The 224,054-nt window shown below is 42.1% G+C and overlaps 10 protein-coding genes and 1 non-coding gene across 15 annotated transcripts; 3 read left to right on the forward strand and 8 right to left on the reverse strand.

The window, feature by feature from the left end:
• Positions 1–690: 690 nt before the first annotated feature.
• Positions 691–60,950, forward strand: bsnb (bassoon (presynaptic cytomatrix protein) b). The gene is made up of 12 exons (XM_071532115.1): positions 691–869; positions 8,470–8,860; positions 21,503–22,294; positions 44,912–45,742; positions 47,231–48,941; positions 48,987–53,641; positions 56,037–58,131; positions 58,554–59,461; positions 60,007–60,118; positions 60,250–60,396; positions 60,606–60,661; positions 60,919–60,950. The coding sequence occupies exons 1-11, from the start codon at positions 691–693 to the stop codon at positions 60,644–60,646; spliced, it is 11,862 nt and encodes a 3,953-aa protein (XP_071388216.1). The 3' UTR covers positions 60,647–60,661; positions 60,919–60,950.
• Positions 60,951–80,210: 19,260 nt separating this feature from the next.
• erc2 (ELKS/RAB6-interacting/CAST family member 2) lies at positions 80,211–106,840 on the forward strand. The gene is made up of 20 exons (XM_071532109.1): positions 80,211–80,885; positions 89,943–90,377; positions 90,744–90,818; positions 92,637–92,792; positions 93,838–94,005; positions 94,792–94,959; positions 96,220–96,357; positions 96,570–96,710; positions 97,104–97,244; positions 99,685–99,884; positions 101,088–101,210; positions 102,852–102,867; positions 102,942–103,087; positions 103,648–103,659; positions 104,120–104,243; positions 104,432–104,592; positions 104,882–105,029; positions 105,362–105,438; positions 105,916–105,979; positions 106,814–106,840. Exons 1-20 carry the CDS (start codon positions 80,211–80,213, stop codon positions 106,838–106,840), a joined length of 3,195 nt encoding a protein of 1,064 aa, XP_071388210.1.
• A 5,099-nt stretch (positions 106,841–111,939) lies between these two features.
• LOC139654898 (protein disulfide isomerase CRELD1) lies at positions 111,940–115,021 on the reverse strand. The gene is made up of 6 exons (XM_071532129.1): positions 114,900–115,021; positions 113,881–114,073; positions 113,700–113,783; positions 113,261–113,356; positions 112,999–113,139; positions 111,940–112,896 (listed from the first exon to the last, which is right to left on the reverse strand). Exons 2-6 carry the CDS (start codon positions 114,065–114,067, stop codon positions 112,676–112,678), a joined length of 729 nt encoding a protein of 242 aa, XP_071388230.1. The 5' UTR covers positions 114,068–114,073; positions 114,900–115,021; the 3' UTR covers positions 111,940–112,675.
• Positions 115,022–115,258: 237 nt separating this feature from the next.
• il17rc (interleukin 17 receptor C) lies at positions 115,259–120,673 on the reverse strand. 2 transcript variants are annotated; one of them, XM_071532122.1, is made up of 15 exons: positions 120,551–120,673; positions 119,886–120,222; positions 119,261–119,504; positions 118,996–119,096; positions 118,696–118,816; positions 118,476–118,517; positions 118,209–118,330; positions 118,050–118,106; positions 117,851–117,938; positions 117,167–117,417; positions 117,004–117,057; positions 116,869–116,920; positions 116,618–116,713; positions 116,275–116,313; positions 115,259–116,134 (listed from the first exon to the last, which is right to left on the reverse strand). In XM_071532122.1, the coding sequence occupies exons 2-15, from the start codon at positions 119,991–119,993 to the stop codon at positions 115,365–115,367; spliced, it is 2,145 nt and encodes a 714-aa protein (XP_071388223.1). In that variant the 5' UTR covers positions 119,994–120,222; positions 120,551–120,673; the 3' UTR covers positions 115,259–115,364. The 2 variants fall into 2 exon arrangements, with proteins under 2 accessions (XP_071388223.1, XP_071388222.1); XM_071532121.1 differs by having other exon boundaries at positions 115,259–116,137.
• Positions 120,674–123,841: 3,168 nt separating this feature from the next.
• On the reverse strand, positions 123,842–134,638 carry LOC139654882 (inter-alpha-trypsin inhibitor heavy chain H3-like). Its single transcript, XM_071532105.1, has 20 exons — positions 134,567–134,638; positions 131,907–132,067; positions 131,638–131,742; positions 131,375–131,537; positions 131,167–131,277; positions 130,851–130,979; positions 130,460–130,576; positions 130,068–130,236; positions 129,866–129,976; positions 129,282–129,463; positions 128,941–129,120; positions 128,652–128,773; positions 127,893–128,272; positions 127,077–127,136; positions 126,453–126,521; positions 125,461–125,574; positions 125,045–125,216; positions 124,698–124,849; positions 124,353–124,437; positions 123,842–124,081 (listed from the first exon to the last, which is right to left on the reverse strand). Exons 1-20 carry the CDS (start codon positions 134,636–134,638, stop codon positions 123,967–123,969), a joined length of 2,769 nt encoding a protein of 922 aa, XP_071388206.1. The 3' UTR covers positions 123,842–123,966.
• Positions 134,639–138,427: 3,789 nt separating this feature from the next.
• On the reverse strand, positions 138,428–161,302 carry wnk2 (WNK lysine deficient protein kinase 2). The gene is made up of 29 exons (XM_071532102.1): positions 160,625–161,302; positions 155,106–155,278; positions 154,367–154,587; positions 153,934–154,091; positions 153,366–153,454; positions 152,903–153,122; positions 151,809–152,076; positions 151,085–151,390; positions 149,330–149,436; positions 148,643–148,692; positions 148,130–148,244; positions 147,524–147,940; positions 146,615–147,355; positions 145,922–145,971; positions 145,622–145,784; positions 145,412–145,528; positions 145,096–145,266; positions 144,866–144,908; positions 144,536–144,697; positions 143,408–144,270; positions 143,164–143,221; positions 142,959–143,023; positions 142,245–142,834; positions 141,901–142,133; positions 141,516–141,728; positions 141,180–141,278; positions 140,139–140,183; positions 139,694–140,016; positions 138,428–138,785 (listed from the first exon to the last, which is right to left on the reverse strand). Exons 1-29 carry the CDS (start codon positions 161,285–161,287, stop codon positions 138,477–138,479), a joined length of 7,032 nt encoding a protein of 2,343 aa, XP_071388203.1. The 5' UTR covers positions 161,288–161,302; the 3' UTR covers positions 138,428–138,476.
• Positions 161,303–165,138: 3,836 nt separating this feature from the next.
• On the forward strand, positions 165,139–172,542 carry ninj1 (ninjurin 1). Of its 2 annotated transcripts, none has more exons than XM_071532104.1 (3): positions 165,139–165,367; positions 170,155–170,392; positions 171,325–172,542. In XM_071532104.1, the coding sequence occupies exons 1-3, from the start codon at positions 165,353–165,355 to the stop codon at positions 171,465–171,467; spliced, it is 396 nt and encodes a 131-aa protein (XP_071388205.1). In that variant the 5' UTR covers positions 165,139–165,352; the 3' UTR covers positions 171,468–172,542. The 2 variants fall into 2 exon arrangements, with proteins under 2 accessions (XP_071388205.1, XP_071388204.1); XM_071532103.1 differs by having other exon boundaries at positions 165,142–165,378.
• Positions 172,543–172,598: 56 nt separating this feature from the next.
• On the reverse strand, positions 172,599–177,831 carry card19 (caspase recruitment domain family, member 19). Of its 2 annotated transcripts, none has more exons than XM_071532112.1 (6): positions 177,794–177,831; positions 177,141–177,280; positions 176,472–176,628; positions 176,252–176,314; positions 175,842–175,907; positions 172,599–175,663 (listed from the first exon to the last, which is right to left on the reverse strand). In XM_071532112.1, the coding sequence occupies exons 1-6, from the start codon at positions 177,798–177,800 to the stop codon at positions 175,557–175,559; spliced, it is 540 nt and encodes a 179-aa protein (XP_071388213.1). In that variant the 5' UTR covers positions 177,801–177,831; the 3' UTR covers positions 172,599–175,556. The 2 variants fall into 2 exon arrangements, with proteins under 2 accessions (XP_071388213.1, XP_071388212.1); XM_071532111.1 differs by having other exon boundaries at positions 172,599–175,666.
• On the reverse strand, positions 174,222–174,349 carry LOC139654901 (U6atac minor spliceosomal RNA). Its single transcript, XR_011696044.1, has one exon. It is a non-coding gene; the product is annotated as a U6atac minor spliceosomal RNA (small nuclear RNA).
• A 784-nt stretch (positions 177,832–178,615) lies between the features above and the next one.
• bicd2 (bicaudal D homolog 2 (Drosophila)) lies at positions 178,616–189,940 on the reverse strand. 2 transcript variants are annotated; one of them, XM_071532101.1, is made up of 9 exons: positions 189,503–189,940; positions 186,731–186,943; positions 186,018–186,020; positions 185,513–185,665; positions 184,332–184,796; positions 182,256–183,269; positions 181,900–182,051; positions 181,237–181,468; positions 178,616–180,098 (listed from the first exon to the last, which is right to left on the reverse strand). In XM_071532101.1, the coding sequence occupies exons 1-9, from the start codon at positions 189,734–189,736 to the stop codon at positions 180,096–180,098; spliced, it is 2,469 nt and encodes an 822-aa protein (XP_071388202.1). In that variant the 5' UTR covers positions 189,737–189,940; the 3' UTR covers positions 178,616–180,095. The 2 variants fall into 2 exon arrangements, with proteins under 2 accessions (XP_071388202.1, XP_071388201.1); XM_071532100.1 differs by lacking the exons at positions 178,616–180,098; positions 186,018–186,020 and having other exon boundaries at positions 180,113–181,468.
• Positions 189,941–194,505: 4,565 nt separating this feature from the next.
• On the reverse strand, positions 194,506–204,559 carry LOC139654896 (transketolase-like). Its single transcript, XM_071532126.1, is given in 14 exon segments — positions 194,506–194,693; positions 195,439–195,561; positions 195,947–196,040; positions 196,306–196,389; positions 196,525–196,655; positions 197,190–197,346; positions 198,695–198,859; positions 199,051–199,247; positions 199,449–199,567; positions 199,871–200,062; positions 200,926–201,023; positions 201,192–201,305; positions 201,450–201,567; positions 204,255–204,559. Coding segments are annotated over 14 exon segments (2,085 nt in total).
• Positions 204,560–224,054: the final 19,495 nt, after the last annotated feature.

Below are 224,054 nucleotides of genomic sequence, written 5' to 3' on the forward strand. Positions count from 1 at the left end.
AGAACACGTATAATACACCTAAAAGACACCTAAAGAAGATACAGACTTCTCCTTGAATTATTGATTACTTGCTTTATTAATCGGTTTATACTAAATTGTTCAACAATAACAAAGGATTGTCACATTTCAAACATGCAGCCAAGAATGCGTGTTATTTTTGATAACATTACAAAAAAAACAAACCCCAAACAGACGAATGGTCTACTTATGAGAGACAGACAGAGATCAATGCAAACAAGTCAGAGAGATCCCAGTGGTGTCCAGTCATGTGCCATAGAGGGCCAAAGTATGCAGCTTTTCACTCCAACCAAACACTACACCAGTGAATTGTACTAATTAGCACAACTTTAACCAGAAATGGAACCAGAAACTTACTAGTATAATCAGCTAGTGTGGTGTTTGGTTGGAATTAAAACCTCTGAACAGGATTGGAGACCACTGATCTAACCAATTTGCGTGGTGACTGAGAGAAACGGGAGCAGTGAACGCGCACGTAGAGGCAGTCGTTCCCACCCATTGCGTCAGCGCGCTCCCTCGCCCCTTCCGTCAGCGCGCGTGCTCCGTGCAGGATGCTGAATTGTAGGTGATGATGGCGGAAGGGGAACAACGTTGAGTTTTATCCGAGTTTTTATTACAGCTGTAGAACCATCTACAACATCGTTTCTCTCCATCGAATCATATCCCGAGGCGATGGGGAACGAAGCCAGTCTGGAGGGGGAGGGCCAGGCGGGACAGCCCGGCTCCGCCGTCCCTGCAGCAGGGGCTCCGGCTTCCATTTCAGCACCACCGGACTCTGGACAGCTCATCAAGCCCAGCAATGGTGCGCCAGCCGGAGGGACGGGGGCTGGACCCGGGCCGGGGATTAACAGGTAGCCGCTATGTAGGACGTTTCTCCGCAAAACTATGGAGAAAAATCAATGAGGTTTCATGATACGGTGGCGTGTTCCGTGTCTATACGGTAAAGAGCGTATAGATCATTCGATTGCAAGGAGACATACTTGAATGGGTGCTTAATTATTTATTTCAATATCCTTGTCAACACAATTCACCATCCCTTTTGAGACGATTTTTGCTTCATGACGTATTATTTAGGCTATGCTAGGCTATTAGACAGTACCGTATTGAATCGAACCCAAAGACGGAATTTTAACATGCAACGCTTTCGATTTAGAATCAATAACGCGTGAAATATAGCTGTCAAATGTAGGCTATGTATAGGCCGAATAGGAATTTCCACGCCCGTTATCACGGTGTCTGTCCTGAGGCATCTTTAAGTATCATCAATGAGCGAAAACCCCTTTGCTTTTGTTGCTGAGTGGGGAAACGCCGAGTAATTGGGAATACTTAGGGAATGGGATCTCAGAAATATCGATAATATTTCCATAGCTACAAGTAACTGCCAAAATAAAAGAAAGGAAAATGAAGGATGGATGCAAAGTGTATTGTTTGTCAGGTTGAAGGGTACCCTGCATATTTCTGAGCATGGGCTCGATCATACAATATCTCACAGGGATAGAAGATAAATGCCAGTAAATACAAAGTCATTCTGAGTGACCACCTTCCTCCTGATGATGAAGCGTCTGTATCCTGATGACAGCATTCTCTTCCAGGATGACAATGCCCCCGTCAAACAACGAGGGGTTTGATGAGCGTGAAAACGACATAACGCATATGCCATAGCTGTCTCACTTACCAGATCCCAGACCAAATGAAAATGCAGTGGAGACAGTCTGTTTCCAGCGCTGTATCCCTCCAACAGAGCCAGACACTGAGCCCAGACACATTAACAATGTTCTTGCAGGCTGTCATGTCCATGTTTCCTTTATTTTGCCAGTTACATATGTTATAGTCCATGGTTTGCCTATGACAAGGCGTTTGCACGTTAATTATATTAGCCTTTTCACAAAGAAATTGTCCATATTCTTCTAAGCATTTAACTGCATGTAGTATTGGTCTGTACTTGCTATGTAGGTGTGTTGCTATTGCCTTAATTAGACAGTGATATTGCTGTAAAACTGAAATACCTCAAAAGCAGCAGCAGAACAAAACCTTGTATTTGCCACACCTGCTTACTATTTGGCTGCACTTGCATTTTAGCCTGCCATCTAAATAGATGCGTAGATTTTTTATTTTTACACTACAAACCAAACCCCAAAGGCTACATCTCAAGAAATTCTGTCTGCCACCGTGAGTAGAAAGACATTTAAAACCCATGACGATGTTCAGGCTTGTCTGTAAATTTGAATGTCTCACTATGGAAATAGCACTCTCTGTGCATGTGTTCAATGTAGGTCAGGATTAAAGCTTATAGTTCCCACGTAACCTTATGATTCTTTTATTTCTTGACATCTCTCTGGGTGGACACCCTAAGGTATCTCATAAAGTGATGGCTAGTGCTGTGAGAGTGAGTGTGCTGAGAGACAGGGAGAGAGAGAGAGGGAGAGGGGAGAGAGAGGGGGAGAGAGAGAGAGAGAGAGAGAGAGAGAGAGAGAGAGAGAATTTCATATAGCTGATGAAAAATGGTTCTCCTGAGATCATAGCCCCACATTCAGTACTGAATCTTGCCTGAAAAAGTCTGCTTCAAATTCACGGTGGCAGTGGTGAGGAGAGACGGTGGCTGGTTAGAGACTTCAGACAGGAGAAATGAGTTGCAGCATTTTACGGGTTAGTTCGCCTATAAATATGAATGGGGACAAAACACTTGCGCTATATATAACCATATGAATTCCATATAGGCAGTTTTTTGCTCTATTTTGGACCAGACTATATTTTGTTCAGAACAGTCGAAGAGCCACCTCTGAACCCAAATAGGAACCCGTGAAGCTAATGGAGTCAACCCACTCCTTTGCTTGCATAATGACAGAAAGCACCAAATTGGTTGTTTTCTCCTCTAATCATAGCAGCTTTGACTAAGTGTGCAATCATTTAGGCTTGATGGTGACCACAATGGACAAGCATTCAACATCGTGAGAGATTCAGCTTTGTGTTGAACACAAGATTCAGACTTTTCCTCTGTTTCCCACCATGTGCTCACATGTCAGAGCATAAAGCGGCATGCAGTACTGTCACTGTATTGTTGTCTGATTGTCTGCCTGTTCTTTTGACAACAGGCATTGTGGTTTCATGGCAGCAGCATTGTTCTGAATTAGTGAAGACCTGCAACTTGCAACTCCGTTATGTAACAGCATGCTTTATAAAACCTTGACAGCCGCTTCTTTATTTGCACATTGACATTGGCTCTTTAATATTAATCATAAGGTAAATTAATGCAAATAAAAATTTAATTCACAATTACAATTACAATTTCCCATTTGGCAGACGCTTTTATCCAAAGCGACATTCAGTCCAAACACAGCTACAGCACATTTAACCCTTGTGAACATAATGCATACAGTTATTTGCTAAGATATATAGAAATGCCCTCATATTAAAATGACTTCATCTACAGGAATGAAAGCACTGTATGTACAGTAACACACACCGAAGCATTATCATGTTTCAAACATGCAGAAGCAAATAATGCAGGAGCAGTGCTTATTATTTATGAGAGCATGACAGCTACCTAGAGAGATAGACATTGTAGCACAGTTGTCCAAATTCCAAACCTAGACAATACCCTCAAATTTTAAAATGATCAGGCTCCCAGGCTTATGGAAGATGCTTAATCTTATTTAGACGACATGTATACTTTTTTTCTTGCTTTTTACTTATATAGACTTCAAATGCAAAATGCTGGAAGTTGTAATTGCCACTTTTGGTCTTTGTAACTTATAGATTGCATAGGATGTTTGTATTCTTAGGTGGTGAAGCTGGCTGAGTGTAGACAACCCATCTCAAATGTGCTGGGAGCACTGCAGTTTACAGCACACAGTGGCTGAAGCTGAACCCCACTCAACTTCAGTGAGCCCCCCTTTGAGTTTTTTGGCAGCATAGCAACAGTTGGTACAGCGGGTAAGTTTATGACACCAGAACAGTCACCAGATACAAAGTGTAGCTGTAACATACTATCTGTGTGCTGTCTTTGTAATCATTGTAAAGGCCCAAATGCACCGGATGTGATTTTTGATGCATGTCATTTGACGCACTTCATTTGACGCTTCTGTGGCGTACTGCAGGCAGGAGATTTAAAGCATCAGTGCCACAGCACTTGCATTTGACCAATACAATGGGGAACAAGCTTTTCCCTCATCCATGTCTTGGCTGCTCATCAGGTCAGTTAGTTTGTGCAGATTTATCAAGCTAGTCTGACGTCAGTCAAATGATGGAATGCCTTCGAATGCTGGAAATGAGGATCCCAATGTGGCCTGTCACTACCCTCCAGTTCTGTTGGAAATATTGTAATAATGAGTTGAGAGCAGTTTGCAACAGCTCTGACTTGGTGACTTAAATGACCCAGAAAAATGATAAGTTCGACTGGGAAAGTCAGAGTTTTCTACAATCTATTTTGCCTTAACCTTTAAACATTACCAAATGGATGCAACCACATCAATTTTGCTCAGAAGTCGGCACTACATTCCAATTTATTTTCCAATAGACAGAGGTATAAATCAATGGCAAACTTATCTCTTGAGTATAGGATGGATGCTGCCACAGATATTAGATATCAGGCCAATAACAGACTAATATAAAATTTCAGTATCAGAGAATTTTCCCTTTACCAAGGGAAACATGTGCAAAGCAACTTCTTTTTCTTCCTTTTTTAAGATCTGTCTGATGGAGAAAATGGGTAATATTTCAATCATTTTTTGTAGAGTGACCCTAAGTTAACACCTACTTGTAATGGTCTACAGTGTTTAATAAACCTTTGTGAAAAAAAATGGAATAGATCAGCACTACAAGCCAATACTTTGAATGAAATACTCAGAATTGGTATCGTCAGTGAAAAAGCGTTATGAGTGCATCTCTACTTGGGATTGACATTTTATTTAAGACCGGATTCTGGGTTTTCATTAAGAAAACGGATATTAAAGAAACAGGTACTATTGGCAGCTGAGATGTTACTGAACTCACCTTTGATTTGCTGTTGAAAGAAAACATCTCGGCTCTTTATTCTGTATACACATTGAAAATGTTTTGGAATGTTAGCTTTTGATCAAGCAAAAATTGTTGGGCCAAGGGTGTAGAGAAGCTGTGAGGCTCGTGCAAATCAGTGGCCCTTTAAATATTGGGTATTAAATAGGCTTGTCTTTGCAATAGGGGAAATTGCAATGGGGGAAATTATTTTGTTTTATTGCAACATTAGAGCTTTATTAACTCTACAGAGGTTGGTCAAGAAATGTTTGCACTGTGACACAATGCGTGCCCCATTATAGAGTATTAGGTCCACTGTGTGCTTGTTTGCATACAGAGTGTATATCTTCTAAAGGTTGGAGTTGTACTGCAGCTTCAGTGTTAATTTGTGCTGTGTATCGGTTTACTTTTTCACCAGTGACATTGTGGTATTGTTGTAGCGTATGTTAGTGAGGCTATGCAGAGAATCTCACTCTCTCTCTGCTTCCTTAGGATAGGAGGTTTCACAGCGGAGTCAGAATGGAGACGACTGGCAGCTTTCAAACACTTCACCATCCACTCAGTTGTAAAGCAAACAACTTGTAGCGATTTAGACACAAAGCCTCAAGTTGCTCTCAATCAATTACCATTAGCTGCACGATGAAAAATACCTTAAGAGATCTTTTGAAAAGGTGAGTTTAAACAGTTTTTTTTTTGTTTTTTTTAACTCTCATACCAAGGCTGAGGTTTGGGCTGTGTATAGATCACAGAAGACTCCACTTGGTGTCTTTGCTATTCTCGTGATAATCATAGATGTGAAACTACCTTCTGCCTTGTGAATACGCCTTGTAGATTAGATTTAGACTTTAGTAGTCAACCCAATGCATCAATGGCCAGTAGCTTAGCTGTAGGCTCAAGGCTCAGTTAGCATCAAACAGAGCCAGAATAGTCACCACATAATCAGGAGTGTGTTGTCAGAGGAATTTCATATGTAGCACTGTAGTGGTGGTTTGAAGAGCGCAGGTTTTCTTGATGGGGTCACTGGGTGAACTGGGTGATCCTGGGGAGAGGAGAGGGAGGTTGGAGTTGTGCAGCAGCTCAAGTCATCGGCCGTGACTCACTGTCGCTAACATGCTCTATTTTAATTCTTTCCTTTATTTCTATCCTTCTCTCGCCCTGGAAGTAGGGCTGCTGGGACTGTCTTTGAAGATGACGGCCACAACAAAACAAGGTCTAAGTTGTTGTGACAGCGGGAATCCTCCATTTCTGTTTAACTATTGGCACTACTGCCTGCGGGCCAGAATGAGCAGAGAAAGCAAAAGTTTGTAATACTGTTGATGTCTGATAAACTACCTCCACTCCACACCAGCCATATCATTGAGGCCAGCAGAGTGGCTTCAAAGAGGGAAAACAAGCCACAAGGTGCACTTCAAAGAAACTGATACAGGCAATATAAATATTCAACATTGGCCCTTACTCTGGGCCAACATTTTGAGTAGTGTGATATCACACCATGAGCAACAATGATAATCTTTTTTTACAGTATGTGGGCTTAGTGTACCTCTGAACAGAATTACTGTACAGAACATAACCAATGTGCTGCACCTAAGGGTAGAAAGAGTACCAAAATATTCCACTGAAGAAGAAGTATTGCTGCTTTGCAAATTTAGTAGTGGTAGAAATTACTGGTGTAAAAATCTACTTAAGTAAATGTAAAAAGTAAAAACACATTGTTACATAATGTTATCTTTCACTGAAAGGATGAGAGGACTCCTTTAATTTAAAAAAATGAGGAAAGCATGAATCAACACAACATTTTAGGACTGTGTTAGCGGTGGTTTCTGTGCAGACCATCTGTCTTTTCTTCACCAACATACTCAGAGTCTTCATGACTGCAACTGCAAATGGGCCAAGGCCATGAGTGAGGGCTGGCAAGCTGATTTGGATCTGATGACATTCACTGACTTATTCATTGTTTCCCTCACTCCCCAACTCCATCTTTCGCTTACTCATTTTTACTTACCCATTCACTTTGCCTCTCATCAACCCCCTCAGCCTTTCCCTCAGTCACCCCAAAAACGTTGCTGTGGGTAAAGGTAAGTGTGAGTGAGCTGTTGCAGATGTAAAATACAGGTTGATGACAGAATAAATAAGATAAAGAGGTCGCTTGGAAGTATGGTGCATAATTGGCATGGTTAAGCTGTGGGGACAACTGCGTTATTCTCTATAAATGTAGTGTTTATATTGAACATGTTTTACGTTCTATGATCAGCTTATGAAATTAAATGATTATTGTTATTTACTTAATGTTATACGCAGGTTTGCAGCAGATGCAGTTCACAATTGGCCAGTTTCTGATGCAGTGCTTATGGAGAGTCTACAAACTGTATACTCTATAATGGATGTGATTTAAGATGTAGCAAAGTATAATTCTTCACTCAAAGCATACTTAAAAGTAAAAGTATAATTACAGACCTCAAAAAATCCTCAACAAGTACAAGTACACAAAAGAGCGACTCACTTACAGTAACGTGAATAAATGTAATTCAGTTCATTACTTCCACCCTTGACCACATCATATTTTTAATTGTATAGCCAGAATTTCTTTGCTATCTAGAGAATGGGAAGTTTGTGATGATGTCGGTGATGGGTGTGTATGTGTGTGTGTGTGTGTGTGTGTGTGTGTGTGTGTGTGTCTGTGAATGAGGGACAGGGTGGGCCACAAGAAATTTCCACTACATGCTTGTCAATTTGTGCTTGTATACACATGTGTAAGAAAGAGCGATATAGAGATGAAATAGTTGCCCACTGCTTCCCTCTCTGGAGCTGGGAGAACTGGTCTCTATCCATCGCCAGTGAGGTGAGGAGGCTGAAGTGTGGGTGTGTGAGCGATGAAACTGAATGAGTCTACATTCACTAAGACCTTTGAGGAAGGCAAACATTGCTCTGTGACCTGACCACAAATTTTATCTGTATATCTAGCCTAGTGTATATTGGTGTCTAGTAAAACACACACACACATACACACTTCTACTGTTATTCAACATCTATTCTATACTAGTTAGGCACTTAGCTGTTGTTGTCATTATGTTATTAGATTATTATAATTACGCTTGCTTATTGACTTAGCATAACTGCTGTTAGGAGTGATAATTTTACTTGTTTAATGTTGTGGCACTTTTTCTTTTCATGGCACTCTGAATTATGTGGCTGCTTACCCTGTTGATGCTTGAGGAGTGTTCACTTAGTTTACTGTTGCACTAATTGTAAGTCGCTCTTGATAAGAGTGTCTGCTGAATTTTAAATTGTCTATTCTAGTTGAACTACTGCAGCTGGCGTTCACTTGGTGTACATGTGAATCATGTTGTCTCCAGTACCTCTGCACATGGTCTTCCAGTTAAATCAGTTAAATCCCAAACCCAGAACCCAGGTGTGATGTCCACCTTGTTCTCTGTCTGTTTTCTACAGCATGTCCGGCAGGCCACCTCAATCAGACCCGGGGCCCAAAGCAGGGCCCCAGAGCGGTCTTGGGACGGGGGACAGGTTGGCGTCCCATGACAGCCCGCAGCCTGCCGCGGCCCATGGAGAGCAAGGCCAGGGTCACATCTCCAGGAAGAGCCTGCAGGTGGACGTGGGCAGCAGCAGGACCGGGAGGTCCCCTTCTGTGTCCCCGGACCGAGGCAGCGTCCCCACCTCCCCCTACTCCGTGCCTCAAATTGCACCCATGCCCAGCAGCAAACTGTGCCCCGTCTGCAAAACCACCGACCTGACGGGCATCGGGGATGACCAGCTGCACGTCAACACCTGCACACAGTGTCGCTTAATGGTGTGCAACCAGTGTGGCTTCAACCCTAACCCGCACCTCACAGAGGTAGGTGGTGCTCCCCGACTGAGACTGACATTCAGAGGGATAATAATAATAATATGGCACTTTATTTATCCCCATAGGGAGATTCTCTTTTCACTCCCCCTCCCCTCCTCAGTGAAGTCAAACTGCACGGTGAAATACAGAACGGCTCCCTGCAGCTGGTAGGGTTCATTGTCTTGCTCAAGGACACTTCAACAGGGTGGATGCTTGCTGTTATGGGGGCTTCACCCTGTGTCCTCCAGTTGAATGGTAGTCTCCCTATACACCAACCTGCTACACAGATAGAGATGATATATCTTTAATACAGATAATGTATTAACAGGAATGCAGAGTCATATAGAGACCTGTGTGGTGTGCTGTGTTTTGATTTTGGTCAAAGCGGGTGATTTAGGCGTTAGATTTTAGTTACAGTGGTCCTGTGGTCCTTATGACTCATCAAAGTTTGTTAGCAGTGTGTCTGTGATGCCTGTTATCAACCTGGCTGTGACTCAACCCACAGGCTGGGATTACACCAACTGGAGGCCCTGTGAAGGAACAGGGGTTAGGACTTGAATTATTGGCATGCTGGGTGTGTCCGAGCCATGCTCCCCCTTGATGTGCTAAACATTTAATGATTTGGTGGGACATGACCTTCCAAACCCAAACACTCTGTTATCACACATTTCCTACTTTTTTATTGGGGGGGATTTGTTCGGTTGACCCAGGAATGTATTGGTCACTTCTTATTTCACTCTAGCCATAATGAATCATAGGCCCTAATCTTGAAAACACATTCTATGTTTTTGCAAAGGAGGTTACATAACACATGTACATAACACTTGAACAAAGCTATATCCGTCCTTCCTGACATGCACTAGTGAGCCATCCAAATCGTGCCCAGAGCCTCATCCAAAGCAAGGCTTTTCATAACAGCGCTGAGAACAGTTGTTTAATGCAGCAAACACGTTTCCCCATCAGTCATAGTCATTCACATGCATCTAAACAATCATCATTGTTAACAGGTAGCTGAGAAAGCCTACTGCCTTCTTCCCAAAATAAAGCACTTGCCTAATTTGAATTAGTCTATGCTTCACTGTTACTGTGAGTCAAGTGTGGCTGTGTCATCTGTCATAAAGTTTCTCATCAGCTCCAGTTAGTCATGTTGCAATTTGCAGCCAAATTGCAATGTCAGTTATGCTGGCTTATTGGCTATCAGGGCTATATGTAGGCTGGATAAATGTAAAGGATTGAGGGAGTAAACATTTAGTATTTGATATTATGTAAATGCATTGATTAATTGCGTGTGTGCGTGCATGAGTGCATGTTTGTGTGTATGTGTGGATGAGACGGGAGAGCAGTAGTGGATGAGACTCGGCAAAAGACATACAGAAAAAGACGGAGGAGAGGAAAGGAGAGAGAGATGAAAGGATTAGAAAGAAATGAGCAGACCAAAGAACTGTGCAGACAAACAGTGAAGAATAGATCATGGCAGAGAGCAAAGGAGAGCATGGAAGTAGAGAGAGCAGCGGAGGTGGATGTTATGGGTATTTTTCAGCTGAGCCTCGGAGAGCTTGTCACACGCTGACAGGGAGAAAGACGGGGAGGGAAAGAGCTCTACCTCTGGAGAGAAGATTCACCCCCTAACCCACTTAGCATGGATTCAGCTGGTGTCTCATTGCAGCATATCTAATGTAGCCTTATCAGCGATGTTGATGATGACCATGTTGTTGTTGATTGTGGTGATAATAATGTTGAAGATGATGATGACTGCAATTCTGATTACAATGACGGCGATGAAGGACTAGGAGAATAAGATAGTAACAGAGACAGAGACAGACACGCTAAGGAAGCTGAAGTGAAAATTTGAGCCTAAGGAGTAACTGACGTTATTCCTGTGATCTTTGACAATTAGATATTTGTACATATGAACTTTTTGAGCTAAAAATGACACAAAACCTTGAGATATTTTGACCTATTGACAATGAATTTGGACTAATTGGATTTTCTAGGCTTAAAGTGTTTGTTTGAATTCATGCATCTGAATGAGCTTTATTTTATTGTCAGTGCTGACAGAAAATGAATCCACGACATGTTCCAGTAAAATCACCCTGGGTACTTGTGACTGTTCACAAAGTCGGTCTCTCATTCATTGCCAGTTTTGCAGTTCCAGGATTTGTCTCTTGATGACATCATGAGGTCAGCCCGGGCTCTCTTGCTTCTAGTTTGTAAAAGCCTTGTTCTTGTTTACAAATAGTTGACAAATACTGATTGAACCGTCCCAGATTATAGGAATAATATGTGCGAAATCTGTTATTGAAGAGGATTTTCCCTTCAAATTACAGAGATGCCGATGCTGATTAAAGTGCTGATAACCAAGGGCAATTCCATATTTTGATATTTTAGATTAGATTATTTTTCATTAGATTAGATAAGGTTATTCACTATAAAGTCCCAGATGATACCTTCACCTCAGAATCAAAGCTACATGTGGAGGGGTTCTATGAAATTCAACAAGAATGGTTTTCATTGATGTTCTCCTAAGGCGGTTTCTGCTCATGTAGAACTCTTCTGGAATGATAATACTTGTTGAAATGCAAGTTGGAGCTGTGTCAAACAATCTAGTGACAGGAATGCAATTTAAAAAGACTTAAACAGGAAGCAGCATATGGCTGTTGTGTGCCACCACTCTGTTTCAGGGTTGTCACTCAAACATTGGAAGATGAGGCTTTATGTAAAAATGCAGGCTTAGATTTGAGGCTTTGCGGATGCATTGTGCATATATATGCATGCAATTATATGCGTGTGCCCGGTGTGTGCGTTTGTGTGTATGTGTGTGTGTGTGCGCAAGAGTGTGTATAACAAGATAAAAAAACAGTTCTCAGTGAGCGATATAATAGTTCTCAGCAAGGTGTTCCAATAATAACGTTGTAATGAGAGAGAAAGAGAGAGTGAGAGTCAGAGAAACAAGGAGACAGACAAAGAGAGACACAGAGACGGAAGATAAAACAAGAGAGAACAAGAGCTCAGAGAAATAGAGAAAGTACCACAGACACTCCCCGCCGACAGTAATTCTCCCACCACCATACAGGGGAACATCTGCTTTATAATTGGTCCGTTTTCTATTTATAGATCCCACCCTCCTTCTGTCTGCAATGATGGCCTGGTCCTGAGAAGCCACAGCTGAAAGAAAGAGAGAAGGGAGAGAGAGAGAGATGTGGGGGATCAGGGGAGCAGGGAGAAAGAATGGGAGAGAAAGCATCATCATAAATTAACCATAACAGTCAGACTGTTCATTCCAACGCTAATGGTGTGCAACACCACTCTGATTCTGCCCTTAGCTCCACAATGCAAAAAATATATCAAAAAGAAAGAATTCCAAGGCACTCTTCAAACAAAAACTTAAAGCTTGGTTGTTGGTCTTGGAGTTGGTTTTAAAATGTCCTTTGAAACAAGTCATTAAATTAAGGCTTTTTATTTGTTTTGGGGGTTTTTTTGTTTGAAGAGTGCCTTGGAATTCCTTCTTTTTCAGTGAAGGACCAATGCCAAACCAAACAGCAGCTTCAATTAATGCCTCCACACAAAAAAACTCAATAGAAGAACTCTCTATTGTCTCGTCTTTGAACAAAATATATCAGGCAGGTCTGAGAGAGGTGGCCACAGTTGTCAGTTGCACTTTGTTTGGTTTAGTAACCAATCCAGTGATGTGAGTTTTGAAACATAAACATTTCTTTTGGATCCAAAACACTCTATTTCCATTCTGAAAATAATTGGCACCTAAAGTTCATCACTCAGTATTTCATGGATATGGATAATTTCATCATAAAGGTGTTACTATTTTGTAAGCAATTGTCGTAGGCTGGCTTAACGTAATAACTTGGATTGTATTCTATACATATTTTTGCACTAACAAACATTTTGTAAGAGAAAGTATCAGTTTATTTTAAGTGGTAGGCATCTCATTTTGGAATTAAAGTCTTAATTTTGTCCTTGTTGATTTTTTACTATGCAGCTGACACTAAACATGTTAGGTGAAAAATAAAGAAATATTTACGACCAAATAAAATAAGTGCAAGTCAAGCTCAAGGGGCCCAAAATTGATTTCCTCAAGCTGATAAGGCCAACCTGGGAGAACAAGCTATCCATGGTTTCATAAATAAACATCCTGTTATGGTTCTTCTTTGTGGAGTTTTATTGCACAGTCTGAACAAAGAGGGCACTTCAAGGCGACTTTGTCGGTTCAGATGGTTCCAGGTGGAACTTCTTGAGCTTTGAACTGTAATTTAACTGGAGAGTTCTTCATGTGATTACAGTTCTCCTAGAGTTTAAGAGTCTCGGTGTTCAGCCATGCTATTATAGCTTGACCGAACCGGAGAGTTCCTTGAGTTGTTATTAATGTACAGGTTATTTACACAGATGGCCACAGTTCAGATTCTAGCTCTAACTTATTTTGCGTGGTCTGATTTTACCTGTATTCATTAAAAATAGGTGTTAAGTAAATGTAAAAACAAATTAAACAAGGCAGTTATATCACATAGATGGATAACAAATCCATATACTTGTGGTGAGCCAGTGTCTTGTTCATAATCCCTGAATTAAGGCCTGCTGCCACCTATACAAATATTTTGCATCAGACATCCTATTCCCTCTCTGACTTTGCATTATATGTCACATGAGATTCCATGACATTCATATCTGGCAAAGGGGAAGACAATGGGAGGGTGCCTGGGTCTCCAAATGTTATGGGTTTGGACTGGTGACCCGTCCAGGGTGTGTCTCCGCCTTCCGCCCAATATATGCTGGGATAGGGTAAAGAAAATGAATTAATGAACAAAAGAAATATTCTCAGGCTCAGGTGTGATTGCTTTGTGTATGAGACTAGCTAGTTATCAAAAGTTTTGCAGGAAAATGAGCTGTTTAATTTTTGTGGGGACAATTACAGAAACAGAAGTTAGTAAGCCATAGCGGTGGTCTGTTTTCCACCATTGTTGCAGCACCAATTTGGCAATACTTGAATGTCTATTTGTTTTCCTTTGTGCGACGAAGCCCCAGAGGAAGTGCTGATTTTAGAACATTCACAGGAGGGGATCCACCAAATAAGGATATATTGCAATAGTTTAATTAGAGCACAATTAATAATTTATTAATGCTATGAATAGCAACTTGCTTTTTATTATAATATTTCTCAAACGCAAGTTACAGAAACACTTTTTTTTTTGCATATACTGCATGTACAACAGCGAATTACCGCTTCGTTATTTCTCAGATCCCAGAAGAAATTTCTGGAAAGTTAAACATTGGTTTGAATTGAGAATTCAAGAAAGAATAAGCTATTCTTTCTCAAAACCAAGCAGTATTAGTGGAGGACAGATGCAGGATACATCCATAAAACTGATGTGACGGGTTTACTATTTGTATATTGAGTATTCAGTAACACTTCAAGGTTTCTATATGACCCAAACTAACTAAAACATAGAAACGTTACATGGATATGTTAGTGTGGAGATTCACTTAAAGATGCAATCAGTAACTTATTTGATCAACTAAATTCTGAATACGATCACATACTGTATGTTCTTGATGAATCTGACTCCTTAGATGGGAAATAAGGATTTGGAAACTTTTTAAAACATGGTAAATCAAAAGAAAGAAAGAACGAAAGAAAGAAATGAAATCTCAACTGCCATTTACTGTGAATCCTTGCCTAAAATTGTCAGAGAGCCAATTTCAGATTGAAAAATAAATGTTCAATCTACAAAATTGTTATATAAATAAGGCAAGTGGTGGGGTGACAGTGTTTGAACAGAGCGCACCAGACTGTAATCACAGATTGGGCCTTTCAGTGGACAAACAGTATGAACTGGGTCAAGAATCCAACTGAGACACTAGATGCTGAATTTTGCATATACAAAAATATTTTGCAAAGAGAACTGCCGGATACTAAATCCAGGACACTGGTTACCAGCGATATTTTATTATCAGGACCCCATAATTCATCACTGATAAAGTTCCCAATCCCTATTGTTAGTTGGGCTGTACCCTCCAGCAAGGAATAATCACCTTTTGTTAATCTATGTGAAAATTTGGAAGACGCACATGAGCTTCTTTTGTCCACTTTCCCCACTGACTTCCATATACAATAATATAAGAGAGACTCACTGAGAGCTCACCCTCTAATATTTCACAGTGTGGTGACGGGGCAATCATTTCATTTTTCTTTGAAACCTATGAGACTAGACTTGAATGCAGTCCATATTTGGAATGGAAGTATGAATGTAGTCCGTGTATTTGGGAGCAGTATCCATGTTACACCCTAAAATCCCTTAGAGATGTAGTGAAGGGACATGATAGCATCTTTTTGAGCAATTCCTTTCATTTTTACCGTATTACAGGTTGGAAATCATTGTTTTACAGTATATGAGGCAGTTTTCCCATAGAATTCTTTATTCATTCAAGTCAGATATCCTTTTATCCTTTTTTTTTTCTCCACACTCAGTTTAGGCTCTGTACAGTGAGCAGCCTTTTTTTTTTTATCAGTACCAGCTGACAAGACATTATATTTTTTATATATGTCTGATCAGGTCATATAGTTCTCTGCAAGCCTATCACATGAGAATAATTCCATATTTCATTTCCACAGTAGATTTTGACAAAATTCTGAATATATCTGTATCAAGGATTACAGTTTTTCTCAATTGCTTACATGCATTTCCCGAAACAGTAACCTCATTCTCAAAATAGTGCGTCAAAACCCCACAACATTAACGCAATTGGCCACGGCACTATTTCAACTCTCATTGTGTTTGCGCAAAATGCAAATGCTAGAGCACATTTTGCAAAACACTAAGCGCACTGTAATTGCATAGATGCAATTCTCATTTGAGAATTCCAGCGAGAACTCTAGTGAAAGTGCACCTGTATGTATTTTCAGAAATAGTGAAGAGAGCATGATAATTATTTTTTTCTTTGAATCTTGAAGACCTGGAGCCCAATGCCATCCATAAGTGAACCTCACATTTCACACTATACTCATGTTTTCTGAAATTGAATCCATCCTACACCCTGAAATCCATTGAGATTCCATTGAGACCTGTTATCAGCTTTTGTTGGCTAAAAAGGCAGAATACAGTAACTACAATTTTGAATGGCAAATGTGTTCAAAACCTATAGCTACAACCTGCATATGAGATCTGAGCAGCATAAGATATGAAATGTTGATCAAATATTTAGCTCAAGCGGTGCACTTACTTTTGCACACCCTACTTCATAAAAATATATAATTTCCTCCTTACTTTAGTGTAATGTGTTGTAATGATTGACCGATTTTGTGTGTTTTTGACGTGTGTGGTTAATGTTTGGAGTGTTTTAGGCTGTTTTGCACAGGTGGTATAGTGTTGTGAGAAACACTTTTGCTGTTTTGGGAATTGCACTTGAGGTTAGTGTTTGGGAAAATGCATCTAAGCGATTGAGAAAAACTGTAATATTAAGTGCTACCACTCTCCACTACTTACCAGCATCCTTAGTAAGACTATGGTTCCCCTGCTGGGCCTGTCACTGCACCAGCACACCTGGTGAGAGATATTCAATAATAAGCTACAATGACAATTTAATGGTGATTTTCCTACAAACTCTGGTAATTCTTCCGGTCGTTCTCCTTAAGAGCTCCAGTGCCTGCTTGGCAACACTTGGTAATAAAGCAGATGTCTTTATTGGGAATGTACGTGTGGCTGTGTTTGTGTTGAGAGAGAGAGAGAGAGAGAGAAAGAGAGACAGAGAGAGACTGAGCGACAGAGAGACAGAGAGACTGAAAGAGAGAGACTGAGGCAGAGAAACAGAGACAGAAAGACAGACAGACTGAAAGAGAGAGACAGACAGACAGACAGACAGACAGACAGACAGAGAGAGACTGAGAGAAAGAGACAGAGAGACTTAGACAGAGAAACAGAGACAGAGAGACAGACAGGCTGAAAGAGGGACAGAGAGAGACAGGGAAAAAGAGACAGAGAGTGCGCGAGAGAGAGAGACAGAGAGAAACAGAGACAGACAGACAGACAGACAGACTGACAGAGAGACAGACAGACAGAGACGAAGAGAGATAGAGACGGAGAGAGAGCGAGAGAGAGAGAGGGAGAGAGAGAGAGAGAGAGAGAGAGAGAGAGAGAGAGAGACAGACATTGGGAGGTCTTCTGATGTCTTCTGGCCCAATTTGCAACGAGTTGCCACCCCGCTGCATTCTAAGCATCCTTTTCCCCAAACTGCAGTGCTCAGCTGCTCTATGTGCTGCATGGTGATACTGCATTGTCATCTGTGGGACAGAGCTCCTTCCTTTGTCCACGTCTTTGTCTGCTCAACCAGTTATGTATGTGATTCTTTCTTTGTCTCTGTGCTTGCAACTTACCCATCCGTCCTGAGGAATGATGGACTGTGTGATGTCTGATGTCAAACTCTGCAACAGATGTAAACTGGAGGAGGACGAAGGGGGAAACTAACATATTCTGACATGTTTGGGTGTATGTGGAAAAAATCCCTTCTACTTCTCTCTCTCCTACACTTCTCTCTTACATGATCATTCATGTCACAGGAATATTGTCATGGATCTGACACTTGCGCTCCTTACTATTGGCTTGTAATATGAGCTAGGAATTCAAGGTTATTCTACTTTTGCTCATGTGTAAGAGTAGCTTTGGATAAGAGCATCAGGTAAATGCCTAAAATGTTAGGGTGGGGGGGCGGCGGTTGTGGGTGGGGGGCGGCGGCGGCGGCGCTGTGCTCTTATTATTTGATCTATACCCAAGTCTCTGTGGGTCCTTGCGCTAAAAGGTTCTATTTCTGGCAGCCAGCCGTTGTTCTCCATAAAGCCACAGTGCCTGGGCGTCCCGTCGACACACGCTGCGTTCTCACAGGGCTGTGGGCTCAGGTCCTGCCTCATGACCTTTGATGCACGTCTTCCTCTGTCTCTCACACACACACACACACACACACAGACAAATATGAATACATGCACACACCTGTGTTCATAGCCAGCGAAAGCAGCAATTGAATCTGTGTGTGAATGAGGCTGGTGAAGAAAACCTGGAAGAAAGCCATCAAAATGTATGGAGGAGATGCGGATGGAGGGAGAGAGTGAAAGGGAGTGAGGGGAGAGTTGCAGATAACAAGGAGAAATAAAGATGGGTGAAGGAGAACAAGATGGAGGGTGTAACAGAAATGACAGAGGAGGAGGGCAGGAGGCTGAGATAGTGTGCTGCGCGCTTGTTTTTTTCATGATACAGATCAGATTTCATAAAGATCCACATGATTGCCTCATAACAAGGGGGGAGCAGAGAGGGGAGAGATGAGGCAGAGGCAAGCAGAGAAACGATGAAATTGATAAATAGTAGCTCGCCCTCCCCACAGCTACTTTCTTTGGTTCTCCTGTTCTGTTTTTTTTTTTTTTCATTCGGACTAATATGATTATCCTAAGTGGTATTTGGAAGGAGAAAAGGAGATCAAGGAAAACAATAATGAGGGAAAGTGGACTGCTTGTGAGCCTGATGAAGACCTGATTGGATGAAGGCTCCAGTGTTGGTTGGCCGCTCTTAATTTCACTGCCCACATTACTGTGGCTGTCCCCAGGGTTCAGCTCTCCTCCCAGCATCTCAGTTTCCCTTGATTGACAGTGAAAACCATGGCCTCATCACTCCTTATACACAGGATTGGCAGGGAGCCAGGCGCAAAGATAAGATGCTGCTGAGCCTATGAGTGACTCTATCAGCCTATCTGACTGACTGAGAGACTGAGAGAGTGTCAGGCAGGCAGATTGACCGACTAACACCTTAACACCTCTGACCAGTTCAGTTTGCAGTGAAAGATTGGCCCTGCAAAATTATGTTTCAACAGATGATGAAATATTACGCTATATACATTATTTGGGATCTTGGTCAGCACAAAAAACATGATGTGTGTCTCAGAACGCTGTATGAAAACACTTTTTGGTTGGGTGCACTCATTTTGGTCTTACCTTTGAAATATGGAATATAGGCTCAGTGTTTTTTTTTTCTTGTTTTTTTTTTTAAAGATCTATTGACTTATTGATTTATTGACATTTTGCAGGTATACAAGTTCAAAATCCTTCCTCCCACCCACCACCCAACCTGGTCCCCCCAAATCCCAAAGTCCCTCGCCCACCCTCCCAGACAACCTCTTGCCATAGACTGCAGCCAAATTGATAGAATAAATACTTAACAATGGTTAGCAACAAAATAAAGTACTTTTTTTCCTTCTAAGTACAAACAGGATTTAAATCATTCACATCATACAGACTAGCTCTTACACTGTTAAGTGTCCTCCCAGTTTGTTACATTTGCCATACTTGTCAGTAAGTCATAAAAGGTGACCATACTTTTTTAAACTTGCTCTTATTCCCCCTCAAAGTAAACTTATTGTTTTTCCAATTTGAAGTAAGACATAACATCCCTAAGCCTTCTAACAGCGGAAGGTGGACTGGAACCGTTCCAGTTCAGTAAAATAAGGCGACGTGCCCAGAGCGACGTGAAAGCTATCACGTTCTACATATCGGCTGACCAAACTGCATTGTCTGGGTTTACTCTGAACAAATGGGTTGTGCCTCAATAACCTTCCCATACACATGCATGCAGGTTGGAGCATGTCATAGAATAATAAATAGAGCAGCAGGTGCCGATTTACATTTGTCAAGGCTCAGTGTTGTTTTGACTGTTGAAATTTTTGAATATGTTTGCAAATTACCCCTAGATATTACCTAGTGGTCGCCCACATTGATGAAATAGGGGTGGGGTCTATGGATTAGGTTTTATCCGTGCTTTTGCCAGCCACTTGCAATATTTTGGAAACTATTACACAGATTTTGATAAAACCTGGGTGAATGATGGATCTGGCCGTTGTAATCTGGTATTTAGATAATTATGTTGATTTCCATCAGCAACAATGAACAATGATGGAGATGAGATTCCATTAGAGGTCTATGTAGAGTAGCGGAGGGGATGGAGTCTGTCCGCTGATCAAATTTAAGCTGTTTAGCTGACAGACCACAGGAGTGATGTGGGGGAATACTACATTTTAGTCAGAATTCGGTGCAATTGCCAACTTTCCAACTAGCCTGTATAAAATATTTTGGTGACATTTTGGTATACTTTATACTATATTAACAAGTTAACCTGAAGAAAAATATTGTAGGTACTAAATAACATTTTGCAAATACTCAATAAAATTGTAAAAGCAAATTAAAACCTAATATATAATGTACTAAAAGAGGTTCTTGATATGGTCTGCCTAAACCCAGAAGCTCCTCCCATTTGGTTTTCTGGAAATTAAGACTTTTGTCTCTAACAGCATAGAAATTTTAATTGTTGTCATTCATTGTGGGGAATATGTTTACCATGGCGTTTTATACATTTGATTACTTCACAGCCAAAGGTTTTAGAGGGGCTAGTGAACTTTAAACTATAGGCCTTAAAACAATAACGTGATAATGGTAATCATATTAAAAATAGCCATCTACCTTTAATATATATGTGCATATGATTTGGTTGATGATTTTGATGGTTTTTTTTACTGATTCCACACAGTAACTCATAGAGTAAGTAAGGGCATGCATTGTCTGTTAATTTGAACTGTGCATACATTTGCCATTGTGTGCAAATGAGTGTGTATGTGTGTGTTTATGTGTGTGTGTGTGTGTGTGTGCATGCGTGTGTGTTGTTTGTGTGTTTGTGAGCTTGACAGTCTGTATGCTTTTGTGTGAATCTGCCATGGCCACAGGCTTGCAGAGATATTTGACTCCACAGCATAAGTGAAAAGGTCTTAGGAAGAGACCACACCTTTCTGCATTTTCAGTGCTCACTGTCCCGTATGACTCAATGAGTAGAGTGTGAAACCAACACTGCCAGGGTTGATTCCCACTCTGGGAATAAAATATATTCTCACAGTACTGTAAGGTGCTTTGGATAAAACTCCCACTAAATGTCATGTTTATGAATCCACCAAGGCCATAGGCTTGAAGGGAGTTTTGACCCCAGGGTCTAGTAAGTGAAAAGGCCAGCGGGGGACTCCACATCTTCTGCATCTCCACCCCTGCCACCATGCCCTCGCATCCCCCACCCCCACCCCAACCACAACCCCCACAATCTTTTTCTGACGCCACTTACGTCATTATGTAATGCCCAAGAGTCCAAGACAGTGATGGTAGTGTGGCAGCTGTTAAAGCACCAGGATGCCAATTATTACATATGGCTATGTGCCACCATAGGGCCTGTGTCTCACTCTCATGTGCCTGCATGGAGCAGAGAGACAATGAAAGAGGAGAAAGAAGAGTGAAGACAAAGGAAAATCAGGGGCAGCCATCTTGTTTTGTTGAAGGATTCCAGAATTCATCCCATGTGTCACATTCATTTATCACACATTCATTCATTATTGGTTTCCGATGTTTACCAATAAAACGTGCATGCAGAGACAAAGGGACCCCTAAACCCTTCCTCGATAATGAGACTATTGATTTGTGCCAGTAATTTGCTTATAACTTTGTTGGTCATCAAATCAGTTAGGTGTAGTTGTTCATTAACATTGTAAAACAATATTTAGTAGAATATACTGTGTAGAGAAGATTAGATATCTCCTGATGATTGTTATGTTTTTAATCTTTTTCCCTCATAGGTGCAAGAGTGGCTATGTCTGAACTGTCAGATGCAGAGAGCTTTGGGGATGGACATGACCACACCACGCTCCAAGAGTCAGCAGCAGATACACTCTCCTTCTCACCCAGCCAAACCAGAATCCAAACCTGATGCTTCAAGTCAACCTGCACCCCAGACACAGACCGCTCCTCAGACACAACCTCCAACACAGGCCCAACCAACACCTGGCCCAAACAAACAGACTGGTCCAGCCGGCCCAGGCCATCAACAAGCTCGGCTTCCCCCGGGAGCAGTCCCTCTCCCTGGCATGGCCAAAGCCCCGTCCCAGCCTGACCTGTCCCGCAACTCCCCTGCCCACCATGCCCAGCATCCCCGCCAGGACCAGACCCGCAGTGCAGGGAGCTCCCCATCACGACAGCCCCCACCTCCAGAGCAGACTTTTGGGAAGTTGTTTGGTTTCGGTGCTTCTCTCCTTAACCAGGCCAGCACTCTCATATCAGAGAGTGCTCAACCCCAGCAACAGCCCCCCAAAACAGCCCCCAAACCCGGAGGACCTCAGGGTCCAGGACCTGGGGCAGGTAAACCCTCAGGACCTCATCCTGCCCACCAAGGGCCCCAAGCCCCTCCCCAGCAGCAACAGCAGCATGCTCACCCGGACCCCTCCTCTAAGCCCAGGGCTTGCTGTCCTCTCTGTAAGACAAGCCTCAACGTAGGCAACACAGCAGAACTCCCCAATTACAACACCTGCACACAGTGCCACTCCCAAGTGTGCAACATGTGTGGATTCAATCCCACTCCACACCTCGTCGAGGTAAGACTCTTACTCCAACGTGTTGTTTGTCTTTCAACTGTGTGTGAGAAAGTAGGTGAGTTCTGTCAATTCAGTGCAAAGGCTTGCAGACCATAACTTGGCTAAATGAAATGATTTATTGACGCGTTTCTCTGAAAAATGCTGTGTCATGGTGCAGTAGAGTGTGTTGCGTTGTATCCATTTCTGGCTGCCTGGTCTTGGAGTGAAGGACTATATTTTACCGAGGATCCCTGTTGGCATGGATCAAGGGTTTGGCTTCAGGAGCTGTCATGTGGCCTAAGATGACCAGAGTTCGCTCTGTCTCTGAGGTTCTGCAAAATTCCTTATTGTATTTCTGAGCTGGTTCTGTTTTTTTCTCTGTATTTCTCAACAATTGTTCACTATTGGTTGGTATTATTCTTCAACCAATGCAGAAAGGTCAAGAAATACATCTCAAAATATAAAATTTAAAGGACATAGGACTCTTAGCAAAGAAAATATTTACAGAAGAACGGCTGATGGCTGAGGCTGAGACTGATTTATAGATAGCCAGTTGTGTTCATGCATCTACACATACAGCACATTATGTAAGCCTTTGATTGTTGAGCTTTTTCTCTTTCTTTCTAATTCTCTCTCTTTCCGTTGTTGTTCTCAGGACCTGCTCTGTGCTGTTCTCTGTCTATGGTAGTAATGGCCTTTTACAGTTAGCAGAGTGAAGTCCTGGCTGTGACTCACCTCATCAGTGAGCAGTCTCCCCTGTGGCTGCACAGAACATGGCTAATCTATAGGAAATGGAGTCTTATCAATTCTGATTTAATGGATGATCTTTATATTGATTAGTCACGCTGAGATAGCGCCCCCTGTCCTCCCTCATGGTGGGAATCCAGCTGGTTAGAAAAGGGGCTCGTTATGCTTTCAACATGCAGGCAATCACAGAGTTTAATTATGCAAATCAAGCCCAATTGAATGATAGCAGTAATAACAGGCTTTCTGCAGAGTGTTGGCTTTTTATGGGCAAGCCTTGTCTTCCGAGGCATCTGGTTGTCACAGGCACCGGCACCGGCCATTCATAGATCGCTATGGAAACAGAGAGATAATTTGTTTGTCAGGCGTCCCTTTCATGCTTGGCTGCTGAGATGCTGAAAGTCTACAAAAACTTTCAGAATGCTGTTGAGAGAGTCTGTTATTAGGTGTGTTGTATTTCCACTCTGCTGGCACAAACCACAACCTAGTATAAGGTACATTCTCTCCAAACCTGCGAACAATTTCATTTTCATTCCATGTGAGCTGGCAGGTGGGTTGCACCAGAGTGGGTGAGAACCATTTGGAGATGGTGTGAGTCTTGCTACTTTTATTCTATGTTTCTCAGCTTGATTTCCGCAGTCTGTTTAGCACATTCCTCCTCCTCATCCTCTTCTAATCACATTACAGTTTCTCCCTTTCTGCTGTATCTCTCTCTGGCTGCCTGTTGCAGGCGTAATTGTGACCACCCCTTCGTATTTCAGTGGGGGCATGGTAACAAAGCCTGTGGATTTATTTCTGAATTCATGGGACTAGTGTTTCATCCTTTCTACCGTGAATTCTCAGAGAATACACTTTAGTGTTACTGGTAAACCTGGATCTGGTTGGTAGACAACAAAGCCAATATTAATCTGTACGCACTGACCAAGCAATCTATCTTCAGTGGGAGAGCCAGCTGGTTACCAGTCAGAAGGAATATGTTCTTTGTAATTGCTGCATGAAAATTTTGCAATGACTGCCAGTTTGTTCTGTGATTGCCTGCATTCAGGCTTGGGTAGGTTACTTTAAAAATGTATTCCATTACAGTTATTAGTTACCTCATCAAACCTGTAAATAGTAATGTAATCCAACGGATTATCCAAACTCAGTAATGTATGTAAGTAATGTCGAGGTATAAAGGTCCTGGAACAGATAAGAAAAAGTGAAAAATTGCAAAGTAAATTGCAAAGAAATTTATTTCTGGTTTGCATATAAACTATACAATATTTCTTCTGTGCCATATTTTATAAAGATGTAGAACACCTGCCACTATTTAAATGGCCTTCAAAAGCATTCCCAGAAGTCATCTTTCACAATTATCTGTAATTAGAATTTATTATTTTTGTAGGTAACATAAAAGAATACAGTTAATTGTTACATAACGCCGTTACAGGTATTTTGTTACTACCCAACCCTGCCTGCATGCATGAATCGTGAGTTGACCAATGTTTTAAATTACCAATAGCTTTTGGAAACCAGAAAAACAAGGAAAATATTCATGATGACAATTACAATTTCTGTCACCTTATGAGTAACATAATGCATAATTCATCCAAAGCAAATTAGACTGAACTGTATCATTAAAAAACAACTCTACTCATTTTTAATCTGTTATAAGAAGAAGAATGCCAGTATCTGTGTGAGAAAGAGTGGAGGAAAGAGGGAGGAGGGAGAGCAAAGAGGTGATAGATTGAGAAGGAGGCGGCGAGAGTGAGAACTAGAGATAATGAGTGAGAGAACGGCTACAGTTTGTTACGTGGCAGAACATTTCACATCAATTAGTGTATGTGTGTGTCTGAGTAAATAAGATGTCCTTGTTTTGGGACTGTTTCCTCCCCCATTCCCCTTCTCAAGGAGATTACAACAAACCTCTTGTTGTGTCCCCAGAGTTTGGTTGTAAATAGAACATAAACTGTTTTCACTGGAGTGTTTGCTGCCCGATCTGATTTATACTTCATGTCAATCCTCAATCCCAAGTCTCTCTCTCTCTCTCTCTTTAAGCACAGGCTACTCTACTGGAACAGAAATGGCAAAGTGAATGTATCATCTCAGCTCATCCTTGATTGTAAATATAGGTACAAGGGTGTTTGACATAGTGTATTATGTTACAGTTCTCAGCGGTCTCACTATAATATTAGTTTTCCATCCCCAGTTTTCCCATATGCCTGAGATTTGTTCCCACAGTCGGGCCCACTTACTAATCTGGCTCTGTTAGCTGTAATGACATAGAAGGGTGCACACTGTTTATAACGAGACGGAGGCCCTGAGTGGATCATTAGTGAAAGGACTGAATTTCTCATAGAACTGTAGAAAAAGTGCAGAGAAACAGAAAACATAGCTCATCAATAATTCAGCGAGGGAGAACATTATAAATAGTTCATGAAATGTGGAACAGCGAGAGTGCTGTGTTTGATTCCTCATGTCACATAAGGTCAGTGTGTGTGTGTGTGCGTGTGTGTGTGTGTGTAAGCGTGCGTGCAAGCGCATTTATAAATGTGTGATGTGTGCCTGTTTGTATGTGGCTGTGAGAGTTATGGAGTGCCAGGAGTAGGTTTTATTGGAGACACTGGAATTAGACATGATTTATCAGGAAATCAGTGACAACAGCAAATAGTGTGTGTGAACATATAACAGGTGTGGATACTCTTTCAAAACAATTATGTCCCGAGTTAGACATCATTACATGGCTGCCATATGAGACATTCCCAAGCCGGTCTAATACATACTTTAATTTCTCTTGCAGCACATAACAGATAACACACTCCAACTTATTCATGCTTGTTGAGCATAAATAAAAAATTAACAAAACTGATGCTTTTTGAGTTCACTTATAAGACTCCCTGAATATTGAGATGGGCCAGACGAACTTAAATTTAATATTGCCATGTCCCGATGTGTTAGCTGGGTAAAGCTGTTTGTCACCCCTGGTCTCTCCCTGAGGTTTTCACTGGCCTAGTCACAAAGACTTGGTCTTGGCTACTGGGAACACTACAATTGTGCAGAGCTGAAATAAGGGTAATAACATTTAACAATTTACATTCTACGTATTAGTTACCTACACATTATGTCACGTTTACCAGCATGCAATCATGTTATTGCCCTTACTTCAGCAGTGTAATACCAGAGTGCTGCTGCATGTGTGGTATTGTCTTTATAAAAGGATCTAGGATCACCAGCAACAGGCTATGGCTATAGTGAAGCCACCTAGACACACACAGAACGTGCACACGCACATGCACCCACACACATGCATGCATTCACAATCTCATTCTGTAATGCACTTACTATGCTCAGCTGTAACAAAGCAATTACAGTCAGAGACTGTGTAAAGAGAGAGACCTTTTAACCTTCTGTAATACTATGTGAAAAGAATATATTGGCTCACAGTTTTGATTTGAACACTCCAACATGCAGCACATTATGTGGTTGGTACATGAGGAATTGTTGATAAAGAGGAATCGCTTATAATGAATGATAAATTTGCCCATTATAAAACAGTTTATTTTCAAATAATTTCTTCTTGTAAATGGGCCATGATGTTGACTCAGCTGAAGAATCAGTTATGCCCATGAGCTATTGTTGCCTAAAAATGTTTGAATTCTGTATAAAGAGAGCTGGTCTCTGAAAGACAGATGCACAGATTAAGTCTTTAATTTGAATTATACAAATCTTTGATGGAAATTCTCCCAATGAAATATTTCTATTAGTCCACCCAAGACTACAAATTGCTCCAGACTGCTTTGCCCTTGATGACACACCTGACACAATATGCTCCGAACATGTATGCGTCGAACATTTGTGAACATGCCACAGCTCGGCAGGAACATGGTTGCTGTTTTCACACTGAGTTACAGTATATTTGAACATGTCAGAACATTCTCAAACACGCTGGAAGTGCTACTGAGGCTTGGCACCAGCCTGCGTCTCCCTCAGGAGTCCCATCCAAGCCAGATGGCTGCCGGCACCATGCATCCAAGCCTGCCGGGCTCAGCCTGGCCTCTCCCAGAGTGATGATGGTGCACCATCACAGACCCCACACCCACCCAGCCTCAGCAGCTTGCGGCCTTTTAATATTTCCATCACTCCTTTGCGCGGCATCTACTAAACTACTCATGCAAACCAACACACAATTACTGGGCTTGAATCTACACAGGAACTCCGGATTTGCACTCCGGTGCGTGCACACCCACACACACGTCAGTGTGCACACATGCACAAATTCACACCCACTCACACACTGGTTCGGGGACATAGATTACATGCAAGGGTACTATAGTAATCTGATTAAAAAATAAATAAATACGTTAATCGTAGTCTTTTACAGTTGATGCAAAAAGACAGTACTCACATTCACAGATACTTAATAAAAAAATGTCATTACTTTCTGGATTACTCAGAAACATGATTATAGGCACAAAAATGGTTTTACACATTTCTAAATAGTAGAAATAGTGATAAAGACTGTAGATGATAACATCCTTACATTACTATAATAATAAACTGGAATAATAACAGTCTGATAAGAGCTCATTCATAATAATAAAATGAAATACATTACCCATAACTGCATATTCTGTGGATTTCAGAGATGGAGTAATCCAAAGGGAATTTAGATATTTAGATAGATTTCTGTTGGATTATACTACTGATTACAATTTTAAAATGTTAATAGTAACCTATAATAGAATAACACACACACTACAGTTCACCTTCCTGCTCTGTTCTTTCAAATGAATTAATTGAATGTACTGTGTGATCCTATCTCCCCTCCCAGTAGTCCTGCCATAATGACAGAAACAAGAATGTAATCTTCTTCTGTAATATTCTATTGTTGTCTTGTATCGTACTGTCTTACTTCTGACTTACTGAACTGTGTTCTACTTCTCTTACAATGCACTTATTTAGGACACAGTGTCAGATATGATAAATGTTACATCTCTTTTTCTCTTGACATGTCGTCCTTTAATTCGGACAGTATGTTCTTTTGTAAATCTGTTACTGTTCCCTTTTCTCTCTTCTGTCTGTTAGTTTCAGTCTTGGTCTGCATGGTTCCATGCACACCTCTACTCTTTCCATGTTTCATTGCTCTTCTCCCTCCATTCTCATTCCTCTTCCTCCTGTCTACATGCCTTAGTTGGAGGCTGCTTGCTGTTGACACATTGATTGAATTGGCAATTACTGCTGGTTGAATTGCTTGCAGTTGACATTGCAACATGAGCACTCAGCCCCCTTGATGCAGTGTACGCACTGTTGATTTAGCAGCAACATCAGGGAGAGCATTTTAAAACCCCTGCACATAAGACACAGTGTATTTGTGAGAGGTGAGACAGACACAGAGGGAGGCAGAGAGAGAGAGAGAGAGAGAGGGAGAGGAGAGAAATCTTGTAGAAGGACCTAATAGTTGAGGGTATTGGTGGTTCTAATCCCTGTTGCGGGAGTGTAGTGATCCCCTTGAGTATGGTGCTTAACCCCAACACACCATTGTAAAGATCCGCCCACACAAATGAGTGCCATCTGAGAATAGTAAGCCTTGTTGGATGATTAAGCTGTGAAACTGGCATCTTGAATTTGATTGAAGAGAGTGTTGGAGAGACTGTAATGGTGAAAGAGAGGCTTTCATTTAAATACTATATTTCTCATTCAGCAGTGTGTTAAGAGGGTTTGAATTACATGAGGCACATTTTTGCCAAATCCTTGCACCATAGTATATTCACTGACAAGATTCAGCCAGTGACCAATGCTCCAATATGACAACAGGAAGCTGACGTGATGTACAGTTGTGACCTCTTCCTGTTGAGATTAACGTGGCACCCCAGCACAGATGGTTTGGAGGCTTAAACGCCACTCTCTTTCAGCTCTGGGGCCTTTGTGTTTGGAAGCAGGCAGTGGGCTCACAGCGAGCTTATCCACCGCTGGAGTTGCATACACCATCTCTAAACTCCTGTATATCACAGATTTGCTGAGGTATTAGCGCTGCTGTTCATCCATAGATACAGAGGTGAAGCTCCCAGAACTGTTTTTCCCCTTCCTGTGATAAAGCGCAGGTTTTCTTTTTGTGTTCATAAAAAGATTTGTTGACAGCTCTGCTTTACTGGACTCTAAAGTTGAGAGCGACGGGAAAGTGAGGAGAATGACTGGAAGATCTGCAATGTAGGTCATGAGCCAGACTGGAACCTTTGACATTGGGAGTGCATGGTACGAACCTTATTCTGCTAAGCCACTGTGCACCACAATTGATCATTTCTCATGATATGTCTTTGAGGTCAACCTCGACCTGTTCCAAGCCCTGCCTGCCTCAGCAGCCATATCAGCTCTTTTGATGAATGACTATCTGAGGAGCAGCAGTGACCATATTGAACTCGAATTATCCCCTCCAGTTCTTTTCCATGGTTCTCTCTTCAAATGCCCTCCCTCTCCTACCTTGTGAGTGAGTGTGCTTGGAAGCCTACAAGGGACCTCAACATTGGCTTAATCACCTCTTCAGAACTCATCATCTTCAAGGCCTGGTGGCTATGCTAACGAGCTCCAGCGATGCTCCAGGGGCCCCTGGCTGTGCCGTGTCTCTCCCCGCTGTCAGAGCCACAGAGGTGGGGCAGAGCAGTCCTCCCACCCCTGCTACTGGGCCCTCCTGTCTCAACACATCATTTCACCCGCCTCATCTGTGCTCCTGCTCTCTCTTCTCCACAGTACCTCAGGCATGCAGCTACTCCCCCTAAAGCTGGCATTAGGAAAGAAGGAGGGGTTTAGTCGAGTGTTTGCTATGCTTAGAGGCTGCAAACACTGAAAGTCTGGCTACACAAACCTGAGATTATAGAAGGGAGACGTGTGGTTGTATGTTAGTGGCGTACAAAAAAAAATGCAGCCAGAGAGAGGGAGAGCTATAGAGAGAGGGAGCAGGAGATTGAGAAACAAAATGAAAGAGATAAAACACACTGATCAGTCAGATATTAAATTTAACCTCTTGCTAATCTTCTCAGTGCTGCAGCTGTCAGGCAGTGGACAAGATCAGATCAGTTAGTCAGGGCCTGGTCCGCTGCTCTGAACAGTGGGCCTGTACACATCACTGACAACAACAATGACAGTAGCAAAAGCAGCATGAGGGCCACTGCACTCAGACAGAGTTAGTCCTCTCATTGCCTCCATTAGTGTAGACACTAGAGCCCCATTGCCCAGTGCAGCTTTGGTGCTGGAGACTTGACACAACAACACAAGGAAGGATATCAGTTTTCAAAACAGGTCTTTAATAGGCTCACTTCCTTCATACATGCATTCTTTTAAACACCTACTTTCACAAGCCCACATATATAGCAAATAAAATATAGATTTTGTTATCTTTAGTTGCTTGCTTTTATATATGAGGGCTGCAAGGAGAGCATATTTAGATTTGTGATCTCAGTGCTTTTTGTACCAGTTAAAGAAATATGGCTCGTGATTCAGCAGAGATGTCTCCACTAAATGTGCTTGCTTCATTTTGAACTTTGCTATTTCTCTCCAGCCACTTAGAAATCAACCACATGATGTGCCACCATTTTCACCCTTCCATTAACAACTGTAATGGGTGAAATGACCACAATGCAAAGAACGAAAATGAAATACATTTGCTGTGGGCTTATCAGCCTCATGAATGGCCTAAATAGCCCCCATATGAGTTAATGTAGTCCTTTATCATAAGTGGAAAGGCCTTTTATAGCTGTGTAGCTAGGTTGCTAGCTCCAAAATCAACAAAAGCTCTTCAACTGGGTTCTGTGAGAAGCCCAAAATGGCACCCAGCTCATATTTAAATAAACTCTATCTCCCCAGGAACTGTTGTCACATAAATGCTCATATGAATCTGCTCTTTGCTCTGTGGCAGTGTCTAATGTTGTAACCTTTTTACTGTTACTGCTCTGACAGAACATTAATCTTTGAGACTACAGTTGGGATATAATGTAGACGTATCTATTTGTCAGATTGATGCGCCTGAGAGATCAGTGTCTCAGTGCGTACATGTTTTGCTTGATTTAAAGTGTCCATAAAGAGTTGCCATAGCCATTTATTTCTGTAATGTGTTAAAAATAAATCACAACAAGATAGGGTTTGTGTTGGTTACTTCTCAATATCCCCTTTATGTTGTTACTGTCCCATAATTGCCATTATCCAGAATTGGCATTTGGTGGAGTGAATTACATCTCTCCACTTCAGGATTACACACTGACACAGTGTCACACACACGCTCAAAGGATATTTAAGCCCCCAGTGCTGCCTTACAGACCAGTGGTGGTGCCATAGGTAACCTAGATTGGACATGCATGCTAGGAGACACAGCACAGAGCAACCTGTCTCCAAGTCTAGCATAATGCATAATGTTTATTTTGCTAACCTGATCGAGTTGCCTGTCCTGACTTTGAGTAGCTCATCTGAAGACCAAACAGGTGTGATAGGGTACAGCTTGAAGAACTTGTCTGAAAGATATATGTGAGCTATATTAATTGCTTTTGCTTGGCTGTATATTTGCCTGGCAGGGGATTTAAGAAGCTCATGTAGAACAAAACATTAGTGAGGAGACAGCCTGATTAACTTGTCTGGGAGACAGACATATGTTATGAGGTGTATCACTTGTTTTTGCTTGGCTGCTAGCAATAGAGTAAAACATGGCTTTGTTTGGCTGCGACTTGATTAACTTTGTGGAAGACAGATAGGTTAGGAGATATGAGTTTTGTTTTTCCTGGCCCGCTGCCTTTATATTTGTCTGGGAGGAGTTCTGTAAATGGCACGTCCGACTCACTCATTTTTCTGTGTCTCAGGGGAGTTAGCAAATTATTTATGCTGCTGCCCCTCGTCTGTAAGACAGCTTTGAGACATGTTCCACGATCAATACTTTTCTGAGACAGACTACACAACAGACTACACTATTATTGGCTAGTGTATGTCTCTGACTCAATCTAATTTGGCCACATTGAAATACTCTGTCTTATTGGCCGATAATCTTGCTGACATTAAGCCTGTGTGCTGATTAAAGTCTGCAAAAGTGGAGGGAAGTGAGTGAGCCAGAACGCAGGAGTGTGTAATCAATGGGGATAGGTAGTGTAGGTGAAATAAGAACAGAAGACAAACGCATAAGAAAAGAAATAGGAAACATAACAATGAAAAAAAAATTAACAAACTCTGACATGAACTTCCCACCCTACTCCATCTCGTAACCCCTCACCCCTCCACCGCCATCCCAGCATTGACAGCATAAGAGATTTCTTATCACGTTCACTGTATTAGGGACAGAGAGATAGATGCATCCACTGCTAAACTAAGCTGAGCTGTGTGTCACTGATATGGGTGGTTCTTAGCAAGATTGCAGAGGGATAAATTCATCTGTAATTCATCCTGAATATTCTCTGAGAAAATTAGCAGAGTAAGGCTAGCAGACTGACCTTATATGTATGGAAATGGAAAGGGGAGATATTTAAATCTAAGCAATGTCTGTGTGTGTGTGTGTGTGTGTGTGTAGGCTTATGTATGTGAATGTACCTAGAGTATGTGAATGTACCTGGAAATTACACATTATGAAGGCTAGCACTTTTAAACGGAAACCCCTAACAATGCATGAATATCAAATACCACCCTTTGCCTTCAGAACAGCTTCAATCCTCTCCTTGGAATGCTGTCCTACAAGTCCCGAACTGTGTGAAGTGGGATATTGAACCATTCTTCTCCTCCAAGAAAGCCTCCGGCTCTTTGAGGGATGAAGGAGTTGGAAATCTACTATGCACTTCGCACTCCAAAATCTCCCATAGAGGTTCTGTTATGTTTCGATCCGGTGACTGGGGAAGGGATTGGAAGGCTTTTGACTCCATCCTGGTGTTCCATCCTGTGAAACCACTCTGAATTTGTATAGGAGCATTTTATCATCTTAGAATATGGGAACATCATGAGTGCACAGCGTTTGCATCATCACCTGTTTCCGTAAAATGACCTCATTTTCCTTGGCCAATGTATGACTATGCAGAGCAATCAATGGACCTAATGACTCCCACAAGATGGCTGCTCTTAGCTTTACAGATCCACCACCATGTTAACCAGTAACAGACATTGTGGGTTGAAGGCATCCTTTGGCTTTCTCTAAATGTAAACCCATCCACATGCAGGAACAAGGGTGAAAAATCACTCATCAGTCTGTATCTGTGACAGACTGAGCACAGAGGGAGATGTGAGCTGCACACTTTCTCAGTCAATAACATAAAAGATCTTCTGGGATTGCTGGTCATTGGTACTAATATCTAGAGGTCCCATACTGAGACAGGACAGCCATTGCCTTGTCCCGCTGGGCAGAGGGTGTGCGCTGGGAAAAAAAAGGGGGCACCTGTTGTCATTGTTGAAACAAACAGAAACAGACAGAATAAGTAAATAAAAAGCAGAAAACATGACCTGACCTTCTGCTACTCGGCCCCAGGAGGGACAGCGGAGACACACTTAATGGCAGATGACACACTGTTGTCCTGCAGCAACACACTCTGTTTGCTAGAATGTGAGTCGTCTGAGTCCCACCTCACAAAAAACAAAACAAAACAAATACGCTCTTTCAATGCGTTTCACGGAAGTGTTAATAAGGGCAGCAATTTTTTTGTGGGTTTGTGTGACATGTGATCTGTCTGAGCTTGCTGTGCTCGTCAGTCCTGCTGCTGTAGTGATGATCTGCCTCTATTTCTTTATTCTGGTCCCTTTGCACTCACATCTACAGAGACGGGAAGTGTTGTCTGACTATCTTCTACTGTAAACACCTCGGTAATGGAGTTGTTTGTGCACATTACTCAGGCAGTATTTAAGTAAGGGATAGGGCTCCAGCTTAATGACCTGCTTACATGACCACTATGTTTGCTAAATTGTAGGCAATTTGTATGATAAAATATGTATTTAATCATCTTTAATCTTACATTATCTAGTTTACATACAATCTGTGTTGGTCCCACATACATAACACACTAGAGCAGTGGTTCTCAAAGTGGGGTCCGGGGACCCCCAGGGGTCCTTGAGGGGGTTCCAGGGGGTCCCTAGCAAAAAGGGGAATAATTTATTTTCACTATAATTCCATCCATAAGTAACACAATGACAGAATGTATGACTATTTTGGTCATGGGTTTCATACACTTTCTGTAATAAAACATCTAAAAGCAAAAATCTTATCAGATGGGGGACCCTGGGACAAAATCTTATCAAATGGGGGTCCGTGGTCTAAACTGTGTCAGTTTAGGGGTCCTTGACGTGAAAAAGTTTGAGAACCACTGCACTAGAGTGCTCCTTTCTTTTTGAAATATCTGGAAACTTAACATGATTTTAATTCTTTAATTTGTTTAATTCATGTAATGGTTTTTAGTTATTTTTCAAATTCAAAGAATGATTTTAGGTTTAAAATATCATTTCCTATTATGTAAAAGAGGATGTACAACAAGGGTGTTGTGAAGCATTTAATCTTTTTCATATATGCTGACTGGATGTAATACTTACTGCAGCAGATTGGGTTAAGGCTAGCCATTCAAGACCATGTTAAACACATTCTGTGAATGGATAGAGTTTGTCACATGCAAGATTAGTTGGATTGGGGTGTGCAGAACCTTGTTTGCTGTGTTGTTTGTAGAAGCGTGTGCATACAATATATTTGTTTCTAATGCTTTTCATTCAATTCCGCTGTTTTCCCGAGTTATCCCTCTTGTTTTCTACTTTAGAGACTACAGCAGTTTGGAGTAAAATTAGATTTTTTACAAATTGGAATAGCTGTTTACTGAGACTAGATGGTTCATGCTCTGGATGTGACATTGTTTGAATTGCTTTTGTATAGAGCAAAAGTCATGTGGTTTGTTTTGGAGTACCAAGGTTAATAATCTCACTGAGCACTCAGAGAATTGGCTGGGTTACGCTGTCTTCTGCCAGTAGGCCTATCAAGCATGCTACTGTCACTGAAAACCAGTGAGACTGAAGTAAAAAAAAGAATTGTGTTAATTCATTCAGAATAACTTTACATTTTCAACATCACGGGTCCATCTGCTCAATCAGTGGGATCCCTCTGCCAGGCTACTGATATGTCTTATGATGGGCATGGTAAACCACTGAGTGTTACTATTATTTCTATATTTAGTATATCTACCTTGACTCCCTGGGAGTGTACTGTACGTCAGTGACTGGGGCTGTGGCTGAGTCCTGCTTGCTCAGTGGATGATCCTTCATTTCCTCCCTAATCCACAGGCCTGACCACGTGTCCCCATTGAAGGAGTCCCAGGGGATTGACCTACATACCTGCTGACTCGGACTGACCTGTCACAGCCGTGGTGTGGCGTGGCAGAGCGTGGCACACTGCTGTGACATGTGCTCACTCACGCTTTGCACTGTGCACTTGGTAGTCTTACGGCGCTGGTCACTGAGACCGCACGATGAATAGTAATGGAAATGCTGTTTTGCCGGGCTATAATAGGGATTACAGTAACCGGCCCTGTTGACCTCTAGATCTTATTCTGAATATTACCACATCGTATACAGGATTGAATACAGTAAGATTATTTGAAGTGGTTTTTGATTCTTATTGAATTCTGCTTCTGATTAGTATGATTACTGTTTTTGTGTGCATGTGCGTGGGTGTGCATACGTGTATGTGCATGCGTCTGTGTGTGAAACTGTGTACCTGTCTGTCTGTGTGTGGGTGTGTGTGTGTGTGCAAAACAGTGTGTGGCACATTTCCCCACTCACCTTAAGCTCACCCCGGTCTCACCTGGTTGGCAGCGAACCCCTGTGCACGTGGTAGTTAATAATTCACTCTGACCCTCCGCTCCTCTGACCTTCACTTGTTACAAATTAATTATGACCTCCTCTGTCGTACGGCTCATTAATCTCTGTGAGACCCATAACTTGACGGATTATTATTATGGTTTCCGCCTTTGCTGTTATTTAGTCATCCTCTTTATTTCAGTTGTTTGTTCTTACTGTGAAGGTTGGGCTTCGGCTGACGTGGTCATCGCCTTTGCTGGGCATTGTCAGAAATATTTTATACTTGGGTGAATAAGGACCACAGCTGTTCTGATGGGAAAGAAGTGAAAGCTATTGTCAAATTATATTGAGGGAAGTTGCCAGGGTGGAGAAAGTTTGCTGCTTAAAAGTAAAGTTGAATCAGTATGAGATATGATCACGCACGATGCATGACATATGCTGTGCTGTCGTGTATTTTTAATGTAGCCATGCAGTGCTGTAGCAATGCCTCCAGCTGCTCTAAGTGACCTAATCACTTTCCTCACAAAATGTTCTTATCTTTCCTTTGTAACGTTGCTTTTGTTTACCCTTGCCTTTACGATATCTGCTGCACGCTTTATCGGGGCACTTCCACTCAACTTTTATTTTCTGCTATACTTTTGCTTACTGTATGCGTGTTAGTGATACTTTTACATTTTACATTGCCAATTTTACATTTTTGTCTTTCAAGTTCTGCAGCTGCAGCCTCCTACCTGTCATGAAGAAAAATTTTGATGGACTTGCATTTCTGGAATTCTATACTTAAATATGGGAAAATATGCTCCAGTCCTTACTGGTAATGAGCACTTGAAATATTCCATCTCACTGAGGTGTGTGACTGCTTTTAATGACAGCTGACATTTCTTGCTCACAGCTTGTGGTCTGGTTCCTGGCAGAGAAGCCATGTGGGAGAAAGAGTCTTGCTGTGAGCTGACTGACAGTAAGAGAAAGCTGAGGTTGTGTACATACAATACGGCTGCCTGATGTGTATGTACACTTTTCTGAACAATATATCAAAATTTAGTGGTGTGTGCCAGTCTATGTCTGTGTGTGTGTGTCTGTGTGGATGTGAAAGTGAGCAGGGGGTCCTCCTCTGTAGTCTTTCCTTGGTTATTTGCTTCCCATGTCTTCATCCCGTTGTAAAAAAAAATGTGGTGGACTGTCTCCTCCAGTGTGTGCAGAGAATGAGAGCAGATGCCATTGAAAGGTTAGTTTGAGATTATTAATATGCAGCCTGCTCCAAGTGCAATATTTAGCAAGTTGCCTGAATCTGTCTGAGTCCCTGTGTGCACAGCTTGTTTTTCTGTTCTGCGCGTTCATGTTATTGTGTGCATGTATGGGTGTGTATGCTCCCATGGGGCTGCATTTCTCTCTGTGAAATTCTGTTCTCTCTGGCTCCCTCCATGGGTAGGAAGTGTTATGGTTTTCCATCGTGCCCTCCCCATCCTGGTAGTGTGGCTCTGTAGCTCTGTTATCTGAGCACTCTTTTTTAACATTATTTTTTCAGCCTTTGTGCCTTTATTAGATAGTACAAACTAGAGAGCGATAGGAAAGATTGGGAGAGAGAGAAGGGGATGACATGCAATAAAGGTCCTAGGATGGTATCTGAATCCAGGATGGTACATGCCTTAGCCAACTGAGCCACCAGGACGCCCCATCTGAGCACTTCCACACTCCTGATTTCAGTTTTGATTGTTATTAGTGGCTTACAGTCTTGATAATCAATACTTTGATGTTATGAGCATGCTTTATTACATAATTTACTATTATATCATTTGGTAATTTCTACTACCCTCATCTGCACACACATGTATAGACATGCATGTGCACATACATGCATGCACACGTGTACACACACACACACACACACACACACACACACACACACACATAGTGTGAGTGATCAGGGCTGTAATGTCTCAGCAAGCTCCTCTGAGAGTGAGATCAATCTGTGAGGGTGGGATCAATCTCTCTGACCTTTTCCTTGTGGTAACCTGCAGCGTTCAGTCTCTCATTATTTTGACAGTGAAATGGCAGCTTTTCCGGCCCTGAGCTGACTGGAAGGAGCATCACCGTCCTGCTGGGGTTCACAGTATCCACTTTGGTCTCTTGCGTCAGAATTAGATTCACGCGCCATCTGTAGTGCACAGAGGAACACACACATACGTCACTCTTGGTAGTGTACTTTGACATTTGAAATTCAGAAAGAGAATTCTAAAAATATAATTCACATATGCTATTCCCCTGATTGTGTTTGAGTCATGTTTATATAAAGCAGTCTCATACAAAATTCAGTGATGTTTCCTATCTCTGATGGCACCAAGCAAAGCAAGTGTGACCAATGGTATCTGGTTCTGCACAGGAGCTGGGATGGATGGAGCATTCATAGTGGTTTATTCTGTAATAGTGGGACACACACAACCACAATCGGTTGGCATTAATGGAAAGTTGGTCTGCTGTTCGCTTCAGCTTGAGCCACAGCATGAGAATCCTACTCTGCTGTCTTTTACTTAGGGCTGCAACTAACGATTATTTTCATTGTCGATTAATCTGTCGATTATTTTCTCGATTAATCGATTAGTTGTTTGGTCTATAAAATGTCAGAAAATGGTGAAAAATGTCGATCAGTGTTTCCCAAAGGCCAAGATGACGTCCTCAAATGTCTTGTTTTGTCCACAACCCAAAGATATTCAGTTTACTGTCATAGAGGAGTAAAGAAACCAGAAAATATTCACATTTAAGAAGCTGGAATCAGAGAATTTTGACTTATTTTTCTTAAAAAATTACTCAAACCGATTAATCGATTATCAAAATAGTTGGCGATTAATTTAATAGTTGACAACTAATCGATTAATCGTTGCAGTTCTACTTTTACTTTTACATTGTGACCGTAAAGTGGTATACTGATTATATATAAAAAAAGATAACTTAAAAAAATAAAAATGTTTTAACTGTACAGATATTTTATAATATCTATCTACGTAATGGTGTCAATATAATAGTGCAATACTATTAATACTATCACATGCAACTACTATAACAATATCCAGTACTACATTCTTATAACATAAACATACAATTCTTGCATTAAAACAAAAGCATACATATCCCTGACTCTAAATGCGTCGTTTTACAAGGAAACAATACATTTGCTTTCCAGCCACCTTCTGGTGGTTACCGAAAATAGCAGGCACGTAATATGTGCAAGTCTTGGCAGTCTTCACAAAAGGATTCTCACCCAATTAACTGGCAATCTATATAACATATAATACAGCACTTCACATTTTAACATATGAACATACCTGTAATAGTGGGATACACACACAACCACAATCGGTTGGCATTAATGGAAAGTTGGTCTGCTATTCGCTCCAGCTTGAGCTAAAAGACAAGGTTCCACATTAATAGACTATCACATGTGCGCTTCAGAGCTAGTTAGCGGCTAGCCAAAATGCGACATGTTACCATACTTTCAATCAGCAAATGTGCACGTAGCGACAGAACTGCAAAAAGACTTGCATTGTATGTAAAAAAGAACACAAATGGTAAATGCTGACAGCTTCCACACATCGTATAACAATGCAAAACACTTTTATAGATCAATTTAGATCTGAGCAGACTGGAGACCAATTTACCCACAGCATGAGAATCCTACTCTGCTGTGAGCCTTGGATTTCCGCTATGCACTTTCATTAGAAAATGAAAATGAAGAGAGAAATTATGGTTGGTGGTCCCAAATTAAACAGGAATTGAAATATATACATAAATTATTTATTCATACTGTTACACAAGCACCTTTTCTTGAGCTGTACATTTTTACAGTTCAAACCAACGGTGGACACCGTGATAGTACTTAAGGTGATTGTGGTACATTTTCTGCTGCAGAAATTGCTGCTGAAAACTATGAAATAACACTTTGGGAGTAAAGCTTCAGCATTCTATGAATCCACATAATACGCCTCTTTACACAGTCATTGAAGCAGCTCCAGAAAGTGCCACCTAATGACTTCAAGATGAGGCTTTCTGGATCTGGATTTTGTTCTAGAAACATATGTCATCATCAGCACAAATCAAATTGGATAAACAGTGTGGCTAGTTGTAATCAAGACCAAAAGTTTTAGAAAGGATTTTAGCCAAGGCAAAAGTTGTGGTTTTATTGTATCGTGACGCCTGTCTTCCTCACTGGTTTCTGCCCCTGGTTCTCTTGTGCAGTTCCTCACCTCATCTGGCCAGGCCCATTGAGAAAAACTCAAACCTTCCACATGGGAGAGACGTATGTCAGGTTCAGAGGTCACACGTGAAATTTTAATGTTGGCATATTGTATGATACATATTGCCTAGAACTAGACACAATGAACCCATTGATGCTAGCAGTCTTGGTGATGGCAGACACTGTCCAGTAATCCCAGGGACACACGTTCAAACCCCCAAACAGCCAGTGTATGTTCATCAACTACCATGTGTCCTGTCAAAGACCCTTTGAGCAAGACACTGAAAACCACCCCTGTTGACTCATTATATGTTGCAGTGGATGAAAGCAGATGCTAAATGCCTCAAATGTAAATGACAGGTTGCCAGTTACAGTGAGTCTGTCATCCTGTCAGCAGCATCTGAGTTACAGTTCAGAGTCAGGGTTAAGTACACTTTCCATTGAGTGGACCTGTTAGCCTCCTGCTCTGTAACGAGGTTACCAATTCACTAACAAGATGTTCTCACTAACAAGCTGAGCCCGAGCCCGCTGACTGTGACACACACACACACACACACACACACACACACACACACACACACACACACACACACACACACACAGTGAATGATGATACACAACAGAAAACTTTCTCCACTGCAAGGCCAAGTTTCTCAAGGTTTCTTCAACCACAAAGACACTACAATCACAAAAGGATTCAAAAACCAATCACATACTATTTCACAAAATTTCTGCTCAAAGATAAGAATCATTTTCCTGTGACCTTTAGGTTTTTGCTGTAGTTTAATTGGTATATATTGGTATTAGAAAGCCTCTGCTGCTTCCATTCTTCTGATGGCAGCAGAAAAGTAGAAAAGTGGCGGGGATCGCCACACTGAACTGGTTGTTCTGTTTTCAGGGTGCATTAAAGGCCTGTCTCAGGAACACAGAGGCTCAGTCTTTCATACAGACCTTATTTTCTCCCCACCGTGTGGGTGAGGTGGAAAGCACAGCCTACATCGCTCACTGCTGTACAAGCCAAAGCACTCTACATGAATAATTTGCTACTCCCAGCTCCGGTTTGGCCTTGCTCCTCTCTCCCTTTCACCCACGCAGTGATGTTATGCTGATTCAGGAGCAAAGAGGCGAGTTTGGCAGTGCCAACATGGCAGGAAGAAAACTGCTCTGTGAAACAAAAAAAAAAAGCTCATTAGTATCTCATTTAGGCTTTTCTGTTATGAACATGCCCCAAAAACAGTAAAGACAGATTGGACGTGCCGCTGGTTTTGAGGAAGTTAGCAGTGAGTTCCTATTTGCTGAAGGAGGCGGCGGACTTATCAGAGGATGGGATATTTTTAGATGGCAGGTTTTTGTCCAAAATTTTCATGATAGTCTATGTAAATGCATGTGTGTGCATGCATGTGTGCATATGTGAGTGTGTGCATGTGTGTGTGTGTGCATGTTTGGTAGAGTTAAAGTTGCATAGATTTCTACAGTCTGTCTGTACTCTGCTATATTGTAGTATAGTTTCTGTAATTTTATTTTTGTCCTGCATTGCCCCGTCCACAAACACATGAAGGTTTTTCTCCATGAGTCCATCTTGGGGTTTTTTTACACGTGAAAGAAGCAGCACAGATGGTTAGTTCTGAGAGCACTGTACCTGTTTATATATAGCTTCTCAGTAGAGCACTTGAGAGAGATGAAAACAAAGCAAGTCTGTCTGTTTGGCATGCCAATGACTCCATCCACATTTCATGGTCTCACTTGAACAGACAACAGATTCCTGTAGGATTTGGGTATAATGAGAGGCTTTATCTTGCATAGAAAAATAGCATATCATACATAGATTTGAAATGTAACCACCATCTCTCTCTGTAGTCATATGTTGTTCGATTTTGCCAGCTTATGGTGTTTGGAAATGTCACTTGGTCACAGTGAGTGGATGAAGTTCCATTCTCACAGCAGCTGTGTGTAGAAATAGTTTGCGTCGTCCTTGAAAGGTGTTCTCTTTTATACCCTGGCCAAATGTTTGACAGCCTCTTATTTTATCTCCTTATATGCTTGAAAAATTTGTAGCTGCCCACACTTGGCATAATGTTGCTGCATGCAGCACTGTTAAACTTCCTATTTTCTTAGCACTAAGGTTTTTGAATGGCATCACGAAGGAGCTGCGTGATCCATCAGTCATGTTGCATAGAGGCTCTAATTGAGTTATTATAAGGTCACATGAAAAATATGATGTGTTGTAACAGTTAATGTCACTGCAGTATTGCTGTCAGGTATTGTATTGATCACTAACTACAAAAACTTTAATTAAATTTTAGCTTGTCTATACTGCATGCAGGTTGACACTGATATGGAATGTCTGTATCGATATTAGTTGTATTTTACAGATATGATATCCATAAACATAGCTTGTCATAACACAGTGCAGTTCTACAGGCCTGTAGGCAATCTGTGGGAGTACATGGTTGATTGTAGACACTTGTTTTTCATGACTGAACCTAGCTTAATTGTGAATGTTCTGCTCGTCATTGGGGCTAAACATCTAGAGGAAATGACATGTTCAAGTTATGGTTCTTAACTGTCTTCTAAGGCGCTTTTCACACCTTCTGCAATCAGTCCACTGGTGTCCTGAATTGCCTGTTTGGACTGCAGGAATGAGACCAAAGAGGGAGAATCATTTGTTTGAGATTTTCCGTCATTGGAGGCAAACTCCCTATCTAGCTTCATATCAATGTCAGTTAAGTCAACTTGTATTGTTACGTTATATGTAGAGGTTCTTAGATAATCTCATTCATCTATTAATATTAATATCATTGCATATAGATTATATTACCACTGGCATCTAAAGCACTGTCCATCATCTTCACCACCCTCTTCTTCCTCCTCCTTTCCCTCACCCTATTCCACGATTCCACCTCAACATCATCATCATCATCACCACTTCTTCTCTTCTTCACATCATCATCACAATATTGGTACATTTTAGCTGTAACTGGTAACTTTGTCTACTCTGCCAGCCACTTCATTAGTTAGCCAACCATTGTTTGGAGATTCCTTTCTATCCCAAAAATCTGTTTTACTGGTAAAATAGTGAAAGCGGCCAGTGAAGTTTTTCAGCCACCAGCCACGGTGACCAGTGGGCAAAAAAGTGCTTCCTACACTAGTCAACCCACAATTAGTGCAGAACCCTGAGGACACACAACCGTAGTAATGAGCACTGACTGGAGAAGAGCAAAATCAATCTCTCACTCGCATGGAACCTGATCAATTTCTGCACACAGGTTTAGTAAGGAGGAAAGGAAGAGAGACAGTGGCTGGCACTCCCAGACCTTACCAATGGAGACTTGTCTGTCAAACACTGGTCTATGAGGTCTGTAGATTATGATCATGTTGTTAAGATGTTGGTGTTGAAACTATTCTCACTCTTTGTCTCTCTCTTTCTCTTGCTCATAATGTAGATCTTTCTTACTTATTTATATTCTTCAGACAAACAGCCCTGCATTAGCCTACATTCCATGTCAGCAAAAAGTGGAAGAATCACAATATCTTTCACAAGTACTGTATATATTTTATTATATTTGATAGTAGCAGTGTGTGGAAAATCTAAGGGCATTTGAAAAAATAAACTTTTGTTTGGGGCCTTCAGTGGCATCTTAAATGGATTTTTGGACTGCAGTAAAGATGTCCTCTGATAGGGTCATTGAACACCTGCATTGTGTTTATTTATTAGCTTTCTGTGAGAGTGTTTTGTTGTTGAATTTCATCGTCTGTATTAATGCTTTTGAAGTATGACAACAATAAAAGAAATGATTTATTGGAGAGATGGTAATCGGCAATAGAGGTGTTTATGAGGTTATTTGTTTTGTTGTATGAGGCTGTGACACAGCAATGCTATTTCTCCAGGCCTGAGGCATAGATGATTATCATAGAAACCGAGGGCCGGGTTACAAATATGGTGCCACCATCTCTCTTTTCAGCTTTCATAACCTGTAATAGAACCATTTCTTTCACATTGACCGGTCTCATCGATCTGCTACATTGACCTGAAATCGTATCTGTTTCTGTTAATATCCTGTCTTTGATGGGTTTTGTTCTAGATTTTTAGTGGTGTCAGAATCTATAACTACCTCCAAAGATAGGGCTCAGAGGATGACTGTGAAGGACGAATGCTCTCATCCTGCTCTTGCTGATGAGAGGTATGCCGTGGGTTCCATAAAAGGTCTGATTGCAGTTGCACCCCTCCAATCTAATAACAGATGTGTTAATTTGTATTCACACGCACACTCTTCTTCTTCTGTGTACTCTGTTTCAGAGTGCTTAACGTTGTCAGATGATTAAGTCTTCTCATACAGATGAAAGGCCTTGTTTGGACAGGCTTTCAAATATTCAGTTGTTAAGACTTGCTAGACTGAGTCCTTGGCCTTCCATGACCGTTTTTGAAGCAACAACTTTCTTATTTAATTCAATTTAATAACAGACATACTTTACATTTCTGTGCCCATCAATCATCACCTCTTTGTCACATCACATAAGTGATGTGTTGACAATGTGTCAATATCACAGTAAACACCAATGCTGAACATGCTTTGTGTATTTAGAGTCAGATTACTGCCCATTAAAAGCCATTTCCCTTTTGGTTCGCTGTCATTTCTGGCACCTTGTACTTAATAGCAGAACTTGAACACATCAGCTTTGATCACAACAGGCCTATGAAATAGTAATAGGAGTGCAGTACAATATCAAAGCTACAGTCAACGTGACCCTAAGGAAACTTAGAGTTTGAGTTTGACAGTGTTTCTTTTTTGCTGATGCTACTGTACATGAATGATAGAGTTTCTTATGAAAGGCTAACACACTTTTACCTTATGATTTTATTTTCAACATTCCTGAATATTTTTGTGTTTGTGCTTGTCTTTCAGAAGAAAGAATGGCTCTGCTTGAATTGCCAGACCCAGAGGGCTCTGTCAGGAAGCTTGGGAGATGCTCCTGCTCCTGTTCCACAGCCAATGGGATCCCCCCGGGCACCAGCTCCAGCCAATCAACAACCACCTCAGCAGAAAGCGCCCAATCAACTTCCAGGGCCTAGGCCCACAGGTCCTCAGCAACAGAAACCACCGGGTCCCCAAGTAAGTGGCCCTCTCTCTTCTGTCAAACATGCTGGGCCTACCCCTCAGACCAAGGGGCCCAGCCAACCTTCCCCTCAAACCAAAGGTCCAAGCCAACCTTCCCTTCAAACCAAGGGTTCTACCCAGCCCTCTCCTCAACCCAAGGGTTCGACTCAACCCTCTTCCCAAACCAAGGGTCCAACACAACCCTCATCTCAGAGTAAGGGACCTGCTCAAATGAAAGGCCCTAACCAGTCTCATGCTCAAACTAAGAGCCCCGCTCAGCCTGCTAACCAAGTGAAGGGCCCTAGCCAGGCCAAAGGGCCAACTCAGACAAAGGGATCTGCCCAGACTAAGGGGCCTTCTCATCCCTCTGGTGCCAAGGCTTCATCCACTCCTGGTAAAGCAACACCCACCTCTGCCAAGGCCTCTCCCACCCCTACAAAAGCAGCACCTTCCCAATCTAAACCCACAGGTAACAACCAGACCCGCAAACAGCAGCAGAGCCAGGAGAAGACTAAAGTCACAACTAAATCTCTAAAGGAAGACGTCAAGGCCTCACCAAAGAAGGCATTGTCAGAGGCTATCACCTCATCAAAAGACATGAAGATAAATGAAGATTCACAGAAGTCAAGACACCATGAAGTGAGCTACCTGCAACTTCTTCGCCTTCACCTGTTAATCTTGAATCACCATTTTTTTTTATTATTATTTTTTTGCTCCATTCTAATAATTGTAACCACGTGTCATCATCATCATCATCATCATCATCTCGTCATCATCATATTTTCTTCTTGTATTTCTTCTTCCTCATCATCATAATCATTGTAATCATCTTCTTTTTGGTCTCTTCTTCTTCTTCTTCTTCTTCTTCTTCTTCTCCCCCATAATCATCAGTTCCATCCTCTCCACCACCATCATCTTTATGTTATAATTACAGTTCATCCTCAGTATCAGCGTCTTAGTTAATCTCAGATGGTTAGTAGTTAGACAATCTATCATCAATTAATATTATCATTATGTAATAACGGTAGTATCACATATCATTCTTTCATCATAATAACAAATTCCTTAAAACCATTTCCTTGTCATTATCAATATCATCATCGCCATCATCATCATCATTGTCATCATTGTCATCATCGTCATCTTCATCATCATCGTCATCATTATACCAGTGGCCACTCCTTATCTTGTCTTTCCTCCACTTCTTGTTGTGTACCCATTTATTTTTATTTGTACCAAATGCAAGCTTTGTGTTTAGTGTGACTATCTGTGATGATATTTTAAACATTTTGAGCATGAATTCTCATTATTCTTCAACGGTTCGAAGAATGCAATGGAGAATGCATAAAAGATGGCAATCAAGCATGTAACCAAATGGCATTTGTCTGTAAATGTTCCTATGTTCAACTGTCTGTTATACTCACTTTGTGTGTTAATTTATTTAGCCATCTGTGTGTACATAACATGAAAGGCAAATTCAACCCAAATAGTAAGACAATAAAATATAGTCAATGGGTTTTCTTGATTTCAAAATCAAACTCTATTCACAAATAAGCTATCCAAACTGAAAATTTTGACCAGAGTTCTAATATATTTTTCTGTTTTTTTTGTTGTTGTTGGTATAAATCAATAACATAAAATCTGGAGATTAATTTTGCCTCATTCCCATTAAAACCAATGTATAGTTGCTGCACTGCTCTATGGGAACTGTAGGCAAAGTCAAAGCTCTTTGACTTCTAAAACCTAATCGCAATGAACAATAGTAATATTTTTGTCTTTGTATTTGGCCTAAAATGCAAGTCTTCATTATTTTTTGGGTTGATTTTACCTTTAAGTGTTACTATGTCTGGTGCTTTGATAAAGAGTTGGTTCTTTGCAGTTAATTATTCTCTAATATCTTGTTAGAATAGGATTATAGAATGTATCTCATCTGTATAAGGTCCAGTGCTTTAATTCAAATCCCTATTATCTATGATACAAATGCTCATAAAAGTGTCACTGCTGATGAGTCTGGTGAAATAGTTGGATAGAAGGTGTGCACTGAGGCTTGTAATAGAATTAATTCAGGACAAAATGATGCTGTTTCTTGCCTCTGACCTCTCTCTTCCTCTTCCTCTCTTTCCCCAGGATTCCAACAAATCAAGTACACAGAGTTTGAGTGACACTGGGTACTCCTCTGATGGGATCTCCAGCTCTCATGGGGAGATAACAGGCCAGATCCGGGAGGAGGGAATCAAGCTCAATGAAAGAGGTGCTTCGAGCCCCTCAGAGATCACCAAGCTGGAGAGCTCCATGAGGCCCCTGCTAGAGTCAAAGACAGCCTCAGACCAGAAGCAGAGGCCACATTCACTGTCTGTCGGACAGGACCGGGAATACAATCCTGATGAGGATGCAGCCAGGGAAGAATCAGAGGATGACCTCAGTTGTAAGCTGCGCCATGACTATGTGGAAGACAGCAGTGAAAGTGGTCTCTCGCCATTGCCACTCAGGCAGAAGAAGTCACATAAAGATTTAACAGATGAGGAGTTCATGAGGAGGCAAATTATGGAGATGAGCGCTGATGAAGAAGAGCAGGAGGACTATGGAAACCAGAAAACCAAAAGGGGACATAAAACCAGTGGGGATTTGGGGAAGGAGAGACGGCGACTCTCTCACCATTCCAATAGTTTTGAGGAGGACACTAAGGGGTCAGATGGTGTTTATAAGGCAACTGAAGATGAAGAAGGCTTAATGGCCTCTCAAGGAGGCCTCCGGCGATTTAAGACCATTGAACTGAACAACACCAACAGCTACAACCGAGAGATGGAGCTCAGTACTGAGCATGACCTAAGAGAACCAGAGCTGGAGATGGAGAGCCTGACTGGTTCTCCGGAGGAGCGGTCCAGGGGGGAATATTCATCCACCCTACCTGCCACCACTCCCAGCTACACCTCTGGAACATCCCCCACATCTGTGTCATCTATGGAGGATGACAGTGACAGCAGCCCTAGTCGTAGGGCAAGACTAGAGGAGGCAAAACAGCAGAGGAAGGCTCGGCACCGGTCCCATGGCCCACTGCTGCCCACCATTGAGGATTCATCTGAGGAGGATGAGCTGAGAGAGGAGGAGGAACTACTTAGAGAGCAGGAGCAGATGAGAGATCTGGAGCAGCAGAGGATCCGTAGCACTGCTCGAAAAACAAAGAGGGACAAAGAGGAGCTACGGGCACAGAGGCGCAGGGAAAGATCCAAAACTCCCCCCAGTAACCTCTCTCCAATTGAGGATGCATCGCCAACAGAGGAGCTAAGACAGGCAGCAGAGATGGAGGAGCTTCACCGATCATCATGTTCTGAATACTCACCCTCTATGGACTCGGAGGCAGAGGGATTTGAGATGATTGGTGGAAAGCTCTACAAATCAGGGAGTGAATACAACCTTCCAACCTTTACATCTCTCTACTCCCCTACAGAAAAAACTTCAGCAACGTCACCACCTGACAAAACACTAAAAAGTGCAGAGGAGGTCTATGAGGAGATGATGAGGAAAGCAGAGCTCATGCAGAAGCACGGACAACCAGTAAGCAGTCAACAGAAAGGTGCCCCTCATCCTAGCAGTAAACAGCATCTAGAAACTGGAACTGTCTTAACCCCTGGCTCGAGCCCCACCCAGATCACTGCACCTATGTCCTTCTCCACAACTGGGAGTGATCCAAGAAAGCCAGGAATTCATGCAGCACAGCATTTATCAAAAGAAACCCAAAATAGGATGATGACACAGACTGCCAAAATTGGAGGTGTTGTTGGGGTTGCCACAACCAAAGCTCAAGTCAGTCAGACTGCCACAACTCGACAGGCAGGAAGTACAGCGCCTGCCAGAACAGGCTCCCAGGGGCCAACACAGGCAGCATCATCTGACAGTGGAGCATCCTCTCTTACCTCTAAAGTCTTCTCCTATTTCAAAGGTCCTAGCCCCCCACTCTCCCCCTCCACTTCTCCAACACAAAGCCCAACTCATTCGCCATCCGTGCGACCCACTGGTGCTGCTGGCAGGCAGCTGCCTTCCCTGCCTGGTGGCCCTACATCTCCAGCAGCTCCCCATGGAGCTCAGGCACCACAAAGGGCAATTTCACCACGTCTTGCAAGACAACAGTCCTCTCAAGATTCACCAGTGATGGTGATTACACTAGGCTCTGAAACAACCAGTCCTGCCAAGCCCCTTACTGTAAATTCCTCCACTTCCCCTTTATCATCACCAACACAGGTCAGCTGTAAAACCTTGTATAGCTCCCAGCCCCCTTCCACAAGTTCCCCAACATCCCCACAAATGCATCCATCACAACAATCCCCTAAACATTCTTCACAGATGGCCCAAAATATTGAAAAGGTAAATATTGGTATGGGCACAGTGACCACAACCACATATAGTCGTGGATCATTGTCTATGGAAAATATATCTCTATGTAAAATCTCAAACATTCCAGGCACTTCACAGGTTGTAGGACAGGGCCAAATACATCCGAGCAGTAATGTAGTAGATCTGAGAGCCCCAATGAGGTCTGCTCCAATTATAATGACAGACCAGGGGATGGACTTAACATCCTTGGCTTCTGACACAAGGAGATATTCTCTAGGAGCAGAGCAGCCATCTGGACGGCACACAGCAGTACAACCACTTATCATGAACCTGAATGCACAAGAGCAACCACATGTATCCGTATCAACACCAACCACAGTTAGCGTCACAGTTGCAGCTTCTATGTTTATGTCCCAACCCAAGCAACCAGTGGTGTATGGAGATCCTCTACAAAACCGTGTGGATCTTGGGCAGTGTGTTGGATCAGCAGTATGTCTAACTCAGAGTAAGCCACCAATTACAGACCCATCGATTCCCAAAATTGACGCCTGCCTGGAGGACCTAGGTATCCAACAACATCAACTACAGTTACAGCAGCAGAAGCTCCTGCAGCAGCAACAGCTCCTTGAGCAGCAGCTCCAGCAGCACCAGCAGCAATCCTCTTTTGCTCGTTACAATTTAGCTAATCAGGTCCAGCCACTGCTGTTGAAAAAAGACCTTGTAGTAAGCCAGACAAGCAGTGCCCAGCCTGTGGTGAGTGTTAGTGCCATTCCTAGAGTATCCCCCCTACCTCCACAGTCAGTGTCTGGGGCTCCAGCTTCTAATACTCCACATGAGATCTATGGTGGGGTTGCCTTAGAGTTGAAGAATAAGCCCACGGTAATGAACTTGTCCACAGGTAAGCCCCATGTTATGATGGTGCAACTGGATGAGAGTAATACATCACAGGGGGGAACAGTGACTCAGCTGGCAAAGCGAGAGGAGCCTCCTCCCCCTCCCCCTGCTCAGGTCCTGGATCTCACTGGACAGATCAAACCAGAAAACCAAGTGGCTTGTTGTGATGTTGTTTACAAACTGCCCTTTGCTGGTACCTGTTCAGGATCATTCACTCAGAGGCCTACAACAGTAGCATCAGATAAAAACCCCACCACTGAACCTTCTCAAGCTGCCCATCCTCCCCCTCCACCACACTACAATTCCAGCCAACAGCAACAACACCAGGCACCAGCCACACAAGGAGTAACAGAAGAACGTACACCCTACCAACCACCCATACTCCCCTCAGGAAGAATACAGCCCTCCATGTCTGACACTAATCTTCCTTCCATGTCTGATGCTGGTCCTCAGCACTATCAGAGTAATGTCCAAGCGGGTCTGGCAGTTGATCTGAGTAGCATGAATCAGGCTTATGAGGGTGGGTACCTTGGCATGGGAGCACAGTATGGATCTTACACCGACTTGCGTCACCAAGGAGATGTTGCAGGCCCTCCATTACCCCTGCGTCGATATGGCTCCATGTCAAATATAAATTCGGACTATGGCTACGGTCCCCGTGACCTAACAGGAACCGCACAGGATTCGAATCTGGCACAGTACAGTGCAACCACCGCCAGGGAGATCAGTCGGATGTGTGCAGCTCTAAACTCAATGGACCAGTTTGGGAGCCGCTATGGAAATAATCCTGAATTTATGGGGTATGGGGCTGGAAGGGGTGGATCTTTGGGTAGGCTTAGCTTAGCATCAATAAGAGCCAACCTACTGTATGGCCCTGATGGAAGACCGTCAGCAAATGGCCAAACTCTAACTAACTTAATAAATGCTAGACAAGCAAGTATACGAGCCCTGTACCCTGCTGCTATGAGAGGAGCTGATGGCATGATATATTCCACCATAAACACTCCTATAGCTTCTACCTTGCCAATTACCACCCAGCCTGCCTCTGTCCTACGTCCCATGCCAAGAGGAATATACAGACCTTACCCTACAGGTGTAACTGCTGTACCATTGGCTAGCCTTACCAGGTTGCCTCAAGTGACTCCTAGGATGCCTCTATCCACACAGGGTCCATACTCCTACCCTCCTTCAAACCAGTATCCTACTTCAGCCCCACCTACAGGAAGTGTGCCTGCTATAAGCAGCTCCCACCAGGAAACTCCAGTCTACCTTGGGAAGCCTTTAACAACTGTTGCTGCACATACAGCTTCAACATTACCACCAACCCAACCTGTAGCACATTTGGGAGCACAAAATGTACCAGCACCTGGTATGCAAGCTACTACAATGCAAATTCAGCCTGCGGACCAACAGACAAACCAAACTCAAATCCCTCCACAGAATGTTACATCCCTCTCTCAAGCTCAAGGTCAGCCTCAAAATATACAGCAGGTGCAGGCCCAAATGCAGCCACAATTACAAACACAACAGTTACCCACTCAAACTCAACCTTTATCCTTGACTCAAACTCAACCGCAAATTCAACCCATTACTCACCCTCAGCCACAGGCATTAGTGCAGCCACAGGCCCAGCCACAAACCACACCCCATGTTACTGCTATAGCAGCACCCAGCTCCAAACTTTCTCCTCCCGTGGATGTACAGAAAGATAAGGAAGAGGAGAGATTGAATCAGCAACAAGAGCAAATGCTCCAGCTAGAGCGAGAGCGAGTGGAACTGGAGAAATTGCGACAGCTGCGCCTACATGAGGAGCTTGAAAGAGATCGTATGGAGCTCCAGCGACACAGAGAGAAAGAACAAATGCTTGTGCAGCGTGAGATTCAGGAGCTGCAGACTATCAAACAGCAAGTCCTACAGCAACAGCAAGCAGAGCGGGAGACCCAGCTCATTATGCAAAGAGAACAACTGGCCCAGCAGAGGATGCAGCTCGACCAGATTCAGTCTCTGCAGCAGCAGCTCCAGCAGCAGTTGGAGGAGCAGAAGAGGCAGAAGACGGCAGCAGTGGAGGCAGCAGCGGCAGCTGCAGCAGCAGAGGCAGCCGCTGCATCAGCAGCAGCAGCAGCTGCAGCAACATCAGCCCAGGGTGCTATACAAGGTGTAGTTGTTGGAGGAGGGCCTCCTCAAGGGTTCATTATTTGTGACCAGAGTGGTAGAGTGATTCAACAAGATGGACAGAGTGTCCAGTTCTGGCAGGACGGGCAGGTGGTTCAAGCAGTGGTGGCTGCTAGGCCTATTCATAGTTCTGCCTCTGAAATGTCTTTAAGAAACAGTGACGACCAAGCTGATTCCAAGATGATGAAAAAGCAGAATTCCATGCCTCGGCTGAGGGATGGCTCAGAGGAGGACTCAGTGAAGAGGATTGCAGACAGCTGTGTGCAAACAGATGATGAAGACGGAGAGGACAGATTCATGAACAGGCGCAGGAGAACGAGGCGGATTGCAGACTGCAGTGTGCAGACTGATGAGGAGGACCAGGGAGAATGGGACCAGCAGCCAGTAAGGCGCAGGCGATCACGCATATCCAAGCACTCAGACTCCGCTGTTGAAAATAAATCAGAAGGGTCATCCAAAGTGTCTTCCTCAAGTATAGCTATTCAAACAACCAATGATTCTTCATGCCAGACAGAGCCTGACCAACTAGGCAGGGTTTCACCTGCAATCCACATAACCATGGCAGAGACCTCAAAGGTTGACCTATTACATTACATAGCAGCCCCTGAGAGGACGCAGAAAGGAGAGAGTCTGGCCTGCCAGACAGAACCGGAGGCTCAATCTCAGGGGGTGGTTGCCCCTCAGCTTAGTGTGCCTACAACCATCAGTCCATACTCCACCAGTCTGCATCTGGTGGGTGCTAACCCATCTGATCCAGCCTCTACTCGACTCCAAGGAGTTGCTAAGTTTGAGAGGAGGAAACCAGACCCCCTGGAAATTGGCTATCAGCAACAAAACGAGTCTCCATCTCGCCAGCCCCCCAAATCTCCCCAGGTGCTATACTCCCCGGTATCCCCATTGTCTCCTCACCGCATGCTGGAGACAACATTTGCCTCCCAAGAGAAGCTCAACAAGGCACATGTCACACCCCAGCAGAAGGCCTTTACTGCTGAATCACCCCAGCGCCACCAGACCCTCCCAAGACCCATAAAGAGTGTGCAGCGCTCCATGTCAGATCCCAAGCCTCTCAGCCCCACATCAGAAGACCCTGCGAAGAACAGGTTCTCCCCATACCATCAGCAAGCTCTGTCCAACAGTCAGGTATGAAATCATCAGTCTTTCTTTAAATTATTATTAATTAATTTCCCTTAGCTTAGATCCCATATCATTCTGACCTGCAGTCAGATAATGAGACGATAATATTTTTAAAGGTTTTTCAAAAAATCCTAAATGACAGCCTAACATTTATGTGTCGGTGTGGTGGAGAAACTGTTTAGCATGTCCAGATACATGTCTGTACCAAGTTCCACATCTCTATGACTAACGGTGCGGTGGGGATGAGCCGGCTTATTATAATGCCAATTATATGGGCCAATCAGTATCATTCTTTGTGTCCAGATAATGAGTCACTACATTTGGAATATTAGAATGTCTTGAGGTTACATTGAGATCAGGCCAGATGTCATAAAGTAAATCAGATTGTGGATTCATTGAAGTTAAGTTGTCATGTCGTTTATAAACAAATTAGCTTTATTATTTAGTCATGAGCATTATTAGTGCTGAAGCCCCCCACTGCATATTATAAATTTGCTCATGTAAATAAATGTTGACTTAAACTGTCCAAATTCTGTTTTAAGATGTATTATTAGTTTTAAAAAAATAAAGTACCATTTTTTCTATTCCAGAAACAACATGCAAACATTATATTACAACATAACTCATTATTATCATAGAGATACAGTGTCATTATGCACATATGAACAATGTAATTAGTGTCATTCCACATTTTCAAGAGTCACTTGATGAAGTGTTCAAAGTTAGATGCTAAGCATTTAAAGATACATTTAGATAGAAATAGATACATTTTTAATAAGGAAATAATTGTTCAGTGTCAAAAATAATGAACACCTGTTCTACACTATACTTTTTAGTAGCCTGTACATTGTCTGATACAAATCTAATGCAAAATAGAACATGTAGTGCTGAGGATAGGGCATGCTGAAAGAGTCTTGTGTGTGAACATAGATGCATCACACAGGGTTTGGCATCAGAGGAAGTGACAGAATGTTCTCATGAGAGCAGCTGGCCATGCCAGGGAAGCTTTTTCCTTTCCTTTTTTTCTCATTCTCCTCTTTATTTTCTCTTATCCTGCCTCTTTCTACTCTCTCTGCCTGTTTATCTCCCTCTCTCTCCCTCTCTCTCCCTCTCTCTCTCTCTCTCTCTCTCTCTCTCTCTCTCTCTCTCTCTGTCATGACTTCTATATCTGGCTAACCCTTCAGAGATGCCGGGGGGACACACAATGTCGAGGCATCCTGGTAGTGCTTTGCTGTCTTCCTGCTTATTAGCAGCTGGTCAAAATAAATTCACATTCCTTTGCACTCAGTGCAAAATTAGTCTGAGGAACGAACATAGAAACATAGAAATCAGATTTCAGATATTTCTGGCTATTTGTACCACTCATCTTTTAGTGTTGAATACATGGCTCTCTTGTGGATACTTATTAAATTCACCATGGATCTACCCAATACAACTAATTTGTAAGTAATAGTAATAAATCTATTTTTAATGATTTGCAATCATGTATTGTTCTTACCTAAAATGATCTTCAAGATAACTGCATGCCATGTAGGAGATTTTGAGAAATCTGAAAAAAGAAGTGGGGTAAGGGTTGGGAGGGTGGGGAGGATTGTGGATATTTTATCAAATCAGTAAAGGGAAAATTTAATACATTTTAAATAAGCATTTGATTGAAATCACAAGACTCAAAGGACTACTTTATCGTACTATCCTTCTAGTGGCAATAGCAAAATATCTTACTGTTTCCATGCTTATGTTTACATGCTGAGCTGCTCAAACTCACACTTTTGTTTTCTTTACTTAAAGATTTCGTGCTTAAACGATTATTTTAACATTCATATAAATCATTTAGCAATTTAGATTGATGAATGGAAAAAAACACACATTCTGCTCAGTCAAACACTTATTGGCGTTGGTAAAGACATATTTGACTAATGTTTGATTTGATGTAATAAGATGTAATAACAATATTATGAACTTCATCAGACCTATATTTAGTATAATAAGTAAAATCGGTAAACTGTACCCCTTAGTTGAAGTATTTTTGCAATATTAACATAAGATGTGTATTCAGCTTGGTTTTGACCACATTAACTGCAACTACAACTACATGTTATTTAACAGAAAATGAAAAAAGTCACTTAGTGTCTTTGGCTGATAAAACATTTAAAACAATACCATTAAATCACACTATGTTAATTGAACTACTGAGGAAGCTCCCTCAATACATAACTCAATTACCATGAAATAATCTAACAACATATCAGGCTGCATAGCTCTTAGCCTAAATCTAGAGATGAAGAGAAATCTGCAGACTCTCTGTAAGTACCCAGTGTACAGTAATGAGTCTAATTTACATAAAGGCATTCTGTTTATAGCTCAGTGTTTGCTGATGATGTGTCTCTGCCTCTCCTAACAGATGGCCTCCCTGCAGCAGCAGCAGAACTCTCTGATGAGAAAGGTAAAGAGGACTCTCCCCAGCCCCCCTCCAGAGGAGACACCTCTTCCCATTGTTACTCCAGCGCAAATGTACAGCTCTCCTGGCATGCCCCAGAGGGTTCTGCCCAGACCCGCCCAGGGGGTCACCAAGGCAGGCCTGCTGAGTGAGCTGAAGGCTGTGGAACAGGAGTCATCCAAGCTCCGTAAGCAGCAAGCTGAGCTGGAGGAGGAGGAGAAAGAGATTGATGCCAAGCTGCGTTACTTGGAGCTAGGCATCACCCAACGTAAGGAGACCATGGTGAAGGAGAGGGAGAGGAGAGAGCTGGCTTACTTGCGCTGTATGGGAGACGCCCGGGACTACATGTCAGACAGTGAGCTCAATAACCTCAGGATGGCAGCTGCAACAGGAACCTTTGATGCTAATGGTCTACTGACAAGGCCCAGCACTGCACCACTGAGCCAGTTTACTAATGACCTCAATGCAACCTCCCAGTATCCCTCAACCTCATCTTATATGTCCTATCCGTACCCTCAAACCCAACCAGCGACACAGCAGCCAGGCTCTGCTTATCAACAGATAGGTTTCCAACCTCCTCAGTACCCCTCATCCTCTGCACCGCAGCCAGGAACTTTCCAGCCCCATCCCCCACCAGGCCCTGGCTACCAGACCCAGGGAACCTACTCATCCCATATGTATGCCCAGTCCACCTATCAGACAGACCTTGGCATGCAGCAGCATGGTCACCAGGGCTTCCATCCGCCCAGTCAACCTATGCCAGGCCAGAGCCTGCCTTACCCCAGCCACAGCTCCTACCAACCTGGCCTCTCCTTCCAGCCCCAGGCAGAGATCCTCACAGTCCACCAAAGGCCAAGACAAACCTCTCTGGCTGACCTTGAGCAAAAACTGCCTACCAACTATGAGGTCATTAGCAACCCTGCAGTGTCAGTGGCCACTTCAGCTCCAGATTCTAGCTTTGGCTCAGTCTACAGTAATGTCTATGGACAGTACCGCTCCCCTGAGCCTGGCCTGAGTCACTCTGTAGACAGCCCCACCTCTGCATATGCTGCAGATGGTCTCTACACCTCCAACCTGGAGCAGAACATTCCTAGGAACTATGTCATGATTGATGACATCAGTGAGTTGACAAAAGAAAACACTGGCCAACCCACTGATGCTCTAGGTCATCCTGTAGGAGGGCGCTATGGCAGTGAGAATGGCCCTGCACGTGGGAGTGCCTATGGTAGGCCTGAAGATGAGCCTGTGGATGCTTATGGCAGACCTACGGGCACAACAGGCTACCAGAGCACCGTGGACAGCCGCACCAGCACCACAGTGAGTGGAGGATCTTCCTATTACTATGATGAGTATAAACACTCATCACGGAGTAGCTCTGGCACCCAGAAACTCTCATCCAAGAATTTGGCCCCTGCAGTAGTATCCTCTAAACGTAGTAAGCACAGGAAGCAGGGAATGGAGCAGAAGATTTCTAAGTTCTCCCCTATTGAGGAAGCACGGGATGTGGAGTCTGACCTTGCTTCTTACACCATGACATCATCAACAGGGGGCAGCTGCACAGTTGTGTCCAGGTCCAAGAAGCTTCAGGATGATGTCACATATGGGCTGAAGAAGAATGTGTATGACCAGCAGAAGTATTACGGCACCAGTCGTGAGGGCCTTGAGGAGGAAGACCGCATGTACAGCTCTGGTAGGTCCAGGTCTACTGGATATGGTATGGACAAGATCTCCTCCCGGGATGCCACTGGCTACAGGAGTAAATCCTATGAGAGGGATGCCATGGAGAGGTCTCAGAGAAGCAGCCGTAGTGGAAGGCCTCCCATGCGCAGCCAGAATTCAGAGGAAGAGAGCCCACTCAGCCCTGTGGGGAAGCCCGTAGGCATGGGAAGAAGCTCCGGTATAACAGACGCCCATGATGTGAGAAACCAGTATGGCTCCAGCCATTCCCTGCCAGATGTGCAGGACCATCACATGAAGGACCTGCCTAGGAGTCATGTCTACAAGCCAGATGACCCCTACCTCGTAGATGACATGCACTGTGCTGTTTCTGACAGTGAAGGTAACTGGTGCTGAATAATGAGTACTGCCTGACAGTTACTCCTCCCTTCTTAAATGTGTGCTGAGAGACTGCAAGAGACTGCATGCCTGTTGAATTTTGAGAACAGCACCACTATTTCTTTTGTCTTGTCTTTTTTAAAACTTGAATGTCCCCCCAAATGCATGAAGCCAAATATGACTGTTTTATATTTCTGTTTTGCATGCGTACATTTTTTTAAATGTGAGGTGATGTCTTGTGATTTTACAAAAAAAAATATATATATTTTTTGTTGGATTCTACAAAAAACTTTGCATGGCTCTGGGACGTGGAGCATGTTTTTTCAATTATATTGCATGGCTGCAATCTGCATGCTACTCCTCTACTCCTCTACCACATTACAAAACAAAACAATGACTGATAATCTTTGTTTTGGTTTCAAAAAGCCTATCATTTGGGCCAAGAGGAGACTGACTGGTTTGAGAAGCCGCGGGAGGCCCGTTCTGATCGCTCAAGACACCATGGAAGTGGTACTCACTCAACTACAGGTAGGCGTGGTAACGTGAAGCACACCTACCATGATTATGACGAACCCCCAGAGGAAGACTGGCCCCAGGATGACTACAACCAACAACGCCACTCTTCCTCCACATCATCACGGGACCACCGTCACCATGGCAACAGCACTGGGAGGCATGGCTCTTCCCGCCACTCCACAGAGGATCCCAGGTCCTCTCGTTCTTCTAGGACACACCCCAAAGACCCATCTGGCCGCTCTGATGGCAGAAGCTCCTCCTCTACACAGAGGAGGAGCGGTCCAGACTCCCGTTCCTCCCAGGGCAGCCACCGAGACTCGGGCGACTTCTCTCGTGACCCAGCCTCTGGCCACCACCACGGCACCGGGGGAAGGAGCCAGAGGCCACAAGGAGATCGGACATCCTCCAGGAGACAGGATCCCGCCGCAGGGCCTAAGCAGCAGCAGCAACCGCAGCCACAGCAGCAGCAGCAGCAGCAGCAGCAGCAGCAGCAGCAGCCACAGCAGCAGCAGCAGCAGCAGCCCCCTCAGGGCCAAGCTGGGCAGCAGCGGTCAGGTGGCCAGGCCCAGTCTGTGAGGCAGCCAGGCTCTGAGCCACTTGATGGAGCTCAGCAGGCCCAGCAGCAGCAGCGTACACAACAGCAGCAGCAACAACTGCAGCATAGCCAGCCTCCTCAGGCCAGCCAGCCCACAACAACCACCGCAGCACCAGGGCCAGGACCAGCACAGCAGCAGCAGCCGCCAAAATCTAGCCAAACCCCACCACCGGGACGCCAGATGGCAGCAGGACCTCCAGCAGGGCAGCCAGCAGCCACAGCGGTTAGTAGAATACACCTGAGCCTGTTTTTAGTTTACCTGCTTAAAAAATACTGGGGTTTTTTTCTACTGAGTAGGATGTGTGTAGCATGTTCTTATCATATATATATTATATATATATATATATCTTATTATATATTGCTGTCAAGTTAGTTGTGATGACAGATAACAATGTTAGCCATAAAACACAACTGTCATTGTTACAAAACGTAGTGGAAATTTTTTGCTTAATGTTTTTGTTTGTATGTGAGAATACTCCCTACAAAACGTTGCTTCCAGTAGATGATAGACATATAAGCTATACACCAAAAGTAGTGAAGAAAAGAAATAAAGAATTATATTGAGAAGAAAGCACCTCACTGGGGCTATAGAGTGTGGCACTGATCGTTGTTATCACAATAGATTTGACACAGATATGCTGTATTTAGAAAAAATCCTGAAAGGTAATCCTGCCAGGATTAGCTGTAAAAAGAAGCCCAAAATAAAGTGTAGTAAGGAAATGAAAACCATGCACATCTCTAAATTAATCTCTGCTTGATCAACAACAGGCAAAGATGGATGCTACACCTGCAGCAGCTGCCGTGGGAGTGAAACCTACAGCAGCAGCCCCAGCTGCAGCTCAGCCTACCAAAATAGCTACACCCCCTCTAACAGGCATCGGTAAGTCTCACCTCTACCATGGCCCCAAACCGCACAAAGAACAAACCCAGACGTACTGCAGAGTCAAACATAGGTCCAGTCAATGTGACATACCCTTCACAAGTTATGGTTGTGTTGTTCCTCCTTGGCAGGCTCCAAGGCAGCCCCTGTTGGGATAGGCAGTAAACCCGGAGGTATAGGCAGTGCTGCAGCAGGACAGGCTCCTGCTGAAGGGGACAATGTTCTTCACAAAATCCTTCAAGGAGGGGCAGCAGAGCAGGCGGGAAAGCTGGGAGATGGTAAAGTCATGAATACATATATATTTACACCTTTACACCTTATGTTTGGGCCTAGCTAAAGTTCTGGCCTTGGTTCTAGCCACTGTCACTTATCACTTATCTTTTGCTCTAAATGCATTTAAGATGTCGGAATGCCTAGAATGGCTATTTAGCTATATGGGTTGGCTTGTTTGCTCATATTCCCCACCTTCCCTTTATTATTGTCACAGCTTTGTCTGGCCTTGGGAAGAAGTTCACTTCATTTTGGTGAACTGAAGAGAGGAGGGTAAGTGAACTCAATTTGTTTATGAATGTAACAGGCATTAGCAACTCAGAAGTTTCTAATGAAAAAAAAGAAGCTTTCTAACTTACTCTAACTCATAAGCAGGGAGTGATTTGAAAATGGAAGACAGCGGATGGCACCCAATTTGTCAACAAAAATTATGAAATGCTTCCCCATTGTAAACTATGGATGTTAAAATGATAATGTACCTGTCTATCACTCCCCTTGTTTATTTTGAATGAGCTGTCTTTGTCTTTCAGGCTATGAGGAGTTGAAATCAGATGGATTGGTGGCTTTGTACTGGAAAACCTATGAAACTGCATTTAATACATTTCACCATTACAGAGGAAATGGAGGAAGGAGAAAGAGGAGCGATCCTGAGTGCATCAGTGAGTAACTCATTAACTCTTCTCTATTCCATGAGAAATTAATATTTTCTTGCACATGTTTAGGCTTTTTGGGCATTGTCTATGTGAGAAAAAGTGTGCCTCTTCTTCCAGGACAAAGCAAGTGAAAAGCCATTGTAGAGAATGATTTGTTTAATAATTTAGTAATGTATTTTTTCAATGTTGTGTCACTTGCTTCTTGTAAAAAAAATGCAAGATGTTGCAGTTTCACTACTCTACCTAATATACAGAGACTCCAAGATGTGGAAACAGAGTGTGCTGTGGCACTTTGATTGATTAAGGGATTAAATGTTGTATCAGCTGGATATTTACATAGATTAACATAGTCCATGTCTGCATAATGAGAAGGCACAAGTGAAGTGATGACTCATTAATTGCTGTGATTGTATATTCAGACTGACCTGCTATGCGTTTCCTCACCCCAAATTACCAAACAGAGCTGGAATCAAAGGATGCCTCGTCAGCACTGAACTCCCCAGACATGGGCATATGATTGAAGCGATTTAAGAATGGGTGATTGCTTTGTCAGCATGGTGTTACAAGACATGAGACTGAGGACTGAGGAGGCCTGTAAGTGGATGGATGCCTTCTCAGAACTACAGTCCCAGAATGATGACTGTAGAGACGTCTTCTGCCTCATTTGACCCATGGTAAGTAAGTACGGATCATTCCCATTCCTCTGTGAGTGTGTGTGTGCGCTCACAGGTGTGTGTGTGTGTGTGTGTGTTTGTTTGTATGGCTGGCTTACTGGCTGGTTGTGCAGCATTTTCATTTAATTGGTTCTCTGCTGTGTCAGGCCAAGTAATTAAAGTCACTGTCCTGTTGATCTTACTCCTGGAGAAGTGAGAGGGCAAAACCTACAGTAAGGGAAGCCAATACTAGTACTTACCTTCTGATTCCACACACTTCCAATAATCTGGGCCAAGCACACTGGGCTATTATTAGCCTGAGAAGGCTAACTGTGGCTTGGCTTTAATGTCACACATACAAAGACACAAAAGCACATGCACACACGCACATTAAGCACACAGAATCATGACTCATGGTAAGCATCACTCATTACATGGTAGAATGAACTAATGAACTAATTCTGCTCAATGGAGCAGAATTGCAGAAGAGCAAATAAAGCAGATCTCAATGCACTTTATTTAGCTTCTGTCAAAACACATATTGATTTTCATATTGTGGTGCTGTTGATAAGGTTCCTGCTATGTCTTTTATTCAGCTGTTAAGCTACCTCTACTGACCATTGTTATAATATCACTGGCCATGCCAGTTGTCTCTTGTGTCTGCGGCCGCTGTAAGGATTCAGTGGACGAATCTGGAGATAAACCCTATACTCAGTGCCTCTTTGAGCAGCAGGCAAGCCTGCTCAGCCCAGTGGATTACTGCCAATCCCAGCAGGGCTGTGATTGGCTGGGGCATCCTGTGAAGTAAGGGAGGAATAGCTGTACAGCTGTGACATAGTAGAAGGGTTTGGCCTGTGTCAGAGTGTGATGTGTGGTGGCCATGTCTCATGACAAAACATTTGGCACAAAATGTACCATCATACCACAATCTAATTCTAATTTTACTTGCAAAAAGACTGAGCGCTTTAGACCACATTTCAACCCCCCACCCCCTCCTCCACCCTCACTCCACCCCCATCAACCAATAAGAAAAATGCATATTGCTATATAAGAAATAAAGACTGAGACAAGGAGGAATAAAAAGTGTAGTTAATTGTAGTGTCTATTCCTTGACTGAGATTCCATTGTGCCCTTCAGTTTGAATAAGGCAAAAAAAAAAAGAAATCCAAACTAGATTATCATTCTGTGAATGCACATGGTCAGCTGAATATGATATTGCGCATTCATAATTTAGAGTTGTTTCTGCTAATGTTCATACCTTCATATTGCTTTCTTTTCAGACAACAAAGGTCATTGATGAGGATGTGGTGAAGAGGAGAGAGAGGGGGGAAGGGGACACAAGTCCTACTTCCCTTCCCCCTTCCAGAGAAACCCTACTGGGATCTGTGTGACCCCCCAGGCTATACTCAGATTCAACTGCTCCTTTAAGGGCCCACTCGCTGAGAGGCAGCTTCCCCTGCATACTACGGGAGAAATTCACAGTTTAGCTATCCTTGTACTTCCTTTACCAACAACACAAGTCTCTGGTTGCAAGACAACACCATGTGTGATCGAAGAAGGAAGCTTCAAAGCGCCCTCTACAGGGAATCTACTGGAACACCACTCATGTCTGAGGATTGCACATCTGGCAAGGATATTTGATTCTACTTTGATGTATTCAGAGCCTTATCATAACAAAACACAATGGAAAAGAGAGAAAAAGACAGATTTTCATAGGTTTTCCTTGTACCAAAGAGACCTATTATAGCCCACAATGACACCACATACCTGGAGGACACAAGATGTATCACGGCAATGACAAACAAACTGACCCCACTATAATCCTTGAATGCTTGGTTTCTCTGATCTCTACATTCCAGTATAGGGAATTTGACCCTTTCTTTGAATGTGTTTTTATTTCTCCTCCTTTTGTTTCGATGTCTACAGAATGCATTGTGTAAATGTGGACATGAGAATGCACGCACAAAGATTTGAAAAACTGAAAAAAAAAAAGAAGCCCATATTAAAACTTTTTTCACCACCTATGAGAGGCCACTAGTCATTAAAACTGTAGGTTTATAGGGAAGGGAATTACTACCAGTGTGCCCACAAGTGTGAGATTCACACAGAAGAGAGGACCAAATGAAAGAGTGGCCACGGCTCTTTATTAGCCATCGCAAAGCCATCATTATAGTCAGTCCCAGAGCCCTCTGGGACTTGGTTGTTATCCTTTTTATTGATTTGTTCTCATCTTTTAGTTTCTTTTCATTTTTGCCTGATATTCACTGAAAGGAAGAGCCTTATTCAGTACATGTTTTTACTTGTATACCTCATATGTTTTAAAACGTCCATATCATCTTGCATTTCTTTTTACACAACTGTATACTATTGTATGTACATAAAACAAATCAGAGTTCTAATTATGTAAATTACTAATTTGTGTATTTATGGAATCATTTTTCAGTGACTTTCTTTTTTGTTCAGTGTTTTTCTTTGGTAAAACTTTATATTTTCATTTTTTATTTGTTTCAATCTTTTTTTCTTGCATTCAAATAATTTGCTTGTTGATTTTTAAAAGCAATAGCATGCAGAAAATGGTATATAGCACAATGGTATCAATGTTGTTTAAATTAGTGGTGGGAAATATCAAACACTTCTGTTGATAAATAGCCGTAAATACAATTTGTCAGAGGGTTTACAACCACAGTACCAAGTCCAGACATGCATGTTATATGCAGATGCATATGAGCATGCAGGCAGGTACACACTCTCTCTCTCACACAAACACACACACACACACACACACACACACACACACACACACACACACACACACACACACACACACACACACACACACACACACACACACACACACACACACACACACACTTTGCATCCCAGTTGCAGTTCAGAGCCAGGGTCAATTGTGCTCTCCATTGAACAGACCTGTTAACCTCCTACTGATTAATGAGGTTGCCAATTCACAATTAACAAGATGATCTCACTAACAAGCTGGGCCCACTGCCTCCATTTGAGCATCACACACACATACATACACACACACACACACACACACAAAGGAGTGGATGAAAGCAATTATCAATTCAAATGTTCTATGCAATGATTCATTTTGAACCTGGAAGTGATTCAACCTAAAACAGTTTATTATCATCATTGTAATTCACAAGAAAACAACAAAATTGTGAACTAAAATGGTAAAAATGGTCATGAAAATGTTTTTACTTAGCAACTTGTCTGTATGAATTTGAATATTGAATATTGAATATTGAACTAGAATTGTTTTTATTTTCGTGGCATGTTTAGACCCCTCACTCCCCATTTGGGGACTTGTTGCCAAAGGGTAAACTGTGTAGACTGTCAGTTTTGAATGTCCACCATCATGTCGCTTTGAAGCATGGGTTTGCTTGGCTTTGTCTGGCTGTTTGTAAGCCCTCATTCAGTTTTTGTGCGTTTTGGCTGACCTGGGCTCCTCAGTGTTTGGCTTGCAGTTACTGTCCGTGCTGCTATAAACCTTACAGATGGTCAGCACTTCTCATGAATACGCGTCAATGTACATATCAGGTGTCGGTGTATAATCTGTGGGGTGAATGGAATGCTTCTATTGGATAAGCTATCCCTTCTTTGATTAAACCGTTCAGCAGCCAAGCCATTGGAAAGGTGCATGATTAGATCTTATATCCTTGGAAGTCATACCTGAATGAACACAGTGAGGCATGATTTTACCGGGGTTTGACTACCGAACCTTGAATTTCACAGGCCAACCTAGAGAATGTTGATTAGTAAAATATTCACATCTTGAACCCAAGCCAGTCATTCACCAAATCAGGGCATGTCATTTTGAAAGCACAAGCCTGACTGGTAGCAGTTGTTGCTCGATAAAACACAGAAACATGGAGGATGTGCAACAGTACCTCCAAGGGAATAGTGTAAGATCTGTAAACTGCTAGAAATACAAGAAGTGGAGAATGCCCCCAGGGAACATGGTGGATGGAGAGGCTCTCTGGTTGATTTGAGGTGCATGAGACAAAACAGCCTTCAGTGCAGCCGTCCAGAGTGACAGAAGGGCAGACAGACACACATTCTTACTGTAAATACAGATTGATTCTTCTGTACAGCTTTTGAGTTCTGAGTACGGCTGTCATGTGCATCCCCATGCCGTATTTGCTGCCAACTTTTGTGTATAAAAGAATATTTATTATCACAATGATGAGGATGATGATGATAATAATGATGATGATTATTATTATTATTGCATAAGCATAGTGTATGTGGCTGACTTGTATTGACTGTTGACAACAGTGGAACAAACTTGTGTTCAGAAACATATCCAGTCTGTGTAGAGTTTCTATACATATTGTGTTTGTAAAACAAGAAGAAAACACCTCCATGGCAAGTGCAGTGTAGAATGCCTTTGTCAAGCTATCAGGAGGTCTTTATGTCGATGGATATGATCTTCTAAGTTGATGAGGGTTAAGGAAAGCAGCGGAAAAAAATGAAACAAAAAATCTGGAAAATGTCATTCACTGTTGTAAGTGCAATGGGCAAAACGTCAGTCGTGTATCCATTGTGAAACCTTGTGTTCTATTCAGTGTATTCCTGTAAACGGATAGAGTAAATTTTGGTGCATCATGTCAAGTAATGTGATTAATGAAAATATTGACCCTGCAATTTCCAAACAGAAAAAGAATAAAGAGAAAATGAATATATTGTGGTGTGGTTGTCTTCAATGTGTATGTGTGTGTGTGTCACCTATTTCTTTGCAGTATTGACTGATACAACTGGGACACCTGAGTCCTGTCGTGCCTTTGCTCCTGACAGAGGAGAGATCAGGCGTAAGACCTAGTAAGCAAAGAGACTGTTCAGATAAGACCAGGCTTTATGCACTGAAGCGGGGATGACTTATCCCAGTGTGGGTGGTAGGTAGGCAGGAGCAGCCAGTGGAATGTTTGCCAGTGTGTGTGTGTGTGTGTGTGTGTGTGTGTGTGTGTGTGTGTGTGTGTGTGAGCAAGCAAGAAATAGTGAGAAAGAAAATTGATTAGTTTCTGCTGTTGCTCACTCACTTCTTTGTCCCTTTTCCTGCGACAGTTTGAATAAACTTACCTTAACAAATATGTTAGGATGTTATATTATGAGGATGCTTTAATACTGTAATAAAAAGCACTGATTTTTTCCCCTTTTATTGTAAATATGACATTTAAGTTATGTACTGCTAGTTTATCGCAAATACAGGTTGTCATGTTCCTTGAGAAGGTGGGGCACTACAGCACAGTGGAGGGTTATTCTACTCTAATGACAGTAACAGAGGTGAATGAACCATCAAGTTACTACAAAACCACAATCCATTCTGCAGTTCCCCTTTCTCAGATGGCATGGTATCAATAGTCAGAGCCACAGACCTTGACTGCCCTCATCTGGTTATGTACAGAATTGGAAGCAGGGCAGGCAAAACCCCTCTCAAACTGTGGATTTACCGCCACACTGGTAGATGTAGCATTTTGAATAATACAGTAAAAATAAAACATTCACTGACTTGCAAAAAGCATTTTTTTCTCATAAATGTTTAAGGTCCCACTAGATTATGCACTTTCTAAGTATTGCTTTCAGAGATGGTTATTTCAGTATTTTCAGGTCAGAGAGGACAAAGAGCACAGACAGACAAAACACACACCACCTTACTCAAAAAAAGAATATAAAATATCAACTGTAGATATAATGCTAAACACCCTATCCAGGTGGAACACAGAACACTCATTCCACATGGAACATGGAACCCTTAGATCACAAAGAACATAGAACAATCATCCCAAATGGAACACAGACCCTGGTCCAGCACAGAAGGCTCCCACTCACCAAAGACATTCTCACCAACGCCAATGCGAATATCGCAGCCCAAAAATTCCAGCTGTACAAAATAACCAACTGTCCACATTCCACATAGATTTTTTTTTACCAAAACCCCTAACAGATCAAGGTATGATACAATCTTTTACAATACTTTTGGGGGATCATTATAGTCCTTTAGTCCTTTAGTTTTATAGAAGATTATATTATTTGTTTTATTTATTTTTGTAACAAAATGATAGCAGTACCTGTCACAAATCATATCTCTGGATCATGATGATCATGATCACAATTAGATTAACTCTATACAAGGTTTTTTGAGGGTCTTGGAAATTATTTTAATTATGTAAATAAAATTAGAATAAGAATAAACTTGAACTTTATACTTTGTAGGGCGGTATATGGTGTCTCCACATTAAACCCAGGCCCTGGGTTTAATGTGGAGTTTACAATTTTCTCCCCATGTTTGTGTAGGTTTTGACCCACATTCACACAAAGACTTGCAAGTCACGTGGACTGGAGACTCTGTATGAATGTGAGGTTGAGTGATTGTCTTTCTCTCTGTATTAGCCCTATGATAGACTGGTGACCGGTCCAGGGTGTTTCCCTGCCCACGACCCTGAAATGGAGTAAGTGGGTAAAGAAAATGAATAAATGTATACATTGTAATTGTTTTAACTATCAAGTAAAAGCAAATTAACTAAATAAACTAAAACAAGCACATAGAAAAACGGACCACAGGATAAAAGCATAAGAGTAGAGGCTACAAAAATAATAGAATAAAAGGCATCACATAAAGCAAGTCTATAAAAATTGATTTTAAGAAGTGATTCAAAAGATGATACTGATGTTCCAAACTTAAGCATCTCCCTACCGTGGGCCCCGAAGCTGCACATTGGCTTATAGGGGTTTAGAAGGTCTATGATATAACTGGGTCCTGACTTAATCATGCCTCAAAAGTGATCAGGAACATTTTTTAAACTTAGCAGGTATGTAGCGAAAAGATGCCAGAATTAGATTTTGTCTGTACCAGTTGCAATCCCAGCTGTTGCATTTTGAACAAGCTGGAGTCGTGAGAGAGACTTTTGAAATATGCCAGAATAAAGAGAGTTGCAGGAGTCTAAACACGAGGAGATAAAAGTATGAATGAATTTGTTGAGATTGCTAAATGAAAAAAATAATTTTGAAAAGGTTCTCACCACTCTTTCCTGTTCATCAAAGACTGCATAAAAAATTCCTCTTAAATTTCTGGCAGCTGGCTTCACATTGGTTGGCAGAGTGCCTAATTGATTATGTGACATCCACCCCTCAACATCACTGAAGCCTTTACTGAATGTGGCTAGGCCGTTCAAGTCACTGGGTTTCAGGAGTACAGTAGATATATCTGTGTATTCAGCATAGCGATGGAAGAAGACACTGTGTTTACATATAATATGGCCAAGTGGGAGTCTGTAAATGCAAAACAGGATGGGGCCTTAAATCCCTGTGATAGTGCTGTGTCCATGATGCCAACCCAGAATCTGAAGTGGTCAATTAAAATCGCGCAGTCTACATAGTCAAAGGCCACATTAAGATCTTTAAGGATTAAATTGAACTTTCACCCAATTCTGCTGCTGAAAGAAGGTCACTGGTTTCGTTAATGAGGTCAGTCTCTGTACTAAGCATTGCTCTAAAACAAGATTGGAATTGCTCAGAAATGTTTTTTTTAATTTATATAAACTATTTGTTGGCTTGAAACAACTTTCTCTAAACCTTTAAATATAAGGCCTGTAGTTGTTGGGATTTAAGCAATCTAGGCTTGTTTTATCATGGAGAGGTTGAACTACCAGAAACAGAAGGGATAGTTCCAGTTGCAAGAGAGCTGACTGTATAAAATACCATTATGAACTGTGTCAAAGACTTTGTCAGCAACTTTGTAGTAATAACATCAAGGGGGCAAGTTTCTGATAAAGATGAGAGAGAGAAATGAAATGAGTTCAAAACGATTGAAAACTACTGAAATTTCCCTATTAACAGATATGACCCGGTCAGGGGGAGTGATCTAAAGTCTTCTGTGCTCAACCTTTTTGATTAAAATTGTTTATTGCTGGGTCCAGCCAACTCTACAGTACTGATGTCCAATCTTTTTTCCTCCAGGCTCCTCTTCTGAAAGGAGACTGTTGAGTATGTATTAGAATTATTATTCTATATTATACTAAAACACACACACACACACACACACACACACACACGCACGCACACACACACACACACACACACACACGCACGCACGCACACACACACACACACACACACACAGAGGTTGGAGCTTACTACTCTATGTTGAGTGACTGACATTTTTTTTGTTGACATTTTTCTTTTATGCAGCCAATTGTCCTAGAGGCGCCTCTAAGGCAGCTCCATCCCACCCACATTAGAACAGGTGAATGCTTGTGTTTAGCAGGTTGATTAATGGTTTGCTATTATTGTCGTCAGTTATGGGTCACTTGACCTAGAGGTTGTCCTCATATTGTGGGCATAAATGTAAGTCATTAATCTATAACAGTGATGCGTGCAGGCAGCCATTTCCTGAAAGCCAAACGACAAGAGCCTCAGCCTCTGTGTGTTCACCTGGACTAGTCCCATCAATGATGACCTCAGAGGAGAATGTGATTTTGTGACTCACCCGTTAGTGATGGGAAATGTGACATATAGAGGCAGAGGAAGAGGAAATGATGAAGCCAGCCATACCAGCAGAGAACGGCCAAAAGAAAAGTGCATTCACTCAACCTGTTATTTTTATTCCATCTTCTCAGCAGCCACCCTGCACTGACACATTACCAGAATTGAGCCCATTTCTTAGAATAAAACTGAATCACTTTATTCTTGATGCGACTGGGACATTTCTCAACACCCCTACCCAGTCATTTAATGGTAAATTTTCTGATCCATGTAATGCTATTTAATCATTTCTAATTTCTGTCTTTTTTGTGTGAATGTGAACATACAGAACTCCATCCATTTCTACATCTCAATCAGGTCTTTACCGCAAACCTGAAGAAAGTTTTTGAAAGTACATGTGTAAATCTGAAGTAATTCACATAAAATGTAATGTAAGTCAGAGGAGGCACTTACAGTAACATTACTTTGATGCATTTAACAGCACCACAAGAGGTCAGTAGAGAACAGTCCACAACCTTATCAACCCTAAGTATGTCCAGATTAATCACTCTGCATGCTCCTGAGCAAAATGACAAATGAAAGGGTGAAGTGGCTGATCAGGTTTTCCTCTCTCACCTGCCACTCAGTCTTTATTTGCTTGCTTGCCATTCCAACAGACTGCATAATCAATACACAGCCCTTTGATAATTAAACAAACCTTTATCAGTCCCCTCTGTTTTCTAAAGGGTTTGTTTGTCCCAGAAACAGCTATCTTAACTCAGAAAGGAGCAGTAGCTTGATAATGATTGTCATCTCTCAAAGAAGAAAAATAACCAGATTCCCTGGTCTTGAGAGGAGAGGAGGAGTGTTTTGTGCCACTCAGGTTCACCAGGACTGTTAATGGTTATGCTGCCATGTTGAGTGGTACTTGGGTTTTATTACTGAATGAAAATATATTGGCCGTAAATTTATTATATGTGAGACTGGGATTTCACAATACATTACTGTTATTTTGCATTTTATATTTGTAGATATCAAGTGTGTGTGTGTGTGTGTGTGTGTGTGTGTGTGTGTGTGTGTGATTGTGTGTGAAAAGAGCACTTCTCCAAAATCTGTTTAGGGGATCCATTAGCATGCTTCTGGATCCCCTAATGAAATATTTTTTAGAAAGTTTTTACTTGTTAATTGTGTGGTGACTTTTGAGAGTGTGAGGTTCTAATATTATACCTAGACAACTTAAACGTCAATTTATTTTTTTAAAAGGACAGTGGGCTGTCCACTTATCTTTAGAATATTTTTCATTTATTCAGACAGTTGGAAAAGAGACAGGCGGACAAAGCAGAGGCGGTACAAGAGAGAAAGCTCTGGCAGCAGCATTAACCGCATATTACTGGTCAAATTTTTGATAAGAAACAGAAGCCATGACTAAACAAGGCCCCCCTTGTCATGCAAGGGATCAGTGAATCAGAAGCAATGAGCAATGCTACTTATCGCCAGCCACCACTCACATTCTGTCTATTACATTATTCACAGGGATCTGCCGCATAATTAAGAACACCTCCAGCATCTCTCGAAGGCCTATAAACTGAAGTGGGCTGGGCTTATACTTCCAGGCCATTCCTATTAATACAAGGGTCCATTTACTTGAAAAGCATATTTCTGAATCCATGTTGCCTCTTGCTTTTGTTGACTGAACATCCTGGAAAGAGACACGCGATCACCTGGAGCAAAAAGGGTTCCTTACCCCGTAAACTTCCTTCCCCCTTCCCTGTTCATGTCACCTTGTGCGTGCGTGCCAGAGAGTGAGAGAGAGAGAGAGAGAGAGAGAGAGAGAGAGAGAGAGAGAGAGAGAGAGAGAGAGAGAGAGAGAGAGAGAGAGAGAGTGAGAGAGAGAGTGAGAGAAAGACTCTATGTGTTTGTGTGTCTGTGTGTTTGTGTTAAGGCAAGCCACCACACAGAAATGCTGATGCTCCTCCTTCGGGCCCTGTCAAGCACGCTTAGCGTCAGTGTTTACAATGCAAACAGGGAGAAAGTCCCTATAATTCCAGGAGGCTTACAGGCAGGCAAGAGCAGGAGGGAGAAAGTAGCCAGGGGGACATTGTGCTGTTATAGGAAAGCCTGCAGCGCTGTCTGTTGGAATACGTCTGAAGGACACACTCACCTCACGGTGAAGTCACAGTCTGTGATGTCATGGTTTAGACTAATTCATGCTGTGACAGGACAGAAGCTCCTGTGTCAGTGCAGCTCCTAGAACCCATGGACTTTCAGTGTGGCAGCCCCGAGGCTTAAACTACCTGTGATTTACAATGCTAGGACTCTGAATACTAGAGAGGAGCTGATTCATTGTGTTATAGAAGACCCCACATATCAACTATCTACACAGTGTGCTTCTGTTTTATCCAGAGGCTATCTACTCAATCGTGTAGGCTACCGTCCGATTTAAAATCAAAGACTTGCTGTCCCAGTTCTGAATAGCCTACAAATAGAAGCAAATAACAGTTTTAACAATTAACTGTACTTTTAACTTTGTTTTTTTTGGGTGAGTATTGGTTAACATGGTCTCAAATATCTTCACTATACTCAATGATAATGATCCTTTGCTCATGGTAAAAACAAACCACAAATAAACTTGATTCTTCTGGTGACCATACAGTTTATTGTGCATCTATGGGCTATACCCACAGGCTGACTACTGACCATACATGTATGGAATATGGTGCATCATGTGTCATCATGTGGTCCACATGTGTGTTCAACAGTGGGTCATCATGTGTCATCATGTGGCTTGCATGTGAAACTCAAGAACCAGTTCTAACAAGGAATGATAAAAGTAACTACAAGTGTTGTACCCTTCTTGGAACAGTAGTGTAATCCTAGAGCGTTGCTTTCTTTCTTTTTTTGTTAGTCAGAGTAACTGCATAGATGTGTTGTCATTCTCTCCTTCGTGAATACATAAATAAACCCTTTAATATAGACAGAAGACTGTTGATGTAGGATAATCCATTGAAGAACCTATATCAGCACAAAACATATTATTCTTCTGCACGTCCATGTCGTTGACATACCTATCCTAAAATGTAACCTGTTTACATGCCACTAATCAAAATAGCCTACATAGCGGCTTTTTCGGGCACCTACAAACATGGACACAATCAATGTTTCCCACAGTGCCAAGAAGAGAGAATCTTAAATAGTGTGCAGGCCGCTCACCGCATCTCATCCGCCCATCCCCTCCTGCCAGCTGCCACTTGCAGTAGTGGTGATGCTGCTCCCTAGTGTGTAGAGGAGGAGAGAGAGCGTGTCCGCTGCCCAATGACAGCGCAGGATGCTGAGATCGGCTGCTGGTGTGAATGGAGGCAACAAGATGCCGTCTAGAACGGAGATGGGGAGGAATTAACATCGAAAAAGGTACATTTATTCTGTTTATTTGATCATTTTAGAAATATCTCTCATAAACCATGAACTGTCCATCCGTTTTATGAGGGATTTTGCTCAGCGACTTGGCGGAAAAGCATCTGTGCTTAAAAAAAAAAGCCATTCACATTCCGTGGTCGTTGAATTGCACAGACGCAGCCTGTCAGTGTTCACTTGGTATGTAAGAATTTGCCTTTTAAACCTAGATTCATATGATAGACCGGTGCAATAGTTCGTGATACGAAATAATCCATGTTTCCGTCGGCATCCCTACGGCAGGTTAGCCTGTTATTTCATTGGTGTATTCAAGCACTCGACGCACAGCACGCTGGAGGTATGTAAAATGTAGGCCTACTGAACTGCCAATTGCACGTTCGTGTTTGCAATATTGCACCAAAGGTAATTTTCAGACAGCCTACACATCAGTCAGCACACATCAATTACAGATTTCAATTGAGTGCAGAGGCCTACATGTAATTGAAGTCAATATCTGTCGCGTATGTCTCACATCATGGCCTTTTTGCCTTCGAAAAACAATTGTAACACTTTTCATGTGACAGGTTAAGGTTAAGAAGCCATTTTTAACCTAATTAGGTTTTTATTTTGGTGATTCATTCTTATGTATGTCCCGTGTAATAGAAACTAAAGCTACATGTGTCCCCTTCATACAGGCTACCGTTGAAAATTGGCATTTGGTTGACAAGTGAACAGGCCATTTGGAACAGCACATTTTCATTTTCTCATCTAATCAACCAACCATTGAAGCCAGTGGGAGGGAGTTAGGTGGTCATAAGGGCGTCAAGGCTCCATAGTAGAATACGTGATGAGTAGGATGCATGTCGTGCACGATCTGATCCATCTAACAAGCTGCTCCACCGCTCAGAACCTGTTGGTATTGTTGTCTGACATAACATGACTCTATGTAGACTCTGTGTATCTTTAATATTCTAGATAAACGTTCTCCTTTTGAATAATGTCGGAATAAATAATGTCAGTTACTGCCTTGACCTCAAAATGCCTGTAAGGTCTGCCGTTCTCACACCCCCAAATTACAGACTTTATGTAGCCTAGCCTAAGGAAAATGGACGTCTTCATATTTTAGACTTCATTCATTCAGATATAAAACAGAATGCCTAGAACAACATAGTTTCTTCATATTCTTAGAATTCGCTGCAGATACCTTAATTATTCTCAGTTGATTCCTAAGGTGATTCAATTTTAATTCATGCAGTCAGAAAAATGGCTGCATGATATTGGTCTCTTTTAATGGCTGTCAAAATGTCATGGTAGCCTTACAGGAGTATACTGTAACCCCCTGAGTCCACAGAAACGCTCACTGCCACAGCATTGCTCATGGTGAAATCTTTGTTTCAGAGCATCTGTATCCTCTTCTGTGTTTCCGCACCACTTATCTCTGAATTTCCAGTGGTAATTTCTTCAGCGGCCTACTGGCATTTACTGACAGTTCTTTGCTCCTTTTAAACTATGGCTGCTTGATAATACCTGAGCCATATACAGTAAGGGCTGCACAATGATGTCTGGTCAAAAATAAATCAGTATTGCATCATAGGCAAGTGCAGTGTCCATGTTGCAAAAGGCTTCCTGAAATATCTGATTTAAAACTGCAATATTGAACACCTCCTGATAGGGCTGAATTGATTACTGATTAGGCTATAATATTGTGGTAAAAGGAGTATTGTGATACAGAGCATATTACTGCCATAACCACTTTTTATTCCATTTTTAGGTTAATTTTGCCATGAGCTCGGAGTCCACCCTGAAATGATAACAGCAGTGGTAGCTGTTTTTTCTATATGTATCTTCCTGCCTTATGCAATGCTCCGTTGAGGCTTTTTTCCAAAGTTGCAGTAACATTCGTCAGTTGCTCTTGGCTAAAGCTGGTGCAGAGGAGTTTAACAGGACCGATGGGGGGGGATAATTGGACTCTTCTCAGTTGGCATCCACGGACGGTTCTGCAATATTATCACTTTGTCTGCAATAATATGATACTCTCTTATTGCAATTTGGTAAATTCAACTTGGCTGCAGCCCTACATCCTAAACAAGTTACTTTGGTGTTGTATAGAGCAGGCTGAGAAAGTGGTGAATTTTTTATGTGATCGATTCATTAGTAAGCAATTCAAATATATTCTTTTTCAGCTGTTCTCTAACATAAATGGACATTTTCACACTGGCCTATGTTGAAAAAAGCCCCCTGGCCCCATTCATTATAAATTATATTTTTATTGCAGTATTCAGAAAAAAAACAAATAACAGTTTATCTGACATCATATCATTTCAGCAAAAAAGGCTGATTGATTTGACACTAAAATCAAACATTAATTTAACAGAAGAGAGCCTTATTTGAAACTTGATTTACTGTTAATACTGAAAATAAGGTTGCAGGATTCTATATATTATGCAAGATTGCAAGAATGGCAAGTTTGCATGTGGATTTGTGTGCGTGTGTGTGTGTGTGTGCGTGCATTATGTGTGCACGTGTGCTGTATGGGTGTGCCACAATAATGTTGTGGATACACTCAAATGTGACAAATGACATAAAGTACCTTTTTTTTGCTTGGAGATATTTAGCGGGGTTGGGAGAAGAAGAAATGGATTGGAGTGACTTTTTAAAAAAGACAAATGCCGTAGAACACGACTGCGTCCTTCAGTGGTGTAGAATTGATTTCTCATTTTCCTATCTGATTTAAATGTCTACTTTACCTTCCTTGGTCTCACCACATGGCATGGCTGTAAAGTAAACCCATACCAAGGCTCCAAGTTGCTAAGCTGAAAACTGTCAAACCAGGAGTCTGGGTCACCCATGTGGCTGGAGTGTGTGCTGTATATTTTTGCTGCATTGTGTGTTCAGGAGTTGCTCATTGTCACTTGTTGTCCCTGCTCTCCCCAAGATCTTCCAGCTTCCCCTAGCTAATAAAGTAGACATATTTTCAGTAGAAAAGGTATGAGAGCTAAATTCTGAGCCAGGTCTTCATTTTTGATGTAATCTGCTCACATAACTCACATAGACTCACATAAACTACTATAGTAACATAAAACACATAAACTACTTCAGTAACTATACATAGGCATATTGCTGACTGCTGTTTGTGCTTCTGAAGCACTTGCTAACCAGACTTCACAGCCCGGCTGTAGCATACTGACCATTGAAGATAAGAATGGCAGTGCTTGGTGTTGTCTGGTTTATATGTGAAATTTGAGTTTAATTAGCTGGGTTCCCTCAGAGGGACTGTCTGCTGGAGAAAGACTTCTTTGACTTTGCTGTACACAGGCTACGAGCGCAAAATCCCTCCTCTAATATAGGCTGACATGCACTGTTACAGCCCTCCAATACATTCTGGTTGATTTGCTCTGCCATTTTGTATTTGTACGTGTCCCTCCCTCCCGTTTCCAAGCAGTTGCTTCTCAATGCAACCAAAGGAGATGACAGTGTCCTGTCTGTCCTCCTCCCTCCTCCGCCTGTCTGCACTGATTGCCCCAGGCCAAGTGTTTCCCCACAGATTATGCCTCGGTAGCCTGGTAGTGGGTGCAGATGATGGTTCTTATCAGGGAAAATCTTATTGGATTTCACATTATGAGATGACTCATTCACACGTGGGTCCCTGTGCCATATTGTCATTTCATCTGTCTCTCAAAGAAATTGGTGGTACAGAATTAGCATGAAGTGAAAACAAAGGTAAATCTGTTTGTGGAGTTGGGATGGAGAGCAGGCTCACAGAAAGGCTAGTGGCCATCTTGTAATCACTTTGGCACTGAAGCAGGAAACACACATGACAAGACCATCTGCAGTCTCTTTGACTAGATTTTCTCTCTCTGTACCGGAATTGGCCACAATTTTTTTTCTCACCTTTTTGAAACTTAAGTTGCCGTTATGTAAGACTACCCAGGTGCTTTATCTCAGTTAGCCCAGGCATAGTCACCATGGCAACTGTGTCTGAGAATCAAGTGTCACCGGAAGGGAAAACGTACCCTAGTTCAAAGCAGTATTTGACTTTGGTGGAAGATTCTCATTTTTTACCATGGACAGACCAGTGGTATTGATAAACAGACAGCATCTGACATTAACAGCCCCAGAAATCCATAGTCACCACCAACATTTATCAGGATCTTTTCCAAACTCTCATTCCAAGTCTCATTAACTTTATCTTTATCTGTATTTTAGGGTCGTGCATATTTCCTTATCTTCTACATTTGCTGATTGTAACGCCTTTCTGTATTTGAGATAGAATATGTCTACACAGAGTGATACATTTTAGCTTGAGATGCCATGTAATTGCTATTATTTCACCATTAAAAATTAAGCCTCTCATTATTCAAATTTTCTCAGAACTCTGGAATCTCCACTTGTATTTAAAACTGAAGCCTGATTTGTGTTAAACACAAAATGAAACTTAAAAAAAAAACTGATTTAGTATTACAGTATGGCATTTCATGGCCATTGAATATGAATGTTGACAAAAATAAGGTAACAAACTTTATGGGAACTGTACACATTGTCAGTTTGTTTTGCAAGCATAAATTCTGATAATATTTTCAGACCAGTACACAGATATTATTATAAATATGTCTTGGTATTTTAATCTGGATATTTTTGTGGTCAGGACTCGTTTTTGTCCAAGAACTTAGTGGAACTATATTGTGAATAGTTAAATGCTCAGTTCATCCAAACTTTTCAAATGCATATTATCCATGGTTACAAAATCATCACAACTCCCTGGTCTGTTTTCATTTGCAAGTCATATATGAAACAATCTGCTGCAAGGATTACTTTTTTAATCTACATTATACTTTTTCAAGGGAAGATAACATGAAAAAATGCACTAAGATAATCATTAAAATTATCATTCTGTTGTAAAAATGTTAATAGGAAATATTATCTTTCTTTCACTCTGTTGATTAATTTTTATATGTAATCAAAGCCATTGCCTGTTTTGTTGGTTGGTTTGTTACTTCGTCGTGCTTATAATTTTATCATATGCTAATGTCAGGCCTGATTGTGTTGTGTTTTTTTTGCGTTGTCAGAAATATTATACAAAAAGGGTTGGGTTGCCATTTTGAAGTCTTTGGTGTAAACAGACACAAAGGAGTTGTGCTCACTTGTGTCACACAGCAGTAGGTCCAGGTTATATTCATCCATCGCCCCTTTGGTGTTTTTCAATAGTTCCAGGACCCATATATTTTCACTAATTGTCATTTTCACTCTTTATCTTAGTGCTATTGCAATTGTGATTATCAGGTGGTCAATTGACATCAGTCAGGCACGGTACACATCACTTCTCTATTCCTGGGTGTTCACTTCATCACATAGTACAGAACATGTTGTTTTTTTTTTTTTACAAATCATGTCTGTTCTTTATTGAGAAGTATATACTTAATAAATTAACTATGATATATTATATGATTAAACATTATTATGAAAATGTAACATTAATTATGAAAACCTCCTATCTTAGCTGCAGTTTTTCACACAACTCCCATAACCCTCTTCTCATATTCAAATGAAATTTATGTGGGTTCTGGGTTCTTTATTATTTCTTTGCATGAACTGGTGCGATACGGTGGCGTATGATGTAATATATAGCTAAATCTTCTCTAGAATTGCAAGACAGCTCAACGCATTTTATAGTAACACACTTTGTTGTAGAAACTGTTGTGTCAAGTTATGCTTACTAACGGTTCAGTTGCTAATATTAACTAGCAAGCCGCGCAGCCTAATATTATTGTGTTCTCCATAGAAGAGATCAAGACAGGTGATCAACTAAGAGCTGAGATCACATTCAAATGATACTGCTAATTAATACATTATTACCATAGATGCGCCATGGAACTATACATTTTCTGTACTTGTTTCAAGAACTAATTGCCACAGATCTTGATTAGATTTAGACTTGTGTGTTTTTGCGCAGGATTTTTCTTACAATAAACAATTTGTTTAACATCTAATGCATTTGGTCACAACTCCAAGAATGGCATACAATTCGCGCCCAATTCAAAACCAATTGATTATCATTGATCTAGACAACAGACCAATAATGACATGAAATATAATCTATACTGTGTTTTAATTAGTCTGTTTATTAGTCTGTGTACTGCATGGTTGTAAATGTGCACTCTATTTCCTGCTTGGGTCAGCAGTGTTAATGGGATTGGGATGAATGCTTGCAATTGGGAAAGCCAGGTTGATGCTGGGAATTCCCAGTGGGTCACTTGAAACAGGAGCCAAACAAAATCTGACAGCGTGCTGCCGGTAGTGACTCACCAAGTCTTGAAACTAAGGGAGCTGTCTCTTTCCTCAGCCCTAACATCATGCAGGGCGAATCGGTATTTGTTTGTCTCATCTTTATTACTGAAGGGAATATCCTTATTTATTGTTTTTTTTGTGTATGCATTTTTTGGTTTAAATTTGTTGACACATAAAACATTTGTCATTTATCTAACAAATGCTTCTTTCCTCTTTTCTCAGATCTGACTTTGATGCGCTCCACCTATTAAGGCATGCAATAAGCCACCCATGTGTGATTCAGAGAGTCAGAGCAGTCTCATTTCAGCGCGCCCCTGGTAAGGACCCTCTGGTGGCGACACCTCCCACTCACAGGACATGTACGGCAGTGCCAGAGCAGTAGGCCATATAGAGAGCAGCCCCGCACGGTCCCCGCGCCTGCCAAGGTCCCCCAGACTGGGCCACCGGAGGGCCAACAGCGGGGGCGGGGGTGGTGCGGGGGGAAAGACGCTCTCCATGGAGAACATCCAGTCCCTCAACGCTGCCTACGCCACTTCAGGGCCCATGTACCTGAGTGACCACGAGGGCGTGGGCTCCACTGCCACCTACCCCAAAGGCACTATGACTCTGGGACGTGCCACCAGCCGGGCCATGTACGGGGGCCGCGTCACAGCCATGGGCAGCAGCCCCAACATTGCTTCAGTGGGGCTGCCCCACGCTGACCTTCTGTCTTACAGTGACCTGGGCTCCCTCTCCATGCTGCACCACCACCACCACCACCAGGGGGTGCCCTCTGCCCTGCTGAGGCAGGCGGTGCGGGGCAGTGGGGGGGAGCTGCTGGAGATGCAGGCCCAGCTCAGGGACATGCAGAGGGAGAATGAGTTGCTGCGCAGGGAGCTTGACCTGAAGGACAGTAAGTTGGGCTCTTCCACCAACAGTATCAAGAGCTTCTGGAGTCCTGAGCTGAAGAAGGAACGGATAATGCGGAAAGAAGAGGCGGCGCGTACTTCAATCCTTAAGGAGCAGATGAGAGTTACTCATGAGGAGAACCAGGTGAGAAAAACTCTCTCAGCTTTCATAATCCACTGACTAATTGTGGCAACTAATTTCAGTTGCCAGTCTCTTGTCTTTCTGTCTTTCAATCATTGTCTTTTTCAATCGGTTTCTCTGTACTTTCTCAGATTTGCACTCACCACTCTCTTTTCTCCAAAAGAGCAGTCTGTCATCCTCAGTCCAAGAACACTGAGAATAATTGCACTCAGTCAAGGTTTTTAATACATGTGGAAACCTTTCTGGAAAGAGAGAGGTCTCAGTGTGCATAAATGTTTAACACATACTTGGCTTCGCCTAGTGTTCTTCAGAATTAATGCCACATAGAGTGAGGAAAAAACACATGGAACATTCAATGTGAAATCCTATAATGTAGTAAAGTCTTGATTTATGAAGTAATATATTGATGCAAATTCATTCAGCATAGCTTTTACATTCTCATCTATATAGTATGTACGTACTTGTATTAAAGCATCTAATCCTCCACCCTTTAAACTGTGTAAATCTGCTGTCAGTGTTTCGATGATTACATGAATAGTGGCTTTTCTTTCTCAAGGTGAGTTTAGACTCTACCAACAGTGTGAATTAAAGCATCTGTACACAATCTGGCCACAATATTGTTTAATTTTAAGGTTATGTTCAAAGGTAATTAACAGATCAGCAACACAGTTTGATATGTTAGGGGAGTTTTTTTTTTTTGCATGCTTCGATGTGGGGGTGTAGTCATGGCCCAGTTAAATCACTTACAGACTAGAGAAGGCACAAGGCCCAGAGACAAATGTCAAGGACACTTAAACACTCTCTCTCTCTCTCTCTGTCTGTCTGTCTTTCTCTCTCTCTCTCTCTCTCTCTCTCTCTCTCTCTCTCTCACTCTCTTTGTCTGTCTGTCTCGCTCTCTGTCTGTCTCTGTCCCTCTCTCTCTCTGTCTCTGTCCCTTCTTCCTCTATCACCACTTTCCTTACCATTACTCACTCTGACTTTGATCATATCGCTCCCTGTCTATCTCTGTTCATCTGGCCTTCACTATCTTCAATATTGTAGATACTGTAAACAGTTTACCTATCCTCAGCTGCACTCTTTTATTCGTTTTCCTCATGGCCCCATGGGCATTTTTCTGACATATATTATATCAAATCAATGTTGATAAGAAAGAGTGGAAACAGATGTAAAACCACAGTTGACCATCACTTACTGTAATTCTAGCATGAAGACATTTTGTATTCAATACAGAACAATGCACTGTTGCACTACTTAATTTTCATGTTTTAACATAAGTTGAAGGATTACATGGTCTTCTATGGGTTGAGGAAATTATATGACCCTTGGGCTCATGAAACACTTTAAAAATGCATTAGATAAAGTCTAAAATGCATGGTCATCAAGATAAGAACAACACTGTTTTTCTTAGTGGTTGAGAAGTTCACATATTGAAGATCATACAGCAGCAAATGGCAAGCTGATATATAGTGTAGAAAGAACCTTTTTGATATAAAGGAGACAGCTTTGTTTGATATTACAACTGCAGGTGAAAATTGCACATTGAGGTAGATTGTATAGGTCAGCATATTGCTGGACTGGACTGTTTTTTTGAGGCAGGTTGAGCATGATGCAGCAAATTGCACAATGCCTCAAGCAACTTAAAGACTGAATTTTTCCAGCTGGTTGTAGTCTTTGTGCCAGTCTGTCTGACGCTCTGTCTGTCTGGTTGAGTGATCTTATCGTGCACTGAGCAGCAAGCAGGCCAATCATTACTCATGGCAGCAGACACTGTCACTCCACCTTTCAAGGTTATAGCGGGATACTATTAGTGTGACTCCCACAAAAGACCTGTCTGTGTGCATGTGTGTGTGTGTGTGTGTGTTTGGGTATATTAATATCCTCATCGAAACCAAATCTTTTTTGGCTTACCTCAGTTTACTGAGTTAGAATAGACTGCAGTATACCAGTTTTCCCTGGAGCAGTGCCATGCTGCTAGTGGGAAGGATGCCCAGCACTGGATGGCTTTACCCACTGGAGATCCCTAGAGGGGAGCTAGAGGGACCAGGACTCTTTCATATCTTTACGTTTCACAAAAATATAGCAGGACAGTATTTGGGAAGAAAGTGTGCCTGATAAAATAGAACCACCATTGCCTCTGACAGGGCACAAGCCATTCATCAATGCTAGTGAATACTTGGTGTGAATGCTTGTGTGCTTAGCTCGGCTTTATAGACTGTACGAGCTGGGACCCTTGAATGTTTCCAGCAGAATATGAAATGTGTACAGTGTGGGCTTTCATGTCTTTGTGTTCTATACAAAGAGAAGACTCAGTTTGTCCATCAGCGTTAGCTCTGGCTCTGCAGTGAATGATATTTATATCCCTCCTGATAGAGTTGCATTAAAGTGAAGTGTGTCAGCTAATAAAAGGCAGATGTGCCTTGTTACTATAATTGGTCATTTCTATCTTGATTTCTGGGCTGTTGTGCCTCCTTATGTAAGTATACGCTTCTGGTGGGATGGTTTGGTCACACCCATTGGGCTTGTTGAGAGGCGGACTGAAGAGCAAATTGCCTCATTAATTATGGAGTAATTTCAGGCCAATCACATCTGTCTAGTAGTACCTTTTACAATTGCCTCAGGTGCCTCAGGCCTCTATTAGCTTGAGCAAATGCCATAAATAATTTATATTGTGAAAAATAAGAACTGAAAATGTATGCCTCCTTTTATAACATCTTGGCAGAGAAGAAACTTGTCAAACCATTCAGGCATTGCATTTTGTCTTTCATCTGTCTTCCATTTCTACAGCACCAATTCCAATACGACTGAAATACCAACGATAGCCTACAGAGCATCATCAAGACAGTTGGGCTTGACTAGAGGAAAATATTTGCTCAGTACTGTTTGTCCTGGGCATATTTAACATATACCATCGGCACAGGCTGTTTTAACTCAGAATCATTTGACTTGGATTCAGTAGAAATTGCTGTTGTGCTGAAGCTGGACTGGAACTGCTAGAGGCAACTGTGTGAGCTTGAGCGTACCATATCTGACTGAGTCAGGACCACTGCTGCTCAGCCACCCAGTCAGCCTTCATCAACGCAATCCCCAAAATGGAGGCTGAGCCACCCATATCACTGCTCCGTCTACGCACAGATACAGTGTCTGAGACATGACATGGTTTCTGCTGAAATGTGTTTTTACTGTGAGCTGTGGATTGCTACATGCCACCACGCAGTGAGAAGACAGATGCACATGTGGCCAGGATGAGACTGTTTGTCTCTCAGCAAGGTGTTGGGGGTTGGGCATGTGTAGTGAACAGATTTCCCCAGGTGTTGTGATAGCTGCTTCACTTAGAGCACACAGTAGGTACAAGGCCCAGCACAGTGTGTATGTAAGTGTGTGTGCTTGCATGCATGTGGGTGTGAATGTGTACTGTATGAGTGTGTGTGTGTGTGTGTCTGTGAGCATGGGCATTTGTGTATTTGGGATTAGAGATCACTTATGCCAGCTGCTAATGTATGCACAGAGATTTAGTCAGCATAACCTGTCTGCAGGGGCCTCACTTTCTGTGTGGGAGCTGTATGGTCACATGTATGGTCAAATATCCCTTTGCACATATTATTCATACATGTGTTGGTACAGTAGGTGTGGGCACTGACAATTAATAATTGGGCTGACTAGCTAGCTATGAAGAAGAAAGAATGGAGAGGCATTAAGGCAGTATTTGTTGTCAGTTGTCATTTAGCTTTGTTCAATAGTGCTAAATTTATCTGTGGCAAACAAGCTTGCATGATGAATAACGGTAGCCTATTGATATTTTCACATATGTCATGACATAGTGAGCTCATGTGGACATAGGAAGTATCATGTGAATAGTCAATGTGTTCAAAGAGCCCATGGCTCCTTCCTGTGGCAGCCACCTTCAGTCTGAGCACATAAGATGGCTGCTGCTTTATCCAGAGGACAGGAGGACGGACAAAGATGAGATGAAATGAGGAGGGAGAGGCAGGGAAACGTACAGAGAGCAAGGTTAGTAAGAGTGAGATTTAAGTGGAGGATGGAAGAACTAAGCAGAGGGGATAAGGTCTGTTATAGTCCACTAGTGTCATTTTCTCACAGACTTTGGATCAGAGCAGTGTAAAATAAAGGCCAGCCTACACGTCAAAAATGTCCATATTAACAAGTAAAAAAAAAAAATCAAAAAAAAAATCAATTCTGCTATTAGGGTGAAATAATTCCACTAATTTCCACTGCAGTTTCACTTAACTCATCTTAATCCATTTTAACAAGTTAAGATGGATATTTTTTGCAGTACAAACAAGAATGAGTCCATAGATACAGTGAAAGAGAAGAGAACAGCATGAAAAGAGAGAGAAAGGATCAATCAATAAAAGCCAAATCAGCTGTGTATTTTTTTTTGTCTCCCTTCAGTTGCATGGCTGATGTGTGCAGTGGTGAGCGCTGCAGAAACTGCTGCAGCCAGTGTTAGGGATCATGGATCCGGTTGTTGCTCTGCTCCCCAGGGTGCCTCAGCCTTGGAAACACCACAGTCTCATGCTTTTGTGAGCTCACTGATAACAAAATATTACTTGAACCAAATGGTGTTTGAGGTCTTTTTACACTTACACCCAGGTGAAAGGTGTTTTTTTGATTTGCAAGGTGTACATTTGGTGAAGTTGATGTAGATACATGAAAGTTAGCTTTATATTTAGTTGAATGCGTCGCACGACCTTGTGCATACGTTTTTAAAACCTAAGTATTATGAAGAAAGGAGTCCTCTAATATTCAATTTTGATATTCAACTCCTCTGTGCTGTCCCTACTCTCCAATTTCTGCATTCGTGCTCCTCCTTAACTGCCCTTTAGCTGAGTGCAGATGAATAAATGCCATGTTTGCTGGCATGGCTGTGGCTGTAATTGTACATTGTCAGCCATCGTGACATACAACACACAGATTAGGAATGCAATGAACAGTAGGCTGCTCTGACTCAGCGCTTTAGAGCTGTCCATGTGTCAGTTATGAACACCCACACATACCCACCTACACACACACACACACACACACACACACTCACACTCACACACACACAAACAAACACACACACACACACACACACACACAGACACACACTCTCTCTCCCAGGAACCTGCAGCTGCTCACGCTTCTGCCCCCTGGTAAATGTACTGTATGTCACAAGCCTGGAATCATAAGGGTCATAAGGGTTATTAATTTCCATGTTTACCTGCTTCAAAATATAATTAAAAGTCACACTTCACCTACATTATATAACTAACTCATTTTTAAATGTTAGGCAGAACCTAATAATCTCAAGGTTTTGGTGTTTTGGGTGTATGTGCATCTAAGCAGACATACCATTTGACATTCTGAGATATGTCTTGAAAAAACAAAAACAAAACGGTATTTATATATCAGAGTCCAATTCATCACCTAAGATGTAGCTCTCAAAAGGATTTTGTGACAGCCAGAGCTCCACCCAGTTACTCCTGGCTCCATGTGTAAGAGAGAGGGGGGGCAGTGTAACTCAGCATCTCTCCTTGACTCTGTGAAACCCTTAGAAGCTCGTTTACAGGATCTGCAGTGAAAGAGAAGCCTTCTCTGGAGCCTGGGTGACCACAACCCCAATATCCGCTGAGTCATGACTGACGCACCCCAGTAGGACCCTAAACAGGAACTGGTACAGTTCTGCTGCGGTTGAGGGGAGGATGGGGGATGAAAGACCATAGTCATTTTAACCCTCTGTGCAATTATGCAAATGGATTCGTTGGACTGCTTCCTCCAATTTTGTTCCAAGACGACAGATTATTGATCAGAGCACAGAGAGGGAGTGCAGACAGAGAGCTGTGTCAGTTGAGATGACAGAGTGGTAAGATGCAGGGAGGGAGAGAGAAAAAAGGTTTCAAGAGTAAGAGTGAACTCCCAGCAGGGAAAGGTAGAGTATCACCCAGGGTAGAGTAACACACAGTCCTTGGGAAGGACTGTGTGCAAAGTGGTTGTCAAGATTTCTGAGAGCAGGTTTGGGATTTGGCATTTTAATGCCTGCTACACCATTTGAATATTGCTCTGTCCCATACTAAATGGCTTTGGTAATACGAGGATAACAGCAAGGCTAATATTCACAGGCGGTCATGCTCTGCACAGTCATAACTCGTGCAGCAAAGTCATTACTGATTATGATCGGTTAAGTCTTTTTCCAACAATATCTATTGTATTCATACAGTATATGGCATTTAAGAAAGTAAGAAAAGAGTCACTAATAGTATTTTCTACACAGAGTGGAATTGGGTATTAAGGATAATTTTGCAACATGACAATGATAACTAGACAAATCATGCTTTCTGTTATAAGATTCAAGATTCAATGTTCTATTGCCATACCAACTTAGTTGTTAGGAATTTGTCTTAGTGTGCTCATAATACAACATTAACAACAAGGACATCAAGCACAACATAACATAAAAGACACATTTAATATCCTGACTCTGGGATCCAATCACTCACAAGCTTAAAAGCATTTCATGGACAGTAATTTATCCATGTTTATGTTATGTACTGTTTGTTCTTTTTTTGTATTTTTTGTATAATTTTTCTTCAACTGGGGGTGATATGCAGCCAGAGAGCGGTAGTGTAAAGTACATTTCCAACTAGTGACAGCGATGGGAATGGGAGTAGGTGACAGTAAGCGTATGGGAATAAATGGACTTCAGTGAGTGTGTAATTGAAGATTTCAGAGGTTTTAGGTGGTTTTAGTGTACTCGCCCCAAAATGGCTCTGGGAGCGTGCCCAAAACTTTGGAAGTAAGATGCACTGGCACTGTCCAGCAGAGACTGCATCAGCTCCCTCTGGTAGCACAAACACTGCCCCCTAATGGCGGGAAGAGCACGTACCATGCTTATTCTATACTGTAGAAGTGTAGAAAAGGATGAATAACACAAATTTACTTATTTTGCTGTTTTTCCTTTTAATTTTTTTTTAATGATAGGCTTAATATAATCTGTCATCTGCTGTGTTGTCCATCATCACTAGATTATACTTAATAATATATAAATTATGTCAATACAATTACATTAATATAAGACTACTACTACTACATTCACCACTACTTCTGCATGCTACTGCTACTACTACTACTATTACTACTACATTCACTACTGCTACTACTACTGTTACTACTACTACTAATAATAAGGGCAATTAATGTGATATTACAGTGCTTGATTGGCAAATCATTTTCAAACCTCACATTCGCCTCTTTCCAGAAAGGTCATGTTGATAAAGTCATGTTTTTGACTGTAAGGTGTACTGGGAATGTGACAATGATGTGTTGGGCTGAAGGCTGATAAATGGACAGCTGGACAGACGGATGGGTGGCTCTCATTTGAAACTCTCGCTGATTTGTGTTGAGCATCCGTCTCTGTTGCATCATGCTCTGACGCTGTGTTTTACCATACATTTTTTTTCTGTTCGTTCTGCCCATGCTCTGCAGCTGCTGGATGCCAGGAGAACCAAGGTTTGTCCCTATGTTTGCAACACCTGTTGTGTGTACAACATAGAGTCACCTTCAGTGTGACGTGTATTTTCAGACGCCTGGCAATCCCTTTGCACCATACACCCCCCTCCTATGAATCCTCTCTACCCTCCAGAAGGAAATCGACTGTTTTCAGCAAATTCAGCCTGTCTCCTTGTCCTGTGAACCTTCCTACTGTATTTTCCCCTACACACACTCTAAAACTGTAGAGTGTGGTTGGTTTGTTTAATTATGTCACCCCAAACATGTCTGGTGCTCCATCCCCCTGCAGTATCTTATATCCTACAACCACTGGACACACAGTAAGTTGGGTTTGATTTCAGTGTAAGGATCTGTTTCTACTCCTCTGAACCCTGATAGGGCCATTTTCTGGACATGGATTGATCTTAGTCCTCTCTAGGGAGATATCCATTGAAAAAAACAATTAATCAGCAAGAACCGGTCTGGGTGAACCAATCTGTGACAGAAACTAGGCCCTATATAACATCGTTGCTCGAAACCCTGGCCCAAAACCCCTACACACAATAGAGTATGTTAAGCTTAGTAGTGTGTTTTTTTTATTTTATTGAATAAAAACAAGCACATAAAAAATACACACAGGCACATGTACAAACACACACATCCTTATACGTGTACACCTTAATTCAGCATCTATGGTCACTCCCTCCCTGAAGGGTATGGATAGGTTTTGTTGCAGTGTCTGTTTGTTCATCTCATATTTGGACCCATCCTCTACGGGATACTGCTCATATACATAATGATAGCACAGAGTCTTAGCCTGTGCTCGATTAGCTTGCAGACCCCATTCCATATAATTTGATGCCACTTCTGATGTTTGAAACGTGATATCTGTATCCCGGCCTCTCAGACTGAGGCAGAGAGCAAAGAGCGTGCAGCATTGGGGTGGTGGGGGGTCGGCGTCTGCTTTGATTAGCAAGTCATGAACCCTGATGAAGTCTGCTCACATGTATAGAAACAGAGCAACGCAGCATACTGATGAATTAATCTGCTTGACAGCTGTGATTTATTTCAAGACTTCATGTATTTTCTCTAAGCAAAGTTCTTCCTGTGATTCCAAGTGATTAAATCCTTGACAAAGAGTTCAGTTTATGTAGAAAAATGAAGAAAAACAAATCTGTCTTCTCACATCTTTCCCTGAATAAGCATTGTCTTTTGGCAACAACAATTTATTACAGTGTATTTGCTTCCAATGCCATTGCAAGGTAAGTCATGTGTCCCCCATGTTTGAGCTACTGTAAGTGTGTTTGCATACTAGACTTTTTTAAAATGTTTTTCTACAGAACCTTGTGGGACAGCCTTTCAGAACTGTGCATCTGTGTTTACCCTCAAGTGTAGCGTTCATAAAAAATACCTTGCATTGTGTAATTTTTTTCTTAGAATGAATTGCACTAATTGTTGAGTGTGTGTTTGTCTGTGTGTGTGTGTGTGTGTGTGTGTGTGTGTGTGTGTGTGTGTGCGTGTGTGTGTATGTGTGCATGTGTCTGTCTGTACTTGCACCTGCACATTATCCCACAGCATCTTCAGCTGACCATCCAAGCTCTGCAAGATGAACTGCGCACACAGAGAGACCTCAACCACCTGCTGCAGCAGGAGAGCGGCAACCGCTCCGGTTCCGATCACTTCACCACCATCGAGCTGACCGAGGAGAACTTCCGCCGGCTGCAGGCCGAGCACGACCGGCAGGCCAAGGAGCTCTTCTTGCTGAGGAAGACCCTGGAGGAAATGGAGCTGAGGATTGAGACCCAGAAACAGACACTGGGTGCCAGGGACGAGTCCATTAAGAAGCTGCTGGAGATGCTGCAGAGCAAAGGGCTGCCCCCTGGGCCGGGCAGGGCCTCTGAGGAGGAGGAGCAGGAGAGGGCCAGGCGCATTGCTGAGGCAGAGGCCCAGCTTGGACACCTGGAGGTCATTCTAGACCAAAAGGAGAAGGAGAACATCCATCTGCGAGAGGTATTGTATTACCAGGGTTATGTCTATTTTAAATAAGCTTCTTTGGTAAGACCTGAAATAGTCTGTTTTTTATCTTTTCATCACTAGAGGGCAATACTGGGCTTCACATAATCAATATGCGCCATTCTGCTGCTTAACTGTAGAACACTGTTTACATAATGTTTGAATGGAAACCTGCAGAACACTTCAGATGCATGGAAAATTTAACATTTTGTAGGGTATGGAGGGTATGCATGCTGTGTGCAAAGACAAATGTAATGAAAGTTCCTAATCTTTCTTTGAAAGTAATGGTCTTGGTTTCAGTACAAGAGACCACAATATATTCTGCCATGTCTTTGCTACATAATGTTGTGTCTTTTGTCTAAGGAATTACACAGGAGAAATCAGCTGCATCAGGATCCAAGCAAAACCAAGGCACTGCAGACTATCATAGAGATGAAGGTAAGAAACTCACAGACTCACATCAGAAAACCTAACCATTACCACATACAGTAGTTCATCAGAACAGAAATCTGGTATTCTTCAAATAATTCTTTGTGCAGTAATTATTATTGAATTGAATCATGCAGCTGTTATTGTTTTCATTAATTGTTTCATAATGTGGGGGTTGTGAGCCGTGTAACTTTAATTAAGGGTTATACAAATAAACTTGACATGACTTAATATGCACATATACATACACCCATATTCCATTCTTTGAGACCAATGCAGCTATGATATGCAAATATAAACTACACCCATATTCCATTCCAAGAGTACTACGCCTATTCAGATCAATGCCTGATCCTGGCAGTGGAGAAACAGGATCATCCAGGTACTGAACCATCATAGAGCCCATCAACCTAGCTGCAGAGGCCTGACATCACTTCCTCAAAATAAATCATGACATCATCGCTGAGCTGACACAACCCCTCTCGCTCGGCTGGATTGGCGCTGTGCAGCCCCCAGCATCCCCTAGGATGGTCATGTGACCGACGGCTTCTGGGATCCTGTGGATTTGCATACAGAGCGAGGGGAAGGCTCGCCTCCTATGCTGTGAAGGAAGTCCCTGCATCTCTCCCTCTCTCTCTGCTCCTCTGCTGCTGTGTTGATGCTGATGGAAGCATGAGTAATCCTCCCTCCCTTTCTCCCAACATCTCTCCCGCCCTCTCCTCCTCACTCACCAGAGACAGCACAGAGTACATAGCCTGCCTCCTGCTACCATGGAAACAGGTGTGGTTGTTTATGACAGTGAGAGGCCAGTATGCAGAGGGATAGAAAGAGAGAGAGAGAGACAGAGGGAGGGAGAGAGAGATAAAGAGCAAGATTTATTGACCAAGTCGATGTACCAGTGAATACATTTGGATGGAATAAAATCTCTTTCCTTTCAAGGTACAGTGTTTTGTTGTATCTATTACAGTAACATTCTCTCAGTGATGTTTGTCTCGTTACAAGCTACATGGAGATTGAGATAAACGAAGCGCATGTACATGTGCAGCGTTCAAGCATTGATGTTAACCCCTCAGATCCTCATTTTGGTGAGGAAGGTATGATCTTACCCATGTAGTGGGCTACGACTGACCCTGCTAACGGCCACAAGTTCATAAGTTCAGAACCACTGGGAGGAAAGAAGGGATGAGGCACAAAAGAGAGAGAGAGAGAGCGAAAGATAGCAAGGAACAAGGTTGCTCTATGCTGTGCCGGGGAGGGAGATGGACCATGGCTAATCTTAAAGACGTTGTATTATTTATTTAAAAAGCTGTGAAGCTAAAGCTGCACTCACAGTCGCAGTCCAGACTCTGGCTTCTGCATTGATCTGCAAGCAACTACAGCAAAGCACGGCTGTTACTTTTCCTCCTTCTCCTCTGCACATCTCTCTCTGGTTGGGCTGATCTCTCTGTGCTGGATGTGTGCTCAATATTTCCCAATGGTGATTAATCCTCTGAGCAGCTGCAAGGAGCTGGGTGGAAAGCTTCTGATTTTACCCACAGATACTGCAGTTGCTCTCAGCTACATCAAAGAGCTCCCTCCAGTCTCTCTCCCTCTCTCCCTCTCTCTCTCTCTCTCTCTCTCTCTCTCTCTCTCCCGCTCTCTCTCTCACTCTCTCTCTCTCTCTCTCTCTCTCTCTGAAGCTCTCATTTTTGCTTTCAGGCTCTCTCTCCCTCTCTCTTTCTTGCTTTCCTGGACTCTGTCTCTTGTTCAGGTTTATTTGCAGCATGCAACTTGTGGAAATGCCAGTCTGGGTTTTAAGGTGTGTCTCTTCTGCATGTTTGTGTGCAGGATACCAAGATTGCCTCTCTGGAGCGCAACATTCGGGATCTGGAAGACGAGATCCAGATGCTGAAGGCGAACGGCTTATTGAACACAGAGGACCGGGAGGAGGAGATCAAACAGATGGAGGTCTACAAGAATCACTCTAAGTTTATGAAGACCAAGGTAGATGCTTTTTGCACTATGCATGCACACACAGAGAAAGAGAGAGTGAAATATTACGCTGTAACTATTAGTTAACTATAATTTCACAAACAAGCAGTATTGAGTTGCTCAGGGTATAAGTAGACCTGTGCAGAGTGAAGTAAACTAAATGGGGCTGACTGTGTTGCTGAAATTAGCTAGCTTTAGCATTAATGGACAGTGTCATTAGCAAAGTGTTTCGTTGGCAACTATCTGACAGATGCTTTCCTGCTGTCAAGACCACCAAAAACTATCCAATTAGTAAATGCATCCTATGACATATTTAAAAGAACTTAATTACTTCATTATTTGGCTGCCACTTGACTGCTATTATAAAGCCTACATTATTTGTGATGCTTAAAGAATGAAGCCTACAGCCTACATTGTTGTCTACTCATGCTGAATGGCCACAAAATAAAAGTGACAGCTTAGTTTTATGTTTGACTGACCTCACCTGCTTAAGATTTCAGAATGGTCAGTGTTACTATCAGCTTGCACTCTATGGCTACATGGCTACTTATGTTTTCCGCTGCTGTGTGGTCAGTGTGTGAGCTGATACAGCTCAACTGTCAAGCCTCCAGCATCTCTGACTATAATCTGTGATCATGTCAAGGTGCATGCTCTCTCTCTCTGGGGCACACGAGGCGCTTTGGAGCTTTGGCTCTGTGTTTACATCCTTCTCCTCATATTAGCCATCCAGGCGCAGACTGGTTGCAGTTTTGTTATTCTATTTTTAGAACTCTTTTCATCAATCATAGATAGAGATGATGTATAATACATGATTAATGCAGGGTAGTCAGTCCCAAATGCATAATTAATGAGAGAAAAGCATGGTGATAGAAAATAGTAGAAAGGCTTTAGTGACTAGCCTGCTGTTCTGCTGAAAGAGGTTTTTACACGCACATGTACACACACATACACACACACACACACACACACACAGGCATGCCATGATGTTGAAACATTTCAACTACATACAGTATGGTCATGTACTGGGCTTGATATGTCCTCTGTTGTGTGTGTGCAGATTGACCAGCTGAAGCAGGAGTTGTCGAAGAAGGAGTCAGAGCTGCTGGCCCTGCAGACAAAACTGGAGACCCTCAACAACCAGAACTCAGACTGCAAACAGCATATAGAGGTGCTCAAAGAGTCTCTCACTGCCAAGGAGCAACGTGCTGCCATCCTGCAAACAGAGGTAACAGAAAAAACCCTTACCATCTTTATACACATAAAGTAACCTAATAATACACAGCAGGGGTTCTGAAACTTTTTCATCCTCATAGCCAAACTGAACAAAGCATAGTGTTGCCCTGGGCCCCAGGCTTGTTAAAACATATTATCTATCTTTTGGAAACTGAACTGTGACCCACGTTCCAACCCATAGTTGAAGAAACAGTAATGCACAGTGTACTCTAATAGGAAATCTAAAAAAAAAGTCTCATTATGAAACAACTAGTTTCTGTTCTCAATTTTGATTGGCTGAGTCACGCTTGAAGCCATTGTAAGATATCTGAAAAATATTATATATATATTTATTAAAATTATGTGTTACTGCTGTTTTATAAAAGCAATCAACAACTTTTAGAACAGCCAAGAGGATTTTAGGCTTTCCACTTTTTGTCATTCTTAACAACACCTGTTAGCTGTTCCAAAATCACGGTAAACCATGGCCTGACTGTCATGGCTCATCTACACTTAAGTAATACAAGATAGAGTCCGCACTAGAAATTGCTCCAGTGGTCTTTATTACCACCACATCATGTAACGTTTCGAGCGTGAGCTCTTCTTCAGACATGAATGTTGACATGATTCATGTCTGAAGGAGAGCTCTTTCTGTCCAGCACCTAGTTTTAGTTTGGATGTGCGTGCTTTCTTGTATCTTTATCTACACTTAAGTCCACATTATATTAGGTTCTTTTATTTTAGGCAGGCTCACTATATGGTCTGCCTCTGAGGTTTTGTCGGCTGTGTTGTACTTTAGGTGGACGCTCTGCGTCTGCGTCTGGAGGAGAAAGAGTCCTTCCTGAATAAGAAAACCAAGCAGCTGCAGGACCTGACGGAGGAGAAAGGCACTCTGGCCGGAGAAATCAGGGACATGAAGGACATGCTAGAGGTTAAGGAGAGGAAGATCAACGTCCTGCAGAAGAAGGTCAGAATCAAAGCTGATGTCAACCACATGAATTGATGGATGGATGGGTGGGTGGATAGATGGAGCGTTAAAGTGGGTGGGAAGATGCTCTGAGGAAAATGTTCAAAATAAATGGAAAAACCATTTGCAGTTTTCCTTACATCATTGCCTCATTTAGCTGTTATAGTACAGTTTGCTATTTCCCTATGAAACATCTGTCAATTCAGACTACTTACAATGAAGATGGTAAAATTATTTGTAACAATATGACACCAAATTATTGTGTGTGATTTTCTTTCTAAACTATCTAAACTATATTTTTCAGAACAATATACTCAACTGTAGGCAATTTTGGTGCCTTTCTGAAGTAGTCTGAAACTTTAAATGAATGAGGAACAGAGAGAGTTGTTTTGTCAGATTCCTGTGCCCTGGACTAAACCAGTCAGTGTCTGAAAACACAAAGTAGAGTGGTTACTCTCTCCATTAAGGAGTGAGAGAGTCTCTGCTGCTCTCAGGGGGAAAGTGTCCATAGACAGACAAGGAAGAAGATATTTCTGCCTCACCGACTCTAGTGTGTGCTATAAATACACACTGTTACTCCCTCTCTCACCCTGACCTCCTCACCCATTCCCTTTGCTTGCTTTTTTTTCTCTCTGCTGTATTGCACCTTCTCTCCCTTGTGAAATGCCTCTATCCACTTTTTTCTCTCTCATCTCTCTTATCTCTCTTGATTTCAAAGTCTTCTTTTTTCTCCCGATGTGGTCGTTTGGTTTTGTTTCTCTGTGTTGTCATTCACATGCTGATGCTACACATACAGTTAATAGCACACAATAACTCACACTCACCTGATTAAATCAATCCACGTTTCTTTCTCCATTTATATATATATAGTATATATATTTTAAAATCCATCTGTACCAAAGCTATGTATTTCTACAGTATTCTTAATGTACAATGTTTTCCCTGCACCTTTCTCAGCAACAGCAGCCTTATTTTATTTATTATACTTTCCAAAAATCTGATGATGTATTTCTTCTCTGAAAGGGAAAATGCTTCATTGTTAAGCCCTAGCACATTTCATGCTATGAAAAAGACACGACAGAGAGACAGCAGACAATATAAGTCTTCAAAGCTCCTATTAGTCTCCAAATCCAACTCCAACCTTGGCTTTTAATACTGCTCTGGTTTTGAGATCATGCTAATTGCCTCTGGTTCTCTGTTTCTCTCTGTCCCGTTGCTGCCACCGCCCTCTCTGTCTTCTCCTCCCTGTCCCTGTGTCAGATCGAGAACCTGCAGGAGCAGCTGCGGGATAAGGACAAGCAGCTGGGGAACCTGAAGGACAGGGTCAAGTCTCTGCAGACTGACTCCAGCAACACAGACACTGCCCTTGCCACCCTGGAGGAGGCGCTCTCTGAGAAGGTACAGTACTGCAGCATGCAACTCACTCAGTTGACATGTAAACACCTGCTGTATGACTCTGTTTTGCTCTTTGGGGGGTCACAGCAGAGTTGTCTTTCACCTGAGATGAATTATGTTTAATTTCGGTTCAGTCAATCAATCTACTGTAAATTTGTGTGTGTGTGTGTCTGTCTCTGTGTGTGTCCCTACGTGTGTGTGTGTGTGTGTGTCAGGAGAGGATTATTGAGCGTTTGAAGGACCAAAGGGAGAGGGAAGACAGAGAACGTCTAGAAGAAGTGGAGTCCTATAAGAAGGAGAACAAGGATCTCAAAGAGAAGGTCAACACCCTACAGATGGAATTAACAGAGAAAGAGGTCAGTGAGAGTGTGTGTGTGTGTGTGTGTGTGTGTGTGTGTGAGAGAGAGAGAGAGAGAGAGGGAGAGAGAGTGTGTGTGTGTCTGCGGAATGAAGGGTAGCTCATATTTTCTTTTTTGTTTATGTATCTGCAAGAGTGGAGGGGGGTTTCCACATGACTGCATATTGTACACGTGTGCATTAATATATATACACTTTTGTTGTGCCTGTCAGTCCTTTATGTTTCTGCACTCTACTGTACTGTGTGTATAGCGTGTACTGTACTTCTTTCATCCAGTAGGCCTCATTATGACTTGTAAGCTGCTCCTTCTGGCACTGTGACCCAGTTAAACCTGCTGGGACTGTGCTGGTTTGGACCTGCACTCACTGTCTGTACTGTCTGTCCCCTGCAGTCCAGCCTCATCGATCTGAAGGAGCACGCTTCATCCCTGGCTTCCTCTGGCCTCAAGAAGGATTCAAAGCTCAAGTCGCTGGAGATTGCTATCGAGCAGAAAAAAGAGGAGTGTAGTAAGTTGGAGACGCAGTTGCAGAAGGTAGGTGTGCGTCTCTCAGTGCACAATCACTCACATGATAAGCATTGTTTCATTTGTAGGTTTAATTTTGGTTTTGCGAGACTTACAACTGATGTTCTAGCTAAATGTAAGTTTTAGTGTTACCAGTAACATTTGACACCATTTCACACAATTCAACAAGTCCTTTCTCCAGAAATACTCAGTCAATAGTCAAATTTCAAAATGCTTAAAGTTATCCCCTCTCATATTTTAAAGATGCAAGCCTTGTATATTATTTTCATGGAGGATAATACTGAAGCATTCTCCACTTGTAACAAGCATGACTAATAACCACTTCCTCAACAAAACACACACTGCAGCTAACAGCAGATATACAGAAATAATGCACCAATGTGAACACTGTGAAAACCCCTAATCCCTCAGTTAGCTAATTCCTTGCTTTCATTTCTTTCTTTTTTTTTAAAGATGAAAGTCATTTGTCAGAACTATCGCAGTAAATCTGACTAAACCAAAAAAGTTAAACTGCCTACCTTAAAAGATAATTAAGATAAAGGCTACCATCATGCTTCCCCCTCCCCCTGCATTCTCTCCTATGACTGGCTGCATCACTTCGCTAGGCCACTGAGGGGAGCAGATAGTTCATTAGATTCTCCATCTGCCTCCTCCCACTCCATAATCCCCACCTCTGTTCCTCCTGCAGTAGTCCGGGTTGGGTCCCCCCTCAACATGTGACACGTGTGCTGTACTGAGACTATGTTGCTGCTCTGTCAAACATGTATTGTAACATGTCTGTTATACCCTGTTCCTGTTGTTGTTCTCTCCTCTGGCTAAAGCTAAATTCTAACACTACTCTCCTGGGTCTCCCCCCTCCCTTCCTCAACCCCCCTCTTTGCAATGTAGCAAGCTGAGCAGCTATTCAGTCAGATGAACAATCCTGTAAGTCCCTCTCTGGAGCTCTCTGAGGCACATATTGAAAGCATGAGGACACTGATACATTTTTGAAACATGCTAGATGGTGATCACGCCAGCCCCAGCACAAGTTTTGCTTTCACCTACCAACTTGATGCATGTTGATCATTGCACTGTATTGATATTACTTGAGCTTAATTGACTCAGTTCAGTTTTTTTGAGGAGACATATTGTAGCGTTAGTGTTACATATTTTTACAATTGACTTTATTTGGTCAGTTGGGTTTTAAAATATGTTCTATATATGTCTATTCATTAGTAACAATGCTTTTGATGAGGCTCTGCCTTTGGTTTATCTGTGAGTGGTTTGGTTTATCTACAGTACAGTGTTTTTTTATTCTTCACGTTGACTTATTGATAAGTAGACCTCAAATGGTGTTATATATACTGTACAATCTAATAACTGAGAGCAGTCTCTTTTTGAGATAAATCTTAATCTCACTCCTCATGCTTAAAATATGATACTTATCGGTAGCCTACGGATTGACTTGGACCCTGTTGCTTCTATTTCTCCATTCTTTGACTGACCATTGCAAAGATTGTGCAGCTTTGTTGGGTTTGCATGATATGGTCTACCTTGTTGCATGTGTTACTGTCACTGTGGCCACGCTTCACTGTTGTTTCAATGTGGTGAAAGTAGGTGAGATACCAGCAGCGGTAGTAGATCACTCTAGTGTTTTGGTAGATGCTTTTCCTTGGCTCTGTATAGCTCTTGCACTCGTGCGACCTGTGTTGACATGTGTGGTTGCGTATTGTTTCAACGGTGATGTGTACCACTGATTTAATTCATGGAGAGATTTACACATTGTTGTCATAATGATTAAATTAGTCCATATTGATTAATGCTCTGATTACTTTGTGACAGATTACCAATAAGATAGAATCTTAATGTAATAATCTACTGCCACTCACATTGTTACTCTAAGAGTAAGAAAATACTCTCAGCTTCTACAGTATTTTGCTTATTATACTATATTAAAATGCTGTACAAACATGAGACACACATACACACAAACACAAATACACACATACACAGCCTTGCATACTGCATACCCACCAAGTGTGCCAAGTGACTGGCAGTCTCAGAGGGCTGTTAAATGGAGCTAAATAATAGCTCTGTTAAAGCTAATGAGCCAGCACCAGTAATGATGCCCTTGTCCGCAATGTTTTACACTGCTTTATTCATTCAGAGAGAGAGGGAGAGAGAGAGAGAGACACTGGCTGACTGGACTGTATGTGTCTCTTCCGTTGGCACTAAACATGTGTGTGCTGCACTGGACGTGTGTGTTGATAACATAACTCTAACTGAGCATGCGTGTGCGTGTGTGCATATGTGTGTGTGTGCCTGTGTTTGTGCCTGTGTGTGTGTGTGTGTGTGTGTGTGTGTGTGTGTGTGTGTGCGTGTATGTGTGTGTGTGTGTGTGTGTGTGTGTGTGTGTGTGTGTGTGTGTGTGTGTGTGTGTGTGTCCTTCCCTGGTGTGTGGATGCAGAAGGCCCATGAGGTGGAGCAGCAGTCAGGCCCGAGAGGAAACCCGGAGTATGTAGACCGAGTCAAGCTGCTGGAGAAGGACGTGTCCTACTACAAGGACGAGTCTAGCAAGGCACAGGCAGAGGTGGAGAGACTGCTAGACATCCTGAGAGAGGTGGAGACAGAAAAGAATGACAAGGACAAGAAGATCGCTGAGCTGGAAAGGTAACTAACATATAATATCTAGAGAGGTTAGTGCAAATGTTCATTTTAGTTTGCAGGGATGTAATTACTACTTTTCATCTTGATATGTATTGTGTATTTTTGTTATAATCACATAGAAACAATGAGTATGATTGTTGGTCCTTTTTAATATGCTCTGCCACTAAAATTATTATTTCAAACAATGTGTCACAGTTTGTGGTGTGCTGCAACACTATAGGCAACATATTAAATTTCTCACCCTGGAGTTTCAACAGTCAAAGTTCAGATGGCACTTGATGGATGCGCTGTGTCATCTTGAAAGTGCCCTATGCTGTGTGCGTCATATTTTAAGTGAGCTTCCATGTGCCTTTATATAATTCATGTCCTCTGTCATTTTCTTGTTGTTGATGTACCAGTGTGACATCACAAGGGTCTGTCAGCACACTGTGGTGCACTGGAGCCAGTCATGCCCTTGTATAATACACTCACCCTGGCCTCACCCTGTAAATCTTGTGGCACTGCATTAGATGCAATAGTACTGCATCCTGCCCAGTGCCACTCAAACACTGCCTTAATGGAAGAGGGCAAACTGAATTCAGTTAATGGACCACAAACATAAAGATGGTGGCCTGCTCAGCTTTCTGGCTCATCTCACAGTGTGGTACATGCCCAGATTTTCCAAACTGGAAGCAGCTGGCAAGAATACCCTTTGCACTTTGGGTAATTGTTATTGATGTCCCTCTGGAGGCTACCATCTTTATTTACCTGCACAGAAATTTCAATTGATGAGACTGAGGCAAAAATTGGTTGGACTGCATGAGATGCCCACATGGGTATTTTCTGCCAGTGGTTGCCCCTCTCCCTGCCACTGATAGAGTCCATGCCCTGCTGCTTGATAGTGTCCCTTCCCAGCCAGTGTTAGTGCCATTTCGTTGCAGTGTCCTGCTAAATTATTAGTGGTGTTTGATTAACTGAGTGTTCTTCTTTGCCATCTTTACCCACTTTTCTCCTGTCCTGTTCCCCTCTCTATCTTCCGTTTCATGCCCACCTGCCCCTTTCTCTACCCTCTGCCACTGATGACTGTCAACCTTGGTCTTGAACCTCCTTCTTTCTTTTTTTCACCCTTCTCCAATCCCAATCTGTTTTTTCAATCTTCTGTCCATCTTCCTCACGACTCTTTCTACCCATGCCTCCCTACTTTCTCTGTTGTGCCCCTGACACCAGCCCCCCTCCCCCTGCCCCTCGCCCCGCCCCTCGTCCCGGTGGCAGAGCCCCCCCTGACCCGCTCCCCTCTGTGTCCGCTGCCCCCCAGCAGATAGGGGGCATGGTGTGGGATTTCCTGGGAAAGTGAGTGCTCTGCCCTGGCACTTCAGCTCGGCTGCGTGGTTAAAGTCTTCGACTGCGACTGCTGCAACTGCATCTGGTTTCACCTGTGTGCCTGGGTCTGCCTGCTGTCTAAAGCAGTGGTTCTCAACATGGGGTCTGGGGACCACCAGGGGTCCTTGAGGGGGTTCCAGGGGGTCCCCAGCAAATTGATGAATTGTTAAGCTTCACCATTATTTCATTTACAAGAAGTTAACACAATTAGAGAATGTAGAAGAATGACTATTTTGATCATAGTTTCTCTGTTATCTCTCTACCTACAATACAGATAGTCATGGAATTCTGGACAAAATCATATGTGACAATAAAAATATTCTCATATTTGGGTCCGTGAGACTCATCAAGTGGGGGTCCGTGGCTCTAATGTGGACTAAATTAGGGGTCCTTGATATGAAAAAGGTTGAGAACCACTGGTCTAAAGGATTCACAGATCTTTATATCAGAGTGATGGGCTCTATTTTCAGTGCTTTGTTTCATTATTTTGCCCATGCACATGATACAAAGATCCCTGGATTCATGCCTCCTTTGTGCGAATATCTGCTCTTATTTCTTTAGTATGTGTATGTGTAGTGCTGGTTGTATTATGTTGGTGCCGTGAGTGATTTTGATTGGTCTGTGTGTGTGGTGTGTGAGTGTGTGTCTGTCTGTGTCTGTGTCTGTGTATGTGGGTGTGTGCGTGTGTGTGTGTCTGTGTATGTGGGAGTGTGCATGTGTGTGCGTTCATGCCGCATGTCTGTTTATGCTTTCGAATTGCATGTGGCTTCCAGTGTTTACAGCCATCTATCTCTGCATTGATGAGAGAATGGGGAATTAAGTGAACAAGGAATTTGATGTATCTCATTACAAATCAGCATATTAGAGTAGCATGTAGAGTATGATAAATTGTACAGATATTTCAATGATGTTTCAATGTTAAGGTTCTGTATAAAGTCACCATACAAATAAACAAACATTAAGTAAGACATAAATGTTTGCAATATATGTCTAAGTTGGCATATATTCTGTGAATTCCTTGGATTCCCTATAGATGTTATTCCACTCTGTGGTTCCTGTTGTGGCTTGTTTCCTTGATGTGGCATGGTGCAGTCATACAGTTAAGCAAATCACACCAAGGCCAACCAGCAACCAAATACCACCATTTGCATGAGGTGCACTTGAGACATTTCCAAAATTATTACGGTCTGCAATTACCTGTCAAAATCCAAACCTAGTAGTGAATCAGGCTAAACTCTGTAAATTCAAATGTAGTTACTTGGTGTGATTTTACAAACTGCTCTTGTTTCTTTCACCCATTTTAGTTGAATATAGCTACACTATCACTGAATGTTCTTTTTTAACAGCATAACTTATTGTACACCACGCACACACACACACACACATACACACACAAACACACTTGCATGCACACACACCCACACACACCTTTTTGTGTCTTTTTGTGGTGTTGGCTGTTTGTTGTAGCTTATGTAGGTAGTTTCTGTCCTTAGAGCCGAGTCCTTCTCCTGCCATGAGCACGCTTCCCCTGCTCATTCCAGCCACCCATCTGCCCGCCTCACCCTACTTCACCCTCAACCTCTTTAACTCTCAATCGCCCTCGCTCCTCAGATCATCTCTTGCTCCAGTAACTTCACCCAACCACCACTCTGTTTTCCAGTGACCTTTTCCCGTTCCCACTCTCCTGCTCTCCTTCCCCAGCCCTCCTCTCCCTGCCTCGCCCCAATCCACCCCGCCCTGCCTAGCTTGCTCTACCAGATACTAAGGGAAATGATCAGCCTAGTGGCCTGCATGAATAGAGCTGCTGTGCTCCAGGTCTACACGTGCTCAGTGAGTGAGGTGCTGTAGTAGGTAGGGTCTGGACTGAACCCTTGCTCCCAAAGTGTGTCAGTCCAGTCGGGTCTCCTCTGTCTGACCTACCCTGCTTCCATGACTGATTCTCTCGCTAGCTCACTCCCTCTCGCCCACTTGGTCAACTTTGCTGTCCAAACCACTGTTGGCTTCCCCCTTGCTCGGCGCTCAAACCTTCTCCTCTGCCCCCCTCCTCTTTTTGCCCGGCTGATTTCTGCCTGTCTGACCGCATGTCTGCCACTCCCAGGCATGGCAGCAGATGCACATTGTTCCATATTTTCAGAGAAGGTGCATCCTGCATTAGCTGTGTCAGGCTGCAGAGCAGCTGCTGTTACAGCTGTGTTTGAACTCCCCCATGTTGTTTGTCAATGAATACACCCTGATCTCCTGTGGGTCCTATATTATTTTTCTGTAGTTGTTTCTTTATGTCCTGGTTCTAATGTCTCTGTGTTTTTTTTACTCTTCCCTCTGTGTCCTCTTGTTTGCTGCGTCCAATGCTGCTTCCACTTGTCCTGTCATCCCTCCCCCTTTTCCTCCTCCTCTTCTCTGTCTACAGTCTAGCTCCCAGGTAAGTAATGTCCCTCTTGGCATGCCACCCCCTCTTCTTCCCACCTCCATCCCTCACCTGACAAGTGCAGCCACCCCCATTCTAACTCTGGTGCTTAAACCTGTGAGTCATTTCAGCAATCTCTTCTTCCACATTAACAAGAAACTATAAATTCATCTGTGATGCATATGTCTTGTTTCTATCCTGGTGATCTGATGATTGGTACCATTTTAAAACCAGACTCATTTAAAGTGCACCTGACATGATTGCCCATTATGCTGTACTTGTTATACATGTTTGTGTTTCATGTTTTTTGCTGTGTCATATTGGTATATGTGTGCTACTCACACGCTTATTCACCTTTGATAACACTAATGCCACAAAAAATGTCTTCTTATGTGTTTCTTGATATAACTGGAAGTTGGATTCAATTACATAACTTGTTCAGTATGGAAATGTTCTAACTTTTGTGGTTTTACAGACAAGGCGGCAAAGACCAGACTAAGAAGGGTCCAAACATCAAACTGGGACCCCAAGGGGACAAGAAAGGCATGGGACAGGACCCTCGTAAGGACAGCACCATGGACAGCAGCCACCATTTAAAGGTGCAGATTTGCTCATGAAAGATATGTTGTCTTTGATGAGATATATTTTTGTGGGAGTGCTTAACTAATACTGTGTGTGTACGTGTCTGTCTGTGTGTCTGTCTGTCCATTTGGTGTGTGTGTGTGTGTGTGTGTATGTGTGTGCGTGTGTGTGTGTGTGTGTGTGTGTGTGTGTGTGTGTGTGTCAGCTGGAGGAGCTGATGAACACCCTGGAAAGGACCAGGCAGGAGCTTGATGCAACCAAGCAGCGTCTCTCCTCCACACAGCAGTCGCTGCAGGAGAGGGATGGCCACCTGACCAACATGAGACAAGAGCGCAGGAAACAGCTAGAAGAGATCCTGGAGATGAAGTTAGTACCATCATGTTTTTTGATGTCATCCGCCAAAAGCCAAAGCGATCAGGTTTTTTGAGCAACTTGACTCCTGTAATTTGACATTGTCTGGCTCAATTGAAGCCTGGATCCTGGCCATAAGTACTGTTGGCTGCACTTGGACAGCCTCCATGACACTGACGCTGTTTGGTTTACAGCTCCTTAGTTAAAGGGTCATCATGAATTGATTTGCCTGTGCATCCTTTAGTTACTTTAACTTTTTATAGGATATGAATGCTGTTTCCATAATGTTGTTTTTTCTCCTCAGACAACAAGCTCTGCTGGCGGCCATCAGTGAGAAGGATGCTAATATCGCACTGTTGGAACTGTCTGCCTCCAATAAGAAGAAGACCCAAGAGGAGGTGCTGGCCCTCAAGAGGGAGAGGGACAGACTGATGCACCAGCTTAAACAGCAGGTTAGTACCGGGGCACACTGTCAAAGAAAATACTCGGTGCACCCCAGCTGGTCATCAAGGCAACTTGCCAGTTTTTTCCAACTGATCTACTGGGCTTCGGTTTACAGCTCTACCAAACTGACAAGGTTCCCCGTTGCCCTCAAAATCCTGCTGAGTGTTTTAGCAGAACTACATTTTTATATAAATATGTGTTTGTGCTGCTGCCTTCTGCTGTGTTGGCTGATTTGACCCATTTATATACCCAGTTATTAGATACTTATTGCTGAGGAATGATGTTCTCTTTACAATTGCGGAGCATCATTGTTGCACTAACCAATTTCCTCTTTCTACAGACACAGAGCAGAATGAAGCTGATAACTGACAACTATGAAGACGAGCACTACCATCCACATGGTCCTCACCACCCGCAGCCTCAACCCCCACACCCTCAGCCTCAGCCGCAGCCCCAGTACCCCCACCCTACCCACGCCCAGCAGCCTCCGTACCCCCACGCCCCACATGCGCAGCACCCGCAGCACGCGCAGCACGCGCAGCACCCCCAGCCCCCTCCCCAGCACCCACACCCACAGCAGCCCCAACCACAGTACCCTCACCCTCCTCACCCACAGCACCCACAGCAGCACCCGCAGCAGCACCCCCAGCAGCACCCTCAGCACCCTCAACCTCCCCCTCAACACCAACAGCACCCACGTCCCCCACAGCCCCAACACCCACACCAACAACACCCGCAACATCCGCCCCAGCACCCCCATGGACATCCCCCGCAGCAGCACCCCCACCCTCAGCACCCTCATGGCCCTCCTCAACAAGGACCCCACCCCCAACATCCGCATCCCCAACATCCTCAGCACCCACACCACGGCCAGCATCCACGTCACCCACCCCCCCACCATCGTGGAGGGCCTGCCCGAGGACCTCCCCATGCTGGTCACCGCCCCTCCCCGGACCAGGTCAGATTCTCCCTCTATTTCTTGGGAATTATCCATGTTATTAAATGTTATTTAACTATTTTACTATATTTCAGCAGTTAACTCTTTGGCCAAAGATGTTTTTCTCTGCTAATCATTGCTGGTGTTGCTAAATAGTATGAAGTTTGTTATATTATCCAAATGAAAAGGCCTCTGGGCTGTCTGTGTCTATTGTGTGATCTATTGGTATCTATTTTTCTTAAGTGAAAAGAATAGAACGCACACCCAAGCAAGGTGCTGGCTTTCAGAAAAAGAGTAAAAAACGAGAAAGCTGCAGTAGAGAGAATTGTGCGGCTATCTTTCTTTTCTTTTTTTTTAAACCAAAGAAATCACCTTGGTCCCTTGTTTGTTGATGCAGAAAAGTTAGCAGCAGCCAATCATGTACTTGTGTCACTATATTTCCTACATATCACTTCAGCACCATCGGCGCTACAGCTAGCAATCAAATGACAGTCAAACCAGCCACTGGACAGTAGCGCAGTGTTGGGTTGCTGTTGGTTTGTACACAGCATTAGAATGGTGCACACAAAGCAGGGCTCACATTCTCATCTCTTGCTTTGATGCAAAACCACACAATTCAACGTGAAAAGCAGTAACTGCCAACTAATGATATTCTAATGAACATAGCTTTCATATTACAACTTTAATACGTTCCTGACACTTGCTCTTACTTCTCACTGGCATGCTTTTTTTCCTGTCTGTCACTCTGCCTACTGTGCCACTAATGTCTTTTGAACAGCGCTAACTCCAGTAACTGTCTACTTTCTTCACTTCATGCGTATCCCTGCTGTTGGCCTAAAACATTGCCAACAACAGGATGACGAGGAGGGCATTTGGGCATAATCCTTGCTGTGACAACCAAAGCTGTAATGTTGTTTTGAGGGGTGAGATATATTTAAGACTTTCCTACTTTCCTCGCTGTCTCCAGTGGCTGCTATGTTTTTTTGTAACAAACTAAACAGCTGTATCATCTCTTCATTTTCGGTGTCTCTTTTTTTTCTCTTTATTTCTTGATCTTTCACATTCATAGATGATTCAGTCACTATTGGAGGAGCACAGCCATGCCATGATGTTGAAACACTATGACTACCCGACCAAACATTTATTACCTCCACTCAATCAACACTCAACAATGGGGCCTTTATTTTTACTGGGGAAGAGGAGCAGGGACTCAGGTGGGCAGGCCATGCGGGGAGACTGACAGCTGAGGAGGTAATTTCACACATTTCATATAATGACGCACATACTGTTGCATAGCATACAAATTCCAAAATACAAGGGATTTCATAAGCTTGTGAAAATACATTTCCAAACTGTAACCTATGATCCTCTTTATTTGCTGCTCTCTGTGTGAACAGGGGCAGAGGACCTCCACATCCTCCCTGGAGAATCACACACACAGGACTGGATCGGATGTAAAGAGACAGAATGATGTTGATGCTGATAGAGAGACAGATGTGCCCGCTGTTGGTTGGACAGACATTAGATCAAGACCACAGCCCTGCATCTCTCTGCCTCACAGGTCTCACTGGTCAGCTCACCTGTCCGTCACCTGCTGAACCCTCCTGTCTCCGCCTCTTCAGGCCAACAACGGCCCCTTGATCCTCCCGGCAGAGATCCAATGACTGTCTCCACCCTGTTAGCCTAGTTTATTTGTTCATCCATCCTACTTTTGATTGGTTCAAGATCATGGTTGTCTTGCTGTCTGTTTCACCTGCCTGACTGACTCCTCTGACTCTGGTTGGCTCCCCCGCCTGACTTTGTCATGGTTACCTGATCCTCAGTGCCCTGCTGACCCATCTGGCTACATCTGACCCCTCTGCCTGGCCATCGCACCCCTGAGTGTCCATTTACGCAGTCTCTTCTGTTTATTATTGTTGTCGAGCCATTTTTACCCTTTGTGGCACACAGTAACTGCTTTTATATTACTTTTGTATATAAGTTTATAGCTATCCCACCCGCCACCTCTGTCTAGAGAAGCTCCTTTACAGCATCTCTAAAAGTGATGCAGTGTTCCTTCATTGTCCTTTTTTTTCTGCTACCTAGGTGTAACATGTTCCACACACACCATCTGACTTAAGTTCTGAGTGCTCTAGGTGTTATGTTGTCATTTTTTGCTGGTAAAAGGAAGAGCTGTCAGCTGACTAATAGTACGCCTTTAGCCTTGCCTGCAGTGCTGGGGGTTTCCTTGGCTGCATGGGCAGTGCCCTCCAGTTCTTGGGCTTGTGTTGGCCTTAAGGCTGTGGCTGCCATCCATATCTCTCTTCATGTTACCTCATTTGATAATCAGAAGTAGTCAGAAAATCAATCTATGCAGATGTCAAGTTAGAGTGAATGCAGTTTATTTCCCATCCTGATTCAAAGGTATCAAAGTGTAATTAACCATCCGATCAGAATGGCCAAGAGAGTGGTCAGAAAATATTCATCAATCAGATTATTTTGAGTTACTGAGACTATGCACCTATGCACCTCGTCCCTGTTGCAGGAATTTTTCTAATGGTGCTTATGCTGGTGCTCAAACTAAATGGTGTCAGAAGACCTGGTCAAGACCATCTTTTAGTCAATTTACAGAATAGGGACTTGATCCCAAAATGGGCTAAACAACTGAAGAAGACTGCTTTGTACATATGATTTGACAACGGGGCTTTGTGAGCAATGATCACTTTGAGCCCCACTGAGGGGTGATTTTCCTCTACAAATAATGCTACTATAAATACCATCATAGACTATGAAGTGGAAGCGGTGTTCAATAGATGTTTTCCCTACAAGTCTATTAATACTTATTGACACCCAAGTCTCTGACAATTCTGTGTAGGCTCCATATACTGTTCCTGCTCCCCTCTCCCTCCCAATATCTCCCTTGTAATTCTCAATCTTCTCCTCTTTCAGCAGTAGTCTGTGTGATCCCACCAAACATAGTGACTTGTTTTCTCCTTTTCAACAAGGTGGCCTGTGCCTCGTTAAAACTGTACACATATGATATTATAGATATGCATATATTATACTTATAGAGAGAGATCTATAGAGTGTGTCTATATGTGGTCAAAAAATTGTTTCAAACTGATGAGATAATATATGTTTTGTTTTTTTCTTCCTTATTTTTCTAACTGGCTGGAGGTCAGAGAGATCTCTTATTTTGAGTGTTGAGTGACGTGACTCCTCTGATTTGTACATTGTGAGAAAAGCCCTCAGCAGCAAGCAACATTCCCTGTCTGATTATACAGGACAGTCCGAAAAAATCCTGCCAGTCTGGCTTAAGAGCAGTCTATGGGATATAGAGAAGCGTACTCCAAACTAAAATAGAAAAGATTACATTATTACATTCCTTTCTTGATGTAAAAACATTTGTTGAGACTCAGTTGAGACCACATGACCTGTGGTGGTTAAAAAAAAATAAAAAAAAACATTATAATTTTGCAGCTCACTTAAGTAGCAATGAGATTATTTCTGCTGCACATAGCAGACAGAAACTTGCACTTGTGAGTGAGGACTATCACTATTAACATTGTTAAAGTGGAGGTTTGAGTGACTCTGTCGGGATGCATCGTCCACTCTTTCTTTTGTGTGTTTGTCGTTGTTGTTGTCGTCTTGTTGTAAGCAGAAGTGGTGACATAATGTGACTGTGACAGTTGAATAAATAGAAACCAACACACATTGTTACAGTATAGTGGAAAATGAATTAGACTGTTATTGCCCCCTTATCCTCCATCCCTCATGGTGCCTGTGTGTCTCCCTTTTATGGCCAATGTTGATTGTTGTACAAAAGTATCCCACCTTTCATGGGGTCCAAACCAAGGTGATCCCCACCTCATCTTTTGTGTGTCTGCTTTCCACCGATTACAAGAACCTTACAGCTCCTGTCACTGACCAAGAATCGCCAGTTTGTGAGAGCCATTGTTTGGTGTTTGTGTTTACAAATGTAAGAGAAAGGTCATGAAGGTCATTTGAAAAAGGGAAGACAATGCAGACAGACAGAGGAGCAAAAATCCTCTCACTTTACCATCAGGGGGGCGGAGTATGAATCCTCCATTTTCAGGTCCTTATCTACCGAATACTTGAAGTAGGGGGTTCTCCTACCATGAAATAGCATATATAATTTACATGGTAGAAAACGTGGAAGATTTCAATTGTGCCCATGCATGCTGATTTTTACATAATGTGCCAACTGAAAGTGATGGTTTAAGGATAATCTCCTGTTCTCTATGCAGAGCGAGTTCTCAACCGTTTTGTCAAAAGGTTTAGGAGACGCAGAGGCTTAGAAGCTGGGGCTGGTTTCCTGGGCTTAGACTAAGACCGATCCTAGATGTGAATGAATGGCATCCCACTGAATGTGAGATGAAGTCAAGGACATGTCTGCATCTGTGTCTAAGAAGCAGCCTTTTGGAAAGACATACACTTGAGGTGAAAGGCCTATAGATTCACCAATAAGTTTAAGGGCCTTTGGAGAAAAAAAACAGGAGTATGATAAGCCTAACATACATATTCACTTTTTTGTTGTATACAGGTTGTTTTTTCATTTATTGTATGATGCTGAAATTGCAAACCTTTGGATTAAACAAATCACTGTGACCAATGCCAGAAACATTTTTGTTTGACAGAACAATATTATGTTTTTACTTTTTTATTCATTTTTGTATTTAAGTTAGCTTTATTTTTTCTATTGTTTCAGCTTATTGAATATGCCAGTTTGAGACTGTACTATTTGTATAAGTAAATGTTTTGAGCTGTACAGTAAAGATCTAGGAACAAGTTAAATGTGAGTGTCCAGCATGCTGAATGATTACTTGTGTGAACGTGGGCTAATTTCCCATGAAGCATCAGTCCTCATACATTAATTGCATCTGCATCGTGCATTGTGACGGTGTGATGTTGTGTTTGAGAGTGGTGTGTGTCTCACTTATTGTGTCCCCTTAGTAGACAGCCTGTGCAGTTTTGTGAGAGTGCAGCATGTTTTCGGGGTTGCTGGTGTAAATGTATTAAAAAAAGAGAGAGCTGTGTGTTTGTGTGTGTGTGTGAGCGTACGTGTGGGTATGCATGTTTGCATTTATTGTTTTATGGGTGTGTGGTGTGTGTGTGTGTGTGTAAGTGTGTGGGTGTGTGTCATGAATGCATAAGAGAAAAATCTATTAAGAAAACTTTATCAGAGGAAGTCCCTAGAGAAAAAAAAAAGCCAGAATGAGTGGAAGTTTTGAATGAAGCATGGATACTCTGTTATGTTTGCTGTTTTTAAAACCTAGGAGGCTGTCTTCAGTGCCCCAGAAGTTTGCTATTGTATGTGCTGTATCAGAATATTACTATTGAGTGTTGGCCAGCTTGTTTATATCCATCAAATAAAGGTGACTTTCTTTCTGACTGTCTCTGTTTGTAATTTTCTATGTATCAGTTGAATCTCAATAACTAACAACAATATTCTCAAGTACTAATAATAAAAGCATGGTGTGCTATTCAAATGGCCAAAAGCCCTCTTGTAAAGTGTGAACTGCATACTCAGAAAATGTTAACTGTTCATCTATTTTTAACCTCTGTTCAACTTGTACTTTATTGTATTTAAGTTAGCTTTAATGTATACCTATACATTATTACTTGTTCCTGTATGTTCCCTAGACTGCCATGAAAAAGCTTGGTAGGAACACACTAGTTAGTTAGATTAGTAATTAATAACTTACCTAACTTAATAACCTAGTAACTAATTCTACCACCATCACTCAATTTTCAGTTTGCATGTATAAGAATATTTGCTGCTGTTAGGCATCAGAATTTGTAGTTGCCTTAATCTTTTTCATGCCTTTTTCAAACACTTTGAAAAAAGCATCAAAAAGATTAAGGCAACTAAATTCAGAATCATGCAGCATTAATCATAACAAACAGCCCCCTGAAAAATGCAAAATATGAGGGATCTAGAGTGTATTAACATAGGTCACATTTATTTCATTTTCTCATGAATAAAGGAATACACATGGGTCTACACATGGGGAAAAAGTGGTTCAACATCAAAAAGTGTTCTACTTTGCACATGTAATAATTTTCCTCAAGGGAAAGGCTGAAACCCATAAATTGCTTTTTGTTTAGTGTATAAATACAGTGCGATTAATACTGTAGGCAGCAAATTCAAACATAATCCATGCTTTCCCACATACATACAGACATACATACACACACATGCATACATTCATGCAGTAAATACATATGGCTTTTTTTTTTTAAGGCTGCACTAGGCAACTTCATATGTCGGTACCTCCAAATGGCAGCGAGGTAACTGATTGAAAAATCTGAACTTCAATACCCAGAAACCATGTAACATGTATCAGTATACTGCACACATGACTCTCATGTTTACCAACCTGGAGTGTCCTGGTGGCTCAGTTGGGAGATGCTTTCCATGTAACCTTAATGCCCGGTTCAAATCCGGCCTGAGATCTTTGTCGCATGTTATCAAACCCCCTCTCTCTGCCCAATCTTTCCTGTCTCTTTTCACTGTAAACTATCTATTAAGGCAAAAATGCCAAACAATAATCTAAAAAGTGTTTGCCAGTCTGTGATGCACACGGTGCCTGAAGTAAGCCTTGTATGGCTCTCTTCCTATTTTGACAATTTCAGTGATTTCAGGTCTTGGTGATTGATATGTGTCCATCTGCCATATGATGAGATAAGATGAGATGTGATGTCCTTGTTGCAACTTTAACGTCCCTTCAGGAAGTTGTCCAGTAAACGGTCCCCCCTGTCAGAAAGCCAGTACCCTGCCATGGCCGCCACAGCTCCCATGAATATAGATGTGAAGACCAAATCTCCCTTAGCAGCCAGTGTGGCCAGAGCACAGAGCACCACCCCAAAGAACATCTGCTGCAGCACCTCCACCTCCTCATCCTGGATCTCCTCAAACAGACCTTTCTCCTGAACACCTGAGGGAGACAGAGACATGAACAGTTGCAGTGTGTGTATGCGAACATCTGCGTGTGCACATATATGTTTGTGTGTGTATGCTGAGCTAAGACGTCACTCACTAGGCAGCTGCTTCCTCACACAGCCTTTGTGCTTGCGGAGAAATCCTTCAGCACAGTCACACCGGAAAGAGCCTTCGGTATTGGTGCAAATCTCATCCAGACCAGGACAAGGTAGCACCCTCTCACTGCATTCATCTATATCTGAGCAAAAGAAAGAAAGAAATATGACGCAATCACATCAGAGACTTCAAGGTAACTGCAGAATATGAAGCACAGAATGAACAACATATTGCCTTAAAAATATCCTCTTGTTTGAAGTTACCCAAACACTTGGCTCCTGTCAGTCTGAAGCCAGAGGCACATTTCCTGCAGCGTGCTGGTCCACTACCCATGCAGCCCACACAGGCCGGGTCACAGCCTGTGGAAGGAGTGACCATGTAATATCTTCAGTGATTTACTGTATTCCACACTCACATAAGTAGAGGAAGAAAATATTCTCAAATGTCAAAAAACGCAGGATGAGCATCACATTAGACAGAGAGAAATATATGGGACAGCGGAAGTCTGGAGGTTATGGAAGCAGGTTTGTGACTGGAAGGTCACCAGTCACCAGTAGAAGACCAGCAGAAGTCATGGGCAGCTCAGGGTGATGCTGCTGCAAAGAGCATACATACTCAGTGACCTTTCCCTGGACAAATAAAGCTTAAACAAGTCTCTCTAATGGGATATACAGTATATTGTATCTTTTATAGACCACTGACCTCTGCACTCATAGGAACCCTCTGTATTAAAGCAGTAGCTGGTAGGAGGACACTTGCCCAGCTCGGTGCCACACTCGTCAACGTCTGAAACAGGTCATAACAAATTTACATTTAGTCTTAATCTTCAAAGACATACACAATCGCATGTCCATGCACATACACAAAGCTTTGCATACAGTACCTACACAGGCGTTATCATGGAGCATCCATCCAGCTCTACAGTCCAGACACTTGTCATTTTTTGGCCCTGAACACGTCCTGCAGGTATCTGGGCAGCTCTGGACTTGAACCATTACAGCCAGCAGCGAACACAGCCAAGCAGCCGGCAGCAGGTTCCAGTGAATCATCCTTGCTCCCATCTGTCCCATCCGGCCCTAAAGATAAGGGTGTAGACTTACCTCTATCAAAATATCATATCCACATTTCATATATGATGTTTGCAAGTCTGAGCCATAATATTTAGGTGAGGTCCCTAAGATAATCAAGCAGTTAACATCCAAGCATCCTTAAGGTCACGTGTAAAAAAGCAGTTGCCTATTATTTTGGCTATCATGAGGGGAGGGCTGATTGTTAGGGTACGTTTAGCAGGATCGTCAGAGACGAGGATTGCTCAACTTGCTGGTGTTTTATGAGGAACGGTGACTAAGTTGAAGAGGTGGCGGTGAGCTGGTGCACCAGAGACTTCTCTATCACCACCATCACCACCAAATCATGAAAACAACGGTGTCGAGTTTCAGAAACGTGTATCATTTATGCCAAGGCGCACTGATGCTGTTCTGGCGGCCGATACAGGCTGTTGCCCGAAGCCTTTTGGTAGGTTACGCAATATAGTGAGTTTATGGTGTCCTTATCGTAATTAATGGTATTTTATTTTATTTTTTTTATCTCCTATGATGTCATTATAGTTATTCCTTTAATATTCATATGGAAACTTAACTTTGCTTGGATATTTAGTAACCTATCTTTCTGACATTTATTATAGGTTTACTTTAGTTATTTTTAGTAAAGGATGTTAGTGTTCCCTTTATTTTAGCAGTAGATAGCTTACCAACATTCACATATTAAATAGTAGGAACATCTGTGTCACTAAATATTCTGTGCGCGTTCATTATGAGAATTCAACTTTATAGGAAAGCAGGATAGTCTACGCCAGCCCAACATTAAAACAACGTCTGGAGATAAATCAAGACATATCTTTACCTCGGATAGCCTATGTGTGTCGAGTCTAAAGTCTGAATTGTTATCGTCGGCAAACACACTCCTCAGTATAGCATATTTCGGTTTTAAAAGAAGTGAGTAAAACTGAGACGCGGTAGTTGAACTTCCAGGCTCCTTTAGTGCGCTTGGAGACTGTCTCCTAATGTGCCGAGCAGGCGGGGCGGTTATTAGCCTTACCACATGCCAGAGAGAAGTTTCAGAGCACCGCTCTTCCGGCACATCGAAAACATTTCAACAAGCAATCGCCTGTGTTCTTACACTGACATTATGCTGCACCAATCAGATCCACCGCCCCGCGCTGCAAGATGGCCAATCACAATCCGAGACACACCATGCACAAAAATAAGCAAATTTATTTATAGACAAGTGCTGACAGTCTTACATGGATATTATTAGTTTGTAATTCATTATAGGACAAATATGTTGCAACTAAATTGTAGCTCATGTTTATCTCGTCCCTTTTTTGAAGATATTGTTTATGTGCACAGAGCAACAATTACATTCAGCATGACATGCTTTTGATGGTTGCTGCTTTAAAGGTGTAATCTCCCAGTTTTTCTCCACACCAAGACATTTATGGGGTGGTGTCCTCTGCTGGTCCAGTCTCTGCTGAGTCCCTGCTGCCCATCCATTTGAGCCTCCATTTCCCCCCCCTGTCCGCTTCCTTCTGCCAGATCCCCTCCCTCTCCTTCCCACAGTTAGCTCAGACAGGAGGGCCTGGGTCTGGGAGGGCAGGTGGAACAGGCGCAGCCCCCAAAGAGGCTCCGGCAGGCTCCTGTCACCACTGGGAGGTTGTGCAGGGTGGGACTCAAAGTCCACCAGGAGAAAGCGTTCACCGGCCCGGCCGAGCTGCTTGTCTGCTTGGATGACGCACAGCAAGGCCGTGAACACATCAGAGTAAGGGGACAGAATTTGAGGGAGGCCCCTGTCCTCCCCTTTCCCCTGAGCCTCTTTGCGCTGCTGGGTCCACTCCTCTGCTCTCTCCCAGGCTTTCTGGGTCAGGACCAGCATGACCTGCCCCCCCAGGCTGTCCAGTTTCAGCAGCTGGGAGTGCAGCCATGGCAGGGGCCCCAGAGAGCACTGTTGTGTCCGGCTCCACTGGTCCACAGACACACTGAAGCCCTTGTCGCGGAGCAGGGAGCCGAGCCTACACACCGACTCCGAAACAACACTCTCCACATCTGGGGGGCTCAGCAGCACCACATGGCCCCTCCCGCCTACTTCGGAGAGAGTTAAGGGAGAAAGAACAAGGGGATGAGTGTGAGAGAGTTGGCTTGCTGCAGCGGTCATTCTCCCCCTATGTAATGACTAATAATGACTTCATAAATTCTTTTCAAAAGAGTAGAAAAAAACTCACTTTTTACACATTCACCATGGTGCCAGCTCCACACCCATCCTGCAAAAATTCCAAGATCTAGTAAACAGCATTTGGTCTGTGAGGCATATAAAGGGAGCCTAAGGGAAGTGGGCGGCTGAGGAAATGCGCACAGTTGGACAATGCATATTTTATCATGAGTTGGTTACAAACGGACCAGAGAAATCAAAAATTGTTCTGTCCTTGTCTTCTATTTTTTTCTGTTTCTTATTCTTGTTTCTTAGTCTTAGTCTTAGTCTTAATCTTACTCTTAGTCTTATTCTTATTGGCTGTCAATATCAGGTTATATCTGTTGTATAAAAAGGATAAAGAAAAACAAACGTACTCTTGACTGTGTCATGGAGCAGATAGAATATGAGCGCTGTCAGGCAAACCAGCAACACCATAGAGCCAACCAGGAGACTCCAGCGCCACCTGCCAGCTGAAAGAGAAAGTATTGAAATACTGAAACCAACATTTTTACAGTAAAAGCTCAGTAACCAGGTGTGTTAAAATGAGTCATGCACCAACCATTATCAGTTTCTCTAATCATAAACATTATCAGTCTCCTAAAATATGACTTTCTCTCAGACTCACTGTCATTGAAACAGAATGGACCCAGCGCTTTTTCCATTCCCTTTACTTTCACCTGTACAACAGACATAAACAGGTTATTCAGCTTCGATAACTGAGGAAATATGACTCTCTGTTGGGCAGGGTAGAATACTTTACCATCACACATGGTGAAAGCTGAAGGTTGATGTCTTCAAATTCCCCCGAATTCTCCTGGAAAGGACAAAATTGTAAACCTTATTAAAATTTAAACAAATAGGAATGAGGGCTACCAAGGCCAGGTAATATTAAGGCTCAGTATTAAAGTATCCTTTTTCGTTACCCAGTGCCTCTTGCTATTTTGTCTCCAGGTGCCATTTGACAGCTGCTGTCTAAAGCCCTTTAACTCCTTGCAGCTGTTCTCTCCGACCCCTGCAGTCCTGTGGCAGGGCCACACTTCAGCCTCCAGCCTGCAGGGGGCAGACAGGTTCCATGACAGCATCACTCCTGCTCCCGCTCCATCATCGTACCTGCTCATATGACCCTGGACCACAGACACTGACACGTTCTGCCAAATGGTCCTTTGGAAGACGTCTGGAATGATAATAATAATAACCTTTATTTGTATAGCACCTTTCATACACAACATGCAGCTCAAAGTGCTTTACATCAATAGAAGGCAGATAAAAAACAGATAAAAAAGATAAAACATATAAAGGAACATTACATTGCCTTAAAAGAATCAAATCAAGTAAAAAGATAAAAGAACACAATCAAATGAAACAGTTAAAATGAAGGCTAATTAACTAAGCTGAAAAGATCAGTTTTTTGCATTCATATAAAGAATGCTAGCAGAGCCCGCCTCTAATATTCTTAGGCAGGGTGTTCCAGAGTTTAGGAGCGTAGTTAAAAAAAAAGGCTGCATCCCCAATCTTCTTTTGAGTGGGGTATTGCACTGCTAACAAACCATTAGGAATAGACATAGAGGAGACTTCACTATACCAAAGGAAGGTTCATGAAAACTTACTTTTATGTTCCTCACCAGGATGGTTTATGAAGGGGCATCTTAGGGAGCGCCGAGACCTCATCACCCGATCACTTTTATCCCACCATGCCTTGAACACACACATACACATACACAAACATGTAAATCTTTATAGGACATAGCAGCTATGACACAGTTTATATGCTAACCATAAGTACACATGGTGTTAAAACTATATTACCTGGAGACACATGCAGGAGGTGACAAAATACAATGGAATAGTCGTCCTGTTCCATTTCTATAAATAAACATGAAACACATCACGGCTGTAATGTAAGCAGGAGCACAAATGATAAACAGTAACTGTCACCACAAATAGACATTGGTGTACGACACTGACCTCACATTTTCCATCTGTCTCATACTGGAGGCATACGTTAGGGTAGAGCCTCTCATTCTTGCCAACAACCTGCAGCTCCATCTGATTCCTCTCCCTGTTAATTACTGGGTTGAGTGTGGGGACTGACAAGAGGACAAGACACACCCCATGATTTACAATCAGTTCATCTAAAACCATTTTGCATCACCTCTAGTAATCATTTGTTTGACATGAATACAGATGCAAAATGGCATAAGGAAAAGCACAGATTATATAAGCATTACTTACCTTCACACTCTTCTATACGTTCCTGTAGGTCTGGAGAGCACACTGAGGACAGACAGCAAGATGTGTAAAACACTGTAGCCAGACATATGGTCTCATATATACTGCATGTATAAGACTAATCTGCTGTGACTATTATTACTAATGATCTTCATTTTGTAATTGTCAAATACAATGAAGTGCTTTTTTCATCATGAGATTCTAGCATAGCAATACACTGTACCTTCATCTAAGGAAGGCACTTCAATGTTTCGTTGAAGGTTTGGTGGTTTAGTCCGCTGAACAGACACCGACACTGTACTGCTGAAGGAAACCCCAGCTGGATTAGTGATCACCAAGGAGAGCTATAGACGTCATACAAACACACACACATGCGCACACACACACACACACACACACACACACACACACACACACACACACACACACACATACACAGCAGATAAAACATGAAAATGAGCAGTGTAAATGTATCCAGCCTATTGGCAGTATAAATTTAAATAGTCTACTGAATGCACTCTACCTGTGCCTTGTTTTGCTGGGTTGGAGCTGTAAGATTCACAGCAAACTCTACTCTCTTACATACAGGCAGACTGCTTGTTCTGTAGCACACTTTCACAGATGCTGTTGCAACAGAGAAATTACAACAGAGGCAGGGTTTAGAATGGTTTGAAACAGTAATGGGGGATGTAACTGGAAGAAGAGCACTTCAAACTTCCCACCCTCCACTTCAAACCTAATAAGTTATGTTGCTCTCAATATACAGTATATGTAGATTCAGTTTACACCTCTTGGATTTCTGGTCTTCTCACTGTCATCCTCATCATGCCCAGAATAGCCCTCATCCTCCATTTCTATATTGGGATGGATGTAGAGCTCTGTGTCTATCACCAGACACAGTGCACATGGCGCTTCATCCTTGCAGCACAACTTAGCCTGTAGCCTCAAGTCTCTGACATCCACAGCATCATTCTTTGGTTCAGAAGGAGGGGGAATACACATCTCATCCTTCATGGTGCATTCAGAGAGACCCTATTAAGAGGCAAAGCAACAAATGGAAAATTGGACTACACATTTTTCATCCATGACGTCACATTTTACTGCATGAGAGTGAACGACACACGGCTTTTACTTTAATTGGGGTCCATATTGTGGCTTGTATACATACGACACCCCTATTGTGACAAGCTGGCAGATTGCTATAACCCTTTGTCTGTTTTGATTAAATATTTGAGAATTAAACACTACTACCTGTGGGTGAAAAAGGAAATTAAAAGATATGGCATCAGAGTGAGCTACATCAGTTTCAACAGGAAATTAAATGTGTAATCAGTCAACACAAACTGTGCGTAGCACTGGAAATTTCTGCTTTGGTGTGTACATGCAAGCATCAATTTCAAAGTCAGTGTCTACCTGTGAGCAAATGACTTGTTGACTGTCATATCCAATGACTTCCAAGCCACAGGCTGACATGCCCAGCGTCAGTAAGATACATCCAATGGACCATCCAGGTGAAACCATTTTTCCTCAGGGTGCTCGGAAAGATTTGAGTTCTACAACATATTCCTCCAAATATTTGTCACCAGTAGTGACATGAAAACCATGTTCAACAAGTCCAATCTCCCCCTCTGCGTCACAGCTTTGAAATGAAGATTAACTTGACATTCTGTTGAAACTTGACACTGGCAGGAATGTTAAGGGCATACGTGTGGATATTACCTGTTTTTTTACCATTGTTTGTTCACATTACCTGGGGAAAGAGAAACTCAAATGAATAGGTATTCTATTAATTCTAGTCATTGCTTTAGAAGTCTGCGTTATTTGAACATTGCTATCGTAATCATGTAATTTGTCTTCATAATACAGGATGGCTCCAAAGGTTTTCACACGTAAAACTAATTAGTCAAGTTCACTGTTCCCTGAATTTGAAACAATAACTGGCCATCCCTTTTTGAAACACCTTCAAGCATTTAACAAACAAACAGCGCTAGAGCATGAGAGTGAGAGTATACATACATAATATTAAAATCACACCATATTACATTAGAAATGATATAGATGTAGTGTGGGCTACTTACTGTGTTTAGATTAAAATGATATAATCCACTTTTTCAGACCGTATAGCTTCTTTCAAAGTATCCCGGTCTGTACTTCCTCAAAGTAGCCTAACGTGAAAGTAGAGGTTGCACCATACACTCTCTGTCCTGATCCAAGAGCCCCCCCCCTCTCTCCCTCGCTCTCTCTCTCTCTCTCTCTCAAAGTTTCAGTCCCAGCGCTGCACACTCCCTTAAAGCACCTATAATAATGTAACCTGCTCTGAAATCTTCATTACAGTGTAACCAGCAGGACCTAGAAGGATCAAAGTCCATGTCTATTGCCAAGGCATTATCAAAATAAGACTCCACCTTGAATACTGGATGTCTATGTGTAGACTCAGAATAGCATTTTAAACATAGGAACACTTTACAGTTGGTTTAGAAACAGTAGGTTTGAAATTAGTGATGACAACAATTTGTTAAATGTTCATTGGTTTATTATCCAGATCTGGCACAGATTCCCTCCCTGCATTTCCCGGTACACCGTGTCCTGTTAAACAGGTTTGTCACCTGTTCATGAGAATCCACATACCTTTGACCTAATAACACAATTCATTCACTGAGGACAATCCCAGATGCAGCTCATGGCTCACACAGCAGCTTGGTTAGTTTGACAACATAATTGTGTATCTGCCTCTCACTTATGGGAAATATGTTCAGAACAAAGTGAAAAACATCCACTCAGAACCTATACTTCTTAAATCAGTGTGGCAGAGTTGTTATATGAGGTGTGTGATTATATTTTGTATTATGACTTCAATAAACCTCATGTAGGCAGCTATGTGTACAGACCATTAGGGTGCTACTTAATATGTCAAGGCATGTTAATAAATTCAGAAATAAATAACTTCCAAATTTATTGGCCTACAACAACATAAACAACAACAAACAACAGCAACAATAATAATAAACGTAATCAAAACATTCTGTCATACAGAGTTCTCCATTACTGATCCATTCTGTTGCTTACTTTAGTGCCGCTCACATGCCAAAGCCTGTGGTGGCAACCCCTATACAGATGGCACTGATTGACTACTTTATTTACTATCAGTGTCATGGCAAACCATGATGCTATATGGTGGTGGATGTGCAAGCTTTATACACCTCTCTTTCTGTAGAGGAATCACCTTGATGGTGTGTTAAGATGGTTATGTATAACTATATGGAGCAGATGTTCCATCTTGATAACCATACAGGCCCAAGCCTTATTTATCTGGTAAAGGTGAGACCACCCAGGGCGCCTGCATGGGGATAAGGAGATATTTTTGGGTTCCAAACTGTTCTGAACACTACTGTACAATAAAGATCATTATAGTAATAGCCCTTTGTTCATTGTCTGTGGAGCAGCTTAAGTTTTTACATGTTAATGACATCCTGGCCTCAGGACATAGTTCTCTGGTTTCTGGCTTTGAGAAAGATGTTCATACTGGCATGAATCCCATGGCGCAATGCTGGGCCCCCTAGCATTCAGGTATGAATTACTGACAAGCATAGTTTGTAAAGTGTCTGCACTAACATGTTGTGTTTATCTCAGTTCAGTTAAATTCAATTAAATTTGCTTTATTGTCATGAAAGTTTACAATGTTGCCAAAGCATTAAGGTACAGAGAGTGTGTGTGTGTGTGTGTGTGCGTGCGGGTGCTGGGTTAGCGCTCCATCTAAAGGGATCTAAACTATCTAAAGGGAAGTATTTATGCCAATCTCAATTTGATCATCCAACTTTATTGCAAAATTTCATTGAATGTAGTAAATGTACAACACTTAATTTTATAATTTCAGTAGAGAATCGTGATTCTTTCTTTCACCATGATGTAGCCGCAAGAACTTCTTGTTCCTCAGTGCAGACAAAATAGAGATGCTGGTAATTGGACCAGCTAGACGCAGGTATCTGTTCACGAGTACTACCCTAAATTTTGTAGTATGTAATTTTCCGCTATCATAAATCTTGTTGTTACATTTGATCCTTCTTGTCGTTGGAGTTGCACATTAAAGACATTACTAAAACAGTGTTTTACCATCTTGCAATATAACTAATATTCAAATTTGTGTTGTCAAGACTTGATTACTGCAACGTTATGTTCTCTGGTTTATCTAATGCTAGAATTAATGATCTACAGGATTGTATAAAATGTTGCTACCAGAACCTTGACCAAAACAAAAAGATTTGACCACATCCTGTCATCCTTACACTGGCTCCCAATGCATGTCATATGTGACATCAAATGCTTCTGCTAACATATAAAATATTACATGGGCTTGCTGATTTTTCATATCTCATTGAACCTTATACACCATGGGCCCTCCGATTGCAAAACACTGGCTACTGATCTATTCCAGCAGTCAAAGAGAAAACTGCAGGCAGTTGAGCTTTTTCTCAGCGTGCTCCTTTTCCTTGGAACGGTCTCTCTGCTGCGTAGTTAGGCAAAGACTACTGATGTCTTAACTTAAATACAGGCTTAAAACCTGTTTATCATCACTATCATGAGGCCAATCTTAGCTTTGCACAATCACTGGGGGTGACTCAGTCTCTTCATAGACTACGGTAAGACTGGATAGGTTTCTGAGAATTTGGTTTGCGTCCTGTTTTCCCAGTCTGTGTGCACTTGTTCATTCATGTTGTGTCTGTTTGTGTGAGTGGGAGTGAGTGACTGAGTTTATCTGCTGTGTGTATGGCTGTGTCGCTTATTATTTCTCTTCATTTCAAAGTGTGGTTGCAGCTTGGCAGTCTCAGCATCCTTTGTGGTCCCCAACTCCTCACACCTAGTTGTTGTCCATGTTGACTGAGACAGAGCTGACGTCTCTGCACTGAGTGTTGTTCCTATGATGACTTTGATGACGACAATGACGATGGTGACAGAGTTGGTGTTGATGCCCTATGCCAGATCCAGACATTCACCCAAGCTTATGCTCCAGTTTGTTATTAACATTCAATCTTTGTCTACCCACTCTGTCCTGGAAGGGGGATCACTCTCCGACCTTTCTTCCGCTTTTTTCCCTAATGAGGTTTCTATGGGAGTTTGTCCTGGTTCTAATTGAGGGTCTATGGTTGGGGGGTATCATTGTCATTTATTGCTTTTCTTTATTGTTTCATAATGTGGGCATTGTTAAAGGAATAGTTCACCCAAAAATGAAATTTTTCATTATCTACTCACCCTCATGTCAGTCGAAACACCGGTGAAGTTTGTATGTCCACATAACACACAGTGAGTCTGTTAGCACAAAAAAACAAAAATCTGGGATACCATTTATTTGTTTATGTTAGTAACATACAGGCAAATTGTGTAATATTTATTTGCACTATGGGATTTTTCTACATGCTATGTTGAGTCAGTGTTCCATATTGAGTCAGTGTTTTTTTTTTAAATGTGGTCTACTCAAGTGGTTTGACATGGTTCCCAGTTACAGTTGTGTGACAATGAAGCCACTCAGCTCTCTCTGCAGGACAGACTCAGGAGACATGAGCCAGCAGTCAAGTGTCGGGGCAGAGTGAACTCTGTAGTCCACAGCACTGGTTCTACAAAAGAAAGATTTAAAATGATTACTGCATCAGTGTGTCAGTGAATAAGATCATACAGAGGCATAATGTCTGTGCAGACAACAAAATGGTCACTCTCAAACTAACTAGCTGCTTTAGCAACAATGTTCTGATTCTCATGCTGTGATCAGTTTGCAGGATTGTCAAGCTTATGAGACTATTGTCACAATGAAATTGATTAAAATCCATCTTTCTTATACATTTTTTTTACACCCAAAAGGACCAAATAACAAAGCAGGACCAATTTTACCTAGTAACATTAATCTCCTGGTCTCTCATCTTGAGTTTTGGCGAGGGAGTTTGCTGGGCCTCCTCATAAACTGCTGGCCATAGAGCTGGAACACAAACGACAAACAGTAAGACAATAAGACTGAACGGCTGGCAGCTGGAGAAGACTCAGTGACCACACAGCACATGTAAAAAGAGCAAATGTCCTTTGACAATTCTCTAAATGATTTCTCTGTCAACCACCACTGCCAAGTGTAAATGTTGTTTTAATGTAATGACCCCATGCTAAATATTGATATTAAATCATACCTGCAAGAAGATACACGCAACAGCCAATATTCACACAAAAAGACCCTACTTCACCCACCTAAAAGTCCGTCAGTGTTGTTGCCTGATTGAAACTGTCTCATGGCCGGCCAGAGGAATTTTTCTCCCCGTCTCTCATGAAGTAAGATGACCACCCGTACGTCTCCAGCTGTAATGTCCATCTCCTTGTCCCGCAGAATCAGTGTCAAGCCACTAAAATAGGCATTGCATCTTAATTTTCTTTTCCTAAACCTACCTAAAATATAAACATTGGAACCAAAACTACATAGTCTATAACAACTAATTTATGACAAACTCAACGTCTTAAGGTTAGACAGAGAAAAGCTATTACAATGCAAAGTATTATCACTATTGAATATGTCAGGAATGCGTTGCAGACTGCAGTACCGTCCAACTATGGTGAGATCCTGCCCCCAGTTAAAACCTTTCACGTTCTGTCCATCTCGTAAGGTGATGCCAGTGGTGTCAAACTCAACATGCTGCTCAGTTTTGTAGTGGATGACAATTTTTTGGAAGCCCCCATATGCTGATGAATCAAGCTCACCATTCACAGACACCTCTAGTACAGAAGGAAATACAGGCAATTCAACTCCACACATCAAATTATGGGATAAATATGGGATGATGCACACTATATAATTGATGCAAAGATTTTGTGGGGAAACAACATGATGACCAAAATTCTTATTACATGTACAAATGATATAATGAGTAAGTTATGTAATAAAGTTTGTGAGGGAACAACAGGGAAAAGTAGGTGACACCGCCTACAAAGAAAGTGGAATATAAAGAACATTAGTGACCTCTGTTGGGATCTTGCAGTAGTTTAAGCAGCAGAGCTCCAGTGACATCATAACATAGTGGGAGGGTCTGATTCTCAGCACTCAGCAGAAACCTGTGGAGCGTAGGCCTACGAACTACAGAGAAAGAGAGTGAAAAAGAAAAAAGCAGAGTACAAAGAATCCAAAGAGAGCTATTAATGTCACACAGCAGATAAATGCATAAAATTTATATTGAAATTTATGGGAAAACATTAAAAAAAAACCTTAAAAACAGTGCATTTTACTTTGAATATACACAATGGAAACCACAATGGAACATGCCGTAAATATTTTTCCTGATCTTTTTTTTTTTTTTTTTTTTACTTTTGATGTACTTGTGTAAGACCTAGCTACTTTATGAGGTATTCAGGAAACTTGCATGTTTTTTGCGACAGAGAGGTGGAACAGTGTGTCAATTAATCAGACCAGAAAACAGGAAAAAGAGAGAGAAGAGATACTGCAGCCCCTACTATTCGATGTTTTCTCCCAATGTGTGAAACAGTTAAAAGCAAATTAATAATGAAACTATCAGCTTAGTTAGCTGTTGTCAAATTACAGTTCTTTTCTCATTTCAACCAAATACAGATCTATTTAAATCAATGCTTTGAAAAAATGTAAATGTGAACTTTTCAAAATACACACACAAAAAAACACTATGCTTGCTTTAATCCCATGTTTTGGCTTTCTGTGGTGGTAACAAGGGTGAATTGGCTACACAATGATGTAGTTATGATTACATTTTTTTTTACATCCTATTTAATTGACTCTCCTTATGTGAATGCATTATGAACGCTAATACATGCATTGAATAAGCATTCATTAATTTGTAATGAAATTTGTGATGTGACATAAATTGTGTTTCAAATAATGAATTACTAAGTTTTAATTCCTCAGATGTCACACTATTTCTTAACTTTTTTGCAACTAGAAATAAATGGGTTTTACATAAACCATATCTACATACAATACCATACCAGTCACAGTGGGTTGAACGTCCATCATCTGATCCAATAGCAAGCTTTGAGAAAGGTGTAAATGTGCATCTGCAAGCATATGTACACACAGCCACATAAACACAAATAAATGACAGTACTTGAGAGGACAATCCATTAATTTAAATTAAGTCTCTGACCCCTAACCTCAACTTTAAATCTAACCACAAAATACATGTGCAACCCTAATAAGGTTTACCACAGCCTTAACCTAAACCTGGTTCTAATCCTAACCTCGCCTAACCTTAAAATGACGCCTTCCCTTACCTATAAAAGAACATCTGACCCATAATGAATCTTATAATGAGGATCCATGGGGGAGACTAAATTTATGGTCACATAAAAATGTCCATGCAAAAATCTGACAGTCTTAAATAGGGTTACATAAATGCAAACAAATACTTTTGATTTGATTAATGATTACAGCATTACTTTAGGGGGTAAAAAGTGCCTCAGATGATAATGATGATGATGATTTATTTGAATGAGAGCAAAGGACATAAGAATTACAAAATTTGATTGAACTATGACAAGCTATCGGTAGCATATATAATTGCAAAATTAGAAGGATGAATCAAGGGAATTGGCATTGAAAAAGAAGTTTACCAAGAAGTGAGTGTTTTCTACCACCAGCGCCCATTTTTCTCCTATGACTCCTCCCGGAACCTGGAAAGTTAGCAAAATTATGATTAAACATTAGTTATGACCTGTAAAAAAAAAATAGGCTCCATGTGTTCTTGGAAGTATAGGCTTTGTAAAAGTAACTGCAGAATATGGTAGGTTATACTATTAAAGAAATGTTTATTATTCTAATAAATCAAGCTCATACAGAGCATAGAGGTATGTCTTTCAGGGCATTCATATAGTCCTATCTACAGCGTTGCTTTTTTTTTTTTTTTTTTAGATCTATATCATTACTTTGCAAATAGTCAAGCAAGAAACACAGCTACTCAAATGAATGTGTGTGCTATAATATATGTTATCCAGGGACTATTGCTAGTGCTATTACTGCAGTAAAGGTAAATGGGTGAAAAAAAGTGGGAGACAGGACATTGACAAAGCAGATTCTGCCAATATAAACAAGAGTAAGAGCGTAACAGCTCGCCGATGTTGAATTTTGTGGAAGTGTCTCTGCTGGGTCTCCCGCTCGCCTATTTACAATTATTCTAATGGAGCAACGGAGCAACAGATAACAAAGAATCACCGATTTTGGGGTTATATCATGGCCAAGACGCTACACAACCCAAGGTACTACATCACTTTAAAGGTCCCATATTCTACACTTTCCAGTGTTTCATTTTATGTCTTTAGGTCCATTAAAACAAGACAGCGTGATGCCGACAAGGAGATGTTGATACCGTCAATAAACACCACTGCTTTTACTTTTTGGTTTGTTTGTTTTTGTGCACTAGTATTGCTTACCAGGGATGAAGGAGCCTCCACTTAGAGTCATTCGAGAACCAGGTGGACCAGCAGGTAGACCAGCAGGTACAGCAGCGTAACTCATGTCACCACTAGCTCCACCACCTCTACCACTGACTCCAACACCGGCTCCAAAACTACTTCCACCACCGGCATAATCTCTCAGTACAGTACCAGATCTAGCACTAGGATAAAGGCGATGCTGATGGTCAATATTCGGCTGTTCCACTCCCTCTTTGGGTTTATGGAGCACTTGCATGTTCTCCCCGGGAGGCTTGGTGACCACCATGGATGTGAGAGGGGTCACAAAACTGTATTTCAGAGATAGCTCCAGGGCTTCTTTCTTCACTTTCTCCTTTTCATCTCCAGCTAACTGCAACCTGTTTGACAAATGGTGTACATACTATGTTCAAAACTCAAATTACATGAAGTAGCCTATGATGTGAAAATCAGACTATCACAAGCATTTCCTGCTGCAGGGACTACTAGGTTTTTTGTTTGCTTTTTTCCGCATCCCGGTCCCTGGAATTTATTTATATTGAAGAATCTGAAATTATTATTATTATTTATTTACTTATATACTATTCTTGTTGTCTTCTCAGTGACTGGCCCACTCCCTCTACAATTACACACATATACACACACACGCACACAATATTGCTGTATATATTTATCCTTGTTATCTTTAGTTCAATTAATTATTGTTAACAAAAAGTGCAGAGAAAAAAAGGGTCTACCAGGTTTTGACATCAGACTTACTCTTTCTCCAGAAGCTGTTTCACGGTGAGATATGCCCAAACCCTCTGGATGTGGCTGTCAGAAATTGTTCCAGTGGACTCTATGGTGGCATTATTGTCAGCAAACTCCACCTTAGTGTTCCTCTGTGATAGTCAAAATGTATTCTTATGTCAGAATATGCACTTACTTTCACAAACATTTCAGAGAATGACATTTCATGTAGCATTTGACAAAAAGAGTTAGTCCATGAATCGAATCTTATCACACCAATTTTCTCCATATAGGCTACACAGTGAGGAGCAATCCTTACCGAAATGGCCACAACCTGCGGAGTGAACGCTTCAATGTTGTTGTCAGTGATCTGGCCAGCCACCACAATCTCAGAGCCATTATAATACTGGCTGAAGTTGGTCTGGGTTAGATTTGTCCCACCAATATAGATCATCGTCACATCTGTCAAGAGTGGAGTGGCCACCTCTTCATAGAAACCCTAATGAAATACAGACACTATTGTGATTGGTTATTCTCTCCAAAGCCAACCTGGTTATTGCTGGTTGTATTTTATTTCTAGAAATATAGGAAACTACATGATAAAAAACAAATGTTTATTCCCTTTATTATCTGAAGGACTGAAAGTTATTCATATCTTACCTTTAGCTGCAAATCAGCATCAGAGTCTTCATAAATCCGTCGTGCAACACCGCTGTTCTTCAGTGCCATCTTCTCAAGGAACTCAAAATTGACATCGAATCCAAAACCAAGACAGTAGAGTGGGAATTTCTTAGCTATGGCCTCTCTTACATTTGACTGTATTCTTGCAAGATTTGTCTCCCCTGCAAAGATGCACATAGTCACTAGTAGTGTACTGTGTGTACTGGTATTGATACATAAATCTTGAGAGTATATAAATACACATCAAATGCATTTTTAAAATAAAATCATGCTTATTTACATCATTTAAATAATGTTCATGATCTTTTGCGTCCCATGAGGATGGGCTTTACTGTGGAACGAAGAGCAGTCCTACTGACTCCTGAATCAATTTAGTAACTGACAGATCATTTGGAAAAAAAGCAGAAGACTGACTGTGCTGTGGCCCTTTAAGCACTTCTTGAAGTCTTTGTGTGTGTGTGTGTGTGTGTGTGCGTGCGTGCGTGCGTGCGTGCGTGCGTGCGTGCGTGTGTGTGTGTGTGCGTGTTTGTGTGCGCGTGTGAGTGTTTGTGTTGTACTATTACCTGAGGTTGGGTCTCCATCAGTGAGTAGTATAAGGAGAGATGCCGAACCTTCTCTAGGGTGTTGATTCAGCATATGTGCTCCTTCCAACACTGCACTGTTAATGTCTGTGCCTGAAATGAGACAAGACGTGTCATCACTGCCATTCTGTTATCATAAATGCAGTTATCCGTATGTTCACATGCCATAATAATGTATGTCTACCTCCTGAATCTCTGATATTCCTTGCAAACACCTTGCCAGCGTCCAGGTTGTTCTTGTTGGCCTGGAGAAGCTCTCTTTTCCAGGGAGAAACTACACTGTTAAAAGTTATCAGACCAAAGTAGTCATCTTCCTTCAGGTCACCCAAGATGTGGATTAATGCTATACGGGTCTGAGCAAAAACATCATTCACAAATTAGAACTTAATTTATTCAGGTAAGAAACCATTCAATAATACTTCATGTAATATGTGCCCTTGAAGTGAATCCTTTGTTAAATGGCTGATTTAGTAAAGATGTCCATAGCAGATATGACAAACTCAGCATTTACAATGACATGTATACTACTGTAACATGCAGGCTATCTGCCACACACACACTCTTCAGACACTGTACCTGATGCATTTTTTTGCCATGCATGGAGCCACTTCGATCAATAATGAAGACAACATTCTTTGGTATGCGGGGAAGACTAGATGGGGCAAAGTGATGGACAAAATACCCTTCTGACTCCTTGGTGTAAGTTAGAAAAAAAGTGTGGTTAGTAAGGGTTGCTGAAAAGACCACTGAGAATGAGATATTCATTTAAGTAAGATCTTCTTTACGTCCTCATCATTTAGTCCTCCAATGTCCAATGCTAATAGACTATTCACACTTAACTGCCTGCTCAGGATGTGCTGACCTTGTTCAACTGTGTATCCTTCTTTCATACAATCATACAGCCAGTTCACTTCAAAGTAGCTTTTTCTCTACACTGTGAATGCTGTGCTGTTAACTCTTAATGTACCTTGATGTCTCCCAGTGAGTTGTCCCTGTTGACATCATAAGTAATAACCAGATCTCCATTCATACCCTGCTCTCCACAGCTGTCACACTTTGTCTGTTGGTCCTCTGTTGGGTAGAAATGCACCCATGCCTGGAAACATGATAAATCAGTTTGTCTGTAGATATAGACTCTTCATAGATGCAATGATTATAAGAGGAAATACCTGAGTGAGTCCGTTAGATTGATCATGAGCTTCAGAAATCTCCTATACATACCTTTATCATCCCTCTGCATCCTTTATGAGTCCTATGTGATTTTGCATTGCTGTGCACTGTACCTGATTGCGAGCATGTGTTTTGGTGATGGCATTAGCCAGGGCTTTGGTGCTTAGTCCTCCTTTAACCTCGATGAAATTAATGTCTGCTTTCTCACTGATGTATACGTCAATCTGGTATTGAGAATAAAAGACCAATGTTGAAAGCTCCGACCAAGGAAGAAGTAACAGTGTTTTCTGAATGATGACTGCAACAATAGGAAAGACTCACCTTGAAGTCTTTGACAGGCTGCATGGGTCGAGCATGGATTTGCAGCTCATACTTGCCAAGCCTGCGTTTCAGCAGTTCCTCATATGTGAGTTCAAAGGTCACCTTCTGGAGAGCGGCCACCGTCACAGAGGTCTTAAATTCCTCAAGGGTCCTCCCCACAGAACTGTAACAGAGAGACAGAAATCATTACACTTGGACACACAAATGCTAAATCTTATCCAATCTAGGCCAATCTTAAGAATTAACACTGATCAATAATGTACCTGACCAGCCCAGCACTTTGGCCGCGGGATACAGCCTCAGTGTACTGCTGCTGAGCTTGCTCCTTGGCTTTCACAACACCATCATACATCTGGCCATCAATAGACCTGAGGAGAACCGAGAGTCAATAGAAAAGTCTTAGTTTTCTTACATATTCCTGAGTAGCCCATGACTTATTTTTATAACTCTGCAATGTACTGTATGTGCAAATAATGCCTATGATTTATAGCCAGTGTGATCATTTCACTGAGCATCTCTGCTAAAGACCCACATTCTGAATTTACTGATGAAGGCATTCTTGGGAATCCGGACATGGAATTCTATTTCCTTAGGCTGGTCCTTACGGTTGACCACACGGCTGGTGATGACAGTGGTGGCATAACGACTGCTAACTGTGGAGTTGATATGGAAGCTGTAGATGTCCCAGTCCTCCTGAACAAGTACAGGAAACACACATCACAACGCAAACTGGTTTGGCTGACCTTGCTGACCAATGATGACCAGCTGACCAAAGATAAGGTTATGGTGAAAAACAAGGTGTTGGCTAGTATACAACTAGGTGGCATGTTGAAATTTCATTGGTCTAACCACAGAAACTCCCCCTTCATTGCCCTTTATTTTTCAAGTAGCGCTTCAGTTGCACATGGCAGTGACTTTGCGCATTCACAGATACTCCTACATTCACAGCACATAAACACACACGCGCACGCGTGCACACACACACACACACACACACACACACACACACACACACACACACACGCACACATGCACACACACATTGAAAGAGTATAAAACAACACTGAAGGTACAGAGCCAGTGGGTCCTTCACCCTGTGCTTGTTGGTGTTTATCAAAGAGGCATAGTTCACTTTGTTGTAACTGACGGGAAAGATCACAGACAGAGTAATCAAAGACAAGCCTCAAATATATATTAGTTGAGCTGATCAGCTTTTAGCATTCAAACCCACAATTTCGGAAAAACTGCATTAGCTGTAACATAATTATATATTCAGATATAGCCGCAAGTGGCAATTGAGGGGTCCAAGCACACTTTGAAAAGACAGACAGATAGACAAAACATTACATAAGGTTGACAATGTAGGCAAGACAGACAGACAAACGTGAAGATTGGATGCACAGTTGATTAGTTATTGCTAATTTTGTGCCCATGTCTTTTGTCAAGTTTATCATTTCATTGCAACCATATTGTTCATGGCACATTGTTCAAGTTATTCACAATGGCCAAACTTTTGATTTGAAATTATGCCCCTTGTTCTTGGCAGTTTATGATTTTAGAAAAGAGAAGCCGAGCCTGAATTTGAACACACAACCGTCCACATAAGAGACTGATGCGTTACCTACTGAGCCAAACTCCTGTTAGAAGAAAAGGAGAAAACAACTAAAGGGAAGAGTGTTGTGATATTGCAGCCTGTGATTGAAAGCATTAACTTTATAGAACAATAGTGCTCTCCATTAAATAATAAATCAATACTAAATCACATGGGGCAGACTGCTGCACTGCTCTCTATGGGTTGAAACTGTAAAGCATGTTGCACTTCTGGCCTCACCCCAGTGATGTCAAATCAGATATTTTGCATTTGACAGATGATGCCAAACACTTGCTTTGACACTGATTGGGGTGTGACCAGAAGTGCAACATGCTTTACAGTTTCAACCCATAGAGAGTTTAAAGAGACACGATCCTAGAGCAACAAAATTTCATAAAAAATTGGTCAATTATGAGATATAAACTTTTGCATTTGTAGCGCTAGCGGTAGAACCCAAAACGCTTTTTTTTTTTCTTTTTTTTTTGTGCTCAAGAATAAACCAATTACTTTCAGTCATTGTTTGTTGTCATAATAATAATTAAAAATGGCATAATATGTGCCATTTTAGTTATAAATGCTGCATGTACACTACACATGATACAGAACAGAGACTAAAGTGGACATCAAACATTAATATGGGTGCTCACTTATTGAATTTGATGATTGTAATTGTAGTAATTGGTTTAAAACAGTATTTCTACCTATTTAAAATCTTGTGCTTTTATTTTTAAGGCTAAACGGGCAAACCAGAAGTCTTGTTTCTGGTAATTTGAGCTAGTCTTACATATCTAGTTTTCGAGGCTGGGGTGCACGCAAATGTGATGTTTTTCCCATGCCGCAGCCGAGGGTATTCAGGTCAGGCAGTCAGGCAGTCAGTCAGTCAGTCAGTCAGGTAACGCTTAGCGAGATGTTGCTTCATGAGATGGCCTCTAGAGGGCGTCTTTGACAAAGAGATGGCCTCTCGCCTATGGGCTAAATGCCACATTCAGTCCCCTACACTGATAATGCCATATTGGATCTCACACATTGAGAAAACTAAGATCGCCATCAATTTACAGACACCAACACCTTCTGCTGTCCTGCAAACCTTAACGGTGGTATGTGACGTTAGTGGAATAGGTAATTTAACCAATGAACGTGTTGCACTAGCCGAGCATTGCTCCCACAAACATTGAGCCCCACTGTCTGCCGTTAATTTACATACATCCACGTCCTCCGGTGCCCTATAAACTTTTACGTTAGGTAACGTTATTACCTGTGGTATTTAAGTGACATTAGTGGAATTACTTAACCGATAACCATGTTGTAATGCTTCAGGGCATTGAATTTAATTGAATGTACAGGATCTGTGCTAGAGTGACAATTTTTTACGATGTTTTAATATCTATGAGGTCACAGGCCCAGCCACCTAAAGAAGAATTCCAGCAAATAGCCTACAATAGTGTCCCAGCACCTGCAGTGCTTGGACCCCTAAAGAAGAATTCCAGCAAATACAACAGGGTTCCACCACTTGCAGTGCTTGGACCCTCAATAAATTCAGTTTCCCTACAATGGGGTGCTCTACTGTGAACCCAGCATACCCCACTAGTTTGTGAACTTACCTTGACTGGGTCCGTGGTAACAAAAGCCAGCAACAGCCCAAGGAGGGCAATTCGGACCACAACCCTGTCCATTATGGCCTCCACACAAATGATACCCAGGAAACTCAAACTGCCTTTTAAACTCAAATAAAGGCACATCGATGATGTGTACACACATTTTTTTTAAAGGGCCATAGTCTTCTGCCTCCCCCTTCTTTCTCACTGGCTCTCTCACTTGCACAACACACACCCCCACACATACAAAGGCACACACAAATACACATGCACATACAGGTTCACACTCCTACGCACCCACCTAAGCATGCATGCAGCAATGACTCTTATACTCTCCCATTCAGTCACCCACACACACACACACACGTGCACACACACACAGACAGACACACACACACACACACACACACACACACACACACACACACACACACTCTTGTTTAGTCAAGTGCTCCTTTCCCCTCCTCTGGGAATCACAACACAGCAAACAAGAATTTTCATGTCAGGGGGCAAGAGCTGAGATTAAACAAAGAATCAAGGAATTGAAGAGAATATTTTATTTCATCTGCTTATTAGAGCTTAGTCTGTATAATAAGAGGGCAGTGGTGGAAAGTAACTAAGTACAGTTACTCAAGTACTGTACTTAAGTACAATTTTGAGATACTTGTACTTTACTTGAGTATTTCCATTTGATGATACTTTATACTTCCACTCCACTACATTTCAGAGGGAAATATTGTACTTTCCACTCCACTACATTTATTTGACAGCTTTAGTTACTTTTCAGATGGAGATTTGACACAATGGATAATATAACAAGCTTTTAAAATACAACACATTGTTAAAGATTAAACCAGTGGTTTCCAACCTTTTTGGCTTTTGACGTCTTACAAAAAGCAGTGTGTAGTCGGGGTCACATTCCAGATGTCTGAGTTGTTAACAGCTCCACCAAATAGTGATATTTCCCTCTAAACTTCACATGGTTTCATTTCAATAAATGTTCAAATGATCCAATATTTAAGCCAAAATCAAAGATTAGAGAAAAAGTCCAAAAACTGAAAACAGATTTGTGTATCAGAACTTCGTTTTTTCTTCTTTCCTCTCCCATTAATCATCTCACGACCCCTCGGATTTATCTGGTGACCCTTTGGAGGGGCCCGACCCCTAGGTTGGGAACCACTGGACTAAACTAGCTAACTGTATATAAAGTAGTTCAAACTAGCTCCACCTCCAGCAGCTACAACAGTAACATGCTGCTTACACACTGATGCTTCAATATTAATAATCTAATGATGTCATATATAATAAAATATCAGTCAGAGGGACCAAATCACTACTTTTACTTTAATACTTTAGCTACATTTTGCTGCTAATACTTATGTACTTTTACTTAAGTAGGATTTTTCATGCAGGACTTTTACTTGTAATGGAGTATTTTTACATTGCTGTATTGATACTTCTACTTAAGTAAAGGATCAGAGTACTTCTTCCACCACTGTAAGAGGGTCTGGATTACCATGGTTTCCACGCAAATAAAGCCAACATTGGTATGAAAACTTGTAATGGGAGGGATGCTGTGAGACAAACTGGCTAGATATACACAGTATGAAAAAGGTACGTGACAAATACAGTATGGTGTCAAGCAAAAATGAATTTATTATTTCTGTCTTCAAGTATGTACAGCTTTTGTGAAAGAGTACTTCTGAAAGTGCAGGGAAAACAGGCTATACAGCAGGCAAAAGCAATCATACACTTAGCTTTCATTGCAAGCATTAAAGAGATCAGAGAGTTACTGTGTAAAGCACATGAAGATAGCTGCATAGGAGACATGTTCCAGAGAAATAAAAATCTGTATTTCATGGAAGGTATTCTGCCTTTCACACAACAAAAGTTTAATTTAAACCAAACTAGCCACACACTGTGCAAACAGGAAATGATTCAAATTGTAACAAGCAATTTGTTGAAGTCCAAGAGCCCATGAGTTGGGAAAGAGGCTTTTGGCCATGTCAGATGACACCACAGTGACTTGCACCGGAACCACACAGAGATCAAAACAAACACAGTTTTGTCAAGTTTATTCTGCAGTCAATACAAACTGCAGTGACCAGTTTGTCTATATGGCTCTGTCAGCCTTGAAGAAAGGTCTGCCTCATTATACCCATAATATATTATGGGTATATAATGTATTTTTGCCACTGATGCAATTTCTTTCAGAATACATCAAAACATTGATGCATACACCAGATTGTTCTTAAGAAGGAGTAATAGAAGTTATACAATAAAATAAACTGTAGCAGACAGTACTCTCTACAAAACAATATTAGCAGGTTAAATCACTGGTGGAAACTAAATGCAAGTCACTTTTTCGAGGCTATTCTATTCAAATAAGTATCCCATGATAGCACAGTATTTGTTGAAAACCTCTGAATAAAGTCAGTCATACTGCATATAATTAACCTTGTGAACCAGATGATTTTGCAAGGCCAGCAACTAATATCCTTAATCCAGAACAACCCTTGCACTGTACAAATAACATGACAACATATTAAACTGTTGTGACTTTTCAATAAATCACATTCTCCATGTGCCTGTAACATTCATGTCATGTCATTACCCTTTACCAACCAATAACCTACCAAATTGTAATCTCTTAGAAACCACAAAGGCAACAATATGTAAAGCTACAGATTGCATTAGTAGAGGTATGGGGTGATTATTTTTGAGAAGACTCATACGTTGAGTCCTTCAGCCCTCCTTGTTGTATGATATCAATGCCAATTTCTTAACAATATCACACTACAACTCACCATATCAACCTGTGCACATTCAGAATACCAGTGTATTCATGCAGGCTGTGGTGCAGGTGGTAGAGCAAAATCATGTGACTACAGTCAATAAGATGACTTTGGTGAACAAGGAAAAACTCACAGTAAACATACCTTATAATCTAACTCAATTTTAGACAATTTTCACAATCAGTGACATTTAATGAACTGCAACAAGACCAGATTATATTGTTCAATTATGTTTTCAATTGTTAAATTAAATAAGTGTCAGTTTAAATCCACATTCATTATTCAAATCACTTAATTTACCTTTGAAGGCAAAACCATCATATAGAATGTCTACTGTCTGTTTTGATTCTAAATGCTTTTCTTCAGAAAACTGAAACTGCTATTCAAGGCACTCTCACAGGTTTTGTTTCACCTGAAGATAAAGTTCAAGTTCATTCAAATCTCTTCAGGATATTTCAAGCGCTTGTGCTGGAAGCATTCCATTGATGAAGAATGAAACCTATCCTTAGACAGAGAGGGCAGAGTAAAGCAACTGGTCCTAGTGACCAGTAAGTCAAGGCTTCACAGTGATGGCATGATGGTGACTGATTAGGTGTTGCATTAAGACACATACCTGCAGCACCTACCTATGGATTATCTAATGTTAACTGTACAAACACACAAGAGCTATGTACAGACTAACAGGGGTTTATATACACACGGCAGCTTTCATACATAGGGGTGATATGAGCAACATAAACATGAACTATTTATATACAAACACTTACAGCATGAATTAACAATGTATCAGTGATTATGTACATTCAACAAGTGGTAATGTACATACATAAACAAATTTAAAAAAATCTGCACTTTCAAGCCTGAATGGGCTAATTATACATCTTTTTTTATGTACTACTACCGTAATATGTTGCACACAAGGATTATGTACTGCAATATGGACATGAGGTATGTTGATGCAAATGAATCAGATAACATAAAACTCAAGAATACAGCAGGCTATGTACAAATGGTTACATACATGCTGGTTAAATATATACAGTATATGCACAGTAGATTGACTAGAGCTATAATGAATATTATTTTTGGTAACAGAGTTGGAAGACACAATGCTACTCGGGTTAGAGAGTCCTAGCTTTGGGGTCGGGGGGCTCATATGATGGAGCTGGGACAGGGGTGGGAGCATCCCGGGCTGAGGGCACAGCAGGAAAGGCAAAGACTCCGGAAGTGAGGGGGGAGAGCAGCCCAGGCCACTGGGTCACACAGAGAGGTGAGGACAAGCCTCTGAACGGAGCAGGAGAAGGTAGCTCGTAACTAGGATGGAGCCCTGTAGAGGGGCTGCTCATCATCGTCGACCCGGGACTATCATTCATCGGCCATGACAGGGGAAGCTTGCAGCCCTCGGGACCTGGGGTTGTCCATGATGGTACCTAAGGAGTTGGATAATATGGCAGTATTTGTGTCACAACAATTATAAACCACATTCCTACAACAATACACTCAATCACTTCTCTCCCTAATAAATAATTGGGTAGATACACACACACACATCTGTAGGGTAGTGGAACTAAAGATGTGTTTGTGTTTCAGGGAGGGAGCGTGATGTGAGGCACTTTTGCTCATCTAATAAAAGCCCCCCATTGAGGAGTGCACAAACCCTTTTTGCCACTGAGATGAGACACAAGACGCGGATAGCTGGACTCACGTGTGAATAAATGTTTGAGTATTAACCCATATTAATATCAGTGCATGGCCATACTTTGTTTCTTTCCTATGTGCATTGACCAATGTAAATTGTTGGTTGATGGTAAGACTGCAACTCATGACAGTTTGACAGTGGGCGTTACCTTTTGTGGTAAGTGCAAATAATGTGTAACTGCTCTCATCTGCCAAGGTGTGATGTCAATAAAGGGATGATTCAAGGCATTTTGAGTATATAAATCATGTCTGTGGCCTTGATTGATGCTAGTTTCTTCAAATTGTATTCTCTTCTAATTCTAGTCTACCTAAATTGTATTTTTTTTTCAGTGCTGATTAGTCTGGCCTGATTGAGAAGCTCTGTGAGCCGATAGCACTGCTGCACTTTAGGCTGTTAGTCCTTATTATCTAAACACTGTGGATATATACAAGACTAGCACTGATGGTTAAAGCAGAAATTAAGCTACAGCTACAAATGCTATGATTTATAATTGTTGTTTTTTTACATATCCAGTGTTTCATGAACTCATCTTTAAACTAAATTTTCTGACTAACAGAGATAGTTACTAATTTTGATAAAAGGACATGTGTTCATGGTGCCTGTTGAAAGCTTCAGAGTGTTAAATATCATGAAACTCACATCTGGAGAACTTGCCAGTCTGTCATGTGTTTGAGGCGCAACTTGATCCCAAAGCTGCTGCCCACTGATACTGAGGGAGTTAGTGCGTGGCCTGTGGGTGACAATAAGAACCTCCTGGGCCCAGTCGTCCATCAGCCGTTGGAGGTCATCAGTCAGATTGCTTTCATTAGTACCTATGGATGAGCCAGTGTAGGTGCCTGTCTTGTTGTTGCTGTTATTGGCCTGAGCTTGGGCCAGCCCCATCACTGGCTGGTGAGGGGGGGGTGTGGCACTAGTTGGTGGCTGCTGTGACTGATTGGAAGCCCCTGATCCTGCTCCAGACCCTGGGAAAACACACACACACACACACACACACCATGTTCATTAAGCTGATTAGACATATCCTGTCATGAATTATAATTTTCGAGTGAAATTATTCTTGGTGAGACACAGTAACTCTACGTACTGCTGCCACGCTCTTTGCCAAGACACAGTCGCTTCAGCGTTGACCCTAGGAGACAAAAAAGACTTCATACAAATGTACATTCACATGGCCAGGCAATACTGTTCAATAGCGGGATGCAGTGCAAAACAGACCTATTGAATACATGGATGCAACACCAGAACAAAACAAAAGGCCAAACGACAGTATGGGAAAACAAAGTATTCAGTCCCCTAAATGGCTAATCATGCAGGTAGTTCAGGTGAGGGCCACAGCGAAGTATGATGTGTTCCTTTAGGGGGACGTGATGAGGAAGAGGGAGAGACAGAAATAAGACAGAGACAGAAAGAGTGATGAGAGATGATAATTTTAACCTACAGAGACCAACAAAGCAGCAGCATTATATACAGCAGATTAGAGTATATGTGGCCATGCAGATATCTATTGCCCAGTCATGCAGGGTGGATAAGTGAAATTACGCATACGTCATACATCAGGGTGGATACATCGCACAGAACATAAGTAGAGCAGAGAGGAACTGAAAATGCACTTTAATATTCAGCTGAACCTTGATTATCCAAACCTCAGACTTCTGAACCAACTAGTCTAATAAACAGGGATGATTAGTAAAAAATGATTAAATATTATATTGTGCATGGTCCTTGGTGTTTTCTTGTTGAAAACAAAATTTGCAACTAAATTATTCTTTACAGCAACATTTCAGCATGTGTATGAATCCAAGTTTCAGATTTGGAATAAGCTTTGAGTACAAAATTTCAATACATTTAACCATTCAAAACATTGCGTTCTTCCAAACAAACTCCATACTTGAGGGGTTTGAATAAACAATATCCTACTGTACAAAACAAACAAGATGCAAGGACAGAGACACAGGCAAATGATAGGGAAAAGGTGAGGAAAGTGAACAAGAGAGGAAACAGAAGAAAACTAGGATAGGATAGTTAGGCAACGACAGAGAAACATAGCACAGAGCTAAAAATAGGGAAATAGAAAATATGGAAAACAAAGAAAGTGAAGCTATGCGGGAAGAGAAGAGATACAAACAGATGGACAAAGACACAGGCCCACTGAGAAATCTAGCTCGTGGCTTGCTACTCGATTTATAGGTCACTCTCTCAGATGGTTGAGGATAATTAGGCCAGCCTGTAGAGGAGTATAATGAAAGAGGGAAGAGGACACCAGGGTAAGAAAAGCACACACCATCGACACACCCAACTCTATCAAAGACCCTCATAAAAATACCACAGACCAGCATTTACTACTAATTCTCTAGTGAATCTAGATGTTTACAGTCCAGTGTTCAGTGGACAGGTGGTGGTATAACTGAGATGTTAGGACTACCCAGGCTGCTGGATTCTGTTGTGTGCTGTTGGTGGTCACCTTGTCCAGGTGGAGCTTGTGTGCCGGTGCCATCTCCATGGAGCCCAGCATAAATGTTATCAGAAGACAAGGAGCCCTTGAGGGAGCAGGGCTGCTGGGTCTGAACGGGCTCCGAGGTGGAGGTCGGGAGGTGGCTGGTGCCTGATCGGGCCCGGCCATGTGCCAGGACTGGGCCTTTGGCTGGAGACCCATTTAAACTCACTGTGGGCTCACCTGCATCTGTAGAAACAGACATACAGAGACACACGCACAAACACACATGGATATTACTGTACATTCTGCTATGCTTGAAATATACAATACACAAAGCATCAGAGTTGCATACTCCTTGTACCAACTGCACATATTCAATTTATGATATTGCAAATTCTTAATAGTTACTCACTGGCTTTACTGGAATCACTAGTTTTGGTTGTGACGTTTCTAAATTGCTGAACGAGAGGGCTGAGGAGTTTGCCAGCCTTCAGTTTGTGTTTGCTGGACCTCTTCCTGCGGCCTGTAGGTGGTGCTGTGTGTGAGAGACCCAGGCCAGGAGGAGGGGCTTTGCCAAGCCGGCGATACAGCAGCTCTACTTCTCCCCTCTGATTGGCCTGCAGCTCGGAGATCTCTTTGAGATGTCTGAGGGGGTGGAGGTGAGAATACAAGGTGAACAACAAGGTGAATGACAAAATATTTTTTGTGTGTGCAGCCACTAAATAGCAGACAAAGCAAACCACAGGCTAAGCTTACTTCTCCCTGAGTCTCTGTAGTTCTTTCTTCATATCCGAGTCCTCCATCTCTGAATCATTATCACTGCTAGCGTAGGCCGAGCCATGCAAGCCTCCGTGCCTGCTTGGCGAATCAGAGCTCTGCACGCTGCTGCTGCGGCCTGATCGACGGAGGAAAGCCACTGCCCTCTTCATGAGGTCACTTCCTCTGCGCTCTGAGCGAGCGTGTTGAGACGGTGTGGCGGGGGCCAGCTTCGCAGGGCTGCTCTCAGCCCCTGAGTCCGAGGAGAGGAAACGAGCGTGGACCGTGACATCCACAGGGACAGAGTTGGAGGTCAGGGCGCGTGGCAACGAGCCCCGTTTGGCCAGGGAGGGGGGGGTGTCTAGGTAGAAGTCAGGCGGGGCAGAGTAGCGGCTGCAACGTGTCCTCAGTGTGATGTCATCTTCAGTGCTGACCACAGAGAAACGGCCAATTGTGGTGGAGGCAGCCATAGCCTCAGCCTGGCCGTGGTCCCCACTGTGACCTGCAGGGTGTGCTGGTGAGGCAGCACTGCTCCAGCTCCTTTGCTTCACATCTCGTCTGGTAGCCACCTCAGGAGGAACAGAGATTATCTAGAACAGACCGGGTATACATATAGTATCAGGTAGTGCTTGTGTAAAAGCAATTGCAGTTGAACCAATCTGAGAAGCAGTTCTACTCTCCCTGTGTATGTAGGGAAAATCTGCCCTGTAGTACCTTAAATCGGCCTCTTGTTCCAGAGCAGGAAGCAGAGTGGGGAACATGTCTTCTTGACAGGGAAGCTGCAGGGAAATATCCACAACACTAAGCACTGCTGCATTGCAGTATTGAACCAACAGTAAAACATTTACACAGAAGTTAATGATGCCATTCCAGTTCACTCCAGAGAACTGTTAGACTGATTAGTGCATATTGTACATACCACACACAGCTGAGTCACTGAGTGTGCTCAAACTATCCATTCTCTCTGGAATTTGAGGCTAATAGGGGTGACAAGATGAGAGATGAAGTGAGAAATCTTTAACACAGACATGAATTATTGTTAATACTGTAGTCAGTCCTGTCATATAATTGTTAATATTGTCTAAACGTTTGGTGTATGTTGATAAGAATGTGTAACATTTCTGAGTAAAATTTCAATGAAATATTAATGTTTCTGTACAAACCAGCTGTTCTCCTGCCCTGTAGCGTCCCTCCCCCATTGGCCCTGGGGTGCTGTTTCCCGACCCCCCTGTGGCGCTGTCTGGACCAGGTGGAGACTGGATGTACTCAGTGCCTGAGCCTGGTGTCTCTGCAGTACTGCCTGATGGATACATAGGAGCATATTCCTGGTAGAGCAGGTTCCTCAGTTTCTCATCCAGAGTCTTTATGGTGCTGTCCACGAAGCCCCCGCGGCCCACCCGTCCCTCGCCGTCTGACTCACCGGGCCCTGCGGCATGCTGGGATGGCGCCGGGCTCTGGGGTAGTGAGGACACTTTGGCGCCTCCCACACTGGAAAAAGGCTGGTGGAGCACCACAGGTTGCTGTGGCCGTTCGCCCCGCGCAGCAGAGGAGTAGGAGACGGACAGGGGCTCTCTGGCTGAACCTGGCTCCTGGAGGGGAAGAGGAGTGAGAGGAGACCCAGCCTGGGCACCACTCACATCCAGAGACAAGGGCATGACCAGAGGACAGCAGGGCACCTCCTCAGCCATGGAGGCAGCACACGCCATCTCTGCCATCTGCTGAGCGGCATGGGTGGGGGAGATGGTGCCCAGAGGTGATCCCTGTGACTCATCCACAGGCAGAGCGGCGTGCGGGGCTGACGGGGCCACGGTTTGAGCCCTGGCCGGCTGGGCCTGTTGCACACTGGGCTGCACCGAGCTGCTGGCAGACTCCACTGACTGAAGGGTCGGGGGTGCAGACACAGGGGGAGACAAAGTGGCCAAGAGGAGCGGGTCTGTGTTAGACATAATTGGAGGACTACAGAATCCATAGACTTCATAGGTAAAGCCTCCACTTCCACCAGACATTGTGGAGGATGACCCCTCTTCTGCAGGAGGAAAAACAAGAAGGTATGAGATGAGAGAAGATATAGAGAAGTTTATGACATAATACAGACTAATTTCAGGACATTAAAAGAATCCCACCATAAATATGTGATTCCAAAACTTTTATTTTTTAAACTTTTTTAAAGGCATCAATTGCCCATGTGAGAGCAGTAGGGTGTCTTTCATTTGCGCTGCCACAAGATAGTGCTATTGTTCCATGAGCCTGTCTGATTTTATGCTGAAAGTGCTCTCTAGCAGCAAAGTCACCTCTGGATGCAGCAGGCCCTGCAGTGCTGCCGTCAGCAGGCTGGGCAGTAGCTGAACTCCCAGGAGACTGGGTAGTTGTCCCATCAGATGGGGTCTCCTGGCTGGATGTGGGAGTCTCCTCCACAGGGCAGATTATAAACCACCTTTTTCCTGTATGAAGAACTGCAATCCAAGATAATGGAGGTGAGTCTATAGAGAGATTTCTAACACGTACATTACTAACGAACACAACTCATGGCAGACAATCCTTCCAAGTCAGTACGACACTTGTGAAAATAAAGAAATTGTGAAGTAAGCAGGTCAGCATAATTTAGAAAGAAACTGACTTACCATTCTGCTGATAAACAGGCTGAGGTGCTCCAGGCTGCTGACTCTACAGAGAGACAGACAGATGTGATCTGAGTCGCTACACTACTTTGTCTGCTGCCTTGTTTGTACCTGTCTGTATCTGTCTATGTCTGTGTCTATGCCTATACGTCTACATCTATGTCTATGTATCTGTGACTGTATCTGTATGGATTTTATATCTGTATCTGTAATCTTTTGAGCAGCCCCCTTACCTCTCCCACTAGCCCTTCAGCAGCAAGGCCTTGTGGAGGACTACCGCTCAAGGTGGAGACCCTCTCACCCTCCATGTCCTCATTCAGCATGTCTTCAGCTTTATCCACAATGTCTTTCAGCTGGTCAATGAAGATATCCTTCTCTAAGGGTAGGATAAAGCCATTCTCTACCTGTAGCCAAACAGTTTTTTATGGATGTTATATAAAATATAACATCAAGACCACAACAATCGCTATATACAGTGTATAACCACATACAAAACAAATGAATAAGACAACGAAAGCTGTCAAGGGTAAAGTCAACGGTATAACTAACCATATAAATGGCAATTTCCTCTGGAGCATCTCCATCCAGATCAAACTTGAATGTCACCATTTTGTGGTTGTGGGTCTCCAGCTGGCATTCAACCATTTTATCACCTGTGTTGCAAACCTGCGGGGGACACCATACAATCAGAACTGTGATAAAACGTAACATTTAAAAAAAAAAGTGACTTAAATGGTCAGTAATAATCTCATGACTCACATTGAGCATGCTCAGTTTGGGTTTGCTGGTCTTTTCTTGCCGTGAGCGTGTGCGGGCAGACTTGCGGTGGTGTTTCCTGGGTTTTCCGTCTCCCTTCCCCCCACTTGCCAAGCTCTCATAGCCGTCACTTGTTTCCTTACCAGATGCCACATCAGAGTTGAGACTACAAAGGAAAGTTTAAAACACTGTCTTTATACTCAAGGATGGCGATAGCATTCAATACTCAAAGTTCAGAGCAGAAGAGAATCTTTGAAGTGCTGCATGCAACACCTGAGTGTCAATGTAAAATTGGCCACACACCTGTCATAGGCGTAGTTGGGTAATAATGTTGGTTTCTCCTGAAGCACTTCCTAAGGACACAATAATAGCCAGTAAAAAATTAAGTTAATTAGATACCTTGGAAAATTTTATAAAGAATGGATAATTGTAAGACCATACAGCACTTGCATGAATGTTTATATATTGTGTTAGCATGAATGTTTATATGTTTGTGTGTGTGTGTGTGTGTGTGTGTGTGTGTGTGTATGTGTAAGAATACGTCAAATGTATCTTATAACAAATTACCAATACTCAAATGTGTTTAAATTAAATAGTTTGAAATGCAAATGTTATGCATTAGTTAGAAAATCTAACTTCAAAGCACTGTTGTCTTTGCACTAAACTTTTGACCCCCAATTAGCTTTATTGATGTCGCTGGCTCAAAGGTACTTTTTCAAGATGGAGAACTTTTTCTCAGATGGAGAATTTAAGATACAAGGGATGATGGTATGTGACAAATAAACCTGATTTTTTTTTAAGGTTGCAAGTGGTTTGTGTTCATTCATAGTGTTTTAAACATTAGAACAAAATGAGGATGCATTTTCACTTACTACAAGACCTGCGGGATGCAGAGATCATTTTCAATCAGCAAATTCTACTTTTCAAGAATGTGTGTATACAGTACAAATGATTTTTACACTCAAAAAAACACCCAGATTGTGGCTTTATCCCTACCTCTACAGTGGGGTCTGGTTGAGGGGAGCTGGATGCAGATGCAGTGTCTAGGTTTTGCTGAGTCGTGGCCAGGCTGGCACATTCAGGCACTGGGGCTGCTGTCTGGATGCCAGCAGGCTGCAGAACTGGAGCTGGGACTGAGGCTGCGACAGGAGCTGTAGCAAGGGCCGGGGCAGCTTGAACCGGGGCTGGCAGTGTGACTTGAAGTGGGGCCGGGATTAAACCTGGAACTGAGGACTGGGGTTTAACTAAGGCTGAAGATGTGCCTGCACTTGCAGATGAGACTGCTGATGTGGGACCCAGCACAGAGGCCGGTGCTTGGGCCATGGTTTGAGCTTGAGCTGCGGCTGAGGCTGGAGCTGGCACTGGCACTGCTATTGGAACTTGAACTGGGACTGGAGCTTTGGCTGGAGCAAGAGTTGAAGCTGAGGCTTGAGGCAGGATTCCAGCTTGAGCTGGCACTGGGACTGGGGCTTGGTTTTGTGCTGGGACCGGAGCTGGAGCTTGTGCTGGGGTTTGAGTTTCGACGTGGAATGAGGCTGAGACTGAAGCTGGGGCTAAGGCTGGGGCTAGAATTGTAGATGCTGAAACTGCAGGTAAAGTTAGGTCTAGGCCAGCTGCAGTAGCTTCTGCATCCAACCTGCTTCCCCAGAGTGGAGTCTGGACAGCAGGCAAGACAGGGTGGACCAGAGCCAAAACCTGAACATCTCCCAAACTCTCCTGTGGAGTGATGGTCTGTACCTGGAAAACAATATGACACATAGAGAATTTTTCATCAGCTAATATAGATACTGTTCACCTCTGCATGCCCTGCATGGGCTACACCAAAATGTAACACACAATGCTACCTTAGTATTCGAGATTTCCCATGACCCAAGCATGACAGTGAGAACTGAGTCAAATATTCACCTGGCCAGGCTGCTCTGCCAGTTCCTGCTCAGGGTAGGGGACAGGGTATGGGGTGGGTTGTACCTGGGAGAGAGGCAAGGGATGGGTGGAATGGAGGCTGCAAAAGTTTGGCTGAGAAGTGGATGGGCACCCCTGCTGCTGGGGCACTGCAGGGGGCATGGCCATGGCAAGAAGTGGAATGGGGAGTGCCACATTGGACACCTGCTGGGGTAAGGAGACAGGGGTCTGAGGGGTGCCTAGAGTGGGCATGGAGGGAAAGGCTGCATGAGGGGTCAGAGGCAGAGATGGACAGTGGGGTGCAGTTGAGTAGTAGGAGCTAGGTATAGGAGGGCCACTGCTGTTGTATGCAGATGGCGCTGGGGAGAAGGAAGGGGGCTCATAGCCCATAGTTTGAATGACAGGATATGGTGAGGGAAACTGGGAAAGAAAAAGGGAAAAATGGTATAAAATGAAAGAAAACAACCAGTCTATAGAAATAACATTCACACACGCCCTTTACGTATTACTCAACCCTATAACCCATCTTGATTCCTGCAGGATGTCTATACCATTGGTTTGATCCTCTCCTTCATAGGATCTACAGTACCTAATATGACAACAACGCACCTGTGTGCTGATCTGCAGGGGCTGGAGAGGGGGAGGAGCAGCGGAGACTGACTGTGGAAAACTGGTAGATAGGTCAGGAGGACTCAGGTGAGGTATAGGCTGTTCAGCAGGTAATGGCTGAAGGAGGAAATGAAAGAGGGACAGAGAGTACTCAAATGAAAAAGGGGAGCTTAATAGGCAGAATAAGTAATCATTGATGAAAAGGTATTTGGGAATTTACAGTATATACACAGTAAAACTCTGTACTGTCACAAGGCTGCAGTTAGGCTCTGGAACTTCCATCTCTGAAAGTTTTATTTCCAAAACTATTGTCTCTACAGTCAATTGACTGGATAGTATGAATTCTATAATGGAAATGCAAACTAATTCCCTATCTCCAATATAAATAAATTGACAAAATATTCAAGCTGGTCTACAAGCAAATATTTAATATCAGTGAGCTGCCAGACAAGTGGACTTTATGTGATTATATGGTTCTGTGAGGCTTGTGTATGTAGCCCACAGTATTTTATAAGAGGTGGTGTTTCTACCTGGGGCAGGATACCAGCTGGTTGGAGACGGCACTAAGAGGAGGAAAGACAAACAGGGAGGAAACACAAACCACATTAAATCCCATTCAATACAGTCGATTTAAGTATGTACAGAACACATACTACAGCATACACACGCATAATACACATGATGAAGCATTTAGCAGGGGAAAAGCAGAAGCCAGATACATTGTTGTATCCCACTCACACAATAGATGCCCAGTAAATGTACTGTATTTTTCGATGACTGGTGCCATTGAATTGAACATTAATTCAGTGTGTTTTTTTGTGCTTTACTTGGCCTGTCAGCATCTTTTTAGTGTAGTCGCCACAGAATGCCTACCATAAAATTTGTAATTTTGGATTCCAAACAAGCATGAAGAAAGACTAATATTTTACAGTTGGTATTCAGCAGTGAGAGCTGTATGCATAAGCATACAGCTCTCACTGCAGCTCATCCACATTCCAAACATGCTGACAAGGCAATAAAAACACAAAACTGATGTTTAGTTTAGAACCACCAACAATCCAAACACACTCACGTTGACATAATTTTGTTAGGCATCTGTGGTTAGCTACAAGGATCAACTTCCACATTTTTCCTGCCTAACTCTGCTTTGCTATGTATCACTGCGGCTGATGCCAGGGACTGTCGCAGCTAGATGCATACCTGCTCCTGGCCGGGTTGGGCAGTAAGCTGTGTCTGCACAGTGGGGGCTGCAGCTGGGAAGCTCTGTGCTGTCTGTCTGCTCTGGTGCACAGTAGGGCCCGGCGTAGCTGGAGCAGAAACTGTCTGTCAGAAACAGAGAAGAGAGACCTCACTCATAGGACACTATATTAGACAACAATAGGACTCATTATACAACAGAGGTCATACTTATATATCTACTATATGACAAATGAAGCTCAGGGATAAAATGTTCAGAATGTCAAGGCAGGGATAGTCATCAGCAGGAGCGTGGAGAGTGATTGGTTTGGTTTTTAGCAGTTGGCAGGGTTACATAGGGGATGCTGAAATAGCAAAGGTGTTTACAGCATTAGTCTACTGTCACCCACCCTGTATACTACCATACATTGTGCTACCATTTCATGTTACTAAACTGGACACTGCTATAGTGTCCTGCTATTTTATAACCCTACTTGCTACTCTTAAAAGAAATGAAATCATTACGGCGGATTAAGCAGGAGCAGAGACTGGCTGTTGTGCTTGGTTATCATCATGGGAGGGCCAGAGAAGCGAAGCAGGTGGTAGAATCAGGAGAGTAAACAACCCCAGGGCCCCGCAGATACAGTAGGCTGCTGCTATGGCAATATTTGGCCTAGGTGAAGTCTCCTTCTCTAACCTACCGTTGGACCTGGTCTGCCTTCGCTGTCATGCGGTGATAGCGGCACATTCCTGTCCAGATACGGGCTAAAGAAGAGTGGGACATCCAGGTTCTGACTCTTGTCTATAAGCTCAAGTACTGAGGGAGCAATACCCCCAAACTCCCCATGGTTGTGTGTCAGATGGTTTAGCCCCCTGTCTGAGAGGGTGGGGGAGCTGGTCCTGCGGCTGACGATATGATGGAGACAATGGTTGAGAAGAGTGAGGTCTCCACCCTCATACAAACTCCTCGGGAACACAACTTGTAGAGAGGGTGGGACAAGGTGTAAGGGTGAGGTCATTGGGGACGGCGCAGTCACCGGACTGGCTGACATCGAGGGAGAGTGGGGAGCCAAAAGAAAGGATGAAGTGAGTGCAGGAAACCCGGCCAGATCCGGAGAGGCGGGTGAGACTGGCTTAGAGACTGGAGAAAGCTGTGGGGATGGAGAGAGAGGGGGCATGTGTGTGTGTCCCAGAGAGTCCCCTCCCTTTGTCCTGTCCCTCAGGAGGAGAGACATACAGGCCTTGCAGTGGTGGCGGGGCTTAGGGCTGAGCGGGGTGCTCAGACGCAGCTGTGAGGGGTGTTGTAGAGGCAGGGGAAAGAGAGCTGAATTGAAATGACACGGTGAGTCGTGATGGGAACATTGATGATGACGATGACAGGGCAAGAGAGGAGACAGTAATGAAGGATTCTGGGGAGAGTTTAGGTTGTCTGCAGCATGCACTGAGTTCCTGTAACCCTCTATGCTATCTGGTGAAGCCAGATCCCGCCTGGGACAGAGGCAGGGGTTTTGATTCATCGTCTTAGTGAGAGAGTGGCTCCTACACCGTAACATCTCAACCAGGGAGGCGCTTCCACGCCTAAGACACATTGCGCTCTCGGGGATGAGCAGGTTCTCCTGGCATACAAAGGGTTCACTGGAGTGGCGCTGCTCAGGTATCATTTGATAAAAGAAAATACATTTACATGTTATTTTAGAAAACTGCTGACAAGACAAAACAAAAAGAGAGATTTAAGGAGAAAGTTATACAGTGAGAGCATGAAAAGAGCAATGCATGCACTCACTGTTGACTGATAAGGCCCCTGGTGCAGTTGTGCTGCAGGTTGTTGATAGGCCCCCTGATGCAGTTGACTGGTGGTTTGCTGGTAGGCTCCCTGGTGCAGTTGTGTGGATGCTTGTGAGTAGTTTTCATGTGGCTGTGCTGTGGGTTGCTGGTAGGGCCCCTGGTGCAGTTGAGGGTCGGGCTGTGCAGGGGGACTGTAGATCATCTGAGCTGAAGAAATGGGCTCTGGAAGGGACTGATAGGTGCCATTTTGCTGACTGTTAAGATCATCAGATTGCATGGTAGAGCCCACTCCACTGTCAGCTGTAATAACAAGAGAGTGAAACAGAGTGAAAAAACATTATACTTCACCCAAACACCCTCTACAGGAGGGACAGGCATGAGGAGGAGAGGGAGAGGAAGAGACAGTGGAGTAGCACCTCATTACAATTCAAAAGCTGGGCGAAGATGAGTCACAGATGACTCATAGGTGTTATTCACACCCTGCAGTAGCCTTTCTCTCCGTTTCTCTCTTACACACACACAGATACAAACTTAACCATTTTATATCTCTCAGAGTAATTTCCTGCCGTAAGCTCTTGTGTGAGTTCTAACACTGGTTGGATTTATTATGACTATTACTGTCGTATCACAACAACATGACGTGACAACAACAACAACGTGAGTTTGTGTGATGTACAATGTATTTGTATTTGTGTGTGTTCTAATTGCAGGTTCTCACATGTGGTACATGTGGTGGCTGGCACAGTACAGAGCAGGGTGTGCTGGTCAGCCTCTGGGTCTTCATAATCTGCTGTGGTTAGTGTGGCTGCCTGTGGTACATCCGCACCGGGCACCTGCAGCAGGTTCTGCTGAGTCTTCTTCACAGTTGCCTCACCATCTCCTGACGGGACAGTCCGCTCCCTCCTCCATTTGATCAGAGCCACGCGGTCCCGGATGGACTTCCCAACTATCTTCACATCACTGTCCATGAAAAAACCTGATTCCACCTACAGGACACAGGCAAGATGTTCACTAGCTGGTCAGTACAAACTAAGTCAACTAATGAGCAAATCAGTCATTACACATGTAATAGATCAACAAATCCACTGCCATTCAATTCCTCCCCCCAAACCACAGAGGACTTCCTTTTCCTAGACCCATATGATTAAATTTAAGTCGGAGCATCAATTGATCAGTTGCTCTAGTTTCAATCAATACAGAACACGCTTCAAGCATTTCAGCTCAGACATGACCACTGACCACCTCCTGGTTGCATCAGATCATCATACTATAAAGCAACGAATCTCTGTCTGTATGTGTGTCCTTCGCATATCTCAAGAACCGTTCGTCCGATCTACTTCACACTTGGCGGGTGTATTGCTGGGGACCCAAGGACGTGCAGTGTGGGATTGGACATGCGACACGTTCAATATTAATAAACTTTGTGAACGGGCACTGCACTAGTGTAATTAAAAGGGCCAGAGGTAGTGTTCCAAGGTAATCAGGGCTGCGTTATAATGAAACAGTGAGGTTACTGGAACATGACAGTTAGTCTGTTACCCAGTCTACAACAGGAGCCAGCTGGTGGAACACAGAGTGCAGTCTTGCCAGTACAGCAAAAGCCAAGGTCAAAAGGGAGCAGTAAATATGACATCAACACCAGTCTAGAGAACAGAGGATCCTTTCATTGGAACACCACATGGCCTAAAGTCCAAGTCAAACTCTACATTTCTTTCATGATTCATAATCTAGCTATGTAGATTCACTAACCACAATTAGGGAATGGCACTCATTGGTAGATTACTTCAGTAACTCTGCTCAGCATTTGTTTACCATCTCTTGAGCCACACCCTCTGGGACCTCCTTCTCCAAGTCAAAGGTAAACTCAATGGCACCAGAGTCCTTGTATTTCCCCTTCAGCTTTTTAGGATCCTCAACCCACAGCTTTAGCGCTATGGACGATTTCTTCCCATCATCCTCTTCAGCCAGCTCCACCCTCACGCCTGTGTCCTCTGCAAAGAAGGCATGATTCAGGAGGTCCTTGATAGAATACCTGCAGGAAATACACAAACACCAGCTACTGAACTGCACAAAGGTCACTATGTCAGTAAAAACTAATGATGCACAACACACAGAAACATCAACAGTGCCAGAGCCAAATACTGGCATTAACGTCATGCCGCAGGAGCAGAAACAGAACAACATGATGGAATTTCTCTGGCAAGGATCAACCTCTACCTACATGCAAGGTGTGTTACTGGCCCCAGGACACTGTCAGACCGCCTGGTACACTCACCTTTCCTCCCATCTGTGACAGATACACTCCCCAATTATCTCCTTAATCTCTGGGTCGCTAACTTTACTATAGCTGGCAGGTTTCACGCCCTGGAGACAGAAAAGCAGAAGTGATAACAAGCTAGCAAAGCAGCTTTAACATTATGTCTCATCTCACCCACTGACACACACAGACAAAACAGCAGCACTCGGCATGTAACCTGCATTACTTGTGACAGAGACAGTAGTGTCTGCAGTGTCATAAACCATTAATGATGGACTCTCCAAAAGTGCTGTCATTTCTCCCAGACATCTCTCACTGTGGGGACCGATGAGCTACCACTATTCAAAGGGGAACCTCTGTGACAAATGCTGCATTTAGAAAAAACTATACAGTTAAAATTGAAATAGTTAAAATTGATTTATCTTGCTGAAAAAAATTAACCAGCTCATGATGTGATAATATAGGGGATCTTATAGTAGAAAGAAAGAGGAATTATAAAGAAATGCCTAACACCTACCTCCCTAACACTGTCTTTAGCAGTCGTAACAGCAATGGTGCGACTTAACACCTTTAAAACTGAACTCACACTGGTGACTTTGCGGTAGATCTGAGCAGCATTCTGGCACTCAGAGTAGGGGTATTCTGAGGTGGCCATCTCCAGCATACACATCCCAAAGGCATAGACATCCACAGCTTCATCATAGTGCTCCTCATACATCTCCGGGGCCATGAACTCTGGAGTGCCTGGGGAATTAAGTCAAGAGAGGGTAGATTATAACGCCACAAGGGATTATCAGTGTTTCATCCTCTACCGCAAATACAGAGAAGCATATAAATACACATGTGCACGCATACTGTACTATTAAAAGCATTGCTTGCGTTGGTAAAAATGTAGGCTAGTGCCATTTCAGCTGGGGTACTGTAAACTCACACTTTATCAGATGTTTACAGTTAAAAATAAATATCATGCTGGTCACATTTCAATAGTACACAGATCTGATGACTGGCTGATGACTAACCGATGACACTTTTAGCGAAGGAGGCCCTCTTTAGTGTGGCTAGGCCCAGGTCTCCTATCTTGACGGAGCCTGTAGGGCCAGTAATAAAGATGTTGTCACACTTCAGGTCTCTGTGGATGATTGGAGGAGTCCTTGTGTGGAGGAAGTGGAGGCCTTTGAGAATCTGTCTGCACCAGCTCCTAAGGACTTTAGGCTTCATCACCTTGAAGCGCTTCAGATACCTGTGGGTAGATAAAAGGCGATCTGTAGACACCGTCATCATAAGAGAGATTCACCAATTTCCACTAACACTACATTAGGTGAAGATATCTGCTTTTGTTCAGTGGTTTCTGACACAGTGACATATCAAGGCCTGTCCCCCATGAGTCGACATGCTGATAAACTGTTTTCAGTCAACTGTTTCTCTTTTGCCAACAGTTGCTAATTGTTTTTGCTTTCATGGAGCACCAGCTGCGAACACACAGACAATATACCTATTTATCCCTGATGCCTAATTTTATTCTCAAAATAACCTTTTAATTTTCACTGTCTGAAAGTTGATTTACGAGGTATTAATTACCTTGGTAACCGTCTTGGCGGACAAGAAATGCTCTCCTTTTCCCACTCTGTTGTTTTTAAATTTACTAATACCAGGTGCAATAAATGACTATATGAGCTAATCCAGGTAAAGCCTTACTCGGGGATGGACCTCGATATAGAAAATGTTTATTTATTGATTTATTTTCATTTTTTCTCTCACGTTTTTAGTGTCCCTGAGGTCATTAGCTCTGTCACCAGAACGATACACTTCTTCCCTTTCAACGGCGATTCCCAGAAGTCATAAAATCGCACAATGTTGGGATGCTGGAGAGCCTTTAACATCTCTGCCTCCTCTTTGAACCTCTGCCTCTCAGCTTTGGACAGCTTTCGTTCCTGACGGAGATAAAAAGGACAATTAATATAAAAATGAGAACAGAATGAATACCAAGTTCACCCACTCGATTTTTCAGTATCTCAGAGCCTCGTCAGAGGAGATGCTTCAGCAGTGGTGAATTTGTTCAAATGTAACTTAATTTAAGTTTGGGTGGTGGAGGAGGAGGAAGGGGTTCAATCATTGTCTTCTCTCAATTTTTCTCTAACATAAGGGGAAAGCATGGCAAAATCTGTGTTAATGGAAGGCACGTCATTCCTTCTCATCCTCCCTTAGATCGGCCTGTGTGCTTCAGAAGCTGAGCTCTGTCAGAGTTGCCTGTGGCCCATGTTTAGAGTGAATACAGCCTTGGTATTTTGAGTGGGTAAACATGGGGGTCTGAGCCATTTACTCTTCTCATCACAGCTGTGTATAAAACACACAGCACTATAACACCTTCTGTGATGTTAGAACCACGTCAGAGGAGAATCCTGACAACATTTTCAGAAAGAAAGATGAATATGCGTTTTCCATCTGACGTGGTAATACAGAGATGATTATACATTGCGTTGTTAAGGACCTCTGCAACAGCCGCAAAGAACACAAAGACACAATCTGGAATGGACTTATATCTGTGGTACATCTTTTACCACTGAACTGAAGAGATTTTTTAAATCTCAAAAAGACAAACACAGCTGTCACTATAATGAGTGACAACATGTGACAGATTTTAAAGTTTTAATTGTATTTTTATGCTGTAAATGGCCTATGCCCTATTTGTAAATAATGGAGCAAAATGGATCAGTATTGTGAGTTATATTGGGGTCTGAAAGTCACAAAGACATTATTTTCCATCGCAAAGTCCAAAGCATCAAGAATAAGTCTATATTTGATATAGTTACAATATTCTACAGACTTTAAATCTTACATCTTTGGGTATACAAACGTGGGTGAATCCATGTGTGCTGGATCAATATTTTGGCCCCTGCCTTCCCTGAACTGTTGTATAAATAGTAAAACAGCTGACAGTGAAGATCCTCTACATTTCTGTTTCTCTTTGGTCAGCATGGCAGATACAACTCATGGCTCTGACCATGGCAAATGCCACATGGCCTCCTGATTTTTGCTCACTCTTTCTTCTTCTTAATATACACATTTAAATGAGAACAGTGAGTGTGCATTTAGTGTTTCGAATGTCAGTGATGATCAATGCGTACATCTCCTAGCATTGATTATTGAAGGATGCTGGGGAATCATATTTCATTCATAGCCCATAGTGACCTATGCAGTCTACAGCCTAATGCATCTTAGATTACTGGTAGCATTGCTGAGCATATGCCACCCATTCCAGCTATCCTCATAATGCATATTCTTGTTGAGGAAGAAAATATGTCACCCTAGGTTTAATTGTCCAAACTGTATTTTCTAAGCAGTTGAGTGGTGAGTGAAGGACACAGAAGTATGAACTGACTAAAGACCCTGGCCTCTGATTCTTATCCAAACAGGGTGTGGCACTTACAACACAGAATCTGCTTTACTGAGACCTCATAAAAGTATAAAAACTGAATAATGAAGAAATGAAGAAGTCAGCAGCACTGATGCTTGCATCTAATGGAGTGGTTAAGACCCAGCGCTGAAATGAGTCAAGATATGAAAGTCTTTGAATTGATGTATCAGATAGTAGACCTATTACGCTCTTTCCTTAGCTGAACCCACCCTTTCCCTCTCTTTCAGCCTGTTCTTCTCTCTCTCTCTCTCTATCGGACTATCTTTGGCTGCAGAGCGTTGCATCAGCAGGATTCACTCTCCAGACACATCTGTGTGGTAATACCACAGGGGGATAAATTCATTTTTGGTATTCGTACTATTAGCACATTAGACAGACAGAGTCCAAATAATTTGTAGAACTGCAGATGAGAGAAGCTGATCTAAAGCGTTTTGGCATTTTACTGAATCATGTTGTATCATTTGCTAATCTCAGGTAAACAACTTTCTACAGCAGCTGTTAGATCATCATTATGTGGATAAATAAGTAGTGAGATTGACCGTCTGGCTTGCTGGACACCAGGCACCTGCTCCTCTATAAACCTGCATACATCTTTTTATAACCATCCATGTTTTCTAATCTCTCATTCTTTGCCTTTGTCTCACACACAAAGACACATGCACACGCATAGACAATACTCATACATGCACTGTATTTGAATTACAGAAGCCTTTCATGAGTGAGGCACACAGGCACAGAGGCACTGAAGGGCAAGGCCTCACCTCCAGGGACAGAATGGCTGAATCATCACTAGATCTCTCCTAAGAACCTAGCTCACTATTCAGACGCAAACACAAACACACACACACACACACACACTGTAGAGATCATATGCTTGATGCATGCTTGCCACATTGTACATCAAACAAAATACCGTTCCCAGTTGTTACCGTTCTGTAATTAATACTGCAGAGGCGCACCAAATATACCACCATGTCCCGCATTTTAAAAAAGCACAAGAAAAAGACCATTGGTTGGCTTCTCTCATGACATATGTCAAGCAATACTGATGTACCTAAAACACTCATCATTTTTGGAATATTATAGAATGGAATGAAAAACCACAGCAGAACAGAATTTTAACACATTATTCCTTTGAACTCAGGCATTTTGATTAATATTTGTAAATATGACCGATACACTCTCAAAGTTACAAAAACAAAGAACCAAGACTCAAATCTGGAAATCTGGGATGTCATCAAGAGACAAAAGATTGCTCTATATACAATTAATTGGGGGCTGATTTTGTGGTCTCAGTCTGACTGAGGTTTCACATCCAAATTAACGTCATTACATTATGGTGCTAAAAACAAAACTATGCTGTACAACATTAACCACAAAACTGTATGCAATGGTGGAATATATATTTAGACATAAATTGAGGGTGCTTTACATGCAATCTGGAACTGTGTTGTTGCCACTGAGAGCTGTGAGGTAAGCGTAATGCAATAGAGATTTGATTCTATGCCTGAATCGGATTGGACTGGGCTGTAATTTACCCTAATTCCCTTGGGCTTGACAGGGTGAACTTGGATTCTGCATGAGGGAGATGAAAAAAAAGAGATAACACTGTTCACTCTGAAGCCTCTCTCCAAAAAAGTCATGTCACAGGGCAGTCCCTTAAAGTCACCAACATTACTGTCATCATGTTCATTTTAATCAGATTCCGATTCATAAAATGATGCTGAGGTGCTGAGTCAGACTGAACCTGCTCAAGTTTATCTTGGGCCATGCAGGCTTGAATTTTTGGATCTTATCACACCGTCATACCCCAATATATAAATACCGGCTAGTACATTGTCTAAAACAGTTTTGGGTTTTGTTTGTTTTTATTTAGTTAATCACTAGTGTACACAGAATTAAGAATGTGTTTCTTCACATATGCCATGTATGCATTTCACTATATGGGGGTCGCAGCACAGGGTGAGCCATTTACAGTACTTCTGGACCAGGTAGGAATTCTGGCTCAAGGACACTTGGACATGGATAGACATATTGGTTTGTACAGGGTTTGAGCCATAACTTCTGGTCACAGGCAACCCTGCCCCTTTGTTATTGGAGAACACTGGAAATGGGAAGAAATCCTAACAGCAGTAAGATCCTTTAAACAATGTTTACAAATGTAGTCTGCTGGCAGGTACTTGCTCTGGAATGACTACAACATCTTAGCATATTTTGAGCCCTGAAAGGACAACCACAACCTGCTGGTTAAGATAATCTGTATATCACATGGATAGCATTTAAACTAATTATTAGATTACCACATACAGAGATTAGTGATTCGATAAGCTGCAACTCCTACGAAGCAGTGTCTTTCTCTTACTCACCGCTAAATCCTCTTTTAATTCCGGCTAAACAAAGTTTGAATTCAGTTCATCTGCTGAAACTGTGCAGCAGGGTGATTACTGTGTGGGTGCAAAGGCAAATCTATAAATTAAAATGAAGCAATTAATTATTAGAGCAGGATGGCTTTGCATTCAGGGGTTCAATTAATTATTATGGCAATAAAGTCAAGAATAGTGCATTTGTAAGGTTGCAATAAAATAGTCATGTAAAACATCATAACTAGAAACCATAATATAAGGTGTAGACCTCCTGGATAACACTTAGGGTTCAGGGTCACAAATAGGCTAACTAAGTACTGTAAAATTCAGCAAAATCAACAACAAGATTGAACTCATGACAGAGGAAAAGCGCTACCACTTCAACAAAGACACAGAACAAAAAAGCTAGCAATAAGATTAACAGTCCCTTCCTCCTCTTCAACCTGCCCTATAACAATACACCTTATCCTCCCAATGAGAACAAGCTAATCAGTGCTGGCCCAACAAAATTAACAAATACCGCATGAAAAGGAGTATGGAGCAGCATAGTGTCACCTCTGTCTCCTAGGTACTTGTGTAAAAGGCAAGTCCATCTTATGCCAGTGATAACAAACTCACTTGAGAATGGACAGTCTGGACCTACTGCACAATACTTCAGAGACATGAGGCTATGAAAACCCAGAACAGGACTGTTCCTTATATCAATATCATCCAACAGTCATGTGATTCAGACAAAGGAAAACTGAATGAAACTGAAAATCTAATATATAAGAAAACAGATAACTCAGATGCCTAACTGTTTATTGGTGGCTCTCTTTTACTCTGAAGCTGAGATGTATTGTAATTAGTCATATTTGAAAATAAGTCCTAAATTAGATGCGGCTGAACCCAGTATGTTTAGTATCCCCCAGTGAGGGATACTACCAGACAGGCTGCATAATCAAATGCGTAATAAACTGACAATATTCCATATCAGCATATCAGCTCTACCTCACTCTCTGGTGTGTTTGTGTGGACCACATTGGACCTATTGAGCAAGAAATGTAATTTTAGCAGTGGAAAGTGCCATGGAGTGCCAGGGGCCATGGACCCCTACCTGATGAGATTTTGTCTAAGGGACCTCAGTCTGAGAGTTTTATTGCTGGATATGATTTGGTACAAAACTGGATAGCGCAGGTGGGGGGGTTGATCAGAATATAAATTCTGCATCATTCTTTCACTGTCCCAACCTCAAATGAATGAAGTGACAGTGTAATTAAACGTTTCCTCCTGTAGCTGGGGATGCCTAAGACCCCTACAAAGACCCCTGGGTGTCCCCGGACCCTACTTTGGGAACCAGTTTACAAGGCTAAATGATGATGGGCTTTGTTGGGTATGTGTCTTTTAAATGAGCCAACTATAAACAATATAGGCTATGCTATAATCTGATAACACAGGCTACAGATAATTGGCTTATCACTGGCTGGTTGGTGTTGGACTTAGATGACCAATGAACCCACCTGGAGTTCACACCATGCGACTTCGACCCAAGTTTCGGTGTCAAGACCTTTATAGACCGTCTTGAAGGACCCTCTCCCCAGCTCGATGTCAAACTTGAGAAAGCGGCCACTGGGTGAGGTGGACACTGCCTTCATCCCGGGTTCTTCTTCGTTCTCGTCACTCCCTGCTTTCCCGGTGACATCGGACGGTACATCACCAGCTTTGTGGCCGGCTGCGCTTCTGTCTTTCCCCTCATCTGCGCTCACACTCTCCGTAGCGCTGTCCTTCGGCCCCACTTGGGTCTCCGTGCTTGAAGTCTCCTGGAAGCCCAGCCGGGTTCCCACAGCCCGGGTCCGAGTCCGATCAACGATGGACCGCAGGTGGATGCTGAGCACCGGGCTGCTGTTGACACACTCTGTGTCCAAAGGTTGGTCCTCCGAGTCGGAAAACCACAAACTTCGGCGGATGAACCTTTGCCGGACCAGTCCCCGGTAATCCGCGCAGGGGTACGCGCTGGGATCACTCGCTCCTCGCAGGGCTGCATTTTGTATGTTGACGATATGGTCTGCCCCATTCTCATAAATAGGCCTACAGGCGTTTGCATTTATGTCCGAGTCTAAATTGGGTACAGATGAAAATGTGGATCCCAGTGGCGGATCTTTGCATGAGTCCGCCGAATCCATACCCGGTAAATTGTTAAACACTTACCGGTGACATTCTTTGGAGAAGATGACCATGGTCCTCTCCCAGCGGTGGGAGAGTGTGCTGCCTACCTGCAACACTCACATGCGGTGACGCAGTTTGCCAGCATATAGGATAGGCCTTATACCTTGAATTAGTTTAGGACATCTAACATCCTCACAAAATGTCCAGCTCGTAAGATGGGTGCATTGCTCCTCGCTCCCTTTACGCCTCGATCCACCTTGCTGCAGTAGCACAAAGCTATTCAAGTTGAGCTTGATGTCATTGCCATTTTAACCTATGAGCTCACCGAAAACACTGTTTCCTCCACTTTGCATAAGGTCCCCGTTCCAACGCACTCCACATAAAATGGAATTTGTTCCGCAGACAATTCACTACCGTGGACAGGCCAGGATGTTTAGGCTGTGCCTCGCACTAATCCCTCAAAAGACCCATCATGGGACTACCAAATGCGCAGCTGTCATCCCCTGTAATCACTATTCGATTCAATTTATGGTCAGTGACAATAAATATTTGGTATTTCGGGAGAAAATCTGAATCAACTCTGTGAGGTGTGACCTCCACATATCTGCATCATTCCTTTAACTATACGTCTGTACTTTTTTCTACTGAGTGTTGTCCTGGAGCGGAGTCCAGCCTTAGAAGCGCTTATCAGATTATGCTCACTGCGGCACAGTTCCCCCCAGCTTGGAATAGGCAGTTCTCAGCGCATCTCTCCGTCCGGGCGAAACGACTGTTGTCTTCCTGAAATTTCACTTCTTGATAAGGTTTGGAAACCTGGTATATTTCACGGCACAGCCCCACGCCCCTAGCAACAACACGTATCCAATAACTAGGCACGTTTTTAGGCGGCACCCTCAGCCTCCCTGACACAGGCTGTTGTGGACCACACCACTTGTCCGCTCTTATCGTGACGCGGCAAGCTTCCAATGGGAGAGGCACGCAAATGCCTCACTGTACCTACCACAGGGGCGCTGCTAGGAATTATGGGTCCCTTGATAAGAGGTGATACTGGGCCCCCTACCATGATGCATCAAGTACAGATAAAATAAACGAATGGGTTAAGTCTATACTTGTAATATCCCTCCAACATCTGTTAATCCGTTCCAATATTTCTTTTTATTGTTTTTATGTTTGTGATGTGTAGGCCACCTTTTATAATGTTTTTAACTTGTGTCTCACAACTCGAAGCGAGTGGTCCTCAATCATTTCAGTGACGCAGTATTCTGCTGGTTTTGTGTATTGTGTTGTAGATGGTTTTATGGCCTGGTCTGCAATCTGCCTATATGCACTTTACCTCGCACAGCCCGTGTTGAGGAGTGACACATCAATAAAGACTTATCAATCAATCAATCAATCAATCAATCAATCAATCAATCAATCAACCAATCAATCAATCAGTCTATCTATCTATCTATCTATCTATCTATCTATCTATCTATCTATCTATCTATCTATCTATCTAAACTAAATAAAGGTGGATAAACTGTGACCTCCAGTAATTTTTCGTTATGCTTTTTCTTTAAAAAGATCCTATCTTTATGTAGCTCACACCAGAAATACTTCATTTCCAATGAGGTATTTTAGAAGTTTACCTCATAAAGATTTATATCATCCTAAGAAGGTGGATAAACCCCATCCCACAAATTAAAAGCAGTGTAAAATGAGATTAGGTCTGTTTACCCTCCATTACCTCCCTGGATATAGGCCCTTACAGAGCAGTTCAAAATGAAGCTTTGCCTAGACCTTCCATTAGTACACTAACAAGACTGAAAATGCAGTTCATCATGCAAAGCATGTTTCTCTGTAGGTGCCAATTCAAGCAAGAACAAGAACTCTCAGCATGATTAAATATATGTAGGGTTTAAGAATAGTGATGCCAAAATTGATGAAATATCAATATGCCTTGTTTGAATGTGTTAATGAGAGTATCTCAAAATATAGTCGTTATAATCCATTGTTCTCAATATAAAGTGGCCTAATGAGGCATCCTGGGTTTGAATTGGACCCAGGACCTGTGTCGCATGTCATCCCTCTCTCCTAATCTTTCCTGTCTCTTTTCACTTTCATCTCTCTAATAAAGGCAAAAAATGCCAATAAAATAATCCTTGGGGAAAAAAAGAAAGCGGCCTAAGGTTTGGTAACTAATTACTATGATTTAGAGGTATTAGGTTTTTGAGGTTTTCATATTTCCCAAACACAGCACCAACACAAACCAACAGTTGTACTGTTTTGCAACTTTGAGACTATCAGTCACCTCCAATATGCAAGTATTTGTTTTTGAAAGAATAAGCTTCCACTATTTAGCACAAGCCAACTTATAATTGAGGCAAATATAAAGACCAGTAGAACTGTGGAGGTGAGGCGACTCTTATAATTCTCTCGCCTGTTTTAGTCTATTCTCATTTAAATTTCCCTGTGCTAAAGAGACATACAGTACAGTCAGCTGAAGTGTGCTACAATTTTCACTTAATGCCACAGATGAGGATTAGGCATATTATTGTATTTTCCAACATTTCAACAAAGAGCACCCTAAAGGTTCAATTTTGCATTTTATAGGGTCAACCTTGAGGGACAAACCCAGCACATCACTAGTGGCAAGTGGAAAGGAATGGCATCAGTGGGTGGGTGGGGTCAAGCCTTTTTTACAATGTAAAACAATGTAAATGATGGCTGGTGCTCTTATTCATTGCTCTCATTTCACGGCTATTGTAAGTCAAAAACTTGGACACAATGGATAAGACCTTTCAGTGATTAATCTGCTATTTCTCAGTTTTGGTTACAAAGTCATACAATCTCAAAGGGTATGATTTGTGGAAGAAAACAAGCTTTTTGTTATTTTTTTCCACCCTTTTATACAGTTACCAACATACAAGATCTCTTTTTCTGGATTCAAGTCAAAAATAAATCTTCTGGTGTCGTGGTGCATTTGTTTTATATGGCAATGTAATTGGGAACCTTGAAAGTTTCTTCCTAATAAATGAGTCCTCTGCTAATCTGTTTTGAAAAAAAAACAACATACATCTTCAATCCCACTTTTCGGTTTTCTGTGGTAGAGTAAGGATTGTTTATTTGACCTATTGATGTTAGGGTTGAAATTCATAATTCTATCAAATATTCCCCAGAAAATATCTAATAGAAGCAGTTTAAGCCCCTGAACAGTTTTGGGGCGTGATGCCCTTTTCCGATTTATTGCACTGCTGTTGAGAGGATATGACAGAATGAAAAGAGAATATAGTGTTTCATATTTGAGTAAGCAATCGTGACTGCTATAACATCTGTACTTTTATATTATATAGCCTCACAATGGTTTACTATTCTTCTATTGTCTATTTATTGCTTCATATTATCATTTCTTTATGTTATTCGATTGCTTGACATTTTTTCTGAATCCTATTACTTTTCCTGCTGCAACAACCTGATTTTCCCACGGGAATTAAAGTTTAATCTGATTTTATTTTTAAGCCCCAATAATATTCCTTTATGGACTTTAAGTGTACTTGTGGTACTCAGTTTAGTGACGTAATTGTACTCAATGTGTTTTTTTTTTTTTTTTTTATCTCATGTGGTATCATCATAATATTTAATTTTGCCGTGATACTAAATCTTTTATGAGGTTTTCTTTTTCCGAAGGGTTGCGTGTCAAGGATGCGATACCGCACGCATACGCAGGATGGCAGTAATCAGTCTATGAAAGGCAAAGAGTCAGTGAGTCTGCAGTAAAAAAAAAAAAGTCATGCTTGCTTCACCTAAAGGAGAATTTATGTCTCTGTTATCTGGAGGGTTTGGAAAAAACCCCTAAACTGTGTCATCATTAGAAGTTTGTTCATGTTTTTCTTTTGTCCACAGCAGCCTGAGGACAAACGCCCCCGTGTGTCAGGCGCGGTAGTCAGTCTCTCTTCTCTCTTCTCGTCAAAGCAGCCTTGGTGCCGGACCAACGACTTTCTTGTGGCCCACACAATACTCGGCCTACTTACTTGGACCTACCGCGCCTTAATTAATATAACAAACGAAGATGGCGTCTGAAAACTTGGAAATGAACGGTGATGCTGACAGAAACGGTGAGACAGAGGTAAGACAGCATCCAGTCCGTTACAAAGGGGAGCATAGCCCCTGTCCCTTCTAGTAGGCTATCTTGATAGCAAAACCACCGACATCCTGGTCAGGCTTAACTCAAGGCGAATTCCCATGGAATTATACCAAAGTGTTGCAAATTAGTTGGTTACGCAAGAAATCGATGGCTATCAGCTATTGATCCATCTCTCTACCAGGCATCCTTCTTCTCTTTGATGGTGCCGGGCAGAAGACCGCAATCGAACAAGTGTGATCAGTAGCTTTAGCCTATTGAGTCAGCTGAATTCATTAGATGTAATAGCGGATACAGCTGAGCTTTGGATTGTAAGCCCCTTATTTTCTACCACAGAAACATTGCCTACCCTACATTTCAAGGCCATTTGAATGTTTCATTAAGTTACAGAGTAACTTGGTTTGTGCTGTGCTAGTTTGCCTCTGTCCCTCTGCTGCTATCTACATAGCGGGTTTCAGAGGGTCCGGTTACTGCACATAATGACAGACAGGACGTAAGACCATGTGCAACGTACAACCATGGCTTTGTGAAGGAATGCAGTGGTCAGATATGAGTCTAACAACTCGGCGAATGGCCTAAACCACGAATATGGATTGGCCGAATTGATATTATCAACTGGGTCAAAACTTCACCTGTTGTGCTAAACCGCCTCCCGTTTTCAATGAGAAATCCCTTTGCCTGCAAAGCTAATAGTGGTGGATTTACAGGGTGTATTGGCACTGTGGGAAAAGAGCCTGCTACCCCCTGATAATAGGTCATCTATTGGTCTTTTAGGAAATTGTCTATGATCCTATTTATGACGGCACACACAAGGCTAATAAGCATTATAATGGTGTTGCAAGCGTTGTCATAAGTACTGCTGTAAAGATGCACACACACACACACTCACACACACACACACACACACACACACAGTCTTACTTATGTCACTTTTGGGGTATTTACATAGACTTACATTCATTTCCTGGAGACTTACCCTAACCATAACCATAACCACTACTTGCCTAAACCTAACCCTAACCCTAACCTTAGCCAAACCCTAACCTTAACCACTGACCCAAAAATCAGCTTTTTACCAATTGGGGACACGGCTTTTGTCCCCAATTGCACAAGCCGCCCCCAATCAACTGGTCTTAACTCTGGTTTGTGTCCCTGAAAGTGACTTAAGTCATACCCACACACACACACACACACACACACACTGTCTCACATCGCTTTAGTTTTCATTTGATCAAAGCTGTGAATGGGGAAGAGATCATTTACAGCGCAGACAACCTAGTTTTTAATTATAGGAGAAACAAATATTGAGGATACCTACCTAGGTCAACTTTTGTTTTGTCATATATTTTACATCACAACAGCTTCTCAAGTGAAATTGGAAGGGAGTAGCCTATTAAACTTCCCTTGCCTGATGGAGTTAAAGCCAGTGTTATTCATCCGGCAAATGCCCCTTGCTAAGTAAACAACCTCTCCACGAATCAAGGAAACCGATCTAAACTCTGTTTACATCTCCACAGAGAACCAGTTCCGTTCTATATAAAATTCCCCAAAGGATATCTTTTTTACATGCAGATTGTGCACAATTTTTCTCTTGTTAAGAGTTAATATGCAAAGCATAGTTAATCAGGATTATATCCATACCAAATGTCTAATGAAAAAACATATATGGTATTAACCCCTATCAAGGCAAGAATTATAGGACCTGCATGTGTCAGAAATGGTCGTATTGCCCTTTATATGCTGCATTATTACCACTACTATTACTACTACTACTAATTCTAATCACCATCTGATCTCAGATATTATGAGGTTTGATTTCTGTGAATTGACTGAAAATGTAAAAAATATATTTAAAATATGTCTACGTAATTATATCCATCTACGTTTTAATAGTATAATTATGTATAAAATAACAACCTGGTACCACTAGGCCCTATATTTAACACATTTTCCAGACAACCCTGCTGGTTTTAGAAATATTTTGGTTTGTTTTGGTTACCATGGGACCAAGAGAATGCAGTGAAGACCTGCTCATGATTGTTCTCCACTGAGGTCCATGTTTATTGTTCCTACTCATCGTTTATTTTAAAGCTGTGGCTTGTGTTTGCAGGGTCAGTGCACTGCACTCGCTGCTGATCCTCATGTGCCACCCAACTGCAGGAGAACAATTTGAACAAACCTATATGAACCAACATGATCAACTGATCACCTATAAATTGCAGCAGTTAGAGTGAAAATGTCATTTCACTGACAATCATTATCAGTAATTTGTTTTATCTACTAATAAGCTTCATATGAAGGTGTTGTGTGCCAACTCATAGTACAGTGTGTGGGTACATAATGCATATTGTAAAACAAAAACCTTAAGTCCATTCTTTGTCAGTTATAGAGACAATAATACTACTAATAACACCACATAATCAGGACCTTAAATTATAAAGCTTCATTCATGTGGCAGCACTGTCAGTGGATCAAGCACACACCTAAAGTACACAGAGTTGGCAACATAATTAATAGAAAAATTAGCTAAGGCAACCAATGGCAACAAGAAAAAGAAAGTCTTCACTTAAATCAAATAAAAGGAGAAATAGCTTCAAGAAATGAGAGTGGATATAGACAACATCCAGCCAGATGTGATCCAGACATTCATCTGTCGGTCTACCACAGGAGCATCGTTTTCCTCTGTGGCCTGGCAGGTTTTCAGAGGTGGAGAAAAAGGCATGCAGAGTTGAACCTCAGCGATGATGATGCCAACCTGGGCACAAGGGTGTCATTGTTGGACAGCTAGACTATGCTCCACCCAGATGAAACTCTGAGTCCTCTACTAAAGCCATGCAAAGGGAGAGAGGGGTCTTGGTAACATTTGGTGTGTTTTTAAATGAACCCTTCAGCACACCCTTATGTCATGTTTGCAACTTTAGAAGAAGGAAGGAATAAGGAAGAGTTTAACATGAGCTCTTCTTGGGTAGATTATTTGGTTCAATTAAACAAGTGAGAGTCATTAGTGGCACGTGAGATCCCTGCTTTCTTTGCCTTTCCACACCACTACATTTTAGGATTGTGATGTTGTCAGTGCAATCTACTAAGAAGCAACAGATATAAATAGGAGAATAGTTCTTATTTTGTTTTATGAAAAAATAATATTATACTTCAGTATCTAACTTGTTTATTTCTATAAGTACATGAAGTACCTTTTACTTTTGTATGTTATAGGTGGTAACACGTCAAGTCAAGTTTATTTATATAGCCCTTTGTCACAAGCATGTCTCAGAGGACTTTACAGAGAATGTGTCTAGCTAGGTCTAACTAAACACAATCAACGGTGAACAAAATTATGTAGGACAAACATAGCAAAAAACACTTTATTTTCTGGGTCCACAATTACCTAATCATTTCCTGGAAAGGAGTTGTACGTAATTGTTAAGTTCTTAGGAAGTTTGCAGCAGATGATGAAACAGATGAACTGCAGCAGATTATGTAATAAAGAAGAGGTCAGTTTGGTGGAGTTGATAAGAACCTGTTAATTTCTAAAATATTTTTGTGGAACGAACTGCAAAATTATAAACTATTTATTGGGAAACTAGAGGCATTTTTTTGTGTGATCTCATTATGTCATAATTTCATGGTTCTTTCATGGAAACTCTGAAAGAAATTACCAGGCAGGTACTTACCAACTCCACCAACTGAGCTAACCACAAACTAACCACAGACTGAGTTTTCCCTATAATTAGAACATAATGTCATGGTTCTTTCCAGGAAACGTCCTAAGAAGTTAACAGTTACATATCAACTGCTTTCTAGGCAATTATTAAGAATTTGCGGACCCAAAAAATAAAGCATTACCTAATAGGCTGTAGTTTGTCAGTGTTCTTAATAACATGTTCATCTGCATCTTCTCTCATATTTTCCACTCTGTTAAACAGGGTGTGGGTGGAGGCTCCTCTCACATCCTTGTGTTTCGGATGTATGTCCCGGTCAGCAGGAAAGTTGTTTGGGAAATGTTTTTTGACCTCTGTTCTTTGACACTTGATACTATCTTGTTCCTCTTTGGGTTTAGCCACTAAACATTTTCACTTCCATAAATCCCTCACATGGGCAATATCGATACTGTGATTGTACAATTGGATCAAAATGTCATGGATTACTTCACTGTAGAGCTGCACGTCCCCTTGCAGGGAGTGCTGCTCTCTAATACAATCCAGTGGGCCAAGGGAAATTCCAACAGTCAAACCAGGGAAGTGATTAAAACACGCTCTTTCAACACAGTAACACTCTGACTACAGTTGTGAGTTAACATTTGAACACTTTTTGTCATTGCTGTCACACACTTCCACACTTCCCCTTTCAGACCATGGACAATCAGAAAACGTATGCAGGTCCAATTGTAGTGTGAGCATTATTTTGGTGAAAAGGACATGTTTTGGGTTTGACTGTTTGAGTTTCCCATGGCCCCTTTGGATTGTATTGGAGATATATTAACATAATTTTGAAAAAAATCAACAGAATACAAAGTTTAGTTAGTAAATCAAAGCACTGCCTAGATCTGGATATTCTGTGATGGTGTGTCCATGTTAATAATTGATTGAAGTTTAGTTGTGACAAATGAAATACAGTATATACATCTGAAGATACTTGAAAATGATACAGAAAGTCATAAAATGACTTTTTGACATTTTTAAGAAAATGGATTACGAAGCACATGGTCAATCACCTTTGCTGTGTCATCCTGTCTGTTGTACTGATGTCAGTGTTTGTGTTCAGTTTCCGCTGCGGGGCCGCTGGAACAGGCAACAGGGACCTCTGAACATGAACCATTATGCCAATAAGAAGAGCGCAGCAGAAAGCATGCTAGATGTGGCTCTGCTGATGGCCAACGCCTCCCAGCTGAAGGCTGTGATGGAGCAAGGATCAGACTTCACCTTCTATGTGCCTCTCATCGTTCTCATAAGCATCTCCCTCATCCTACAAATCATGGTGGGCATTCTACTCATCTTCATTGGTAAGTGTGGTGCTGAGTTCATGTCCTAGTTTCTAGCTGGTGACCTTTTTTATTGACTTGTTAGCTTTCACATGTTTAAATAAAAAGACACACTAGAACAGTAATGGAAATACTCAACAATACAAAATGTATTGTTTTGGCCCACCACTGCACAAAAACGTAATATTAGTGTTTTCTGCTACACTGTACAAAAAGTTCGACTTGAGTTGGAAACTTGTTACTTGTTAGATACCATAAGCGCCCCACAAGTCTCTGTGTAATAAGTTGTCCCAACTCCCAACAATATCTTACATACCTATCCCAGTGTCCATTCACTTACGGACCACACTCCCAAAATGTCTCCGCATAAATTAATGAATAATGTATGGATTGATAAATTGGATGTAATGGGCCTCGGCAGTACAAAGTTAAAGAGCGGAGTCCTCGCTCCTCCCCCACCCGACAGCATCCTTATCTTTTCCTGACAGAGAATGCTATTGTGTGAGAGAGTTTAGAGCACGAGAGCCACAGAACGTAGAAATGTTTGTCGATTGTCTCTGCTTCCAGCTGTTTCCAATTTAAAAGCACGCTCTATAAAGCCCAGAGGGAGAATGCATTATGTCGTAGGAGGAGTGCCAGCACTAGATAGCGTGTGAAAAATGCAAAACTCGCCTCCATACACAACCGTTCCCCATATGTTCCCTCCCCAGACCGGTGAGGCATGTGATGTCCTAATGAATGACCAAGATAATCATTCACCTGAGGGCATTGCCTGTCAAATGCTGTTTAGTTATATCACAGGACTCAGGAATGAGTAGAGTTACTAGAAATGAAAGAAATGCTCCTGTTGGAAGCTCTGTTGTACTGCCCCCTTCTGGCTCAGTTGTTGTGACCTGAGGATATTCCTGTGACTAAGCTAAACTCAACTTTTTTCCATTTCTCTTTTTCCAAAGTGAAGTGGAACTTAAACGATGAGAACTTCCACTACAAGCTGAACATTATGGAGAACGTCGCCACAGCGCTTGTCTTCATCATAGTTGTTGTGAATGTCTTCATCACAGCCTTTGGTGTCCAGCGGCCCATTGCAAGTGCTTGACCCCTCTCCCTCACGACTCTCCATGCCTGCTGATCAACTTATTAAAGGTGGACACCATGATATTTTTGTATATGGACAGCATATTCATTCACTAGACTAAATATCTCAAAAAGCATGTAGGTTCAGTTGTTATTCTGTGATGACTCGGCCCCGCAGACTAGGTAACTTCTAGACATTTTACATTCTGACCTTTTTCAAAAAGGTCAGAATGTAAAACGTCTAGCAGAGTACTGATTTGGGGCTAGGAAACTTCAGAGATCCAACTTTCCCTGAGTATCAAGCTATGATATTCTCTGCTGTGTAAAAAATGAACAGATCCACTTCTTCTGTGCCGAACCAATCCTTTGACGTTTGTATTTTAGAGGGGTTCCCTACTTCTCTAACCAGATATGGACATCTTTATTTCATGTGGCATTTATTACCTCTTATGAGAGCATTACTGTGCTCAGATTACTGATGCAATTAATTTATTGCCTTTACTTGTATAATCTACATATCAGGAGCAATATACTGTATATCAGTCACCATCATGGTGAGTGTTTCCTGAAAAAAACACTCAACTCCTATTCCTGCTGCAGTTTGAAATTGATTTTATCACCACAGCTTAATCCCAAAGCACCATCTGAATTCACTACTCATGTAGATGTAGTTTTCTCCACACAGGCCTTGGCTAGTGACTTACATTGTTACTGTCATGATAGTTTTAAGGATTGAATCTCGAACCATCTTTGCCCACTGTCACACATGAGCTTTGTTACATGGCAAAACTACTTTATTCTAGGAGCAATGCAATTCTCTATTGGTCAGTAACAGCTGTACTGTTTACACTTTTCAAACCTCAAGCCATTGATGAAGTTGACCTTGTATGCTGTGTTTTTATTTTCTATGCAAGGCGTAGTATGTAATGTTTAAATTGATTCTATATGTATATAGTGTTACATGCCTGTAATACACTGTGCGGACCTAAGCCTATTGTGTACTTTTTAACTTTTAAGCATTGTTTCCACATTTTTAAAGGACCAAATTTTGCTCAACCGTTACTATTTCATCTTGTATCAATGACTACTGCTATTTTGACATGAAATTTGTAAATAAAATTATAAAAATTGTGACAAAATGTTTTTATTGTCTTGCCCATGCATAAAGTTTTTTATTGTACATAGACAAAAGTCGTGTAGTCATACAAATGATGGCACTTGTGAATCTAAGGCATTATGACATTGTATGACATTATACAAGACAGAAAGCACACAGAACATGACATTCAAACTGTCTCGCTAGCACTTGAACTCATTGTATACTGTATGTATCAACCCACAGACATCAGATAACAACTATCACATTCCAATATTTCCTTCCAGAATGATAAAGCAAACTTAATAATTAAGTACAGTGGCAGGAAAAACAATGAAGCCATGCAAGTTACATAAATCTTTTCAAGAAAAAGGCTGAAGAAAAAGGCTTTTCACAAATCCTGAAGAATACCTTCAATACCATGGAGAAAATACAATATATTTCTGTAACAAAGCTCAAAATCTCCCTCTCCCTTTACTTACTAGGTTACTACTCCCTTTATTATAGGCCAACATTACACTTAAAACTTGCAATTATTTAGATTTTTTTTGTCTGAGATCTATAAAATGAACTTTATTCTCATGTTAAAAAAAATACATTTCCATAAAAGTATCCAGCCCCTTACTTCATTGGGATTAAGCTGCACCACTGGCAGACTTTATATTTGAAATGTAGGCAGTAGCCTACTAATGTACTAATACGTTAGTTGGCAAAAAGGCACAGTTAGAGAACATTGATATAAAAATATTGTTCAACACCCTGATCTACAGATTAGATCCATTAATGATTAAATAAAGGATACAAAATGTAGTATTTGCCAGTAATGCAATGTAACCCAAATGGAGCTAAAACATGGGGATGTCTACTTTTACACACTAAATATTTCATTAATTTGAATTTCTTTACTTTCACGTAAATTCCAAAGATTTTCCCTTTACTTTAGAACTGAGTCCTTTGTGTAGATCCCAGACAAAAAAAAAAAGGATTTTAATGGATTTTTATTATTTTGTATCACGAAAATATGGCTGCTATGCATGCTAGCTCGACCAAACTTACTTGTTGCATATAATTTATGTCTCTTACTGAGCAATCAATGTAAGTTGAAGGCAGCCTGTGAACACCTGTTGGTTTTAACAGCAGTGGCTATTTTGACTCAGACACAGTCCTCCCCATACAATTGTGCCTCGATTTCTGGAAAAGCTGGTTTTCTTTTTTTTTTTCCTTTTCCACCTTTTCATTTGTATGAGATGTTTTTTTAAAAAGCCAATATCGTAGGCCTACACAGTATGGATTTGAAAAGTGTCTTGGTGTCCTACTTGAAGTATAAAATTTTAGTCTAAACCTTAAACAAAATCATAGATATCTGTGATTAGTGCATAGATTTTTTTTTTTTTTTTTTAACATGGACTAAGCATTTGACCAGGGCTCCTCATCTGCCCACTCAGAAGGATTTATTGTTTTATTATTTCATTTACCAATTCATATCATGCTTTTGTTAATAGCAGCATAAGTGAGACTGAGGTCTGTGATCAGAGAGGAGTTGGCTAAATGCTGCAGGCCAACTAGAAAAAATTAACTACTTTTCATCTGCCTGGTAGCCTCCGGAATAGCACTTCAAAACGACTCAAAAGCAGTGAAAATGCGATCTGGAGACAGATATTCCTCATATTGTTGTGTAACAAAAAAATTTGGTTAGAGATGCCACGAAGTAGGTGGCAATGCCTTAACCGTATATGTGTTGAAGGCCACAGGGGCCTATTCCATCCTTGTCAAGGGGAGTGCTAACCTTCTCTCCTTTCATACAACACAGCTTTTCAATGGACGGATGCCGGTATATAAACACCGAACTACGCAAGTCGCGTTCACCTACGGTTCCACTTTTATAATCACGGATTGTGACTTTTACATTTTCAAAACACCTCTACGACGTATTTAATTCCATATCGTGTTATGTCCGTTTAACGTTATCGTTTATTTGATGTTTTTATATTTCGTTTTCAACAAACTTTACCCACAATGCACTACACTAGTCGTAGACCTCACACGGGTCTATGGGTTGGACCAATCATGCGGCTCCAAACCCCACGGTGTCTACAGCATTACCAGTTTTATTTCTGCCTGTTCACATGACAGAACTCTTACTTTTTGGCCAAATGTAAACAGCTGAAATTACGGGAGCGTGTTATGAAATCAACAAAAAGGGCAAACCGACCTTTGGTGGTAAAGGGGGACGCTTCTCTTATTGGCCAGGAGAGGGCGGTCACGTTCTACCAACGACTTTGTGTGACCATTTGTGTCCCTTTTCTTTCATTGACAGCCCTTTCTGGGATTAAAGTAACAATGTGTTGTTTCTGACCTGACTAATTTAATTTTGGACAGCTGCTTGAGCCCCGTTTCAGTGAACTTGGCATTAGTGATACTTGAGCAGACATGAAAGCATAAAGCTTCAGCACCCAAAGAAATCTTACAGTGATCTCTATAAAAATACATGGAGTCTGGTCTGGACCTAACCCTAAACAAGTTAGAAAAATAAGGTTGGCCTAGTGGTCACTACCAAAAGTTGTAAGCCCAGTACATGCAGCACATCAGATGTTTGTTTTTTCTTCCTTTTGTGCATTAGAGGAAAATTAGTGTATGGCTGCAAAGGCCAGTGCTTTTGCAGATATGAAATGTCAATATGGCAGAGTACTTAATTTGTCTCATCGTGTCACTAATGCAGTCAAGACTGTGGTGAAAACACGCTGTTTAACCCATGTGGGGTTTTTTTTATATTTGCCTTAGGTGTAATTGTCCCTTCAACATCTTTAGATCTAATAAACATGAGAAAATAAGAGAACAGTGCCAAATGACACTGCCTTGTCTTTTTCCTTTCAGATAGGCGAAACAAAATAATATATACAATTATGTACAAAATTAGTATTCAACTTCTGAAAAGATATAGTGTGCGGTAGTTTGGTACAAGTAGCATTCATGAGAATAGTCCTGCTGGAGTAGAGGAGGCGAGGGAGGTACCCACTATTTCATGAGGCTTTCTTCAGTGTACCATATGAGAACCTCTCGAGCTTTTCTGCCCAAACCCAGAGCAGCCACGCCGAGCGCCCGGCTGCCTCCCGACACTTTGGCTTCTACACAACAGACACAGCTTCTTAGTCACAGTGAATACACAGCATGAAGTGGAATAAAACTTTTATCACCATGCATGCATGTTAGTTGATATAACTGTAGTATAATGCTGATTTTCATACTGATGTGTCAACTTAGGTAAAAAATAAAAAAATAATTAAATGGAAAGATACTTACCACTGTAATAATACAATAAAGCCATTCCCACTGCAATACTGAAACAGCTCAGAAAGAAGGCAGGACCTGGAAAAAGGCGAGTGCAGAATAATCAAACTGTCCTTAATTCTCTGTTCTGTATGTCAATGCTCAGTAATTACCAGACACTTATGACCTGTTAGAGCATAAATGTTTCATTACAAGACACTGGCTATTAGTTTTAAAAGAATATTGTTACCTAATGGACATCACACAATAACTCATTCTATTCCATTCTCAAAAATGGTACTATTTAAGATTGCTTGTTGCCTAATGACTTCAACAATATTCAGTCACAATTTTCCCTTTTATAGCAGCAAGCAATCATATTGTAGGATTATGTCTCAGTTTTTTCCAACAATAGATATCTAATTTATCTTCTAATGTCTTACCTCTGTCATTCAGAACATATCTCTGTTGGTAGACACCTGGATATCCGAGTGGATCTGCGGAATCTGCAGGCAGGATAGGTTAACTTTTTATTTATGGCATGTAACAAAAATTACTATATACTGGAGGGCACAACACAGAACTATGTATAATTCACATTCTTGTAGGCATTGTATTCTCACTGACATCACACATGATACAGAGAAATCTATGGGGACTAACCTCTGAGGCGGAGGCGCGTGGGCAAGCTGTAGTACACCTCTTCTACATGCAAGTGCAGCGCCCGGTAAAACTCCCTGCACGCTTCCTCGCCTTTCCCCTGCAGGTGTGTCAGGAGCTCGCCCAGCCGAACACAGGTGGGCACGTCCAAGTCTCGGAACTGGATGACAATGATAATATATTTTATTGATCCCCAAAAAAAAGGGAAATTCTCCTTTCGCTTGCCCCGCCCCTGGGAAGGTCAGAGGTCAGCTACAGAGATGCTCATTCTGACACTTGAATCCACATACTCTGGTTGAAGGATTGTCTCTCTCCCATTAAGCTACGCTACTGCTCAGGTCAGAACAAACCATCACCAGTAAAAAGACAAAGACCCCATTTTTTTTGCTGCATGTTATTTTAGAAATTGTCATAGCCCTGTGTATCGAAGGGTTGTGTCTTCACGTATTCAATATTGCCTTCTTACACCTAACAAACCTTTCGTTGGTGGAGAGTAATTTTTGAACATCACACTAGATTCATGTCCTGGAAGTAGTAGACCTATCAATCAAGCGCTTTTTGCAGAAACTACTGGTACTTACTGTAGATGCAGCCAAGACAGTGAAGTAATAAATAAATAAATAAATAAATAAATAAATAAATAAAACTTTGTTTATAAAGGATCAGACTTACTCTGGTGGCCTCCTTGTCCGTGAGGATCTGCGGGTAGATCCTGTTGAGCTGCAGGATGAGTTTGTCCACCAGCTCTGTGTCCAGTCTTCGGTCATCTTTGAGGAACCGGCTGTCCTCGATCAGCTGGTCATGGAAACTGTCTGTCGAAGTTAACAGGGAGAAGTTCCAGACAAAATGGCTTATGATATGTGTATGATCAGCAAGCTTTTGATAACAGGCTACCATTACTGTTTGTGTTACTGGCAGGGAACGTCAGTATGTTGCCACTAATTATGTATGTTGAACGGAAATTTGACACTGTCCGCCTTTTCTGGTAACTGCTATTAATGGATTGTAATGAGGCGAGGGTCCGTGAATGAGTTGCAATTGCAAAAAAAAGAGAGTTTGGTTGCGCGCATTTCAACTTTCAACGTAAATAACAGAAGAAAATGCAAGGGCTTCTTTAACACTATCGAAGAGGTGTGGCTAGGGAACTTTAGACACTGAAACCTCTGGACTTGGAAGGAGACGTTTACATTGGATAAGTTAGACTTGTAGTAGCTACTGTTCAATATTTCAGTAAGTGGGAACGCCTCTATACCTCTGTTAAGGGGAGAGAACACGCCAACGACATGGTAAAACAAACTGTATTTAGCTGTAAGAAAAGCACAAACCTCCCATTGTAGAGTCCCTTCTGTCCTTTGTTTGGCCACTCCCCTGACGTCATCACTAGCGTTCCTTCTCAGCGGAAATGGAGGGCAAAGCTAGTATTGTTGAGGACAGGCCATGGGGGGGCATGGGTCATACCCAAGAGGTTTTATTTCATTGTAGCCTATATACAACCAAAACTGAGGAGAAACAAAGTCTGGGAGCGGCTCATAAACAACAATGACTCGAGAATATGGATTTCTGAATAACTTTACTGACGTTCAAACCAGGGTTGGGGCCATTCATGAATAAACTCATCAATTCCAATTCAACTGAGGAATTGGAATTTGAAAAAACCTACAGGAAACAGAATTGGAATTGCAGGACGTTGAATTTAATTAGTGTTATTATCTAGTGTTGTATTACTTAAGTAGTGTCATTATCAATACTGAATATCATAACATTTTAAAGGTTCCTTTCAGGTGGTATTTGATACATAACATGTAATCGTAATACATAGGCCTACATTATGATTGAATGTATATGATTTAACTGTCTTTTATTTGATTCATAATGTTTGATTCATAATGTTTAGCGAGTCAACACAACCTCTCTTAGAAGTGGAATTTCATGGAATACAATTCTGTTTCCTTAGAGCTGTGTGTTTACCATGCATTCTCTGGTTTAAACATTTTATTTATGCAACTATATAATCCGATTCTAGGGATTCATTCACTCTTCCGATTACTGGCATAACGCCCATACCAAATGTCATGGTGGAATGGAAATTGAAGTTTTTATAAAAATAAATAAATACAAAAAACAAAGGAAAACTCAGAATTGTCAAAGTTAAATTTATTTCTTCACAAGGCATGACTTTAAGCAGAGACAGTATAGTGAAGCATGACCCTACTAGTGTTTTACCACAGGTATTGGCTTGTTGAACGTGTGACCAGCCATCTCCACACAAACTCACTTGAAACATCAAGGATGATTAAATGCTGTTGTCTGGATTTTTACCAGTTTGGCACTCTGTCAAATAAATACAATTAAAGTTACAGTAAAAACATATAAAACTCAATTAGGATCAAGAATGTGAGCAACAATGTGTAAAATATTTTTACATAGCATTAACACGTTTTGTTTTTTGCCCTGTAAATTGCACTTGTATGAACAAAAACACATAGAAAATGGCACTGCAGGCCCTCTGTTTGCAGAAAATGCATTTTAGGACGCAAAAGTTTTACATAAAGTATTAAAACAATTACATTAAAAACTCTCCTTCATGAATAAATCTTATGAATACTATTAACATCTGACCTTAGAAATCTTGTATTTAAATAAGTTTTGCATTAATACTCTTCCTTAGTCAAAGCAAACATGTCAGAACCTTTCTAACAACTCAGCAAACAATGTTCATATCGAGGAGACTAATTGTACAAAATCTTTTGTACTAATTTGTAGCTGCATACTTGCAGGATCATATAATGAAAACGATCGCCATTCCTGTTATTGTTTTCATTAGCTAAGAAAAAAATATTCCACATAGGAGACATGGCTATCAAAAAACTTGCTTCTTTCTATGGACAGCCATAAAGGCACTCCTAAATCTAAGGCCAAAAGGTAAATTAAAAAGGCAGAAAAGGCAACTCATATCAGTCAACAGTGGGTTGGAAATTCTGATTTCAAAAAGTAATTGCCACAGCTTTCTCACAGGGATCCTGTAATCTTCTCTGGTTCTGTTGCTTACTGACCGCATAAATGGATCATAATAAATTTCCTTTAACCCTGCTACTGATCTTTATGAAATAAATATGAATAAATATAGGTTGTATTACATGGAAATATTGTTATGGTTCTGGCAGCTAAACATGCACATTACATAAAAACATTGCATAATAGTTGAAATTAACATGACAAAGAAGAAACAAAGAGGCATCACCTAAAAGCAAAGGAGTAAAACACAAAGTGCTCAGTCAGGGTAACACAGGCAATGACAGAGTAATCATACAAAACGCTCATCTGATTCTTCTTCTGATTCAATAATCATAGTGGTGCATGTGGTCAGAAGACTGAATTTACAGTGGGTAGCCAGCGCCATGAGTCATACTTTCTGCAGTCACACTGTGAACCTTAGGGAATTTCAGAAGTTACTGAGTCTTTGCTCTCTGAAACAAGGCCTTCAGCAAATAACTGTGGGTATATCTCTGTATTATCAATTACAGGTTTTAAAATCATGATGGGATAGTGAAGAAACCAGCAGCACAGGGGACTGGCAACTGTCAGACACTCTGAGGGACCTCCATAAGGACACTTGTCTTGCGCAATTTACTGCAAATGGAGAGATAAAACAGAAAGATCACATTAAATTCTCAGAGAATTGATCAAATTTCACTTAACAATGTATTAGTGAAATGAAGATGGGGAGAAGCACCACAGGGTTAGGAGAGTTAGTGCACAGTGAAGATGGCTGCAGGAAGCAGAGGACTCGGGTATGTTATGGTAGCATGCAGGTTTCAGTTGTTATGAGTGATCAGGGATATAATGGAGGGTTACAATATGGAGTATAACAAGAAGAAACAACAGTCTTTTCAAGAAAAAAAAAAATACATTTCATGGAAATTACAAGAAATTAATGGAGACAGTAGTTTTGACTTTTGTCTTCATCTTGATCCCCAAATGACATTCAGAATTTTGCCACTACTTTTTTCCCCCCCTATAACTCTGGGGATGATAATTAAACAAAGCACAAGCTGTTTCTGACAGGTGTGAGAAAATGAAAGGGAATATTATGGACTCAGACACATGGATGTATAAATTCATGTTAGAGAAAGCCGATAGTTTTGTGGGCAGATGCCAGAGAAAGTCATGCAGTCCGGTTTCCCTGGTTCTCAGGCCAAAGAACCATCTGAATATCACATGGAAAAAACAGGACTTACCCCTCATGTTTGGGAGATTTGTGCCTTACTTATGCTAACTAAATATGGATATTTATTTTACCATGAAAAAACAATTATCCTTTGAACTGCATTTCACCTAGCATCCAGCTATAGAATGCCTATCAGATTACTTTATTAACCTTTTCTGGAGAGTCATATTTGTCTGCTTATGGAGAGATTAGACTCTGTACAGAACTGACTTATAGCAGCGCAAAAGGCAGGACAGGTTCAGCCAAAACCAGTCTAGGATCATGAACATCAACAAATAGTGTTTACAGTATACAAGCAATACTAGCATGCCAGTTACCATGTTAAAGGAAATATGGCTACAGCAAAAACCCAGAGAGCTTGGTGTTAGAAAAGATAAACGTATGCAAAGCCTGAGTTGAAGGGATGCAAATGTTGCAAAAATGATGCAGAAGTCTTCACAGGTCACAGGAAGTGTTGTACTTCTCACTGCAGTAGAACTCAGGGCCTCCCCTGATGCTTTGGGGCTCAGGGATGGCTCTGCAGGTTTGTCTCCGACTTACATGATGGTTGGCAGAGGCTCCTTTTCCCTTCATTTTGCCCTTGCCTCCTGCCCCTGCACTGCTGGTGCGGCGCGCCTGCTCATGGTCAAACTCCAGATCCTCCAGCCGTTGGGTCAAGGCCAGCTTCTGCTGGATGGCCATACGCAGCAGAGAGTTCAGGGTCTTCTTCTCATCTTCAGCAGCAGCCAGCTGCCTCTGCATGTCATCCAGCTGGGTCACATACTCATCGCACCTGAGAGAAAGAGAGGAGAGAGGGGGAGACAGAGAGCAAGAGAGAGGGAAAGGTAGAGTCAAACTGATTAAACAAAAGATATATACTATTTCCAGCAGGTGGTGCAAAATGCCTTGTATTGCTGCTGTCACATGTTTTCTCAATTCCCCAGCCTGCATTTTCCAGATGTGAGAATGAGGACCCTGCCAGCAGTCTCTGACTCGCTCTAGTATTACATCAGACAACTCCCACAATCCTCTGTGTCTCTCAAATGCACAGGAAATCTTTCGTGCAGACCTATGCTTTAGCAATTAAGACACAATCTGAGTTTCTCTATCATTACCAGGAAAGGATGCTGAAGAGGGGATAATGGAATTAGCACACTAAAATAAAAATACATTATAATGGTTCAGTATTCTTTTTTTTTAATGTTTGTCAAGAATGGAATATACCTTGTAGCAAACATGGCTCGAAGTGAGGAGAACGTGGCAGCGTCCTCTTTCAGGGCTTTGAGCTCATTGCGGAGCTTCATCATTGTCTCAGTCACCATGGCCTTCTCATTGTCATATTTACTCTTCAGGTTGGCCAGAGCCACCTCAGCAGTCTGGAGGGAACACAGGGTTACATGATTATCAGTGCCTTACACTTACAAAAACTCTGAACTCAAAGTGGTTATATTTCGGTGCTGTCAATTATCCCTCTCCCCCTGTATCTGTCTATTTGAGAACTAAAACAAGCTTTCTTCCTCTCTGAGAAAATGCATCCACTGCACATACACCCACACACACTCTCCTTGCACTCGTTTGACCTGTTTGTTGGCCTTTAGGACAGTTCTGAGAGTGGCGATCTGCTCCCTCTTGGTGCTGAGCAGGGACTTCAGTTTGAGGATCTCTTCCATGCAAGCCTCCTTGTCCTTGTCTGCCACTGTGCCTAGCTCCAGACTGGCTAGCCGCTGGCGTGACAGCTCTGTGGTGCGGTCCACTGCCTGCTGCAGGTGGCGGATCTGGTCCCGGATGATGGCCACCAGGTTATAGATGTTCATGGGCTCTGGACGGTGTTCTCGGGCTCGAACTGGAGCTGGAGCGGCATCGCTAGCCTCTGTCTTTCCGGGTTCGGTCTCAGTGATCAGCCCATTAGTGAGAAGCACAGGAGATGAGTGATGCTCCTTCCCTTCTTGCCACCCTCTTACACTCGCCCTGCCCTGCTTGTAATAGTCAAGCATGACGCGGTTAGGGGTCTCATTGTTGCACATACACACATGGTTGTAGAGATTGGCCAGCTCTTCACTGAAAGCCACTAGTTCATCCTGGGCCACATTAAGACTGCCTAGTGATTCTCCTGCAGTCTCGCTGACCAGACGGAGCTCCTTCTCCAGCCGGGCCATCTCCTCTTTGTCTGCTCGGCTGCTCTTCTCTAGGGACGCCAACCTTGCACTCAACTCCTGGACGTCACTCTCCAGTCGCGCTCGCTCCTCTTCATACTGGGTCCGACACTCCTGGTACTCCGCCCTCAGCGTCTTCAGCTCCTGCCTCAGCTCACCAGCTTCAGACATGGCCACAGTATATTTACACTGCAGGATCTCAGGTCCGTTGATGTCCAGCTCGTAGTAGTCTCCGTCTCCGTCATCGCGGCTGTCCCTCTCTTTCTCACTGTCGAGGGCAGACTGGCGCTCCTTGCTGGCCTGAAGTTTCCTCATTGCACTGAGGTTCTCAGTTAGCCTGCTGACAGCCTCCTTCTGCTCTGACAGAGTCCCATGGGCCTGGTCCAGCTGCTTCTGGGACTCCTGCAGAGAGTTGATCAGGGCCACCTTCTCTCGCTCCACCTAACACAGAAACAGAGAGATTTTCAGTCAGTTAAACAAATTTACACCACTTGACCATGACCAAGATCAGCAACAGCATTTGCTTGGCTATATATATAGAATAGAGAATACATAAGCATTGTTTGATCATTCTTATTAGCTTTGGCCATTATGGCTTAATAAATAGAAAGTTGGACTACTGGCAGCTCAGAGACAAAAGTGATCGTTGATAAGGCTATAACATAAGTGTATATTTGATTGCACTTTGAGTTCACTGCACTGAAGCCTACCTGACAGTCTCTTTTGCATGGGATTGTTTGTTGCTCTATCCCTTTGCACAAGATATACTATGTACTATACTGTATATACTTTAGGGAGGATAAATGCAGATGTTGATGCTTTACAGATATACTATCTGAAATGTAACTGTTTTATTTCTTCTCCATAAATATTGGTTCTGCACTGATTTTTCAGAAAAACATTGAACAGCTTCTGTGCATGCCACTTCAGCCCTCCCTCATCTTTGTCAGTCAAATAGTTTGACAGATGGTAGGTGCATTTTGAGAAAGTAACAGGCAGAAAGAATGACCATGCTGTCAATTACACTGTTTTTTTATGTCTGTATGAAGGATACAAAGTCAAACATTTTTTTTTAACATTCAATATTGATAATTAAATTAATATAGCAATGTCAGTTAGAAACCTTCAAGTCAGTCATTTGAAAACATGTGATTCTCTTTCAAGGAAAGTCAATAATCTGCTCATGCGCCTTTGGGGTGGGTAAAAACGACTACAGGGCAGATAAATCTTACTGTTTATTCTTGTAGCACATAACTAAGTCGCCCATCTAATTTGATGCATGTATATATCACACTGTAAATTCTGGTTGAAAAGGAATCCCATTTTGAGTGAATGAGTTGAAAGGATAGGATCAGGCAGCCATATTGTAAATACGTTTATCAGTCCTGACTGTGCTACTTTAGTGAGGCTGTTCAATAAGTAGTGTTTACCTTAATAATACATTATGGCAATTCAACAAGTGATGGTGTTGAATGGTCAGAGGGCATCTCGTGAAGCTCATACCTGTACAAGCTGCTGTTTAAGTTTCTGGATCTCAGAGATGTTGAGCTCACTCAGCAGGTCATCCACCAGGCTAGGAGCAGGCTTGAGGAGCTCCCCTTTCCTGTTCACCGAGGTTCTGTTGTCTTCATCACCCTCCGCTGTCTTCACCAAGCCATTCTCGAAGCCGCGGATTAGATCATCGTTGTCAGGCTCGGTGATCGTGGAGGGATCCTCCTGGAGTTTTAAGTTGTCGATGGAGATGTTAAGGGAGCTGTGGTAAAAAGAATCTCCAATGGTCATATAGTGGGACAGCTCCTTGCGCAGCAAGGCCTTCTGCTCACGCTCCGTTTTAATAGTCTCTAAAGCCTCGGTCAGCTGTCGCTCGGCGATCTCCCTCAGACGCATGGCTTCCTCCAGCTGGCTGCGTAGGCACTGGGAGTCCTCCTCCAGACAACGGATCTCATGCTTTAGACCCTCAAATTCCACCTGCACAGAAGGACAAGAATTATTTTTCTAAATTGAGTGGTGCCCATTGTAGTTCCTCTATTAAGCCCTAGTGCCACAAAGCTCGCAAAAGTGTTCTCCAGTGGCCTGAAAATAAAATCTCTGAGGCCATACAATTTCAGACACACCCTGAATAATATATTTTTTTTATTTTAGTAAAGGTTGAAAGTGAAACAAAGAAAATAAAATGAAAGAGTCCAAATCAATTTATAAAAAAGCCAATTTGCTGATTGCCCGTGCTTTAAATCACAGTGAGCTCCAGAAGTGTTTGGACAGCTACAGATTTTTAATGTTTGGCCTTGTTGCTGTATTACATTGGATGTGAAATGACACAATAACAATGAAGGTTACATACGTTAGAGTGTAAGCAATAATATGAGAGTATTATCATACATATTAGGTATGAACAGTTAAAAGAATTACACCATTATCTGAACATGATTTGCCCCCATTTCAGGGTGCATAGAAAGTGTTTGGATAGGTTTTAGTAGTAAGGAGAGACTGCTTAAGTGACTCATGCCCTTCGGAAAGCTCTGGAGTTGGGGCAAAGAAAAGATGCCTCAGCACACAATTAGGTGTGAGCATGTCACAACTGGGCCGCTGTCACAACTGCAACTACCTAAATCAAGCTATTCCTCTCATATTATGAAACAACGGTAGTGTCTACTATTGTGTCTTGTTAGTCGGCTTCATCTTACCTGGCTCTGTCTCAGCACAGAGACTTGTTTCTGAAGGGAGATGTTCTCCTCCTCCAGCTCACTGTAGTCCTGCAGCAGACGAGTCTCCCGCACTTTGTACTCTCTGATGTCATCACGCAGCTGACTGCGCTGCAGCTCCGCCAGCTCTGAACTCTACACACATCGGGACAGGAGGAGAGGGAAAGGAGAGAAAAAAATATATCATGGCAGGCTGTGTGAGACTAAATTCCAAACAAACTCATACATCTTTTATTGATTTCAAGGACAACATCACAAGGCAGGGCAAACTAGATCCTTGCTAATTCCACTGTCACGGTGAGTAAAATGAAAAACAGCATGTCAGCATGTTCCGCGTACCACAGAGGCAAGACCTTGGCAGGAAACTGTAATGAGGGAAGAAGAACATGGTCCACTTAACCAATCCAGACTGCAGACAGTCCTGGTGGAGGACATCCTTTGTGTCACTCACAGTGGACCATTACATCATCTTTCCTGCCGGGCAAACCTGCTAACTGACCATCCCCCACTACAGACATACACACCAACTCTCTCCCAACTCTCTGACAACTAGTGGTAAAACATTGGTCTCCATCTTATCTTCCATTCTCTTTACTAATTTTATCTTTCTTCCCATTTTGATTGTAACTGACACAGTAGATTACTCTAAAAATAATTCTTAGACAGAGGTGTACAATGAACCATTCAAATACACACAATGACTTCAAGTCATTTGGCACTGATAAGAAATGTGTGTTTAATTTATGAAACCTTCTTAAAGCTTCAACATGCTTGCTTCAACAGCATGACAACATGAAAGGCACATTCTTGGGAGTACCAAAACACACCAACATTTGTCAGCATTTCAGTTGGGCATTATTTGTATGAAATGTAGGAATGTCCAGTAGACTTAAATTGTGGGTTTGTGTGTCTATAACATGCAGGGAACTGCCTACAATGACTGTACATACATTAGAACTAGAGACAAGAATAATCTCCCCAGTAAGATCCAGCTCTGATTGATAAATACTGACAGTACGAGTATTAGATTAATTTCAAGATTAGACATGCTCTCTTCATAAATCAGGGCCAGTGTGCTTGAAACAAGACTGGCAGAATTGTCATCAAACTGTACTCAAATGGGCAAGAAACTGATATTTTAACCCTGTGTTCAATATCCGTAAATACTTATAGCCTTGTTTTACAAATTCCAAGGATTACCTCTCTCATCTCCAGGGCAATGGAGGCCAAGCGGTCGTTCTCAGCTTGTGTGCTGGTGAGGGAGGCTTTGGCCTGTCGGAGCTCATTCTGCAGCTCGAGGACCTTCTGCTGGTAGAGGGCCTCCTTACTGGCAGACTCCAGGATCAGTGACTCTTCCCTGCTTTCCCCATCTGCCGCCACCTTCCTGTGGGTCGAGTACGCTTGTCCAAAGGCCTGGGGACAGGAAGAAAGAACAAACATCAGAACAAACATCTTATCATCTTAGATCCACAAGTTATTATAATCATAGTGAACTTGCTCTTAAATACAGACACGGAACCACAACTACAGCCAGAACAATCATTGGCCACAGAGAAGGGAGCACTACAGTATCACAACGTTGTGTCCTGACCCAGAGCCCCCCTTATTTCCATAAAATGTATTTAAAAATACCAGGGCTTGTCATTCATTGGTTTACATATGTGACTGGTTGTCAGTCATGTTCTTCATGCTGTTCAAGAAGAGCCTTTACTCCCATGTAAGTGCTGTGCTGTCCTGCTAGTACATTTTGGTGGTGTCATTTCATGATGTTCATACCACACTCTGGCAGAGTATGGAAAGAGATTAGAGCCAGCAGAAAATGCATTTGAACTGCATGATTTTGACATGCTTATGACAAACTGTGAGTTGACAGGAGGTGGCTTCCTTCCAGTTCCAACACTCAGGAACCAAAACAAAATCCATTTTTTAATTAATTTATTCAATAAATTCATTTTTTGAGTTCAAACGGTTCAATATGAGCATGACAAATTCAAATGCAATTCAAACAGAATCTTGTTCCTTATCAGAGAGAGGTAGGTACAACAGAGTCCCCTATTTATTACTAACCCAGTGATGTCGACCACCAATGGAATCTTGAATACAAAACAAAGTGTCTAAGATTAACAGTATCACCAGACAGTCAGGTCAACACATTGACAGGTTAAATAGGGTGAATAGATTGATGTCAGTTTCCCACAGCCAGATGACTCCCAGGCCCACAGAACAGCCACCCAGTCTGCACTGGGACATTCAGCCAAACTGGTGATGTAATACCAGTCTTAGTCTCCTGTCCAAGACAGTCTTGAAAACCAACCACAGAGCCGGGGCGCTCCTTCCTAACAGCAGCCAGCTTGACTTCTCTCTTTGTCAGCATTTTGTATTCAAACCAATTAATATGTATAGCAAGAAGTGGTCAGATGTGATGTAGTAACCTAGTTTGATGTTTCCTTTTTCTCCAGCAGCCCTACTGACATACTCCACTGAAGAGGGAAAAGACCTACTAGTCAGAATCATGAGATATCCAGAGTATTAGTCAGAGAGGAACAACTGGGTACAACAATGAGTCAATTAGAGAATGGATTGCGATTTGTTCCATGAATAACACACAGTTGACCAAACTCATCATTAACATACAACTGAGAATAAGTCATTGAACCAGCCGCAAAGAACCCGGTGGAGGCAAAATTAGTTCTTTATTTTGAATGGACATGTAATTCATGAACTGAAAGCTGAACTCAATCACTATGAGTTTGGCGGTCAGACACGCATGGCATGGATAAGCATGGCCTTATTGACAGAGATGTCTACCTGGACAGCTTCTGTGTGAGATCAGTGTTTTGAACAGCTTGAACATACACCGCAGACCAAGAGACACACATCCAGCTGCTTCTTCTTGACAGATCCTGATCACCTGGGCTGGGTCTGTCTGTCAGTCACCTGTATGCACGGTATTAGGCATTTAACTGCACACTATCAGTCTCTATTTTCTGTAGTCTACTCATCTAAGAATGTTGCTCACTGGGCTAGGGGGCGGGATAGTTAAGGTTAAGACAGATCCAAAACATCCATCTTCAAGAAACCAATTTATGAAGACAGAAGGGCAGAGGTCTAGTTGATATAAGCAATCTACATCACATGCTGAGAATGCTCAACGGGACTTGATGATGTTGACTGCTACATGATTCGCATAATTATGAGCCACATAGGCAGGGAAATTTGGCCGACAGCAGACGTCTGCCAAACCTCAACGTTACATACCAGGAGCAGGCCTGGACAAGTGACCAAAAGGAATGACATGTTTTTGTTTTTCAAGATATTGAAAGTGCAGATTAGCTCACAACCCAGAAATCATTATGCCACACTTGACAAATTCAAGCTGTTTAACATTGTGGTTCGAGAGACTATGCGACATTTGTGCCGCAATTTGGATGCAGATAGCCAGCTGCTATACGACATGAGCCGGTGCCATGTGAACATTTTTTAGTAATTTGTTTTGACATTTTCAGTCGCGAGTCAATTGACGAATAGGCTATTTCAAGATTTCAGGACAGTGTGGCTTTGAGATCTTTTGTTCTTGGAAACATAATGAATGCCATCCATTTATGGCTTCAAAAGTAACAAAAGGCGTGACTCCAGAAGGAAAATTTGATGCTTTATAAAAACCGATAGTTCTGAGAGTTCTCCTCCTCCGTTCTGATTGGCTGAGACACGTTCGAATCCATTAACACCGGATAAACATAGACCTGTGACCGTATTACAAAGTATTTAAATATTAACGCGCTAACTGAATATAGGCCTACAGCTACTTATATCGCTACTTGCCGGTAGCCTACTTTGTTTAGCTTGCAAGAACTATATTGCTTGGCGGAAGAATTACTTTATTCACATGCATTCACGTTTCCTTTTAACTACTATCGATTAAAAGTAAAGTCTCTTGCGGCTCGTAGGTTAGATCTGTAACAGTAACGTTACCTCCTTCAGCTGGTCGAGCTCATGTCGGACCGTCTCGTACTCAGTCTCCAACTCATCGAATCGTTGTTTGAGCTGTTGTTTCTCCTCCAGCACCGCCAGCCCATATTCAGCCGCTTGGATCTTTTCATGTGTCGTTTCACGCAACTCCCGAGAAAGACGCTCAATCTCCGCTCGAAGCCACTGCGGCCCGGCCTCTGTCACCAGCGTCGCTTCGGGATATTCCTGGTCCTCCATAGATGTCTTGGCTCGCCGCGACCCACCGACTCACAACGATAACGGGACCCAGCCCCAGAAGGAGAAGTGCAGACAATCCTCCACGACAAGAAATCAGTGCCTGCTTTGTTGGAACTGCATGGTTGTGACTTTTGCGTCAAGATCCCTTCGCCTATTTGCACAGCAGAGATCGTCAGTGTTCCACCCAGACGACGATTTTGGCATTCTCAGTTTGCTCCACAGTGGCGGTGATTAAGTTTCTTTACGCTGAGAGAGGAAACTAAGTTGAGATCATCGGTTGGAAGCTACGCCTGCACGCGGTTCAAATCAGAGCGAGTGGGAGGAAATGTAGTTTTGTGTGTCTTGCCTTCATATTGAAGACTAACATACGTCGTCTGGCATATTGACTACAAGTACCATAGTGCTTTGCTTGGTCTGGGGGTCTCCAGTGAAGCCTTGAACGCTATCGATACGGCACTGCCATCTAGAGATGTGATAGTGGAGCTACAATTGTAATCGAGGGTCAAAGATTTATTATTTATTTAGCCTGTAATCTCTACATGTGATTTGTCTACACGACGACCAGTTGGGCTAATCCCGTAAAATGTGAATGCATGTGTTCTGCATAACAGGTTGTGGAGTGCATGATTCAACTATCTCACACATTTATAGACAGTAAAGCCCTTTCCCCGTGGTCATCTTTCCATATTGCCCTCCTTTTTCATTTACACAAACAGACACTAACTTTGCAGGAGGTCAACAGCCATATGTTTTGAATGTGACCGAATTATTCTGTATCAAAAGTCACATTTTCTTCATATTTCAAAAACATATTTCACTTTGGCAGAGCATTAGTAGCCTACTTTTCTGTGTGTAGCCTACATATCCACAGAGGTTCAGAGGAGGCCAACCTTCAGTGCTTTTTTTCTACAGCTTTTAACATCAATAACTGCAAGCAGGTAAAATCAGGTTTGAAAAGTATGATCTGGCATGCAGTGCAAAATATTTCCTGGATGTACTCTTTGTTATTTATAGACTTTTAAGAGTGCAATATTTAGACTTAATGATCAAAATTAAAGTAATTAAGTTGTGCTGGCTGAGTGTCCTCAGAACAGCCAGATTTGGTGGTTCACTATTCACAAACTCCTGCATAAAAACCTGTGCTACCAAAGTGAAATATCAGTTAAATTTGAGAGATATCAGTTTAACTTGAGAGAGAGGGAGGAGGAGGAGGAGGAGGGAGGATTGATGTGCAAGGCATGCCTGTGTGAAGGCAGTAGGGGATATAAGTGAGTGAGAAAGAAATTTGGTTTTGTGTGCTGAAGTGTAAATGGTGACAGTTTGCAGTCAGAGGGACTCAGAGCTGTAGAGCTGCAGGGAGAAAATGCAGTTAGACACATCGGTTCTCATTTCCCTTTCTTCTTAATGATGTTTTCCCAGTTAAGTCATTCTCCGGACAAGAACGCCTCTCAGCTCTGACATGGCCTCTGAGTGAGCCTCAAGACAGTCATGCAGTCGTAGAGCTTAGCTATTAACTGTTTAATATGTATGAACACCAGCCTGCACGAATCTGAAAGTGAAATTGTTTTTTTTTTGGGACTTCCCATCTGTCTGTGCACATAGCTGTGGCAGAGTGGTGACACTGGCTCAGGAAGTCTTTGCTCTGCCAACTCGATGGTTCAGTCACCTGTTACGGCACCTGCCTGGAGCGAGAGCCTGCTGCTGAACTTAAATGGTGTGTACCACTGGGTTACTGGGTCCCAGGTCTTCTTCCTGTGGTAATCCAATGGGGTGACTGTGAGATCCTTTACTACTCTCTGTATGTTTCTCTCTCTCTCTTACTCTGTATGTTTCTCTCTCTCTGTATCTGTCTCTCTCTCTACATATGTAATACTTTTATATTTATCCATCAAGCTATCTATATGTTTATCTGTTTCTGTTACCAACAGACCATGACCAATGTTTCTTTTTCAGGAACATGGACAACGCCTTTATGACTTTTACCACCACTGTATGTTGTAATTTATAGTCCAAATTAAAAGTGAAAGTAAATGTCCTAAAACTTCCTGAAAGAATTGAATCTTAGAGCATATTGCTTGGTATTAATCTATTGTTTTGAATTTTTTCAGCCAAATTTTACCATTTTTTCGCAATCTCCTTTGGCCTGGGATGTGGAATGGCACTCTATAGGCCTTATCGTCGTAAGTAGACATAGTATTCATTCATGCTCCAAGAATAAATGATACTTACTATTTTTGTTTGGTATATTTGTTATAAGGTGGACTCAGGAATAATGTTTGTGTTGCCTTTCCAGCACTTATAATTCCATCAGCTCTCGCTGTGTTCTTCACCCTAATATTCGAGTTGGTGGGCATAGTTTCTGGTAAGCTGAACTTGAATGTGAACCTGAATGTTCACATTAATATCTTTTAACAAGTTTGTGAAACTTCTTTATCTAAAGATATAATATAAAACACTCATTTTGTTTATTACTCTATATATATCTGTGGAAATGAATCATTGATGATAAATAATTATTTCATGTTTGACCTCAAGAATAACAACATCAATGTAGATTTTTTTTTGTGTTCCACTCAGATTTGCCAGCCCATACTAGGAGATGTGAAGGTCCTCCCTATGACAGAAGAGGTACTAATCCCCATACATACTCCAGAAGAACAAACCGATGATGCTGATTTATACAACAATTAACGCAATTATATAAATCGTTAACCACACTCAGACCTGTTCTTCTTAAAAGCTAACATTACCTTCCAACTCTCTCTAGATGCTTACTGGGGATTCTGTGTTGCTCTGTTTGTAGCTGTCCTGAACCTCAACTCATATCATGGTAAAGGCACATGGGTATACAGTATGTGAGATATGCAAATGCACTGAGAAAATATGTTTTGTGTGGTTAAGTTTTCTGCTTTATTCCAGTCTACACAATGTCTTATGGATGTGGGATCATGATGTTTGCTGTTAGAGGAGCAAAACGGAAATACAGCTCTCTGTGGTAGGTAGCTCTCAAAAACATCACTTACAAGACATTAGTCAAACCTTACAAATTGTTCTAGAGCCTTCATAGCTTTGGCATGGGTTGAGTGGATCTTTGGATGTGTTTGGAGGTTATAAGTAATGGTATTGTAGAACTTGTATCATCTAAAGATATTATTTGTCTCTTTTTGGACAGGGAGATGAGACAGAGACAGCGACCTGGGTGGTAGAACGACTGTAGAGGATTGAATTAATGTGCAGTGACACGTGATATCTACAAGGTCGCAAAGCGGACTTGTGTTTGGTGAACTGAACTTTAGACTCAGTTCTTTCTTCAGGGAGATACTGAATTATAACTGGACTCCATGCGTAGCCATGGTGACAAATGCACTTTCATGGTCATCTATCAGAAGCTTTTGTGATCAGATCTTAACAGTTTTGATGGGCATTACCTCGGTCAAATGGAAGATCTATTGGTTAGCTCAAAGATGTAGAGAAGTAATTCAGTTAGTGAAGTCATGAAACAAGTTATGCAGATACTTTGCTTTCAGAAACTCTATGAATTGTATAATTCATATTAATACATGCTTTCATTCATCGTGGTATTGTACAGTATCATTTAGTTAGACACTGTTTCAGTTGTTTCAAAGTTGTTGTATGCATGCATATGCATACTGCTCAACCTACACACATAAACACACATAGGGAAAAAGAATAAACACTTATGAACTCTCAAACTCAAATGCAGAGGGCTTTATTACATGAAAGTAAGGTACATACAAAATTTCAAGTAACAAAGGAAGTGTTTGTTCTTGGGTTCACAATTCAGATATAACTCTACCTTCATAGCCACAACCAACCATATTCTCCATCAGCACTAGCAGGACCTGTACCCCTCCACCTTACCCGTATGTTAAAAGATTATGTGACTGACTACACAATGATTATTGTCACATTGTTGGAATGGTCCAACTGTACAGCCAGCACAAATGAATACTGAGGTGTATAGGTTTATGTTACTTTAAACTCTGTAACAAAAGACAGTGTTGAAAACAATGTTAAATTTTGCTAACCAAAGAAGTTGAAGTTGTCTGATGATGTGTATTGTGGTTTTGGGAAACATGGATCAAATGCATAGTGGACTTCAGCGTGACTGCTCTTTGTGGCCTACCTACATTTGTTTGATCTTTTTTTCACTTCTTCAAGACTAACTTCTACAAACATCAATTCAGTTAGATCCTTTCAGAGACTGTTGTCATGATAAAGACACCTACTGTACTACTATATGCCCCACCCAGCCTTAAGCGCTACATCAGAACAATATAAAAGTATTAAAATACATTGTTGTAAGTTGAATCAGGTTGAACATATCAAAGAGCATTTCAAAAACACATGAGAGCATCACATAGTACTCATGTTGAGTCACAACATGTAAGAACGTATTATTTTGAATGGTGAGTGTCCACCAATAACTGCCAGCTAGGTTTGATGGTCAGTTATGATAAATGAACTGGACATTGTGATGATGACCAATGACAATGCAGGGATTAGGAGTGAGGATGTGGGTGTTTGCATCTGTGTATTTTTGTTTGTGTGTGATGGATGCGTGAAAGAAAGGTAAATGTGGAACTTTACTTCAAAATGTACAGCACAAAATCACATTACTTTAGTTAACACATAAGGGCGTTCACAGTGAAGGAATTTAAAGAGCTGGGTGTATTGTGAATTGAAACATACTGTTTCTCTTGATCTGAAGGGGTGTGGTTAGATAGGTGGGTGGGGCAGGGTGGAAGTTACTTGGCATTGGTAGAGCTGCTTAGCATTTTGCGGACGGCCTGGGCAATGGCGTCACGATCGATACCGTAGATCTTGAGCAGCTCGTGCGGTTTGCCACTGCGGGGAACGTGGGACACAGCCAGACGATTCAGGCTGAAGCCAGACTCATTGACCATTGCTGAGCACACTGCCTCCCCCAGGCCACCTGTGGAACAGCAATTCATCACATATGAGAAAAGAAGAGGGAAGACCAATCCTCCCCAAAGGCTGCCACCTTTTCACCTCAAAAGCTTTGGCCCCTCATTGGTAGCAAGGATATTAATGCTATTATTCACATATATAGAGAGAAGATAACAATTTGAGTCAGCCAGACTTAAACCCACAACATTGTGAGTACATAATATGCCCTTGACCACTGAACCACTAGGATGCCCCAAAGGACAGTCCCACTTAAGAAAAAAGGAGATGCTCAACATCAGAGTGACTACAGATGCCACATCTCTTTGGTCCAGTCAAATCCATGCCATCACCCATCCCCACCCTCCTAACAGGCACAGGCACAGGCGGGGCTGGGCATGGCTGTCTGTGCTATCTAGGTCACACTGAGCCCCATGGGCATGCGCTCAGCTAAGGAAATCTGACAGCACTCTGCCTCACTGGCCCTTACACTCTCTCCCTCCTCAGTATACAAAATGCACCACGATACCCTGCCTGCAATGATGGCGCACAACACTCTGCCTCTCCTGGGCCAATGAGCAAATGCCATCACATTGCATCTCTGCCACTGAGCCAATGGAAACATGCCACCACAGCGCACCCCAGCATCTGGACCAATGAGAAGGCCCCAGCTGCATACATTTATAATGCTGAGATGCTTATGGTTGTCAGGTTAGTAGTGGGCATACAGTATGCAAAAGCTCTAAAGTAGACTACATTAGATGAAAACCTACCTTCATAGTAGTGGTCTTCCACAGTGAGGATACGGCCCCTGGTGGCACGAGTGTGGTCAATGATGGTTTTGGCATCCAGCGGTTTGATTGTGAAGGGGTCAATGACCCTGATAGAGATCCTCTCTGGAAAATCAACAATTTAATTCAGTGGAGGAATATAACATCTATAGATACTTCACTGTAATTGAGTGATGGATTTGATAAAGTAGATTTCCTTATAAATGCTATTACGCTATAAAGCTGCTATAACAACTGACTAATGTCACTTCTCAATGCATGTGTAAAATATCACAATGAGGCATTTATGGTAAATTAATCAACTTCTTTATGAGCATCAGGTATCCAATATTTTTCCACCTAAAGGTAGGTCAAGCAAGCATTGGCTATGCAAGCCAAAGCGGCGAACAAGGCCAGGTCTGTCTGATTTGTCATACATGATCTGGCATACATTTCTGATCTCCTAACACTCAAACACAGTATTTGGATGAGAAATCGGCCTTTGCTGTACCTTTCTTTAGATGCTCAGCTGCAGCCAGAGCCTCATGCAAGGTCACTCCAGCTGCCACCACAGTCACCTGATCCTCCTTGCTCTGGTACACCACCTGGTGAGGGGAAAGGAAGTGTTTACTATTACACGTGATACTTTTTCTGTTTTAAGCTTTGACAGTGCTCGGTATGGTGTGCTCATGTGTGAGTGGCTGGTGCTTTTCTTCATTTTTTGCCCCTAAAGGCAGCCATTTTGTTTGTGTTCATCCCCTGATGCAGCACTCTCTATACACAGGATGTCTTCAGTGTCTGAATTTACAATAGCTTGGTCTATTGCTGTCCTGGTAATATATAAATCAAGCACACAAAGGGGTTTCTCACCTTTGCCTGTCCAACATGGAAGTCCTCATTGCTGTTATAGATGATGGCATTCTCCTGGCGGCTAGTTCTGATGTAGCAAACACCCTTTATACAGAGAAACATAACAAGAGCATCATCACAGAGGGCATTTTGAGAGTAAAAAGACTGTTTTTTGCAAATACATATCAAATGTAAAGATATTGTAAGGATGCCAGAACCCCGTGTTTAGGTTTTAGGTACCTTTGTGTTTACAGCCAGCTCCACAGCTTTCTCAGTAGACACACCATCACTGGGATAGAAGATGGTCGCTGTGGGAAGGGCCCTGAACATAGCCACATCCTCTAGACCCATCTGAGAGGGGCCTTCCTCTCCTGGAATACACACGCACACACTTGATTACATCTGACTACATATACCCAACGATTAGATTATCCTCCAAATTTAAAAAAAAGTTATCTACTGGTCAGGTCAACTGACAGGCATGCATGCAGTTGCGCAGACATAAAGCCAGACTTACTGACAGAGTGGCATGCAGTGTACCTGCACTAACAGAGGGACACCTGGGTTCCTGGTGACAGCTTCCAGGACAGACAGGAAGGGTGAAAGAGGGAGGGACTGAGTACTAGGAGTACGGCCGTAGAGGATAAAGGGTAAGGAAAACACAGTATTAGAGGGAGAGAGAGAAAGGGTTGCAACACACACACACACAGACCACTCATTTTGGCAGTTCATTACCATTTAAGAGGGTGTGAGAGTGCGGTCTGAGGAGAGTGGGTGTTGTGAAGTGGCAGGCTTCAGTGCAAGGAAATAATGGTGGGTGTTGTGAAGGAGTGTGTGTTAGGTAAGGTGTGTGGGAGGGATTGAGGTGTGTGCCACAGACAGTTGGATAGTTAAGGTTCACTAACCAGTGGACAGGCCGCAGTGGGAGCCACACAGGTTGATGTTGCTCTCTGAGATGGCGGCCATGCGGAGCTGGTCATAGGCGCGGGTGAAGAAGGAAGCCAGAGTGCTGGCAAACACAATGTTCCTCTCACGGGCAGCACAGCCCATGGCAACACTGACCTAGGAAATGAATGGAGTGTGAAGCGATTATCTTCTAGTACCTCCCTAAAAGCACAGGGGCAATATCTTTGTATTATCTTACAAAGTCTGTGCCTGAAGATAGTTAGATGCACATAGATCACCCACATGTGAACTTGAGAGGATCACCCAAGGGTCACACTCCTGTGGTACAAACCATATTTGAAAAGATGGACCATGCCTCTTTGATCCAAAGACCAAGTTAAGCAGAGAGTCAGTGAGAAGAGTTTCTTTCAAAGCTCAGGAGCTTATGGTCCCATATGGGTGGAATCAGAGGCATGCCTCCTCTCACAAATCATTTCCTTTTTCCTGTCTCCACGGCCCTCCCCAATCCCTTAGCTCCTTCCCTTGCTTTGTCAAAACCAAAAGGCAGATAAATTAATTTATTTCTTTCCAGCTGATAAAATTAACAATGACCAAGCATCTTTGAAAGTGCAAAGGTGATGTTACAGAATGTTTAATAGATATAAGCGATGAACACAGACTACTTATGTAAAACAGTTAAGTACATGAATACTAAATTTATCTGTATAAATACATAAATCAAGCCTTTGATTTTATAGTAACAAGCTTCTCATTTAAATAGTAATGGTTTTTCATTGGAAGATGTCTAATTTGTATGAGTGATTCTATTTCTGCCTAATCAACTTTTGACATTTCTCACGCATTCAGCCAGATGGCCCCACCCTCTGCACTGATTAATATTTCACCTCTGAATACACTTGTCAGAACTGCTTCTCATCATACACATGCCTGACCTAGATTTCAGTTGGCTGCTGCTGGAACCAGAACAGCAGGAGGAATAAATGTCTGATCGCCTCTCCCCAAAATATTAATCTAAGGTCAGATAGAAAATTATGACAGAGGCAAGGACAGGGATTTATCAGATGCAGCCTAACCATAGGCGGCAGAAGCAGCCATGCAGACCACAAGGAGGTGTGTTGTAAATGGGTCACGTCTTTGCCCATCGCTGCATTATGGATGGACAACCCATGTATAATTTAATAACCCAGCCTCAGACACACAGCTGAGAAATGAGGATGTACTGAGCCAATCAGAGGAGAGACAGGAATTTACTCAGCAAATTAGCACTCGATAGGACGAAAAAGAGGTGTTTTATTTAGTGAATAAACTTGAATATTTGAGGTGTGTGATTCAGAGTGAGTGAATCAATGTGCAACAGAGGGAATAGAGAATAAACTTAAGTTTCTGTAAACCTAATGTGAAGCTTACAATAATAAATATATATTGTAAAAAATATATTGTAAAAAATAGCTTTTTCAAGCTTTGTGTAATTTGCATAATTTTGGGGGTTTAGGAGAGATCATACCATGTTCTGCTGAGCAATGTAGCACTCAACAAAGCGGTTGGGATGCTCATTCTTGAAGATCTCTGAATAGGTGAGGTTGTTGGTGTCTCCGTCAAGGGCCACAACACGTTCGTTGTAGCGGCCTAGCTTGGCCAGGGCCATCCCATATGCCTTCCGTGTGGCAATCTACAGAGAGAGAAAGTAAGCCGATCAATCATCAGCATGAACCAAGTCTGTTGGTTTGTCTAGCTCTAGCTTTTATTCCTTTGGATTTGTGGTAATTGTATATATGTGTGTGTAAAGTTGAAAATAGAAGATGAAGGGTATTGATCAAGCCAGCGCATGAGATGTTTGTATACAGAATGCACATGGGATACCTTTTCTCCAGGCTTGTAGCTGGGTGCACTGGGCATCCTGACGTTCCTCAGGCTGACCGGAGGGGAGTCCTCCATGGGGGCAGCTGGGTACAGGCGCTTGCTGCTGTTCATGATGCGACTCTGCAGATCTTTCAGCACCACCTCTGCCATGTCCTTGGGCAGTGGCTTGGCATGCCAGCCCATCTTATCCTCTGCAGCTGAAACCACATAGACATCACATGGTACATTCAAACACTGACGGGTTGATGGGCGGCAGACTCACACCACAAAGCACATTCATTGACCGACGCTACGTACTTTTTGCATGTAATTAACACTGGCGTGAGAGCAATGCACTTGCAAAGGTACATGACTATGAGTAACAGGATGCAGAGAGGAGAGCGACAGAGTGAGAGTACCTGGGATGCCCTTGCCCTTGATGGTTTTAGCAATGATGGCAGTGGGTTGATGGCGTGGCTGGCTCAGAGCCTTGCAAAGCTCCTCCACACTGTGTCCATCCACAATGATGGCATGCCAACTACACACACACACAAACACACATCAGAGCCACACATTAGAGCACATCATGGTATGTTTCATATGGACAGACAGCAGACATGGAAACACACGAGGACACAAACTACGCAAATAATTTAATAGTACAGTAGCTAGTTAGGGACAGACATTAGATCTTGTGTATTGTTTGAATAACTATTGCCTTTCATACAATCTTCTCTCACAGCACATTCATTAACATACACACACACACACACACACAAGCACCACCCTCTCATAGACGCAGAATTTAAAATTTTCAGTTTTTAATATTATACACTATTACCCAAAAGCTTCACAACGCTTCTGATATTTTTCTACGTGATGCTGCAGGGGTGCTGGGTCACTTTGGCCCAGACGGTTGATGTCCATGATGGCCACCAGGTTGTCCAGCTGGTAGTAGGAGGCGAAGGACATGGCCTCCCAGACAGACCCCTCTGACATCTCACCATCCCCCAGCAGGCAGTACACACGATAACTGAGGTGAAGAAAAGGGCATGATCATACAATAAGTGTGTGCGTGTGTGTGTGTGGTGTATGTTGTGGTGGGGGTGGGGTATAGCGCTAGCAAGAAGCGGCATGTCTCCCAAAAATGCACTCTGACAGTTTTCCAGTCAGATTGGTTCGCTGTCATTAATGTGACAGAACACATTGGTAAGCAGCTGTGAAGTGAGAAAGCTTTCTGAGGTTCATAAAGGAGCGGCTGCTGAATTTCACACCTGCTTCTGCAACATATAACATACTTTCTCCCACAAGCCACTCGTTCAACCCCACAGACTCATTTAAACAGGACAAATTATCATCTTATATTATCAAATTAAATTGCTAATATACTTACAGTATGTCATCAGTCCCAACTACTATACCCACTGAGTGAAAATTTCTCTACAAAGGTATTTTATGCAAAGCTATGCTGTTTACTCAGATAATAAAAATTAAGGCAAATGTGAATTGGTTTGATACGTGGTAATAATTCAGAACAATAGATTGAGAATAAATGCAACATGGTTGAATGCACTAAGTCTCAATTTGACTCTGAGATGAAATCTGTTTGGATGGTAAAAATAACTGAGATATGACTGCTGGGCCTGTGATTATTAGAGCAGAAGAATCGGGAGAGCAGAGCATGCAGCCACGCCACACACACCCACAGAACCTGGAAAATCCTCGCTATACACTAAAAAGAAACCACATCATCTCAAAATTAAAAAAAAATTAAAAAAAGACCTATGTTGAAAACCATGAACCCCCAAAATACATCAATGGACCAAAATATTATGAGTGTGTATTGTGTGTCTGGTGTGTGTTTTCTTTTTTTTTTTTGCATGTGTGGACTCTTACCTGGACTTGTCAAAGTACTTCCCAGTGTATGCCATCCCGCAGGCCACACCAAGGCCCTGTCCCAAGGAGCCAGTGGCTACATCCACATATTGCTGCTTCTGAAATGCACACATCATATCCACACACACACACACACACACACACACACACACACACACACAGTGAAGTGTTATTAGAGAGCAGCGTGGTTTCGAATGTGTTGGTATAGTGTTTAAGCTGAATTAACTGAGTTTTCTGTTTCCGTCCTGAGGCGTGAGACCACTCACAGGAGTCGGGTGGCCCTCCAGGGTCGAGTCAACCTGGCACAGACTGAGGAGCTCGCTCTCCTTCAGGAAGCCCGTCTCAGCCCACATGGAGTACAGCGCCGGAGCAGCATGACCCTGGAGACAAACACAAGCATGAAACAGCACTATCCCTGTCAAACAACTCCCAGGTAAGCCAAGGAAATGTTCAGACTCAACACACACACACACACAAGTAAGAATGAAGGTCTCCAGTCCAGACTGGGTGGGACTGGGTCTCACCTTGGACAGAACAAAGCGGTCATTATTGAAGTTCCTGGGGTCTTCAGGACGATACTTCATGGTGTGGAAGAAAAGCACAGACATGATTTCTGCCACACTGCAGCATGATGTGGGGTGTCTGGACAAGACGGGAGAGGATGCTGTTACCCATATGTGAGACATACAGCACACATGCACACAAGAATGTGTAACCCCCACACACACAGTGAGAGAGAACACTTCCAGCTCCAGTTTATTCAAATACAGTACATAGTTCAAAAACAAGAATGAGTTCCCTTCAGTATATTAGTACAGGTGGAAACCGACATCACTTGGTGCTGCTAACAATTGTTTTCCCAGGCAGTTATTCTATGAAGCCATCTGGCAATTTGGAATTAATTTGCAAATAGCATGCATACTCTCTTTGTCTTGCACAAGTGTGCACAGCATTTGCAGGACTCCCTCTGTCAAGGCAAGCACTAGCACACATTTTGATTGGCTGACAATATAATAGTTCAACCGTTTTTGACAGGTAGAACATAAAGCTGGAAAGTTGCCAAATAATACCAGATTTTCTTTTTTGTAAAGGGCAACTGATTTGGTTCCAACTCCACCCGGCCATTCAATACAGTTATCTCCTCTGTACGGGAAATGTCTGATGGATAATTGGGGATGGCAGGTGTTGGCCCAAGCTAATTCCCATTTATTCTTAGTGTAAACAAAAAAAAACTTTCCCCAGCTTTGTATAACAGTACACACAAGAAAGAAAGCACCGGTTTTAGTGCTATATAGAAACTATTTCAAGGTGCTGCACACAACCATTCTCACCTGGCACAACAAAGCACCATCTTTGAACCAATTGGTTCATTGTTTATATTTATTGAAAAACTTATAACTGTGATTTAGACAATACCGTGGAGGCCTAAACATAAGTTAAGATGGGGGTCCAACCTGTTATCAGTGACCAAACCAGTTCCAAAAGCAGATACATAGACCAAATAACTAGAGGTAAAAACTCTTATCGACCCACTGAACAGCCAAAACAGGTACATATAGGTATTAGTAAGAGTAACAGTAATAGTTCTACATGTATTCACATGGAAGAACCATTTACAGTGTTATACTGAGCCACTCACAGGCTGTAGAAGCACATGGAAACACTGTGTGCTGTATGCAAAGGGTCCCAACAGATTCACTGGTGCATGAGGGTTCTGACCCAGATCATCAGTGACCCAAAGCAGACACTTACACCGCCATGGAGTTTGAAGCTCTGGAAGAACTGGTTGTAAATGTAACCATGATGGTAAAATGAAAAACAATCTATGCTTGTATAAAACAGCATTATATTGAGTCACTATATGAAACCATTCATGAACTGTTGAACTACTGAGGAGCCCACTTTTTTATTTTACATGGAACCACCAAGTGCTACATGGAATAGGGCCTGACAGACATGATATATTGGCACAGTGATATATCATATATTATAGATATATGATACCAGATATATAGGTATTGGAATAATTCACTGATAATGCACCAATGTAACTGGTGCAAAACCTGATATAGTCATTGAAGAAACAAGAAAGTTCACATAAAAGTAGAGTATATACATTTCTTTTAGAACTCTGCCTAGACCTGGAGAGGGATATTTTATGATTTTAGGTTAAGTAACAATCAGTTTTAGTGGCTAAATGTCCTTCAGTGTATCCCTTTGTCCCTATCAGCATCTGTTCGATACCCCAAAATTGTGTAATGTGCAAGTAGGCTCCAATATGGAAAAAAACACTCATGGTTCTCCAAATAGAAAAAAAGATTTAGGATTTCATGTAGCTGCTCAAATAGTGAGGGTTCTAAAAAAAAAAAAAAATCCCCATTTACCCATAATGATCTCTGTAGAGACATTTTTTTTTAGAATGTGAGTGCTGTGATACCGTACTGCATCCCACTAATGCAACAGAAATCTATGACAGAGGTCTAAGGGGAGATGATAAGCAGGATTTAGATTAATCCATAAAATATTAAAATCCTGTCCCAGCAAAATCATGCTTTCATCAAGCATGCAATATTCACATTCATGTGCAACCTGCCATCCACCCAACACTGCATGCTCTAGTCCATCTATTGTGCCCACTACTGGACAAGGGCATATTAAATTTCCTCAAAAAGCAATCATATACAATATATATCCTTCAAACAAAATGAAAAAAATAAATATTTAAAGAAAAATCAAAATACACTGGAGGCAATATGAGCTTTTTTTTTTTTATCAACAATGCTCAGAAATTTGAAGATTCAGGCCTCTGAAAAGATTTTATTATTCACTATGCTGAAAATGTATCCTTTGTTTTGGGCTGTGATACTATGGAATTGTGTTCCAGATGTATTTATGAATTTCACAAAAAGGAGAAATTAAAGAAGAAGATATATTCTAGCTTATATAACTTTTATATACTGTAATATAATACTATAATACAAAATTGATGTAGAAATTTTAATTTTCAGCCATTTAGTCAACGAGGGACTCAAAGTGAAATTTACCCCATTAACAACTCTGGATGTTCCAGTTATTCAGTCAGCAGCGCGTGAGAACAAAGGCAGGACATGCTGTTCCTTTTGCATTTCACTTGCACCCATGTGTGTGCATGTGGGTGTGTGTGTGTGTGCATACAGTATGTGTGTGTGTATGTCGTTAGGTAGGTGAGTGTTGGTGTTCAACTCTGCATGTTGCAAAGAAATTAGAAGTTTGCATTATGTTTTGCATGCATTGTGCCTGTTTGTGAGTAGAGTGCATCCACTGTCTGTGAATCAGTAGAAGAGACTTACCCACTGCCTGCAGCAGTTGTTGCCTTGATGGAGTTGATTCTGAGGCGGTTGGCGATATTCCTTAGCGCCTGCACTGTCTGCTGGTCAGGTTTGTGGTAATCCTCCATGAAGGCAAAATGTCAAGTTCCACAGCACCAGAAAAGTGGACCAACAACAATCCTCTGTTGTGTATTGTGTGTGTTTTGTTTGTTTGTGGGAGCGAGGGTTGGCAAAGAGCAACACCCGATTTGTGTGTGTGTGAGTGGCAGAAAGAGAGAGAGAATGGAGGAGAAGCAGGATTTATCCTATCGTGCGTGCAGACACATACATACACAAGGACACACACACACACACACACACACACACACACAGACAGACAGACACACACGTACACACACAGAGGAGGGGGAGCCCAGTGACGTGGCTGAAGTCGAATGGCACTCATGGCATTGGCTACATCATGACCGGGATGGAGGAGGTGTGTCACAGCCATAGACATGGAGGGGGGGAGGTTGACGGATGGGAGGAGGGTGGACATTTGAAGCGTCTAACCACGATTGACTTTGGCTTTACTGTCCAAACTCATAACCTCAGACCTTGATGGTTGATTGTTCTTTGTTCTTTACCCCCCGACCCCCAAGCCCCAACCACCCACCACCACCCCACCCTCGCCCCAACCACCCACCACCACCCCACCCTCACTCCCAACCCCCGGGTTTCAACGGGGCATCAGTTGCTTTCACTGGGGATGAAGAAAAAGATGAGGGATGTGAGTGACAAAAGGAGAAAGAACAAGAGAGAGAGAAAGAGGGAGAGAAGGAGCAAGAGAGAGAGAGTGAGGGAGAGAAAGAGAGTGTGAGAGATAGAGATAGAGAGAGAGGGAGTGAGAGGGACAGAGAGAGAGAGAGAGAGAGAGACAGAGAGACACAGAGAGAGAGAGAGAGAGTTTTTGTTGTTGTGGTGGTGTCCTCTAAAATTGTGATCTTTTTAGACAGAGGCCAGACCTGCAGAATATCGGCTCTGTGGTCTCTCCTCAGTCCTGATCCCCTCCTCACACTCTGTCTTCTGTCTCACATCATCGCACTCTGTGAACTCTGAGTCCGCAGACCGAGGACACCATGTTCTTTCCTCAGCAGCCTCATGGACCTGATATCCAGACGTACCCCAGCCTAGCTACTGAGCCTTTATTCTAAATTACCTGGAGGGCAGAACAGTAATAGTGCAGCGGTGAAGCAACACTGTGTGAGAACTTCTGCTTCATTACCTATTTGAGTATTCCTGCCATTTGTGAAATATCTTATTTTCCCTCAAACTTAAGATGACTTGCCAATATGATTTGAAATTATTTTGCAGTTGACTAGATATGTACAGTACTGTAGCAGCACACTATTTTTTTGAGAATATATATGTTATGGTAAATGCATGTAGATGTATACATTTACCATTTTCCAAGTTTCACTATGACCTGTATATTTGCATTGTATATGAATTATATGGAGTGGAATATATCAAATCAAATATGACTTCCATATCCAAAATCAAGATTACTCTCATTTCAGTTTTTTTCATTTCATCAAAACATATTTTTTATCCTCTTCCTGTTTTCTGCTTTTGTGATGTTTTTGTCTTTGATGTGTGACTTTTTTTTTTTTACCCATAATGGATGCAAATTCTAGGGAGATGTTGACAAATTCAATTTCTCATTAAAAGACTCACATAATTCATTTCACATTTGAGGACTTCATTTTTAAATGATTTTGTTCAGGCATTGGTGGTTAGAGGCATTGGTGGTTAGATTTGCACCATTTGGACAAAGCAGCGCATGCATGTGCACAAAACGTCTGACATGATTAGTTTTATCCAGAAGGTTGGCATGCCATCTAGAGGATAACCTTTGGAAGTACATTTGACCTGTTTCTAGTGGTCAGTATATCTATCAGCACATGCAAGCTGCAGAGAATTAAACTAAATATGGAGAAATATACACTCTTCTGTCTAGTCAGGATTTTTGGTAAATTTTTCCCTTTGATGATGTTTTTGAGCCATAAAGGGTAATCTGTCCAGAAACAGGTAGATTATCTAGAAACAGTTATATGAAGGGGCTCAAATTTGATAGCATAGTGTAAAAAAAAAGAAAACATTTCTGCCTTCATTTTGAAATAAGTGCCATTTTGAAAGTGTGTCTGCGTGTGTGCCATGAACAGGCAGAAAGAGAGAGTGTGTGCTTGCTTCCGAAGCCCGTGTAGTGCATCAGTGTACAGTTAATGGCGATCAGAGGCAACTGCACACAGATTAAAGTTGTCTCAGTCTACAGCTGGCTGTGTGGTACAATCCAGAATCTTCCACTGAAATGAAGAGAAGGGGGTGGTATAGAAATTATTGTACAATATCTTTCTAGTTGGGTGGTAGTTGGGTAGTGGTAAGGACACAAAATGATTATAAGGAAATGTTCTTGTGCACAATACATGTCATAAAATCTGAGCGCTAAATTATTACAGATCAAAGTCTGCTTTCATCCTTGATGGGTTTCAACCTGTCTATATTTAGAACAGAGATAATAAAGCAACTGAACATAACAGACACAATACTGCCTATTAGTGGATATAATAAGTCATCCAAACATGGGCATGACAGATCAACCAAGCATTTTATATCATGCACTTTGCTATGTGTGGCACAAACTACATTTTATTACTCCATTTTGAACAGCCCTTCAACACAGGCCAGCTGTATTCCAAACATTACACACCAGAGGACACTGTCTCCCCATAAATGTAGGATGATAGTCTCCATAAATGATGTTTTATGAGCTAGGAACATTAGCCAATAAATGAAGGAAAGCACTACTGCAATGCATCATATACATTCCAGTACGAGAACCGAGAAGATATTTTTACAACAGAGAGGACTCCTTTCCTTTGCTGCATATTGTGTCTAACATTTGATTTGAATATCAAAATCAAATCTTTGAATGTGAAATTAATTCTTGAAGTCTTTGAATTTGAAACCATCACCCTATTAATACATTCAGACTGCAATGGACTGACGCTCGTGTGGAGCGAAACCCAACTATGAAGTGTATTGTTTTTAGTGACAGTGAGGCGGGATGATAACAACGTGCTATTGATATAAGTGTCAGCTGACGTTATATGATCATGACACGTGCTCTGTAAGTGTCACTGTTCTTTACAGAGACTCAAACCATCACCCTCCTCTGTCCCTCATTCATCTTCTCCTGCACCTCCTCAGCCATGTGATCCTCTCTCTGGATCCCTGCCCTTTGCTGTATCTGCGAGGTCATCTTCCAGCACCTCTGCCCTCACAGCCATGGTGAAGCCATCTCTCCAGCCCCCCCCCACCATCCTCCTGTTCCCACCGACATTGTCCTTCTCCCAGTTTCCACCAACTCCTCTGGGCTCCTGGGTCCTGTCAGAAAAGCTTTTCTTCACAGAGCCCCACAGGTGCCAGCCAATGGCAGCCTGCAAAGAGAACGCCACGTGATGATGTGCGACCAATCTCGGGCATCCACAACTGCACACTTCCTGGAGGGAAAGTACATTCAGAGAGCATGAATGTTTCTATTTTTAATCTCTCTGGCAGAAAAAGAGGAGCAAAGCAACCACTTTTGAAACAATGCCTTAATATAACACAGAGGATGTGTGTATTTTTTCCAACGAGATGCCAAGCTCAGTTAGACAAAAATGTACTTGGCATTGTTGGGCTTGAATGATTAATGGACTTTTAGAAGCAGAACTAATGTAGATACACAGTTCACACACGCATGTATGTGAGTGTACACATGCATCCATGCATGCAAAGATGTGCACGCGCACGCACACACACACACACACACACACACACACACACACACACACACACACACACACAATTAACTCAAGAATATTCTCACACTCATATGCATAGAGACACACACACAAACACACACACACCCATGGATCTGGTACATTGCTTTAATGCCAGTTGCTCCTTCAGGCTTGAGCCTCTTCCACTCTGCTCTTATCACTCCATTTCCTTAAATCGCTCTGTGGTCACCATGATGACATAGCGCTTACCCTTCTATCTGAGGGCTGTCTGTCACCCAAAGGCCCCGCCCCCTGACAGTGCATGACAAGATGAGAGGACTTATGATTGAATTATCAATAGCATTCAGTTATACAGCCATTCACAGCTGGATGAGGTGACCATCCTGGACGTGGGGGTGTGATTTGGGGGCACTCATGGAATAAGAGAAGAGAAAAGGACTGAGAGATGAGAGATAGAAAGACTATGGTCATGGACAAGAGATAGAGTCAGTGAGAAAGTGCGATAATTAAAGAAAAGGTGAATAAAGGAACTAGTGGGAGATGAAAGAAAAAAGAGGCAGATGCAGAGCTATAGATCAGCAGACGAAGTGGAAGAAGAGAAGAGGGGACGAAAAAGGAGAGACAACACTAAAGAGAGAGAGAGGGAGATTCAGAGTGAAGAAGCGAGTGTGCAAGCCGGGGTTAAGGCTGAGCGTGTGTTGTGGGCTCAGCGGTGAAGTTGACGATGCACTGGGAGAACAGCTGCGCTGCAGGGCTTTCAGGCTCCATCACTACTGCTCTCCTTCAAGCAGCTCCACCAACACACTCTCTCTCTCTCTCTCTCTCTCTCTCTCTCACACACACACACACACACACACAAACACACACACACACACACACACACACAAATATACACAGAACACTCATAAACATGCAAAACCACTGATCATTGCAACCCACTGATATCACATAGATGTAGTGTAATAATAACCAGGTTGTAATATTCATGTTCAGACCAGAGAATCAGACATGACACCACAACAAAGTCATTTGAAATCTCCCAGCCCCTCATTGCCATTATGTGATTGTAAAAACACACACACATGCACACACAGCATCGAGTTACAGAATACATACAGTAAATGCTGAATGCGATTGAGATTAAATGAGAACAGGACCTGAAGAAAAGAGTCGTTTTGCAGCTTAGGAGAACGTGAGTGAAGCTGTCATATACCAGCAAGAGATTTATTGCAATCAGATTTAAAAGGAGCTGCAGAAAGAGAGGGAGGGAGTGAGAGGGAGAGACAGAGGAATAAAGGACATAGAGGAAGAAGGCTTCAGCAAAGTGCATTTACAGAGAGCTACAAAAAAATTAACTGCTGTTTGCTGTCAACACAAACTCGGCATAATCCCTTTAGAGGTTAGCCAAACCCAACATTGACACAGGACCTCAGCCACAGTTTAGGAGCTCAAGGTCCAATGATACTTGATGTGTTATAGTTTCAGAATTGCATTTGTCTGATACGCCACTGCCTGGATTACAGTCTGGTCAAGACAAAGTTTCTTCATCATCAAAGAAATAATACTGAGAAATTAAAAAGGGAGACAGATCCACTTTTCCAAATGCTGTCTAATTTCTGTGGTACTGCAAAAATAGAATAGACCAAACTCAAATTTCTGTGGTTGAATGATTCAGTATGCGGAAGTGAATCACCATATTTGGGTAAAGTTAATTTTGGTTAGGAGAGTTTGGCGGTGTAGGGAGCAGAGAAACAGGATCAAATCAGAGGTGGGGGCGGACTGATGTACTGAGCCAAATGGCATCCATATTCCCTGGGGTCACTGCACCCTCTGTCCGTGTTTTTACTCCATTTTCTGTAAAAATGAACTGCAATGCGCTAGTCTCTTGGGGACTATTGAAGGCGTCTGTGCATATTTGAAGGGGGGAGGGAGATTTTGGCCAGGCATACACACACACACACACACAAAAGGATACACACGCATCAGCTATTTCATGTGAATGAGCACCGAAACCGTATAACTGCTATTTCTGCCCATTTAATAATGAGAAAGAATCAAGTGAGAGAGGAGACGATGTTCAGGCATCAGAAAATATTCTTTAACACTAGACATAATGGGCAGACACTATGCATTTCAGATTAAAATGTTTTTATTTTATTTAAAACAAACTCACAAATAAAATACATTCATATATGTCATCATGAACCACTCTCTGAATACATGCCTGTTAGTGTCCGTTCCTCTGAATACACGCTAGGGCTGCAACTAACGATTATTTTCATTGTCGATTAATCTATCGATTATTTTCTCGATTAATCGATTAGTTGTTTGGTCTATAAAATGTCAGAAAATGGTGAAAAATGTCGATCAGTGTTTCCCAAAGCCCAAGATGACGTCCTAAAATGTCTTGCTTTGTCCACAACCCTAAGATATTCAGTTTACTGTTATAGAGGAGTAAAGAAACCAGAAAATATTCACATTTAAGAAGCTGGAATCAGAGAATTTTGACTTATTTTTCTTAAAAAATTACTCAAACCGATTAATCGATTATCAAAATAGTTGGCAATTAATTTAATAGTTGACAACTAATCGATTAATTGATTAATCGTTGCAGCTCTAATACACGCTAAGTGCTAATTGCCCCAAAACTATGCAAATGTACAAAAACAGAAAAAATGTGATCACTCCGTTTTGTGACATTCAACACAGCCGCACACGCACACCACCGACATACACACACATGCTCCATCCCATCTAGAGGTGAATAATTCAGGAAGATTCGAGAAGAAACCATTATCCTGGGCAGACAGGTAAGCTGATATAGCAGGTGAACCTAGCGCCTGCCTGCCTGCTTGCCCAGTCATTCTCTACTCCTCACCAAAGCTTGGGGCTCACTTGCTGCAATTTACTCACTGACCAGCCTACCAGGGAAGAAGATGAGGGGCTGCTTGTCATTGTCATCACCTGGGACGTATAAGTAAAGCAGAGGCCTCAACTCAACCGGTGGACTCTGGCAGGTAGGATTTTCACAGGGCTGTTGGTCATCTAATGAGGAATACTGGCTCAGCAGCAGTGAATTGAGTGACAATGGAATATTGTGGCCACTGCTATTTGAGCAAACTGCTCCCAAAACAAAATTATGGAGAGATTTATTCCATCAGGTACCATTTTTACACTGTACTTGGGTTGTGGATATAAATGTAATGGGAATACTTGTTGTGTAATACCATTAACCAAAATAGCTCAGCCCATAGTAGTACAATGCAACTACAAAGCCCTTCTCGAGTAACAGTTGCTGCTTCGTCAGTGTTGCTGTTACACAGGCTTGATATCAACAAGTCTTTAATGTATTCTGACTGAATATCGCACCCAGAACAGAGTTTTTGAAGGGTCCTCTGAGGGTCAAGGCTATCATTTGGTCATTAGTTTTTCATAAGGGTGGGATTAGGGTTGCAAATATTGTAATGCCACAATAATAATGAGATCAATGGATATCACCAGTCAATGAGTTGAACTGAAAATATAATTTACTCAATTTACACAGTCACAGTTCTTGAAGTAACCATTAAGGTCAGTCACCAAATTATTTTTGCAGTATCATATGAGAAGTCTTTTCTAATGTTGTGTAAATAGAGAAATGTTATTCTCTGTTAATGTAGATTAGACCACAGTGCAGGCCTAATCCTGCTACACCACAAAATAAATTATTTGTGAATGCAATCTCAAAGTCACACCTTACACATCCACGTGTGATAAATGTAGGCTTGTAATGTTAGATGAACTATATAGTCTAAAGGAATATTATGCTATTTATTTGCGCCTGGAATATTCCAGAATCTGCTTCATTACCAAGAACAGCTGTAATGGGAGTGGAGAGAGGTATGAGTGTTAAAGTAGGCAGAGTGGTATTGACTTACTTTCTCATGAAGAACACACCCACTAGAGGCAGTGGGAAATGTAGTTATGTTCACAAAATAACAATTTGAAGGAATACAATTTATCATCTGTGGAGTGGACTTGCTTTCACTGATTTTACCAGGAGAAAAGGAAATTATTATTGCAAAAAAATATGTCTGGATAATGGCGATCTTGGTTGAATGACTTGCAGATCTCATTAGTGGCATCAGAACAGGAGGCTGACTATAATGGATGTTTCTAACTGTGTAATATAGTAAACATCACTTCATTATAATTTGACTGATTCCTCTGTGTATTGCCATTGCTGGCAACACTACATTTTGTCATATGGCATGTGTGTCTGGTTCCGCAGTATTTCCTTAAGCTGTAGGTATTCATTGTAAAGCCACTAGCCTTTGACTGCTTGACCACTAAATGACAGGCCTTTTATTACTGAGCACTGCTACTTCTCTCGTGAGGTATGACAATGTTTCCCTATAGTTATTACTTTTGGGGATAAATAGTACAAAATATAGCAGCACTATGTAGCAGTGACATATAGTGGCAGATGATGGACTGGACATACTGCTGGGGGCAATATGTGGGCATGACTAAACACTTTTAAGTATTGGTTATCATATTGATACACTGTATAATCATATATCCAGAGAAAGAGATGTGCATACCCCATAGGCCTGCACAGCCTACACAACCTCAGCTAATAAACAAACTTTCATTGGACTTTAATTTTCCAGACAGTTTGCTCACATATAAGAATTCTGTCAGCTACTCAGGTGGATGGTGGCAGTTGAGATGTTGGGTAGCCTATACTGCTGAACAGATGGTAGGTAGACTCTGACCACATCGTCCAAAATAAGTCAATGGTGAGTATGACTGTGTTGCACCAGGATGCATCTTGGGAATTTGTCTAACAATGATTTATTTTCTTGCCTATAACAGCAGAATTTCTCTGGAAAGGGAACCACAGGCACATTAAAACAAGACCTTGGAATTGGAGGAGAGTTACTGCTCCCCCTTTTCTCCCATTTCTTTAATTTAATTTCCCTCAAGCAAAATCATTTGGTATATTATGCCTGCATGTCACAGTTTCCCCATCTAGCATGCCAACTAGGCCAACTACACCAACTACACACACCCATAACATCACTATAATAACCCTATAGAGAGTTACCGTGTGTCTTTGGTACTCAGTCGTGACTTTATGGTGACCTTATCGTACTTCATGGTATTTTTATTTATTTCCTATGGTAATCCGATAATATTCCTACAAGTTCCCTATAAGGACCCAGAGTTTTGCTGTGATATTTTCAATGTATGCTTCACAAAATGACTGTAGCATTAATTTAGCTTAGAGTGCAGGTACAGTTGGTGACATTTGGGTTTTGTAACATGCCATAAATGAGCAGGGGCTCGTGCAGGAACAGGAGGGACGGAGGCAGAAGGAGGAGAGCTTGGTTTCTCATGTACATGCTCGTTACTGTTCACTGGCGCCGTGACGATAAGCGGGCAGCGGACGGCGATGCTCTGTTCCGTGGTGCGCACTCTCCTGTCTCCTGCTCTCCACGATCATCATGGAAGGGCTTAATTAATGCATAGGCTTATGTGTCCCTCCTGCCCCCGAAGCTGATGCATTTTAAATCGCCGTTTGAGACCGGACCTGCGTTTTTTCACCCGCCGAAGCACTGGACTTGTCTTACTGAGCGGAGAGGACCGAGGCTAAATAACACTAAGTCTTCAGAAAAGGTATGGCACGGTACGGTTTTGTGTCTGGTCCATGTAGTCTGAAGTTAGCCTCTTAGCATAGCTGCGTTTTTGCGTGGAGGCAATGATGTTGCTGTTTTCATTATTTTCAGAGGACAGCAGTGATTAATGGCCAATTTGCTTTCGACCGAGGTTGTCCGTCATGTTTTTGGAGGCTTATTCGGAAAGGAGATTCATCGCCTAATCATGAATAATGCACAATGCAATTAATGAATATTACATTGTCTTCTATACCACCGTTAAGGTTGATGCCAGGTAGCCTACCTTGTCATAAATTGAGGTTGGCGCTGGTGGTCATGTGGACTGTCCACTATATTAGCCTGGAGTGTAAGACCATCAATGATTGAGGTTTGTTGTAATAACGTTGCCAGCTGTTTCTGCTGAGCAGCGAGGACCATCTGACGGCTGTGCGTTGCTCAATTTTCACTATGAGCGCCCGGAGTCAGGCTGTCATTTCACATCGTTTTTGGGGGATTTCACCATATCCTACCTTAGTGTGTCCAAGGAGAAATATGGGGACGCAGGATGATGGGTATTTTGTCACGAATCGCTCATGGGAATGTCAGTGTTTATTTTCATCACGGGTGCAGGCTCGATGTTATCGATGTGGCATTGAAATTAATATTTTAAAAAAAAAGCGCATATATCATGCATTGTCCTTACATATTGGGCTTGTACTAGCATAGGCTACATGAAGGCAGTAGCATAGCACAAAGGGGAGATATATAGCTAGCCTAGGCATTCTGAATTGACCACAAGGCGTGCAGTCCTACATTATAATAGCAATCACATCAATATTTTCTATGGAATGCAAGGGTTGAATTCTTGGAGCATCACTGCAATGTGACCTTTTCTCTTTCTTCCTCTGCGGGGCCTGCTCGCAGTTCAAGGACTTACACAACTGATTTGACCAAGTGATGCGTTAGAGTGACAGCTTTCAATTTACACGCTTAATTTGTATGTGTTTTGGCTCGAGCTGCATGTCGTCTGCCTTCATATTTTACTGCACGGAATTTGTTCATTTTCAAGTAATTTTGTATTGTTTAATAATTTCAGTCTCTTGGTGGCAAGATGGTCTATCAGACCAAGGCCAGCCTGCCATTGTAGTTTTGAAAGATCTTAAGCATCAATTAGCCTACATAATTTCCACTGCATTCAGCATTTCCTCTGTCTGAGCCATATACAAGAATGCATTTTACATCTGGTTGAGTTTCAGATTTATCCAATGTGCCTTTGTGAGGGGGCTTCTATTGAACAAAAATGGCTACTTTACCTTTCAATAGATGAGTGTTCTTTTTCAATGAATGCCATATTGAAGAACTCTGTGGTTTGAAACATACACATGTAGGCCATTGTATGTTATGTATACTACTGTGTCATAACTTTACATCTATGTATGTTTGGTAATTCACTACAGCCTTACAGGGTTGATTTTGTCTATAACTGTATGGTCAGTAGTCACATCACAGGGGCATTACACTCACAACCACTGAATTAACTGAACATTAACTGATAATGACACCTGTCCTATAAGTTGCTGTATATCACAATTTAACCTGTTCCATGGGAATGGCTGTGTTGAAGGCTTAATTGTTGAGATCATTGTTAAGATTTTCATGAGTGAAAGGCAGGTTTCCAGCCCTGGCCACCCACTCAAAACCAAACGCCAAAGGGAGTCCCCCTTTGGCTAAAGGAGATATACAGTATAGGCTAGCAAGGCTTCCAGCAGGACTACTGTCCTTCACTCACCTCTGTCCCCCTTGAGCCCCTTGCTGAAACCCTACCTGAGTAGGACTCAACTGTAACATAACAGATTTGAAGCTGGGTCTCCTGCCTGCTAGTCAAGCTAGAATCCTCCCTGGCCAAGGGAGATATTTAGACTTCCAAGACTTTGGGCAGGAAGAGACTTTGGACAAACACATAAATTTAAGTTAAATGCAACAGCATGTATTCTTTCACTGTTATAAAACATTCAAAATACACTGATACTATCTCTTCTCACTTTTTTCTTTCCCAGAGGCAAATTATGCCAGCAGCACCAGAGTCCCTGCCCCTGGTGACGTGCCAGTTTATTGGTCAGACTGTTCTGCCCTCCTCTAGCTTCGCTGTCTACCCTGGCAGATCCATGCTGCTGGATGCTCCTCACAGAGCCACGCCCACACCATGAGCGCCAACGGGCCCGCCCCAGACCCAGCCCCTGCCCCCGCGGCCCCAGAAGCCCCTCCTGCCCCGACCCCAGCCCCCGCCCCGGCCCCAGCGCCCGCGGCACCACCTGCTCCTGCCCCACCTGCCCCAGCGGCCACTACCATCCCGGTAGGTGCGTTGGCACAGAAGAAGCGGCAGCAGTATGCCAAAAGCAAGAAACAGGGCAGTAATGCCAACAGCAGGCCACCGAGGGCTCTGTTCTGCCTCAACCTCAACAACCCCATACGCAGGGCCTGCATCAGCCTGGTGGAGTGGAAATATCCTTTATGATGTTGATATGTGTTGGTGGCTCTGGTGGCTGCATGTTTGAGTGTTTGACCAAAGACCAATACTTGCTTGCAGCTCCTGTGATGATACCTTTGTAACAGTTCAGCTGTGATAATTATTGCCACATCAGGTGTTTTCATATATAATTATTTTTAAATGAACCAGACTCAATCCTCTTCAAGTGAACCAAAAATAAGACCAAGAGAACAGAAGCACCCTTCTCTTTGTTTTGACATTGTCTGGCCATTTTAAGGAGAACCCAAAGTGTTTTTGGTTCACTTAAGCCTTGATGAGATTACTGCCCTTTTTCTGGCAGCAACTTTTTTTTTTACAAGTAAGCCAGTTAATTTATGGCTGTAGTGGATAGCAGCTGGTGCATGATGTGAAAACCATAATAATAACAAAGTTACAAGGCTAAAACAAAATTTGCTATGAGATAAAAATGAACCAACTTATTACTTTTACTGTTGTTGGAAATGTTGCTAAAAAAAATTCAAATCAGCACATGATAACTGGCCAGTGCTTTGTGGATCTGTCTCCTGGTACCTGCTGGAAAATGTAGTCAAATTGAAGTGAAAAAAAAAACATCTTTTCCTACCAAAGACAGAGTGAAAGTCACTATGTCCTGAATCCTAAAATACTGTGGTAGGCTATGTAGATGGAGTGACTCAGTGGCACAACACAGCTGTGTGACAGTCTGGTGGGTTTGATGCTTAAGCAGATGCTGTCATCATGAACGCCATCAGATGATATAGAGGAGAACGGTTATCTTAAATCGCAAAGCTAAATTTAATTGTTCACCTTTGTGTGTTTGTTGTAAAAATAAATCATTGGGGATTTACCACCAATTTACTTTGGCAAATACAAATGTAGCCATCACAGGAGTCCCAGTTTTTACTGCTTGGACTGCATACAACAGTGTACTACTGCCACATGTTTGTTTACCACCTTTGCTGTGAGAGTGATGGTGGAAAATTCAAATTTTGTTCACTTTTCAGCTGTCAGAAGGTGCAAGGAATGCTCTGGCAGGCATTTTACAATATTTCTCTTCATTTCTACCTCACACCATTTGAGAAAGAATCAGCTACAGTGATCATGGCGGTGTTAATGTACAATAGATTCAGGATAGATGCTTGTTGGGGGGATTTATTGGCACTTCTGTAGTACTGTACCAGGTCAACATTTCATTGTTTCTCAGTATAAAACAATGCATAGCATTGTCATTTTGCACCAGTTCAACATTTAACAACATTTGTAGGATAACCTACAAAATATTGTTCATAGAATGAATTCAACACAATAGACACAACTACACTGTGTTTGTCAAACTAACTTCAACATAAGACACATAAGAAGAGAGAGACAATAATAACAGCATCAGATATATAATATACAAGCAAACAAAAACAATAAAATAGCATATAGCGTAACAGAAGATATCTATAACATAACCATACAGATCAATCTGTAATGTAGTCAAGTCATTCAAACATCAAGTCAGCGTCTCAGCTCATTTCAACTTAATATATTACTTCTTTAGTTAACTGAATACTTAATAAGTTACAACTTTATAATTGACTTACAAATAGTGAGTTGTAGTGTCACAGCTGGGGGATTACACATTTAGACAACTAAATTAAATAACTATATTACAAGTTGTCCTGATGTATATTATTTAAAACTGACAAATACTGTGTTGGAAGTCATTTTGCTTGCAATGTCAATATTTTAATAACCATCCTTATCTTCAATGTGATCTGTGTTTCTTGACAATTTGTTTTCCTTAACTTCTTTTCTCAGGCCATTTGATATCTTTATATTAATTGCTATTTTTGCCAACTGTATGGCCTTAGCTGTCTATATCCCCTTCCCTGAAGATGATTCCAACTCCACAAACCATGATCTGGTGAGTAACCTATATGTCCTGACTTTGTTATCCATTCATCCATTTGATGCCTATCATATATCAGTGCTGCTACCTACACCCACTAGTTGCCATAAAAGACTGACTGGCATTGCTCTGCATAGTGATGAAGCAGTTTTCATGTGGACTCATTGGGGTCACACTGTCTGGCTTGGATTAAGGTTTTGTCTCAAAATAAATGTATACATTCTTGTTTGTGACAAGCAAAAAGAAATTAAGGATTATCTGCTGCAGTGTTGGTCATTCTCTTCTTGTTTTCTTACTATTTTCATCTCAGCTACTAATTAGCAATATTCTACAGCTTCAAGATACATTATAAGTGGTGTTGTCTGTCGATAAAAATGTTATTGGTGGAACCTGCTCTGTGGCTGTCACACGTTTGATTGTATATCATGTTAGCTATGGTATAGCTAAAGGTATAGGTAAAAGTTATATAGTTACAGTTATGTGTTTGGCAAGCAATAAGGTGTTGCATACAGACAGTGTCTTCAGTGTATTGCTTCATCATGCAGATTTGAGCTTTTCACTGTGCCTACACAGAGAAACATTTTGACAACTATCCTCATCGGTGCTTTATCATGTCATAGTTTTCCTGTACAGAGCTTTTATTCAGCTTTCTATTTTTAGAATTTCTCGTCACTGCACCACTCTGTGCACCTTGTGCATTTATGTCTGTGTGATGAATTATGGGTGATGTAGTGTTGTAAGCATTGTTCCCCAGCTGAGGATGAGTGCACTCTCCAAAAGCCAGACAACACACAGAATTTGGTTCTTCTTACATGAGCAGAATTTAGCTGTAGTGTTCAATGATTCATGAATAGCTCATATGTCTGCAGACATCTGAATATTCTCAGCAGCTCTGTCTGAGAGCAGGAAGATGTTAGAGAAAGGTTACCAGCCTGCCGTTAAAGAGCGGTGGGAGTGTTCCTCTGTTCATTACCCTGCTGAACCGAGTGTACAAGATAAGCTAGAGCTTTGGTCTTAGCCAGAGTTTTCTCTGGTCTACTTTAGAGAAGTGCGGTGTAATGCCTCCCAGTTTGACCTCCTGCAGGGTGACCTCAGGGTGTTTGTTTGCACAGTGGTGGTGCATTGAAGGAAAGTAGGTCATCTGGGACAATATAGTGCCTGATACAGTATCATCTATGTTGTCAGCTTCAGTTTGGAAGCGAAGTTTCAAAGAGTTGGATTTTTCTAACAATCTCAATTTAGGTTACAGTAGATCTAACTCAATGACAACTGGAACAAAATGTGCACTGGTGCAGTGCAAAATGTGAAACTAGAATCTAGTAAAATGTTCCTCTTGTAATGTGTCAATCAGATGTTTTACTAAAGAACGTAAATGGGTTTTTTTTGTTATGTTTGCTTTAATATTATGAGTTATAGCGAAATTCAACCTCACTGACACTCAGCAGCATGCATATAACCCCAACTAGCAGCCTGATGGCCCTGCTGTGTCACCATGGACTGTGGGGTGTTTTAGATGGGAATTTATCTAAACGGCTGTTAATGAGTAGCGAGTGACAGATGCCACTCCCTAATGTGTGCCCAGCCTCAGACCGCTAATGGACCATGTGCATATTGTTGACGGGTGCACATAGTTTGACATTGCTTTTTTTCATACCCACACCTTGGCGTGTATCGCCAAGGCACTTTTAGAAATTGGCACTTCAAGCGTTCTGGCACCAGACTGCCATGGTTAATAAATTCAGAACATTGTAAGAAATTACGTTCATATATACAGAGCCTCACCCTCTCACGCACACGCCTGGCTGAGGGGGAGGGGTGGGGGGGCAGTTCAATATTGACTGTAATAATAACGCCCAAATGGCATCAAGCTAAATGGCCAAGCTTGCTAGGAAGCTACCTTCCACTCCACACAGTGAAAATAACTCTCGCTCCACATCTCATCTCAGCCTTTATATGCAAACCAGTTGTCAGTGTAAACACATGACTGATAATTTGACACTTTTTAATCATCCCTTCATTATGTCTGCTGTCTGAACCTGTTCAGACATCGCTCTATAATATTTCCCACTCTGTTCTAATGGAACTAGAATAGCTCTCTTATAAACAGTGTCAGACTGGATTTATGAATGCACCCAACAAGACTTAACCAGAAATGCTACATTGTGTGCACACTGCCCTGTTGGATGGGCCAGGAGAATTGAATAGCATCATCTAGGCGGCTTACATGCTTCATGAACCAGATCTATTATGATAGATGAGAGGACATGCTGATGATTAGACATGAAATTATGTATCACATTTTGGACTCTTCTCAGTAATCCACATAGTCACCACAAAAACGTAATGTACAGGGATTCAGCTTCTTAAAATTTACAGCATCCTCCTCTGTGTCTTTGTTTACCACACTGTTTTTTTGACATCCCCTTATTATTCTGATCCTTGTTCATTGCTAGAGCTTTACATAGCTTGCATAGGGCTTGGGTTTAATTCTGCTGTGGCAACAGTAAACTCAGATACCAGATGAAGAACAATGCAATCTTTCCCTTTTCAGCAGAGGTTGAACAATAGAGTACTTTGTAGGGCAGGTGTACCAGCTTGGCCTCAGTTGTTGTACAGTGCTCACACTGTAGTCACAGGAGGAGTGTGAGAGAGAAAAACGCTGAGCTAGTTTGCTGTAGCAGCCAGCAGGTAAGGCTGTAGAGCACAGTGCCATTTCACACCGCTCTGCTCTGCAGGCGCTTAGGTGGACTGAGCATTGATATGAACCTGAGGTAGGGCGCTGAGAGGACCGGTGCTCGTCACAAGGCTGCAAATCCATGCATATTTTTGCTCAGTGACACACCAGCATAGGGTTTATCTTCCAACACACAGAGGCACAAAAACCCTGCAGTCACCGTGGGCAAACTGTATACAGACAAGCTGACCTCTAGGCCTTGTGGATGGGTTTGGAGAACAGAGAGCAGACTCTGCTGTTCATGTGTTATTAGGTAGTGTAGTAAAAAGATATTGCAAGGAGAGAGAGTGATCTTAACGATTGATCTTGGTTGAAGGCTGAAATGTTTTAAACGTTTAACAACTGAAAGGTAGAATACTATATCTGTTCCTTCTTGTTTGCTTATGCTACACTGTCTACACAATGCTTAGGTGCTGTAGCGCTGCTGTGACTTGGAACACTGCAATACTGCAAAGTCACAGAGGCCTTAATGGCATGGGTCTGCTAGTCTTGTTAGTAAGGCTTGGTTAAATGCAGCAGCTCATTATAAATAGAAAGCAATTTCCTCCTCAGGCAGAACACAGGGCAAAGATTGGGGGTCCACTACCACCAGGAGGCACAAGTGAGTAACAGGATGCAGCGAGCACACACTTGCACACGTGCACGTGCTCAAAAGGAGAAAGAGACAACAAACACAGACAAAAAAGTCACAGTAATTCCTCCATTCCTCTCTTTCTCAGCTCTCTGTTTCTTCTCTCATAGCCACTGTAATGGGAACGCGTTCTGCATGTGACTGTGTCTCCTCCACACCCACCTTGTCTAGGGGACAGACAGATACTCCCCCCCCCCCCCTCTTTTGCTTTAAGGTCACTTCTGACTTATCTATCTGAGACTTGACACCCGAGGCAGCTCCTGCTGAAGGTAGCTGAGCAAAAGCGCTCTGAAACAATGACCTTTTCATGGTGAATATGATTCATACGTCTCATCCTTCGTAAGGCAACATGCAGCGCATCGCGTCTGGTATCATGTAGTGTTCGCCTGTATCACTGTTATTGCATAACCCCAGAGCCGCAGAGCTATTTATTTTACTGGGGACAAAAGGACACTAGCATGTAAAGACTGAAATGACTGCACACTAAGCAATAGAGAGGTTGTTTGGAGGCCCGCAGAGACCTCACAGTTTGATTCCATTTCACAACTCAATGCTATCACAGTTGAGGAAGTATCAGAGTTTATAATCTGATTAATTTTGATAAATATTTTTCATAAGTGAATGCTTCAAAGAAAATAGTAATTACTACTCAGAATCTACCCACACACACAGACTGACAATGTTGGTGCCTGGTTTTATTATACCTTATTTAATATGTGGGTGTCATGGAATTATTATGACACAATGAGCTAAGAAAGACTATATGGTTTAGGCAAAAAATAGGTGAGTTAATTGGGGAGCGTCAGTTTGAAGCAATCAACTGCCTTCCCTGTTCAAGATTAACAAGTGAAAACAGCTTAATGCTAGTTACATGCTTGTCAGCTGTGAGCGTCTTGGCAAGTAATGTAATAATTGCGTTTCTATGATGACTGTCATGAATACATAAAACACCTCTAATCTTTTAGCAACACCTATGATAGAGATGACAAAGGGGTTGGAGTGGAAATATGTTACATTAGTTACATGTGTTTACGGTCGTGCAAATCTAATCAGATTTAGCTATTTTTGACCAGTGGCTATAGCTATCTATTGAGGAAACAGAAAACGAATACAACATTGCTACCGTATTCGAGTTCCTATTTTTTTCTTTATTTTTAGCATGAAATCATACAAATAAAATGTCAAACTTTTATAATAATTGTTAAACATTACGATTGTAACATGAAAGTAACTCCTACTGAAAGAGACATATATAAAGCTTGTGCATTTAAAATAGTGCTAGCATTATGGGGCACTATCTCAGTAATAGTATACTGGTAGTCAAGGCAGGGCCACCTGCAGGCCAGTAGGGGTCACCACCACAGGTTCAAGTATATGAGAGACAAACTACAGAATCAAACAGATCCCCTAAAGCTTACTACCACAGTCAATTCAAACATATTTATTCAACATTGACTATAAAACCTCTTTGGCTCATTACAGAGTCTACGCAAGCAACACACACAACAACGCAAGGTGCTTCTCACATTCCTGCCTGTGTAGCCTACACCAAACTTTGTAACACGATGCTAATGCATGTTACATTGTCATGCGTTTTTCAGGTAGAGGCGCTATACGCAAATACTGCAAAATGAACAACTACAAACGAAGAAGTAGTCATTTCTGGTGTAAATACATACTAACAATCGTCATAGTGCCCGACTTGTAACTCGCTGCCAATGCCTGTTGACTGATCACAGTCACCCAGTACCTCAGTGTGACAGCCGCCGCTGAGAGACATCCACCAGATTGCAGTGTTTCTTGTCATGGATAATCAGAGGCACGATACAGTGAAGGAGGTTTTCAAATTTTGATGCTGACATCCGAAAAATATTGGAATGCCTCTCTTCATCTAAATTCCGCATGGGCAAAATGGCCCCATCGCATAATCCCCATCTGGCATTCTCAACCTATTTTGAAGGACGAACGTATCATTTTTCTTTTCAGCTTTTTCTTTTAGATTGAGAAGTTATAAAAGATTCCTCTACAGTAGCCATTTTTACTGTAAATATTCCATTCAGGGTCACTCGCTCCAGGCTACTGGTTTTGCTTACATGAATGTATTGCATTAACTATGTACCAGGCCCTTACAGTCACTTGGAAAACCAAGATCATAAAAACAGTAAAAGCAAATATTTCAAATATACACTTCTAGCGTCAAAATCTAGTAAAATGGCACATGTATGAATTATTATTTCACATTAATGCATTTCCCCCTTATTCCATCCGAGGGCATATTTACACAGATGGATAGATTTGATAGATTGATACAAACATACATACATACATACATACATACATACATGCATACATACATACATACATACATACGTATTTTGTCTGTTCATCTTTCAACAGATTTAGGAAGCAAAAGAGAGATAGGTATTCCTAACAGCACTTAAGACTGAGTGATTGTGGTGAAGCTGTGGTGAAGCTCGTCTGTAGTGTGGCATGCTATTGGAAAACATAGCATGCACAATACATTCTCGCTCAATGATCCCATTGTTTGTTTATTCGTATGACAGTAATGTTCGGAGTTTTCCAGAGAAAG

This window comes from Centroberyx affinis, unplaced genomic scaffold (genome assembly GCF_046629955.1).
Source record: "Centroberyx affinis isolate AG114_WGS23_722 - 3 ecotype Tasmania unplaced genomic scaffold, CSIRO-AGI_Caff_v1 ptg002163l_1, whole genome shotgun sequence".
Taxonomy (NCBI): Eukaryota; Metazoa; Chordata; class Actinopteri; order Beryciformes; family Berycidae; genus Centroberyx; species Centroberyx affinis.

What these genes read in the sequence shown, in the direction of transcription:
- bsnb (XM_071532115.1), top strand. Translation starts at nt 691, where the DNA reads ATGGGGAACGAAGCCAGTCTGGAGGGGGAGGGCCAGGCGGGACAGCCC. An exon ending in CCACTCCACACCTCGTCGAG is followed by an intron (nt 22,295 to 44,911) that starts GTAAGACTCTTA and finishes CTTGTCTTTCAG; the next exon opens with AAGAAAGAATGGCTCTGCTT. An exon ending in CACAACTCGACAGGCAGGAA is followed by an intron (nt 48,942 to 48,986) that starts GTACAGCGCCTG and finishes CAACACAGGCAG; the next exon opens with CATCATCTGACAGTGGAGCA.
- erc2 (XM_071532109.1), top strand. Translation starts at nt 80,211, where the DNA reads ATGTACGGCAGTGCCAGAGCAGTAGGCCATATAGAGAGCAGCCCCGCA. An exon ending in GAAGAGATCCTGGAGATGAA is followed by an intron (nt 104,593 to 104,881) that starts GTTAGTACCATC and finishes TTTTCTCCTCAG; the next exon opens with ACAACAAGCTCTGCTGGCGG. An exon ending in TGCACCAGCTTAAACAGCAG is followed by an intron (nt 105,030 to 105,361) that starts GTTAGTACCGGG and finishes CTCTTTCTACAG; the next exon opens with ACACAGAGCAGAATGAAGCT.
- LOC139654898 (XM_071532129.1), bottom strand. Translation starts at nt 114,067, where the DNA reads ATGGGACAGATGGGAGCAAGGATGATTCACTGGAACCTGCTGCCGGCT. An exon ending in CCATGATAACGCCTGTGTAG is followed by an intron (nt 113,784 to 113,880) that starts GTACTGTATGCA and finishes GACCTGTTTCAG; the next exon opens with ACGTTGACGAGTGTGGCACC. An exon ending in GACAGGAGCCAAGTGTTTGG is followed by an intron (nt 113,140 to 113,260) that starts GTAACTTCAAAC and finishes TCTTTTGCTCAG; the next exon opens with ATATAGATGAATGCAGTGAG.
- il17rc (XM_071532121.1), bottom strand. Translation starts at nt 119,993, where the DNA reads ATGGTTTCACCTGGATGGTCCATTGGATGTATCTTACTGACGCTGGGC. An exon ending in AACAAGTCATTTGCTCACAG is followed by an intron (nt 119,505 to 119,885) that starts GTAGACACTGAC and finishes GCCTCTTAATAG; the next exon opens with GGTCTCTCTGAATGCACCAT. An exon ending in CCATGGTGAATGTGTAAAAA is followed by an intron (nt 116,138 to 116,274) that starts GTGAGTTTTTTT and finishes CTCTCTCCGAAG; the next exon opens with TAGGCGGGAGGGGCCATGTG.
- LOC139654882 (XM_071532105.1), bottom strand. Translation starts at nt 134,638, where the DNA reads ATGGACAGGGTTGTGGTCCGAATTGCCCTCCTTGGGCTGTTGCTGGCT. An exon ending in GAATATCAGAGATTCAGGAG is followed by an intron (nt 129,977 to 130,067) that starts GTAGACATACAT and finishes GTCTCATTTCAG; the next exon opens with GCACAGACATTAACAGTGCA. An exon ending in TGGAGGCTCCTTCATCCCTG is followed by an intron (nt 127,137 to 127,892) that starts GTAAGCAATACT and finishes CTAACTTTCCAG; the next exon opens with GTTCCGGGAGGAGTCATAGG.
- wnk2 (XM_071532102.1), bottom strand. Translation starts at nt 161,287, where the DNA reads ATGGATTCGGCGGACTCATGCAAAGATCCGCCACTGGGATCCACATTT. An exon ending in AACCAGACCCCACTGTAGAG is followed by an intron (nt 145,972 to 146,614) that starts GTAGGGATAAAG and finishes TTGTGTCCTTAG; the next exon opens with GAAGTGCTTCAGGAGAAACC. An exon ending in TAGTGATTCCAGTAAAGCCA is followed by an intron (nt 141,729 to 141,900) that starts GTGAGTAACTAT and finishes CTACAGATGCAG; the next exon opens with GTGAGCCCACAGTGAGTTTA.
- ninj1 (XM_071532103.1), top strand. Translation starts at nt 165,322, where the DNA reads ATGGCGTCTGAAAACTTGGAAATGAACGGTGATGCTGACAGAAACGGT. An exon ending in ACAGAAACGGTGAGACAGAG is followed by an intron (nt 165,379 to 170,154) that starts GTAAGACAGCAT and finishes GTTTGTGTTCAG; the next exon opens with TTTCCGCTGCGGGGCCGCTG. An exon ending in CATTCTACTCATCTTCATTG is followed by an intron (nt 170,393 to 171,324) that starts GTAAGTGTGGTG and finishes CTTTTTCCAAAG; the next exon opens with TGAAGTGGAACTTAAACGAT.
- card19 (XM_071532111.1), bottom strand. An exon ending in CACGCGCCTCCGCCTCAGAG is followed by an intron (nt 176,315 to 176,471) that starts GTTAGTCCCCAT and finishes TCCTGCCTGCAG; the next exon opens with ATTCCGCAGATCCACTCGGA. An exon ending in TTTATTGTATTATTACAGTG is followed by an intron (nt 175,667 to 175,841) that starts GTAAGTATCTTT and finishes TCTGTTGTGTAG; the next exon opens with AAGCCAAAGTGTCGGGAGGC.
- bicd2 (XM_071532100.1), bottom strand. Translation starts at nt 189,736, where the DNA reads ATGGAGGACCAGGAATATCCCGAAGCGACGCTGGTGACAGAGGCCGGG. An exon ending in AGCTCGACCAGCTGAAGGAG is followed by an intron (nt 186,944 to 189,502) that starts GTAACGTTACTG and finishes TCCTGTCCCCAG; the next exon opens with GCCTTTGGACAAGCGTACTC. An exon ending in TTGCCCTGGAGATGAGAGAG is followed by an intron (nt 185,666 to 186,730) that starts GTAATCCTTGGA and finishes CGATGTGTGTAG; the next exon opens with AGTTCAGAGCTGGCGGAGCT.